At 47.8% G+C, this 270,975-nt stretch overlaps 8 protein-coding genes and 1 non-coding gene across 23 annotated transcripts; 5 read left to right on the forward strand and 4 right to left on the reverse strand.

The window, feature by feature from the left end:
• The first annotated feature begins 16,479 nt into the window (after nt 1-16,479).
• Wdtc1 (WD and tetratricopeptide repeats 1) lies at nt 16,480-83,902 on the forward strand. 4 transcript variants are annotated; one of them, XM_040756413.1, is made up of 16 exons: nt 16,480-16,498; nt 48,816-48,962; nt 50,668-50,751; nt 59,850-59,896; nt 60,241-60,352; nt 65,844-66,031; nt 68,708-68,890; nt 70,284-70,378; nt 70,867-70,982; nt 72,999-73,071; nt 73,639-73,747; nt 74,670-74,843; nt 77,936-78,171; nt 78,937-79,108; nt 80,601-80,793; nt 82,031-83,902. In XM_040756413.1, exons 2-16 carry the CDS (start codon nt 48,915-48,917, stop codon nt 82,226-82,228), a joined length of 2,028 nt encoding a protein of 675 aa, XP_040612347.1. In that variant the 5' UTR covers nt 16,480-16,498; nt 48,816-48,914; the 3' UTR covers nt 82,229-83,902. The 4 variants fall into 4 exon arrangements, with proteins under 4 accessions (XP_040612347.1, XP_040612346.1, XP_040612348.1 ...); XM_040756412.1 differs by lacking the exon at nt 16,480-16,498 and adding an exon at nt 32,350-32,368; XM_040756414.1 differs by lacking the exon at nt 16,480-16,498 and adding an exon at nt 32,522-32,858 and having other exon boundaries at nt 73,642-73,747.
• Nucleotides 83,903-97,916: 14,014 nt separating this feature from the next.
• Tmem222 (transmembrane protein 222) lies at nt 97,917-111,875 on the forward strand. 2 transcript variants are annotated; one of them, XR_005881207.1, is made up of 7 exons: nt 97,917-98,326; nt 106,020-106,104; nt 107,316-107,347; nt 109,547-109,643; nt 109,722-109,852; nt 110,222-110,328; nt 111,008-111,875. XR_005881207.1 is itself a non-coding variant. In XM_005079553.4 (6 exons), the coding sequence occupies exons 1-6, from the start codon at nt 98,133-98,135 to the stop codon at nt 111,093-111,095; spliced, it is 627 nt and encodes a 208-aa protein (XP_005079610.1). In that variant the 5' UTR covers nt 97,922-98,132; the 3' UTR covers nt 111,096-111,875. The 2 variants fall into 2 exon arrangements, 1 of the variants encoding a protein (XP_005079610.1); XM_005079553.4 differs by lacking the exon at nt 110,222-110,328 and having other exon boundaries at nt 97,922-98,326.
• Nucleotides 111,876-114,200: 2,325 nt separating this feature from the next.
• Sytl1 (synaptotagmin like 1) lies at nt 114,201-124,833 on the forward strand. Of its 4 annotated transcripts, none has more exons than XM_013120152.3 (16): nt 114,202-114,349; nt 115,736-115,827; nt 116,230-116,458; nt 117,909-118,057; nt 118,288-118,363; nt 118,438-118,483; nt 119,383-119,455; nt 119,697-119,791; nt 119,953-120,066; nt 120,179-120,345; nt 120,604-120,700; nt 121,028-121,186; nt 121,456-121,534; nt 121,613-121,712; nt 123,583-123,788; nt 124,542-124,752. In XM_013120152.3, exons 3-16 carry the CDS (start codon nt 116,268-116,270, stop codon nt 124,679-124,681), a joined length of 1,692 nt encoding a protein of 563 aa, XP_012975606.2. In that variant the 5' UTR covers nt 114,202-114,349; nt 115,736-115,827; nt 116,230-116,267; the 3' UTR covers nt 124,682-124,752. The 4 variants fall into 4 exon arrangements, with proteins under 4 accessions (XP_040612353.1, XP_012975606.2, XP_040612352.1 ...); XM_040756417.1 differs by lacking the exon at nt 114,202-114,349 and adding an exon at nt 114,593-115,340; XM_040756419.1 differs by lacking the exon at nt 121,613-121,712 and having other exon boundaries at nt 114,201-114,349; nt 124,542-124,833.
• Nucleotides 124,834-124,936: 103 nt separating this feature from the next.
• Map3k6 (mitogen-activated protein kinase kinase kinase 6) lies at nt 124,937-136,901 on the reverse strand. 4 transcript variants are annotated; one of them, XM_005079551.4, is made up of 29 exons: nt 136,211-136,894; nt 134,775-134,914; nt 134,662-134,685; nt 134,243-134,433; nt 133,957-134,125; nt 132,530-132,636; nt 131,962-132,132; nt 131,759-131,871; nt 131,208-131,367; nt 130,880-131,042; nt 130,702-130,803; nt 130,547-130,596; nt 130,372-130,467; nt 130,161-130,248; nt 129,939-130,072; nt 129,517-129,644; nt 129,138-129,274; nt 128,721-128,826; nt 128,086-128,243; nt 127,793-127,985; nt 127,567-127,705; nt 127,086-127,242; nt 126,795-126,971; nt 126,442-126,547; nt 126,085-126,247; nt 125,895-126,007; nt 125,747-125,820; nt 125,414-125,490; nt 124,937-125,209 (listed from the first exon to the last, which is right to left on the reverse strand). In XM_005079551.4, the coding sequence occupies exons 1-29, from the start codon at nt 136,551-136,553 to the stop codon at nt 125,119-125,121; spliced, it is 3,870 nt and encodes a 1,289-aa protein (XP_005079608.2). In that variant the 5' UTR covers nt 136,554-136,894; the 3' UTR covers nt 124,937-125,118. The 4 variants fall into 4 exon arrangements, 3 of the variants coding, with proteins under 3 accessions (XP_005079608.2, XP_040612350.1, XP_021088354.2); XM_021232695.2 differs by having other exon boundaries at nt 125,196-125,336; nt 136,211-136,898; XR_005881208.1 differs by lacking the exon at nt 125,747-125,820 and having other exon boundaries at nt 136,211-136,901.
• Nucleotides 136,902-138,510: 1,609 nt separating this feature from the next.
• Nucleotides 138,511-143,870, reverse strand: Fcn3 (ficolin 3). Its single transcript, XM_040757418.1, is given in 9 exon segments — nt 138,511-138,526; nt 138,618-138,740; nt 138,742-138,859; nt 139,774-139,839; nt 141,748-141,963; nt 142,089-142,119; nt 142,338-142,360; nt 143,128-143,170; nt 143,799-143,870. Coding segments are annotated over 9 exon segments (708 nt in total).
• Nucleotides 143,871-147,243: 3,373 nt separating this feature from the next.
• Cd164l2 (CD164 molecule like 2) lies at nt 147,244-163,979 on the reverse strand. Of its 5 annotated transcripts, none has more exons than XM_040756424.1 (7): nt 163,724-163,973; nt 157,741-157,850; nt 153,181-153,342; nt 153,015-153,086; nt 152,540-152,584; nt 150,866-151,010; nt 147,244-147,798 (listed from the first exon to the last, which is right to left on the reverse strand). In XM_040756424.1, the coding sequence occupies exons 2-7, from the start codon at nt 157,748-157,750 to the stop codon at nt 147,714-147,716; spliced, it is 519 nt and encodes a 172-aa protein (XP_040612358.1). In that variant the 5' UTR covers nt 157,751-157,850; nt 163,724-163,973; the 3' UTR covers nt 147,244-147,713. The 5 variants fall into 5 exon arrangements, with proteins under 5 accessions (XP_040612358.1, XP_040612357.1, XP_040612355.1 ...); XM_040756421.1 differs by lacking the exon at nt 147,244-147,798 and adding an exon at nt 150,016-150,342 and having other exon boundaries at nt 163,362-163,976; XM_040756420.1 differs by lacking the exon at nt 147,244-147,798 and adding an exon at nt 150,349-150,606 and having other exon boundaries at nt 163,362-163,979.
• Gpr3 (G protein-coupled receptor 3) lies at nt 163,311-166,429 on the forward strand. The gene is made up of 2 exons (XM_005079647.4): nt 163,311-163,422; nt 164,468-166,429. Exon 2 carries the CDS (start codon nt 164,473-164,475, stop codon nt 165,430-165,432), a length of 960 nt encoding a protein of 319 aa, XP_005079704.2. The 5' UTR covers nt 163,311-163,422; nt 164,468-164,472; the 3' UTR covers nt 165,433-166,429.
• An 8,655-nt stretch (nt 166,430-175,084) lies between these two features.
• On the reverse strand, nt 175,085-239,350 carry Wasf2 (WASP family member 2). The gene is made up of 9 exons (XM_040756426.1): nt 239,166-239,350; nt 198,185-198,357; nt 189,349-189,483; nt 188,712-188,865; nt 186,433-186,550; nt 185,310-185,440; nt 182,846-183,001; nt 180,005-180,513; nt 175,085-179,267 (listed from the first exon to the last, which is right to left on the reverse strand). Exons 2-9 carry the CDS (start codon nt 198,312-198,314, stop codon nt 179,110-179,112), a joined length of 1,491 nt encoding a protein of 496 aa, XP_040612360.1. The 5' UTR covers nt 198,315-198,357; nt 239,166-239,350; the 3' UTR covers nt 175,085-179,109.
• A 27,500-nt stretch (nt 239,351-266,850) lies between these two features.
• Nucleotides 266,851-266,955, forward strand: LOC121144240. Its single transcript, XR_005881555.1, has one exon. It is a non-coding gene; the product is annotated as a U6 spliceosomal RNA (small nuclear RNA).
• The last annotated feature ends 4,020 nt before the right edge of the window (nt 266,956-270,975 follow it).

Consider the following 270,975-nt stretch of genomic DNA (forward strand, 5'->3'; position numbering starts at 1 on the left):
GTCATGGGGAGAAGTATGACAGTGTGCAGGCAGACTTGGTGCTGGAGAGGGAGCTGAGAGTTCTACTTCTTGATATGCAGGCAGCAGAAGGAGACCGTGTGCCATACTGAGTGTAGTTTGAGCGTTGGGGACCTCAAAGCCTGCCTTCATAGGGTCACACTCCTCCAGCAAGGCCACACCTCCTAATAGTGCTGCTCCCTCTGGACCAGGCATTCAAACACAGGAGTCCATGGGAGCCACACCTATTCAAACGATCACGTAAAATAAACTGCAGTATTTGAAAGAAAGAAAAAGGGGGGATTGGTTTTTTTGTTTGTTTGCTTGTTTTGTTTTGTTTTGTTTTTGTATGTCCTCACTGGTTATCATATCATTGCTCTTAACTCGGAAGAAATGTCTACAGACCTTTCCTATGAGCACTGTGTGCCATCTCTCCCCACTCCCCTAAACACCCAATCAAATACTTAAGCCCTTCCACTAAAGGGGCTGGGGATTTTTTGAAGTTATTATTGTGGTGATATTTACGATTTATTAAAGCTTGCCTGAGGATTCAGGAAGCAAAGTCAGATGCAAGCCATAGAAGCCAGGCACACACCTTTAATTGCAGCACCCAGAAGCTAGGAAGTGCTGGTACACACCTTTAATCCCAGGACTCAGGAGAAAGGCAAATGAATCTCTGAGTCCAAGACCACCCTGGGTTAAAAGAGAGTAAGTCAGAGCTCACCCTTTAACCCCAGGTCTCAGGAGAGGTATTTAAGACAGGAACAGGGTCTCAGTCTCAGGCATTCATTCTCCAGGCACGCTGAGGACAGGCAGCAGTATCAGCCCATTCTGCCTGAGGTAGTGGTGAGAGCTATTGGCCAGCTACTTTACTTTTCTGATCTTCAATCTGAAATTTGAACCCCAATATCAGCCTCTGGATCTTTTTTTTTTTTTTTTTGGTTTTTTTTTTTTTTTGAGACAGGGTTTCTCTGTGGCTTTGGAGACTGTCCTGGAACTCGCTTGGTAGTCCAGGCTGGTCTCGAACTCACAGAGATCCGCGTGCCTCTGCCTCCCGAGTGCTGGGATTAAAGGCGTGCGCCACCAACGCCCGGCCAGTCTCTGGATCTTTTATTTGTTCTGCTACTTATTATAGCTGTGCCATCACCCCATATTATCCACTCAACCACTGAGTGTCACAGTGTGCAAATATGTCACGCTTGTTTGTGTCTCCCAGTTTCTTCACGCATATATCAAGTGGATAATGTCATATTAGTGTAGGATGATTGCAAAGACTAAAAGGAGGCTGAGGCAGGAGGATTTCCATGAGTTTAAAGCTAGTCTAGTTGACATAGTAAGACACTGTAGCAAAACAAAACAAGAGGAGCCAGGAGGGCTACAGAGGGGCTCAGTAGTTAAATTGAGTGCGGCTTTTGCAAAGGACCCCAGTTTGATTCCCAGCACACATGGCAGGTGACTCACAACTGTCTGTGACTCCAAGGGCACCTGCACTCATACTTGCACACACACACACACACACACACACACGTAATTTTCTTAAATCTTTTGGTTTTAAGTCAGTGTGTAGCATGGTGGCTAATGCATGAAATCATAGGATTTTAGAGTCTGAAGCAGGAAGATGAGTTACAAGTGGTTGTGAGCAGCCTAACCTGGGTGCTGGGAATCAAACTCAGGTCCCCCGCAAGAGCAGTGCAGGCTTGCAACGACTCCGGCTTGGGCAACCTATTAGTAATAATGAAGCTTCCAGACTGCATTAGGATTTGCTGGTTCCTCCTCTCTGTTTCAGGATTCCAGCTAAGTCATTGTCTTACATTTAGTCCTCACATCTTCCTCAGTGCTCCTGGTCTGTCACTATTCTTCAATTTTGTTGTTTCTATGACTGACAGTCTATTCTTAAGAGAACAAGTTAGGGACTGGCAAGATGACTCCATGGGGAAACTCGACGCCAAGCCTGACGACCTGAGTTTGATCCCCAGAACACACGTGGTAGAGAGTTACAACTCTTGAAAGTTGTCCTCCTTCCAAAGCAAGATAAAGAAGCCCTGTCTGGAAAAAAGAAAAAAGAAAGAAAAGAAAAAGAAAGTTGTCCTCTGACGTCCACTTGTGGCTATGGCATGTTTGTATGTGCTCTCATTTGTGCGCACTCACACTCACACACACACACACACACACACACACGCGCGCGCGCGCGGAATGTTCATTTTTAAAGGTACTAGTTAGGTATTTTGTAGAATGCCCTCTTTTTTTTTTTTTTTTTTTTTTGGTTTTACGAAACAGGGTTTCTCTGTATTGTTTTGGAGGCTGTCGGTCCAGCCCGGCCTCGAACTCACAGAGATCCACCTGCCTCTGCCTCCTGAGTGCTGGGATTAAAGGCGTGCACCACCAATGCCCGGCTCTTTTTTTTTTTTTAACCTGACATTTTCCTCCTGACTTGAGTCATGGACTGGGAAGAACACCACAGAAATGTGGTACCTTTCTCTTCACACCATGCCACCGGCCACACCATACTTGAGCCTTATCACAGGCGGTATTACATTGTCACTCATTAATAAGGAGATCCCTCATTTCTCTAATGTAATTTCCCATTTTCCATATACTAGCCATTGGAAGCAGCATCTAATCACTTTCCTAATCACTAATGACCATTTTGTGATATTTGCCGTAGGGCATGTCTCTCACAGGAATTTTTTAGTCTTTTGCCTATGTTGCAACTCATTTGCTTATCTTTGGTTTCTACTGTACTCTAGGTGCTATTTACATATTAGTCACAATTATCACAATTCATTCATGTCCTGCGAATTGGATGCTTAGATTTCTGTCTCATTTTTATTATTTATTTAATGTGCGTATATGCGCCTGTACATGTATGTGTGTAGGTGCATATATTACAGGAGCCAGAGGACAGTATCAGGAGGCATCCCTTCCCTCCCACCACATGGGCTCTGGGGAAGGAAAGCCGGCTTGTGGCAAGGGCACTCACCCGCTGAGCCATTTCTCTAACTGTATCTTTTGTTTTCAATGCTGGAGATCCGACTCAGGGTCTTGCAAACGCCCAGCAAGTGTTCTACCACTTAGCTATACTCCTAGCTCCCTATGTAAGTTTTAAAGTTTTAATTAGTTACAGCTGGAGGCTGGAGAGATAGATGGCTCAGTGGTTAAAAGCATTGATTGTCCTTCCAGAGGACCCTGGTTCAATTCCCAGCATCCACATGGCAGCTCACAACTGTCTGTAACTACAGTTTCAGATGATCCAACACCCTCACACAGACATATATGCAGACACAGCACCAATGCACATCAAATACACAAAAAAATTTTTTTGGTTTTTCGAGACAGGGTTTCTCTGTAGCTTTGGAGGCTGTCCTGGAACTCACTTTGTAGACCAGGCTGGCCTCGAACTCACAGAGATCCGCCTGCCTCTGCCTCCCGAGTGCTGGGATTAAAGGCATGCGCCACCAACGCCGGGCTCAAATACACAAATTTTAAAAAAATAGTTACATTTGTATATCACTTCCTTTATTATTTTTCTCCATTGTATTTGTTTCCTTTGTTCTTTGTGTTTTTGAAAGTACCTTCTGAACACCTAGCCCTGACTTGCTTATCCCCTAGTGACAATCAGTTCTCATGACATTTATCCTCATTTCTTGTTTTTGCTTCAGATGCCCAATGTTCCTCTTTCCTTTGTTTCCAGCCGAATGTCTAAATATCATACGGTGTCTGTGAAGCTCTCCCTGTGTTTTCAGGTACACTTGGTCGTTTCCTTCGTCCATTGTGATTGCACACGTAGTCCAAGTCTCTATTAAAGCACACACTGTTCTCTCTTGTTCCCCTTGGTTTGTTTCACTGTTTACTAAACTGTTGTGACTTAAGAGGGGCCCCATGTAACCCCAGTTTGAGAGGCTGATGAAAGAGGATGGCTGGAGTCGGAGGCCAGCCCGGTCTGTTTTGTAACCTCCAGGCCAGCCTGGCTACAGTGTGACTCCCAGCCTTTTTTTTTTTTTTTTTTTTTGGGTTTTTCGAGACAGGGTTTCTCTGTGGCTTTGGAGGCTGTCCTGGAACTAGCTCTTGTAGACCAGGCTGGTCTCGAACTCACAGAGATCCACCTGCCTCTGCCTCCTGAGTGCTGGGATTAAAGGCGTGCGCCACCACCGCCCGGCGTGACTCCCAGCCTTAAACAACCACAAAAGAGCAGGAGAGGATGAAGTTGTTTATTGGGCGAATAAATAGGTGACAGGGAAGCCATAGCCTGAATCCGTGGTCTTCACATTCTCTTTTGCTTTTGTGATTCTGAAGAAGTTTTTAAAACTCTGTACCTACCTCCCATGCCTGTGAGACTCCAAGAGAGAAAACAAATGACTTGGTCCAAGTAAGACAGTTCACTGTCTCACATAGAGAGACTGATTTGGTTGTGTGGTCAGGGTGGAGGAAAGTCACAAGAGGTCTACAGGAAGCCGGGAATGGCAGCACCCAAACCGTTGCCACCCTCTGCCTACAGGTACAATTTGCCTTAAAGAGGGCACTAACTTCCTTTCAGCTGACAAGACGGGCTTGCAGAGGCTTCACAGGGCATGAACCAGAGGGGACAGATCCTGATCTCAGTGTCTTCCCTTTCTCCATTCTCTTGCCAGGACTTCCCACTGGCCAATCTCAAGTCAAATCCAGTTGGAACAGGAGCCATTGATATCTTCCATCTAAGAAGTCTGGTCTATAGAACGAGTTCTAGAACATCCAGGGACACATAGAAACTCCCTGGGTTGTTTTGGGGGGAGTTTGGTGTGTAGCAGGGGGGGTGTGTTCATCTTAAATGCAAGTCATTGCTGGATCAAGTGCCCCCACACCCAAAAGAGTAAAACGTTGCTAAGGATATCCTAGTATATTGCAAATATTCATTTAAAAAATTGTTTTGGCTGGGCAGTGGTGATGCATGCCTTTAATCCCAGCACTCCTGGTGTGCGTGTGTGTGTATGTGAAACAGGTGGATTTCTGTAAGTTCAAGGTCAGCCTGATTTACAAAGTGAATCCCAGGACAGGCTCCATAGCTACAGAGAAACCCTGTCTTGAAAAAAAATTTTTTTTGAACAGGGCCTTAGTCCATAAGCCAAACTAGACTAGAGCTTGCTATGCAGTCCAGATTGGCAAAACTTTACAGCAATCTTCCATCATCAGCCTCCTGAGTACTAATATTAAGTTTTTATTTTCTCAAAAAATTTACCATTTTTATTTATTTATTGGGGAGGGAACAGGTCGTGTGTGTGTGTGTGTGTGTGTGTGTGTGTGTGTGTGTGTGTGTGTGTGTGTGTGTGACTATGGGGGCTGCAGCGTGTGTGAGGCAGTCAGAGGACAAGTTTGTGGAGTCAGCTCTTTCCTTTCCCTTTAAATGGTTCCTAGATTGAACTCAGGTTGCCAGGTAAGAGCCTTTAGCCGTGGAGGCATCTCACCAGCCATATTGGTTGTTTTTGGTTTTGAGGTAAGTCCTTACTATGCATTCTTGGATGGCCTGGAACTCAGACTGGCCTCAAACTGGTGGCAGTCCCCTTGCTTCTGCCTCTTGAGCAGTAAATTATAGGTGGGTGCCTTACTGAATGTGAGAATGAAGACAGGACTGCTCCTAGGTATGGGCTGAGGAGTTTTTTGTAGATGTGAGGGAGAGCATAGCCAGAGACGCCGGAGAGATTCAAACTGAACCAGGCCATGAGAGGGAGGGAGGGAGGGAGGGAGGGAGGGAGGGAGGGAGGGAGGGAGGGAGAGAGAAAGACGAGCAGACCAAGAGACACCCAGAGTGGAGCTAGCCAGGGGCCAAGAGACCATGTGTTGGAAATGGCTGAGGTTATATAGGTAAGAGGAGCTGGGGGAAGGGAGGCAGAAATCCAGAGTTGTTTGTTTTTCGAGGCAGGGTTTCTCTGTGTAGCTTTGGAGCCTATCCTGGCACTTGCTCTGTAGACCAGGCTGGCCTGGAACTCACAGAGATCCACCTGCCTCTGCCTCCTTAGTGCTGGGAATAAAGGAAAGTGCCATGTTCACCGGCTTGTTCTGCTTTTTAATGTAGTGCTGGGGACTGAACCCAGGGCTTCCTTCAAGCTAGACAAGCATGCTGCAGACTGAGTTACATCCCCAACGCCCTAAATTCTTTTTTAATGACAGTACAGTTAGAACTTCTAGGGTGATGGCAGGGTGAGAAAAGCCTGGGCTAGAAGGTTCAGGCTCACCTACCTTTCTCCCTCCCCGGTTCCTTTCTCATTCCTGTACCCTCACCGTTATGAGACAGACTCCCACAGACTCTCCCACTATGTTACTACATAGTTCTGAGTGGTCAGGAACTCACTACACAGACCAAGCTAGTTTTGAACATTTAACAATCCCACTGCCTCTGTCTTCCAAATTCTGGAGTTACAGACGTGAACCACCACCACATCTGGCTCTAGGGTTTTTCTTCCATAGTGGGGGCAGGGAGGAGGGAAGTTAGAAAGACCCACATGTTAACAGAAACTGTCTTTCTAGCTAGGCAGTGGTGGCACACACCTTTAATTCCAGCACTCCGGAGGCAGAGGTAGGCAGATCTCTGGATCTCTGTGAGTTCGAGGCCAGCCTGGTCTACAAAGTGAGTTCCGGGACAGCCAGAGCTACACAGTGAAACCCTGTCTCAAATAAATTGTTTTCTAGAAGATGGGTTAAAGGAAAGAGCACAATGAGGCTGATTAGCTTCTTCAAATGCCTGTGACAGGAACCCTGGGGGAAAACCTTCATGAAGCCTGGTTTGAAGACGGAGATGAGATCGTAATCAGAGACACCAGTGCCATCCCCACCCCCCACCCCCCCAACCCCCTCCCTGTGGGAGAAAGCCTGTGGTCACAGACGGGTCCTGTCATCTGCCTTTCCAGGCCACCTTAGGCCCCTGCCTCAGCACTGACTCCTGCACTTCCTCCTCGGGCATCAGGCATATGCGTGGGGCACAGATGTACATCCAGACAAAACACTAAATACATAAAAAGAAAACAAATATTTTTTTAAAATAATACTTAGATTCTTTTTTTAAAAAAGATTTATTTTAGGGGCTGGAGAGATGGTGCAGAGGTTAAGAGCACTGGTTGCTCTCCCCGACGTTCTGAGTTCAAGTACCAGCACCCACATGGTGGCTCACAACCATCTATAATGAGATCTGGTACCCTTTTCTGGTGTGCAGGCAGGAACAATGTATGCATAATAAATAAATAAGATTTAAAAAAAGATTGCTGGGCAGTGGTGGCACACACCTTTAATCCCAGCACTCTGGAGGCAGAGGCAGGCTCACAGAGATCAGCCTGCCTTATAAGAGCTAGTTCCATCCAAGACAGCCTCCAAAGCCGCAGAGAAACCCTGTCTCAAACCTCTCCCCACAAAAAAAGATTTTTTTTTGGTTTTGCAAGACAGGGTTTCTCTGTATTGTTTTGGAGGTTGTCCTGGAACTAGCTCTTGTAGACCAGGCTGGCCTCGAACTCACAGAGATCCTCTTGTCACTGCCTCCGGAGTGCTGGAATTAAAGGCGTACACCACCACCATCACCCGGCAAGATTTATCTTTAATCATGATTATGTCTGTGTAATTGTGTGCGGATGCCCATGGAAGCCAGAGTACATCAGATGCCCTAGAACTGGAGCTGCTGACCTATCTGAGCAACCGTTTCATACAGGAAGCTGTGTCTGACTGTGAACAAAACCCTCCTGGGAGGAGTCTGTGTCTGCAGAGACTGATGGACTGCTTGGATTCCAGTATTGTGGAGAGAGTGCGATTTTGCAGGTTCAGAGGCTAATGATTTGTCTTGGGCTAGTGTTCGACATTCCTTGCCCCACTCTCTACAAACGTTGGCATAATAATAAAAATCTCTTAAAAGCTATTAATTTAGCTAGGCGGTGATGGCCTTTAATCCCAGCACTTGGGAGGCAAAGGCAGGAGGATCGCTGTGAGTTTGAGTCCAAACCTGGTGTATAGATCGAGTTCCGGGACAGCCAGGGCAATTTCACAGAGAAACCCTGTCTCAAACAAACAAATGAGCAAACAAAAGAACAAACAAACGAAGGAACTAATGAATGAAGTAATGGCATTTGAAGGACAGGTAGCTCCTGACCCCAGGAGAGAATCATAGAGAATTTAGCAACAGGAATGATGATATGAGTTGGTATTGCCAGCACTTAAGAGGATCACTTGTAGCTAGGTGGTGGTTAATCCCAGCACTTGGGAGGCAGAGGCAGGTGGATGTCTGTCCTGATCTACAAAGTGAATTCCAGAACAGCCAGGGCAGTTACACAGAGAAACTCTGTCTTGAAAAACAACAACAAAGAGACTCATCAGTTTGAGGCTAGCCTGGGCTACATGGTAAGAACCCATCTCAAAGAAGCAGTGAAACAAAAACCATCTTTGGGGGTTTTGTTGCTGTTGTTGTTTTAGCTTGAGTACTATTTTGTTGAAAAGAAAAACAATGGGGTAGGCAAAGTGGACATCTCAGTAGCTGCCAGGAGAAGGAGCCGGAGGAGAGGAAGCCAGCAAGGTTCAGTTAGCAGCTGGATGGAGCTTCAGAGAAAACGAAGGACAACTTGCTTGGGCTCTAGTCAGTATCTGAAGGAGGCAGGAAGATGGAAGAAAAGGAGGAGAGTTTTGTTTTCCTGAGCCCAGACTCAGATGAGCCGGCAGATTCATCACAGCCATGTGGTAGCTTTGGAAGCAATGCCAAAAAAGAATTTAAAATTAAAAGGCTGAAGGACAAAGCGAACCTCCAGGCAAAGACAACTTGATTCCCGGGTGGCTCAACCTTTTCCCAGCAGGGTGGAGTCCCTGAGTCACTGTCTTCCTGTCAATCCCCCAAGTTGAGAACCACTGGTCTATAACTTTTTGATACCTGTTCCTCCTGAGCTGCACGCTGAGTCTTGCCTTGGACTGTGCATTTATCTTGTGCTGTGAGGAAAACAGACACACTGCATGCAGGACATAATGCTCACCAACCCCTCTACAGAGATGTGGTGTTGGCTGTTTTTCACTCCTTTGGCTCTTTGGCTTTTACTCTTTTGTCTTAGCTCTTTGGCTCTTTTGAGGGCCTGACACCCACCTCCCAAATAAATTACACACAGAGACTTATTATTACTTATGAATGCTCAGCCTTAGCTTGGCTTGTTTCTAGCCAGTTTTTCTTAACTAATTATCCCATCTACCTTTTGCCTCTGGACTTTTTTCTTTCTCACTTCTGTATATCTTATTTTTACTCTTACTCCGAGGCTGCTGTGTGGCAGGGTGACTGGCCCCTAGTGTCCTCCTCTCCTTGTTCCCCTGCTCCCTTTTCTTCCTTCTCCCACATTTCTCAGTCTATTTATCCTCTCTGCCTGTCAGCCCTCCCTATCCTTTCTCCTGCCTCACTATTGGCCGTTCAGCTCTTTATTAGACCAATCTGATGTTTTAGATAAAGTAACACGGCTTCACGGAGTTAAGCAAATGTAACATGAAAGAATACAACCCATCTTTGCATCATTAAACAAATTTTCCACAGCATAAACAAATGTAACACTTTTTTTTTGTTTTGTTTTCAGTTTTGAGTTTTCAAGACAGGGTTTCTCTGTGTAGTTTTGTAGACCAGGCTGACATCCAACTCACAGAGACCGGCTTGTCTCTGCCATCTGAATGCTGGGATTAAAGACATGTGCCACCGCTGCCAGGCTACAAATGTAATACATCTTTCTTTCTTTCTTTTTATTTAAGTTAGAAACAAGCTTGCTTCACATGTCAATCCCAGCTCCCTCTCCCTCCCCTCCCCCCCACCAGGTTCCCCAGTCCCCAACCCAATCTCTACTCCAATCCCCAGGGAGAGTGAGGCCCTCCATGGAGGATCTCCAGAGTCTGTTATTGCATCCAGAGCAGGGCCTAGGCCCTCACCTAAGAGTCCAAGCTGAGAGAGCATCCCTCATTATGGGATGGGCAGCCAAAGTCCGTTTGTATGCCAGGGATAAATACTACCCAAGGCCTCATAGATTACCAAGGCCTCCTCATTGGTACCACACACCCTGAAGGGGGTCTGGATCAGTCCCATGCTGTCCACCCAGCCATCAGTCTGGGGTCCAAGAGCATGTAATACATCTTAAACTAAAATTCTACAACAGAGATGGAAAGCAGCTAGGGTTCAGCAATGATAACAGGCCCAAGGACACACAGAGAAGTGTCGCGGCTGTGACAAGATCCCATCCTGTCTCTTCCTTCTCTGCCAACTGTGAATTCATAAGAAGCCCCTTCAAGGTGCTTCCAGCCTGTCAGTGGACAGAGGTCAGAACTAGACAGGACTGGAGGAGCAGCCCTTAGTCCCAGTACTTGGGGCAGGGACGAGACAGATTTTGGTGAGCTTAAGGCTAGCCTGGTTTCAGGACTTAAAGCGCTACACAGAGAGACCTTGTCTCAAAACAGAAAGGTCAGAGGATGCAAATGTACTGAGGGCCTGGTGAAGTACTCAGACCTCATTTCCCACTGTGGGGTGTCAGGAAAGTTGTCATGGGTCAGGTGACATGGAGAACTGGGTATTTTTCATGTTGGGTAAGAACTTATTTTATAGTCTCAATCTATCTGTTTTGGTGTGTGAGTGTGTGTGTGTGTGTGTGTGAGAGAGTGTGTGTGTATGTAAGAGAGTGTGTGAGAGTGTGTGTGTGTGTAGAGGTCAGACAGAAATCAGTGATGGTATTGAAAGACCCCTACCCAGGACCCCCCAGGAAAAGAAAAGAAAGGCCAGGCCGTTGCCTAATGAAAGAAACCCAGACTAGGTGTCTCACCCTCAAAACAGGATGTCTGTGATAGCAGTCATGGGACCCGGGTAATAATTGCTGAAGCGTGCTGGGAACTTTCATATGACAATACTAGAAAACCTAGTCCTTGGCAACTACCCTGGCCCCCAATTGTGTCTGATCACTATAGCAATCATGGGACCCGGATAATAATTGCTGAAGCATGCCGGGGTCTTTCATAAAGTAATACCAGGAAACTTAGTCCGTGGGAACTACCCCTGCCCCCAAGATGAGCCAATGAAATGCCTGTTACTTACGTAACCATTAAAACTCTATAAATATTGTACTCCCTGCAAGCCCGGTATGCTCTGCACCCGAGTTGCAGTAGCATCCGCAGGCGCCTGTGTACTCAATAAATCGCCTCTTGCATTTGCAGCCAGTGGTCTGGCCCCGGTTCTTGGGCAGAGGGTTCGGTTCAGTGCCCGGTGCTTTGATGCCGAGGTCTTTCAGTATTAGTTCTTAGTTGCACTCTATTTTATTTATTACATAGTTTGTATATGAATATTTACCCATGTGTGTATATGTATAAAGGTCTGGTTCCAACTAGTCTAGCTAGATAGCTAGCTTGTCCCAGAGATCCCCTTTTCTTCCTTCCTGGCGCTGGGATTCCAGGTATGCAGCAGTACCTGGATATCTGACATGGAGCTAGGGATTGAACAGCAACACTTCACCAACAGAACTGTCTCCCCAACCCCTAATTTTTTTTTTTTTTTGGTTTTTACGAGACAGGGTTTCTCTGTATTGTTTTCGAGGCTGTCAGTCCAGCCTGGCCTGGAACTCACAGAGATCCGCCTGCCTCTGCCTCCCGAGTGCTGGGATTAAAGGCGTGCGCCACCACCGCCCAGCGTCCAACCCCTAATTTTTAAAAATAATTTATTTAGTATATGCATTGGTGTTTTGCCTGCATATATGTCTGAGTGAGGGTGTCGGGTCCCCTAGAACTGAATTTGCAAACAGTTGTAAACTGCCATGTGGTTGCTAGGAACTGAACTCTTAACCACTGAGACATCTCTCAAGTCCCCAGCCCCTATTTTTTTTAAATTTTGTTTTGTTTGAAAGTTTATTATACAACGAGGCTGGTCTTGAACTCACTGTGTAGTTGAAGGTGGCCTTGAACGCTCAATCTTCCCAATTCCACTTCCAATGCTGGTTTTGCAAGTGTGGGTTACCATGCCTGACTTTGCATTTATTTGTTTGTTTTTTGGGACAGGGTTTCTCAGTGTAGCCATGGCTATCCTAAAACTCGATCTGTAGTCCAGGCTGGCCTCAAACAAAGATCCACCTACTTCTGTCTCCCAAGTGCTGGGATTAAAACCATGTCCTTGTTTTTATTTTTTTAAAACAGTGCCTTGCCGGGGCTTTGGTGGCACATGCCTTTAATCCCAGCTCTCAGGAGGCAGAGGCAGGTGGATCTCCGTGAGTTCCCCACTCTAAGACAAAATTAGCTTGGAAGTCACTATGTGACCCCAGCTGGCCTAGAACTTAAGGGCAATCCTTGTGTCTGAGTTAGAATTGCATGTTCAAATAACCACCAACTCCCAAAAGTTGTTAATTCTCTCTCTCTCTCTCTCTCTCTCTCTCTCTCTCTCTCTCTCTCTCTCTCTCTCTCTCTCTCTCTCATAGCTCAGGGTGGCCTGAGCTGTATAGCTGAGGATGGCCTTGAACTTAGTGAAACCTCCTGCTTCCATTTGCTAAGTGCTGGGCTCACAGGTATGAACCATCATACCAGTTTTAAATGGCGCTGCAGATTAAGTCCAAGGCAAGTGCAGGGCAGATAAGCACTGTACCAAGTGGGCTGCCTCCCCACCTGTTTTTCCTATACTAAATCCCCCGAACATCATTACTTCATGTGCTCGGCATCCCTGTGACTGATGACTGGGGCACAGGTGTTGAGAAACCCCTGCCTGCATCCTCAGACCCCTCAGGTCCTTGAGAAATTCTACCCGGGAGGGCAGAATAATGCTGACTTGGCTTCTTTAAGCGTTTCTGCATCTTCTGACTTGTTGACCACAGACATGTCTTAACATATAATCAGGATAAGAATAAGTATTAGGTGCTGTGGGTATATGGTGTTCTTAGAAGGGGCCCCTGGTCACAGTTTGCAGGTCAGGTGAAGGTTTCAGTAGGAAGATACAAAGGATTGAACATAATTAATGCTAAAAACAGATCTGGTTGTGTTTAGTTTATAATTATTCTTTAAACTGTACCTACATGCTTGATGTCTATGTATGTTATATTACACAATTTTAAAAACACAGGTCTAAATCTGGATGTGGTGGAGTGGTGCCATACACCTGTAATCTCAAAGGTCAGTTAGGAGGTCGAGGTACCAGGGTCATAAATTCAAGGTCAGTCTTTGGTTCATAGTGAGATCTGCCCCGATAATTTTTTTATTGTTGTTTTTGCTTTTTCTTTTCTTTTCTTTTTTTTTTTTTTGTTTTTTTTTTGTTTTTCGAGACAGGGTTTCTCTGTGGCTTTGGAGGCTGTCCTGGAACTCACTCTGTAGACCAGGCTGGCCTCGAACTCTGTTTTTGCTTTTTCAAGACAGGGTAGCCGGGTGTTGGTGACGCACGCCTTTAATCCCAGCACTTGGGAGGCAGAGGCAGGCGGATCTCTGTAAATTCGAGACCAGCCTGGGCTATCAAGCGAGTTCCAGGACAGCCTCCAAAGCCACAGAGAAACCCTGTCTCGAAAAACCAGAAAAAAAAAAAAAAAGGACAGGGTTTCTCTGTGTAGCCTTGGCCATCCTTGAACTCACTCTGTAGGCCAGGCTGGCCTTGAACTTGGAGATCTGGCTGCCTCTGCATGTGTGCCTTTAATCCCCCCAGTGCTGGGATTAGAGGCATGTGCCACCACTGCCCAGCCCTCAAAACATTTTTTTCAGAGATCCGCCTGCCTCTGCCTCCTGAGTGCTGGGATTAAAGGCGTGCGCCACCAACGCCCGGCCAGAATATTTTTTAAATAATGAAAATAAAGATATAAAGCTAAAATAAAAGTGCAAGTACATCACCCAGTGGCAACCAGCAATGAGCCAGCACTCAGGCAGTGGCTTCTAAATACTATATTCTCTAATAAAAGGAAACAGGAACCTTTGGAGAAATGACAGATTCTTGTACTTGAGCAGGGAAAAATGAGAGACAAACCCACAGTACCCTGTAGTGCCAGAGAGCCAAGAAGATCTTAAAAAGTAAAGGGAAGACTAAACAAAAACAAACAACTCCCCCCAAGCCCTACCAAATCACAAAACAACAAAACAAAAGTAACCCCCTAAACAGACAAAAAAAATCTCCAAAGAAAGCTGGAACCCTTTGACCTACAAAATCAATAAGAATATGCATTGTAATCTAAACTATAGAATAACTATGGATGAGTTCATACTGATATAAATAATTGAATAAATAAGTGAGGGAAAAGAATTATAAATGTCCATACTCCTTGCAGGAGATAGAACTTAAAAGCCCACTCTTTAACTCTAGAGGGTGGGGTGGAGTTTGTAACTTAGAAGAATACAGTTTGGAGCTGCCAGTCATGGGGCACAGGCCTGTGACCCCAGCACTGGGGAGGCGAAAGCAAGAGGAGTTGGAGTTTGCGGGCACTCAGGAGACAGAGGCAGGCGGATCTCTGTGAGTTCGAGGCCAGCCTGGTCTACAGAGCGAGTTCCAGGACAGCCTCCAAAGCTACAGAGAAACCCTGTCTCGAAAACCAAAAAAAAAAAAAAAAGTCAGAGAAACCCTGTCTGAAAAAAAAAAAAAAAAAGAGGAGTTGGAGTTCAAGGCCACCCTCGGCTACATAGAGAGTTGGAGTCCAACCTGTGGACCATAGACAAAACCCCCACCAAGAAAAAAAGAACAACCAACTACCAAACAACAAACAACCCCCCCCAAGGATGAGCTATGGAAAGAATGGAATGGGGGAGGGGAGAGGGAAGGGGCATGCGATCAAGGCTACCATCACCCAGGACAGTGGTGGGCAGCATTTGCCCCTAGCAAGATGTGAAGAGGGAGCACTTCCCACTACTACCCCATGGTGGCAGAGACAGGAGGATTGCTTGGACCAGAGTACTCATCGTGCCCAACTGGGATTGGTCACTCAAACACTTCAAAGTCACATGTTAGGCTGGGAAAGAATAGCTGGAAAGTAATGGATCTGGAAGATTAAAGGCGGAGGAAACCTATCATTTGGGTTAAAAGTAGCCTGCTTGGGAAATCTGCTGGCTAGTTCGCATTTTTTCCAGTTTCTTTTTAATTTTTTTTTCTTCTGTTGTTGTCCGGAGACTTGAACCCGAGGTTTCCAGCATGCAAGCCATTCATTTTACCACTGAGTTGTATTCTCCTCTTGAGATACCCGAGCCATGGCTGTGGATGCAATGTGATTGCATTGCTGGAAGTGTAGGGTACTAGAGTAATCTGCCTAACTTATATTGAAGGTTTAGCCTCCGGACTTTATCTTGTGGAACCACAGAAGTCTATGCAGCAAGGGTGTGGAAGGATTACTCAGCGACTCAGTCTCACACGGTGTACTTCCTGATGTCTTCAGCCTGATCCTCCCCCACCCAATTCCCTTTCAGCTCTCACAAAAATTACATCACAAGCACCGGCTGGGCGTGGTCAAATCCTCCCGTAAATCCTTGTATCCAGCAGGCTACAGGGGAGGATCTTAGATTGAAGGTCAGCTTTGGCGATACCGGAAGTTGGAGGCCAAACTGAGTTATACGGAGACTCCGTCTTGAGAAAGCAACTCAGTCCAGCGTGGTGGCGAACGCCTGACTCATGATCCCAGCACTCAGGAGGCTGAGGCAGAAAGCATCAACGCAAGTTCGAGGTCAGCCTGAGCCACATGGTGAGTTTGAGGCCAGTTTGAACTACAGAAGTGTAGCCTATCTCAAAAAAAAAAAAAAAAAAAAAAAACAAACAAACCAAGCCGGGCGGTGGTGGCGCACGCCTTTAATCCCAGCACTCGGGAGGCAGAGGCAGGCGGATCTCTGTGAGTTCGAGACCAGCCTGGTCTACCGAGCGAGTTCCAGGACATGGTCCAAAAAACAATACAGAAGAAAGCCTGTATCGAAAAACCAAAAAAAAAAAAAAAAAAAAAACCCAGAAGAAAATCCCCCAAACCAGACATCCCTCTAAAAAACCCACCAAACCAAACAAGCAAATGACTAGACCTGAGATAGTTACCTCCAAGAGCCATCCTCCCACCTTTTCCTCAGACTGTCTCAACCTTTTTTTTTTTTTTTTTTTTTTTTTTTTGGTTTTTTCGAGACAGGGTTTCTCTGTGGCTTTGGAAGCTGTCCTGGAACTCGCTCTGTAGACCAGGCTGGCTTCGAACTCGCAGAGATCCGCCTGCCTCTGCCTTCCAAGTGCTGGGATTAAAGGCGTGCGCCACCAACGCCCGGCTTTGTCTCAACCTTCTTTAGAGGCTCTTAGTAGCCACACCCAGTAAAGGAGGGGTGGAGCCACTTTTCAACCCTTCCTGAACAAGATGGAGTTCTCTTGGCTGGGAATAGCCAGTTGGAGCCTTTTGCAAAACCTTGCAAAGCCTTCTCTCCCCTTTGCTCACTAGCCCCTCCCACACCAGTGAGAAAAATCCAGTCTATTGGTGGTGAAAAGGGACTCTGGTGCAGAAGAGGGGTCTTCGAGCCAGGTTTTCGTGCCATCCAGAGAATTGTCGACTTCTCTTCGACGGGGTCTTCACAGAGCCACAAATATGTCCAGGTCAGAAGCCGGGGAAGAAGAATGGAGCGGGTTTGTGGTGGGAGATGTGAGAAAAGGTATTGGTGTGTTACTTTTTCTTCTAGTAATAGTAGCAGAGTTCATTACGCCACTAAAAGCAGTCTTCTGTATCTCTTATCCTATGTGGAAAAGCAATGGCTAGCATTATGGAACAACGCATTCCGCGCTGGACACTGCTTTATTTTGCCCCCACAGCAGCTCTGTCTTTTTTTTGTTTTGTTTTGTTTTGTTTTTTTGTTTTTGTTTTTTGAGACAGGGTTTCTCTGTATTGTTTTGGAGGCTGTCCTGGAACTCACTCTGTAGACCAGGCTGGCCTCGAACTCACAGAGATCCGCCTGCCTCTGCCTCCCAAGTGCTGGGATTAAAGGCATGCACCACCAACGCCCGGCCTCAGCAGCTCTGTCTTAAGTGTTCTTGTTTTATTCACTCATTGATTTAGGTTGGTTTTGTTATGCTTTGTTTTGGTTTTGTTTTTTCGAGACATAGTTTCTCTTTGTAACCCTGGCTGCCCTGGAATTCACTCTGTAGACCAGGCTGGTCTTGAACTCAGAGATTCACCTGCCTCTGCCTCCCGAGTGCTGGAATTAAAGGTGAACACCACCGCTGCCTAGGTGACTGTTGTTTTGAGACCCCTGTGTCATGCGCCGTGGACCTCGCTGCATGACATAAGGTAACCTTGAACTCCTGATCTTCCTGGATCCTCCCAAACCCTGGCATCTGTGAAGAGGTCCCTATTGTGCGTGGTGTGTGTATGTGTGTGGTGTGATGCTTCGGATTGAACTCTGGGTTTGTGTGGTAAGAAAGTCACCCACTGAGGACCATCTCTTGCTCATGGATTTTGTTTTGTTGGTAGGTTTTCGTTCGTTTGTTTGGTTTTGGTGTGTGTGTTTTGTTGGTAGGTTTTCGTTCGTTGGTTTGGTTTTGGTGTGTGTGTTTTGGTGTGTGTGTTTTGTTGCTGTCTTTGAGACAAGGTGATCTCTCGGTAGTTTTGATTGGCCTCCTGCCTCTGCCTCCTAAGTTTTGGGACTAAAAGCACATTTGTCCTGTTTTGTTGTTTAAAACTTGGTCTCACTGAGTAGTCCAGGCTGGCCTTAAACACACAGGTTACACCTTCCCCTGCCTCCTGAGTGCCAGGACCAAAGGCGTGGCTTGCTACTCTTTTCAGTATTTGGTATGTAACTGCATGCCCTTAATCCCAGCATTCCTAAATTGAGTCAGGAAGAAGTCAAATTCAAGGCCAGGTCAGGCTAATATCTAGACCCTGTTGCTCTCTTAAAACATTTTAATTTTCATGTATGAGTGTTTTACCTGAATCTATCTTTGCACTACTTGTATGCCTAATGCCAGTGGGGACTAAAAGAGGGCATTGGGTTCCCTAGAACAAGAGTGTTGAGCTTCTGTGTGGATTCTGGGAATCGAACCTGGGCCTTCTGGAAGAGCAGCCAATTTTCTTAACCACTGAGCAATTTTTACAGCCCCTAAACATTGTCTTAATGCCCAAATCCAGAGTTTTTTTTTTGGTTTTTTTTTTTTTTTTTTTTGGTTTTTCGAGACAGGGTTTCTCTGTGGCTTTGGAGGCTGTCCTGGAACTAGCTCTTGTAGTCCAGGCTGGCCTCGAACTCACAGAGATCCGCCTGCCTCTGCCTGGTGAGTGCTGGGATTAAAGGCCTGCGCCACCAACGCCCGGCTGTTTGTTTTTGAGACAGGGTTTCTCTGTAGCACTGGTTGTCCTAGAACTTGTAGAGCAGGCTAGTGTCTAACCTTGAACTCATAGATCTGCCAGAGCTAGGATTAAAGGCGTTTACCGGGCTTCTCTGTGTAGCCTAGGATGTACTGCCTCTTGAATGATGGGATTAAAGGCATGCACTACCACTAGCTAACTCTTTTTTATTTTATATTTATTTATTTATTTGAGACAGGGTTTCTCTGTGGCTTTGGAGGCTGTCCTGGAACTAGCTCTTGTAGACCAGGCTGGTCTCAAACTCACAAAGATCCGCCTGCTTCCCGAGTGCTGTGATTAAAGGCATGTGCCACCAACGTCCGGCTATGACTCTTTTTTTATTTTATTTTATTTTTTTAAAAAGATTTATTATGTAAGCATTGTTCTGCCTGCAGGCCCGAAGAGAGTCCCATATCTCATTAGAGATGGTTGTGAGCCACCATGTGGTTGCTGGGAATTGAACTCAGGACCTCTGGAAGAGCAGCGAGTGCTCTTAACCTCTGAGCCATCTCTCCAGCCCCGACTCTTTTTTTTTAAAGGCAAAAGTATGGTATGTAGCCTTGGCTGACCTAAGGCTCACTGTATAGACTAGGCTGGCCTTGAACTTGGTACCATCTCCCTGCGTCTACATCATCAGGGCTGCATTTACAAGCAAGTATCCACCATACCATACCTGGCTTTGAAAAATTTTTAAGTTAGTATTACATGTTTATAGAAAGCCTTGGTTCAGTTTGGGGAGTTGGCAGGGAGATAACTTAGGCCCAAAGTTTGCTAGGCCTGGTATCACAGGCCTTTAATCCCAGCTCAAGAGGTAGAGGCATCCGTGGTGATCTCTGTGAGTTCAAGGCCACCTGTTCAACTTAAATTCTAGGCCAGCTAGATGACCCTGACTGAAAGGAGGGCAGAGGGGAGCAGAGAGACCAGAAAAGAAGGAAAGGCAGTTAGATACTGTGATAGCTCCAGTGTTTTCCTGCTGGGGCTACTTTTGATACTGTGTTTCCATATCAATTTTAGACCCCACCCCCCAGTAAAGGGAGTCACTGGAATTTAGGTAGACCTTTTACAGTATCATAAGTCATTTTGGGCAGTGTAGCCATTTCTACTATCTAGCTGCTGATCCGTGGGTGTGAGATGGTCTTTTTTATCTCTTGTTGTCTTCACTTCCAACAGTCTTAACCCATTTAGTGACATGTTGGCCCCAATTTTGCCATTGCATTGAAGTGTCTTCTAGTCCTAGTTTCTGCCAGGATTTTGTCATGATTGAAATGCAAAACTTCATTAAAAAGTCTTTTCTGCAACTATGAAAGGTTCTCTTGTAGCCCAGGCTGACCTCTGCCTCCCAAGTGCTGGGATTAAAGGCGAACATCAGGAAGCTGTTTTTAATCCATCCCTCCCTCTGTTTTCTGAGATACGTCTCATGCAGCCCAGGCAGGAATCAGACTTGCTGAGTATCCAAGATGACCTTGACCTTCTGATCCTCCCATCTGCTGGGAATACGGACCTTTGGCATCACAACTGAGCTTCACTTCCAGAATCCCTTACCCTTTTTTGAGATGTGATCTCACTATGCAAACCTTGTCTGGCCATGGTTGTCTTAAGTCCTAGCAATCCCCCTGCCTCAGCTTCTTTTATAGTGTAGTATTATAGGCATGCACTATTTAGCATTCCTGGTTGTTTTGGGGTTTTTTGGACAACTCACTTTCTATGTCATGTTTTTCTTAGTGAGTTTGACAAATGTGTGGATTCTGCTTGTTCTTTGGGGCCCCAGATGACCAGGCACAGTGATGTCATTTGATCTATGTGACATCATAGCTCTTCCCACCTTCCCACATACAACAGTAACCACTTTGAACTTGCCAGGACTGGCAGCTGCAGTGTAACTCGATGACTTTGTTCTTTCTTTTTTTAGTTCTGGACTGTAACAGGAATGCCTCTTACTAGGTAGCAAGCAGACATAGGGTGGGTCAGGAGCCACCTATCCAGTCAGTAATGGGGACTTAGTGAGACCTTGTCTCAAACTAAACTAGAAAAGAGGTGGCTGGAGAGGTGGCTGTTTCTCCAAAGGACCTGAGGTGAATTCCAGCACTTACATTGGGCAGCTCACAACTGTAAGGATTCAGGCATTATTCTGGCCTGCTCCTGTCACCTGGTAGAATGTACTCAGGCAGTACTCTGGTCAGCATGCAGGTGCAAAGGACCCCTTTAAAAGAAAGACTCCACCACCACCACTTACGGTCTCTTTCTGCTCTCTCTTTCCTGCTGTCTCTCTTTTCTGTCCTTTCTCTGTCTCTTTATTTCTCTTCTCTTTCCTCCCCCCTTTCCCTTTCTCATAAAACGTCTCACTAAGCTCTGTTTGTCTGGCATGTTTGTCCCCTGCCTGGGTCACCCTTACGTGCCATGGAATCTGCCAAGGTTCTCCACATGCTTTATCATAACAATAACAGTTTTTACTCCAACTCCAGGAGATCTGGTGCCATCTTCTGACCTGGGCATTCACACAGACATGTCGCACCTGCTGTGCAGCCTGCATCCGAGAATGTAGCGAGGTGGTCAGGATAGATGACACAGAGACCGGGTCGGTTGCTTTTAGAAAACTTTATGCTTCCCAAGTCAGCTTAGGAGGAGAGACTCCCAAGAAAAAAACTCTTCCCTTTTTAAGGACTTCTGCCATCCATCTACACACAATTCTCCAACAACTCTCCCAGACTTCTCACCCTCCTGGCTGGTGGTTTAATCTCTGGCCCCAGAATAGGGGAGAAACAGCAGGGGGAACAGGAAGAAGCATCTAGCCGTAGGGGGTGTCAAAGTCATGGTGTTTCAGTGAAGCGAGCCCTTATCTGAGCCCTATCAAGAGCTTTATAGCACTGAATTGTTTTCAGTAAACATTATCTCACAGCTGCCTGCTCCCAGGGCGAAGGGGAAGTGGGTCTCTGTTCAAGGTCTGGTGTCCCCACACAGACACACATATATATGCACACCTTTAATTCTAGCACTACCAGAGGCAGAGGCAGGCAGATTTCTGAGTTCAAGACCAGCCTGGTCTGAAGAGTGAGTACCAGGACAGCCTCCAAAACAATACAGAGAAATCCTGTCTCAATAAATAAATAAATAGCTGGGGGTCAGGACAGTCTCCAAAACAATACAGAGAAATCCTGTCTCAGGAAGTAAACAATACAGAACCTGTCTCAATAAATAAATAAATAGCCGCCCCCCCCCCCCCCGCACGTCCCAGCACTCGGGAGGCAGAGGCAGGCGGATCTCTGTGAGTACGAGGCTAGGCTGGACCGACAGCCTCAAAAACAATACAGAGAAACCCTGTCTCGTAAAACCAAAATAAATAAATAAATAAATAAATAAATAAATAAATAAATAAATGAAAGTAATAATGGGGCCAGATAGATGGCTCAATGGTTTAAGAGCACAGCTGCTCTCTCAGAGCAATTGAATTCCATTCCCTGGGCCCACATGGTTCACAAGCACTTGTAGCTCCAGTTCCAGGGGATCCGACACCTGCTTCTTGCTTCCTTGGGTATCAGCCACATATGGGGTACACAGACATGAATGTAGGAAAAACACCCAAGTCCCTAAAAAGAAAACAAATAAAGCAGGAAAGAGAAGGCTGAGGTATAGCTCAGTGGTAGCACACTTGCATGTACTGAAAGACCCCCGCCATACTCATGTAAACCAGGCCCTTCGGCGCGAAATTTGAATGTAAACCGCGCCCTTCTAAGAGCGCGAGATTCAAAAGCTGTGACATCACCAAGACGAGTACCCTATCGGCGGTGCTCTCGCTTCTACCTCAATTTGCATGTCAAGCCTGCCGGACCTGATTGAGAGCAGCTCTTGCAAGGTCCGCAGGACTTAATATGCAAATAAAGCCGCTTCTATATAAGCAGTACTAAATCCAGCCTGGTATGCTCAGCCTCCTGAAATGCTGGAGCATCCGCAGGCGCCTGTGTGAGTAATAAAAAACCCTCTTGCTTTTGCATCCAGTGGCTCTGTCTCGATTTTTGGGCGAGGGTCTCCTGCCGGGAATATCCCCAGTTTTTCAGTACAAAGGTGTGAATTCACTTTCAACACTGGCCCCCCAAAGCCCCCTGCTTCCTGAGGATACTTTGTGGTTACCACCCCTGGTGTGGACACACAGCCCTTTCAATTATATATGTTTTGTATCTTGTTTTGTTTTCAAGATAGGGTGTTTCTGTGTAGTCCTGGTTGTCCTGGAACTCACCCTGTAGCGCAGGCTGGCTTCAAACTTAGATCTGCCTGCCTCTGCCTCCTGAGAGCTAGGATTAAAGGCATGCCACCATCACCAATTTTTTTTTTTTTTGGTTTTTATGAGACAGGGTTTCTCTGTATTGTTTTGGAGGCTATTGGTCCAGCCCAGCCTCGAACTCACAGAGATCCGCCTGCCTCTGCCTCCCGAGTGCTGGGATTAAAGGCGTGTGCCACCACCGCCTGGCACCAATTCTTTTTTTTAATCTTATTTATTTTTATTTTATATGAGTGTTTTGCATGTATCCCTGCACACCAGAAGAGGGAGTTAGAGATAGTTGTGAGCCACCATGTGGTTCCTGGGATTTGAACTCAGGTCCTCTGGAAGAGCACCCAGTGCTCTTAACCCCTGAGCCATCTCTCCAGCCCTGTGCCCTTTCAATTCTTAAGCTAGAGCCCCAGCAGCAACTTCTGTGGCCATACAGTCTAGGAAAACATAGGGAAATTTTTGCTTGTCATCCAAGTCATGCATTTCCGGCCTCCAGCAGCCAGGAAAGAGACACCGATTCATCTTAGTACAGCAGATCGCCTCAGGGGTGCCATGAAAAACACCCTTCCTGTTTCTGTTCGATCAGTTCAGTCACTCATTCCACCAGTCTAGCCTGCCTCCTAATTCTCCCAGATCTGCCCACATCCACCAGTCCTCTGTCCCCTTTACCAGGTGACCTTCCTGTTTTGCCTGGGTCATTAGTCTCCCTGTCAGCTTTCCTGCTGGTCCTTGTCGTTCAGTGCCCCCATTGTGTAATCCAGGTGACTGGTCTGTGGCTCAAATGGCCTGAGACAAAGTCCACAATCCTAGTGTAGCTTTCTTTCCTTTTCTTTTTCTTTTTCTCTCTTTTTCTGCTTCTTCTTTTTTTTTCTGAGACAGGGTTTCTCTATGGCTTTGAACGCTGTCCTGGAACTAGCTTGTAGACCAGGCTGGCCTTGAACTCACAGAGATCCACCTGCCTCTACTGGGAACAAAGGCGTGCGCCACCACTGCCTGGCTCTTAGTGTGACTTTCTAAGGCTCTTCCCGTCTGGCCACAGCCTCATGGCTGAACTAGTTCTCCAAATGGCTTATGGTATTTCTTTGCCCGGAAACCTCGCTTCTGCCGATCATTCTGGTCTTTGCCTGGATATCACTTTCTGCAGGAAGCTGTTAACTCTTCTGCTTCACCCACCTGATGTAAGAAGCCTTAGCAAGAGGCTGGAGAGTTGGTTAAACTGGGCACGATGGCTCACACCTCAGCTTTTGAGAGGCTGAAACAAGGGCAGAGCTGGGTTACACAGTTACTCCCTGGCTAGCCTGGAATAGAGTGACCCTACCTAGAAGACGAGCCAAAAGCAGAATGTGGTCTGTGGGGCAACCAGCAGGTCGTGGCCTGTGTTGGTCTTAGGGACACCAGGCTGGGGAAGAGAACCCTGGCCTCCAAGCCTAGATCACGTGTCACTGCTGGTTTGCATCTGTATGACAGCAGTGGAGTGGATGTCGATGATGTAATCATCCCCATTTTATTGATGAAGCAGAGACTGAGGAGAAAACCGTTGCAAAGCTGCAGGTAGTGTGACCAGAGGTGACAGAGGGGGCATGAGCTCCAGTCAGCAGTGTCACTATAGTGACGGAGGACAGGCGTGGGCTCCAGTCATCTTGATTCAGAAGATCACTTTTCATTCCCCAGATTTTCTGGGTGACTCCAGATGGGTCATTAGGAGCAAGAGGCATCCCAGGAAATAACCGAAACAGTGACATACCCACAGGGGAATGGAAGAGGAGAAAATTGGACCAGGTGATCACTTGAGAATCTTCCAGGTTGAGGGAACCCTCAGGTTCTATCCACTAATTTTTTAAGTTTATTTTTAATCATTATGTGTTTGGACATTTTGCATATGTCTGTGCACCTTCTGCATGCATTGTTCATGGAGTCCAGGAAAGGTCATTGGATCCTCCAATTCTAGAGGTTGTGAACGGTCATGTGGGTGCTGGAAGTACTCTGGAAGAGCTGGACTCTAACCACTGAGCCACCCCTACAGCTCCAGCCATCTGCTCTGCACTCCCTGTGTTGAAGCTGCCTGGGGGTCACATCTTTGTCAGCCATGCTGGCTGGTTTTCTGTCAACTTGACAGAACCTAGAGTCACTTAGAAATAGGGAACCTCAGCTGAGAAAATGCCCCCACCAGACTAGCCTGCGGGCAAGCCTGTGGCAATGCTTACTTTCTTGATGGTGGATGTGGAGGGCTCAGCTCACTGTGGGCGGTGCCAGGCTGGTCGTCCTGGGTGCTATAAAAATGCAAGTTGAGCAAGCTGTTAAGCAGCACCCCTGCATGGCCTCTGTGTCAGCTCCTGCCTCCAGGTCCCTGCCTTGAGTTTTTGCACACTGAGGTCCCTCTGGGGCAGTGTGTGACCTGAGGGATGTAAGGTGAATCCTTAACCCCACAGTTGATTTTTTTTCTTCTTCCCAGAGGAGGCAGGGGAGTTTCTCAGTTGTAACAGCCCTGACTGTACTGGAACTTGCTCTGTAGACCAGGCTGGCTTCAAACACACAGATCCGACTGCCTCTGCCTCCCAGGTATTGGGATTAAAGGCGTGTGCCACCCCCCCCACCCTAGAGATGGGTATTTTATCTTTATTGAGCAACCCAAGGCTCATAAAATTAGATAGCTCTCTCTGAATTGTTTAGGACCCTGGAGTCAGGGACTTTGGAGATCTTTCTGAACTGTTCCCAGACTGTTAAAGGGGCTCATGACATTCTACCTGCTGGCACTTCCAGAAGAAGAAAAGAAATCAAACCAGTAGCCTAGTGAAGGAGGCATCTACCAAGCTGCAGGCCAGAGGACGGGAGGGAGACTTTTGGAATGGAAGTTATGGCTCCACTCAGTGCTGCCACAAAGCCCTGGTTTTATGGATGCTGAAGGTTAGAGGTCAGGAAACACCCTGGAACATTTTCTAGAAGAGTCAGCAGTAAGGTGTTGCCCACATCTTGTGTGGGGAAAGTAGGTCAGAGGGATGCATCTCATGGCTTCCATCCTCCCTGACCAAAGGTTGTCCGAAAGGAGATGCAGTGTTCATAGTCGACCACTAGGTGGTACTGTGAGAGGCGTGCACGTGGATTACCCTCTTAGAACCTCTGAACTAGAAAGGCTTTCAGATCAAGAATCATAAACTTTGTTTTTTGTTTTGCTTTTTTGGGGAGGGGTTATGGTTTGTTGGTTTTGATTTTTTTTCAAGACAGGGTTTCTCTGTGTAGCTTCGGAGGCTGTCCTGGAATTTACTCAGTACATCAGGCTGTCCTGAAACTCATGGAGATCCCCTTGCCTCTTCCTCCCAAGTACTGGGATTAAAGATGTGTGCCACCACTACCAGGCTGGTCTTGCTTTTTTTGTTTGTTTGTTTGTTTGTTTGTTTTTTGAGATATAATCTTGCTCTGTGGCCTTGACTGGGTTCAGACTCATAGCAATCTTTCTGCCGTGGTCTCCAACATTATGCTGCCACACCTGGCTTAAAACTCCTTGTTTTACAGAAGAAATGTGAGGCCTAGAGATGATATCCACATCATTTACTTTTGTGATTGGGCCAGTCCTAGAGACCCAGATTGTTCTCGGTCTGTGTATCTGCCCATCAGCGCCCATTAGATCACATCTACAATCCTTTCCCATTCACTTATGGTGCAAGTTTATTGAAGTCACTGGCATATTTCAGAGCCTCAGTCTTTTGTTCATGGAATAAAGGTTGGGCTATATATTTGAGTTGTTAAGGTCAACACTAGCCACAAGTGAATATCCTAATAAATTAATTAAAGCTAGTTGAAATTTGAAATTTGATTTTTAGTCTCAGCACTCAAGAGGCAGAGGCAGGCAGCCTTCTGAGTTCAAGGCCAGCCTGGTCTACAGAGCAAGTTACAGGACAGCCAGAGATGCAGAGACACTCTGTCTTGAAAAGCAAACAAACAAAACTTAAGTTCACAAAGCTGTTTTCTGGTCCCCAATTGTGGTCCCCCAAAGTACACCATGCCATGAACCCCCTCCACACACACACTAATAATTTTTTTAAAAAGCCCACCAAGATGAGGCCTTGAAGATGGCTCATTTGTAAAAAATAAAAATAAAAAAAATCACTTACTACATAAACTTGGTGACCTAAGTTTGTTTGATTCCTAGAACCCATATACAAAGCCAGATGTGGTGGTGGTACTCATCCCTGCACTGCTACTCTGAGATGGGAGACAGAAACAAAAACTAGTAGACCAACTTTCCCGGCTCTACCTCGAAACAAGACAGAAGGAGAGAACTGATTCCCAAAAGGTTGTTCTCTGACCTCTACATGTTCCCCCCATGAAATAGATGCATAGTTAATTTTAAAAATTGAGATGGATAGCACTGAAGAATAGCACCTGACCTCCATGTATGCACCCACATGCATACATATACATACACACACAAAGGAAAAATAGTTTTTGCAGAGGGAGTGATGGGATACATCTGCAATCCCATCCATCACTTGGAAGATCCAGACAGAAGGATCCAAAATCAAGACCAGACTGGGTTACATGAGACCCTGTCCAGAAAGACAAAGTAGCCAGGTATGGTGACTGAAGGAGAGTTCTCACAAGTTTGAGGGTAGCTTGCTCTATGTAGTGAGTTCTGGACCAGTCTGGTACAAGGAGAGAACAGATTATAAAGTCTGAGGAACAAGATTGATGGATTCTTTTTACTTAACTAGGTTTTCAAGGGATACAGAGCAGTGAGATAATGGAGAAGGACTTCAGGGCAGGCCCAGAGAGCAGGTGTGCTTCTCCCCCACTCCAGCAGGACCCAGTGACAGCAAAGGCCTTTAAGTGACTCACGTAACCATATTATACTAGGCCACAGTTTTCTGGGTCAGCTGAGGGGACTAGCAGAAAGGTCTCAAACCTTTACTGGTGGTGAACTGGATTTACTCTTATAACCAGAAGGTTTTTCGTTTGCTGTTTTTTTTTTTTTTTTGAGACAGGGTTTCTCTGTGTATCCCCTATTGTCCTGGAACTCAGGTTGGCCTTGAACTCACAGAAATCTGCCTGCTTCTGCCTCCCGAATGCAGGATTAAAGGTGTGTACCATCAGCAACCTGCAACACTGAAATTCTTATATGTTAGTAATTATCATAGTACAGGACAGGCACACGCACATGAATGTGTTTCTAACTGTTTTTTGGAGGTGCTAAAGATTGAACCCAGGTGTCTGGCATGTGTTATGCAACATCTCAACCTCAGGTTATAGAACTTTAATGTTAGGTGGGTCTTGTGCCTAGGTCAAGGTGGATTTTTCTCTCTCATTAAATTAAAAAAAATTGATAGGTGAGTGAGGTGACTCAGAGAGTGGCGGTGCTTGTCACCAACGCTGACAACCTGAGTTAGAGCCTCAGGATCCACATGGTTGGAAGGAAAGAACAGACTCCAGCAAGTTGGCCTTGCACATGTATACCCAAATACATACACACAAATACAACTTTTTTGAAGAAATTGTAAAGTTTAATTAGAAACTATTTGAAACATTCAGTAAAAGTCTAGATAATAGCCAGGCAGTGGTGGCACACACCTTTAATCCCAGCACTTGGAAGGCAGAGGCAGGCGGATCTCTGTGAGTTGGAGACCAGTCTATCTACAAGAGCGAGTTTCAGGACAGACTCCAAAGCCACAGAGAAACCCTGTCTTGAAAAACCAAAAGAAGAGTCTAGATAATAAAAAAGAAGTTGAGAACTGGGGGTGGTGGCAAAGGTCTGCAGTCTTAGCATTCGGGAGGCAAAGGCAGGAGAACATTGACATAAGTTCCAGTCCAGCCTGGGTTGCATGATGAGTTCCAGGGCACACAGACCTTGTTTCAAACAACAAAACACACACACAGGCTGAGTAAACTGCTCAGTGGTAGAGAGCTTGCCCAATGTGTTCTTTAGTCCCCATTGGAAGAAGTACAGATAATAATTTAACCACGAGACAAAAGCAATATTTAATATCTTCCATTGTTAATCTCACTTAACTGTCTCTGATTTGTTAATTTATTTGCTTTTCTTCTTTATTTGGTTGCTTTTTGTTTTGTCCTGAAACTCATTATGTTGACCAGGCTGGCCTCCAATTCACAGGAATCCATCTGCCTCTGCCTTCCAAGTGCAGGGATTAAAGGTGTGTGTTACCATGCCTGCCTATACATATTTGTTAAATTGCAGTTTCTTTCTTTTTTAGAAGATTTATTTTATGTGTGTAGTGTTTGCATACATGCATGTCTGTGTACCACAGTCATGCCTGCAAAGGCCATTAGAGATCTTGGATCCCCCTAGAACTGAAGTTACAGATGGCTGTGAGACATCATGTGGGTGCTGGGAATCTAACCTAGGTCATTGGGTCAACTGCCAAACCATCTGTCTCTCTAGTCCAGGTATACATATTTTTGTGTTTATATTTGATATAAAGTCTCAAAAATTGTATCATCTTTATTGTATCATCTTCTAACTTCCATTTTGACTCATTATTGCAATTCTGAGATACTTTAATGGCATGGAAATCATTTAGATTGGATATTGCACTGTGAAAAAGCCACCTGCATCTGCTGACTCTTGTACAGGATACTTGTGTTCTTGTGACTTCGTCTTGCTATTGTAGTGGAGCTGGTAGGAGCCTCCTTGCCTACTTGTGTCTCCTTGTGCCCATGTATAACAGTTCTGTGGTGTTCCAATTGCTAGGTTGTTAGGGGATGTGATGGTGCACACCTTTAATCTCAGTGGTCAGGAGGCAGAGGCAGGTAGATCTCGGGTAGTTCAAGGCCAACCGAATCTACATATGGAGTTTCAGGACAATGAAGGCTACAAGTCTCAAAGGAAGAAAGAAAGAAAGAAAGAAAGAAAGAAAGAAAGAAAGAAAGAAAGAAAGAAAGAAAGAAAGAAAGAAAGAAGGAAGGAAGGAAGGAAGGAAGGAAGGAAGAGAAGAAAGAAGAAAGAAAATTTCTGGGTTGTAAATATGAGAATCTTTGAGTTCAGGTTGACCACTGTTGCTTTTACCGAGGAATCCAATCAGATGAAAATGATGGCAGAGTGACTACCACTGCAGAGTCAGCCATCAATTTGTCATCCTTTGATCTTGGGGAAGAAAAAAGCAGCTATGTAATCATTACCATAAATTGTATTTTGATGCTCTTTGTTTCAAAAAACATAAACCAAATAAGAGATTATTGGAATTTATCCTTTAGTTATCTTCCTAATACAATAATTGGGTCTAGAGTGTCTTGGAGACATAACTGTATTGTGTTCTGAACTTGAATACTACCAGTGATGGAAAGTTGGTAGTGAAATGCTCCCAAAACTCACCCAGCTCTGCTGGTTTAGAAGGCTCTTTCTTTGGCTAATCTGAATCCACTTAATAGCTAGAAGGTATGTCTATTCTGAACTGAATCTTTGTCTCTGTGGTGTTGAGCTCAGGTCTTGCACATTAGGCAAATGATTTGCCACTCAGCTGTATCGTACTTGGTTGTTCTCTCTCTCTCTCTCTCTCTCTCTCTCTCTCTCTCTCTCTCTCTCTCTCTCTCTCTCTCTCTCTCTGTCTCTCTCTCTCTCTGTCTCTCTCTCTCTCTGTCTCTCTGTGTGTGTGTGTAGATTCTTTCTTTTTAATGATTTTTTTTCAAGACAGGGTTTCTTTGTGTAGCTTTGGAGCCTGTCCTGGAACTTGCTCTGTAGTCCAGGCTGACCTTGAATTTACAGCCTCCTGAGTGCTGGGATTTAAGGTGTGCGCCACCACTGCCAGTCTAGTGGGAGTATTTTCTCAATTGAGATTCCCCTTCCCCAGTGACTCTGGCTTGTGTGAAACTGACAAAATACTAGCCAGCACAGATTAAGAGTAATATGTATCATTTCTAACATTAGTCTAATAAATTAGTGTGTGTGAATGTAGCTACGTATACATACAGATACATATATGTGAACTATATATGGAGGCAGCGTGACCAAGCATGAGGACTCCAGTGAATACCAGTCAGAAAGTAAGCAGTAGTTACTGTGGTTATTATTACTTCGAGTCATCCACTCATTGGCATCAAACATTCATTCTGACAATAAATATATCCTGTCATAGTAATACAATCCACACCTCTTCGTCGTCAATTCTGTGACCTGTCACCTAGAACAAGCCCCTATTAAAATAATGGGGATTATTAGTGGATTAGAATTATCTAGGTTTTGATGTCAAACTCTGTCACTTCTTAGCCACGTGATTGAGGGAGTGTTGTTTAATCCACTGGAAACACTTATCTCTCTTGGGGAATGGAGGATAAATATTAGCTACATTGTAGCTTTACTGACCCGGTCACCCTAAGCAAGGCTGTAGCCTGAAGCCAGAGAGAGCTCTGGGTAGATAATGTCAAGGCCTTCTAGTCTCAATGGACATGGTTTGGTTTTGGTTTTGGTGAGACAGGGTCTCATTTTTAGCCCCAGCTGGGCTGGAACTCACTAGCCTCAAGTAGTACAGATTCGATTGCCTCTACCTCCCAAGTACTGGGATTTAAAGGCTTGTGCCATCACACCTGGCTGAGTGTGTGTGTGTGTGTGTGTGTGTGTGTCTGTCTGTCTGTCTGTCTGTCTGTCTGTCTGTCTGTCTGTCTATCTATCTATCCATCCATCCAACTATGTGAGAAAGGTCAGGAGGTATGCCATGCTGCACAATCTTTTTAAGAGAAGAGCATTAAAGACTGAGCTGAATTCTCAAGGGTAGGTTCTTCTCCAGATGGAAAGAAATCAGTTTGAACTAATTCACACAAGTGATGTGAACAGAATTGGGCAAAAAGAATGGTAAACATGTAACCAACACTCTAAGTGCTAAATGTTTGCATCTAGTCCTTAACAGTGATCTCTGCTTGGCTTCAATCTCTGTTTTGTTGTCAGCTATGTGGCCCCGGGCTAGAAGCTTTTAACCTCTTTATGCTTCTTTCCTCTTTTGTAAAACATATAAATCAATACATGCTCAATACAGTGAAAATAATTTATTAATTGGACATTGGCATACCATGTACTACCGTAGGTGACATTTCTACTTCTCAGAAGGTAATGACAAGTTTTTGAGTTGAAGCTTCTGGTCTCTCTGCCTTAAGCTATCCTTCGTACCTACGGTGTCACCTTGGGAACTTCTTTTTTTGGGGGGGGTTTACGAGACAGGGTTTCTCTGTATTGTTTTGGAGGCTGTCAGTCCAGCCCGGCCTTGAACTCACAGAGATCCGCATGCCTCTGCCTCCCGAGTGCTGGGAGGGAACTTCTTAAGAGAGGAGAGTGTCTCTGCCCTGACTTGGGACTCCTCAAGGCTTGAAAGTCGGAACAGCAGTGACAACTAGTATTAATTAGATAGACGTTGTCTGCCATCAATCTGGGTTCCTAGAGTGTGTGGCTGATTACTCCAGGCCACCCAACATAGGAACGATTCTCTTTTATCATCTTCCTTCCCGCTCCGGAAAAATTCCTGCATGGAACGTGCTACTTCAGCACCCTCCTGAGCGGGAAGGAGTAGGCTGAGGCACTGGGAGGACTCTGGGTTGTAGCCTAAGGTGTCCCCTAATTTACAGGATCAAAGGCAATTTTGAGGAGCCCTTAGAAAGGCTGTGTTGGACTCTGGGTAAGCATATGGTGTTAGGTCCCAGAAAAGGTGTGAAGACAGCATTTTTATCCCCCTGTGAGATGGGAGATGCGTCCAAGTAACTAATGGTAACCAGGAGGGGCAAGCTCACGCTGCTGGAGCTCCACGATGGCGAAAAACTACGATTCCCATGATACTCCAGGACTGAGTCCGGCTTTCCCGCCCGCCCTCTGGCTGCCGTTCCCGCGAGCGGTGAAGCCGATTGGCCCCGGCGGAGCGGGGAGCTTCCCCGCTAGCAGGTTAGTGGGCGCCACCGGCCGCAGACGTTGACCGGGCGCGCGATGGGGGGGCAGGGAGGACTGGGGCCCGCGCTCACTATTCTGGAAACTGCCGGGCGCCATCGCCGTAGCGTAGCCGCCGACCGTGGGGCGCGGGGCGGGCGCGGAGACTGCGTGGCGCAGGCGCAGTGCGGAGCTTCTCCTGGGTCCCCAGACAGCTGGAGGAGATAAACAGAGGAGGAGGAGGGAGGGGAGTGCGTGTGTGAGAGCGCGCGAGGGAGTGTGAGTGTGTGTGTGCGCGGGTGTGAGGCGGTGCGCAGGGGCGGGCGGAGGCGCTGTCCGGCCCCGGCCAAGCGCCGGGCGGGGAGCATGGGAAGAGGCTAGAGCTGCCCGGGTCCCCAGCCCCCTTCCCGGGATCCCTGCCCCTGCTCCCGGGAGAGGGGCCGGGCCCCCGGATCGACATGGGCTCCTGAAGTTGCTCCGCTGCTGGTCCCGGGAAGAGACCTGACAGGTAAGGGTCGCCGCCGCCCCATCCCCGCTGCAGGCGCCGAGTCGGGGACGGGCTCCAGCAGCCCCAGCACCCGGGCCGCCAGCTCTGGGCCGGCTCCCGTGCTGGGGGGCCTGAGCCCGACCGTCTCGGGACTTCGGGGTGTCCCGAGAAGGGGGCAGGCCTCAGCGGCGAGGAAGGGCAGAGTGGGCCGGGGGTGGGAGGCTAGCAGAGGGAAGGCTGGGAGGTAGAGAGAAGGCTATAGGGGTCCTGGAGGCTCCGCCGGGGCAGAGGTGAAAGTCTTCCTATCACGGGACTTTATTTATTTATTTTTGCGGAGTTTTTGACATCTGATCCGGCGCTGATCGCACTCAGGAAGAAAGGGGCAGGTGGAAGTTTCAGGAGGTCAATAACCTGACCTGCTCTTTCCGTGTCTCTGTCTCTCCCTCTCGGTTTGCCCCTTTCCTGTCTCCCTCCTCCTTCCCTCTCTCCCTCGTGTGTGTGTGTGTGTGTGTGTGTGTGTGTGTGTGTGTGTGTGTGTGTGTGTTCAGGTTTCTGACAGCCACAGATGCCTTCAGTGGTTCATCCTGGCACCAAACTGAACTTTGCCAAGGTGTTTGCATCATCGACTGTAGTGTCCAGTACAAAAGGTCTCTGTTTGGGAGTGGGCTATTAGTACCCGCTTCGAAGGGTAAATAAGTGTAGAGACAGAGACTGCAAATCAGCAGGATCCTTTTCTGAAAAGCTTTCGTGGAGCCCCTTCCCCCTCCCCCAGTAGGGTGGTGGGAGTTACTTGGTGACTTCTGGTTTGCTCTCCACTGAATACCACGACTTCTATTAAACAGGTTTGAGGGGTTACGACTTAGCAGCTGAATGTATTTCTCCTAAAGGTCTTTGATTGAGGTGTATTGTATTGGTGGAGCAACTTGAAAGTCTTGTTCTCAAATTTGAGTTTAGAAGCCCAGTACAGTGACTGTAGCTTTTCCATGGCTTCCAAGGATGGTGTGGATGATTGGGATAGTGTCAGATAAGTGTTCTTTTGTGTGTGTGTGTGTGTGTGTGTGTGTGTGTGTGTGTGTGTGTGTATTAAAACAAGGTCTCATGTAACCCAGACTAGCCTTGAAATCATATAGTTCATGCTAACTAGCTTTAAGCTCTATTCTTCTACCTCCATCTCCCACGTATTGGGATTATGCTGTCATTACACTTGGCCAGCCAGGGATACATGGTGAGACTCATTCTCAAACAAAACAAAATCTAAGAATCAATCAGTAAAGCCTAAAACAGTTTTGAGAAGAAAATGCTTCTGGGTTATCTTCTAAGGTAGGGATGTTTATATTATCTCTACCCAAAGCACAGGTGTGCTCGCTGGTCTCCACTTAAATTGTGAGTGATCAATCTGTATTCATACAGTGAATGAATTCCTTTGGACTATTTCTAGTTTGAGTTCTAGATTATTTTTTCTTGTAATTCTTGTATTTTTAAGAATTGAATTTTTAGGCCAGGCAGAGGTGGCACATTCCTTTAATTCCAGTACTTGGGAGGCAGAGGCAGGTAGATCTCGGTGAGTTTGAGGCTAACCTGGTCTACAAAGTGAGTTCCAAGACAGCCAGGACTGTTACACAAAGAAACCTTGTCTTGAAAAACCATTAAAAGAAAAATTGAATTTTTGCTGTTGAGTGTAATACCCAAGGTTTGTTGGTTTGGTTTTTTTTTTTAAAGATTTATTTCTACATGTATGAGTCTTTTGCTTGTATGTATGTATGTATGTGTGTATGTATGTGTGTATGTATGTGTGTGCACCACATGTGAGTGGTGCCCTGGAAGTCCAGAAGAGGGTGGTGGATTTCCTGGAACTGGAGCTACAGATGGTTGTGAGTTGTCATGTGGGTGCTGGGAATTGAACCCTAGTCCTCTGCAAGAGCAGCTAGTGCTCTTAACCTCTGAGCCATCTCTTCCAAAAGAGACCAGAGAGTAACTAGCTGGGCTGAATCTGAGGCTGAGCAGTTGATTTCTTCATTGTTAAATTGTATTTCATTTTTCTCTTCTCTTCTTGTTGAACATGAGCACTAAGAAGGAAAGATGTCTCAGAGATGCATGTAGGTTCTCTGATAAGAAGTTGCCTCTTTAGTATTTGTATGTTTTGGTTTGTTTTTGGCAGCACCAGGGATTAAGCCCAGGGCCTTGAGCATTCGAGGCAAGCCCTGTGTACCACACAGCTGTATCACCAGTCCTTTTTTTATCACTTTGTAAAAAAATGTATTATTACTCTGAGAGCGTTGTGTGTGCACACATGTGAGTATGCTGCACACATGCATGCATGCACACATACCACTGCTTACATGTCCCGTGACCCGTGTGAAGTATAGTGATCAATTCTCCACTTCACTGTGGGTTCCTGAGATTGAACTTAGTTTGCTAGGCTTGCAGAGAAAGCACTTTTTTTTTTTTTGGTTTTTTTTTTCGAGACAGGGTTTCTCTGTGGCTTTGGAGGCTGTCCTGGAACTGCTTGGTAGTCCAGGCTGGTCTAGAACTCACAGAGATCCGCCTGCCTCTGCCCCCGAGTGCTGGGATTAAAGGCGTGCGCCACCAACACCCTGCTCGAGAAAGCACTTTTGATCACAGAGCCATACCGATGGCCCTTGAGAAATTTCTGAAATAGGCACTTCATAAGTTGCCCAAGATGAATTTACTAGTCCATGCAGTCCTTGAACCTGTGCTATTTCAGCCTCAGCTTCCTAAGCAACACTGGAGTAATAGGCTTGCTTCATCAGGCCCAGCAAGTTGTTGTAGTTCATTGGTACACCGGAGACAACCCTTTCTGTCACAGTTTGGATTAAACTGCCTGTAGGTCTGGATCCTTTTGTGTCTTTGGGGGCCCTTACTTTCAAGTCACATCTTATAAAGGGAATACTACTTTGGGGTTAATTTGGTACAATAATTGAATAACAACCTTTATTTCTGCTTGGGATTCCTTCCCTGGTAGTCACTGAGTGAAAGAGAGTATATATGACATACTGGTCACAATTGCATTGATAACAATGTTTGGACAGTTTTAGAGTTGTCACAAGTGACATTTTTCCCCTTTTAAACAGGAAAGCCTTATTATGGCTTTGGTTTCCAGGTGTTCAGTTCATGGCTGCTTGGCTGACTCTGGTGGCATGAGTAAGTGGCATGGAAAACAGAAAACAGAGCAAAAGGAGGGAAACGGGATGAGGGATGGCATTCAAGCTGCATGCCCTCTTTCCTTCAGTTATGCCTCATCCACCACAGTTTCATCAACCTCCCAAAATAGTGCCACTGACTGGGGAGGAAGCATTGGACACATGAGCCTGTGGGGGCTCTTTCTTATTCATAACATTTGACCCCTGACTCCCACAGACTCTTGGCCTTTTGTAGCGCAAAATACATTTAGTTCTAGTCTATCTGGAAGAATTCTCCAAATCTCAACATGGTCCAAAAGTCCAGATTTGTACCAGTGAAGTGACTTAGCTGGTGAAGGTATGATGCTCATACTCACATGCACACACAATAAGAAAAACAAAGCTTACAGAGCATTTTTAACGTTCCAAGTGTCTTCTGAGACCCAGAGAGACGCTTAAGTGTGAGCCCTTAATGGGAAGAAGCAGAGCAGCTGACTAGTGCTTAGTTGGAAAGAATTCCGTGTGGACACATGAGCATCCTCTGTATGGTGTTCTCATGCCCTGGGGCTTCAGGACCTAGGACATGACAACTGAAGAGCCTCACTGGAGCCCATACTGTAGTGGAACTCGCTGTAGCTCAGGTACCCTAGAACTCATGGCTGTATTCCTGCCTTAGTCTCTTCAGTGCCAGAGTTACAGGCACACACTACCATTCCCAGCATTGACCTATTTAGTTGCTTTTATTTTTCTCTTTTAAAATCATTTGTTTTTACTTTATGTGCATTGGTGTTTTGCCTACATGTAGGTGTGTATGAGGGTGCCGGATCCCATGGAACTGGAATTATAAATAGTTGTGGATACTAGGAATTGAACCCAGGTCCTCTGGAAGAACATCCAATGTTTTTTGTTGTTGTTGTTGTTGTTTGTTTTGGTTTGGTTTTTTGAGACAAGACGGGGTTTCTCTGTGGCTTTGGAGGCTGTCCTGGAATTAGCTCTTGTAGGCCAGGCTGGTCTCAAACTCACAGAGATCCACCTGCCTCTGCCTCCCAAGTGCTGGGACTTAAGGCGTGTGCCACCACCATCTGGCCATCCAATTCTCTTAACCACTGAGCCATTTCTCCAGCCCAAAATTAAAAAAATGTGTGCTACATGTACAGTTCTGAATCTCCAAGACAGACAGCCCTGGACGACAACTCTGGTGAACTGGTGAACTGTGCTTTCTTAGCTGTCATGTCTTAAGAAACCCAGGTCCTGACAGTCACCACCAGAAACCAGTACCTTTTTGTTACATGTAATTCTGATTAACCTATTTGACAGATACACACTAATTGGTTATATCTTTAAAAATGACTGACATATGTCAGTGAACTTGGTTCTAGTTAATATTCTTTTTTAGACCAGGCTGACTTCGAACTCACAGAGATCTACCTGCCTCTGCCTCCTGAGTACTGGGATTTAAGGTGTGCACTACCACTGGGGTAACTAATATTATTTTTATCTGCTTTAACCCTCAGGGTAGTCTTTGTGAGGTGAGAATTATTTTGCTTTACTGTACACATGAAGTCACAGATTTGGAGACTTTTGAAACTTGCTTAAGCTTTTTTTTTTTTCCCTGTGAGTTTGAGGTCAGCCTGGTCTACAGAGTGAGTTATAGGACAAGTAGGGATACACAGAGAAATCCTGTCTCAAAGAAACAAACAAACAAAAAATCTAAAAGAGAGAGACTGGTTTAAATTCACACAGCTAGTTAAGAGGAGAGCCTGGAGTACTCTGTGGTACTGGGCATACTCCTGGACCACAGTCAAGGAGGAAGAGTTGAAGAGTAAGGCTCAGAGTATGGGAACATGATGCTTGACTTCAGATGGCTACTGAAGGAGGGAACTGGACTTTCTCAGCATTCTAGAAGGTAGCATGAAGATTTAAGGACAAATATCTGAGGATTGGCTTTGGTTAGATAGAAAACTTGGCTTTATTTATTTATTTATTTTTATGCCAAGAGGATCAGGGAAGGACAGGATGGGACAGAGTCTCCTGTATCCCAGGCTGGCCTTGAACTTCTGATCCTCCTACCTTTGGAATGCAGTATTATCGGCATGTGTCACCATAGTTGATTCTATTTGGTGCTAGGGATCAGACTCATGGCCTTCTGCAAGGTAGGCAAGCACTGTGCCAAGTAAACCGTGTATCCAGGCCCCTACCCACCCTCCTCTGAGTCAGCTGGCCTGTCTGGGTGGTTTAGGCTGGCCTTGAACTCATGGGCAAGTGCCGCCTCTGCCTCCATGGTCCTGGAAGTATAAGCATGTGTTTGGTAGAAAACTTAGCTTTCTAAAACCAAATAGGCTGCCTTATAAGCAGAAGCTTTGCCACTTTTGTTTTTTGAGATGGGCTCAAAGGTGCCTTTCACCATGAACTCATTCATGATCCTCCTATTTTAGCTTCTAGGTGCTCAGAGATTCACCTCCCTGACTCTGCTTCCCTAAGCTGGGATTAAAGGCAAGAGCTATCACTCCAGGCTTGCCACCCCAGTATGTGAGAGGGTTCAAACTTAAGTAATTGGACTAGTCAGTCTTTTGGTATTTTAAGCTGATATCCTGTGAAACTACCCAACTGCTTTCCTTTTGATCTGTAAAAAGCTGATATGTATCGATTCTCTGCTTTATACTGGACACTTGCTAGAGACTTTTTTCTTAGATATCTCACTTAATCCTACCAGAACCCCTCCCCTGAAAGGTAGACAATGATCACTCTTCCTCCCTGAAGAAACAGGCTCCACAAAGCCAGAGATATGCTAAAGGCTACACAGTCAGGAGGGGTGGGGCTGTTCTGAAATCGTGTCTGCCTCGTATTAGTGATGTGACACAGGTCCTCTCTGAGCTACAGACATGTGTGCTAGCCTATGAAAAGAGCTGATGAGGTCCCTGCTTTTTGAGAGGGTTGATGAGGACCAAAAAGCAGTGTATGCTATTCACTGGCCCTCCCTCTCAGGGGCTCTGCTGTAGAAAAGAAGCACCACTCTGTGGGCTTCCTCAGGGTGAACCCAGCTTGAATGGAGGCACCCGGAAGCCCTGGGCTGATTCTTTGTAATAGCTTCAAACTCAAACTCAAAGCTTCATTAGTGAGCAGTACCTGAAGCCTAGAAAGGATGCAACCAGCAGTCAGAGTGTAAGAGGGCCTGTTTTCCAGAAAGTTGTCAGCCAAGCCTGGTGACACAAGCCTCCTGTCTCTACTTCTTGAGAGTCTGATCTGAGAGGATTGAAAAATTAAGGCCTGCTGGGCTCTAGAGTGAGGTCAAAGCCAGCCTGGGCAGCCTGGTACTTTCAAAATAAAACATTGAAAAAGGAATACAGGCTGGGCGGTGATGGCACACACTTGGGAGACAGAGACAGGAGGATCTCTGTAAGTTCAAGACCACCCTGGTTTACATAGCAAGTGCCAGGACAGGTTCCAAAGGTACACAGAGAAACTGCCTTGAAAAACAAAACAAAACAAACAAACAAACAAACAAAAAAAACAGGAGGTGGGGAGAAAGAGAAAAGAAAAAAAAAAAGGAAAGAAGAAAGAAAGAAGAAAGGCAAGGGCTAGGGATGTAGCTCGGCAGTAGAGCACCTGACCTAGGTCCTGGCCAGGCCCTGGTGTTGCTAAGGGAAGGAGGGGAAGAGTAGACAATTTCCAGACATTCTTAAGAGTGAGGGGTCAAGGTTCACTGTTTATGTTCTTATATTAAATACCTTCTTTTAGAATAAACAAGCTCACAACTGCTAGAGCTGTGCCAGAGCTGGATGCCAAGAATAATGACCCTTAATCCTCCCTGTAGCCATCAAGGGAGGGATTAGCCCCATTTTCTTGGAGTGGAGGTGGGGAGCAGACTAGGACCTTGGCCAGGGAGTTACCCAGTGACTCTCAGGCAGTGTTAGGACCAAAACCTGGTAAACGTTCTATTTTCTATCTTCAAGCAGAATAAAACTCCCTTGTTCTTGAACTTTTAGGGAATCCATTTCAGAATGGGAGCCAGGCTTCTTCAGTCCAAGCCTTCATGCATGGGTGCTGGCGGCTTACCTGGTTCCCTGTTGAGTCACATATGGATGTAGCAAAACTGTAAAGGCAGCATTTCCAAGATCATCACCTTACTTTCCTTTGACCTTTCTGGAGACTGGAGATAGAGGGTAGAACTTCAGGGACCAACCTGCAGGAGTTGTGGCAGGATTTGGAAAGGCACAAATTAAAGATGAAATCCAAGACAGGGATGTTCATAACCCTTGAGAGAGGACAACATTATCAGAGCATGCTTCTCTTTGCTCTCTTCTACTGCCCTATGAAATGTATGCATGGGCCCAACAGCTGGCTAACTTTGAAAAGCAAAGTCCTGAAGACTCAGGAAAAATGTCCACACAGCTCAGCTGGCATTATAAAGCCCATTCAGGCAGAGATGTCAAGGTGAGTTCTTGCTAAATGCTTCCCAGACGGTGAAGCTTTTCTTTGGGTGGACTTGTACAGAAAAAGCTGCTGCCAGTCTCCCGTGGGATCCTGTGAGCCAGGAGGCTCAGCTGTATTCAGAGATGCTCTTTGCTGATAGGACTAGTCTGCAAGCTCCTTTCGACAAAACTGTCCTTGTATTAATTATCCATGACCCCAAAGGCTTGCTGTCTGATCTTCACCCTCTTCTATATAACCACAGTCTTGCTGCCTCTACTTCCTAGATGTTGGGTTATGGATCTGTACCTCTGGGCTAGCATTTTCTTTTTGGAGGCAGCATTTCACTGAGTAACCTAGGACAGCCTTAAACTAATGACCCTCCTGCCTCTGCCCTTCTAAGTGCTGGGGGAACAAGTGTGTGCTGATCCTTCAGGTCTGAAGTGTAGCACTCTTCAAATTTTTGTTTGTTTGTTTGTTTGTTTTTAGACAGGATTTCTCTGTGTAGCCCTGACTGTGCTGGAACTTTCTCTGAAGACCAGACTGGCCTCGAACTCAGAGATCCACTGACTCTGCCTCCCAAGTGCTGGGATTAAAGGCTTGCACCACTACTGCTTAGCCAATATAATGTCTTTTTCCCCCCCTGGAAGTGTTGGTACTGGGGGTTGAACCAGGATGCCACATTCTTTATTGGTAAGCTATACCCTAGCCAAGGTAATTTTGCTTCCTTGTCTAGTCCTAAAGAGTGATGACAGGTGCTAAAGATCATAGAAATGGTTGTTTTATGGCCAGTAGCCTGGGGTCTGGTGTCAGGCTAGGTTGATTCCTATTTAATAACTTAGTGACTTTGGTAAATGAACTTTCCTATGCCACAGATGCTGCATCTGGGGTAAGAAACACACCTATCTTGTGGGATTGCTATGAGGGGTATGAGATGATACTGGAAACTGTTTGGTATGGTGAGCAAATATCATTTAGCAACTTAGTTTCAGACCTTTTACACATGTATTCTCCCGTCACTGGCTGCCCTGCAGAGGAATATGACCAGATTAGGAAACTGAGTCTTAGAAATGCGGAGCAGGAAGTAGATGGCGGAGTTGAGATTTGAGCCTTGGTTCCACTGGATTCCACAGCCTGGCTTTTCATCAAGTTTGCCACATGTGCTGGCCTTCCTTCCAGCCAGGCCCTTGCAATGTTACATGGTCCCTCTGTGGGATTGCTCCAGTAGGGACACCACTGCGAGCAGAAGAAAGGGAAACTTGCATGCATCTTTTGCACAATTCAGAATGTTGAAAGGGGTCAGTTGCCGCTGGGCTGGAGGCACCTGCCTATTGTGGAAGAGGGCTGTCCGGAGGACTGGGAGCACATGTATGTGGTTGAGGTTCCATCTCTCCTGCAGCTGGATTGCGGTGTCTCCTGAGAATCAACAGTTGTTGGAAGTGGTTTTGTAGCTCATCTCCGAGTCTGCTTCTTTCTTATTTTGTGTTTGTGTCTGTGTGTGTGCCTGTCTCTGCCTCCCGAGTGCTGGGATTAAAGGCACCGCCTGACTTCAAGGTCTAAACTCTTAGCTACTGCTCCAGCACCATGCCTGCCTGCCTGCCTGCTGTCATGATGATAATCATGGACTCTAACCCTGTGGAACCATGATCAAAATTAAATGCTTTTTTTTTTTTTTGTAAGTTGCCATGGTCATGGTGTTCTGTCATAGCAATAGACAACTAAGAATAGGTCTCATACATTAGCCCAGGCTAGCTTCCACTCACCCTGTTACTGAGACTGGCCTGGTCTCTGCCTTCCTCCCAAATGCTGGTTTTACAGCGGTGTACCACACTCCCAGTTCTCCTTATTTTATAGATGGAAGAGCCTGGCAGAGTGCAGTTCCTATCACTTAAGGTAGAGAGAAACTGGCCAAGGGCATAGGATCCCAGCTCAGTGGCCCTTCCTCAGTACCATAGGGTGAGCTTCGGTCTTCCTTAAGTGGGGATGATAATAGCTTTGTGGCTTCCTCGCGGGATTGTTGTGAAACAAATTAAAAGCATGAACAAAGGCACTTTGATAGGCATAATGCATTGTGTACCTAGGTAGTCACACTGTTTATTCAGTAGTTACTGGCATCTGCTAAGTTCAGTCGGACTTGGGAACATTACGAGATGAATCAGGTGAAGAGCTGGCCTTGAAGGAACAGAAGCTGCAAAACCACAGTTCAAGGAGGAAACAGGAAAAGTTAAGAGACAGCTTTTCTTTTTGAGTTGTGATTGTGAAATAGAAAAGAGTTTGAGATGTTCATATGCTAGAAATGTATTGACACAAAATGTATAGTTCAACTATTTTTTTTTTTGGTTTAGTAGTTTTTTATGTTGGTTTTTTGTTTGTTTTTGTTTTTCAAACAGGCTTCCTCTGTGTATCCCAGGCTGGCCTGGAATGCAGAGACCTGCTGTGTTTAGCTTTTCATTCCCACTCTGAAGTTTTGTGCCCTCCCTCCCAAGATTAGTATGGCCATATATGTCTTAGACCTGATTGTTGTAACTATGTGTAGATAATTGATTTTTCTCTTTCATTGTTCAGTGTTCCACATTTTGAAAGTAGCTAGAGAGAGTCTTTTTTTTTTTTTAAAGAGAGCTTTTTCTGCATATCCCTGATTGTCCTGGAACTGTATAGATCAGGCCAGTCTGTAGATTGGCCTTCCTCTGCCTTCCAGGTGCTGGAATTAAAAGCGCACCACCGGGCCTTGACACATCTTTAAAAGTTTTACTTGTTTTCTTGGTATCGGGGATCAAACCAGGGCCTCAAGCATGGTAAGCATACTCTCGGCCACAGAACTACATCCTCATCTTTTTTTTTTTTTTTTTTTTTTTTTTTTACGAGACAGGGTTTCTCTGTATTGTTTTGGAGGCTGTCGGTCCAGCCTAGCCTCGAACTCACAGAGATCCACCTGCCTCTGCCTCCCGGGTGCTGGGATTAAAGGTGTGCGCCACCACCGCCTGGCCTACATCCTCATCTTAATCCTCAAACTCATGTTTGAGGCAGAGTCTCTTGACATCCGAGCTTGCTATGTACCTGAGGATGAAGGAGATTTGGTTTGGCTGTTTTTTAGGTTTGAGGAAGGGTCTGATGGAGCCCAGGTTGGTCTGAACTTGCTGTGGAGCTGAGAATGGCCCTGATCCTCCTGCCTGTGCTGGCAAAGTTTGATTTCAGAGGTTACAGGTGTGCACTACACTTCTGCACAAGATTTTTAAAAGTCATACCCGGACTTGGAAAGAAAGATTCTTGTTGTTGTTACTTTTTGTTTTATTCAAGATAGTGTTTCTCTGTGTATCTTTGGTTGTCTTGGAACTCACTCTGTAGACCAGGCTGGCCTCGAACTCATGGAGATCACCTGCTTCTACCTCCCACTGAGAACTTTATCTGAACTCCAGTTCTTGTGCATGCTAGGACTGGTCTACCCAGAGCTACATCCCCGGCCAGGGGCTCTTTCAAAGATGTTCACAGCACAGTTCACACCAGTGAACTCTATCGATGTGGTTGAATGCTATTTAGTCAATAAAAAGAAATGAAGTAGAGATAGTACAAAATGGATCTCATATAAAATTATGATAAGTGAGAGAAGTCAGATACAAAAGGCCATATATTGTTAATGAAACATCTGGAGTCGATAATCGGCCGAGACAGAATGGAGAATGGTGTTTGCCAGGTGTTGGGGATAGAGGGGAACTGGGGACTAATTATTTGCTGGGTTTAGAGTAATGCAAATGTTCTGGAACAAGCTAGGGGGCGGTGGTTGCATGACAGTGTGTGTACTGGAAACGGTTGAATTGTGTATTCAGAAATTATTACTCTTGTGTGAATTCCACTACTTCTGCTAGTGAGTTGGTGGGTGCACATGTGTGTTGTGGGTATGTGTGAACGTGTCTTTTGGGTTAATGTATGGAGGCAAGAGGTCAGCCTCAGGTGTGGCCCACTTTATTAAAATTTTTGTATATATATGAAATGTGGGAGTGTGGTCACAGCCGTGTGTGGGTCAGAGAGTCGGTCTGTCCTTCCACTGAGGGTCCCTAGGGAACACTCAGGTTGTCAGGCTTGCATGGCAGCACTTCTGCCTGCTGGGTCACCACCACCACTTTTTGAGACACAGTCTAGGACACAACTGACTAGCAGGCTCCAGGAATCTACCTGTCCCCCATCCCCCAGAGCATGCCCCAGACCTGGCTTTGTTATTGAGTTCTGGGGATGGAGCTTGCAAGCCCTTTATTTACTAACTGAGTTATCATCCCAGCTCTCCTTCCCCCTTTTTTAGACAGTCTTTGTAGCCCAAAGTTGCTTGGCAAGTGTCTTTACCCTCTGAGCCATCTTGCTGGTCCTGAATATTAGTTTCTTATTAGTGTTAGCCTCATAGAAGAAAGTTTCCTAATAGCCTAAGCTAAAAGCTTGCAGGCAGGATGGGGTTAAAAGTACAAAGCTAGTGATTTTAGGCCCATGGGAGAATACCTTCAGAGAGGTGTGGCATCCACACAGTCACTACTCATGTTCTGTTAGAACATTATGTCATGTGTTTTTTCCTCTGTGCTGGCCCGTGTGACAACGATTCATGAGTGTCTGTGAGGGCTGGCCTGTAGCATCCTAATTACAGATCAGACCCTGAAATCCTTTGTGCTCTAGCTAGAGAAAGTCTTTATTGAGCTTTCATTTTCTATAAACAAATTAGCTCTTAATGTTCTTCCAGCTCGAGTGTGGCTTACCAGTCACCCCGCCTCAGAGTGAAGAGTACATGTTCTCCTTTTCTAGTGGCTCCACACTGTCATGTTCTTCCCATGGTTAATGTTCTCTTCTGTCTTTTCTTCTGAGATTACGAATACAATAGTATAAGTAAGATTCCGTCAAACGTCCAGCTCATTAAAATTCTTGTAACTATTAATTTCAGTCATTATGTAATTTGCATACTGCATCCTAGATAGAATTGTCTGTTGCTGTCTTCTCTAGTCTTTGATCAAGTATGTCACTGCCCCATGTCAGTCTCCGTCCGCCATTCCAAAGCTTCTGTACCTGACCTGTTGACTGTCTCAAGAATGCCCATTGAAGTAGCACTTAAGAATTGGCCACATGCCAGGCAGTGGTGGTGCACACACTTGGGAGGCAGAGGCAGGTGGATCTCTGTGAGTTTGAGACCAGCTAGTTCAAGAGCTAGTTCCAGGACAGCCTCCAAAAGCCACAGAGAAACCCTGTCTCAATGCCCCCCCCCAAACAAACAAACAAACAAAAAAGAGTTGGCCATGACTTCATCTTCTCGTTGCCAAGTATGTTTTGATTTGTTGATCCAATTTTTTTATGTTTGAGAGACTTTTAGATGGAAATATGAAACTAGTTGTTCCCCTTGGAAGATAGATTAAAGACATTTCTTCCTCTGTAAATCTTTTATCTAGTTAGATGTGCCTACAAAACTTTGTGGAAAGGCACTGAGTCTTTGTTTCTTTAAGAAAGGCAAGGCTGTATTCCAGGATGGCTTTCCAGTGTGTTACCATTTCTTCTCAGGACGGAGCAGAGTCTCACAGCAGCACCCAGCTACACACACACACACACACACACACACACACACACACACACACACACACACATCCTCCTTGTTCAGCTTCAGAATCATCCTCTGGCAACAGAAACCAACTCTGGCAGGTTACTAAAAAGGCATTAAAGCTGGGTGTGGTAGCGTAGCCTTTTAGAGGCAGAGGCAGGCAGATTTCTGAACTTTGAGGTCAACCTGTCTATATTGATCCAGAGCAGCTAAGGCTATATAGTCAGACAATATCCTCCCCAAAAGCCACCCCAAACCATAAACAACTTTTCTCCCTCCCCCCCAGCTAAAACTACTTGGTGAGTAGAGACATAGCTTGTTAAAGTGTTGACTGTATAAGCAGAAGGCTCTTAAAGTTCATGTCCCCAGAAACCCAGGCATGGTGGTACCCACCTGGAATCCTGGCACTGGGGAGGTGGAGACAGGAAAGTCCCTGGAGTTCTCTGGGCAGCTAGTCTGCCCATTCAGTGAGCTCTAAGTTCAATGAGAGAGCCTGTGTCCAAAAAGAGAGAGATGACTAACACAGGCATGCCTTCCTCCCCATCTTCCCCTCTTCCTTTCCTTCATGTCCCCTCCCTCTAGAGCAGTGATTTTCAACCTTTCTAAAAGCTGCAGCCCCTTAGTACAGTTCCTCATGTTGTGATGACACCTAATTGTAAAAACAAAATTATGCTGGGCGTTGGTGGCGCACACCTTTAATCCCAGCACTCGGGAGGCAGAGGCAGGAGGATCTCTGTGAGTTCGAGGCTGGGCTGGACCAATAGCCTCCGAAACAATACAGAGAAACCCTGTCTCATAAAAACCAAAAAAAAAAAAAAAACCAAAAAACAAAAATTATTCTGTTGCTACTTCATATCTATAATTTTGCTACTGCTATGAATGTAATATAGATACTGATACTGATATACAGGATATCTGATATGCAGGATATTTGATTTGACCCCCCAAAAGATCCCATCCCACAAGTTTAGAACCATTGCTGTATAACATTTGAAAAGTAGAATGAAAAAAGTCATAACCCCCAACGTAGTTAGTTATATTTCATTTTTAACTCTTAGCTGAGCCAAAGTATTTGTTTAAGGGCTGCATATAGCCTAAGCATTTTCCTTCATGGTTATCATCCTTTTTTTTTTTTAACATTTTTTTATTTTAATTAGCTTGTTTTACATGTCAATCCCAGTTCCCTCTCCCTCCCCTCCTCCCGTACCCCCCATCCCCCCCATCTTCCCACCCTATTGCCAATTCCTTCCGCATAGGGGATATCTAGAGTCCATCATTTCATTCAGGGTAGGGTCCAGGTACTTCCCTAAGAGTCCAGGCAGAGAGAGCAACCCTCTTTGTGTTATGGACACACGATGTCTGTTAGTATTCGAGGGATAAACACTGATCCACTGCTCAGGACCCCATAGGTAGCCCAGGCCTCCTCATTGACTCTCACATTCAGGGGGTCTGGGTCAGTCCCATGCTGGCCTCCCAGCTGTCGGTTGGGGTCCAAGAGCTCTCCCCTGTTCAGATCAGCTGTCTCTGCTGGTTTTGCGGTTATCATCCTTTTTAAAAAAAACTTTATAATGCATTTGGTTTAATGTGTGGAGTGTGTATGTGGTGTGGTTGCATACATGCTGGCTGGAACCATTTCTCTTTCTATCATGTGGTCCCCAGAGATTTAATTAAGGTTGACAGTCTTGGTGGAAAGTAACTTTTACCCAGGAGCCATGTCGATGATGACCTGTGATGTCATATGGCAATAACATTGTTTAGCCAGACTGCTGATACTGAGAACTTGTGTGGGTTTTTTTTTCTGCTATAAAATCTGTGATGAATATACTGAGATTTTCTTGTTGCATTTGTGTTTCCTTTGCTATATATTGAAGAATTAGGTTACTTGCTCTTTTAAACAGGGTTAGATGGTATAGGACTAGCTTCCAGAGGTGATGGGACAGAGGCTAAACTATGCAGATACTGACAGGGGATTTTTTTATTCAGTTGAATCTCAGGCATGTTCATCACACATTTACCATTCTTCTTAAAAAAAAAAAAAACAAAGCCTTTTACTGGGCCAAGGACATCACCAAAAAACCCACAGACTCAACTAACCTAGGCTCACAAGTTTGAAGCCAGCCTGGACTATAGAGTGAGTTCTAGGATATCCAGGGCTACACATAGAAACCCTGTCCTGAACCCTGCGCCCCCCCAAAAATTGGAGCTGGTGATATGACTCAATAGGCAAAGCTCCTGCCATGCAAGCCTGGCCACCTGTGTTGGATCTCTGGAACTCATGTCAAGGTGGAAGGAGTACCAATCCCACAGAGAGGTGTCTGTCTCACATACATATGCCTGCTGCTAGTAGGAGTAGTAAAACTATTTGCTGGTTTATTATAAAGGATATAGACAAATAGACTCATAGGGAAGGCGTGGAAGGGAGCATGGAGCTTCCTTGCCCATTCCAGGAGCCTCCGGAAGCTGCCTTTCTGAGTCTTTATTTGGTGAAACTGCCTATGGTACTGCATTGGTTGTGGGAGAGGCCAGCTGAGGGTCTCAGATAGTTTGCTACAGGTGTCACGGGACATGTGGACACTGACATTTGTTTTGTGTTCTGTTGACTTTAGAACATACTTCCTACCTGTATCCACAGCATTCCTGGTGAGGCATTATGACTCCTCAATGCTTGCTCAGTGCTCCCTGTGGTTATTTATAAGTCACTGTACTCTCCATCTTTGCCTGCTCAAGGTGCTTCAGCACCACAGAGCAAGGCCAACTCATCATGTCGTAACTTACTGGTGGGCTGTTTTAGGAGTGGGATCAGGCTTTTGAAGGTACCTTATTCTATTTCCTAAGGCTTGATGGTGCTTTTTGTTTTCCTTGCAGGTAATTAAATGCTTGTCTTGTGGACCTGGGCTTGGCTGGAATGTGCAAGGGTCTTGAAGATCCTTCTATAGCTTCCTTCTGTTGAACCATTAAGAGAAGATGGCAAAAGTCAACATAACTAGAGACCTCATTCGTAGGCAAATCAAGGTAAGTAGCCCAGACCTTTAAACCAGTGCATTAAGGCCCCCCTTTTTTTCTACAGCAGTGGTTCTTAACCTTCCTATTGTTGCAGCTCTTAGACAGTTAGTTCCTCATGTCGTGGTGACCCCAACCACAAATTTATTTTTGTTGCGACTTTTTAACTGTAATTTTGTTACTGTTGTGAATCGTAATGTAAATATCTGTTTTCCCATGGTCTTAGGTGACCCCTGTGAAAGGGTTGTTCCACCCCCAAAGGGGTTGTGACCCACGAATTGAGGACCGCTGCCCCATAGATTCATTTAAAGATGACTCCCCCCAAAAAAGCAGAACAAGCAGAAAGGCAGGTCTAGAGTTGGTGACTAAAGCCGCATAGTTTACTGGTAGCAGACTGAAGATAGAATCAAGGTCTCCTGTCTCCTGGAAATTTTTCAAGTATGTGAAATTCATGGAGGCTCCTCTGTCCCTGTACTTGTGCCTCCATTGCTAAGATTAATGTAGGCTGGTGAGCCGTCAGTGTAGAGAAGCCATCAATGTCAGAGTGCACACGAGAGCGTAAGTAATAGCCTCTTCACTGCTCCAGCTGCGGAAGTTGCAGACATCAGTCTGAGTACAGCTTGAGGTGGTTCTTCTCTTTGTGACTCCCTGCACTCCGGCCTGTCCTCTGCAGCTACCACGTGAGATGTGTGAGTAACTGAGCAGTTGGGTTCAGTAAGTGAGACAGTACCAGGCAGACTCCAGTATGGAGACCACTGAAGCTTAGACTAGTTTCAAGCAAGGTATATGTGCCTCAATAAGAACCCCAAGCTGGAGTCAGCAGCCTCATATCCCATTGTCCTGAGTAGTGTAACTGCCTGAAGACTAGTCATTTTGTTTACCTGTACTCTCATTTTGTTGTTGTTAAGTGATAGCATCTTTGAAAAGTTAAATGCTAGAACTTTTTTAAACTAAAAAGAAATTTGATTACATAGCAGTCAGTTGGGTGTGGTGATTCATACCTTTAATCTCAGTCCTCAGAAGCAGGTGGAGTTCAAGGCTAGCTTCCCCTACATAATGAGTTCCAACTAGGGCTACATGTTTTCAAAAATAGAATTGTGTAGCATTTGGTACATAGAATTTCTTGTGAATGAACTGGGTGGACTGAGTGTGATATATGTCCTGATAGGTGTACATTAGTTTGTGTGTTTGTCTACTTTACCTTATGTCATTGAGTCCTTTTAAGTTTGTCTTTATGAGGTCTTTGGGGATTTTATTGAACTGGCTGGTCCTTAAAGACCAGAAACTTCTTAGAGGTTCAGTAACAGGTTATTTTTGTATATGTATGAGTTGATGCCCTTCCTTCTGAACTAATGGAAACATTCCCTGTTTGTGTTTTTTCAGTTCTTTGTTATCTTTTGTTTCTTATTGTGCTTAGCATAGGGTTGGTTGTAGAAAAGCTAGATACATTGGAGACTGGAGAGATGGCATGGTGTGTTTAAAGCACTAGCTGTTTTTCCAGAGGGCTTGGGTTTGATTCCCAGCATCACAGCTGTCTACAGTTCCAGTCCCAGGGAACCCAACCCCCTCTTCTGACCTGCAGGCAATAGGCATGCACATGGTGCACAGATGTACATGGAGAGAAAACACCTGTCCACATAAAATTATTGTTTAAAAAGAAAGATACTAAATAATATTGAATTGAATCAAAGAAACTAAAACTGTTTTTTCCCGCCAGGAGCGGGGTGCCCTAAGCTTTGAGCGTCGATATCATGTCACTGATCCATTTATCCGGCGGCTGGGCCTGGAAGCAGAGCTTCAGGTAAGAGATCCAGTTTGCATCCTAGACCCACATGGCCTGTTTCACATCCTCTCTGTGTGGAGGTCCACCTCTGCACAGTGCTGGGATCAAAGATATGTGCCATCACACTTAGCTAGGCTTTTCTTTTTTTAATTAGGTATATGTGGGTAAGTGGGTATGTTCATGGGTGTGCAGACACTCTTAGATGCCAGAGGCATCAGATCCCACTACAGCTGGAGTTACAGGCAGTTGTGAACCACCCTGTATGGGTGCAGGAACTCAACTTGGGTCCTCTTTATGATATGTACTTAACTGCTAAATCATCTCTCCAGCCCTGATTTTCTTAATGTTATTCTTATGCTTGGGGGATTTTTCTAGAACTTCCTACAGGTACAAATATCTTCAGATGCTCAAGGTTTTTATATAAAATGATGTGTCATTTGCATATAGCCTACAAACATACTCCTGGTACTTTGCAATATCTCTAGATTGTTTTTAATACCTAATACAATGTAAATGCTGTGTAAATAGTTGTTATACTATATTGTTTCAGGATAATAATAATGATGAGGAAGAAAATGTCTTTATGGGTTCAGCACAGATGCCACTGCCATAACCCTGACTCTTGTTTCCCTCTGTGCCTGTTTGAATTTACCCATAAGGAACCTTCCAGTACTGAGGCCAGTTACATATCTCACCTTCTCAATTTGCCTTTATTGTACTTCTCTTGTTACTGTTTATGAGATAGTATTTATTTGTAGCCTAGACTATCCTTGAATTTACTTAAAATGCACCCAAGCCTGTTTTAGAACTTGTGACCCTTGTGTTTACAGCTCCTGTGTTGGAATTACAGGTATGGGCCACCACGTCTGGTGCTAGTTGCCTTTTGTTTCCATTTGTTTCTTGTATAATTTGAACATAAATTCAAATTAGACTGAGTTGAGTTGGTATGTCAAAGAAACACCATAGCCTTTATATAAACTGTAGCATGGAAGTGGCAAAGTGTACCTTAAAATTTTATATTTGTCTGAGCTGCTGTGAACATTCATGTACACATTTTTGGGTAGAGACATATTTTTAGATCTCTTTGGTAGGTACCCAAGAGTAGGGTAGCTGAATTACATGGTAATTCAGTATTGTTGTTCCTGTTTCCTTGAGACAGGATTTCATAGTACACTCCAAAGCTTCCTTTGAATTTCAGACCCTCCTGTTTTAGCCCCCCAGTGTTGGGATTAGACATGGACCCCACAGCCACACCTGGGCAGCTGTTTAGGATTTTGTATTTTTACATTTACATTTTACATTTACTCTGTGACAACTTGAGGAAGTAATTTCTCTGCTGTGCCTATGCAGGTCCCAGGGATCAAACTCAGGTCACAGGCTGGGCAGAGGGGCCTTTATGCACTGAGCCTTCTTGTCTTCCCTGTTTTTCTCTTTTCTCACTTTTGCCTTCAGTGCTATATTTATGTCATGAAATTTTATATTTGTGTTTTCTTCCAAGGCTTTTCTTGTTTTAGAGAGTAGGTGTAGGTCTTTGATTCATATATATATATATATATATATATATATATATATATATATATATGTAAACAAAATTCAGTAAGGAGATCCACTGAAGTAGAGGTCAAAAAAATAAAGTCCCTAAGAGGGATCCAACTTCATTCGTATGGTTTTGATTGTGAGCCTAGTCTTTAATACAGAGACATTTCTCCAGTCTGACACTAAATTCTTTGGTTGTTCATGGTGGTGTCAGGGATCAAACCTAGCACTTGCACACCTGTAACTTGTATTTTTTCCCACCAGCTGCCTAGGTTCTGCTGCTGTCTCTGCCCCCAAATAACACACAAGACACTATATTAATTATGAAGCTGTTGGCCACTTGCTATGGTTTCTTAATGGCTAGCTTTGACTTAATTATTAACCCATAATTACTAATATATATATATTTTATAAGGTCTTATCATACCGAAAATACCAGACTTGCGTATCCTCATCTCCTGAGATCACATGGTGATTCTCCACTCTTGACTACATTTCCCAGAATCCTCCCCGACTTCTAGTCCCACCTACCTTGTTTCCCTATTGGCCAACAGTGCTTTATTTATTAACCAATCAGACAAACATATACACAGAAGGACTTCCCCCATCACACACCTTAACCAGGTGCTGTACCATTGAACTGCATCCCAGGCCAAACTTAATTATTTCACATGTGAGCATCTAGTTGTCCCAGCACCATTTGTTGCAAAGACAGCTGAATTATCTTGGCACTCTTACCAGAAATTAAGTACCCATAAGTGTAAAAATTTTGTTAACTGTTAACCTATACCATTGACCAAACTATCTGTCCTTATTCCAGTACCACTTTGTAGCAACTTGGGAAATTAGGGCATGTGAGTGTTCCAACTTTGTTCTTGTGCAAGATTGTTTAGCTATTCTGAGTCCTTTGCATTTCCATATGAGTCTCAAGTGCACTGCCACCTGTTCTTATAAATAAAGTTTTATTGGAGCACAGCCACACTCATTCATTTATGTATTGTCTGTCTGTTTTAGTGATTCAACAGCAGAATTGAATGATTCATACAGAGACCATATGGTGTACAAACCTAAAATATCTATTGTTTGGCCCCTTACAGAAAAAGTTGTCAACACTTACTTTAGATAATGAAGTAAATTCCTGTTGCAATCACCTGAGAAGAAAAGTAGGAAAGCATCTCTAATTCACTCACATAGTCAGGCAGATAGAGTGTGTAGTATATTAGCCAGAGTGTGTTTAGACACTGGAAGATAAATATAGCAGTAAGAGGCCTTGAAGAGGAGAGGTTTTTTCTCTGACCACTGAAGTACATGTGCAGTGGTCCCAACACCTTGTTTTATAGTCTTCATAGCACCTGACTGACTTATGTAGGGGTTTTCCTTCTCTCACTGAAGTTCCCTCTATTATATACACAATAGCATTTATATGTAGAGGAATGCCTGTTATATGCTAGGTGCTCAGTAAAAATGTAAAAAGACTTCAGGGGAAAAAAGACTGCAGGGTTTACTAGATGTAGGCTCAGGATAAGGAAAAAGTGCCTGTTGTGAGTTATGTCTGTTGCCTTCCCTAATATACTTGTCTGTTATATCAGAGATTGAAGTATGTAGCTATAGAGAGATCATTTTTTGTGGTAGTAGTGATTGATTTTTTTTGTTTGTTTTATTTTTTTGAGATAGGGTTTCTCTTTGTAGCCTTGGCTATCCTGGCTGGCACAGAACTCAGAGATCTGCTTGCCTCTGCCTCCTGAGTGCTGGCATTAAAGGGGTGCACAACCACTGCCCGGTAGTGGTGATTGAACCTAGGACCCTGTATATGCTAGGCAAGTACTTTACCCCAGAAAGAAAGAAGGAAAGAGTCTTAGATAAATAGATACTGTTTTATTGATATTCTCTCTCCTTTGTAGTGATGTTTATGAGATGATAATAACACAATGTCTCTGAAATTTAGTCTTGCCTATAGAAAGGAATAATGAGATCACAACTAAATGTCTATGATTCTACCTAGCATTATAATACATGGGTGCTTGGCACTGTCTTCAGGTCCTCTGGAAGAGCAGTCAGTGCCCTTAACCCTATGCTCCAACCCTCCACCATGTTTTTTTTTTTTTGTTTTGTTTTTTGTTTTTTCGAGACAGGGTTTCTCTGTATTGTATTGTTTTGGATGCTATCCTGGAACTCGCTCTGTAGACCAGGCTGGCCTCGAACTCCCAGAGATCCACCTGCCTCTGCCTTCCGAGTGCTGGGATTAAAGGCGTGTGCCACCAACGCCCGGCTGTTTTTTGTTTTTTGAGAAAGAATCTCTCTATTAAGTTTGAACTGTCCTAGAACTCATCGTGTAGGCCTGGCTGACCTCAAACTCACAGAAATCCTCCTGTCTCTGCCTCCCAAATGCTGGGGATTAAAGGCGTGACCTCAGGCACAAGGATAGAAATGATTTTAACCCAGATACAAGTGTGGGGTTGCAACTGAGTGTATGAGAAGGCAAGGGGCCTTAGGTCACCAGGTGACATGGCAGGCTTGAGCAGAGGGTATTTCAGTTGTCCATTCAAGTGCGGAGCCTGTAGGAAGGAGTTCCAGTGCAGAGGGAGGAACAACCTGTGCTGGGAAGAAGAAGACAGACCAACCCTTTCTGAACGGGCTGCTGGGGACCAGATGTCTGGACCTCTCAGTTCTCGCTAGCCCCACTGACTCGTTTGGTCAGTTAAGCAGCAGATACCTACTAGGCACTGCGGCTGGCTTGTGTTGGATAAAGCAGTCACAGAGCTGCAGAGCCATAATGTAGCTGGCAGTAGGAGCCCCCAGGGAAGGTAGTCCTCCCTCTCACCCCAGGGAAGGTAGTCCTCCCTCTCACCCAGGGAAGGTAGTCCTCCCTCTCACCCAGGGAAGGTAGTCCTCCCTCTCACCCCAGGGAAGGTAGTCCTCCCTCTAACCCCAGGGAAGGTAGTCCTCCCTCTAACCCAGGGAAGGTAGTCCTCCCTCTAACCCAGGGAAGGTAGTCCTCCCTCTAACCCCAGGGAAGGTAGTCCTCCCTCTCACCCAGGGAAGGTAGTCCTCCCTCTAACCCAGGGAAGGCAGTCCTCCCTCTAACCCCAGGGAAGGTAGTCCTCCCTCTAACCCAGGGAAGGTAGTCCTCCCTCTAACCCAGGGAAGGTAGTCCTCCCTCTCACCCCAGGGAAGGTAGTCCTCCCTCTAACCCAGGGAAGGTAGTCCTCCCTCTCACCCCAGGGAAGGTAGTCCTCCCTCTCACCCCAGGGAAGGTAGTCCTCCCTCTAACCCAGGGAAGGTAGTCCTCCCTCTCACCCCAGGGAAGGTAGTCCTCCCTCTCACCCCAGGGAAGGTAGTCCTCCCTCTCACCCCAGGGAAGGTAGTCCTCCCTCTAACCCAGGGAAGGTAGTCCTCCCTCTAACCCAGGGAAGGTAGTCCTCCCTCTAACCCAGGGAAGGTAGTCCTCCCTCTAACCCCAGGGAAGGTAGTCCTCCCTCTAACCCAGGGAAGGTAGTCCTCCCTCTCACCCAGGAAGGTAGTCCTCCTCTCACCCAGGAAGGTAGTCCTCCCTCTAACCCAGGGAAGGTAGTCCTCCCTCTAACCCCAGGGAAGGTAGTCCTCCCTCTCACCCAGGGAAGGTAGTCCTCCCTCTAACCCAGGGAAGGTAGTCCTCCCTCTAACCCCAGGGAAGGTAGTCCTCCCTCTAACCCAGGGAAGGTAGTCCTCCCTCTCACCCAGGGAAGGTAGTCCTCCCTCTCACCCAGGGAAGGCAGTCCTCCCTCTAACCCAGGGAAGGTAGTCCTCCCTCTAACCCCAGGGAAGGTAGTCCTCCCTCTAACCCAGGGAAGGTAGTCCTCCCTCTCACCCCAGGGAAGGTAGTCCTCCCTCTCACCCCAGGGAAGGTAGTCCTCCCTCTAACCCCAGGGAAGGTAGTCCTCCCTCTAACCCAGGGAAGGTAGTCCTCCCTCTAACCCCAGGGAAGGTAGTCCTCCCTCTCACCCCAGGGAAGGTAGTCCTCCCTCTAACCCCAGGGAAGGTAGTCCTCCCTCTAACCCCAGGGAAGGTAGTCCTCCCTCTCACCCAGGGAAGGTAGTCCTCCCTCTCACCCAGGGAAGGTAGTCCTCCCTCTAACCCAGGGAAGGTAGTCCTCCCTCTCACCCCAGGGAAGGTAGTCCTCCCTCTAACCCAGGGAAGGTAGTCCTCCCTCTCACCCCAGGGAAGGTAGTCCTCCCTCTCACCCCAGGGAAGGTAGTCCTCCCTCTCACCCCAGGGAAGGTAGTCCTCCCTCTAACCCCAGGGAAGGTAGTCCTCCCTCTCACCCAGGGAAGGTAGTCCTCCCTCTCACCCCAGGGAAGGTAGTCCTCCCTCTCACCCAGGGAAGGTAGTCCTCCCTCTAACCCAGGGAAGGTAGTCCTCCCTCTAACCCAGGGAAGGTAGTCCTCCCTCTCACCCCAGGGAAGGTAGTCCTCCCTCTCACCCAGGGAAGGTAGTCCTCCCTCTAACCCCAGGGAAGGTAGTCCTCCCTCTAACCCAGGGAAGGTAGTCCTCCCTCTCACCCCAGGGAAGGTAGTCCTCCCTCTCACCCCAGGGAAGGTAGTCCTCCCTCTCACCCCAGGGAAGGTAGTCCTCCCTCTCACCCCAGGGAAGGTAGTCCTCCCTCTCACCCAGGGAAGGCAGTCCTCCCTCTCACCCAGGGAAGGTAGTCCTCCCTCTAACCCCAGGGAAGGTAGTCCTCCCTCTCACCCCAGGGAAGGTAGTCCTCCCTCTAACCCAGGGAAGGTAGTCCTCCCTCTCACCCCAGGGAAGGTAGTCCTCCCTCTCACCCCAGGGAAGGTAGTCCTCCCTCTCACCCCAGGGAAGGTAGTCCTCCCTCTCACCCCAGGGAAGGTAGTCCTCCCTCTCACCCCAGGGAAGGTAGTCCTCCCTCTCACCCAGGGAAGGTAGTCCTCCCTCTAACCCCAGGGAAGGTAGTCCTCCCTCTAACCCAGGGAAGGTAGTCCTCCCTCTAACCCCAGGGAAGGTAGTCCTCCCTCTAACCCCAGGGAAGGTAGTCCTCCCTCTAACCCAGGGAAGGTAGTCCTCCCTCTAACCCAGGGAAGGTAGTCCTCCCTCTCACCCAGGGAAGGTAGTCCTCCCTCTCACCCCAGGGAAGGTAGTCCTCCCTCTCACCCCAGGGAAGGTAGTCCTCCCTCTCACCCCAGGGAAGGTAGTCCTCCCTCTCACCCAGGGAAGGTAGTCCTCCCTCTAACCCCAGGGAAGGTAGTCCTCCCTCTCACCCCAGGGAAGGTAGTCCTCCCTCTCACCCCAGGGAAGGTAGTCCTCCCTCTCACCCCAGGGAAGGTAGTCCTCCCTCTCACCCCAGGGAAGGTAGTCCTCCCTCTCACCCCAGGGAAGGCAGTCCTCCCTCTCACCCCAGGGAAGGTAGTCCTCCCTCTAACCCAGGGAAGGTAGTCCTCCCTCTCACCCCAGGGAAGGTAGTCCTCCCTCTCACCCCAGGGAAGGTAGTCCTCCCTCTCACCCCAGGGAAGGTAGTCCTCCCTCTCACCCCAGGGAAGGTAGTCCTCCCTCTCACCCCAGGGAAGGTAGTCCTCCCTCTCACCCCAGGGAAGGTAGTCCTCCCTCTCACCCCAGGGAAGGTAGTCCTCCCTCTCACCCCAGGGAAGGTAGTCCTCCCTCTCACCCCAGGGAAGGTAGTCCTCCCTCTCACCCCAGGGAAGGTAGTCCTCCCTCTCACCCCAGGGAAGGTAGTCCTCCCTCTCACCCCAGGGAAGGTAGTCCTCCCTCTCACCCCAGGGAAGGTAGTCCTCCCTCTCACCCCAGGGAAGGTAGTCCTCCCTCTCAAGGTTCACAGCATTGGCAGGGCTCCTGAAGGAAGACCTGCTCAGTGAGACATGAAGAGCAGGTTGGAATCACTGGTTTGGATATTTTGGACCACAGATAACAGGCCAGTTTTAATTGTCTTAAATAAAAGTGAACTGGGGGCAGGAGGAAGTAAGGTGTCAGGCTTTGTTGCTGTAGTCAGTCTGGCTCCATTTTAGACTATGGGCTAAGCCCTCTTCTGGGTGTTGATTTCACCCTTAGACTGCTTCCCCTCAAGGTAGCAAAATGTGTTCAACAGTTTCAGGAGCCAGGCACCTCCACATCCCTGGCCTACAAGAGAGCAAGGCACTGATGTATTTATTCCAGCTCTCTTGAGAGTGGGAAGGCTCTTTCTCCAGGAGTGCCCAACACCTGTTTCCATCGTGGCATCTGATTTAGGGTCCATGTTCATCTCTCAGCTGATAATTGTGGCCAGATAAATGTTACTGTTTTCTAAGTAGTGTTTGGTTTCAGCCTAATTCCTGAACCCTTTCACTGTGGCACTTGGTCTGATTTCAGGCAGGAAGCTGATAGTTCAATGGCAATCTTGGGGCTCTTAGGAAGGGGGGTTAAAGGGACAGGGTCATTGCCTAATCATTTCATCTCCTCTCCTGTAAAACTCTGGCGTCTGCCCCTTCATACCTTGTGCTTACTTGTAGATTCCTATCTTCACCGTTTCTCCATGCACTTTGAAGTCCATTGTCTGCTGCTGACTGCCTCACTTTCTCTGTTTCTTTCTTTTTTGGGGGGGTTCGAGACAGGGTTTCTCTGTATTGTTCTGGAGGCTGTCCTGGAACTCACTCTGTAGACCAGGCTGGCCTCGAACTCCCGAGTGCTGGGATTAAAGGCGTGTGCCATCAACGCCCGCTCTCTGTTTCTTTCTTTCTTTCTTTCTTTTTTTTTTTTTTTTGGTTTTTCGAGACAGGGTTTCTCTGTATTGTTTTGGAGGCTGTCCTGGAACTCACTCTGTAGACCAGGCTGGCCTCGAACTCACAGAGATCCGCCTGCCTCTGCCTCCCGAGTGCTGGGATTAAAGGCATGCGCCACCAACACCTGGCCGTCTCTGTTTCTTTCTTAAGATTTATTATTTTATTTCATGTGTCTGAGTGTTTTGCCTTCATGGTTCTGGTACCCACAGAGGTCAAAAGAAGGCACCAGATCCCCTGGAACTGGAGTTTCAGATGGTTGTGAGCCACCATGTGAGTGCTGGGAATCAACCCTGGCTTCTTTGCAAAGCAGTCAGTGCTCTTAGCCACTGATCCATCTCCCCGGCCCACTTTCTATTTCTTAACTAAAACCCTCAAGATAAACACTCTAGCCCAGATTTCCTTTCTGTATTCATCTCTAGGGTCTGTCTTTTGTAGGGAGTGAGGATGCAGGGATAAAGGAATGAACTATGGGACTGCAAAGATGCTGCAAACATTCTACCCTGAACTTGTCCATTGAGGGAACTGTACCCATCCCCTCCAGGGATGGGAGCAGAAAACTGTGGTTTACTCATGTATGCTTTTCCTGAAAAAATGGGATCATGAAAGCTGCCATTTATAGCTCAGGTGTCAACTGAGACTGAAGGAAGTACTTTATATGCTGTGGGATGCAGGGCGTGTTAGTTCTGGTCTCCACATGTGGCTCACAAACGCTGCAGGAGAGGCTGCTCTGCGTGCATAATCCTGCCTGACATTGAGCTTCTGGGGGTACTGGCCTGTCAACTCTTCTTAACCCTCTGTTTCCTCCTCCAGGGTCACTCAGGATGTGTCAACTGTCTAGAGTGGAATGAGAAAGGAGAGTAAGTACCAGATACAGGGGGCCGGAGAAAGGGTCAAAGAGGTTTGGGGAAGAGGACTCCTCATCTTGGTGCATCTAAGGAGATAGACTATTGCTCTCTGACTTTTAAAACTTAGCCCATGACTGTCAACACAGTTAAACTATTAACTCAAGTACTGATAGAAGTTTAGATGAATGTCTAGACCCTGCTTTACTGTAGGCCAATGTATTGGGAGAATATTGAAAAATTCTTAACAAAGTAAAATAGAATCTACTAATGTTATAAGCTCCTTATCCTCTGGAATGGGGATAGGAAGGAGGCAACCTGGGAACTTGAGAAGTCAGAGCTCCTAACTCTGCCCACAGCTTGCTGGCTTCTGGTTCCGATGACCAGCACACTATTGTGTGGGACCCACTGCATCACAAGAAGCTACTCTCCATGCACACGGGACACACAGCAAATATCTTCTCTGTGAAGGTGAGTAAGACAAGCCATGAGGCAAAACTGGCTGTGGGCGTGGCTGTGTTGGTATAGTGTGTCCCATGGATACTAAGTTTGCAGATAACCCTGTGGTCCGAGTATTGGGTAGTGAGGCTGGAAGCCTGTTTCTTCTTTGTTCTTCTCAGAACTAATTGGCCAACTCAAGATCCATTTATATTTATTACATTTTTATTTATTTGTGTGAGGGTACCTGTGTGTCTTGGTACATGTGGAAGTCATAAGAAAACTGGGCGGAGTCAGTTCCCACCTGTCACCCTGTGGGTCTTGGGTCTCATTCAGATCAGCAGGCATGGTAACAGGCACCATTACTCCCTCAGCCATCATCTTGCCATCCCTCAATCCATTTTGTATTTATGTGAGCATGCCTCCTGCAAGCTGTATGAACAGGCACGTCTCTTGTCCTTGCTAAGCCTGTCTCTAAAGAAAAAAAGGAATCAACTAAGGAATATCTTCTAAATTCATGAATAAGTTAGACAAATGAGCAGGTAAAGCTGAGAGATGACTCGACTGTTAAGTCTACTTGCTGCTCTTTCAGAAGACCCGGGAATAATTTCTAGCATCCCATATGGAGAAGTTCACAGCCACTTGTAACTGTCTACAGCATACCTGACATTCTCTTTTGGCTCGTGTAGACACACACACACACACACACACACTTTTTTTTTTTTTTTTTTTTTTTGGTATTTACTTGACAGGGTTTCTCTGTATTGTTTTGGAGGCTATCCGTCCAGCCTGGCCTCGAACTCACATAGATCCGCCTGCCTCTGCCTCCCGAGTGCTGGGATTAAAGGCGTGCACCACCACCGCCCGGCACACACACATTTTTTAAAGAGATTTTTATTTCTATTTATGTACATGGGTATTTTGTCTGCATGTATTTCTGTGTGCCACATGTGTGCAGTACCCAAAGAGCTCAGAAGAGGGCATCAGATCCTCTGGAGCCACCATGTGGTTGCTGGGAATCGATCCTGGTTTCTGGAAGAGCAGCCAGTACTCTTAACAGCTGAGCTATTTCTCTAGTCAATATTATTAAAATCTCAAAATATTTTTTTAAGCTGGACATGGTGGCACACTCTTTTAATCCAGAGTTTGAGTTTGAATTCCAGGTTGCTGTTTTTGTTTTTTATTTTTTTGGTTTTTGTTTTTTTATGATAGCATTTTTCTGTGTAGCCCTGACTGTCCTGGAACTTGCCTTGTAGACTAGGCTGGCTTTGAACTCACAGAGATCTACCTACATCTGCCTCCCCATTGCTGGCATTAAAGGTTAGTGCCACCACCACTTGGCTAAGCTTTTGTTGTTTTTTAATAAAAAGAATATAGCCTGGAGAGATGGCTCAGTGATTAGGAGAACTTGCTGTTTGTGTAGAAGACTGGAGTTTTGTTTCCCACATTGGATCTGACTCCAAGGGCAGATGTGCAGGTGAAAAAAAAAAAAACCTCATACATATAAAATAAAAATAAGACTTCTATCATAGATCTTGTAGCTTTTCTATCTTGTCATAGGAAATTAATCTTTACCCTTGGTCAAAGGGAATTCAGCTGAGAAGAGGTGGGCAGGAGCCTATAGACCTTTGAAGCCCTGTTATGTGAAAACAGCATGAGACTAGATGAAATCTGTTCTAATGTGTAGTCTTCCTGCCCACCGCCTAGGTCCTGTTGCCGCTTCCAGCCCCCAAATAACACACAAGACACTATATTAATTATGAAGCTGCTGGCTGTTTGCTGTGGTTTCTAATTGGCTAGCTCTGACTTTATTAACCCATAATTACTAATATATATTTATTAAGGACTTATCTTTTTGAGGACGCAGTCCTGAGTGCCCATTGCTCTCAGGAGATCACATGGTGACAACTCTCTTCACTACATTTCCCAGACTCCTCCTAGTCCCACCTATTTTGCTTCCTTATTGGCCAACAGTGCTTTATTGACATACACATAGAAGGACTTCCCCATCAATCTGTCTTTTTGTTGTTGTTGTTGTTGTTTTCCTTTTGATACAATCTCGTGTGATCCCAGCTGGCCTGCAACTCAGCTGTGTAGCTGAGGATGCCCTTGGACTTCTGAGCCTCCACTCCGAATCCTTTGAGTGCTCTATCATAATAAATAGGTCTGTGTGGTGCTGGGATGGAACCTTGGGGCTTCACAGATGCTGGGCAAGCCCTTTACCCATTGAGCTCTATCATGAGTCTGCATTCTTTTCATCCCTGTCCACAAAACTTGCTATGTCTTGATCCTAGAAAACAACCCTAGAAGTAACTGTGAGGCCTAGAATCACATGTGGCCTGGAGAAGGAAAGGACTGTTTGCTTGGAGCTCCTTGAAGAAAGTTTTGTTTTTTGAGAAAGGGTGTCATTCTGTAGACCAGACTGCCATTGAATTCACAGAGAAGCACCTGCCCCTGCCTCCTGCATTCTGGGATTAGAGGCATATGCCACCATCCCTGGCTTGAAGAAGGTTGAAGAATCTTCTGGATGTGTATCATGGTGAGGGGCTCTCTGTAGGTATCAGGCCAGTGAGAAGAGGTGAGAATGAGAACTTGGTTCAGATTGACTTTGGGGAGTCTGATGCCAGGCAGTTTATTCCCGACTTGAAACAGTATAATTTGGAAAAAAGTTTCCTAGTGTAATACAACCCTGGTGTATAAGGAAGCAAAATTAAATCGAAACTTGACTCAGGGTACATGTCATTTCTTCCAAGAAGATGAGTTCTAGAGATAGGCTACCTGTGCCAGCTTAAGGCCTATGAGATGATCTGGCCTGGTCTCTCAGTCCTACAGATTGTGTAGTCACCTCTGTCCTGGATGTAAGGGTCATTGAGATACTAGTTACCTCTGGCCTTGGTTGGTTGTAGGAGCTTGGCATGTATGGCCCAACGGATAACACCAGGCTGTTAATCACTTCCAAGCCCCGGCTTTCTGGATGGGAGAGCAGGTTCTTAACATTCCTGATTCTCTGGCAGTGTGTAGGCACAAGGACATTTGTGTTGTGCTCCCGACACCAGTATCTTTGCTGTCTTGTCACTTACTGGTACTGCCAGGTTTAAGGATACAAAATGACCTAAAAGGAAAGGACTTTTTCAGCCCTGAAGTTGGTTTGATATCCGTGGGCATATACAAGTGTGTGAGTGACCTTAGAGAAGCCCCACCAATCTCCTTTCCCTGGTTAATAGCAAGAGCAGTGACAGGCTACCTGAAATCATAGCCAGAGTAGAGAGTTCTAAGCCTTATCACTCTAAACTTTGCCTCATTCCTCTCACCTCCTGTGGATGACTTCCTGTGATTTTTTTTTTCTAGAAGCAGAACAGTTGCAGCTTGGTTCGTGGCTCTGATGAGCAACACATACTATACATTGACAATAGTCTCACTATTCCCTAAGTGCAAGACACAATTCTTTATCCTCCTCTTCTGCTGTTTTTGTTTGTTTGTTTGGATTTGTTTTGGTTTTTGGTGTTTTAAAAATACATTTTCATGGTGCATATCTTTAATCCCAGCACTTGGGAAGCAGAGGCAGGCGGATCTCTGTGAGTTCGAGACCAGCCTGGTCTACAAGAGCTAGTTCCAGGACAGCCTCCAAAGCCACAGAGCAACCCTGTCTTGAAAAATTTAAAAAAATACATTTTCAAAAATGTATTATTATTGTTTATGTATGTATGTGCTATAGGAGAGGGGGCATGGGTACTTCAGCAGGAATATGGAAGTCAGCACACCTTATGGAATTGGTTTTCTCCTTCCTTTTTGTGGGTCCCCGGCATTTATCCCAAGTTACCTTTACCAGATGTCTTTACCCACTGAGCAATCTTGCTAGCCCTAGTTTTTTATTTTTTAAGAAAAGCAGAGAAATAACTCATTTTTAATTGAGGTAGTCAAAACACTATTTACAGTATTTCACCCATGCGCTCCCCCCAGTGGCGACTATAGTACATTACAAATATGGCAGCAGCTATGAGGGCTCACCTGTTTATTTGTATCTCCAGACAGGATTAAAGATTGCTGCTGGCCCCTGAAGTAAGTTCATATATCTCTTTTCCTAATGAACAAGGAGCAAAGCAGGAAAAGTGTCAACTTGTTTCCTTTCCAAATTAAAAACTAAAAAGAGCTGGGATACAGTACTTGCCTAGCATTTTCCATGCCAGTGTCTGCTCCCATTACAGGGAAGAAGGGAGGGGAGACAGAATCAGACAGATAGACAGGGAAGGAGGAAGGGAGGAAGGGAAAGGAAGAGAGAGAAAAAAAATACTCAAGTAACATCAACCCCAAATACTTTCTTCCTCAGAGTTAGATGATAAAGCTGTGTCCTGTGTCCACGAGGCCAAGTTTGTAACTGTTTTGCTCTTGTCACATGTCATCTGGAGTGCTACGTTCTCCGCTTCACTGGGGCGGTGGTCAGCCCTTCTCCGTTGTCCAGCATCTGAACTCTTTCTACCCTTTGCTATTATAAGAAGTGCTGTGCTGGGCATTTTGCCCAGTTCCCTTTTTCTCTTTTGGACTATTTCTTTGAAGTGAGAGTTTTAGGTCAAAAGACAGGCATAGTTTTGTTGTTGTTGTTGTTTGTTTTGTTTTGTTTGTTTCTTTGGTTTTCTGAGACAGGGTTTCTCTGTATAACAACAACTCTGGCTGTCCTGGAACTCACTCTGTGGACCAGGGTAGCTTCAAACTCAGAGATTCTCCTGCCTCTGCCTCCCTAATGGACTGGGGTAGTAGTCATGGAGCTCAGAGCGGATAGCTGTCTATCTCATCTATTTTAGCATGCCCTGGGTTCAGTCTCAGCACCAAACCTGAATCGATAGACACTTTGATGGATGGACAGACATGTGCCATGAAGCAGACAATCTCGGGTTTGAACACAGTCTTGCTGTGTTCTGAAATTCAGTGGTTTCTTTTCATTTGCTTTATTTGGGTGCTGGAGTTGAACCCACGCCTTTACACATTTTTCATGTGGTCTGCCTGTAAGCTACACTCTTAGCCCATGACCCTTAAAGGTAGTTTTCTTTGTCTATGCTAGTAATGGCTGGATTTAGGTTCTTATACATACTAGGTGAATGCTTACCATTGAGATATACTCCCAGCCTCCCCTTTATACTGAGATTGTTTTAGTATCATCAAGGTAAAGTAACCGCCCTGTTGTCTGGTATTTGGAAAGTCTTGGTAAGTGACAGTGAAGATTATCACCCACTCAGCTTCTGCTTGTAGAAGAAACAGGAAAGGGACTCCTTAGGTAATGCAGCTTTGCATAAGTCATTACCACCCCGACTGCATGAGATATATATAAAATAAATAAAATATCGTCATTTTAGCCCGGGAGGCTGATAGGCTGCTGCATGCCATCCGAAGTTATTTTGGTAAGCTTTTATAGGTCATTTATTTTCTTGAGTAACATGGGAGGAACAGTGCAGGCCAGCATCCAGGCCAGTCTCCTTCAGTAGCCAGCTCCACCCTGTCTTTTGCCAACCATGCAATTTCTTCTGAGCAGTTCCTGCCTCATGCTGGAGACCGAATCCTGATCACGGGGGCAGCCGATTCCAAGGTGCATGTCCATGACCTGACGGTAAAGGAGACGATCCACATGTTTGGAGACCATACAAACCGGGTGAAGCGCATTGCCACAGCACCCATGTGGCCTAACACATTCTGGAGTGCCGCTGAGGATGGGCTTATCCGGTAAGGGTGTCTGCATGAAATGGCTGTGTCCTCTGCCACAGTGCCTCCTTCCACAGACCCGCCTCTCCCTCCAGTGGAGAGGAAGTGGATCTTCCTTGTTCTGGTCTCCTGTGCAGTTGCATATTTACCTCAGCTCTTTTCAGACAAAGATGGTACCATTGCCCTTTTTTTCTTTTTCTGTTTTGGGTACTGGGACTCAAACCCAGCGCCTCTTGCTTACCAGATAAATTGTCTACCACTGGGCTAAACCACCAGCAGCAGGCCTTTTCATGAGCGGATTGGATGTTTAGACGGCATCTGCAGCCTGGGCTGGAGAGCTTTCCTTATCCTCTCAGGTGTTGACGAGCATCCCCATTCTTGGTCTGCTCCGTCTGTTGTTTTGAGAGATGATCTTTCTGTTACTCAAGCTGGTTTCCAAGTCCTGGGCTCCGTGGGCCCCCTCTGTGCTTCCTCCGCAGCTGGATTTAGAAGCACACACTGCCATGTTCTGCTGTCACTGCCTTGCTTCAACTGTTGCCTCCAGACGCAGCCTTACGGCTTTTCCCTCACTTCTCCACCTGATTTCCTGGCCGTCCCTTCCATTCCCATATCTTTTTGCTGCTGTAGAGACCCTTCTAAGTGACATGTAAATGCATAACAATGTAGTCACAAGCAGGCCTCAGAACCCAGACGGAGCAGGTCAAATCCTAGTTCTCTCAGTGTTGAGTCTGAAAAGGCCACTTTACCCCTGCACTTTAGTTTCTTCCTCTCTAAAATAGGAATAATCATAATATCACCTTTGTTGATCTGAGTATGACAGTTAAGAACATATATGTAAAACACACAGCACTTGAAAGACAGCCTTCAATGGCCTGTTCAGGAAGCACTTGCTGACCTGTTATCAGGGTCAGCCGGGAGAAAACCAGGCAACCTGAACATCAGGTAGAATCCAGAGGACCTGGTCATGGTCACAGACAGTGGAGGCATCCTAGCAGTATATGATCATAAGCTGGGCCTTCAAGAACAGACAGGATTTGGATGGGCAAGAAGGCAGAGTGGATTCACACACCAGTGGGTTTGTGATAGGCAGGGACAGAGTAGTATAAAAGATAAAGAATCCTGCATTGTAGGCTGGGGACTTAACTCAGTAGTAGAGGGCTCACTTAGAGCCGTAGACAGGGAAAGGGGAGAGACCGGCTGTAGTTATAATTGGCCCACATAGAAAGCTGAGGAATACAAGGTATGTGAAATTGGGTCTTAAGACTGGAGTTTCGTAAACGTAACACTCAGGCTGCAGGTATCAGGTGGCTGAGGAATGATGTCAGACTATTTTAGGAAGAGCTTTCCAGTTAGGATGGCCCGGAAGGACAAGTTAACCATGTGAGGCTGTTAGAGACAGCTAGGCAAGAGATGAGTGATGCCACACACCCCACTCTGGAGGACCCTGTGTAGTGGTAGCAAAAAAAAAAAAAAAAAAAGGTCCCTTTGGAGCATCCGGAATGTGCTTCTGCTGTTGTTTTGGTCTTTTCCTTGGCTGTGCAGCTGGGGCTGTGCAGCTGGCCCTGGCCTTGGTGTCTAGAGACAGCTCTCTCTAAGCTCAGCTCTCTTCCCTCACTGTCATGCAGCTCTCGTTTCTTGGAAGAACATAACAAAGGTGGTTTTGGGGGAGGGGCTTGGAGATTTTTGTTTGTTTAGTTAATTGATTTTTGTTTTGTTTTGTTTTTTGAGATAGCGTTTCTCTGTGTAGCTCTGGCTGTCCTGGAACTTAATCTTTAGACCAGGCTGACTTCGAACTCAGTGAGCCCCCCACCCCCAGTGTTGGGATTAAAGGCGTGCACCACCACCACCCGGCTAGTTGGTTGATTTTTTTTTTTTTTTTTTTAGACAAGATCTTCCTATGCACCCCAGGCTTTTGTCAAATTCACTATGTAGCCCAGGCCTTGAATTCATGATCCTCCTGCCTCAGCCTCCTGAATGCTATAATTACAAGCATGTGCCATGACATTGAGCTAATGGAATAGTTTACATGCCATAGTCTTAACAGGTCATTCCTGCTCTGTATTTCATAGCTATTTTGGCCCAGATAGTTTGTTTAATTTCTTGGAACCTCGTTGTTCTAGTGATACAGGGACGGTAGTGTTTTTAATAGTGCACACAAAACACTCAGGGACAGTATCGTATGAACAGCACAATTTCCCTCAGTATTTTACAATCAGTCCTAGAATAACAGTAGCTGTGATGCTGACATTTATAAGATCTTAACTGTAGAATATATCCTAAGGTGTCCATCTAGGATAAATCAAAATGTGCTAAGAAGCCTACTGCAAAGCCAGATAGCTCTTTACTGCATTTTCTCTGAGGAGGCAGCTCTCTCTTTCTCTCTCCTCTTTGCCCTTCCCTTACTCCCTTACCTTCCCCCAATAAACTTTCCACATTAAAAAAAGAAAAAAGCCAGGTGTAGTGGCATACACCTTTAATCCCAGCACTCTGGAGGCAGAGGCAGGTGGATCTCTGTGAGTTCAAGGCCAGCCTGGTCTACAAAATGTAGTTCCAGGACAGCCAAAGCTAAACAGTGAGACCTTGTCTCAGAAAGAAGAAGCTGGCTGGCAGTAGACACCATCTCCCCATGCATTACGAGGACTTGGCTTCTCCCCTGCTTTCTGCCTCCCTCGCCACTAATTCTATCCTCTCTCACAGTCAGTATGATCTCCGGGAGAACAGCAAACACTCAGAGGTGCTGATTGACCTGACGGAGTACTGTGGCCCTATGGTGGAGGCCAAGTGCCTCACGGTCAATCCCCAGGATAACAACTGCCTAGCAGTAGGGGCCAGCGGGCCCTTTGTGAGACTCTATGACATCCGAATGATCCATAACCACAGGTACGACGCGCAGCCTTGGGGGCAAGACACCGGAACTCTCTACCCTGTCTCTTAACAAGAATTTGCCTGTAATCCCTTCCCATGAATCACTGTATGAGTCCTGTAGTTATTCTATTGTTACTGTTTGTACAGAGTAGTGGCTTTTTAACTACATTTATTATTGGGGGAGGAAGAGATAGGTTCACACGTGACATGATACACATATGTGTAGAGGTGAGAGGACCTTTAAGAGAGCTAAACCTCTGATTCCACCATGTGGGTCCTGAGGTTGCACTCAGGTCATCAGGCTTGGCTAGAGGAGCCATTTTAGCAACCCCAGAGTTAGTCTTTGGCTTTTGTTTTTCCCCCTTCCCTTGTTGTTTTGTTTTTTTGAAATAAGGTCTTGTTATGTAGCCTTGGCTGGCTTAAAACTCACTGTGTAGACCATACTGACTTTGAACTCATAAAGACAAGCCTGCACTCTGTTCCCATGCACTGGGATTAAAGGCACATGCCACTATTTATTGTGGTACCAGATTAACATGGGACCTTACACGTGCTAGGCAAGTGCTTTAACACTGAACTGCATGCTTGTCTATATTTTATTTAAGAAAAAAAAAATGGAAAGGGTAGGGCTGGAGAGATGGCTCAGTGGTCAAGAGCTGCTCTTACCAAGGACTAGCATTTGGTTTCCAGCACTACATGGCAGCTCATAAATCTAGACACTGGGGATGACACCCTCTTCTGGCCTTTTGGGTACCTGCACTCGCATACATACTCATACCCTCACACAGACATAGTCACATAATTTTAAAACAAATTTTTAGAGATTATTTATTATGTGTGCAGTGTTCTGTCTGCATGCATCCCTGCAGGCCAGAAGAGGGCACCAGATGTCATTACAGATGGTTGTGAACCACCATGTGGTTGCTGGGAATTGAACTCAGGAATTGAATTAGTCCTGAGTTCAGTGCTCTTAACCTCTGAGCCATCTCTCCAGTCCCAAAATAGAATATTTTTAAAACAGAAAAGAAAAAGTAAAATCGAGAATGATAGCACACTACTCTAATCCTAACACACGGGAGGGAGAGGGGAAGGACCAAAGGATCAAGGTCACATCTGTTTCTACAGAGCAGAGTCTGAGGCCAGCCTCAGCTGACAGGGCCCTGTCTCAGGAAAGAGGGCGAGCAGTCTGAGATCTGATTGATGGCCACAGCATTGGCTTTTCCTGATCCTAGGACAGGTCCAGCCTGATCTACTGATAATTGTGTCCACAGCCTTCTAAAGAGCAAACCTTGGAGTTGCTTATGTCAAGAAGATAGCTCTAGGGACATAACCCTGGGTGTCCCCTGTGGATCCAGCTAGCCAGAGACCAAGCTAGAGTTTTGACCTGTCTGATTTTCCTTCCCCTCAGAAAGAGCATGAAGCAGAGCCCTTCTGCGGGTGTGCACACTTTCTGTGATCGGCAGAAGCCTCTTCCGGATGGTGCGGCACAGTATTATGTGGCAGGTAGGATCCATCTGGCTCTTGACTAGACCTTGGCTCTCTGGGGGCTGGCCAGGGAGGCAAAGGAGAGCAACAATCAAAAGCAGGCGTTTTAGAATTAGACAGAGCTGGAGTTGCCATTGGCCAGCTGTGTGACTGTCAGCAAATCAAGTAGCCCTGATAAGTTTCTTCTGTAAAATGGGATTATAATCCCAGAACTCTAGAGGCTAAAGCCGAAGGTTCAAAAATCACAATACTGATCTGGACTAGCTAGTGAGTGTGAAGCCAGTCTGGACTACTGAGGAGACCCTGTCTCACACACAGAATGACTAAATAAGGGAATGCGCATAAGCTGCTGACCCATTGCCTAGACCAAGGGCTCAACACTTGTCTCTGCCTCGATGGTGAAGTTGATTGCTAGCATTTTCAATTTTACCGTCTTTACCCTGTCCCCTGCCTCTTTAAGGGGGGCTAGAAGTCTCATCCTAGGGTTATTGTTTTCTTCTTGGCAGGTCACCTGCCAGTGAAGCTGCCTGACTATAACAGCCGTCTAAGAGTGCTGGTTGCCACCTATGTGACTTTCAGCCCCAACGGCACAGAGCTGCTGGTCAACATGGGAGGAGAGCAGGTAGGTTCAGCTGACTGGTGAGGCCCCCCCCCCGCCAGCATTCATGCCATCTGTCTTAGCAGATCAAAGCAATAGCTTCCTTGTAAACGACACTGTGACATGTGAAGGTAGCATGGCATCATGTAGATTACCACAGTTACCTTAACCCAGCCTGCTTACTTTCCTTTTTTTTTTTTTTTTTGAATGAACTACACAGATTCGATATTTTGGTTAAGAATGTAGGTTATGGTCTGCTTCATTTGATCTGCCACGAGGAAAAATGGTAAAAGTGCTTGCTGTTTGGGACTGGAGAGATGGCTCAGTGGTTAAGAGCACTGGCTACCCTTCCAGAGGACCTGGATTCCATTCCCAGCATACTGATGTACATAAAATACAAATTTTAAAAAAGTGCTTGCTGTTGAAGCCTGACAACCCAGATCTCAAGGTAGAAGGAGAAAACCAACTCTCAAGTTGTCTTCTGGGACCAGAGATGGTGGTCCACACACCTTTAATCCCAGAAATTGGGAGACAGAAGCAGGCAGATCTCTGTGAGCTTAAGATGAGCCTGATCTACATCTCGAGTTCCAGGCTAACCAGAACTATGGAAAACAAAGGAGGGAAAATTGTCCTTTGACCTCCACAACATGCACCATGGTATGTGCATGCCTGCGCTCACATGTACGCAGTATGATCACATCTTAATAAAAAGAAGAGCTAGGGATGTTAGTCACTTGGTAGAGTTCTCGCCTAACATGCTCAAAACCCTGAGTTTGATCCCCAGCATCACGTAAACTGGGTAAACAGGTATGGTGATATATGCCTGCAAATCCCAATATTGAAGAGGTAAACACTGGAGGACCAGGCGTTAAGGTCATCCTTGGTCATACATAACAAGTTCTGGGCGAGCCTAGGATACATGAAACTGTCTGACCAGTGTGTGTGCTTAGGGGGCCGGGGGCTAGGTGTGGTGGCACCAGCAGTCTCAGCACTCAGGAGGCTGATGCAGGAGATGGAGAATTCAAGGCCAGCTTCAATTTCATACTTAAGACCTGCCTCCAAAAGGAGCAAAACTGATAGACCCATTCTCAAACGCTAACCTCTTACTTTGTTAGCTGTTTACAGTGACTTCAGGCAACTGCATTTTCCTGAGCCTCAGTTTCCTCTCCTGCTGTTTTCTGGAAGGAAATCCTTGAGGCTCAGAGTTCTCCCAGGCTGTGATCTAGAGCTAGCTTTGCCAGGTGTCACTTGATAATGCCAACGTGCAGAACCCCCTGCTTATGTGTTCTCAACTCTAAGCCTTGTAGGAATTCATCTCCAGTCACTGAGCTAGCTCTCGCTGTGGCGCTAGCATCATCATACACACATGGGGACAAATGCAAATACAAACAGACCTGGAAGTGAGGCAGTGACCCATTACAAAGCAGCGTGTAAACACAGGAACAGAGGGGCTGGAGCATGGGTGAGCACCTGGCCTGAGAGTGCGTGAGCATGAGTGGAAGGCCCAGCAGAGGAGTCAGGGCCAGGCAGACCTGATTTGAGTCTGGCTGTGCTGTCTCCTGCATTTCTCCATCTCCGGAAAGCGTGATATTAATAGGCTCTTCATTTAACTTCCTGGAGCAAGTCCATATAGAACAGTTAGCAGAATTCTGGAACAAAATAAGCATTGAATAACAGTCAAGTATTAACAACAGATAATGTTTACTTACAAAGAGAAGTCATTGACTGTGTCACTTTTAGTAGCTTTTCTCTGAGGCCTCAGTTTTCCCATCTGTGGCCTTTGAGGACCTTTCTAATTTAAATATGTGCTACCAGGTAATGGCTGTATTCCAGCCAGGGCTTTGAGCACTTCCCCCGATACCCTGGAGTCAAAGCTAGGAGTCCGTGCTTCAGGCCCAGTGTGGGGAGACACCTGGCTAGCCCCATGGCTCCATGCTCAGCACTCTCTGTGGGTTAAGGACCCTGGTCTTGGAAGCTGCCAAGACCTTGCCAGTGCTTCAGCTGCACGCGTGCCTCATGACCTCCTCTCCTCCACACCAGGTGTATTTGTTTGACCTGACCTACAAGCAGCGGCCGTATACCTTCCTCCTGCCTAGAAAATGCCATCCAGTGGGTAAGTTCTCCCTTAGGGAGCCTATGTTGAGGAGGGTGGGGTCTTGAGTACTGTCACCTCTGTGGAGAAGGAAACCTACCTGTTACTCTAACTTGTGTCCATGTACTCCAAAAGGAGCACGTCTCCACAGTGACCTTGTCAGAAGGATCACAAGAGGTCAGAGAGATCTGCCCAAGGCGTTGCACCCTGCCCCTCAGGAAGATGGGTTCTTCCAGTGGCTTGGCGCTTAAGAATTTGAACTCTTTTCCCTTCTCATCCTGGTCCACAGATTTCTTTCTGTGGGGTACAGCTGACTACCCCCACCCCTTCTCAACCCTTATTCCCTCCCCAACCTCAGCTGTGGGAAATGTTGGATAGAAGCTATGTCCTCTTTAGCCAGCAGAGGGCGCACGGGCTTTCCTTTATACCATTGCCTGCCTGTCCTGATTTGTTTTCTGGGGTTGGGTTTGATCTGGGAGAATAGTCTCACAATGGAGCCTTCAGAGCCTATGATGGAAGCCAAAGGGATGCAGAGAAATGAAGCCCTCCTCCTGAGTTGTCACTATTACTTTCTTTTCATCCTGCCAGAAGTCCAGAACGGCAAGATGCCTACTAACGGTGTGTCCAATGGCGTGTCTAATGGCCTGCACCTTCATAGCAATGGCTTCCGGCTGCCAGAAAGCAAAGGGTGTATCAGGTGAGGCCTCCTGACCTCTGTGGCCTTCCATTTCTTAGTTGTAGCTTATGGATGGGAGGGAGAATCATGTCCTGTAAACATCTCTCCTGGGGGCTGGAGAGATGGCTCAGCAGCCAGAAGCATTTGCTACTCTCCAGAGGACCCAGATTCCATTCCCAGAACTACATAACAGCCCACAAATGTCTGTAGCTCCATTTCCACGGGATCCAGTGCCCTCTTCTGGCCTCCTCAGGCACTGCACACACATGGTGCACAGACATTGACATAGACTGAACACCCATAACATAAAAATAAATCTCAACAGAAATGCAAAACATACCCCCACACACCCCCACCTTCCTCCTGACCTGAACCCAGATGGAGATTGGGCCAGAGAAGCTTCTTAGAGAGACCAGTGTCCCTAAGGCAGCCTCTACCTGGCGTAAGAGTCTGGAGACTAGCTGCCTCTTATCACTGAGCCTTCTCTCCCACGCAGATGGTCCTCCCTGTTACATTATGTCCCATCCCGTAGCATATTCCTGCCTCACATTTTCCCAGCCCTCTGTTGGGCTTGGATACATAGATGTTGAAATTTTCTAGTCTCTGAGAAGAATGAACTGTTTCCATAGAGAGTCATAGGACAAGAAAGTAGGATGGTCTAAGGTTAATTTGGTGTGGAGGCAGGTAACATCAGTGGCTGGCACCTAAGCCCAAGCATTTGACAAGTAATTGCTATGCACCTGTCCAGATGACCTTACTCCTGTGCACTGACTCACAGGATTTGGAATTGTATCCTTTCTCTCTCATGGTAATAACCCAAGCTCAAGGTGAGAGTGGTCCCTCTGGATAGCAGTGAAATCCTAGGGTCCACAAAGCCATGCATGGCCCTTGGGTAGTACTTCCAACCTTTAACTGGTTTGACTTGGCTCTTCTTCCCTCATAGCCCCCAGGTGGAGCTACCCCCATACCTGGAGCGTGTGAAGCAGCAAGCCAATGAAGCCTTTGCCTGCCAGCAGTGGACCCAGGCCATCCAGCTTTACAGCAAGGCTGTGCAAAGGGCCCCTCACAATGCTATGCTCTATGGAAACCGAGCTGCCGCCTACATGAAGCGCAAGTGGTGAGTGGGCACCGCCGAGGGACCCGGGTCAGAACAAGCACTGAGCAAATGGACCATGGAGCCAAATTGCTAAGGCGTCCAGAGGAGGTGGCCTCGGTAGCCTGCTACCTTTTTGGGCTTCTTGAATGTAGGCCACTCCTTTCCACCTCTAAGGCTGAAGGTAGTCGGGTCCATGTTTCAAACACCAAGACATTTAGTGGTGCATATTCATAAGAAGTTCACAATCCTTTGTTATAAAGTGTGGCTAAAATAGGGTTTAAGAAATTGTTAGCTGTGCGTTGGTGGCGCACGCCTTTAATCCCAGCACTCGGGAGGCAAAGGCAGGTGGATCTCTGTGAGTTTGAGGCCAGCCTGGCCTACCGAGCGAGTTCCAGGACAAGCTCCAAAACAATACAGAGAAACCCTGTCTCGAAAAACCAAAAAAAAAAAAGCAACTGTTAATGTAATTATTAGAGAACTGGACCTTGGAAGAACAAAGGAGTCTTGGTAGATGGAACTGGGGAGCTTGATAAACTCAGTTTTTATCTTCAGAAAATGATGCTGCAGCTAAATGGTCCTGCATTTATTTTCTGGGTTCTTATACCCACTCACTGGACCAAACTAGACCTCAGAGGTCTGAAGTCAGGTATACATTATGTTGGGATCACTGACGGGTGGTAAAGGGGTGGATCCATACCCTAGGAAGCCCCTCAGAGACCATCAGGGCCTCAGTCCTGCCTGCAGTGCCATCAGACAAGCAGGCAGGCGGACCCCCATCCCCCAGCCAGGGCCAAGACTAGAGATGGATAGAGCTGGGCCCACAGCCATTTCTGCTCCGTCTGGCATCCGTCGGCTCTGCCCAGACAGACAGGCCAGCTGGTGTGCCATCGTCTGGCTGAAACTAGGCAGGCCTGGGGAAGCTTAAGAAACCCACCCCAGTAAGCAGGGAGGGGGTGGGGAGGATGCCACACATGCAGAAGTCAGCTTAAGCATCAGGAGTTTCCCCAGGGATCAAGTAGCACCCAAATTCAGAAGAAGACTATTTGGGGGTCATCTGAGGTGTGTCACTCCTCTGTTCCAGTGGTTGGGCAGGATGTGGCAGTCCTCATCTTGACTGAGAGCTCTGCTTCATGTCAGTATTTTCGCTGAGAAAAGTTGATTTCCTAATTCACGGCTTGTTTTCTGAGCTCCTACTATGTGCTAGGTACTGGGGAAACAGAGTTCTGTCACTCTGAGTCCCTGTGCCCTGGAGAGCCCAGCTGCTGGACAAGGATAAAGTCTGTGACATAGTTCAGCATGAAAGATAAGAAAGATGCAGGAAGCAGCGAGTCTGGTTAATGGTCAGGTAAAGTGCTGTGGACATCAAGAAGAGGTGAATCACCTCAGCTCAGGATCAGGGAAGCCTCGGAAAGATGTGGTGTCTGAATGGACTCCAAGTGTGGGCAGCTTATACAAGGAGATGAGGGGGAGGAGAGGACTGGGGAAGGACACTGCAGGGAGATGAAGCGGTGTGAACAAAGGCGTGGGGGCGGGGGACTGGAGAGCCTGCTTCAGAACAGCAAATCCATTTGGCTGAAGCAGAGGGTTCTGGAAAGGACTGGCAGGGGATGAGTCTGAGGTAGCCTGGGGCCTGCCTGGAAAGGGCTTGGAATGCAGAGGGTGGCATTTGGCCTTGATTCAGTGTGTGATGGGCAGCTACTGGAGAGATTTGAGCAGGGATGTGCAGAGGGAGGGCTGTCTTTTCAGGGAGACTGATGGATGGTGAGCCCTGGGGCCAGCCTGCTCTTTTTTCCCCATCCCCACATGCCTGACAGTGACCCCAAGAATGTCACATTCTGTCCCAGGCCAGTCTCCCCAGGGCTACCATCTGTTCCTGGAAACAGACCACCCTCTGGCTCCTGGCTGGTCTTTGGTCTGGCTCTTGCTAGGAGCTCAGAAGGGGCACCTTGCAGGTAGTAATTGGGTTTCCAAACAGCGCCTGCTTCTTCGTCATAGCCACTCATTCTGACGCAGAGCACACCATCAAAGCAGCCTGTTTCATGTCTGCCCCACATTGCTTAGCTGCTGCTTCCTAGTCCCAGTGGCTGCTCCAAGGACTGGGTGTTCCTCTGGCTACCTGGCAAGAGGAGGGTCAGAAGGGATCGTCTATGATAGGCTGACTTTGGCCATACAGGAATACTGTGAACTGTGTCCTTGGTGGAGGGCCTGTTAGCTTTATGATAGGCCCACCCCAGCCCAGTAGGAAGGGGGGGGAGCTTCAATCCCCAATACTGAAAAAAACAAATGCATGTTTCTAAAGGGGAAAGGGGCCCTTGTTGCTGCTTGGCTCTACAGATGAGAGGCAAAGATGTATGTTTCTGGCAACAGGGGAGGCATAGGAACATGAGGGCTTTTCCCTTTCCCCTCTCCAATGGAAAGCATCTCCACTTCCCTTTATCCCCACTTTTCCATTGGAGAAAGGGTAGAGAGGATTTGGAGCTCCTGGCGTGCACAGCCCCCCTCACCATCAGCTTCCAGAGAGCTGACTTTGCCAGACAGCCAGGCCCCATCCTGCAGCCCCAGGAGGTGGAGGCCACAGCTGCTGCAGATCAGTCAGCCAGGACAGAGGGGGGTCTGGCTGAGGGCACACTGCCTGCTGGTCAGACCCCGAGCCCCTGGCCCAGCACTTCTGGCTTCTCCAGACCACAGAACTGTCCTTGAGGGCCCCCTGCCTTGGACATAGCTTTGAAGGCCAGCAGGGAGATTTGAGGAGGTGGATGGAGGAAAAGAGAAGGAGGGCTTGGGGAGTCTGAGGTGGGCAAGATGCCAGGCCTTCTGCTGCAGAGCTGCGGGTGCCTGAGGTGAGCCGTGTACAGTTGCCGTCTGTGCCCGGCAGAGGGCAGCCCGACACTGCTTTTGACTGTCTCAAACCTCAGGGTTCCTGGCTGGCTCCTTAGCTTACTCCATCTCCCAGGGAGGGAGTACCAGGCTAAGCCAAGGCTTCATTTCCATGTCTCCTCACTCTAAAGTCTGTGAGGTGAGCTGAAAGTAGCCACAGAAAATGGAGACTGAGTGGGAGCCTTGTGTTTGCTGCATGGCCTCACCTCTAAGTTGTTATTCCTCTGCCTTCCCAGGGATGGAGACCACTATGATGCCCTCCGGGACTGCCTCAAGGCCATCTCCTTGAACCCTTGCCATCTGAAGGCGCATTTCCGTCTGGCCCGCTGCCTCTTTGAACTGAAATATGTGGCTGAGGCTCTGGAGTGCCTGGACGACTTCAAAGGGAAGTTCCCAGAGCAGGCCCACAGCAGTGCTTGTGACGCGCTGGGCCGGGACATCACAGCTGCCCTTTTCTCCAAAAACGATGGTGGTGAGTACTGAGCAGAGGTTGCTGGGGGTTGCCTCCTGAGGGCTACAGGATCCGGAAGGGGCGTGGTTCTGTGATCCGATCCTATCTGATCTGATGGGAAAGCCCTGGTGTCAGATGCAAATTCTGGAAACCCCATGGCCTGACCCCTGAAACTCAGTTTCCACATCTGAAGGCGTGGGCAGGGTGGCATTGAAAGCCTCTGTTGAGGGTAGTGAGAGCATTCAAGAGCCAGGTACAGAAGTCATCTGAGCCAGTCAGGCTGGGTGGCCTCCAGCTGGGCCTTCCCACCTGTTTCTAGACCGGGCCTTGGCAGCTCACTGGGCTGAGAGAGGCGAGTGTTGTCAGTCTGTACAAGTGCAGCAGACACGGGGGCAAGGGCAGTGAAAATGCCTTAGCTCCCAGCTCAGATCCACCAGATAGAACTGTGGCGGTGGATACAGCATAGGCTCCAGACCAGAGTCATCTAAAGGGCACACAAAGCCTGCCCAGTTCCTCTTGCTAGAGTTGTAGGGAGAGCCGGGTCATGGTAACGTGGGCTACAAACATGGAAAATGGGCTCACTGGAGGGAGATGCCTAGCAAGGATTTGTTGGTTCAGGGAATACTGTTCGGTGATGCTTGTCCGGACAGCCTTCTCAGTTTCCAGAGCGAGGGTGGAGGTGGGCAGTCTTCTATTGCCAGCATTGCGCTGCAAACAGCACAGAGCTGGAGGAGCCCGTGAGCAAGTGGAGGGAGCCTCTCACCTCTCCCTGGTCTCTGCCCTCAGAGGAGAAGAAGGCAGCTGGTGGTGGTCCAGTTCGCCTTCGCAGCACAAGCCGCAAGGATTCCATCTCGGAGGATGAAATGGTGCTACGGGAACGGAGCTACGACTATCAGTTCCGCTACTGTGGCCACTGCAACACCACCACAGACATCAAGGAGGCAAACTTCTTTGGCAGGTCTGAGGTCCCCAACAGGAGGAGGGCACGTGTCACAGTGGGCAGCAGGAGTTTGTGAGCTGGGGCCACAGGGGAGACTTACTCTGTGGCCACTCGTTGCCTGGCTCACCTTTGTGGCCTGCCCTTGGGTATCTCTGCTGGGCCCTGTTTCTTTGTTCCGTGAAGCCAGCCATATACCGCTCAGGAGTCATAATAGACTGGCCTAGTGCAGCATCCAGCCCCTCCCTACTCATCCGCTATCCCAGAGCTTGCTTGCTTGCTTTATCTGGACAGTTGGAGCTTTCTCTGCTGCTAAAAGGGGAGCCAGGACTGTCACAGGCTGGGCACCTCAGACCATGGTGCCCAGGACTGTTAGAGGCTGGGCACCTCAGACCATGGTGCCCAGGACTGTTAGAGGCTGGGCACCTCAGACCATGGTGCCCAGGACTGTTAGAGGCTGGGCACCTCAGACCATGGTGCCTAGGACTGTGCCCTAGGTACTGAGGGACAGAGCCTTCGTTCTCAGACACTCCCACCCCAAGACCTATTCTTTCTTGGTTTATACCCTTTGGGTAGGTAAGGCACATGGACATAAATCAAGGAGTCTTCTCCGCCAACATCCCCTCTAAATGCCACGGCGTATGAGGGCTTACAGTGTGTTAGACCTGTGTTGTGGATGGACTGTAGGATTTGATAGCTGGACCCAGAAAGTGTTGGATTGCTGAGGGAAGCCTTAACTAGATGAGGGTGTTCTTAGAGACCTAAGAAATGGATACAAGAGTTGGTCCAACATCAAGGAGATAATAATGTACCTTGGGGATACTGCAGTACCATCTTGGAGAGACCCAGAGAGTCACTGACTGATGTTGGGTGTTTTGTTGGGGGGTTTTTGTTGTTGTTTTGTTTTGTTTTTCTGCACAGGGTTTCTCTGTGTAGCCCTGTCTGTCCTGGAACTTTTTTTTTTAAAGATTTATTTATTATATACACAATGTTCTGCCTGCATGTCAGAAGAGGGCGCCAGGTCTCATAGATGGTTGTGAGCCATCATGTGGTTGCTGGGAATTGAACTCAGGGCCTCTGGAAGAGTAGTCAGTGCTCTTAACCTCTGAGCCATCTCTCCAGTCCCCCTGGAACTCTTTTTTCTTTTTTTCTTTTTTTCTTTTTTGGTTTTTCGAGACAGGGTTTCTCTGTGGCTTTGGAGGCTGTCCTGGAACTCTTTATAGACCTGGCTGGCCTAGAACTCAGAGATCCTCTGGTCTCTGCCTTCCGAGTGTTGGGATCAAAGGTGTGTCCCCCCCCACCTCCCCACCCCCCCCACCCCCCGGCTGATGTTGAATTTTAATACAGTGATGACTAGTGCCTGCAGTGTGGAAGGAGGAGAGCTCTGAGTCAAGGGTAGCTCCTTGGGTGTGGGGAACTGAGTATTCCCAGGCTTTGCTCTTTCCCTCAAGCCTTTACTTAAGGCTTTAGGGCAGTCTCCCACCTGACCTTCCTGCCATTTGTCCTCTGCCAGCAATGCTCAATACATCGTCAGTGGTTCTGATGATGGCTCCTTCTTCGTCTGGGAAAAGGAAACCACCAACCTAGTTCGAGTGCTCCAGGGGGATGAGTCCATTGTCAACTGCTTGCAGCCGCATCCCAGCTACTGCTTCCTGGCCACCAGTGGCATTGACCCTGTTGTGCGACTGTGGAACCCACGGCCAGAGGTGAGGACACAGGCAAGGTGGCCAAAGCCAGACAACAAGGAGTGCAGAGGCTGTTTAGAGCCTCAGGCTGCGCTTCAGTGCCGGAGAAGGGAATGAGCCATAGAGCCTAGAAGCTGCTGGGAGGTGGGAGCCCCGGGCCCAGGAAACCCTAGCTGCAGTGGGCATTTCTGGGGTGAGATGGGCTTTTGCATTCTTGGAGCACATCCGTGAGCTAGCTGTGACGTGAAATGCCCATCCACCAAGAGCAGGTGTGCAAGAGGGAAGACATAACTGCATCAGCCTCTCACGGGAAGGCCTGAGGCTCCCCAGAGACTTTCCCTTCCTATGCTCCTGGGATGTCTGCCCAGAAACTGTACTAAGGTCTGACTCAAGTCCCAGCGAGGTCCACAGACTTTGGGTCTGAAAACCTTAAGTTTGAGGTCTACTCCTTTAGCTCACTGCCTGTGAAACTTAACCATGGGGGGTGACACAACTCCAAAGGATTCTGTGAGGTCTAAGAAGTGACTCCTGTGCAGTCTTGTCCACAGAACTCTTAGGCCAGTGTGGCCTCCTCTGCTCTCAGTGCCAATGGGCAGGGGAGCATTCCAGAGGCAGCTGGCAGGCTGAAGTTCACATGGGAGATCTGAATCCAGAACTGACTTGCTTTTACAGAAGGGACCCCATAGGAGCCTTCATTGAGAGGAGAAAGACAGGCCAGGTGGTGGTGATACACGCCTTTAGTCCCAGGACTCAGGAGGCAGAGGCAGGTCTACAGAGTGAGTGCCAGGACAGGCTCCAAAGCTACACAGAGAAACCCTGCCTCAAAAAGCGAGAGAGAAAGAGATGGAGAGAGAGAAGAGAGAGAGAGAGAAGAGAGAGAGAGAAATGGAGAGAGGGAGAGGAGAGAGATGGAGAGGGGGAGAGAAACATGGAGAGGGGGAGAGGATAAAGGAAGGACTGTTGTGGGGGGGCAGAGGTGGGGGCCCGTCTCCGGCCCCCAGCCTGACATGCGCTCTCCCCATGCTCCCCCACATGTGTTCCTGCCTGTGTACATCCCCTCTCAATGTGTTTTGCTTTGCGTGCCCCATAGGCTTACACTAGTGTGATCTCTCACATATTCTGGACTGGGTATCCCCTTATGTATGCCAGCATGTGTGGTTACTTCCCCAGCCCCTGTGCTTAAGCCACCGCACATGTGCCCCTCCTATCCTGCTGTCACCTCCTTCCTGAGCTCACTGGAACGGCCTTTTCTTGACAGAGTGAAGATCTCACAGGCCGAGTTGTGGAGGATATGGAGGGTGTCTCTCAGGCCAACCAGCGGCGCATGAATGCCAATCCCTTGGAGGCGATGCTGCTGGACATGGGCTACCGAATTACAGGCCTGAGCAGCGGGGGCACCGGGGCCTCTGATGATGAGGACAGCTCAGAGGGCCAGGTGCAGTGCCGGCCCAGCTAGACTCTCCTAGCCCATCCCCAGCCCTCTGCAGGAGATCAGAGGGCTGGCTTCTGTTTTGGTTTGTCTTCCCACCCCCAATTTTTAATTTTCTGTTTTGTTTGTTAGTTTGGCATTGTGGGTGGGGATTGCTGCAACTTGCTGGCTCTCAGACTCTTGGGCTAATTGTCCCTTGACTGTCCCCAGCCCTGAGCAGAAAAGCAGGAGGGGACGCCCCTCCGTCTGCCCTCACCTCCTGCTTCTGTGTCTCTGGAAGGCTCTGGCCCTGCTCAAAACCCCTTCTGCCTCCAGCGGAGAGGCAAGAGCCCAAGTTGTCTTCAAGGACTGCCCCGCCCTTGAGTTGGCAGCAGAGAGGGAGTGGAGCTCCCCCCTGGCAACGCCTTGCCTTGGCCTGTCCACTCTCCTCCTGCCTACAGGGCTAGCTCCCCTGTGGTCTTCTGGACGGTCCCTTCACAGCCACCAGTGTTAGGGTGGAAGCACAGGAAAGACGGGAGCCCTGGAGTGGCAAGGTCAGGCTGCCTGCCCTGGTGGCAGCGGAACTTCCTCGTCCCCTCCTGGACCTGATTTCCTAGGCTGTCTCTGGGGGCTCTGCCTTTCCTGTGATTGGCAGGGGTGGGGCACATCAAGTACTGCGCCATGGCCACTCTCCTGGGGTGCTCCTCGGCCTCACTGTGACCTTTCTGCCAGAGCTCCCAGCCAGGCCTACTCTGTGAGGTGGCGCTCCCTAAGGCCCCTTCTGGCCCTCTCTGCCCTCCTTCCCACCCATGTGCTGAGCCGCCACAAAGACCAAAGAAGTGATGGCTTTTCTCTGTCCCCTGCTGCTCTGGGGGGGAGGGGTGGGAAAGTCCCTAGCTCAGCCATCCCTCCTCGACAGCCCCCCAAGCTTTACACTGGACACAGCGGCCACTCCCCCACCAAGCCCTCCCCCACCCCCACCCTCGCCTCTCCCCCTGCCCCCTCCGCTCCTGCTCTAGAGGTGGGAGTTGGCTCAACCCAGCCTCCCCCAGCCCTGTGTGCTGCTTCTGGGCTGCAGCCCTCCAGCTGCAGCCTCCGGGGAGAAGCGGCCTTCCTTCTCTCCCTCCTCCCTCCCTTCTCCCTCCCTCCCTCACCCCTGTCTCTGCCAGGTGCCTCCTCTCAGTCAAGCTTCTGAGCAGCCCTGGAGACAGGAGGGCCATGTTAAAAGCTTTTTCACAGTTTTAAGAAGACTGGGGGGGTGAGGCTAGTGGTGGGGGGCCTGGCACCATCTCATTGCTTTAATCTCAGCGACACAGGTGGCAGCTTCTCCCCCTTCCTGCCCACCCCAGGCCCTCTTCCACCCCTCTCTCGTAGCTTGGTAATGAAGTGTATTTATTGGTGAAGGAAACAGCTGCTGCTGCTGCTGCTGGGACTTGCTCCCCTGTCTCTTCCTCATGACCTTTCTCAAGCCAGGGAGGGAGTGTTGGGCTAGGCCTTGGGGCACAAGAACTGGCCAGGGTCCCTTTGCTTTTCTATGTTTAAGCCACCTGCCATTTCCTTCTTCCATGCCTCCTGTCTCCCACCCACCTGCCTAGCCTGGGCCCTGCAGTGTGGAGAGACACATAAGCCTTACTGTCCTCTGGGGGCAGGAGCCGAGCCTTTTTGTTGCTCTGCTCCCAGGAGAGTGAGGGTGACGCAATTGATTAAAACCATTTTGTTCTAGTTGTGACTGGTGGCATTTGTTGGGCTACAAATGGGTCTTGAGTCCCTCCCCTCTGTTGCTGTCTGACCTGGAGCAGCTGCACCTCTACAGGATGAGACCTGCCTCGGGAGGGTCATCAACAGCGGCCACTCAGCCCAGCAGGCCAAGCACAAAGCCCAGTAATCAGCTTTTCCTCTCTGGCTTTCTCCCTGTGAAATGAGGGATTTCAAATTCTAGTCGTTTTTTCAGATTCTTTAACTGAAATCAGAAATACACATTCCACCCTGGGATGTTTCTCGTATACGTACTACAAGGAGTGCATCTTTACACAGTGCCGTGTGTTCTGTGTCCCTTTCTGTTTTGTTTTTTTTGTTACTATTTTTTTATTTTATTTGAGATTTTGCCTGTGTAAGGTTGGATTTTGGAGTTGCAGACAGTTGTGAGCTGCCATATGGGTACTGGGAATTGAACCCGGGTCCTTTGGAAGAGCACTCAGTGTTCTTAAGCACTGAGCCATCTCTCCAGTCCCCCCCCCTTTCTGTTTTACAGCAGAAAAAAAAATTCTAGTTGTAGCCTACTAAATGGATTTCAGAACCCACAGGTGATTTCCTAAACTAGAAGACTCCAGAATTTCTCAGCTCACACCATTGCATGGAGGCCCCTGCCCCGAGCAAAGAATGGCTGAGTTCAATGTATTGTGTAAGTCAGATCACTTAGGGGTTTTTGTGTCCTAGCAAATTAGTTATATTTTTTTAAAAAATAGACATAAATTAGAAGTAACTTTTGAGACAAGATCTCTAGCCCAGGCTGGCCTTGCATTCACTATGTAGCTATGACCTGGAACAGGACCCTTGTGCCTCCTCCCCTGAGTGCTGGGATCACAGATGGGCACCGCCACACCCAGCTTATTGCACCAGTGGAACCTAGGGCATCGGGCATGCTGGGCAAGCACTATCCACTGAGCTATACCCGTAGCTCTTTTTCTTCAATAGCCGGTTACTGATGAGATCCATGTACTTGATTGCTTCACGACTTAACAAACTTCTCTGGAAAGCAAATACCACCACTCATAGTTCCAATTCCACACTGATTGGTTGTTTGTATCACAGTGACTGCTCAGATCCCAACTTTGTGTTTTTGTTTGAGACAGGGTCACTCTATTATGTAGCCCTGGCTGGCCTGGTAGACAGAGCCACCTGCATCCCTCATGCCAATATTAAAGGTGTGTGTTACTATACCCCTCTAAAACTCAATTTTTTGAAATAATATAGTCAAAAGCAGTGCAATGCAGTCTGATAATGAAACTGCAGACTTGCTCAAGCTGGTCGTTTTTCTCCGTGGCCAGTAGATGTTGGTAGCTCTCAAATTTACTGTTTACTGCAAGGACACCATAAGGCCCCTTGATAGAGTTTTGGGGCTTGTAGTGCCACGAGGACAGTTCCACTTGAAACTTGAGAATCTTCTCTTTGTAGCTGCGGGAAGATCCAAACTGGTCTGGCTGGGCCTCATCAAGTCAGGACACAGACTAGACAAAGACCCTGTGTTCCCAAATTAAGTCTCCAGAAGCCTCAAGATATTTCCAGACCATTTGAGAGAGGTACAGTGTCCCAGAGTAAGGAAATAATGCACTGTTGTGTTTCTCTGTGGACCCAGCTTGTATGGGCAGGAGGGGCCAACTGGAGGACTCCCTGTCCTTGGTGAGAGATTACAGGTCCTGCAGACAAGGAGGAGCCATTAGAATTTACCAAGAGGCTGCAAGAGGTGGTCAGTGGTTTTAAGCACTTGATCCTGCAGAGGGCCTGGGCTCTCCACCCAGCACACACATCAGCCACCTTTAGCACCAGTTCCGGGGACCGAGTGCTGGCCTCTTGTGCACTGAACACATGTGGCGCACAGACATATGTGCGGGCAAACACCTGTACACACAAACCAGAAAAGTGAAAAGTCAGTGAGATGCTTTGTGGTTTGTTTTGAGACAGGGTCACACTGTGTAGCCCTGGCTGTCTTGGAACTCACAACATAGTCAAGGCTGGCCTCGAACACACAGATCCACCTGCTTCTACCTCCCTGGTGCTGGATTAAAGGCTCAGTGAGAAAAAAAAGCTTAAGAATTTTACCAGGATTTCCCTTTTATTTGGTATCGGTGCTTCTTTTCCCCCTCTAGAGTAGTTCTAGGCTTATAGGAAATTGAGGGGCTGGGTAGGGAATGGCTTAATTGGTTAAACCCATGCCATACAAGCATAGGGACCCGAACATGGCACGCAGCTGTAGTCCTAGTTCTGGGGTGGCAAGGACAGGAGATGCAGAGTTTGCTGGTCAGTTAGATAGTTGGGTTGAATTAGTGAGCTTCCGGTTCAATACAAAGGCTCTGTTTCAAAAAAATAGGAAAGTGCCGGGTGTTGGTGGCGCACGCCTTTAATCCCAGCACTCAGGAGGCAGAGGTAGGCGGATCTCTGTGAGTTCGAGACCAGCCTGGTCTACAGAGCGAGTTCCAGGACAGCCTCCAAAGCCACAGAGAAACCCTGTCTCGAAAAACCAAAAAAAAAAAAAGCAATGGAGGAAGACAAGACAGCCAGCAGCAGGCTCTGGTCTACACATGTGTGTCTGTACTGCCTACAGACAAGAAAACAGCACAGTTGCTGCTTTGATCTGCTATTTTGTCCCACTGAACTTCCCCTCAGAGGAAGGGAACGATTCTGACTCTGGGAGGCTGTAGCAAGCTCAGTTTATTTTGGGAAGGGTAAAGCCTTAAACACCCCTCCCCACCCAGGGGAAGGGAAAGTTGCAGCGCTGGCATCAGGGTCTTTTCTTGGCGCCTGGAGACTGGTTCAGGTCGTCTCATCTTATGGCACAGCAGCTGTTGCTGGGAGCTCCCTTAGCAGACCTAGGCTGGCTCAATTTGGGGAAGTTATTGCATGCTCCAATAGCCAGTCTAGTCCGGTTTAGGCCAGAAAGGGTCTAGGGGCCCTTTGTGCTGGGTAAATACCTTCCCACATACAGTGAGGTCCACCTATCTCTCCGTGGATAGTTCCCTACTATTGACCCTTGCACTAGTCTATATATTGGTCACTTTTTCCTTGCTGTGATAAAATACCTGAGAAAACAAACTTAAACCAGGAAAAGTTTGTTTTGGTTCATGGTTTCACAGGCTGTGGGTGATGGACAGCTGGTTCCATTGCCTTTCAGCCTGTGGCAACGAGGAAACATGGTGGGATAGGGGCAAAGGGGAGTTGCCCACCTCATAGTAACCAGGATGCAGAGAGAGAAAAGGGAAAACACCCAGTGACTTCTCCAGTCAGGCTTCATCTCTTACTAGCCGACGGTGGATGGATCAACAATTGAAGTTAGCACCACAGAGACCTGGTCACCTATCAGTAGTGCTGCCTGACCGGGCATCTCTTATCCAAGCCACAGATAGCACTGTGGTACATTTACTACCATGAATGAACCAGTATTGATTGATACGGCACTGTAGTATACTTCAGATATACACCATCACACTGACATACAGAGTAATTTGACTACTCCCAGAGTACACTGCTCACCTCTTCACCCCTCAGAAAGTGTTTGTTATAGAGATAGGGTCTCTCTGTGTAGTCCTAGCTGTTCTGCAATTCCCTCTGTAGACCAGGTTGGCTTTGGAACTCAGAAAGCTCTACCTGCCTGTGCTGGGATTAAAGGTGTGTGCCAGCACCACCTGGCTACTAAGATTTAAAACAAAAAAATTTAGGAGTGGGGCTGCAGAGGTGACTTGGCAGTTAAGAGGACGTCTTCTCTTCTAGAAGAACAGAACACATTTCCCAGCACCCTCATTGCGCCACTCAAGAGCTCTCTGACTCCAGCTCCAGGGAATCTGATGCCCTCTTGTGGTTTTCACAGACAACTGCTTATGTGGTGTACACACACACACAAAGACACATTAATTAAAATTCTTAGAAATCTAGCAAAATGTACAAAGTAAAACTACACGCATTCATAGCAAACAAATTATTGTGTTTTGAGACAGGGCCGCACTATGTTGGCTTGGCTGAACTGGAACTCACTATAATCCACAACTTCTGACTCCCAAGGGCTGGGACTACAGGCATGTGACACCATGCCCAACTGTATGAGGTCTATATTATAAAAATTCAAAATCGTTTAATCCCAGCACTCAGGAAACAGAGGCAGGTGGATATCTGTGAGTTTGAGACTAACCTGGTCTACAAGAGCTAGTTCCAGGACAGCCTCCAAAGCCACAAAGAAACACTGTCTCGAAAAACAAAACAAAAACAAATCAGAATTGGAAAAATGAAATTAAATGGGCAATTCTTGCTTATGGATAGGAAAATTCGACATTAATGTGTCAGCTATTTCAGACTTGCTTTATAACTTCAAATAATTTCCAAAAGTCCCAGCAAGTTATTTTATGAATATCAGCAGGATGCTTGCAAGGTTTGTATGGAGAGGTAAAAGATCTGCAATAGCCAAAACAATACTGCAAAATCAAGTTAAAGGAGCAACACTACCCGACTTCAAGATGCACTAAAAACTACAGAGATAAAGACAATACAGTACTGGCAAGAAAAGGTTAATAGACCAAAGGAATTAATAGCCTCCAAACAGACCCACATAATATAGACAACTGGTCTTCAGTAAAGGAACAGTCGGTTCAATGGGGAAAGTATAATCTGTAGTCCACCTGCTTAAGAACAACTGGACATTCTCGTGTCAAAATGAAAGCAATCTAAAGGTTTATTGTGTTTTGTCTATGTGTATGTATGCACACCTGCATATGGTTGTGTGTACCACATAGTGCAGGTGACCCCAGAGGCCAGAAGAGGGCACTGGATTTCTTGGAACAGGAGTGAATGGTAGTTGTAAATTGCCATGTGGGTGCTGGGACCTCTGCAATAGCAGTAAGCACTCTCGACCTCTGACCTATCTCTCCAGTCCACCTTTAATCCCAGAACTCTGGAGGCAAAGACTGATTTCTGTGAGTTGTAGGCCAGCCTACTCTACAAAGCAAGTTCCAGGACAGCCATGGCTGTTACACAGAGAAACAGTGTTTCAAAAGAAACCAAAAAAATAAAATCTGGGTATGGTGGTTTATGCCTGTAATGCCAGACACAAGAGGTTGAGACAAAAGGATCTCAAGTTTTAGATCTGCCTGAGCTACCCAGACCTTGTCAAAAATAGAGTAAAACTTTACAGGAAATAGCAAGAAAATCTATGTGACCTTGAGTTTTGTAATGAGTTTTTAGGTACAACATTAAAAATAAGATCAATGGGGAAAAATCGGTAGATAAGATTTCATCCAAATTAAAAACTTTGGCCCAGTAAAGGACACTGTTTGCTTGAAAAGATAATACACTCAGAAAAGGATTAAGAAAAAAAAATGAAAAATCAAACCTGGAGTTCCAGGCCAGCAAGTACTATATAGTGAAACCCTATCTTATTCGCCAGGCGTTGGTGGAGCACGCCTTTAGTCCCAGCACTCGGGAGGCAGAGGCAGGTAAATCTCTGAGTTTGAGACCAGCCTGGTCTACAGAGTGAGTTCCAGGACAGCGTCCAAAAACCACAGAGGAACCCTGTCTCAGGGGAAAAAAAAAGTCATTACAACATGTCATTACAGAATAGCAAAATAACAGAAAACTACATATCTATCAGGATAGTTTAAACAAATGACAATACTAAATGCTGACAAGAATGTGAAGCAAGCTGGGCATTGGTGGCACACACCTTTAATCCCAGCACTCTAGAGGTAGAGGCAGGTGGATCTCTGAGCTGAAGGCCTGCCTGAGCAAGTTCTAAGACAGCTGCCAAAGCTACAGAGAAACCTTGTCTCAGGAAAAAAAAATTGGGTTGAAGAGATGGCTCATTGCTCAAGAGCACTGGCCAGGTTCAACTCCCAGCACCTACAGGGTGGCTCACAAAGGTCTGTAACTCCAGGGGGGGGGCATGCTCCATGCTCTCTTCTGGCCTCAGGAGCTTCCAGGCTCATATGTGGTACACAGACCCAAGCAGACAAAACACCCATACATATTGTCTTAGGCTTTTTTTATTGCTGTGAAGAGACACCATGACCATGGCAACTTTTACAAAGAAAACATTTAACTGAGGGGGTAGCTCACAGTTTCAGGGGTTCAGTCCATTGTCACGGCAGGGGGGCCTGGCAATGTGCAGGCAGCTGTGGTGCTGGAGCCGAGAATGCTACTGATGGGAGATGATCCTTCTGTATATGTTTCTCACACTGATGATGAATAAAATACTGTTTGGCCAATAGGCAGGAAGATCTCTGTGAGTTCAAGGCCAGCCTGGTCTACAGATCAAGTTCCAAGACATGCTCCAAAACAATACAGAGAAACCCTGTCTCGAAAAACCAAACAAACAAACAAAACCATAGGAAACCTCAAAGCCCTCCCCAACAGTGACAACGTTTCCTCCAACAAGGGCATACCTCCTAATAATGTCACTCCCTATAAGCTTATGGGCCAATTAAATTCAAACTGCCACACATATAAATATATTAATGTCCATAGAATAAATGCATAGCAAAATCAGTAAAGGCAAAATGTATTATGATTCCAGCTACGTGACTCTGGAAAAGGCACAAGTATAAAGACAGGAAAAAGATCATCAGTGTTCCACTTTTAAAGTGTTCTGCTCCTGTGACTCATCCAAAGCTCCCACTGGCCTTGCCACTGGAGAGCCTGGAGTTCAGATAAGCACGCATGGCAAAAATGCACAGCAAAGCAGACATTACAGATAGAAGTGTCTGTTCATGGTGGGCAGGTGTAGCCCCAGAGACCTGCAATGGTCTCCCTCTTTATAGGTCATGCCCAAATGTGGTTGCAGAACCTAAGAGACAAGTTGGCTAGTTCAGTAAATCTCAGGTCTGGCCACAATTGGGGCCACCTAGGATTTTTTGTTTTCCTTGTCGCCTACTCAGAGCTTCTGTATTGCGTTGTCTAAAGTAGAGCCCAGGCATCCATGCATTACTTAGAAACATTCCAGACTCATTCTACAGTCAAGCCAGAGGCAAGAACCACTAATCTGGCCATGTCTAAATTAAATGTGCATCGACAATGAATTCCAAAGAGAAAGAGGGAAAGGATGGCTTGCCTAGGCCCCACAGTGAATGAAGCAATCCTGGGACTAAACCCTGATCTCTGGTTCCTAGACCAGTTCTTGGAGTCATTTCCTTGAGACTGGAGAGATGCTCAGTGGTTGGCAAATTGCTCTTGTAGGGAACTCCCAGCACCCACATGGTGCTCAGAACCATCTGTAACTCCAGTTCCAGGGAATCTGATGCCCTCTTCTGGTCTCTAAGAACACGGCATGCACATGGTACCCAGATACACATAGGCAAAACACTCATAAAAATAAAATATATCTTTGCCGGGCGCTGGTGGCGCACGCCTTTAATGCCAGCACTTGGGAGGCAGAGGCAGGCGGATCTCTGTGAGTTCGAGGCCAGCCTGGTCTACAAGAGCTAGTTCCAGGACAGCCTCCTAAGCCACAGAGAAACCCTGTCTCGAAAAACCAAAAAAAAAAAAAAAAATATATATATATATATATATCTTTAAAAATAAGTCAAATCTTCCCAGCACTCGGGGGGCAGAGGTAGGTGGATCTCTGTGAGTTCGAGGCCAGCCTGGTCTACAGAGCAAGTTCCAGGACAGCCTCCAAAACAATACAGAGAAACCCTGTCTCGAAAAACCAAAGGAAAAAAAAAGTCAAATCTTAAGCCATTTTCTTAGCATGCCCAAGGTCCTGGTTTTTATCTTTACCAAAACACAACAGACATTTTCTTACGTTGATATTCCCAATACAGGTTTCAGCTTCTTACTGTGTATCTGATACTGGGCTGGCCACTGGCTCAATGGGAATGCACACAATAGACTGGTTCCTGCCAGTCCCAGAGCTTCCAGATTATCTGGAAATTATAGCATAGCAGGCTAGGGGACTGTGTGTGGCCCTGAACATTGGCCTTTGATGGGAAGCAGGATCCTCTCCGGTACTGTGCAGCAGGGAGTGCCCCACCACGTCTGTGCCAGGTGTCAGCCTCACAATGTCAGCATGGAAGGCAGGTGGATGGAAGGCATCCTGCACTGGCAGGCATGCGCCACTCATGGTTTTACCCTCTGCTGCACTTCTTTAAATAAGATAGGTTCTGGTCCTAATAAGCCATAGTTTGATTGACTCTCCCTATTCTTTTTTTTTTTTTTTTTTTTTTTTTTTTGGTTTTTCGAGACAGGGTTTCTCTGTATTGTTTTGGAGACTGTCCTGGAACTCGCTCTGTAGACCAGGCTGGCCTCGAACTCACAGAGATCCGCCTGCCTCTGCCTCCCAAATGCTGGGATTAAAGGTGTGCGCCACCAACGCCCAGCGACTCTCCCTATTCTTATTCCCCCTTTCCAGCAGAGACAGCACATGTGGGTTGGATTCTAATATATGCCTACACCTCAGACACATCCCTCCTGAACACCCCCACCTCCCCTCCCCCACCCCAACAACCTCTCTGGGTGTATTCTTGCAGCAAATGGATACTGTTACCTGCTCTGGTTATCTTCCTTTGTTGTAAGGAGGCCCCAAAGGATGGTAAGAGTAAGTGGGTATGGGTTTTCCAATAGTGATGTATGATTTTAATTGCTACATACTAACATTGAATCCTTATCTTGTCCAGGCATCACATCCCCAAGATGGCTGGGGGTCTACAAAAGTGAGTTCCAGATAGTCTGGAAAATACCTAGATAAATAAATAAAAGATTCAAGTGTTTTGTTTTGTTTGTGGTTTTTTGAGACAGGGTTTCTCTATAGCTTTGGAGCCTATTGGGGTTTCTTTCTTTGTTTTTTGTTTGTTTGCCTGTTTGTTTTGTTTAGTTTGTTGAGTCAGGGTATCTCTGTGTAGCTTTGGAGGTTGTCCTGGAACTCACTCTGTAGAGCAGCCTGATCTCGAACTCACATAGATCTGCCTGCCTCTGCCTCTCAAGTGCTGGGATTAAAGCCATGCACTACCACTGCTTGGCCCAAGTGTTTTTTTTTTTTTTTTTTTTTTTTTTTGGTTTTTCGAGACAGGGTTTCTCTGTATTGTGTTTTGGAGCCTGTCCTGGAACTCACTCGGTAGACCAGGCTGGCCTGGAACTCACAGAGATCCGCCTGCCTCTGCCTCCCAAGTGCTGGGATTAAAGGCGTGTGCCACCAACGCCCGGCACCAAGTGTTGTTTTAATAAGATTTATTTATTTATTTAGTAGAATCAAGGTCTTCTTCTAAGAGCTGTATTATAGTCCTGTGTCACTATGCCCAGTATTCTTTGTTGTTTGTTTGTTTGTGGTTTTATTTTTGAGACAGGTTTCTCTCTATGTCAGCAGTTCTCAACCTTTGGATCTCGAACCCTTTGGGGGTTTCATATCAGATACCCTGCATATCAGATATTTACATTACTATTCATAACAATAGCAACATTACAATTATGAGTAGAAACCAAATAATTTTATGGTTGGGGGTCACCACAATGTGAGGAACTGTATTGAAGGGTCACAGGTTGAGAACCACTGCTCTATGTAGTCCTAGTTATCTGGAACTTGCTCTGTAAACCAGGCTGGCCTCAAACCCACAGAGATCCACTTGTTTCTGCCTCCAGAGTACTGGGATTTAAAGGTGTGCACCACGGCACCCAGCTCCATGCCCAGTTTTACGGAGTGCCAAGGATTGAACCCATGACCTTGTATATGCTACGAAAGCACTATAATAAATGAACTATATACCCAGCTGTTTCAGCTCCTGGCAGCAAGGCTTCAGATCTTAAACATGCTAGCCATGTCTTAAGGACACATGTTTTACCTCATGCTTTACTGCCTTTCCCAAAGTCATTTAGATTTCCACCCTAGCTGTACAGTCTGTAACCTTGCTTGGGTAAATTCACCCATAAAAGGGAGCTGAACTGTGATATTTAAAGAGTCAGACTTAATTGTCTGTGGTTTCTTGCATTAAATGATTGACCCCTCCAGGCCCCTCTCAGGTGTGGAAATTTTCACAGCCCTAATGGGGATGGGAAGATGAAAAAAGGAGGGAGGAGAGAGGGGGAGAGGGAGGGAAATGTATCCAGTTTCTGGTAGGCAGAGTATAATGATGGAGCTGAGTAACAAGACTGCACAATCCACAAAATCAAAGACACTGCCCCCTGGCGTGCCACACCCAGCATCCAGCCTCGGGAAGCCGCGCAGCCAAGGAAGCCCCAATTCAGTGCTACTTCACCTTTGCAGGTTCTGAGAGGCTTCTACCCCAGAAAGGGACCATATATGGTCAACCAATAGCTCCTGGGGCACTCCCTGTGCAACCCCTCTCGGCCCCGCTGACTACAGGGACCATTAGATCCAGTCAGCCCCTTTCTCAAGGAGTTTACAGTCTCCAGGGGGAGACAGACACGTAAACAGCTAATGCTAATGCAAGCGCACATGAATATTCAATAGGTGGTAACAGCCTTCAAGCTCTGGAAGCATAGGAGAAGCATCGGTCTGAAACCTTGAACGTGGTGCGGAAGAGGAGGGAAAGGGCATCCCTGATTAAGGAACAGGGTAAGCAAAGACGGGAGGCAGGCCAGCAGCACGAAATCGCAAGGACACAGAGATGAGTCTGGAAAGGAAATTGGGGGTCAGCGCAGGGAGAGCCTTAGATGCCAGAATGAGTAAGGTGGCCCTAGAGAGGAGGTTTGCGAGCTCTGGGGAGTCCCACATGGAGTCAGTTGAGGAGGTGTCCTGACTCACACCAAAACAGGAGTACCCTAAACTCACTCCTCTAACGAGCAGCCGCCAACCCTCAAAGGTTTACCAGCTTGACGTTCCGCTCTGCCATCCTCCCCTCCCCCAGCCAGCCCCATGAATGGATCCAGATGGTCATTCCTATTTTGGGTAGTGTATGTGTTGGGGGAGGGGTGGTTCTGAACCCCATCAATCCTCAAACAAACTCTGTGTAAGAGGAGCCTCTTCCAGGCCCTGCTGTGATCCTCTGAGCCTGGAAGGCAGCGATAGTCTTTGATGGAGATTATCCATCTGGCTGGGGGGTGTGTGGGGGCGGGCAGAGAAGGCAAGGACACAGGCCAGGGAGCTGAGTGCTCTGGGTTAGAACCAAGATGATGCGTGCATGAGAGAAGGGGCCCTGTGATAGCTTGTAGCGGAAGCCAAAGCCGGGAGAGAACCCCCCACAGGAGTCTGAGCTGGCTCCGCTATACAGCCACATGACCTTTGCATCCTGACTTCTGTAGCTACCCAGGGCAAAGGGAGGATAATGTAGGCTGTAAGAAGAAAGCTAGGATACAGAGAAACCCTGTCTCGAAAACCAAAAAAAAAAAAAAAAAAAAAAAAAAGAAGAAGAAGAAGAAGAAAGCTGGGGCTCTCTCAGAACACAGTACTAAAGCGCTGTGCCCACCAGCCTCCAGGAACCCATCTTAAAAGGGCTCAGAGCACAAGGAAGTAGCAGACGAGAAGCTAGGTCCCTGTGCTCAGACAGTCTGTTACCAAAATATTATGCCAAGCCTGTAAGTATTTGTCACAGATCTGGCTTAGTGAATATTGGTTAAAGACCACTAAGCACTATACTAGGCACTGGGTTTACAGAAGGGAAGGCAACCACTCCTCCCTAGTGGAGGAAGCAACCAATATGAGGCTATAAATGTACTATGGAGAAAGGGGTGTTCCAGAGGAGAGTGGCAGGGGCTTTCTAATTCATGTACTATGGAGAAAAGGGGTGTTCCAGAGGAGAGTGACAGGGGCTTACTAATTCAAACTGGAAGCCAAAAACTTGGCTGGCTAAGAAAATGACATTGCATCTAAGTCTGGAAGGATGAATGGAAGTTAGTTTAAGTGGGTAGAGGGGTACATAAAAGGCAGGGGTGGGGGTGTGCTATGTTCCTCAGTATGAAGGGATAATGGCAGGAAGTGATCAAAGGTTAGGGTATCAATAGTGAAGAAGTAAGAGATAAGACGATCTGGAAGGTACAGTGTCCTGTAAATTGAAACATGGTAGACATAGCAGGATGGTGGGGCACATGCCTTTACTCCCCACACTCTGCGGGGTGGGAAGAGGCAGGTGGATCTCTATGAATTCTGAGGCTAGCCTGGTCTGCAGAGTGAATTTCCAGACAGGCTCCAAAGCTACACAGAGAAACCCTGTCTCAAAAAACCAAAAACCAAACAAACAGCCAAAACAACAACAACAAAAAAAAACCATGGTAGATATGTGTATCTTATATTAAGTACAATGGGAAGTCATCGAAGCTTGTCAGGTGAAATGTGGTATTTTGTTAGTACTGCCAACTTTGTGGCAGAACCCCGAGACTTACTTTGGTTGTTTCCTCATATCCATACACATAACAATGGTTAAAAGACATATAAGGTAGTAATGCTGGTAAAGGAATATCAAAGACACACACTTTCCTTGCCAGCCTGGGACACAGAAGTTAAACAAGTACTGTGACTGACTCAAGAACTAATGTGATAACTCATCTGAGCATTTCCTGGGCACTTAATCTATTCTAAACTGTGCTGGAGGGGTTGCTTCCCTGCAGGGTTCAACTGCATATGGTTCACACTGCACAGGGTCATTCATGAAAGGTGTACAAGTGTGCTCAAAGGATTTTGAGTAGATTAGAATTAGATACCAGTGAGGGTTTTTTGGGTTGGCTGGTTGGTTTTGCTTTGTTTTGTTTTTGAGAAAGGATTTCTTTGTAGACCAGGCTGGCCTCAAATTAGCAGAGATCCTCCTGCCTCTGTTTCTGGAATGCTGGGATTAAAGGATTAAACCACCCAGCTCAGTAAGATCTTTAAATGTCAATTAAATTGAGGAACATTTAGTATAAGTTCAATAGGGATGTGCACAGTTCTTGGAACATCTGCTCTGCAGTAGGAATTGTACCAGCTAGTGTAGTCAAAGACATTTGGATTTTCTTTCTTTCTTTTTTTTTGTTTTTGTTTTTGTTTTTGTTTCTCAAGACAGGGTTTCTCTGTGCTTTGGAGGCTGTCCTGGAACTAGCTTTTGTAGTTTCCATACTGTTCCGATAAAGCAGTCTCAGCTTGTTGAGGTAATCTGTCTGCCTCTCTGCCTCGTTTTTCTTATGCCTTCCTGTAGCCTGGTCCCCTTCTTGTCTCCCAACCTCACTTCACACTGCGTCACATTCTACTTCCTTGTCTCTCTGGACATCCCTCCAAAAGCCAAAAGATTTCAAGACTCGGGTGTGAACTTAGACAGTTGCTAACTGCTAAGGTCTCAGTTTTCCTATTGAACATAAAAGGATCTGGCATAGTGACGCACCCCTTTAATCCCAGGGAAAGAGGCAGGCAGATCTCTATGTGTTTGAGGACAGCCTGGTCTACATAGTGAATTCCAAGACAGCTAGAGCTACTTAGTGAGACCCAGTTTTGAAATAAAAGCAAACATTGTCCCCAAAACAACAATAAAGAGGCTCTATCTATCTGCCTAAATCCTGTGACTCCTGGAGCCAGGATGATATGCCCTCTCCGCACACAGTGACCCTCCCAGCTTTCCTGTCTTTGCATCTCTGCATCCCTGCCCTCCCCAGGCCAGAGGCAAACATCAGTATCGTCTTGCTTGCATACTGCACTGCGTGTGTCTCTATCTCTTTTTCTTTTTCTTTCTTTCTTTTTTTTTTTTTTCGAGACTGGGTTTTGTTTTGGAGGCTGTCTTGGAACTAGCTCTGTAGGCCAGGCTGGCCTCGAACTCACAGAGATCCGTCTGCCTCTGCCTCCCGAGTGCTGGGATTAAAGGCGTGCGCCACCAATGCACCGCATGTGTCTCTATAAATAAAAAGGTCAAAGGAAATCTAAAGACTTGTGTTTGAATCGCGGCCCCTCACCTCGTCAAGACTCAGTATCTCATTTGTAACCCGAGGAAAGCAACTAAATTTGTGTGTCTAATTAGTTTGTGGAACGTAGTAACAATGCATGTCAAGTGCTTGGCACCTAATAAGCGCTCAGCAAATACTGCCTGCACCACGTGCCGGCGAACCGAACCGCGATTGGCTGTGGGTCTCCCTGGGCTAGACTGACAGCTGCCTGAGGACCATAGAGACGCTCACCTACAGGAGCGCCTAAGAGGCTACGCTGTCCGGGCACAAAAGGACGAGACTTCAATTCCCGGAGGGAAGACCAACCAGGTGGACCCCCTAACCTCCAGGAAGTGACGATACAGGGGCGAGCGGCTCCGCAGCCAGGCCTTCCCGAGCGGGGCCTGTCGAGCGGGCCGCGCGCAGCATGGCGGAAGCGGAAGGGAGTTCTCCGCTCCTGTCGCAGCCGCCGCCGCCCCCTCCTCGGATGGCGGAAGTAGAAGCGCCGACGGCGGCCGAGACGGACATGAAACAGTACCACGGGTCCGGTGGCGTCGCCATGGACGTGGAGCGGAGCCGCTTCCCCTACTGCGTCGTATGGACGCCCATCCCGGTGCTCACGTGAGTCTCTTCCGGCGTCGCGCAAAAACGGGGAGGGCCCGAGAGTCCTCCGGTGTGTCGTACCAGCTTTTTTTCTCAGACGGGGCAATCCTTACCCCGAGCCAGGCCGGCGCCCCGTCCCTAGAACCCCGCCACCTGTGCGGTGCTTGTTCCGCTTGATGCGTGCTTCCCATCGTGGTTACCCCTAGTCTAACTGGGGAGGAGGACGATTGTAGGCCAGGTAACTAGAAGCCCCTAAGCTGCGCAGGTGTACAGAAAAGTACATTGTCTGAAGGGGTATGTTCATTCATTCGCCGTCATTTTTTTTTCACTCATTGAGCAAATCAATGCTTACTGGTCATCTGCTATACGCAAAAGTGAGTTTAAAAGCAAAAGTGAGTTTGATTGAGGCCACACTTGTTCATGAAATGTCAGCACTGGGAGGTCCAGGCCAACATTTTGGACCCCTACATCTTCTGAGTTGCAAAACAGAAATCAAGTACCTAGGTGTCTGCCCAGTGGAAGAGGAGAAGCAGGTACAGAGGTGCGCTTACTGCCCTCCTACTTTAGGGTTGTTTGTTTGTTTTTCAAGACAGGGTTTCTTTGTATTGTTTTGGAAGCTGTCCTGGAACTCGCTCTGTAGACCAATTGGTGTAGACACCAATGCCGGGCTTCTACTTTAGTTTTAACAGCCTGGGCAGTTTGCAAGTTCTTTCATTCCCTTTTTCTTTTTGGTTTTTTTCCTTTGGTTTTTTGAATTTCTAAAGTAGGAATCCTCTTCCTCGTGTTGAAGCTGAGCTTCTTGTAGCATTGTCTTGGTCTGTTTACTGCCCCAGCAAGAAGACATTCGGAAATCAAATTTACTGTAACTTGTCATTCAGCTGTGTCATAGCACCCCTCACCTGAGGGGATATGTATTTTTTCTTCCATCAAAACCAGCCATCTGCCGCACGCCTTTAATTCCAGCATTGGGGGAGGCAGAGGCGTGAGATCTCTTGAGTTCAATCAAGGCCAGTCTGGTCTCCATAGCTAGTTCCAGGACAGATAGGGCTCTTATACAGAGAAACCCTGTCTCGGAGGTGGTGATCCACACCTTTAACCCAGCATCCAGAGGCAGAGGCAGGCAGATGTCTGAAGCCAGCCTGAACTAAATGGTGAGAAAAAAAGCAAAATCAGCCAGATTGTGTCGAGAAGGAATCATTATTAGCCTCAGATGTTGCTGACCTTAAAATCACTTTCACCATTTGTTTTTGTATTTATTTTATTGGCTTTAAGACAAGATCTTGGTATGTGCCCAGGATGACCTGGTATTTATTATGTAGCCCATGTTGATTTTGAACTCCTGATCTAATGAGAACATTCAAGTTCCAGCCTCAATGCTCTCTCAGGGTCCAGGCTAGGGGCTAGACAGCAGGTTGGTAGGGTATTTCTAAAAGGCGTCTGAGGGTGAGAGGGAGATAAACTGGCTCACACACGCTTCCTCTCATGAATCTTTAGTCTTCAAAATGGAGTCTTCCCAAAAAAGTTCTCTCCAAAGCTCTCTTTAAGATTTCTCTCTTAAAGCTTTCTCCTCAAAAGTTCTTTCTCTAAAAGCTTTCTTAAAGTTCTCTTTAAAAGTTCCCCTTAAAAAAATTCTCTGAAGTTCTTTCTAAAAAGCTTCCAAAATTTTCTTCTTCTAAAAGTTCTCCTGAGGTCTCCTATCCCACAAGAGTTTCTAGTTTTTATACCCAAGGCACTTGTAACAACTCTCTGACAATAGGGCGTGCATATCTCTCAGAGCCAGGGAGGCGGTAGGATCTTGAGAAAAGCAGGTGCCTAATGTCTCTCCCCTGGACATGACTTGCAACATGTGCTGTTAACTGATAAAGGGGACTTCCCAGTGCTATATCAAAGGGGAAAACTAAGGCTATGTGGTGTGAAATCCAGAGGGTGCAGCTCTAACTGCTGACGCCCAGGTGAGAAGGAATTCCTTTCTGTGGGGCCAATTTGAGAATTCAAAGCACCCAGTATATAGTCTATATACAGCCAAATTTGAAGTAATAAATATTCTGGAGTTACTACCTAGATGATTGCTACTTCTGTAATAAATGATAAAGGCTCACAGCACTGATCCCCCTGCCTCAGGCCTCTGAGTTCTTGCAAACCAGGGTTCAATTTCCAGCACCCACATGGTGGTAGTCAGCCACCTGTAATGCCAGTTCCAGGGGATCTGATGGGCAGCTGGCCAACAAGTGGTGCACATACATACATGCGGGCAAAATGTTTGTGTAAATAAAACTAAACCACAAAAGAAAAGCAGCCTGTCAGTGGTGGCGCATGTCTTTTAATTCTAGCACTCGGGAGGCAGCCTGGTCTACAAAGCTACACAGAGAAGCCCTGTCTCAAAAAAAAAAAAAAATCAAAGTCTGAGTCCAGGCACTGTGGCTTATACCTCTGACCTGAGGGCACTCCCAGAGATTAAGGTAGGAGAGTCCCTAAGAGTATTGAAACCATCCTAGGTTACAGAGCAAAGTCCAGGCCAACCTAGGGTTCCAGAGTGAGCCCCTAGATCAAAATACCAAAACTAAAAAGAAACACAAACAACTTACAATACGTGCTTGTTAATTCATTAAATGCTCCTCTAACACATTTGCTAAATGACTGACTCCTTGTGCCTCTGTAGCTGTAGGTGGTAAGGCCTAGCTGTATGGTATATAGCCATACACTGGCAAGTAAAGCAAGTGTGCTGCTTGCTCTTGAGTTGGTGGGAGGAGTAGAGAGTAAACAAGTAACCAATAGGGAGAACTCCGGATGTCGAGTAGGGCTGTGAAGAAAAACGACTTAGTGTGAAAGTGGGTGAGCACGCAGGTGATGTGCTGTTTGTGAAAGCTCGACATGCTAGCCATGTTGACCTTTTCCTCAAAATTACTTATTTCTACCAGGTGGTTATGGCAGGAGCCTTTAATCCCTGCACTTGGGAGGCAGAGGCAGGTGGATCTCTGAGTTCCAGGCTAGCCTGATCTACATACAGATCGAGTTCCAGGACAGCCTCCAAAGCTATACAGAGAAACCCTGTCTCAAAACCACACCCCCCACTCTGTGTGTGTGTGTGTGTGTGTGTGTGTGTGTGTGTGTGTGTGTGTGTGTGTGTGTGTACACATTTATGAGTACCTATGGAGGTCAGGGGACAGCTTACAGGAGTTAGTTCTCTCCTTCTGCCATGTAAGTCCTAGGACTCAAACACAGGTGATAGGACTTGGCACAATTTACACATTGAACCATCTGGTCAGGTCAGCTCCTCTTTTTCTGTTTGTTTTGTTTTGTTTTTCTTTTCTTTTTTTTTTTTTTGGTTTTTTGAGACAGGGTTTCTCTGTGGCTTTGGAGACTGTCCTGGAACTAGCTCTTGTAGACCAGGCTGGTCTCGAACTCACCGAGATTCGCCTGCCTCTGCCCCCAAGTGCTGGGATTAAAGTCGTGCACTACCACTGTCCTGCAAGCTCCTTATTTTTAAAACTATTTTTGCAGCATGGTCCTCTTCAGAAAAATGGTAGCAACTTGAAGTGGAGACATACATCTCCTCACTGTGTGGGCTGGAAGCAGCTTACATCTCAATTCTTTTCAGACATGGGTGCAGGTGCTCCTAAGACTCTGGGCTCCCGTGGAGGACTCGCCCTTCAGCAGAAGGGATGTTTACAGATGGCTTTGTAAGGACATGGCTATGTGATTGCTGAATGCAGGGATAGATGTGGCATGGGGACTCACATTTGTGAGAGGAAGATCAGGGAAAGACACTTATTCCAAGACCTGCCCACCTCTTCTGAGATGTTAATGTTGCCTGTCAGCCAGTCCTTGACACCCACTGTGAAAGCAGATACTGTTGTGCTCGCTCATATGTGGATGAGGGGTAAAGGCATGAAACTCCAGGATGAGCAGCTAACTCATCCACTAAGACCACTGTTGTCCTGGGTTCAGAGGAGACAGCCCTTAACTGAGCTCTGGAGCTTGCGCTTGGGGAGCTGACAGGCTGCCTTGAGAGTTGCTTCCCTGGGGTTTTGCTGGTGCAGAGCTTTAGTGTTGTATCTCCAGCCTTCATTCCCACCCCATCGGCCATCAGCACAGTCCCGACATGGAGTCCCTGCCCCTTGGAAGGAATCTGGTCCAGGAAGAGCCTGGGGTTGGGTCCTGAGAAGCCAGGGGAGCTGTTTCCCATAGTTCTTGGTTTCCGCCCTGTGCTCACTGTGGCTCTTCAGCTGCTTACTCTTTACCTGACCAGGTAGCAGGTATTTACTGACTGCCCAGAGTAGCTGCACCCACGTGTGAGCAGCGGTTTACATGGATTGCAAGCAGTGGTCCCACAGCACAGTGCTGCTACTCTGAGGGAGCTGGGAATGCACAGTCTGCTCAAAACTTAAAGCAGAGCCTGACTTCAGGACCTCTCTGTGGTCCTGCCTGCCCTGGAACTTACTATGTAGACCAGGTTGGCCTTGAACTCACAGAGATCCACCTGCCTCTTCCTCCCAAGTGCTGACTTCATTCTTTTTTTCTAATTGTCACATAGAATAATCTTAAGTATATATGGGGTACAGTGTGACATTCCAGTATGTATTTTTAAGACAGGGTTTCACTATGTAACCCTGGCTGTCCTGGAATTCCATCTGTAGACCAGGCTGGCCTTGAACAGAGATTTGCCTGCTTCTGCCTTCCAAGTGCTAGGATCAAAGGTGTGCGCTACCACTGCCTGGCTCCAATATATATTTTTAAAATGGGTGGGCAAAGTGCCTACCTCATAAATATGAGGATCTGAGTTCAAATCCCCAGAACCCATGCAAAGGTATGCATAGAAAATAGGGCTTATAAGGTGAGGTGGCAGAGACAGGGAGCTCCCAACATTCATGGGCAACTAGCCTGGAGTACACAGCAGTGAGACCCTGTCACAGGGCAGAAGGCAAAGCAGCACCCAAGGTTGTCCTCTGACCGTCACACATACACCAGGACACACACACACACACACACACACACACACACACACTATATGCACTCACATATACCACACACACACACACCATATGTACACCACACACACATACATACCATATACACACAATACACACAGATATGCCAGGGCACATGTGGGTATCCATATACACACAGAATGATGAGCAGATCAGGGTAAATGGTGTATCCATTGCCTCAGCTCTCATTTCTCTGTGTTGGGAAGATTCAGAATACTCTCTCCTGGTCTTTTGAAATCTCCAGTTAGTTGTCAGTTATAGTTACCTTGCTGTGCTGTAGAGCGTTGATATTCCTCCTATCCAGCTGCATCACTCTACTGTGCAATGTAAATCATTGGCTCAGTGTTCCACTGACAGACAGATACATGGGGAGTCAGGAGCTGTGTGCCATGCCAGGCACGCCTGAGAAGCTGCACTGGTGGAAGAAACAGAGTCTTTGTTCTCATGGAGCCCAAGTATTTAGTGAAGAGAAAGAGGCAGCTGCTGAGTAAATGCACAGAATCACTTCTGGTGCATGGATAATGGCAAAGGAAGCAAAGGGGATGATAGGTCTGCGGCTCTGTGGCTGCTGGCGTGTGAAGCGGAGACATCAGATCTTAAAACTTTTCTTTAAACAATTTTTTAAAATGTATTTTATGTACATTGGTCTGAAGGGGTTGGAACTAGAGGTACAGACAGTTGTGAGCTGCCATGTGGGTGCTGAGAATTGAACCCGGGTACTGCTCTTGCAGAGGACCTGGATTCAGTTTCCAGTGCTCACATCCTGTGGCTCACAACTGCTGGTAACTCCAGCTGCAGGGGATCAGATGTCCTCCCTCTTCTGGCCTCCAAGGGCACCTACCTGTACACAGGCCCCATACTACCACACACATACACATGATTAAAATTTAATCTAGGAGAAAAAGAAAGCCCTCTTCCTTTTACAGTCTGACTCCATCACCTATGGCTGTCTAGTCAAGACTGTCATCTAGGGTTGGAACTTCAGTAGTAGCCCCTACGGTGCCCCTCCCGCCTTCTCGGCTCTCCACCCTCTCCTCAGGCTTGTGCATCAAGCACCTTACCCACCGAGCCTTTGCCAGCCCTGCATGAGCTTCCCCATTTTCAACCTCCTCCCTGAAGTGTTATCTGCGTGCTATGAGGTGCGCAGGGCTTAAGCATAAAAGTCAGTTAAGTTTTTAAAGGTTTCCTTCCTTCCTTCCTTCCTTCCTTCCTTCCTTCCTTCCTTCCTTCCTTCCTTCCTTCCTTCCCTCCTTCCCTCCTTCCCTCTTCCTTCCGTCCGTCCCTCCCTCCTTCCTGCCCTCTTTAATTTATGGGCTGGAGACGGTTCAGCAGTTAAGACCATGTACTGTTAGAGAGAATCCAAGTGTACTTCCCAGCCCCTGTGTCAGGTGGCTGATAACCCTGTAAGGCCAGCTTCAGTGGAATCCAATACTTGTGGGTACCCATTCATACCTACATGCAGATAGTTACACATAATTTAAAATAACATTTGAAACTTTTTCATTGTTAATGTGTGCATACAGGAGTGTGTGTGTTTTAGTACACAAAAAGAGGTCAGAGGTCAGCTTTATGGAATTGTTTTCCCCTTCTACCGTGTGAGTCCCAGGAGTTACCAGGCTTGGTGGCAGGCACCCTCACAGCTGAGCCACATCTTGCCAGTCCCAGGGCAATAGTGGTAGATTTGCTTTGTCTTCTCTGGAACACTAAACAGTACTACATTTTATATGCTTTGGTCAGGCTTTCTTTCAGGCGTACACTCTTGAGAGTCTATGTCGTATGTAGCAAAAATGTGTTTTCCATTGTTACATGCAGCTATTGCAAGGCTATGCTGATTTTACTTATTTTTCTGTCAGAAATTCATTTCTCTCTCTTTCTCTCTCTCTCTCTCTCTCTCTCTCTCTCTCTCTCTCTCTCTCTGTGTGTGTGTGTGTGTGTGTGTGTGTGTTTTGTTTTTAAATAGCTTTATTTTTATGGATGGGCATTTTGCCTGCATGTATATATGTGCACTGCACGCATGCCTGGTATCCATGGAGGTCAGAAGGTATCACATCCTGTGGAATTAGAGTCATGAAGGCATGAGCTACCATATGGGTGCTGGGGACTGAACCCTGGTCTTCTCCAAGAATAGCAAGTGCTCTTAATGGCTAAACCATCTCTCCAGTTCCATTGTTTTTTGAGACAAGCTCTCACTGTATAGACAAGGCTAGTCTTTAACTCACAAAGATCTGCCTGCCTCTGCTTCCTAAGTGCTAGGATTATAGGTATATACCAGCCATGTTCAGCTTAGTTGGGTTTTGTTACCTTTTAACAATTAACTTGGAGATAATTTACATTTAACAAAAGTTATACTTTACTTTTTTATTTTATGTTTATGGATGTTTTGCTTACATACATGTCTGTGCGCACATCTGTGCCTGGTACCCACAGAGGCCAGATGGTTGAGAGCTGCCATGTAGGGTTTGGAAATTGAACCCAGATCCTCTAGAAAAGCAACCAGTGCTCTTAACCATTGATCTGGCCTTTTCCCTGCTCTGCTTTTTTTTTTTTTTTTTTTTTTTTTTTTTGGTTTTTCGAGACAGGGTTTCTCTGTGGCTTTGGAGGCTGTCCTGGAACTAACTCTTGTAGACCAGGCTGGCCTCGAACTCACAGAGATCCCCCTGCCTCTGCCTCCCAAGTGCTGGGATTAAAAGCGTGCGCCACCACCCTGCTCTGCTTTCTTACAGGTGGTTTTTCCCCATCATCGGCCACATGGGCATCTGCACATCCACAGGAGTCATTCGGGACTTCGCTGGCCCCTATTTTGTTTCGGTGAGTCTCCATTTTGCCCTGCCCTGGAGAGTATCCAGGCTCACGTAGAAAGGCTGGCCTGGGCCCAAGAAGTCGCAGATAACTCTCAGCCCTGGCCCTAGCCTTCTGCCCCTCACTGGTGTTTGACCCCTTTCCTTCTCTTGCCTCCAGGACAGGCCAGGAGGGCAGTGTGGCCAGAGGAATCTTAAGTAACTGGCTCAGCCCTCTGCCCCCATCCCTGGGTACCAAGACATGGGTAGGGGTTAGAGGCAAGAGTGGAGTCAGACCATCCAGGAACCACATCTCTGGACCTTCAGAAGGTGGGAGCCATGGTTGGGGGACAGGGGAGGCTGACGTGGTTCCCAGGGCTTTTAGACTGACCCAGCTGTGTTCTCAAATCTGCATCCTGGGATGGACCAGCACTAGTCCAGGCTCTTTGCAGATGAGCACATGGCATTTGCCTGTTTTTAGGTAGCTAAGGCTGGAAAATGGAGGGGTGTGATGGCATAGCCTGTTTGTCTTAATGGTTGTTACAACCATCCTAACAGGACAAGGTCTATTGTTGTGAACTTCATACTTTCACTAGGTAGGCATAGTAGATCATGCCTCTCTAATTCCAGCATTGGGAAACTGAGGCAGGAGGATTGTCCAGAGTTTAAGGTCAGCCTGGGCTACATAGTGAGTTCCAGGTTAGTCTTGGGTATAGAGTTGGGCCCTGCTTCAAAAAACAAAACAAGGCCAGGCATAGTATCATATTCCAGTACTCCTGAGGCAGAGATAGTGAGTTCAAGGCCAGCCTGGTCTCCATAGAGAGTTCCAGGACAGAGAGGGCTACTGAGGGGGGGTGTCTACATACAGAGTCTAGAACTCCACAGTCTCTCCCTCATAAGAAAGTTCTCTCTCTTGCTCTGAAGGTATCTGCTCCAGGTTCCATGTGAACTATCACTGTTGCATTGAGAGGTCAGGGAGCTGATGTTACAACCTGAAGGAAAGAAACCTCTGGCCCATGCTGAAAGATCAAAGACTGCCCTGAGGACATCAGGAGAGGGCCAGAGAAGTCCCTGGGTCTTGCCCTGTCTCCTTTCCACAGAGCAGTGGCTCTGGCACTACAGATGTCATGCTATTCCATGTCCCAGCTCTGCTGACCCCTTCTAAGTCACTGCACTCAAGCCAGGGCTGTCATTAGACTGGATGTAGATTCTGCACTGACTTCTGCTCTTGTCTCTCAACAGGAAGACAACATGGCCTTTGGAAAGCCTGCCAAGTAAGTGAATAGTCTTGTGCATAGCCCTAGGCCAGGTTCCTCCTGCTCAGAGCAACAGGCCAGGCCCTGTGAGATGCAGCAGGGCCAGCACCCTGAGGACAGTTAGAGCCCATGAGGCCACAGTGCCCTGTGCCCTGTACCTAGTGTACAAGTTCCCATCTAGGCCTCATCTTGTAGACTGCCCAGGTCTTGCTCAGATCTGGGAGATTGTGTTTTCAATTCCATGGCACAGGAGTACAGACAGGGATGGGACTCACTCGGGCAAGGTCACACAGTTAGGGAGCATCAAGCCTAGCTCTCACAGCCAAGTCTGTCTTCCTGTGTAGCCTGGAGTCCTTCCACCCCGGGGAACAAGCATGCCATTAAGGAATAGAAGACTGCTTGGGGCTCCCCTGCAGCTTTGTTTGGAGGGTGTGAAAGCCGCTCAGGCCCTTTGAGAGCAAAGGCAGGTTCGGTGTAGGCAGGCTTGTCTTTATTCTTCGGCCTAGGTAGTTCCTGTGACTCTTGGCTTGGTGACAATGCCTCAGAACTACAGCAGGCACCCTGTGGCCCAAAGCTACACAGGAAGCTGCTGGACAAGGTGGCTTGGAGCAGAGCTGCCTGCTCTGGCTTCCTCAGGCAGGTAGAGATGTGGTCTGAGGATTTCTTCAGGCTGTTTTTCAGAGTGTTCTAGTTGTTTAATTTTTGTATTTTCAAAGGCATTTTTAAGGACAGTCTGCTCCGAGCAGGAGCCCCTGAGCCCCACAGTCCAGACCACAGTGGTTTTTCCTTTCATGTCTGCTGCTGGTCTCCTGTCACGGTCTCCCCTCCGTTGTCATCCCCCATCCCTGTCCCCGCCATGGGGCCCTCTGCTGCTCCAGAAGCCATCTGACTGACTGCCTGGTGTTAGGGGTTCAACTCTGCCAGTTTCTTTCCCACTCCAGCAGCTGAGTTGGGGAGAACGCTGCTGCTGCTGCTGGGTAACCACTTCAGTGTGGCGTCTGTGTCTCCTGTTTCAGCTGTCACTTCGTTCCCCGACACCTCCCCCCCCCCAAATCCTCCAGGAGTGCTCAGTCGCTTATTTCTGGGACACACTGAACAGTTTATGCTTCCCACCTTATTCAAGCTGTTCCACAGCCCCCGGTGCTGACCTAACCCTCTTCTGTTAGCCTAGACTCAGGTGTTCCCTCTGTCTCATGTCCCTCATGCAGGTTGCCATGACAAAATGCCATTGAGTGGGTGGCTCATCAACAACAAAAATGTCTCAGCATTGGAGAGTAGGAAGGCCAAGAACAGGGTGCTGATATACTCAGTGCCTCATGGGGCCACAGTGCCTTCTTGTCCCCACATGTGATGAAAGGAGTGGAGGGGTCTCTCAGGCCTGTCTTTTAAGGTCACTGACGCTAACCATAAAGGAGTTCCTGGAGCCTAGGATTTCACCTTAAGAATAGGGGAACAATCTACATTAGTGGCAATGATGACACATGCCTTTAGATCCCAGCAGAGGCAGGCAGATCTCTGTGAGTTCAAGGCCAACCTGGTCTACAGTGTGAGTTCCAAGACAGCCAGGATTACACAGTGAAACCCTATCTCGAAAAACCAAAAAAACAAAAATAGGGGACAAACATTGAGACCATACATATAGCACTCTGGATTAGTCTGAGTCTTCTCGGGAACCATTGTGGCACTGGTGGTCTTGACCGATCACAATCGTCTCACTTCCTGGGGAGATGGGAACAGACTTGTGTTCACTCCAGATTGGACACTGATTGCACCCAAATGGAGTCTCATAAGCCTGAATTTGCTGGCGTCACTTACAGGAGTGTGAGTGTCCCAAAGGCAGTAGACTCCCCGAAAAGTTCACCTTATGGGCATAGCTCGTAAAGTGTGTCCCTGCCTTTTCCCGCATGTCATGCTGGCACCTGGGGTTCTCAGTGTCTTCCCCACACCAATTGCTATAACTTGAAGGGCCTTGGGGAAGGGCCTTGAGACTCTTTCAGGAGTTTCCTGAGCCCTGTGAGTTTTCTTTCCCAAGTCTCAGTGGTTCCCCTCTTTCCTGCAGAAGAGAATGTGTCAACTGAGAGAAAATAGCCACATCACACTAGACCTGGACCTACCTGGTCGCCTCACAGCCTTGGGCACCCACACAGAGAGCAGTCATAAAGCTGAAAGGCCACAAAGGGACTGAGCCAATCCCCAGAACTTCCCTTTTCTCTTCAGGTTCTGGAAATTGGACCCCGCACAGGTATATGCTAGTGGGCCCAACGCATGGGACACAGCTGTGCACGATGCCTCTGAAGAGTACAAGCACCGAATGGTAGGTGGGAACTTGGATGGAAAGCCCCCCCTCCACCTCCCCCAGCCCAGTCTGACCCAGCTGCTCTTGTGTCTCCAGCACAATCTCTGCTGTGACAATTGCCACTCACATGTGGCATTGGCCCTGAATCTGATGCGATACAACAATAGCACCAACTGGAACATGGTGACACTCTGCTTCTTTTGCCTGATTTATGGGAAGTATGTCAGGTGAGCTGTCTTCCCATCTGCAAGCACCCCCACACACACACACCACTTGCAGGCCACTCTCCCTAAAAAAGCTGTCACTGGAGTCCTTCAGTCAGCAGGGAGGCTCTAATCTAGAGCAACCGAGTTCCTGGTGGAGAGCACGGTGGCTGTACCAAAGTCCTCCTCCACATGGATTTCCAGCTGAGCTGTCACTTGCTCACTGCGAGGTCCTGGGTAGCTGCTTCTGGGCTACAGCTGTCCCTGGTTAAAGGGCTATCGTGGCTCTGGCTTCTAGAAAAGCTGTGAGTGTACAGATGTCCAGATGAACACACAGATCTCTTGGCTAGTGTCTCCCCCCTCCACACCCACCCACCCTGTGTTCTTTGTCAGAGGCAGGCTTCCAGACAGTTGAGCTTCTAGGCCAGGCAGATCTCTGAAGCCACAGCCTCATGACCTGTGAGACACTCATCTCGCTTACACTGAGAGAATTCAGGATGGTGAGTTCCCTGGATTCCACAGCAGAGCCCAGACTTAGGAACCATCTCACACTCAAGCTGATCCCCGCCCCCCCAACTTTGTTTTTGTTTTTTTGTTTTTTTGTTTGTTTGTTTGTTTTTCGAGACAGGGTTTCTCTGTGGCTTTGGAGGCTGTCCTGGAACTAACTCTTGTAGACCAGGCTGGCCTCGAACTCACAGAGATCCGCCTGCCTCTGCCTCCCGAGTGCTGGGATTAAAGGCGTGCGCCACCAACGCCCGGCCCAACTTTGTTTTTAATGTGCTTATCATTATGAGATTCTGGAAGGGAAATTCTCAGAGGGCTTCTTTGTCTCTGGAAGGCTTTAGAGACTCCCCAAAAAAGAACATGACTGGGCACAGGATTGGGCCCTGCTTCCTAGCCCTGTGACCCTGGCTGTCCATTATCCATTTCTCTCTGTGGATCCCACCCTCAGTAGGAGCTCCTGGTCATGAGCGATTGTAGGTGCCAGCGAGATTACATATCCTTCCTTCCATGGTCTCCATAGTGTGCATTAGGTTAGATCCTGTCCCTTAGCTGACCAAACTGAAGAATAAGTTCCAGGAGCCTTCTAGGAACTTAAGCCCTGTCAGGGTGGGGGCAGGGGGGGATTCTGGGCCATCCATCTGCTTGCCTGACTGTTTCTGTGCTCTCCTTTGCCAGTGTTGGAGCCTTTGTGAAAACCTGGCTGCCCTTTGTCCTCCTGCTGGGTATCATCCTGACCGTCAGTCTCATCTTCAACCTGCGGTGATGGCTTTCCAATGGTCTGAGCTCTCCAGGCCCCCAAGGAGGCCCCTGCCACCCACCCTGGTTCCAGTTCTTTTATCCCCCACCCCCTTGGGCAGTTGGCTTCCTGGGTTGGAAGTAGGGTCAGGGCTCGAGATGGAAATGCTGATGTATGAGGTGAGGACACTTAGAGCCTCCTTGTCCTCTCTCCCTGGGCTGTAACCTCACCTTTGTGGCATCCCCATTGCTGTCATGGGAAGGCCTTCCTTTAGAGCACCTGCTGCCACTGCCACTGAGCTGTTTCTGCCATGCCCAGGACGCATTGAGGACCCACTGGGCAAAGCCGCGTCCAGAGCTGGATTTGAAGCTGCTTTCTGACGGGTTGTGTACTGAAGTGGGGTGTGGTGTTCTAAGAAGCACTGCGAGCCAAGAGACTTGGAACCTTCTCTGCTGGCCTAGAATGGACTGGAAGGGCTGGGCTCTTCTGTGTCTGCTAGAGCTGTGCTAGCATATGTACACCCATTGCCCCTCATCTGGGCCCTGGCTAGCAAGGTGAACGACCTTACAAGCAAAGTGGGTCCCCTGTAAATCAGGTAAGGTGAACCCCACTTATTTCCAGCCCAGGGAGTCTTTGTGCTGCTGATAGAACCCCTCATGTACAAAGTGTACAAAGTGTGAGTAACCCTCAGGGCAGCTGGTGGCACCGTGGATCTGCTTCCAGTTGCTGAGTGAACCCTGTGCAGCCTGCCTCGCCCCCTGCTCCTTTATAAGGGGCTCCATGGCAGGAAATAAAGTTTCAAGTCAGGTGGTGTCTGTTGTTTTCTTCCTCCATCCCCTACCCCCAATTCCATAAGCTCATGTGTCCCTGGGCCTGGGGCACAGAGATCTAGTTGCTAACATGTCTGGGTTTTCCAACTGGAGCTTTGGGGCAGATCAATATTCCTTGTAAATTCTGCCGCTGCACAGACTGGAAAGTTCCAGCTGTTCCCGGTCCATATTCCAGGTTTTCTTCTAGAAGGAATCTTCCGTCTTCCCTAATAGAAAAACTTGGCAGTAGGATTGAAGTTGGGAGAGAACTGCCAACCGTGCACAGTTGGAGTTCGCCAAGAGGAATGGCAGCCCTTGACCACATTGTGTATGGTGGCCATGTTGAGTTCCCCACGCCTACCCCACAATCATGTCACTGCTAGCTTGCTCCTGGTGCGTCTTTCCATGACTGCCAGGGTTCTTGTTCCTCACCATATACCAGTTACGTTCTCCTGGTCCACCAAAGCCCAGCTTAAAGGCTGTTTGCAGGACAAGTGACTGACAGCCTTGTCTAGCATGGCTTTGGGTTCCAGCTGCAGCACTCAAATTCTCGTCTGTACTGGCCCTTGTTACAGAGCGTGATTATGTAACCTCCCAACAGCCCTGTAGGGCAGGCACTATCAGTCCATGGGGAAGATAAAGAAATGAGCACCCACATAACTTGTCCAAGTTCAGAGAGAGCAAGAGGCCCAGAAGCCAGCAGAGCCCCACCTAAAAAGGACACTTGGGCCTGAAAACTGGCAAGATGGGTACCCTCCAGGGTGCTGAGATGGGAGGAGGACAGAGAAGCATCCTTGAAACTTTGCTACTTCCTTCAGTGGGAGAAACTTGCTGGTGCAGTTGACCACTTCCATGGGGACACTCGTGGAAAGCACACATGTGAATTCATGTTTTCACTGAGCTACCTCCATCCCTATACATGTAGTATCTGAGAACTTAGGGTTCATGCAGTAGTGCTGAAAACCTTGTTAACCGACTTAAGGAAAAAGAAACTGAAAATAAGACTGACAAAAACAAGTCAGAGGGTGAGTGGTAGCTGAAAGGTTAAGAACCCTGGCAGTTTTTCCAGAAGATGGTGGCTCATGACCATCAGGAAAAAACAAAACCACAATAGAAAGTGTGGGGCTGGAGAAATGGCCCTGTGTCTAAGAGCAAAAGTTGGTTGCTCTCTGACCTCCACATGCACACCATGGTAGTGCACAGATAGAATGTGAAGAAAAAAAGGCTTTGTAAGGAGGCTAAAGGCCAGGTACTGGTGCACACCTTTGAGTCCAGCACTTGAGAGGCAGAGGCAGACAGATGAGTTCAAGGCCAGAGTGAGTTCCAGGACAGCCAGGGCTACACAGAGAAACCCTGAAAAGACAAAAGGGCGGGGAGAGGAGCGGTCAGGGGGAGGAGTTGAAGAGACGCTCAGCATTTGAAAGCACCTGGGGCTCTTGCAGAGGACCTGGGATCCCAGACACCCACATGGTAGCTCACAACCAGTTCCAGAGTCTAACACCCTCTTCTGGCTCTCTTGTGCAGCAGGCACTCATGTGTTTTACACGCATGCGTAGTCAGAGCATTTATACACATAAATAAAAGGAGAGCTGTGGCCTCTAGTGTCCAAGACCAGAATGTGGATAGCCACAGAAGACCATTGTCCCAAAGCCATATACTCTAAGGCCGGAAACAGGTTCTCCTGATCAGGATGTGGTACCGAGTGTGGGCTCCTCAGCTGGCACTGGAATCCAGGGCTCTTCAAGTAGAAGGATCCGGGGGTGAGGAGATAAATGGTTGTTTTGTGAACATGGGTGGTCAGAGGCACTAAAATCACCACGGACATTGGTCTGTTGGAGAGAGGACACCTGGCATCACTACATGCCGTCTGTACCAGGCGCCTGTGGACCACCTGTACCAGGCACCTGTGGACCACCTGTACCAGGTACTTGACCTTCTCTTTGGGTTCCACTCGTTTTCATAGAAAAATTATTGCTCAGAGGGGTTAAAGCTGCTCAAGGCCACACGGTGCTGAAGCCAGCATTCTGTCCAAGGCTGCTTAGTGGCAACTCTGTAATCGTCCTGTTACTGTAGTTTTTAACTTTGCTTTCAAAGCAATCTTCTATTGGCCCTCTATGGCAGAGTGGATCTGTTACCCATTCCACAGATGGAGCAGTCAAGGCCCTGAGCTAGCCCTGCAGGTGAGGCATTCTTCAGTTACAGGGTAAGTCTACAGTGCAGCTGGACCCACCCACAGGGCCCTGCAAAACTGGCCCTGGGTCCCCTGACAGCTGCTGTGGAGGAGCTGCAGTCCAGGCCCGGTTTTGCACCAGGCCCTGCTGAGGTGTCTCCTCCTCCTCCACCTCCTCAGGGCTGGGGCAGCTGCAGCTGGGCCAGTCAGCCTTAGTCCCCACTGCTCTTCTGGGCTCTGAAACTCCTTCCTGGAGAGCTGGAGTTGCCTTCGAAGCTGTCCTCCCTTCTGGACCCCTACAGGTAACACACCTCCCCTGCCAGTGGTCTGAGGGACAGGCACTGCCACCTGGTGTCCTGAGCATACTCTGGCACCTTGGGAGCTTGGGGTGGGGGAAGCGAGAGCAAGTTTATGACTCTGACCTGTCAGGCAGATTGACATATTTTTTAGCATCAAAACGTCTGTCCCATAATGTTACTACAGGGGGTGGGGGTGGGGGTGGGGGGTGGGGGGTATCAGGCGCTTGATCTGTCTCTGAAAGAGAAAGAGCTTGAGACTTGGAGGCCCACAGCCCAGACCAAGCAAACCTGTAAGACAAGGCCAGGCCCAGTTCTGCCAAATGTCTCTCCACCTTCACACATACACATCTGGTGGTCCCCAGGGCACTAGAGTACACACCACAACATAGCCTGGGCTGGCCAACCACACAGGAAGAAATGTACACACCCACACGGCACTATCTCCAGAAAGTCACTGCACATACCATCTACACTCCTGTAAGACATGTAGTATCGCTCAACACAGCACTTAGGCTCGGATGCTATACTATCCCCTGGCCTGCAGACATGTCTACCCTCTTAATGCTGCAGTTCAGCACAACGCAGCAATGCTCATATACCATGCCACAGAAGAATCCCAAGCTGGCTTCATAGCTGGCATCTGGAGCACAGCCATTCAGGGAAATAGTCACTGTCAGCACACAGGCATCTGCCCAGGGCTATGCAGATACAGAAAGCAGGGTAGGAGAGAAGGCTTGCTTGCTGTGCTTGAACACTGACTCAGCTGGGAAGGGACAGGGCCAGGAGGAGACAGGCACAAGCCAGAACCCGCCCCTGAGTTGCCCTAGTCCCACTTCAGCCCCGCCTGGCGGCCTGGCATGGAAGGGGTAGGAAGGAGAGGAGAGAGGCCCAGTGAGCCCAGGCCAGGGCCACTACTGAGTGCTGGGCCTTTGCCACGTCCACACGCCCCTCTCAGCTGGCAATGTTTTCCTTCCGGAGTGGCTGTGGTGCCTGGGTATGAGTTGTTTTGGCAGCTGAAGCCTCCAGCCAGGTTTGGGGGTTGGGGAGCCCCTGTAATCAGAGGGGCTCAGAATCTCCTCTAAGCAAAAGTGCAGGGCTATTGTCTGTTGTCGGGGAATCTCGGGGCGGGTGGCCTCAATGGAATTGAGCCTTGTGGTCACTTTGCAGGGGAGGAAGTTGGGGGTGAGGGTTGGGGAGGAGGTTGCCTCAGACAGGAAGACCAAATGGGCCAGGGCAGGGTGGAGGGAGGCGAAGGCAGAGGAGGGCTGGGTTGGGAGGCTCCCTGGGTAGGGGCATAAACAAGAGTGGTGGAGAAGGCTAGGTGTGCATTTGCATGTTTGTGCAGGTATATTTTGCATTTCACTAAGAATCAGGTTCTGTTGTGTACAGAGTACTGACTGGAAAAGGAGCTGTCCTTGACTTAAGGAGTTCTCTGCCGGGTTAAATGGGCAGTGTATGAGGGAGGAAAGCCAGGGAGATCTGTGAGTATGCAGGGACTTATTCTTGGATGGAGGTGGGCAATTGTCTCCTTTATGTGGCCATACTGTGTGCAGGCTTGAAACTTACTGTGCACAGCTCTTGGGCTCAGGTCTCTTGTGTATGTGTGACAGTCCTGTCATGAGGAATGTGTGTACCTTACCTGTCTTTGACCAGGTATCCTTGTACCCATATGACTATGTGGAGAACAATGGGTACACATGTCAGTGTGTCCTTAGGGGTGTGTGCATATGTGTCCTGTAGCTTCTTCAAGTGTACCCCCGCCTTGACCTGGCCTTCCTTTGATCGCTCCCTATTACTTGAGTACATGCTTGGAAGAAAACAGGCAGTTGGCTCCAGGATGTGCTGTGTATCTGAGAAGACACTCACCCTTGCTCTGTCCCCAGGAAGCTACTTATGCCCAGCTGGGGCACAACCCCAGCTGATGCCCCAAAGAAGCCACACATCTCACGAGAGGCATTGGGCCCTGCCCTCCCTCCCCATGGCACATGGGCCAGAACCTGACATTGAGGGGTTGCTGGACCTCAGCTTCCTGACAGAGGAGGAGCAGGAGGCCATCACTGATGTCCTCAAACGAGATGCCCGCCTGCGCCAGCTGGAGGAGGGGCGGGTCAGGTGAGACAGCACAGCCACCATCCGGAAGGCAGGCATCCAGGGTCCTTGGAGGCGTCCGTTGGGTCTGGGTGCTTCTCGACTCTACTCTCTGGCCAGCTCAGTGCTCATCCCTTCTCCCAAACCTGTGCTAGGTCCTCCTCAAGTCTCCCTGTCTCTGCGTTTCCCCACTCTGGCCACCACCTTGGGACAGGACGCTTTGGTAGACAGATACCACCTGTCCTTACACTCTGCTGAACCCTCCCCAGACCTCAGAACAGAGTGTCAGAGCCGCTACGTGTGTCCACAGGTCACTCCGATTGGTCCCTGTCATCTCCCCATCTCATCCATTTCCCTGTAAGCCCCACCCAGATATACATAAATCTGCTATAACCATGTAGTGTTTCCCAGTCCCCGAATGCTCTTCGCTTCCAAGCCTAAGATGTCCCTTCTCCCCAAAAGAGCAACAGAGGCGGAGGCCCTCAAGACTGACAAGCACTCTGGGGATAGCTGTATAAACTTTAGTAGATGCCTTAATCTTTTTTTTCGAGACAGGGTTTCTCTGTAGCTTTGGAGACTGTCCTGGAACTCACTTTGTAGACCAGGCTGGCCTCGAACTCACAGAGATCCGCCTGCCTCTGCCTCCCGAGTGCTGGGATTAAAGGCCTGCGCCACCAACGCCCGGCGATGCCTTAATCTTGAACCTCACCTTTCTCAGTTAAAACAGAGCTAAGGGATTTGGGAATGGCTTTGTGGGTGAAGCACTCTCTGCATGGGCTTGAGGAAGAAATCATTTCTCCAGCAGCCACATAAATGCCAGGCCACCCATAAACCCAGTACTTGGGCAACGGTGACAGGGAATTCCTGGAACAAGCTAGGTTCACCAAATCAATGAGTTCTGGATTCAGCTAGAGAAGAATGGGCCAACTTCAGTTTCTGATACACACATGCATGCGACCACAAACATGGGAACACACACACTTGCATGTACACCACACATACATTGCATGTACATGTGCAATAAATAAAGGATCAGGCATGGCTCACAATAACTTTATTGTTCCTGAATAATGATTATTATGTTTCTCAACCTGGAGACTTCCAATTCATCCTTTAAGAAATGATTGCCACTGGGTGATGATGGTGCATGCCTTTAGTTCCAGCATTTGGGAGGCAGAGGCAGGCAGATCTCTGTGAGTTCAAGACCAGCCTGGTCTACAAGAGCTAGTTCCAGAACAGCCTCCAAAGCCACAGAGAAATCCTGTCTTGAAAAAAGAAATGATTCCCACAGAAGGCCCTCTTACTTCCATCACTATACTTATCTATTCTGGGTTCTGTCTCCTTAATAGCCTGAGTGACTCCAGGGCAAGGGTCAAGTGTGATTTGCTGTTGAGCCCCTGGTCCCTGGTCCAGAGTGGGTGTCAGGAAACCAGTTGGGTGAGTAGTGACAGCTGTATCCTCCACTATCCTCTAGCAAACTCAGAGCCTCGCTGGCAGACCCCGGGCAGCTGAAGACCCTGACGGGGGACTGGTTCAAAGAAGCGCGCTCCCAGCGGCATCACCATGCCCATTTTGGGTCTGACCTTGTCAGAGCCTCTATCCGAAGGAAGAAGAGCTCCAGGGGTGAGGGGGGACCCCAAGGCAGGGAGGGGGATCTTTGGGAAGTCAAGGGTAGAGACTGAAAATGGGCAGGACTAGACTTTGGATTCTAAAACTGGCTGCCCCCATACTGAATGTCCGAGTAGCCCTGCACCTCTGAGGGCTATAGGAGATGGATGGGCATCTCCATGGACCATGGCTAGTATGGGGCTTCTAGGGGATGGAGGGTCACAGAATTTCTCATCTGAGCCCAGGGGACCAGGCTCTGGGAAGTGATGGTGAGGCAGAGGATGCTGGGAAAGGCGCCTCCGAGGAAGAGCCGGAGCCCAGGTGAGGAGGCAGCATGGAGAGGAGAGGGGATGGCCAGCTGCCCCGCCCTGAAAACCATCATTCCCTCTTCCTAGGGTCTCCATAGAGATGGCTGTTCCCGAGAGGCACAGTGGGACCCAAGTGAGTACCAGTGACAGTGTGAGCTCAAAGTTAGTGCACTGTGCTTCCAAACTGGGGTCAATGTGCTGGGGAAGGAACCCCACTGCGGGAATCAAGGGACTCGGGGAAGGAACCCCACTGCGGGAATCAACCTGTGGCCTAGACCAAGCCACTAAGGCAATTATGAATCCAGCTAGTAAGACAAAGGCCGGAGACAGGAGGTGGTGGCGCACACCTTTAATCCCAGGTAGAGACAGGTGGATCTCTGAGTTTGAGGCCAGCCTGGTCTACAAGGGTTCCAGAATAGGCTCCAATGCTACAGAGAAACCTGTCTTGAACCTCTCTTCCTCCCCCCAGAAAAGAAGTATAAGGCTGTAGCTCAGTTGGTAGAGTGTTTGCTTAGCAGGCACGAAGCCCTGTGTTTGGCCCACTGTACCATATAAACCATACATGGTGGTGAATGCCTGTGACCCTGGCACTCAGGAGGTAGAAACAGGAGTTCAAGGTCCTCCTCAACCACACATGGTGGTGAATGCTGTGACCCTGGCACTCAGGAGGTAGAAACAGGAGTTCAAGGTCCTCCTCAACTACACATGAGGCATGAAGCCAGCCTACAACAAGAAGGTCGGGGATGGGCTGAGGAGGGCGAGGCTGAGGCCAGGGACTCAGATGTTAAGGCCCCCACCACATGAACCTACAAGTCAGGCTGGCACATCAGGAGGGGCAGGCCTTGGGATGCCAGGGCGTGAACTACAGGCCTGACTGGTCCTGCAGCTGGTAGCCAGCCCTGCCCTGAGGGCAGCCCTACTCCAGCATTGAGAGGGAAGCGGGCTGGAGTCTCTGACCTCTGACCCCAGCATAACCCTTGACTCTTTCCTCATTAACCCCCATCATGACCTCTACCTTTTTCCTCTCTTCAGGGGCCTGATTTCCCCTCACCATATGTAGCCTCAACGGCTTCAGGTCATGAGGATGAGCCCCAGGCCGGGGAAGGTGAGTAGGAGGGTGTGTGGGGAGTAAAAGACATGGAGGCGATCCCAGGCAGGCTTGCGTGACCCCACCGCCATGTTCACGTTCCTCTTCTCCTACCCCTACTACATCGACCAATGGGCAACCCGGCCGTCACTGGGGCCTGAAGCTAACAGGTGACTAGAGGTGTGAACAAGTCCCTGCAGGTTTGCTTAGGGACACACACAGGTGAGGGGCTCTCTCAGCACCTTGTGCCCCACTCCAGACCCCGGCCGCAGGGGTGTGCAGGTGGCAGAGACCGACACAGCGCTGGATCCTGAGCAGAGGGTGGAGCAGGAGTCCTGGCCCTCGGCTGCCCAGGTAGGCAGTAGGCGGAGTAACCAGTGGCTGTTCTCAACACCAGGAGCGGATTCCAGACCGAGAATGGGCCTGCCCCGGGGACGGGAACCGTGGGTGACACCAGCACGGTCCAGGGAGGTCCAGAGAAGCAGAGGGTGCCCCTGTCTCTTCTCTCTCTCCAGATCCAAGCGACCTCCGAGATCCAGGAGAATGGGGAAGAGGCCCCGGGGCTTGGCCCTTCCCTGGACCGCATGCTCAGCAGCAGCTCCTCTGTGTCCAGCCTCAATTCCTCCACGGTGAAAGACTAGGGAGGGGCTGGGCGGGGTACCCAGGCAAGTCCCGCAGTGGGAAGCCTGCCTGGGACCCTGACCTCCCATCCCGCTCCGCCCTGCCCCGCCCCGCCCGCAGCTGAGTGGCAGCCTGATGAGCCTGTCTGGGGAAGCTGAGGCTGGAACCGTACAGGTGCGAGGCTCCGTGCACTTCACGCTGCGCTACGAACCCGGCGCGGCCGAGCTGAGAGTACAGGTGATCCAGTGCCAGGGGCTGGCCGCTGCCCGGCGTCGCCGCTCCGATCCGTGAGTGCCGCCTACCCTACAGGTGGGCTGCAGGTGGGGTCCTTGCCTTGGCCTTGGCCTCAGTTTCCTCCTCTTCAAAAAGGGCACGATGGGAGCCATGCTATTGGGAGGCATGCTAAGATGGATTCCTGTTCATTGATTAGCACCTGGCCACCATGCTGGGTGTGTTCTGGATGATGGTGGAGGACGTCCCCAAAACCAGACGAAGGCTCTGGAAGGGCCCCCTCCTTACCCCCAGCCTTCGCCTTTCTCACCCAGCTACGTGAAAACCTACCTCCTCCCAGATAAGCAGAATAAGCGCAAGACATCGGTGAAGAAACGGAATCTGAACCCGATCTTCAACGAGACTCTGCGGGTGAGGCAACAGGGGTGTTCCCCCTCCCCCTCCCCCGCAAAAGAACAGGGTGCCCTTTGCAGCAGAGTGAGTGGCAGGGTCTGCCTGGTTAATCCTGCTGGTGGCTCTGGGCCTTGTTCTCTGAGGAGAATGACAGAGCCGCCTCTGGTTAGTGCAATCCAAAGCCTGGCAATCTGTCTGGTCGGTGATAGCGAGACCCCAGTTAACCCAGAATCAGGAATCCATCCTGAAAGAAACAGAGAGACCAGCGCTAGTCAACAGGCATGCCACAGCCATGCCAGGGTCTGCAGTGTACTCCACTGAAACTAACCTCCTGTCTGTCCCCAGCACTCTGTCCAGCAGGCTGACCTCCCAGGCCGGGTGCTCAACCTGTCCGTGTGGCATCGGGAAAGTCTGGGTCGCAACGTCTTTCTGGGAGAAGTCGAGGTGCCCCTAGACACGTGGAACTGGGACTCTGAGGCTACCTGGCTCCCCCTGCAGCCCCGGGTAAGGACCGGTATGCAGTCACAGACACCCCTCCTTTACTCCACAGGCCACCAAGTGCCGGTAAACTGTTCCCCAGAGCCTCACTCAGCCTCATACAGGTTGTTGCCATTAAGCAAGGCTTGCCATCCAGGGTGCCCCTTCCTGGGGAGCATTGCCCCTGGGGCTCCTCAGTGGAGGCCCCGTCCCCGACACCTTTCTCCTCCCAGCTGCCTCTGGAGACACTACCCTGTGGCCTGTTTCACCGATGGGTCCGCTCTCCGTCTTTCCAGGTTCCCCCATCTCCAGATGACCTTCCCAGTCGTGGATTCCTCTCTCTGTCCCTCAAGTATGTCCCTGCCGGCTCAGAGGGTAAGTGACTGCCCTGTGAGAGCCGACTTGGGAGACCTGCCCTGTGAGGTGGTGGTCTGAACTGGGGTGTCCCCACAGGAGGAGGACAGCCTCTGAGTGGGGAGCTTCACTTCTGGGTAAAGGAGGCTCAGGACCTTGTGCCACTGCGGCCAGGATCGCTGGACACTTACATACAATGGTGAGAGGCAGCGTGAGACATCATTCCTCCTCCTGCTCCCAGCCTCTGACCAACGTATCCAAGATCGTCAGCCTGAGCAGGAGTTGAAGTGATCAGCTGGGCAAAGCGTTGGAGTTAGGGACTGAGGCTGTGCATGAGTTGGTGGGGTGCTTGCTTAGCATGCATGAGGTCCTGAGGTGGAACCCCACAAACTGCATAATCTAGGAGTACACACAGAGAGATTAGTTCAAGGTCATCCATGGCTTCACAGGATATATAAGACCCTGTCTTAAAAGCTTAGGTTAAGCATGGCGGCATGGGGTTTTAATCCCAGCACGTGGGAGGCAGAGGCAGGTGGATCTCTATGAGTTCCAAGACAGCCTGGTCTACAGAGCCAGTTCCAGGTCAGCCAAGACAACAGAATAAGGGGGTCAGGGTCTTAGTTAGGGTTACTATTGCTGTGATGAAACACCAGGAGCAAAAAGCAAGTTGGGGAGGAAAAGGTTTGTTTGGCTTACACCTCCATGTTGTGGTTCATCACTGAAGAAAGCCAGGACAAGATATCAAACAGGGCTGGAACCTGGAGGCAGGAGCTAATACAGAGGCCATGGAGGGTGCTGCTTCCTGGCTTACTCCTCATGGCTTGCTCACCCTGCTTTCTCATAGAACCTAAGACCACAGGGTGGCTCTGCCCACAATAGAATGGGCCCTCTCCCATCAATCAGTCATTAAGAAAATGCTCTGCAGGCTTGCCCATAGCCTGATCTTACAGAGGCTTTTTTTTTTGAGACAGGGTTTCTCTGTATAACAGTTCCTCAAACTCAGAGATCTACCTGCCTCTGCCTCCCAATTGCTGGGATTAAAAGTGTGCTAGCACCACCTGGCATGGAGGCATTTTCTTAATTGGGATTCCCTCCTCTCAGATGACTCTAGCCCAGTGGTTCTCAACCTGTGGGTCAAAATATCAGATATTTTTATTATGATTCATAACAGCAGCAAAATTACAGCTATGAAGTAGCAATGAAATAATTTTATGAAGTCACCACCACAACAAGAGCTGTATTAAAGAGTCACAGCTTTAGAAAGGTTGAGAACCATGCTCCAGCCTGTGTCAGGCTGACGTAAAATCAGCCAGTACAGCCTTCATTCTGTGGAGGCCGTAGGCCACAGCACTTGCTGTGATGCAAAGGCCAAAGGGCCCCTTCTTGGAACTCTTGGAAGGACAAGCTATGTAGCTTGGCCCTGAACTTGTGATTCAGGGGCTGGTGATTGTAGCTGTCTTTCAACATGCTGGAGACTGGACTGTCTCAGAGGCACACCGAGCAAGTGTTCTACCCCTGAGCTACACCCTCAGCCCCGTGGTTTTCAAAGTTAGGACTGGACTGTCGCAGAGGCACACCGAGCCAGTGTTCTACCCCTGAGCTACACCCTCAGCCCCGTGGTGTTCAAAGTTAGCTTTGGAGAAATCTAAGCATTTCTGGGTGTTTCCTCACTCTTGAGGAGGACGGAGGGAAGCCACTCTGATTTTGGGTTCCCGTTCCGGCTTTCTGTTACTGTACATCAGAGTAACATCGCTGTACGGTTCAGAAGCTTTGGAAACCAAGGGGGTGGGTGGGCAGGGAAAACTGAAGATCATAGGGCCAGGAAATAGCAGGATTGTATTTCAAACACCTCTCTCTGGGATCCCATGAACAGTTGCCAGCTTCAGGAGAGAAAGCTAAGAAAAGATTGGTGCAAAGGTCCCAAAACAGAGAGGGCTGGAGACCCGGGCTTAGGCTGGGGCTGGGGGAACATGGGCCCATGAAAAGACAGGACATGGTGACTGACTGCTTAGCTAGGGAGTGTCCAAGGGGTGGGTCACTTAATAACAGTCCTCATTTACCTGTCACAGCTCAGTGCTACCTGATGACAGTAGAGCCAGCCGCCAACGCACAAGAGTGGTTCGAAGAAGCCTCAGCCCTGTGTTCAACCACACCATGGTTTATGATGGCTTTGGACCTGCTGACCTTCGCCAAGCCTGTGCTGAGCTCTCCCTGTGGGACCATGGGACCCTGGCCAGTCGCCAGCTGGGGGGCACACGCCTCAGCCTTGGTACAGGTGAGCAGAGCAGGGCCCTGTGTGTATGTGTGTGTTGTGTGTGTGTCTGTGTGTGTGTGTGTCTGTGTGTATGTGTCTGTGTGTGTGTGTGTGTGTGTCTGTGTGTCTGTGTGTCTGTCTGTGTGTCTGTCTGTGTGTCTGTGTGTGTGTCTGTGTGTGTGTCTGTGTGTCTGTGTGTGTGTGTGTCTGTGTGTGTGTGTCTGTGTGTGTGTCTGTGTGTGTGTCTGTGTGTGTGTCTGTGTGTGTGTGTCTGTGTGTGTGTGTCTGTGTGTGTGTGTGTCTGTGTGTGTGTGTCTCTGTGTGTGTGTGTCTCTGTGTGTGTGTGTCTCTGTGTGTGTGTGTCTCTCTGTGTGTGTGTCTCTCTGTGTGTGTGTCTCTCTGTGTGTGTGTCTCTGTGTGTGTGTGTCTCTCTGTGTGTGTGTCTCTCTGTGTGTGTGTCTCTCTGTGTGTGTGTCTCTGTGTGTGTGTGTCTCTCTGTGTGTGTGTGTCTGTGTGTGAAACAGCCCTGGCTGTCCTGGAACTCATTTTGTAGGCCAAGTTGGCCTTGAACTCATAAATCTGCCTGCCTCTGCCTCTCAAGTACTGGGATTAAAGGTGTGCACCACACTTGGCTTCGTTTCCCTTTTCTAAACTGCCTTCAAAGAGCTGGGGTGATTGGGTACAGTGCATGCATAATCAGGGACCAGAATGCTTTTTTAGGACCTGGGATACCCGAAGTGACAGTACCCTCCACCTTGGCTCACCCACATCTAGGCAGCAGCTATGGCCTCCAAGTGCCCTGGATGGATTCCACACCTGAGGAGAAGCAGCTGTGGCAGACACTTCTGGAGCGGCCATGTGAGTGGGTGGATGGCCTTCTGCCCCTCAGAACCAACCTGGTCCCCAGGGCATAGCCCTGTCAAACCCCTCTGTACCCCCACACAAAGCACAGCCATGGCTGGAGTCAATAAAGTCTGTTTACAGAGCTACTGCCTGTTCAGCAGGGGATGAGGCCCGAGTGGTAAGGCATAAGCATGGAAACAGCCCAGGAAGTGAAAAAGGGTCACTCAGACATTAGACGAGGGGGGGGATGGGGTGGGTGGGTACACCGCTCCTTGGACATGCCCTACCCCACATTCACACTTCTGAAGTTGCCAAGACAAACGGGGTAGTGAATGTTCTGTTTAATAGTCTTTGATTGTATGCAGTGTCTCTGGGTGTCTCCCTCTTTAGTCCCACCCACTTGGGTTGGGCCCAGGGCCTGCAGTTGCTCCTGGGTGCTGGGACAAGAGTGTCAGAAGCTGTCTGTGTCTTCTCTGGTCATCCATCCACGTCTGTGTGTTTTGATCCATCATTCGGCCTCCCGGGGGCCAGGGGTAACTGATGTGGCTTCTGCTCGCTGTGCCAAGATGGCTCTCCAAATTCGGCATACCATCCCTCCCCTGGGGACATCAGGGATCAATGTAACTCATCCAGAAGAAGGCCTGTGCTCTCTCTTCAGGAACCACTATCCACAGGAGACCTTGGTTCCCCTGTGGTTTTCAGGGAGCAGTCAAGGCAGGCTCACAGCTGTATGCGTGTGCATGTGCGTGTCAGATATTGCTACCAGGTGTGCATGGTTCGTCCCTACAAGGCCCAAGATGTACCTGATTTTGGTGTAGACGAGGTCATCCTGGGTGGCACAGGTGATCAGGGTCTGAAGGGTGAAGCTATGTCTCAGGAGCTGGGAAAGATAAAGTTACAAAAAGATACAGCCAGAAACTAGGGTTCCTGCTTCTTCCAACTAAAATTCTCAAGCAGGTTATTTCCCCTTTTATGGCCTCAGTTTCCCCGTCTGTATAATGAGAGGGGCATACTATGAGCTCTTCCAATATGGAATGTTTTTGCAGCAGGGAAAAACCTTTGAAGAGCTGGAAGACTAACTGAGCGGCCACCGTCACCTGATGAGGGTCAGGGACAGCCAGCACACACTTGCTCACCGTTTGGATAGTGGCTGGGTCTACACTCAGTTCCTGTAGCCATTGTACCAGGCTCTGGTCCTTTGAGAGAGTGGCTGTCAAAAAGTAAGGTGATGAGTCCTCTGTGAGAAGTGGCCTTACACTAACCCACTCAGTCAGGTCTGCTCACCTGGGGGCTCTGAAGCCCGGGCATACGTCCTGGCCTCTGCATGCAAGCGATGTAGGGCCTGGTGCATCAGGGTCTGGCACTCCCGTTCCTTCTCAGCCAGGACACCTCGAAGCCTGTGGAGGGCAGAGAATGGAATGACCTGCGTGTTGAAGCCTGTTCCGCTTGTTCGGGTGATTCCAAGAGGCTTCACCTATCGGTCTCGGCTCGCAGGAGGCCCAGCTGCACAGTCAGCGGAGGAGGCCCCTGCTCTGGCGGGAGCTGGCTCTGTGGCGGCTGACTCTCCGGCGGTTTCTGCTGGGACTCTGCTTTACTCCACTCCTCTGACTTCGGTGAGACTGCTTTCTTCTCCACCTCTGCCAATTCGAGTGGGTTGAGCTCAAGGTGGGAGTGACGCCCGTTTAGGACCCCCAGACGGCCCGGGTGTTGGAAGGGACCAAATAATGCAAATCAGGGTCCTTCCAGATTCACGAACCCCGCCTCCAACCAGCCAAGTTTATGCCCGCCACGCCTCGAGGGTCACACCCACCATAGCCACACCCCCACCTACCCGCATCCAGCACTGCCAGCGCCGCCCTGACTGCGCGGCTGAGCAGCGAGTCCAACACGAACATCCAGTGTGGGCGGATCTGGCGTCTGCGGAGGATCCGCTTCACCTGGGGAGGGCGGGAGGGCGCGGCTGAGATAGTTTGAACCTCAAACAGAGGTGGGGCTTGAGTTGCAAAGGCCTAGAAAGTCTGCAGCAGAAAGGTGGGTGGACTTGGGGTCAAGGGCAGGATTGGGAAACCAGGACTGGACAGACGTGCTTCTTCCCGGAAGTCATAGAATCCTGGAACATCAAGTCTTGGCAGGGAACTCACGTCCTGTTATTGCATAGCCCTAACTGCTAGGAAGCTTTCTCACCGCTTCTGGAAATGCGAAGAGCGGCCCATTCAAAAGTGCAGGCCCCAGGCCCTGGGCCCGCAGCTGAGCTTGCAGGGCTCGCAGCTCTTGGGCCAGCTGCCGGCGGTTAGGTGTGTGGATTTGTGCCCCGAGGCAGCGAAGCAGCTGTTCCACATGATTCTTGCTGAGCCGAGAATCCTAGGAAGAGAGGGGGCGTCCGTGGGTATTTCCATCCGCAGTCAACCTAGAAGCTGGCCATCAGTCCTTATCCCCTAGCCTGACCACCAGGGGGCGCTGGGGCGGGCCGCCCACCTGTTCCTGCTCCAGTAGATTCTCTGCCAGTGTGGGCAGCTCCTGTTCCAGCACCGCGGCCAGCATGGCCCGGCGCTTGCTCTCCTGATGCAGCAGACTCAACCCCGAACTCTCCTCGGGAGACGCGGGTTCCTCGGCTGCAGGCTCCTCAGGCACACTGGGCAAAATGAGGAGCATCAGATGGAGGGTGGGCAACGCCATGCAGCCACCTCTGCTGCGGGGTTTGAATCCTGGCTCTTTTTTTTTTTTTTTTTTTTTTTTTTTACTTTTATGCCTACTTCAAGGGAATAGATTAAGAAGCCCGACTGGGGGTGGACAGAGTGAACCCAAAATGCATCTGGGAGAGGGCAGGAGGCAATAGATGCTGTCCTTGTAAGTGGTCAGGGTGTTTGGGACCCAGGGAGGCCTTTTCTGGAGGAAATGAATAATAGGGAGGCAAAACCAGATGAAGGGAACCCATTCCAGGACCCCAGACACTCACCGGAGCTGCCTGGTGTCCCCATAACTAAGGCAGCGCTTTGGGGGACTGGGTGGGTGCTGAGAGGGTGCCTGGGGTCTTGGGAATGTCTGAGACTGGGTGCCTGAGTCCGTTGAAGGACTGGAGCCAGTGGAAGGGGTGCCTGAGGGAGGAAGCGGCCATCAGTCTTCCCACCACCTCAGAACTTGTTCTGCCCTCCACGGTGTCCTGCCCTCCACCCTCATGGCACCTGGGGGCTGGGGTGTATGACGAGGAGAGCTGGGGCTGCGGCTCCTCTTCCCTGGCTGCAGGAAGGGGTCGCCCAGCAGCTCTTGGGCACTGGCTCGGAGGTGGGGATCTGGTTCAAAAGTTCGGAGGAGGAAGGCTTGGGCCTCAGCTGACAGGGAACTGGGCACTGGTGGATGCACCTTGTACATGCCCACCTGTGGAGATGGGGCAGTAGGGTAAACTCAAGATTAGACGCCTTCAAGGCCCTGTCTGGCTCCACCTTCCCTCCACAGGCCACACCCCAGAGGGACTCGCCTGAAACATAGCAGCCTGAGGGCTCCCTAGTTCGTGGAAGGGTGGCCGACCAGTGGCCATCTCAATCACAGTGCAGCCCAGAGACCAGATGTCAGCTGCTTTCCCATAGCCCCGTGGGCCCTGGTCAATGATTTCTGGGGCCATATACTGCAGAGTCCCTAGAGCATGACAACAATGGCATTCAATGTCTCCACCATCCTCTGGCCACCCACCCCCAGGGTGAACCCGTCATCTCAAGTCGTGGGCGTCAGATCCTGTCTTGAGTTTCACCACCCACCTAGGCTCCATCACCCGACTTCATCCTCCATCTTTAAGCTAGACTGCATGGCGTCCAAAGACTCCCATCAGATACAGGACAGTTCCGGCTTGCAAATGATATTGCACCATCCTCCCTCCCCCAACTCTACCAACCCCTCCCCCCATACACTCATTGCCTTCCATCCATTTTAGGTGCCAAATGCGTTTTCATCAGTTTCCAACCTTGGGGTCTAGATTTTATCACCTCTCCCTGGATGTAGTCACCGGTTCCCAGACTCCACTCACCATTAGATCTGTAACTCTGTGCCCAGAAGAAACTCCATTCCCCAGAAGTCTCCACGGGTTCCACACCTCCCACACACACCTTCCCCCATTACCTGTGAAAGTCTCTGTGCACGGTGTGATGCCTGCCAGCCGCTTGGAGGTGCCAAAGTCAGAAATCTTAAGCAACCCACTGAAGGTGTTGATCAATACATTGTCCCCCTGATTGAAGTGGACACTGGGGTTGGCCTCTGAGATGAACTAAACTCCCCACCATCCTAAGACCCAGAGTTCCTGGGAATTACATTCTGAACCTTCCTCTATTGTGTCCCCCCCCCTGCAATCCCATGCATATGCCCTTCTCAGAGTTGGTGTCTTGCTCTGACTTCATACAAATGACTTTTCATCCTTTAAGGGACCTCTCTGATAGCGCCCCACCCTTTGCAAAAGTGTGCAGTCTCACTCCACGTGGCCAGCTTCAGTCTGGCACAGTGTTTTCCCAGCAGGCCAAGTGGGCCAGCCACAGGCCTAACCTTGATGTCACGGTGCACAATGCGGTTGTCATGGAGATAGCTGAGTCCCTGCAGGATCTGACGTGTGTAGAAACTAATAGTACTCTCGTTGTCCTTTAGTGGTCCCCACACTGACCTAAGCAAGGAGGATAGGCTGCCTGGGTAGAGACAATCCAAGTTAAACTGATCCCACTTACCCCGCTCCCACGCTTCTGCAGGAGGTCCAGGCACGCCCATTCCCATGACCCAGGCTCCCATCACCAAACCCAGTCTCTAATTCTAGCCGACACACACCCACGCTAGACTTCATTTCCCCTTAGGGTTGACACCCCTGTCTGGCTCCATTCCTATGCCCCACACCTCAGGTTTCACTTCCCTCCCACGCAGGGCCGGCCGGTACCTCCAGGCACTTCCTCCATGAAGATCTTGAGGTAGCCACCCTGGCTGGCAGAGCCCAGATAGCGCACTATATTCTTGTGGCGTAGTCGTTTGTGAAGAGCAATCTCTTCATGCAGGGGCTGGGAAAACCTGAGCATGTAGAGGAGAGAGCAATAAGCAAGATGTGAGCAGAGATAATCTCCCGCAATCCTGTGCCAGGAGACCATGCTCCCAGAAACACTTTCTACACTTCCATCACCCCGCCCACGGGCCTCTTTCATCTTCCCTACTGTAAGGGCCACCGTCTCCAGTCCAAACCCTAGCCAGTCATCTTTCCATGCCTACAGTTGCTCGGTTCTCATGTCCGGCCCCTCCCACACACACCTGACCTGCTCACGCCCACCCTCCTGAGCCCTGGGACCTGAGTGAACCGATGCACCCCACCTGCTATCCCGCTCTGGAATCTCCTTGATGGCGATTCGCACCTTTGTGTGCCTATCACGGCCAGCGTACACCACTCCATACGTGCCTTTGCCTAGCACAAGCCGCTCACCGGTTTCCAGGTATTCATAATCAAACTGAGGGGCGCAGAGAGTAAGTATCCGGCTCAGCTGGGTCCTTCACTCTTTGCTGTTCTCCAGCCCCCAGGTCCACAGCCTCACTCACCTCCAGCACCTTCCTTGCGCCCTCTGCCTCCTCCGTGGGTGCCGAGGAATCTGGATTCATCACCAAGACCTGAATTAGGCCACAGAACCTGAAGAAGGCAAACAAGTGGACGGGGCCATCTGGAACCATCCCCCAAGAGCCCCAGCGTGACCGCCTCCCTTCCCTCAGTCCCCTGGGCGTCCCAGCCCTAACTCCAAAAGGCTGAGCTCACCACTGGCATCGTTCTACACTGGGGAAACACAACTGGACATCCTGGGCCGGAGGAAGTGCATAGAGGAAGCAGCAGCGCTGGTCCAGCTTGGAGGCGCTAGAGGGGAGAGGCCAGTGAATGCCAGGCTTGGCAGTGTGTGTGTGTGGGGGGCCTGTGGGAAGGTTCTGCCTCTCACCTGATCCCACAGATGGAGGGGACTGGGAGGGTCCAGCTGGAAGAATCCTCCTGTGAGAAGAAAGGGGGGCGGGAAGGGTTGTGGAGGTGCTGGGACTAGAGAGGGTAGGAGAAAGGAATGCTAGCTGTGAGGGAGGGAGCTCAAAGGGAGTTCACCTGAGACTCCAGCAAACTTAGGGTCACTGCGCTCACTGGGTCTGTGCCCTGAATGGCAAGCTTGGCAGGCAGCAGGACTTTGTTTATCTCCAGCACCAGGACCTTTAGGAAACAGGGGAAGGGACTTGTCAGGACTCCCAAGGCTCTTCCCTGGGCCCCTGGCTTCCACTGTCCTCACCAGGCACTGGTCCGCCTGAGGGGGAGCTGTCTTGAAAGGCTGGCAGGATTGCAGCAAGAAGTGGAGCCAGAAGTGAGCTCGCAGCAGGGGTCCTCCCGAGGGCTCTGGCGTGGGTCTGAAGTGCTGATACAGCAGGAAGGTTTCCATCACCGACACCAAGTACCTGAAAGCACACAGTCGCGGCCTCAACTCAGCCCAGCGCCAGCTGGTGCCGCCCCGCTGCACATAGTCAGAACATGGGCATTGGGTACGGTGGGCAGTAGTATCAACGTATTGGGGTTGTGACTGCGGGGTGCCAATGGATATAGGAATGAAGAAGGCCACCTACCATATGGGGGCATTGAGCTTGTACAGCTGCTCCGCAGCCAGTACCACCTGGATGGGGTCATTGGCAAGGATCTGGGCTCCCAGGTAGAATCCTACATCCCAGTAATACTGCATCTTCTCCACGCAGCCCTTTCGGGCTAGCAGGCAGCCCAGCTTCATGCCTGAGGAAGGGAGGCACGGGCTCCAGTGAGTGTAGGTGCAGGAGTGGATGAGGCCCAGGTGTGGGTCACACTGTAGCCTACAAGCCCCAGAGTATGGACGTGACCGTAGATATGGACCAAAAGGTAGGCGTGGCAAGATCTTGGGTAGGAAGGTCCTAGCACAGGTGAGGGCTTGGGCACAAGTAGATGTGGGATTCAGTATGACAAACACAAGTGTGGGGTTGGGAAGAATGTGGGATTCAAAGGCTCCTGAAGCCTCCAGTGTGGTTCTGAGCACATGAGCCATAGTCAATGAGTCAGGGCTTCTTGCTGCCCAGGGCTCTCTCCTTGCCTTCTCTGTAAGCCACTCTGGACCCTGTCCTGGATGCAGTGGGCTAGCAGCAGGGTTTACCGATCAGCTGGAGCTCCTCAGAGTCTTCAAAGTGCTGCCCAGCAGCAATGAGGAGCACTGCTGCATTGATGCCGGAGTGCAGGCTGGGCTCCACATCGAAAGCCTTGCGGTACCTGGGCAGGGGATGCAGGGCTGGCTGGATGCGCACGGCCTCATCCCTCACCCCCCTAGCTAAGCCGTCTACCCACTCCCTGTGTGTTTACCAGTAGTAGGCCTGCTCCAGGTGCCCAGAATTTTGGAAGCCAGAGCTGAAGAACATGTCCTTGTAGATGCGACCACACATGCAGTACAGATCAGGTGCCACGGGGCCTGCATGCTGCACCAGTGGCAGCAGCACAGCCAGGGCTTTCTCCCGGTCCCCAGGCCTGTTCCTCCTGAGGCAGAGGAAAATGGGTTGAAGATATCTGATGGCTCTGACCCCCCCAGTTCAGGGACCCCTAGGCCATAAACAGAAGGGACCCTTCTAGGGACTTAGTATTCATAAGTCTCAAATGGTACTGATCCTGGCCAGCATTGATCTATAGCATTAGTGACCCAAGGTGGAAGTGATTTCTAGTTGCAAATCACTGTGAGGAGTAGGAGTTTGAACAGCTATGACCCTATCAAGGGGATGCCACCTCTTCTGTCTCCACCACACAGCATTCACGCAGACCAACAGGAGCCTCTTGACAAATCCCAGAGGAGCAGTGGTTCCAAATAGCAATGTGCTGGCTGGAGAGAACAGGCCTCAGAGACCCCACGACTCTGCCTCCAGCCCTGCCCACCTCTCACCTGTTGAGGGCAAATGTGTAATGGAAGCAGACGTTGTGCTGCTCAGTCACGTCATAGGTGGGCAAGGCCTGCAGTGTCTCCACCAGCTCAATGATGGCCGAGTAGTCCTGTGGGAGGGAACAGGCATCGCCATGATGAGCCCTCAACAAGGAGGAAAATCTTTTTTGTGGTTGTTTGTTTTTGTTTTTTCAAGACATGGTTTCTCTGTGTAGCCCTGGCTGTCCTGGAATTCACTCTGTAAACCAGGCTGGCCTTGAACTCATAGAGATCTATCTGCCTCTGCCCTGAGTGCTGAGACTAAAGGCATGTTTAACTAACTGCTCCTGGCAGAGTTCAATCTTTCATCTGAGCCTGTCCCATTCCTGATGCTCTCCTCCCCATACCCTGAAGACTCTGCAGACCTCTCTCAGGTCATGCAAATTCACATCACAGACCATCCCTCCTATGGAGAACCCAGTGCACACTCCATGCTGGGCATTTCTAACCTCACAGATGCCCCGTAAGGCATTGACATCATCATCCCTCAAAAATAAGGAAATGTGGGCCGAAGAGATGGTTCAGCAGCAGGTAAGAGTGCTTGCTGCTCTTCCAGAGGACCAGAGTTCAGTTCACACACACATACACACAATTAAAAAATAAAATACAGGGGCCGGGCGGTGGTGGCGCACGCCTTTAATCCCAGCACTCGGGAGGCAGAGGCAGGCGGATCTCTGTGAGTTCCAGGCTGGGCTGGACCGATAGCCTCCAAAACAATACAAAGAAACCCTGTCTCGAAAAAACAAAAATAAATAAATAAATAAATAAATAAATAAATAAATAAATAAAATACAGCCCAGCAGTGGTGGTGGCACATGCTTTTAAATTGAGCTCTCAGGAGGCACAGACAGGCAGATCACTGTGAGTTCAAGGTCAGCCTGGTCTACAAACAGAGTTCCAGGACAGGTCCCAAAGCTACACAGAGAAAAAAAACCTGTCTCAAAAAAATAATAATAGTAAATAATAAAATACATCTTTAACAAAATAATAAAGCCAGGTATGGTGGTACATGCCTTTATTCTAGTACTCAGGAGGCAGAAGCAGGTGGATATGTAGGCCAGCCTGATCTACATATCAAGTTCCATGCCAGCCAGGGTTACACAGTGAGACTATGTTTAAAAAAAAAATGCTAAAACAAATAAGGAAATGGAGGCTCAGAGAGCTTTGGCAGTTTACTTAAAGTCATCATCAAGGCTCAGCCAGAAGCTGAACTTGGACTTGTGTGGCAATAAATGCCTGCTATTCAGATTTTGACACAGCATCCCTTCTAGCCCAGGGTGGCCTCAAATTTTCTTGTAAATAGGATGACTTCAAACTACTGCTCTTCCTGGCTCTACCATTTGAGTGCTGGAGTTATATCCTAAGCCATGGCCTTTCAGGTTGTCACACACCTGCACATCACGGTATGACAGCAACAGATTCATGATGATATCAGGGGTCAGCAGCTCTACACTGTCCAGTCTCCTCTGCAGGCGAGCCAGCTCCTGCCTCAGCTGCTGCCCACTGAACCGCTCTCGAGCCTGCCGGATATCCTGCCGAATGGTCTCCCGGAAATAGCCACTGATGCCCAAGGCCAGGGAAGGAAGAGAGAGAGAATGATAAGCCTGTCCCTCAGTCCTAGCCCACTTTACCCTCAGCAGCCTCTTCCTGGTGCCCCCTCCTTGTGCGCCCCATTACCAAGAGTCTGTGGGCGTGGCCTCCAACAGGCGGGCAAGCCGGCCTACCAGGGGAGTGAGCAGGGCCTCAGTGCCCGCCCCAGCCTGTACTAGCCCATCAGCTATGCCCCTCAGGAGGCCTGCATCGCCACATAAGACCCGGCCAGTGGCTGTCACCACATAAGGGATCAGTGTGTAGCTGCCAGCGCAATCCTGGTGGGAAGAAGGCAGCAATCAGTGGAGATCACACACAGTCAGCAGCAGAGGGTTAGAGAATGGCCAGAAGTTAGTACCAGTGAAGGCAGCAGAAAAGGGCCACACTTTACAAGAGGAGGTAACACGGAGCGCAGGGTCACACTGATGTCAGAGATAAATGAAGAGGCGGGAAGATTAGTAGAGGTCAGAGGTCACAACAAAGCATGAAGGGTAAATTCTGCTCACCGAGTTCTTCTGGAAAACATCCTCCTGCAGGAGGCAGACAATCAGACGCTGGCATTCTAGGAAGGCCACACCCCAGCCCCACTCCTGCCCCCACCACCCATCTGGCCACTTACACGCAGGGCTTGCAGGTCAGGGAGCTCTGCTTGGGAACAGAGGAGCACATTGTTGGTCATGCTGAAGCTCTCCCGCACTCCCAGGTGGTAGAACAAGGAGGGCTGTGCCAGGGAGTTGCTCACCTCCAACACCACCACATCTGTGGACGCAGAGGAGGCCCAGTGTGATGCACAGTCCCATGGGAAGGCGCCTGGAGATGTCTGCCGCCTCAACTGCCGTGCCTGCCACCCCTGCCAGGTTTGGTTCTGCTCTAGGGAGCTCCCAATGGTTTCACAATACTCGTATTGCTGGTGTTACCGAAGATGCCCAAGGACTCTCATCCCACTGAGAGCCTGGAAGCCTCAGGAGACATATGAGGGTGCTCCAACTAGGCAGCTCCAGGTTATGCAGGAGACAGAAACTTTGCAAGCAGAAGTCTCATACTCTGGCTCCTCAACTAGTCTGTCTGTCTGTCTCTGGTTTGTTTCATTTACACGTATATGTGCGAGTCAGTGTGAGTGTATGATAGCAGAGGGCAATGGATCTTCTGGAGATGAAGTTGCAGGTGGTTGTGAGCCACCCCACCTTTGGGCTAGGGATCCCATGCCCTCTGGAAGAGCTCGTGCTCTTAACTGCAGAGCCATCTCTCCAGCCTTGAAGCCAGGGCATGTGAAGACAATACTGTGTTTTATGTGTGTTTGTGTAGCTTACTGAATCCAGCCATCTTTAAGTGACAATGTTTGCAAGGGAGGGACTGTATGAGTCAACACGGATGAGTCCATGACTCTATCTGTGGTCTGCTCGGGTCATTTTAAACCTGCAATTTCACAGATGTCCAGGAAACACGGTTCCCTGAATCTGGGATGAACAAATAGGGATGGGCTGAAGCATCGGGTAGGTGGGAAAGAGAGGAATAGTCTTCTTTTGACCTCACCTCTAGCCGCCCTGTCCTTCCCCCAGAACCACCAATGCCCCGCCCATTCTCCTTTGACCCCAAGTCTCCAAAGACAATCACTCTCTCCTAGAATCCGGTCCCGACAGGTTGTCTCAGAGCTTCCTTTCCCGCCTCTTTAGTCCGATTAGAGATGGTCCCTTCGAGCACCCTCTCAAGATTCACTTAAGAGTACCACGTGAGATCATCCTGAAAACGCCTACACAGAGAACCTCACTACCCCTCTCTCAGCCCCGCCCCTACAGCTCGCCTGCCCCGCCCCACTTGCTAGGCACCACGCTCACCTTAGAATACTTAAACTCCCGCCCAGGAGCCTGGCCTGGACTCCAGAGCCCCGCCTCATCCATAACCCATTAGTTTCCCCTGTTGTCACAGGCCCGTCTCAAGCCCTGCTTTAGCTTACGGTAGACGCCGTAGATCTCATACCCACGCCCACCCCATCAGGGGTCGCTGAGCTCCGCCCCTTGCCCCGCCCGAGCTCAAGCCCCGCCCCCAGGGGCTCACCGGCGTTGTAGAAGGAGTCGAGCGCCGCGGTGTCACCTAGAGCCAGCGTCGCGAAGGGCAGGCTGCGCAGCTGCGGGGGTGGCCGCGTGCCCTGGAGCTGAGCGCAGGCCTCGCGTAGGCATCGCAGCGGCAGCGGCTCTGCCTCGGTTTCCGCTCCGGGCTCAACCCCGGGCCCGGACTCCCGGGTCAGCACGTAGACCACACTGAGCGGCCGGCTCCGCGCGCAGCCCCGACCCGCGACCGCGGGGGACGAGCGGCCCCGGCTCAGTGCCTCTGCCAAAGGGTCCTGCCAGCAGCTGCCCGCGCGTTCTAGAACCCCGGCCCCGGGACACGGCCCCGCCATGCGGGGGCGCTCGGGCGCCGGACGCCGGGCGCGGGGGACCCGGGTCAGGGCACGACGCTGGGGATGTGGATCCAGCCGGGATCCGGAGATGGGCTGGACGTCCTGTTCCGGAAATCTGAAGTCCAGAGAGAAATCTTTGCTCAAACTTTCGCGGTCCTTTCAGATCTGCAGTACAGGACTGGGTTCTGGGAATCTGGGGTGCCCGATAATCCTCAGCTCACAGGTCACAGAAAGATCCTGGGAATTCACCCGGCAGTGTGCGACACCCAGACTTCTCAAGGGAGTTCTGGCAGTCACTGTGCAGTCCTCATATGTAGGCTGGGCCCAGCCCTTTCCCGACTGGGAAAGCTCCACCCTCGGCCCTGGGGCAATGCGGCTCCCCAGCGACTCTCCCTCCCTCCTCTCCCGCTAGAACCTCTGACACTGTCCACTTCCGGAACAGCCTGTGCCCCTATTCGGGCCAAACACTGTCGAATGCTCTCTGCAGGCGCTTATAAGATGTGTGACTCGGCCAGGGAGAGGGAACAAGAGGCCCCCACCCTACAGGGATCTGGTGAATTAATGGATCTGGGGACACGGAGGGGAGCAAACACTGTGGCTAGTAGGTGTCCCATGTAATGTTTATGCTGGTAGGTAGGGGGTTGACGTCCTGAACTTTGACAGGCTGCTTTCCCAAGGGTTTAACAGGTTGCTTTCCCCAGAGCCTTACTTGGTAGAGCCATATCTACCCAAAACTTGGCCACTTCCGCTGTAAACACCCTAGCTACTCTTTGAAGCTCCATCTTTGGGGGTCCCAGGAGCATCCCAGCTTCAAATTCACCAAGAGCCTTTAACTTCCTACTATGAATTAGTGACCAAGGAATGTGCTGGTATAAACCTGAACTTGGGAATTGGGGACTTTGGGAATCTGAGGTTGCATTCAAGTTTAGGACTAAGATTCTTAGAACCACATTGCTGCCATCATGTTTTATGGTGGTGTTTGTGGCTGGAGAGAGCTGTTCAAAGCGTTTGTTGCTCTTTCAGAGAACCCTAGTTTGGTTCCCAGCACCCACATGGTGGCTTACAACCTTATCTGTAACTGTATTCGAGGGGATCCCATGTACTCTCCTGACCTGAACAGACACTGCACACACATGATGCAATACATACTTGCAGGCAAAACACTCATACGCATAAAATAAATAAATCTAAAAACATTAAAAAAATAATACGCTGTGGCTTTGGACAAATTGACTGTTCAGCAAATGATAAGAAGCCTCTGTTTCACAGCTCTGTTGCCTCATGAAAGAAAAACATGTCTTCCTTGGTTTGAACCAATGGGATGGGCAAGAAGCAATTTAGAGAGAGAACTTGGCCCATTACAGACATTAGGGCAGAAAACACACTTCACAAGAAACAAATAGAAATCAGAAAGCCTTCAATCCCAGCACTCAGGGAGGCAGAGGCAGGGGGAATTTGAGGTCAGCCTGGTCTACAGAGTGAGTTCCAGGATAACCAGCACTAAACAGAGAAACCCTGGATCAAAAAACCAACCAACCAAACAGGAACCAGTGAAAGGGTGAGGAAAATGTGCAATTCCCGTGTAGGGCTTGAGGGCCAGGAGGACTGCCAGCTGATGCCTGAATCCGCAGTCTCACTGCTAGGTGCCCCTCTGTCCTTATCTTGCATCCTTCTGGGGACAGACATCCCGAGGAGGCTGCCCTTCCATCCTCCTTATTAGAAGTTCTTCCAGCCAGTCAGTGGTGGCACTCGCCTTTAATCTCAGAACTTGCGAGGCAGAGGCGGGCAGATATCTGTGAGATCAAGGCCAGCCTGGTCTACAGAGTGAACTCCAGGACAGTCAGGGCTACACAGAGAAACCCTGTCTTGAAAAAGCAAAACAAAACAAAACAACAAAACTTCTTCCTTGCATAGCACTGAAGCTAATGCCCCTGCTCTGCCTTCTGTGGGTTTTTCCCTAGTAAGAAAAAGGCCTGAAAGCCAGGAAAGGGTTACAGTGTGAGAGACGGTTGGCAATGAGGTGGTTAAGGGACGGAAGCTGTAAGGAGTGATAAGGGCACTGACAATTGGAGAACTCTAGCAAGCATCATGTAAACCCTGCAGGAGGGCTGGCCCATGCCTTTGCCTGAGGCCCAGTCATTGATGCTGTGTTTACAGGCAGTATCCATAGATGCAGCTTAGTGTCCAATAGCAGGATCTATACCACCAGGCTCCAGGGACAGTCACCGCCCAGTTGCCCTAACTTGAATCATGGTCTGCTTCATAGGTGGCAGAAGGCTTCCCATTGTGGAAGCTCAGAGAGTCCCCTGCAGGGAAGAGTGGGAGGCACCCTGGCACCCTACAGTATGCCTGTACCCTTAGAGATTATTACCCCAAGGCAGCCTCCAACCAGTGATGAGGTGGATATTCTCAGTCCCCATGAGACACCCGCAACAGCACCAGTGACCCAGTTTTGCTTGTCTGTTTGCCTATGGTCATTCAGCTACTAGGGGGAAGAGCAAACCCATTAGTTTGCTCCAAGTCTTATCCTCTCCAGAGTTCCCAGTTTCTCTCCAGCCTCTCTGTCTACTCTTACTCCCTGTTAACAGCCTGGGCAGCCATGCACCAGGGAGAGCTGGGAGGAACCTCTTGGGCCTTGACAGGAAAGGGGGCTCCCCAGAGGCACCTCCCATAACCACTTCCCCCTTTTGGACATCTCCCAGCACCCACTGGTTCTCTGAAAGACGTCTCTCTGGTTCCTGGAGCACAGAGTGTTGATGCACACAAACCTCAGATAGCAGCCCTACCCCCACCCGTGTCCCCACTCATTTCATACAAGGGGAAACTGAGGTTGTGGCTGGGAAAGGACTTGCCCGGAATCCCATAGGAAGCACTCTGATGTTTTTTTCTCCCTAGAGGAATTCCTAATTCTTTGCCTCCAGCACCATCTTGTTTCAAGACTGCCATTTCCCAGATGAGAAAAACCGAGGCGCACAGATGGGAAGAGGTCACCTAGCCTTTATTCATGTATACAGGGATAATATTGAGAAACAGCCTGCCTCCCTGTTCCCACTCCACAGCCCCCTGTAGGCCACTCGCCTGCAGCGCCCTCTAAGAACTTGCCAGCACCCACTGCCTTAGCCACCGAAGTCTTCCAGCTCTTCTTCCTGGGTACCTGGGAGGAAGAGGAGACTGAGGCCATAGGGATTGGGGCTTCCCTGCCCTCTTGCTGGAAACTCACTCTCCAGAGTCAGCTAGTGTAAATTCTCATTCTCCAGCCAGAACTCAGACTTCTGTCTCCCTAGACCTGACAGGACCAATCCTGTCGCACTTCTAGAATGCCTGTGCACCTGCTAGGACTCCAAATTGGCCTGGGACAGGGGAAACCAGGGGAGGTGGCAGCTGAGGCTGGGTGGATGTGGGGGCAGGAAGGAAACTTCTTTGCTCTTTGGACTGGGGACTTATGGCTCAAATGTGTCTCCTCCAAGTGAGCTTGGCCTGTGAATAGTGATAAACTCAGTTTCTTCGTTAACCTTTGTTGACACTCAACACATGACAAAATGTTGTAAGTCCCTGGGGAGATTGAAATGATAAAAATGTTGTCCTTATCCCTGTGAGATGGCTAGTCTTGCAGGAAGACAGGCCTAATAACCTGTTTAATTTGCTGTGATAAGAACTGAGGTGTTTGCCAGGCAGTGGGGGCACACACCTTTAGTCCCAGCATTCAGGAGGCAGAGTCAGGCGGATCTCTGTGAGTTCGAGACCAGCCTGGTCTACAAGAACTAGTTGCATGTTTCTCTGTGGAGAAACCCTGTCTCGGAAAAAAAGAAAAAGAAAAAGAAAAAAAGAACTGAGGTGTTTAAAGCATAGACATTACCACAGACGCCTAAGTTGGATTCCTGGCCTTTTCCTGTTGCTGTTTCTTTTTCCCGCAAGTCACTCAGTTCTCCAGCCCTAGAGTTTTCCTCTAAAATATCTTTCGAACAATGTGAGTCCAGTTCCATTGATGCTACTTCCCACAGTCTTCTGCCTTGTCCATTGTGTCTTCTATGGTACAGTCTGGCCTTTTGTTTTGTTTTTAGATTAAAAAATTCTGTGTATGGCGAGAGAAAGTAAGTGTGTGTGTGTGTGTGTGTTATCTGTGTACACATGAGTTCTGTTGTTAAGTGTTTAGGGGAGAGAGTGTTCATGTGTAGCATATGTATACATGTGAGTGCAAGTGTTATGTGTTTAGGGGAGAGAGAGTGTGTAGTGTATGTATACACATGAATGCAGGTGCCCAAGGAATCCAGAAGAGCATGTCAGGTCCCCTGGAGCTGGAGTTACAGGCAGATGAACCGCCCAGTATGGGTCCTCTGTATGGTCAGCGCTCTCTTTTAACCGTGGGGCCTTCTCTCCAGCCCCATGCCGCCTGTTATTGAGACAGGGTCTCACTGTACCCACCATGGGCCTCTAACTCCAGATACCCTGTGTTAGGATTACAGGCATGCACTACCATACCTACAGCTGATTTTTCCTTGCTTCCTTTCTCCCTTCCTCCTTCCTTCCTTCCTTCCTTCCTTCCCTCTTCAGCCTTTCTTTCTTTGAGACAGGGTTTCTCTATGTAGCCCTGGCTATCCTAGAACTCATAGAGATCCACCTGCCTCTGCCTCCTGAGAGCTGGGATTAAATGTATGTGCCACTGGGCCCTGACTTATTTTTCTAAAACTAAGTCTGACCTGACCTCTTTTCTCCTAAAATTCTTCCATGAATGCCCTCTTGCCCTCCACATCAGTAATGCAATGTCCTCTGTGAACTGGCCTTTGCAAAGGTCCTGGGTTCCTGTTTGTCTGTTGCTGAACAACACCTCCCCAACACCCTCAGTTTACTCCCATAACTCCTTAACCCTTCCATCCTCCCCCTTCCCTGTCTTGTTTCTACCTGTAACGTGCTCCCACACCTCATGTGCCCTGAGAACTTCCACAGAACCTTTAGAGTCCTTCTAAATGACACTTCCTCCATGAAGCCTTCTCAGACTTCTTCAGGCCCTGCAAGAGCTAGACAAGCACCTGTCCATGTAAGACATGCCTGCTTCAATGGACTTTGGCTCCCCCTAGGGAGACAGGGAGAGAAGTGACCACTGGGCTTTGCCTGTGTCCTTTTTTTCATTTATTTATTTGTTTGTTTATCTATTTATTTATTTTGCTGTGTTCTTTTTTTCTTCCCAACCAGCTACTCTCCGAAGTGTCCAGGTCTCAGAAGACTGGGAGAGCTTTGCCCTCTGGTAGACACAAATGGTACCATCCACTCAAGATGAGACCAGAACTCAGCAGTTCCTGGCAGCTCTTGGAACTGGAAAAAGGGACATAGATTGAGAAAGGCCCCAAGCTATTTCCCAGATCCTCCACCCAGATTCTGGAACAAGTAAGGGACCCAGCAGCCCTCTCAGATCCTGGGAGCTACTGAAGAGAGGTACTACAAAGGGCTTTGAGGAGAGACTCCGCCATGCCTGGAGCCTTCCCAACACCCCAGCTTGGCCTCGTTCCAGGTTCTTTGCTCCTATGAAGGTTTCCTCACCTCCTGCCACTGTAGCAGGCTTGCTGATGTCCTGCCCAGAGAAAAAGAATCAGGTGTCGACTCTGGGGTCTGAGCACCCTAATTGAGGCTCTGTGAGCCCGCAGTGGGGCAGAGCCAGCCCTACTCCAAATCCTCACCATTCCTTCCAACACTCACCCCTCCAGGGCACTTGCGGCCCTAAGTAGCAGAGAGGGCCCAGCCCTAGTCTGTGAACAAAGTGAGGTCAGAGGGTAGCCTCATGATCCCCACCCTGCCTGGTGGTCCAGGTGGCCCTGAAATCCCAGAAGCAGATGTCCTACGCCCCATGCTCAGGACAAAAAATAAAATAATAAAAAAAGAAACAGAATTTGGTGCCCCAATCAAATTGTTGCCCTTTTCTGGTTCTCTAATTGGGGACAAGAAGTTAGTCCTCTCTGAGCTTTACTGTCCTCTGCAGTAAAACATAGACAGTGTGACCTGCCTGGCACATCCCAGGATACTGGGCACATACCTATTTGGAGCCTGGCACAGAGGAGGCTCCTGCTGCTCTGTTGTGACTGCTCAATACAGACAGCAACTGCTGCACCTCAGTGTCTTAGTCATGTTCTGTTGCGAGGACACATCATGACCGTGCCAACTCTTACAGAGAAAGCATTTAACTAGGACCTGACTTACAATTTCAGACGTTTAGTCCATTTTCACCATAGTGGGGAGGATGGTGGCCTGCAGGCAGGCATGGTGCTGAAGAAGTAGTTGAGTTTTTTCCTTATCTGCAGGCAGAGACAGACAGACAGACAGACAGACTGACTGACAGACAGACTGACTGACTGACTGACAGACACAGAAAGACTGAGCCTGGCTGGCATGGACTTTTGAAACCTTTAAAGTCTGCCCCTCGTGGCACACTTCTTCCAACAAGGCCACACCTCTAATCCTTCTCAAGTAGTGCCATTTCCCGATGACTAAACATTTAAATATATGAGCCTATGGTGGCCATTCTTACTCAAACCACCACACCCAGGCACAGGACCTTCCCTGCCAGGTCCTTAGCATCCCTTACATTAGGTACCTGGAGCTCCCTTCTCCCCAGGACTTCCTGGGTTCTACGTGGAGACAGGGCCAGTGGGCACAGGGTGAACATGTCTCCTCCAGACTCTGCAATTCCTTCTACCCCCAGACTCTAGATGTTAAGGTATCTGCTTCCAGAGAGGATAAGGCCTTGAATATTTATATACTATTTACATATATTTGCATGAAAAGTCCAGGTTATCAAACTCTTGCCCTTCTTGGAATGAGGAGAGAATGAAGAGTGGGCTGATGTGAAGGGTACCTAAGCAGCTACCTGGGCAGTTGGGGTGACCCTGGGCCCTCAGGCAGGCAGCCCTTCAAACAGGAGAGCAAGAGCAGTAGGGCCCCTAGTAGGTCCGTTTTGTTGAGGCATCAGTGGGAGGTCCAGCTTATAAGGCCCAGGGTATGAGGGTGGGAACTTGAAGAGAGACTTCTTTCTATTGTCCCCCAGGACACTCCACCCAGACCAGAGCCAGCAGGATTTCCTCCCTCAGACCCCAGAGGATTGGCGTTGCCTCTCCCTGTCTATGCTCACATTCAGGGCACAGCAGCCATCTCTCCAGATCTCCTCACTGGTTCCTGTGGATTTCCCCCCAGTTGCTCAACTCACTCACACTTCCCAGCTAGAATTGTCTCCTTTATTCTCTACCTGAACAGCTTTGCCTCTCCGTGAAGGTCCAGTCCTTTTGCTGTCTCCACCACCTGGTCCTTGTCAACAATATTAATAGTGACCATTGTCACCTGTCACCATGCATGGGTTACCTGTTATACCTGCGTCACTCTTAGTCACCTGGGGGTGGGACAGTGTTCACTCGTGAATGTGGAGGCTAGAGGTCAGTGTTGGATGTCCTCCTCGGTCACTTTCTACCTTGCCTAAAAATTCATTCACAGGGACTGGAGGGATGGCTCTGAGGTTAAGAGGTCCTGAGTCCAATCCCAGCAACCACATAGTGCCTCACAATCATCTATAATGAGATATGGTAGCCTCTCGTTCTGGCATAAAGTTTCACATGCAGATAGGACACTCATAGACATAAAAATAAATGAATCTTTTAGAAATATTTTACTAACATTATCTATTAATTTATTTGAGACATGGTCTCTAAGTATGCAGCCCCAGCTGTCCTGGAACTCTCTCTGTAGACCAGGCTGGCCTTGAACTCAGAGATCCACCTGCCTCTGCCTCCTGAGTGCTGGGATTAAAAGTGTGTGCACTATACCGGGGTCAGGGCACACTTACCTTTTACGTGGGAGCAGAGGATCTAAACTTCAGCCTTTACGGTCACGCAGAACAGCAAGCACTTTGCTGACTTATTCATCTCCCCAGACTCTCATGCTCCTCCTTATCATGGATCCTGTTACAAAGTGGGTGCTTAGTAAACCCTGGACAAATGGGCAGGGATGAGGTTTATTACAGAGCACGTGCTTGGCATTCATGAGTCCTGGGGTTTGATCCCAGCATTTGCAAATGCACTCATGGGTACATATACATAAACAAGAGAGAAAAAAAGAGAGGCTCCGATCAGGCATGCTGGTGTAAGCCTTTAATGCCAGCACTGGTGAGGCAGAGGCTGGCAGACCTCTGTGAATTTGAGGCCAGCCTGGTTTACCAAGTTGAGTTCCAGGCCAAGGCCAGCCACGGCTACATAGAGAAACCCTGTCTCAAAAACAAAACAAAACAAAGCCACAGAGCTCAGAAATGAGCCGTGATTTTGTGGTACCACCGTTGCAGACCAAAGCCACAGATCTTCCAGCCAGTCCCTGGGCAACAAACCCCACCCCACCCAGAGAGAGAAGCACCCTAAGGGAAGGGACTGCTTGCTGCATTTTGAATCCCTTGGAGCCTTGGAACAGTGTTAGCATAGGCAAATCTGTGTGATCAGGTGCCTAGGGGCAATAGGCCTGGGCCAGCTGTCAGAGGTGAGGATGGAGCAGAGACAGAGCATGAAGTTATGGGGGAGAAGGGAGGGAATGAGGTCACTCACTCAGCAAACCCTCTGAGGACCTGTCCTAAGTCAGGCCCAGCATGGGTGGAGTTGGGATGGCTGAGGTGTCAGGAAAAGCTGAGCCTCTTTGCCTATGGGATGGATGGATCCCTGAGAGGGATGCCCTGAAATTCTAATATCCCACCTCTAGGGACCTGTCTTATCCAAGCCTTCCTACAGCAGTGCCAAGTTTTGCACACGGGCCTGTACATGACTCCTGACGAGTCAGTATGGAAATGACCCCAGCAGTCATTGATGGGATCCAGGCAAATAAATTATGACCATCTGGACAAGCCAAGGATGCATCCAATCTGTAAGGAAGTGGTGACTACAGAACAGCATGGACCTACTTTGTGCTACAAAAAAGCTAAACATGTGTGCATAGGTTGTAAATTCACAGAGAACTGTCTGAAATACACTGGAAACTGCAGTTATGTCCAGGGAGGGCCCAAGGGAAGGAGTGATTGTGATAAATACTGTGACCAGGGAAGCTTATAAAAACATTTAATTTGGGGGTTCATGGTTGCAGAGTCCATGATCACCATAGCAGGGAGCATGGCAGCAGACACACAGGTGTGTGGGCAGCAGTGGCCGAGAGTTCATATCTGATCTCCTGCAGGAGACAGAGAGCAGGAGCTAACTGAGAATGGCTTGGGATTTTGCAACCTCAAAGCCCATTCCCAGTGACTCACTTCCTCCAACAAGGCCACACCTCCTAATCCTTGCCAAATAGTTCCAACAACAGACCAAGCTTTCAAATATATGAGCCTAGAGGACCATTTTTTTTCCCGAGACAGGGTTTGCTCTGTAACTTTGGAAGCTATCCTGGAACTTGCTTTGTAGACTAGGCTGGCCTCGAACTCACAGAGATCATCCTGCCTCTGCCTCCTGAGTGCTGGGATTAAAGACATGCAGCACCACCACCCATCTCTAGGGGACTTCTCTTCTTCAAACCTCCTGTTCACTCCATTGTTTTGTTTTTGAGACCATGTCACTCTGTAACTTGGGCTGGTCTCAAACTCTCAGCATCTTCCCCAGCCTCCTGAGAACTCTGATTACGAGTATGCACCAGACCTTTCTTTATTTTTTTACATATATTTCTTTCTTTTTTTTGAGACAGGGTTTCTCTGTATTGTTTTGGAGATTGTCCTGGAACTTGCTCTGTAGACCAGGCTAGCCTCAAACTCACAGAGATCCTCCTGCCTCTATCTCCTGAGTACTAGGATTAAAGGTGTACGCCACCAACGCCCGGCTCATATATTTCTTTATTTGGGTGTGTGTGTGCCATATGACATTTGTGGAGGTCAGAGGGCAGCTGCGTAGGAATTGAACTCAGGCTTTTACCTTCTTTTTTTGTGGGGTGGGGTTGAGGCAGGGTTTCTCTGTGGCTTTGGAGGTTGTCCTGGAACTAGCTCTTGTAGACCAGGCTGGTCTCGAACTCACAAAGATCTGCCTGCTTCTACCTCCCAAGTTCTGGGATTATAGGCGTGTGCCACCACTGCCCAGCGAGGCTTTTACCTTCTGAGCCATCTTACTGGTCCCTATTTGTTTACTACTATCATTATTTTGACATATTTACAAGACAAGGTCTCATGTAGCCCAGGCTGGAGTTGAACTGATCTTCTGCCTGTATTACAGATGCACACAAGCACACCCAGCCCTACCTCCCACCAAGGTTTGTTGTTTGGGATTCTCCTCACTGTGTTTCCTGTCTTGCTTCTCCGTGGTCCATGGCAACAGCTGAAGTTGTGGGTACAATGGAGCAGAATGGATGTATAGAAGCAGACTATTCTTCTGTTTTCTACAAGCTGCATCAGGTCTGGGGCTCACACCTCCTTCCTGCCTAACCTATCTGTATGATTGACAGCACTGTTCCCAGCTCCGTGATCATCAGTGGTTTCAAATTTGCCAAGGTATCCATGCTTCATTACCACAGTTAGAGACCAGATGGTGACTTCAGAGCACAGCCTCACAAAGGTCTTCAGCCTTGTGGGTGACCTTAGAGCACCAGCCAGGGCATTCGAAGGTGTCATCACGGCAGCTTGGAAAGATGGAGGAAGGAGCCCGACTCCAACATTTTTTTCTTTAAGATTTTATTTTGTTTGTTTGGCTTTTGGTTTTTGAGAAAGGGTATCTCTGTGTAACAGCTCTGACTGTTCTGGAACTCACTCTGTAGACCAGGCTGACCTTGAACTCACAGCCTTCTTGGTGCTGGGATTAAAGGCGTGTACCACCACTGCACTGTTGTCCGGGAACTCATTCAATAATTTTAAAGAAAAAGTCAGAATTAGATAAAGGAGGCAGACACGGGAAAGCAAGCGTGTAGAGCGAGCTGAGGGAAGGACAATTGCTATGAGGAACCACAGATGCGAAGGTTTGGAGAAAGAAGAACGCAGGATGGCAGGAGGCAGGGATTCAGGGAGCTAGAGGACTGGCAAAGGGGAGGCTGGTGCCTGAGTGGATAGATGTGAGCCTTGCAGGGATGTGGAGGAAGTGGGTACAGGGGTGGACCCACGTGTGGCAGGTGAGCCCCAAGGCCAAGTAGCAGCTGGAACTACCTGTGGATCCCCGGTTCCTGTGAGGCTCTTCAGCTTCAGTCAGAGACTCCCCATGGGAGCATGGTGGGGTTGGGCAGGGCAAAGATTGCAGGCTGCATTCCTGAAGGGTGTCTGGGTGCTCTGGAGAGGAATGGGTCATGTCCGCCTTTCCACATTCAACCAAGGTGTCACCCCACTTTACAGATAAGGAACTGAGGCCCGGAGCCGTGACAGCACGGGCTGAGCTTGCAAGCTCCAGCACAGCTGGGACGGAATGTTCTAAGTCAGTCCCGAATACAGGCCTGGCAGCAAGAACAGTGCCAGGAGTGTCAGTCTCGAGCTTGCCAGAGAGTCCCAAGAGTCCCGCCTGTCGCCACCCCCACCTCACCCCTGGCTTTGGGGCAGACGCTTAATTTTAGGGACTGAGAGAGCAGCAGATGCTTCCAGAAAGGAATCATGGTGTTCTGTTCACCCTAGAGTCAGAAATCTGAGACTCCAAACCCAGCCTAGCCTCTCCAGTGGTGCCACTCAGCAGTAGCAACATCCAGGGCATCATCATGAGTGAGCACTTACCTGGCTGGTGTCCATACTCTTTCTAGAAGAGGGTCAGAAATACCACAGAGGGCTGGGGAGGTACTCGGTGGGGAAGAGCCACTGCTGTGTAAACATGAGTTCCTGAATTTGAACCCCCGACCAGCTAGCCAAAATGTCAAACTTCCAGTTCAGTGAGACACCCGCCTTATAGCAATAAGAGGGAAAACAACGAAGGGAGAAACCCAACCTCCTTCCCTGGCTTCTATACTCACACAGGGTGAATGCTCTGTGTGCTCACATGTACTACACACAGATAGATTACACATATACATATGCTACACACACCCCACACAGATGTACTACACACGCCCCACACAGATGCACTACACACACACCCCACACAGATACACTACACACACACCCCACACAGATACACTACACACACACACCCCACACAGATACACTACACACACACACACCCCACACAGATACACTACACACACACCCCCCACACAGATACACTACACACACACACCCCACACAGACACACTACACACACACACCCCACACAGATACACTACACACATATGCTACACACACACACACACACACCACAGATACACTACACCCCCATACACAGATACACTACACACATATGCTACACACACACACACACCACAAAGTTACAATACACACACAGCACAGATACTCTACACACACAGTTGTACTAGACACACACACCACAAATACACACGTATAAAAATAAGATTAACCTGAGAAAAGCTATCCCAGATGCAATTCCTTGTTGTGATGATTTTTATTTTTGAGATGGGGTCTCATGTGATTCAGACTGGTCTTGCACTCAGTTGCTTGAATCCTCACTGCAATTGATGATGACCTTGAACTCCTGGTCCTAATTCTACCTACCAAATGCTGAAGTGACAGGTATGTGTCACAATGCCTGGCTTGAAAATAAAAAAAAATTGAGGCCTTATGTAGCCAAAGCTATCCTAGAACTTACTACATAGCTGTGGCCGGCCTTGAACTCCTGATCCCGAGTGCTAGATATATACCACCACACCTGACTCCTGGTACCTAGCTTGGAAGTATCTTTTTTTAAAGTTTGTCTTTATTTTTACTGATGTGCATGTGTGTGTCCAGGTAGATACACACAAATGCAGGTGCCTGCAGAGACCAGAAGTGTGTGATCGCTCTGGAGCAGGAGTTACACACAGCTGTGATCGCTCTGGAGCAGGAGTTACACAAGCTGTGATCGCTCTGTGAGCTGTTCAGCATGAGTGCTGGGCATTCAGCTAGGGTCCTCTTCAAGAAAAGTGCATGGGCAGTGGTGGTGCACACCTTTAATCCCAGCACTCTGGAGGCAGAGGATGAGGCAGAGGCAGGAATATCTCTGTGAGTTCGAAGCCAGCCTGGTATACAGAGTGAGTTCCAGGACAACCAGAGAAACCCTGTCTGAAGAAAATCAAAGAAAAAGAGCAATGCGTGATCTTAACTGCAGAGCCATCTTCCCAATCCCTAAAATACTTTTTAATTTAAATATTTTAAAAATCTACTTGGGGGGTAGGCACATGCCACAGTGCACATGTGTCGCTGTCAGAGGATAACTTGCAGGAGTCAGTTCTCTCCTTCTATTGGGTGGGTTCCAGGGATTGAACTCGGGTGTTAGGATCACACAGTAAGCTCCTTTACCCACTGGGCCATCTTGCTGCCCTCCCACAGTTCTTAAAGGGAGACAACGGTACTAGACAGAAATCCCTCCCTCACCCCATCCAATTCACATACAGGCTAAGACATGGCCAGGAATCATGGGTGGAAAACAGGTCTTTTATTTGGGGGTGGATCCCAGACTGGGTTGGTGAGAAGCTGCAGACATCAAGTACCAGGCTGCGGCCCAGCTGACTGCATGAGCCATGAAGTGGTTGAAGGATGCTCCCAGATACAGGTGCCAGTCCCAGGACAGGAAAGAATGTCAGCCACCAGCCCTAAACCTGCTCGGTGCCCTGTGCCTACGGGGACCAGAAACTGGTGGCCAAAGTGTGTCCCACCCCTAGTGCCCGTAAGGCCATCGAGAGGGTGGCCTCTGGGTCCTCTGTTCTTTCAAGGTGGAGCCAGGACCACTGGGGTCAGATTCTGTGGAGGCCAGACAGAGAGAACACTCAGGGGTGAGGACCCCCCACCCCACTTCCCAGGGAGCAGGCACAGCTGGAAGAGTAAATGCAGGCTGTAATGCAGGCTGCGTAACTGGCCCCACAGCACACACAGCAGGCACACAGAAACCTGGCCCAGCCCCTTCCTCAGAGAAAACCACACTGTGCACACGGCCCTGGCAGCTGCAGCCATGGATGGCTGTGGGTTGAGGACTGGCCTGGGGCTGTCACCTACTGGTTCTCTTCCCTGCTGGCAGCATGAGGAGACAAAGACACAAAGGCTCAGCTGGACCCTCAGACATGGAACTCTGAAGGCTGAGTCCCGGTCCCACCCAACATCTAGCAGGGGAACCTCAGCTAGAGAAAGAAGGGGTATTGCATCCCATGGAGGATGCTGGGAGGGTAGTCATTGTCTTTAGGACCACCCCATAGAGAAACACTGCCGGGTTGCCAAGCAGGAGGGAGTCGGGAAGGCAGCTGGGCCCTGCTGCTGGCCTTGTACTCACAGTGTCTGGTAAGTGCTGTCCTTGGCCTTGAGGAAGCGCACCACAAAGAAGGCAGTTGCTTGCAGACTCAGCACCAGCACAACGCCCCCGATGAAGCTGGCTCCGTCAAAACCTGGGCTGTGGGCTTCAGGGGCTGGGGGAGTCCCTGCAGGGTGAGGCAGGGTAGAGGTTACAACAGGCCACCGTGGAGCCAGATCCCACAGCTGACACCTTGAGGCTTCCTTTAATCCCCAAGAATGGGCCCTTACTACCAGGCTCTGAAGTCCAGTTGAGGGATTGGAGTGTAGCTCAGTGGTGGTCCCTTGCCTAACTTGTCTAGTGAGGCCATAGGTTCGACACACACACACACACACACACACACACACACACACACACACACACACACACACACAGTGGGGAGGTCAGTCCATCTTGGACTCTTCAAACCCTGCAAGCTGGTGGAAGGGATAGTTGAGGCTGGGAAGGGTGGACCTTGTCCAGCCCTGTTCCTGGGTGGCCCCATACCTTTGTGTCACACACACCCTCACCAGGCCTCCTGGTCACATGGAACTAACAGTGATCAAGTGCTCCTGCACCCTTCCTGCCCCTCTGTAGCCCAGTAGAGGAAGGATGGACCTGGGACTCAGTCACCAGACCTCCTTCAGCTAAGGGCACCGGGCTTGGAGCACAGATAAAATGGCACAGAGTCCTTCAGGACTTCTAGCCTAGAGTCCCCACCAAGAGAGGAAGGAACAGAGGGGAGGTGGAAGCCCAGGCCCAGCACCCTACAGAGGCAAGTGAAGACCAAACAATGGGCCAGGCCTCCCCTGACCCCTTCCCCTGCCCTTCGCCCTTGGCAGGAAAGGCCTTAGCACTGAGATACTAGTCCAGGCTTCAGTAGCTACCAGTTGGACCACATTACCATCAGTTCCCACCAGGGATTTGATTTCAGGCCCTGGGCCAGGTGCCCAGGGCAGGAAAACACTGCTAAGTGGAAGATCATTCTGGGACAATGGACAAGGGGCCAAACTGGGAACAGGGTCTCCTTCCCAGAGGACATGGACAGTGCAGAGTCTAAGGACACAGAGTCGGAAGGACGGCCCTGCTGTGGCTGCAGCTGGGAGCTGCAGAGGATGCTGGGGAAGAGAGCTGGGCACGGCAGATCAGGGCTCAAGCCGAGGGAGCTGAACCATCAATAATTTACTCTTTAAGATCAGTTTCCGGCTTTAATTAACCAAGAGCCTCTTCAGCCATCCTGGCTAAGTTTAGTGGCCTCCAGGCCTCGGAGGGGGAGTGGGGACCTAGAGGCAGATTGGGGTTCCTCCCCTGCTCTGCTGGGAGCCCACTTTGGGGCCCTCAGCTTGCAGCAGGTGCTCACTGCAGGCATCTCTTAGCAACTGGAGCCACACCTCCTCAGCTCCAAGCACGGATCCGGAGGGGTCACCCTGAGTTCCCAGAACCGGTGACAAAGCTGCCATTTCCTGAGAGCTTTGGATGCAGATGCATCAGGCAGCGGAGTGGGCCTTACACAGCCTCATAAATCCTCGAGGCACTGTGAGGCTAGGGTCCGTCCTTGCCTTCAGGTGTAGGGAACTCAGAGGACTGAGGTCACGGAGTATGTCAGTCAGTGCCTGTGACCATGCTGCCTTTCCCTTCTGCCACTGCCCTACCACCATTCCCCGGGGACGACCCTACCTGTTGTGCTCATCTCTGGTTCACGGGTGGGATGGTGGTGGGAAGCTGAGGAGACAGGGGATCCAAGATGAACCGGCTCTCTCCTATTAGGAACCTAGCCTGGGTCAGTAGCTGGACCCACCTCCCACTCAGTGGGAGCACACCCCCTCCCCCTCCACTCACGACTAGTCACCCCGCCCCCTCCTCTGTACCATCTCTGTCTGATGCCACTTGCTTCAGGAAGATCCCTCCATCCCAAAGACCTCGCTGTGCCTTACTTCACACAGTGCTAGCTCCCCTTACCCCTGGACACACCTGGGTCAATTTATAGCTAGGACACCAGGCAAGGCAGGGTACAATTGTTTGTGGACAAGCACCCAGCTGTTCGTGGATGCAGCCCACTCCCTGAGCCAAGTTAGTACCTCCCGGAAGCAGGCTGTGGCTGGGGTCACCTCACTCCCCTCCCTTCACGTCGGCTTAGAGTGATCTCCCTTACCTGGGCACGACTCTGAACGGTTGTAGAGAGAGCAACCCTCTTTGAGCACCTCAGCTTGGGCCACACAATGCCCTGGTGGAAGAAGGAGCAGGGAAGAGGTCTGAGGAGAAAGCTGGGGGGGGGGTACAGACGGGAGGATGAATTCCGGGAGGACCCAACTACAAACCTGGCTCGTCTGGCCCACATTGCTGCCAGACGCAGATGGAGAGGTTGTGGGCTCTGTCCACACAGCGTTCACAATGTCGCAGGTGGTTGCAGCCCCCTTGGGCAGTAGGCCAGATGTTCAGGCGGATCAAGGCTCCCCTCCCAAAGCCTCGCGCCCCTTTACCTGAGAGAGGGGGTGGGAATGGGAAGGAAGCCAGGTACCAAGCTGCAGCACCTCCTCCACGACAGCGGCTCCCGCCCCTTACTCTCTCCAGACCCCCAAAACTTCCTTTACCTACTCCCGAAGTTCCCAAGGGCGTTTGGAGTCACCTCCTCCAGACACCCACCTACGTCTCCTAGAACCTATGGTTTTAACACACTCCTGGAGCCCTGCAGACATCGGAAAAGTTCCCTCCTCCAAGCCTATACGTGCAGAAACAGGAAGCTAAAGGGAAGTGCCTGTCCCACCTGCCCCTGCCTTGCCCCCTAGTCAGATTCTGCCCAGCGTTACCAGCTATAACCAGCTGGGCACACAGGAGGAGGCAACCGCCGCAGAGAGCAGCACGCAAGACGCGGGGTCCGGGTGCGGCCATGGGCGCGGGGCTGGGACGGCTGGTGTGGCACGTCCTTTCTTGACGCCACTCGCCCGAGCTTGCCAGAGTGAGACCTGGGCAACGGGGGCGTGGTCAGGCCGGGGCGTGGTTAGTGGGTGTGACCGGTAGGAGGGTTCAGGGAGAGCTTGGCTCTGCAAGCAGAGTCAGAGAAGACCCAGCCAGAGAAGAGGGGATCTTGTGGTGGGCGATTTGGGGCGGGGCTTAATAAGAGGGGTGGGGCTCCGCCGGGTCACGGAAGGCAGCCGAGCAATGGTGGCACATGAATTTAATTCCCCAGCACTTCGGAGGCAGAGGCAAGCAGATCTCTTGAGTTCGAAGCCAGCTTGGTCTACAGGGAGAGTTACAAGACAGGCTCCAAAGCTATAGAGAAATCCTGTCTCGAAAAACAAACAACAATAAAAGAAAGAAGTACAGATAGATGCTCAACTGACTGTTGTGGCACACTCCTTAATCCCAGCATTTGAGAGGCAGAGGCAGGTGGATCTCTGTGAGACTAGGCCAGGGTTGCCAGCATAGCAACTGTGTTTTGGTGAGTTTTTTTGGTTGTTGTTTTTGTTTTGGGTTTTGTTTTTGTTTTTTTGTTTTTTGTTTTGGCTTTTCAGGACAGGGTTTCTGTGTAGTTTGGTGAGTTTTTAGGGGACCACTGTGTAACCCTGGCTGTCCCAGAACTCACTATTGTAGACCAGGGCTGGGATTAAAGGTGTATGCCACTGTCTAGAGACTGTTGTTAATCCTGCTTCACAGGTGAGGTTTGGAATAGGTTAGTGACGAGTCTGAATCCACAATGGTAAAATCTGGACTTGATTCAGGCCAGACCATATAGCATACGCACTTTGGCTGCTTTTGGTTTTGTTTTGTTTTTTTGTTTTGTTTGGTTTTGGTTTTGGTTTTTTGTTTTCTCGACACAGAGTTTCTCTGTATTGCTTTGGAGTCTGTCCTGGAACTCACTCTGTAGACCAGGCTGGTCTTGAACTCACAGAGATCCGCCTGCCTCTGCCTCCCAAGTGCTGGGATTAAAGGCGTGCGCCACCTACGCCCGGCTCACACTCTGGCATTTTGAAGGATGAGCCAGGACTCAGCTACCCCTCAGCTTTGGCTGCCCATTCTCGGTCACGGTGTTGTGTTCTTTCTCCCGTCCTCACATCTCTAGGTCAAAGGTGGCACTATTGCTAGATCACTGGGCCTTTGGGGATCTTCCTCATGACTCTCTCCTGTCCTGTTCTCTGTAGTCATTTCTCAGTCCCTTTTCAGGGAGCCTCTCCTCCTCCCCCACTCCTCCTCAATCACTGTGGCTGTCTTAGGCCAGTGCCTGAGTCTGTCCTCTCCTGGGATCATCTGGGTTCTTCTTCTGTGGTCACACCTCCCCTTAAACACCAGCGTGTAGGGCTAGGGATGTGACTCACTTTGTAGAATGCTTGTCTAGTGTGCATGAAGTCCCAGGCTGGGTCCCCAGCACTGCACAAAATAGATCGGTAGTCCATGAGTGTAATCCCAGAATTTGGGCTGTGACAACAAAAGGATCAGAAGGTCAAGACCATCCTCCGCTACAGAGGGAGTTAGAGGCCAGCCTAGCTAAAGACCTCTGCCTTAAAAAGGGCAGGGCTAACCACACATAGGGCCACTTGTCTTCAATCCCAGCACTCTGAAGATAGAGGTAGTCAGATCTCTGTGAGTCTGAGAACAGCCTGATTACTACATAAAAAGTTCCAGGACAGCCCGGGTAACATAAAGAGACCCTGTCTCAAAACAAAACAACACACACACAAGGCGGGGTACTAGAGAGATGTTGAGGTAATAAGAGCATTGGTTACTCTTCCAGAGGACCTGGCTTTGATTCCCAGCACCACATGGTGACTTACAACCATCTATAACTCTAGTTCCAGGGAATCCAGTGCCCTCTTCTGGCCTCCACAGGCACCAGGCATGAAAGTGGTGCACATACATACATTCAGGCAAACTATCCACCCATATATATATATATATCAAAGGAGAACATATCTGCCACCCTGTCACTTGGGAGGCTGGGGCAGGAGGATTGTGGGTTTTAAGTCAACTTGGGCTACATCACAAGACCCTAATCAAAGGTGGGGTGGGGGGGCTGGAGATGTAGTTCAACAATAAACCACTTGCTTAAAATTGCATGGCCCTGAATTTGAACCTCACAACAACAATAACCAACAAATCTCTAGTCTCTACCTTCATACCAGTCCTGCTATGGCTCTACCACACCTATGAAAAACAGCTTGAAAAATTAGTGACACCCTTTTTAATTAAAAATTTTGTTTTAGGGGTACAAGTATTAAATCTACATTTGTGTCTGTGTGCCCATGTATGTTTGTGTACCATGTGCATGCCTGGTGCCCTCAGAGGGCAGACAGGGGTATTGGATCCTCTAGAACTAGAGTTATAAAAGGTGAACCAGGCCAGATGGTCATAGTGCAAGCCTTTAATACCAGCCCTTGGAGGGCAGAGGCAAGTGGATCTCTGGGAGTTTGAGGCCAGCCTGGTCTATAGAGTGAGTTCCAGGACAGCCAGGGCCACATAAAGAGACTCTGCTCAAAACAACAACAACAAAATTAATAAAAGGCTGTGTGCTTCTGTGAGGTTGCTGGGGATCGAACCTCAGTCCTCCTCAGGAAGGACAACCACAACTCTAAACCACTGAACCATCGCTCCAGCCCTGGTAGCCCTTTCTTACCAACAATATGTAAAATAAAATTCTTTTTGTTGTTGTTGTTGTTGTCTTTTTCAAGACAGGGTTTCTCTGTATTGTTTTGGAAGCTGTCCTGGTACTCACTCTGTAGACCAGGCTGGCTTCAAACTCACAGAGATCCACCTGCCTTTGCCTCCTGAGTGCTGGGATTAAAGGCGTGTGCCACCAACACCCAGCTGTAAAATAAATTCTAATCAGAGCTACTAAGCTAATGCCCCATGGCATGGGCTGTGTCATTTTCAGTTGGCAGCTTCTCAGGGGAAGTTACAACTCAGCGGGGCCTCCTGGGGGTGGGGATGTCCCTGTCTCCTGTGCACCTCCACCTGAGTGTCGTTAGGCCTCTGTCTCCTGTCCTCCACACAGGAGAGCCCTATGCTCTCTGCCCTTCTTACTGCCACCAATCACCCAGGTTGGATCTCACTACTGCTTTACCCCATCCTTGCCCCCAGCTGAAATCCTTAGACTCCATCTCCCCATGTCTCCTGGGCCCTGCCCTATGGTCCCTCCCTGAGCTGGCCCTCACACAGATATCCACATCTCTCTCAGTTAGCCCCTTGTCATCATGACTTGTCCTCCATAGGGAACCCTTGAACTCCTGACTTGGTGTATCTTGCTTGTCTCAAGCTTTGCCCAATCTGGTCTCACTTCTTCGATAGCAAGGCGTTCTCCTTGCCTTTATCCAAGCTCTCTACCCTTGGTTCCATGTGTCTAGCTAAGTGAGCCACCACTGAGAATGGTTCTTGGAGAAGAACCACCCAGATCCTACCACCCCCTCAAGCCACCAGAGCCTTCCAGTTCATGGCTGTCCATCACCCGCCGGAGTCTCCTGATGCCTTCTGGGCTCAGCCTGTGCTCACTTGGCTTCTCTGTTCATCCAGCCTCCCCTCTGGTCCTCATACTCTTGCCCTCCTGGGGGACTGGCTACTTGCTGTGCCCCGTCATGGAAAGTCAACCTCATCTGTTCCCTCTTCAAGTGACTCATTTCCTAATCTCGCTACTGAAAAGGTCTCTCCAGTTATTCTATGTGCCAGCACCTGCTTGGCTTTGGAGCGTGTATCCAATGCATAATTAACTGCCCATTTGTCTCCTGGTCTACATCATTCTCCACAACGACAGAGCCATGACTTTCTTCTTCCCGGGCAACCCCCCTGCACACAGGAGAAAGTAGATGCTAATTAGCTCTCCTGTCCCATTGTCTGTGTGCATGTGTGCCCAGCCCGCTGCTCTGTGAGACCCTCAAGGAACCCTCATGTACCTGATGTCATATTCGGCCTCTCTTTGTGCACTGTCCGTTTCTGTCTGTTAAGATAGGAATTCTTGGAAGAAGGCAATGGTCTTTGTTCACTGCAGTATTTTTCTCTGGGTCTGTCAAATAGCAAATACTCAATGTAAATGAAGGTGGAAAACACAGGAGTATGGCCTGAGTATTCCCTGTCCTCCACCCCACCCCCAGACCCCAGCACTGGACCTGGGTTCAATTCCTAACGCCTACAGCTCAGAGCCTGCAATAGCTCCAGTTCTAAAGGATCTGATGCCCTCTTAATGCCTCAGAGGGTACCAGACTCGGTGTGTGTGTGTGTGTGTGTGTGTGTGTGTGTGTGTGTGTGTGTGTGTGTAACCATCCAGTCTCTGAATTTTGGACAATGCCAGAATGGAGACTGACTTTCTGTGATTCTCAAACATACATGGGCAGACACACACGTCCCTCTCTTTGGATTTAAGGCAAAGATCCCCGGGTTGGTAGAGAAGACAGAAGTAAGGAAAGCTTCACCGGGGTCTGCATGTGTCAGTTCACATGGTAGAATGCTTGTTTAGCATGTAAGCAGCCTGGATTTGGTCCCCTGCACCACATGAAACCATGTGTGGAGGTGCCTGCCTGTAATACCAGAACTCTGGAGGTGAAGGAGGAAGATTAAAAGTTCAAGTCTGAGGTCAGCCTTGGATATTAAATAAAATAAAATAAAATAAAATAAAGGTTTCACCTGGACAGGGAAGCTCATAGCCATCTGGTGGCTACCTGAGGAACTGCAGGTTTGTCAGTGAGATGACTTCACTCAGCCCCTTTTTGGGAGAGGGTGAGTGGGAAGCATCTTGGACTTGGTCATTGATTCACAGCCCAGTTCTGCTACTCACATTGTGATTTTGGGTGAGTTTCTTGGCTTCTATGAAACGTAGGCTCTGTCCCTTAACTTTGTAGGATTGCTGGTTGGAAAGATGGGCACATGAGTTGGTGGTGGGGAAGTAGGAGATGGGAGGAAGAAGGGCTGCCCTTCCCCCGGAGAGAGAGGTCTCAGGGCGGAGAGAGCACTTAAGAGCGACCTTAGCTGGGTGTGGTGGCTCAGCAATAACTCCAGCTGAGGAGGATTCCCACAAGTCTGAGTCTGCTCTACAGGATGGCGTGCACACGCACATGCACACACATGCACGCACGCACGCACGCGCACGCACACACACACACACACACTTTGGTGCCTGAGAGAGCACACATGTGGAAATCAATTGCACCACTCAATCTTTGAGTCTCCAAGTGGTCTCAAGTTAGAAACACCCTCACACTTTCCCTCCCTGGCAGTCAGAAAGGCAACTTTCACCATAAAGTCCGCAGTGACATGCAAATGAGGAAGTTCATGGCCATCTGCCTTCTTCCGCAGAAACAAATGGTCGTTAATGTCTACACTCTGGGATAACTGTCACTAAGACAGAAATTTGAAGACAACTAGCCCAAATGTCCAAGACCACACAGGATGTCATCTTCATATTTGGATTCAGAACCAATTTTGGTGGCAGGGTTTTGGGGACACTGGGGGACACAGCTTGCTTGGGTGAAGGTCATGATTATTCTATAAAGAAAGATTAATTCAAACATAAATTGCAGGATATGGCCTGTATGAACCAAAGATTTAAAAAAAAACAGCTGGGAGCCGGGCGGTGGTGGCGCACGCCTTTAATCCCAGCACTCGGGAGGCAGAGGCAGGCGGATCTTTGTGCGTTCGAGGCCAGGCTGGACCGATAGCCTCTGAAACAATACAGAGAAACCCTGTCTTGTAAAGACCAAAAAAAAAAAAAAACAGCTGGGGTGGGGCTGGAGAGTGGTTAAGAGCACTGGCTGCTCTTCCTGAGGTCATGAGTTCAATTCCTGGCAACCACATGGTGGTTCACAACCACCTTGAATGAGGTCTGGTGCCCTCTGCTGGCCTACAGAGCACATGCAAACATAAGACAGTATACATAATAAATAAAATCTTAAGAAAAAAAAAAAACAGGGGCTGGAGAGATGGCTCAGAGTTTAAGAGCACTGACTGCTCTTCCAGAGGTCCTGAGTTCAATTCCCAGCAACCACATGGTGTCTCACAACCATCTACAATTCAATCTGGTGCATGCCTCATCTGGCATGTAGACAAACTGTATCTGTAATAAATAAATAAATCTTAAAAAAAAAAAAAGAAAAAAACAGCTAGGGTTGGGGATGGTGGGGGCAAGGATAGGATGGGGATGGGAGGAGACAGGCTCTAGAGAAATAGCTCAACAGTTATAAATAAACACTTATATATATGTTCTTCTATAAGACCCAACACTCACTCTGGGCAGCTCCAAGGGTTGTGATACTATCTTCTGGTCCCTTTGAGTACCTATGCATACACTCAACCTAGAAACACATGCATATGCATAAATAAAAACAACAATCTTGGCTGAGCGTTGGTGGCACATGTCTTTAATCCTAGCAATCGGGAGACAGAGAAAGGCGAATCTCTGTGAGTTCAAGGCCAGCCTGGTCAACAGAGTGAGTTCCAGGACAGCCTCCAGAACAATACAGAGAAACCCTGTCTCAAAAAAAACAAAAAACAAAAACCAACAATCTTTTTAATACAACTTTTCTCTGTGTAGCCCTGGATGTCCTGAAACTGTCTCTATAGACCAGGCTGGTCTAGAACTCAGCCTCTGCCTCCAAAGTGCTTGGGATTAAAGGTCTGTGTCACCACTGCCCAGCAGCAAAAAAATATTTAAAAAAAGAAAATATCAACTGGAGAGATGGCTCAGTGTTTAAGAGCACTGGCTGCCCTTCCGGAGGACCTGGGATCAATTCTCAACACCCACATGGCAGCTCACCACTGTCTGTAACTCCAGTTCCAGAGGATCTGATAGCCTCACATAGACTTACATGCAAGAAAAACACCAATGTGCATGAAATAAAGGTAAGTTAAAAAAAGTATTAAAAAAAAAAGAAAGGAAACAGCTGTAGGGACAGATGGACAAAATAAGAATTCAAAGGCCAGTGTTGGAGTGACAACAGGACATCTTTGAAGACGTCACCTGCAGTGATAGGATCTCAGGATGACCTTTGCCTCCCACGCGCTGAGATTCTGAGTGTGTGCCCCGTACCTGGTAACTGGTTCTCCCAGCACACCAGTGAGCTTCCAAACAGCCATCCAGAAGGGCAGGTGTCTCTCATACGCCACTTTCTTTCATCCCAATGCCACCTCGTTCCTGCCCCCTTCTGAGACCCAAGTCTCGGGTACTCTCTTCTCTCAGGACACACCCCTACTATCACTCTCCTGGTCTCTCTCTGTCATTTTTTTAGATATTTATTATTTTACCTATATATGAGTGAGTTTTTTGTTTGTTTAGTTTTGGTTTTTCATGATAGTTTCTCTGTGTAGCCTTGGCTCTCCTAGAACTCAATCTGTAGACCAGGCTGTCATTGAACTCACAGAGATCCACCTGCCTCTGCCTCTCGAGTGCTGTAATTAAAGAGATGCACCACCACCACCTGGAAAATGATTTTCGGTGTTGCTGTTGTTTGTTTGTTTGTTTGGTTTTTGACAGGATTTCTCTGTGACTTTGGAAGCTGTCCCGGAACTTGCTTTGTAGACCAGACCGGTCTCGACTCACAGAGATCCACCTGCCTCTGCTTCCTAAGTGCTGGGATCAAAGGCGTGCACTACCATGCCTGGCTCTGAGTATTTTGTTTTAAGAGTCCTGAATGCCCTAAAACCTAAGGAACAGAGGAGGGGAGGGGCAGGGACAGGGTTAGCTGGCCATCTGTGATAGGGGTCAGGGAGCCTGTTTGGGAAGGAGTGGCTAAAAGCCACACTCTAGAGGAAGCCAGCCATGCAAAGAGCCTACAACAGGAGAGTCTCGTCTAGCTGGTCCCTCAAAGGCAGAGCTTCCTGTCACCACTCTTCATTGTATTCTTCCTTTTTAAAAAGTTTAATTAATTAATTTTTAACACTTCATTTTCTTATTGCCCATCTATGCTTCTCTGGGGTCCTCCACTGACCAAATATACCACTGACAGCCAATACATAGCCAGTGCTCATAATGGACCCAACGCCTCCTAACAGTCCCCAGTGGGCACTGATGTCACTATTTTAGAAGTGAAGAACACAGGCTCAGCCTGGGAAACTCAGTCACACACGAAATGAGAGGGATTAGGGTTCGAAGCTTGCTTGTCTATTCCTACCGGCTGAACTCACCGTATTCGACCCAAAATGTGCCTTTCTCCTCAGCCCTGGTTCTGTAACGGTGTGCTGTTTTTCCCTGCCTCTCGGCCTCCCTTTCCTCAGCCTCACACCCTAACCTGACTCCTATCACCATCCTATAGTTTTGAATGTTCCAGAAAGGATCAAAGAGAGAGGGGGCAGGACTGGTACTGGGGTCAGGAGAGTTACTAATGGGGCGTTTTCCTAGGCACGGGGCAGGTAGGGTTGGGGAAGAAGTGTTCCCCCTGCCCCACCCCTGGGGTACCTAAGCTGGGCGCTCTCAGAGGCTGCTCTGAGCATGGAGCTGCCCAGTCCTTCTGTTTCCAAGTTCTTCCCGGCTCCCTATCTCCCGCTGCTTCGGGGAAGTGACCCCCCCACCTCGACCTCCCCGCTCTGGCTTTCCAGATCCTTGAATAAATAATTCAGATTTTGAAATCTTGCCAGGCACACCCTCCCGTGCTGCGAGGACGCTATTGGCCTACATAAGTGACGTCACCGAGCTCCTTATCCCAAGCCCAGCATCACGGGACCCGTCCTGGCAGCAACTTCCCTGCTGGGTCACCGTCCAGTCAGACCCCTACCCTGCTCCCTCACTCGGGGCCACCGCATGCCGTTCGATCTTCATCCCGGGACCCCACAGTCCTCGCTTCGCTCTGTCACCTCAGTCCTTCATCCCTTGACAGGGTCACAGTGACCTGAAGTTCTTTCTCCCGAATGCTCATCTCCAAAGCATTGTCACCACCTCTGAGACCCTGGGGTCCCCGAGCTTCATCAAGCTGTAGTCATTGCTGACAGTGCTGCCCTAAGAGCCCTATCCTTCCCCCACCGTCAACGTCCCACAGCCACCGTCCTCCAAGATCCTGTCACCACGCTCATACCGTCACAGCCACCCACCTCTCTCATGCTGCTGTCACTGTCACCCCGGGGCCCTATCAGAGGCAAAGCCTGTCATCCTCACCGGGGACGCCCATTCAGCCCCATCACCTGTCTTATGTCAGCTAATTTCTGACACCCGAGGGTGCTCGTCACCCCCGCAGGCTACCCCGGCCCCTTGTCCCCGTCCTACATCCTCTGTGGCCTCCCTGAGTCTTTTCTGAGGCTCTCCCGCTAGCGCCCCCAAAGCCCCCGACCCGCAGAGGGCGCCGCGTCAAGGACAGCGCGGGCCGACTCCAGAGGGGGCGGGGCCGCGGCCACGGTCACTTTTTATGAATGGGGGAGCGGGCGGCGCGAGGCCTCATTACTATGCCGCGCATCCTGCGCTGCGCTCCAGCGCGCAGCGCCCATTGGCCCACTGGGCTTCTGACGTCACCGAACCGGTGGCCGGGGGCGGGGCGGGGCAGGGTGACTCACGCCGCGTCTCCCGCGGCCGCGGGGGCTTCTTGGGGTCCTCACACACCTTGCCCTGCCAGGACCTGAGTGGAGGCTCCCCGCGGCCCAGCCGCGTCCGGTCCTGAGCGGTGAGTAGTGGGCCCTACCACGGGTACCCAGAGACTGGGAGGACGCGCAGGGTGCAGGGGCAGGGTGCAGGGGCGCTGGGCCGGAGGAAGGCTGCTGGCGTCTGCTCAGGGTCCGGAGGTCGTAGCTGGGATTCTGGACTAGCAGATTCTGCATTAGCACGCGGCTCCCCAAGTGGTGGGATGCTCGAGCGGTGTGATGGGGTGACCCGGCAAACGGCGAGCATTCCTGCGGGACCAGAGGCCCTGGAGGGACCAGCACTTATCTGAGGTTGAAAGAGCATGAGGCATCTGGGTCGGGCACCTGGGCGTCCGAGCAGCGGGAGGTGTCTTATTTAGGGATTCAGCTATCCAAGGCAGGAGGCGGAGTCAGGCCCAAGATCCAGGTGTCCCAGCAGGAGGAGGGGTCTGACTCAGGAATCCAGGCTTCCACCAGGGGGTGTCTGCCGCGGAGACCCAGAGGTTAGGTGGAGAAAGGGGGTCTGTCCGGAGACCGAAGTCTGGAAGAGAGTGTAGGGGAAATGAGGGAAATGACTTCCCAGGTGTTACCCTAGGAATGTCGATTGGGGGCTGGCAAAAAGCTGCACCGGCTTTGCCTGGGGGCGGAGCCTGAGGCCGGCAGTGCTGCGAATCGTGAGGGGTCTGGGAGCTTCAGGAACAGAGTCATCATCTCTGATGGGAGGGAGCTGACTGCCCTCCTTCTTGACACGTTTCCCTCCCCTAGTCATGAGCCTTTTTAAGGTTCACCTTGAATCCTGTGGTTCCCCACTCATTTATGGTAGGCGGGAGTGTCCACTTCTCTGACCACACGTGGCAAACAGGGCTTTGCCACTAATAGGAATGGGAAGGAGGGTGAAGAGACACAGGGAAGAGGTGGCAGGAAAAGGGGCCCTGCAGAGGCCTGGAGGTGTCAGAGGACAGGACATGAACTGGGGATCGGGGGACAGGGCGTTGGTACCCTACCTGTTATCCTGAGAGGTATCTCTCCCCCAGGGGCGTCCTTCGGGATGCAGGCCTGCCAGTGTCTCATAGGGCTTTTCTTCTACAGGTTCCATGATGTGGGGTGCAGGCAGCGCCAATGTGAGCAGTGTGGACCCAGCAGAGGAACCCACAGCCCCAGCTACACTGCTGCCCTCTCCCAAGGCCTGGGATGTGGGGCTGTGCATCTCAGGCACCCTGGTGTCCTGTGAGAACGCACTGGTGGTGGCCATCATCGTGGGCACGCCCGCCTTCCGTGCCCCCATGTTCCTGCTGGTGGGTAGCTTGGCCGTAGCAGACCTGCTGGCAGGCCTGGGCCTGGTCCTGTACTTTGCCGCTGTCTTCTGCATTGGCTCGCAAGAGATGAGCTTGGTGCTGGTTGGCGTGCTAGCAATGGCCTTTACTGCCAGCATTGGCAGCCTGCTGGCCATCACTATAGACCGCTACCTTTCCCTGTACAACGCCCTCACCTATTACTCAGAGACAACAGTAACCCGGACCTATGTGATGCTGGCCCTGGTGTGGGTGGGTGCCCTGGGCCTGGGGCTGGTTCCTGTGCTGGCCTGGAACTGCCGGGATGGCCTGACCACCTGTGGAGTGGTCTATCCACTCTCCAAGAACCATCTGGTGGTCCTGGCCATCGCCTTCTTCATGGTGTTTGGCGTCATGCTGCAGCTGTATGCCCAGATCTGCCGCATCGTCTGCCGCCATGCCCAGCAGATTGCCCTCCAACGACACCTGCTGCCTGCCTCTCACTACGTGGCCACCCGCAGGGGCATCGCCACGCTGGCTGTGGTGCTTGGCGCCTTTGCTGCCTGCTGGTTGCCCTTCACTGTCTACTGCCTCCTGGGAGACGCCGACTCTCCGTATCTCTACACCTATCTAACCCTGCTCCCGGCCACCTACAACTCCATGATCAACCCGGTCATCTACGCCTTCCGCAACCAGGACGTGCAGAAGGTGCTGTGGGCCATCTGCTGCTGCTGCTCTACTTCCAAGATTCCCTTCCGGTCCCGGTCCCCTAGTGATGTCTAGTTTCATCCTGGTGGTTGTGTGGCTTTGACTACTACAGAATTTCAGAATATCAGGCCCACCAGGGCTTAGTCCCAAACTCCCAGCTCCACACCCTTAAGACCCAGCTGGTTCTGGAGTTCTAAGACATTGGGTGTTTTAGGATTTTGTTCAAGATTCCGTCAGGGCCCCAGCCCAGCTGGCTGCATGGTTCTAGAATGTTCCAGATGGTGGTTCCAAGTGGTTTGCAATTCCAGAATGCTGGGAATTTTACAGCACCATTCCAAGTCCATGATCTTCCTTCCCTGAAACTTGACCTTGACCATGTCACTTTAGTTTTGAATTTTGAAAGTTCAGAATTCAGAGAGGTTAATCACTTAGTTGCCTACAGGAAAGATTTATCACTCTATATGTGAACATACAAAGAAAGTATATTTATTTATTTATTATGTATTTATTTATAAATTCACTTATGGGTGATAAGGGAAAAAAAGAGACCCACACTTTGAAATCTAGTATGTGCCAGGGTGTCCTCAGCCCCCTTGTCCCTGTTTTTGACCTCAGTTCCCAGAGTGGGGATGGAGAAAGAAAAACAATGTATTTTGTTATTTTTGCTTATTTTTTATCAGAGAGATCATAGAAACCAGAGCCTCCTCCCCAGGCCCGCATTGCTCGGGTTTGCAGGAGGAACACACCAGCCTCTGGTTTTTTTAATTTTTTAAGAAGCCATCACCTGAGTAACCGAGAATTCCTCTGCGCTGAGGCCCGGCCTCCCTCTGGTGGCCATTTGGGGGAATTGCAACCGACGAGGTAGTCGGGACTGTAAAACGCACCCCCATCTCTTCAGCCTGGCTTTCAGCGCCACAGCCATGGCCTGGGGGCCAGGCCTCTTACCCTGAGGTGCCCTAGAGGATGCGGGACAAGAGCCAATACCCCACCCCTCTGCCAATAGGGGTACGGTCCCCAGTGCATTCCTGCCCAGTTCCCAACTCTACTCAATAAAAAACGATTTTTTGATAAATATTTGTGTCTGTGCATATGCATGGTGTGGCATTGAGCCAGGATAGCAGGACTCCCTAAGGAATCTGGGAAACTAGAGACACAGAGTAGAGTGTGGCTGACACTGCAAGATGTCAGGGCCCCTCCGACCAGACCCTGGATACCAACTTGCAAATTTCAGTACCCAGGGACAGGGACCAGGATATTAGACTCCTCTTAGATTGAGGTATTACTGTCTGTCCACAGTAGCTAGTTCAGGGCTCAGGTATGCAGAACATGTTTCTAGCCTGCAAGTTCTCTTCACAGTAATAGCTTCCTTTCAACAGTGTTTTCTCCCAGCAAGACATTGTGCTAAGGGTACTGTATATACCTAACCAACATCTCGGCACAGATAATATTGTCTCCATTTGATCTTCATGAGAATACTGAGGCTAAGGTCACATAGCTAGGAAATACAAGACCAATATTCAAATCTAGAACATCTGTTTTCCAAATCTGTGTTCAGTCCCCTGGGTAATCACTTCTCATTTCTTTTTTTTTTTAACTGGCCATGGGGCTTAGAACCTTCCGGACCTTGCCTTATATCCTTAGGGGCCAGTGGCTCACATCTGGGAGATGATCACATGGGGTCTGGTCACTGTGGAGCTGGTAAAGCTTTTCCATGTAACTGTGTGTGCAACTGGAGACTTGAACTTGGGCTTAGGAAGGGAGGAAGGCCCTGTGCTCACCACAAGGGCAGAGGCAGCTCACGGGGAAGTTCTGGGCTGGTGTGGCATATGCCTATCATCCTTGGGTTGGAGATGCAGGGGCCGGAGGATTGTGAATACCAGGCTAGCCTCAGCTACACACTGAGTTCAATACCAGCTTGAGTTATGCAGTGAGACCCTGTCTCAAAACACTAAGGGCTGGAGATGCAGCTCTGGATTTAATCCCTAACAACACACACAGACATAAAGGGAAGGCTGGAGAGACAACGCAGTGGCTAAGAGCATTAGCGGCTTCTACAGCGGGCCTGGGTTCAATTCCCAACATCCACATGGTGGCTCACAACCATCTGTAACGTTACTCCCTCTACCGGCCCCCACAGGCACCAGGCCCAGATACACGTGCAGACAAAGCACCCATTCACATAAAATGGAAAAACAAACAGCAGCCAAGTGTAGCAGTACCAGCTGTAATCCCAACACCTGGGGAAGGAGGGCAGGCAAATCAGGGGCTAACGCCATCCTCGGCTCATAACAAGTTTGAGGCCAGCTACATAAGGCCCTATTTCAAAAACCTAAACACATGAGTAAGGACGCTTCGACTAGTTCAGCCTGGCAGGCTGTACCGTTGGCCAAAGCCAGAAGGAGCCACCAGAGCATTTCTGACCCACTCTACATTTCTCCATCGCACAGATAAAAAAAAAAAGGCTCCGAGCTGGGTGTGGACGCACACCTTTAATCCCAGCACTCGGGAAGCAGAGGCAGGTGGAGCTCTGTGAGTTCAAGGCCAACCTGGTCTACAGAGTGAGTTCCAGGACAGCCAGAGCAATAACAAAGAGAAATCCGGGCTGGAGAGATGGCTCAGAGGTTAAGAGCACTGACTGCTCTTCCAGAGGTCCTGAGTTCAATTCCCAGCAACCACATGGTGGCTGACAACCATCTACAATTCAATTTGGTGTATATATAATAAATAAATAAATCTTAAAAAAAAACAAAGAGAAATCCTATCGTGAAAAAACAAAACAATCCCCACCCCCCAAAAAAGAGTAAATTGAGCATGGTGGATGGCACATACCTGTAAATCCCAAAGTTCTATGTAATCCCTGTTACTGAGGTAGGAGGATTGCAAGTTCAAGGCTTCCCTGAGCTACAGACACTCTGAGAGTAATGGCCCGTCACTAGTCACATAGATGTCTTCCTGCCTCTGCCTCCAGAGTGCTGGGATTAAAGGCGTGCACCACCACTGCCCATGCACTTTTCTTGAAGGGGACCCTAGATGAATGCCCAGCACTCATGCTGAACAGCTCACAGCTGTATGTAACTCCTGCTCCAGAGCGATCACACACTTCTGGTCTCTGCAGGCACCTGTATTCATGTGTATCTACCTGGACACACACATGCACATCAGTAAAAATAAAGACAAACTTTAAAAAAAGATACTTCCAAGCTAGGTACCAGGAGTCAGGTGTGGTGGTGTGTATCTAGCACTCGGGATCAGGAGTTCAAGGCCGGCCACAGCTATGTAGTAAGTTCTAGGATAGCTTTGGCTACATAAGGCCTCAATTTTTTTTTTTTATTTTCAAGCCAGGCATTGTGACACATACCTGTCACTTCAGCATTTGGTAGGTAGAATTAATGCTGCTCTTACAAGGGAACTGAGCTACCTGGGCATGGCGGTGCACACCTTTAATCCCAGCACTGTCTCAAAAGGAACCGAGTTCTCAGCACTTACGATGGGCAACTCTCAAGCGCCTGTAACTTGAACTCCCTAGGATCCAATGCCCTCTTTAGGCCTCCACAGACACCTGCACTCACATGTGCACATACCCATACACAGATGCACATGCATGCAAATACAAATGATATAAAATATTTAAAATAGAAAGTAACAGTTACAAAAAAAAACCCTGCCGTGTTAATTACCGCATCCTCAAATAAAAATGAAATAGGGAAAGATAGGGAATAAATGAGTAATTGTAAGATGAAAGGCCTTTCTGGAGCCTGGGATACATTTTGGTTGGGAGAGTGCTTGCCCAGCATGCACAAAGAAGCCCTAGGCTCGATCCCCGTGTGTGTCCATGGCTGTGTGTGTCTGGAGAGGTCACAACCCTCGGAGCTGTGCTGCCTCTGCTTTCTTATCTCATGCTGACTCTGCATCACACCAGATGGACCAGCAGTGGAGGTCAGAGGGGACCACCCAGCCATCGCAGCTACAAGGGGAATTTGAGGCCAACCTGAGCTATATGAGACTCTCAAACAATTCAAAAAAGAAAAGGACAGCTTCCCAGATCGGTCACATTATTGTCAGCTGAGCTGGGATTTGAGCCCAGGTCATACTTGCCTCCAAATCTGTCGTTTTTTCACTGGTTTAGGGAGTGAGTTTTGGGAACAGGTCAAATGAACCTGGCTAGGAATGTGGGGCAGGAAGGCCTGTGCCCATACTAGGGTGAAGCTTGGGCATCCAGGTTATAACTCACCCTCTGAAGAGGCACGGCGGGGAAGCGGCCCCTTCCTTGCCTACCCCTGGGCATCCCCAGGGAGCCCCAGCCCAGGTAGTTTCCTATTCTAACTGGGTGCAGCTGGACCCTTTTTATCCTCATTTCAGCTTCCTGTTCTGGGACCCACACAGGAGCCTACCAACCGCCATGCTGTGTCTAGGAGTCCGTGTTGGATCTCAGCCGAGGTTCTTGCTGTTGACATGGGCAGTGTACAATGTGGTGAGGCATTTGGAGCCTGTGTGTGTCTGGGCTAGCAGAGTCTTCCTTTTTGTGGATTTTATTTTAATCTTCTGCAGAGACAGGTCAGTCCCCCTGCAGCCCAGCAATTCTTCCCCAGGGAGCCCCTTGCTGAGTATTGCTGGGCTTAGAAGAAGGTTTATACAACAACCCTCCTCCTCCCCTGAGCCACAATGTGCAGAAAGGTGACAGTCAGATCTGGGCTCTTGGAGACAGCACTATATCCAGTCTCCAACTGAGGGCACCTGAAAGGAGGGACATTTCTCTTCAAACTGAAGGCTCGTCACAGAAGAGTTCTTTGTCTCCTCCTCAGAGCTCCAGGCTCCTGAAGACAAGGTCGTGATTCTCCTCAGACCAGGAACTCCCCTTAGGCAGAGGGCCTCTAAGAGCCCCTGAGAGCAGGGCTGAATCTCCCCTTGATATTGAGCCTCCTGTCTCTCTCAGCCTGTGTGTCTGGGGAAGGGTAGTAAACCTCCCAGCCACTCTGTCTTGGCCACCCTTCCTACCCCCATGCCGGAGTCCACCACCACACAGGCCAGGAGAGGGTGCTGGGCAGTGGGCTCCCCGAACTGAAGGAGGAGCCAGGGGCTCTCTTCTTGCTGGGCTGAGCCCTGGTCCTTGTGGGAGGTGGGGCGGCCCTGAGTGCTGCACCCCGCAGGGGCCATGACCGTCTCTCCCTGCAATAAGTGAAGAGACAGCAGCTATTAATATAAGATGAGTTCACGGGCTCACAGCTTCCGCAGGCTGGAAACAGGCTCCGGGGGCCGGGGGGCTGCAGCAAGGCTCGTCTGTCAGATTCCCTTCTGCAGCCTGGAGCCCACCATCCCCCAGCTCTTTCCATGCCAAGATCTCTGCATACACAGATACTCACACGCACACACGTGGGAACCAGGCACCTTACTGTTTAGAGACACATGCAAGCATGCATGTATCCATCCCTGGATACATCTGCACACCCAAGCAGGCACACTTGATCTGCATATACCATTATACACATGAGCTTTATGTACCTTACATGCTGGAACACCTATCAAATGTACATATTCTTGCACACATATGTCCACAGACTTAACCTTGTATGTACATACATATATGTAGGTCTAGATAAGCTTGTGTAAGCAAACCCATTTGTATACCACTGCAGTTATAAATACACATATAAAAACCCACACAAGTGTATACAGGTGGCATTCACAGTTATGTAAACACAGTTGCACGCGGGACCGGGACCACATTCAAGGACTTGAATGCATCTACATGCTACTTTACGCAGCTCCCTGCTGTTAGTGCTCAGCAGTCTTGAACCCATGGGCCCATCTACAGCACCTACAGGCCTCCCCTTCCTCTTTTCCCCCTCCCCCAGCCTTATGACACGCAGCTCCTGCTCCTGTCAACCCCATGGCTGCCTTCAGCTTCCCACCCCCTTAGGGGTCCCCAGGTCCTTGATTAACCCCCTCACTAATTGGCCACCAGCCCCTTGACTTTGCTGCAGGGCCTTCTTGGGAGCTGAGAGCAAGGCTGCAAATTGGCTGAGCAGAATAGGTCCAGGGAATTGTGCGCATGTTGTGGGGAGGTAGCTAAGAGCCAGGGATCTGGCTGGAGCCCATCAGGGCACCCCACACACCAGGGCTATACCTATTTTACATGGACTCTCCTTTGTCATACACAAAGTCATTCCTAGACACACATACACACACACACACACACACACACACACACCACTGGCAAGTATATGTAGGCATGTTCTACCTAGCTCTACACACCAAGGCAGGTGAAGTGAACACTTGCATATTCTCAAGTGTATTCATTGCACCTACTGAGCACACACCCAAGCAATATCTTACCTGTGCACAAAGTTACCTGACAGGCAGAAATCACGTATTAAAGATCTATTTTATTTTAGACAGGGTTTCAGGTAGCCCAAGCTGGCCTTGAACCCACTTTGCAGCCAGGGATAACATGAAACTTCTGATCCTCTTGCCTGCATCTACCAAGGGCTGGAATTGCAGGCACGTATCACCAAACCCTGTTTGATACGGTTCTAGGGATTGAATTCACCGATTGGTGCCCTCTGGGCAAGCACTTTACTGGAGTGAAGGTGCCCTCAGATTCCCTGCAGCTGGAATTACAGGTGAGTGTGAGTTGCCCAACCTGGGTGCTAGGAATCAAACTCTGGTCCTCTTTGTAAGGGCAGAAAGTGTTCTTTCCTGCTGAGCCATCCTTCCAGCCCACAGGCAACATGTATATATGTAAACTCACACACAGGGCTGGAGGCCACAGCAAGGCCTTGGGTCCAACCCCCATTTAAAAAAGGTGCCAGCCGGGCGGTGGTGGCACACGCCTTTAATCCCAGCACTCAGGAGGCAGAGGCAGGCGGATCTCTGTGAGTTCGAGACCAAGCCTGGTCTACCAAGCGAGTTCTAGGACAGAGTGCAAAACAATACAGAGAAACCCTGTCTCAAAAAACCAAAAATAAATAAATAAATAAATAAAAGGTGCCAGGCATTGTGCCAAGTGGCTCATACCTAGAATTTTAACACTCAGGAGGCTGAGGCAGAAGGATCCTCCAATGAGTTTGAGGCCAGCCTGGGCCTCAGAGTTACCCTAGAGACCCTGCCTCAACACAAACAAATAACTAGCCCCATAAACACACCTCATCACAGTCACGTGTAATATGTGTGTAAGCTTATATGTACTACTTACTGGCATGTATAAACTAACTCAGGCGATTGCGAACACTATATTCCAGGCCTGTATGCCCCAAGCAAGCAGCCACGGGCTAGGGAGAGTCCGGTTCCCTTGTTTCCTGGCTCTGCATAAAAGCAAGCCAGAGGTTTACCCCATGCAGTAGGAAACAGTGGAATCCACAGATTCCAAGTTGCATTTTCCCAACCTCCCTGCTAGATGCTTACGTGTAGAACTTCCTTTGGGCTTCCCCTAAGTCTCCAGATAGCCATAAGGACCCTGTCAGTGTTTTCCTGCTTGACCCCTCCGCTTCAATCTCCTTAGCTCTGGGACCAAGCTCACAGGGTGCTGTGTTCTTTGGAGCATTGGTAAGGTTTCTATTGCAACATCTGATGCCAGTTTGCTGTGTGACTCTGCACAAGTTGCTACACCTTTCTGTGCCTTTCCACATCTGCACACTAGGAATCAAAGACTCTACGTGGGCAGTCAGGTCTGTCAGGAAGAGTCCGCTGAATGCTTTAAGGATGTGGTCTACTCAGGCACGCATCTGGGACTGTTACTATTTGCAAAGCCGTGAACACCATGGAGCCGCTGAGCCCAGTATCAGGTTCAACTCCTTGCTGAGCAGAGGAAGTGCAGGCCCAGACAGAACACAGAGAGCTTTGAGCTGAAGGAGCTCTGCGTGGTTAGCATGGAAGCCTGCACCTCTACATGGCCTGTGGGAGTGCGAGCATGTGTGCAGTCCCCTAGGGTAGGGCGGGGTGCCTGCCTAAGTGGGAAGGTATCTGCCCTCCTGTCACACCGACTGCAATTCTGCTTTTGATCCCTCAGGACATTCAGGCTGTTTGTGTCCTTACGCTTCAAGAGCCTCCTCTGGTGCTACCCCCCCAGGCCTTGGGGAGTGGGCAGAAATGGTTCCTGACCCCACAATCTAGGTGGTAAGTGGTTGCCAATCACCCTGAGCAGAACTTCAGGAAATGGTGCCAGGTTGCCCGGGTGAAAAGGTGGCCAGGAGGGGGCAGTGAGCCACTGGCCGAGGGAGGCAGCCAGCCAGCACCGAGGCTCTGGAGGGCTGCGAGATGCGCCTGCAATTATGCCAGCTCCTGTGGCTGTGTGCTGACTTGTGCCCTTGTTTTGCACAAGAGCAGAGCTCTGCACACATGTGTGCTTGTATTCCTGGGCTCAGACTGTGTGCCGCTCACGGAAAATGTGTGTAAACGAACATGTGCATGTGTGAACAGGGCAAGGTACACCCACATGGAGCCCATACCGAGGGAACCCACGTTGTTCCTAAGTAGCCAAGGGCACAGGCTACTTCCGATCCAAAGGTCGAAAATGGCTGGGCCCTCAGTCAAGCTTGCTTGACTTCAAAGAGCAAAAATAACCCTCACCTGCTATTGCACCTGTAAAACTGTGCAGGGGAGGAGTGGGTGAGGCCGAGAAGACCTTCGGCAGTCCCCAGTGGAAATGGCATGGCAGGCAGGGTGTAGGCAACTCACTTCACCTCTCAAATGGGGGGACTCATGCCTTTAAAGATCAAAACTACGCACGTGCTGCCCACCGCAGGTAGTGGGCGCCCAGTAAATGCCCATTTTCCTTAAGATGAATAATTCCAGGAGGTGAAACGATTCGCACAGGGTCAGGGCTTCCAAGTGGCAGCAGCGGAGCCGGCATCCAGGCGCGGGCCTCCAGTTTCCCAGAACACTCCTTCCTTCCAGTCCCTCCAAGGGCGGCTCCGACACCATTTTGTCTTCTGCCAGGGCAGGCGGCTGGCTGCCTGTCAGTCACCAGCTCCTGCAGCCAAGTGCTGACTAAACACAGGCCGCACGGGAGGGGAGCGAGGGGCTCCGCGCCCCCTCCCCGGCACCCCACCTCCAGCGATGAGCTCAGAGAGGCTGGCACAGCACTTGCTGACAATTCAAAACTTCTGCCCCCTCTCCCGGGACGCCCGTGGGTGACTCTCTGCAAACAGCAGGCGTGGTGACCCACTGTACCTCCAACCCTGGTCCCTCTCATCTCCCCGGAGCCACCCCACTGTGTCAGCTGGGCCCAGAACTGGGTGTCTGCTCATAAATTACCCCCAGGGACAGTAACTACAGCACTGTGTTCTAAACAACCCTTGCTTTTGGGGCAGGTCACTCTGGGGGGTCAGAATGCAAACCCAGCCCCCTCATTCTTCCTCAGGCAAGCAAGAGAGGGCGTGGAACAGCCTAAACCTTTTTTTTTTTTTTATCGGATTCCATTGTAAACCGTTCTATTTAAGGTAAGTTGCTTGGGTCTGAGAGGCAGACAAGATGCCCGCCAGATGTTGGGAGGCAGCATCGGCATTCAGGGTGTGCACCTCTCCTGGTGCAAGGAGCTGCGGGCAGCCAGCTCTAGGGTGTCCTCACAAGGGCCCTGTGCCCACAAACCAGCTAGAAGCCTCCTGCTCTTGGAGCCTACCCCTGCTGGACCCCTCGCCCACCTGTGGCCCTCCTCCCATGAAACACACACACACACACACCCCAGAGGTGACTGAGTGGCTATGAAGACTTTATCAAATTATTGAAAATGTTGGCATTTAAACTATGCATGTGTTTATTACATAAAAGTTACATGGAACCTTCAGGTCACTGGAGTACAAACGTGGCACACACAATGAGCCTGACAGAGAAGCAAATAAAACCAGACTTGAAACTTAAAAAAATTTTTTTTGGTTGTCCTAGCCAGGTGCGAAATGTCTATAATTTGTGCACTCAGGAGGCTAAGGCAAAGGGATCAGGATTTCGAGGCCAGTTTCAGGTATGTTGCAAGTTCAAGGCCAGCCTGGTCTACCTCAAACACTCTTAAAAACAACAAAAAAAGTGGCTGTTATTTTTATTTGTTTAGAGACAGGGTTTCCCTGTGTAACAGTCCTGGCTGTCCTGGAACTTGCTTTGTAGGCCAGGCTGGCCTTGAACTCACAGACCGGCCTGCCTCTGCTTCCCAAGGGCTGGGATCATCCAGCCTGTGGGTGTTCTTTAACTGGTATGGGAAGGGCAGAAAAAAAGGGCCACTGTGAGGGTGGCTTCATCTCATCACTCAGATGCCCCCTTCCCAACCTTTAGGAGACAGGGTCTATTTTCAGACAGTAATTCCACAATATATTAGCTCACAAAATCTTGATACGGGAAACACACCCGAGAACCTACTGGAATATGTCCTTATAAATATATTTATATCAGAGAAAACAAGGCACTTTGGGAGCATGATAGCTTTCTCTCCTATGTGTACAACATTCTAGGCAGAAAGTAAAAATTGGTTAGTTTCTCAAGTGAATTAACTGAATAAAGTTAATATGGTAACAGAACTGTTCCCGGCCTTCACTATTAAAGTGAACGAGGCAGGAAGTGCAGGAGGCAGGTCTCTCTGCAACACCTGGTCCCAGGTCAGATGGGCACCAGCCAAGTTCAAAGCTTGATGCCCCCCAAGAAGCTGACACAGCTTCTGAATCAGAGCGCCTGGCCCTGGTACACTGCCTCCCTCCCCAGGCCCTGAGGTCAAGTAAGGGGCTGCAGCAGAGGCAGCCCTAGTGCAGAGCAGGGACACGGTGGGAATGCTTAAGCAGGGTCACCAAAGCCACAGAGACCTCAATCTGTCCAAGCTGGCGCTGTGGAGTCGGAGGATCGGCGCCACGGGAAGAGATTTCACATTAGCCCTGACAACACTGCCTCAGCTCTGCGGTGACATTGGCCAGGGTCGTTTCTGAGGGCGCTCGCTCTTCCACTGGAGGCGAGCTGGAGCTTGGGCCAGCTGCTCTGAGCCTCCAAGGGATCCCCCTACCCCCACCCTTGGAATGAAATCATCTCACGACCAAGGCAAAGCCACAAGTCACTTCTGACACTACTGACTGCAAGCTGGGCCCTTGGGCCACAGGAATGGGGGCAGGCCCCCTGGGCCAGGCAGACCAGGAAGGGAGGTGGCTCCTTGTCGTCAGCACTTAAGAGTCCTTATGGGACACTGCTTTATATTCTTACCAGCCTTAGCCCAGTTTAAATAATCACTAAACTTTGTATTCTACAATTACAGGATTCTGTAAACATACCTATCTGCACTGGGTCCTTTCTTATTTTAAAGATCTCGGGGTTTAAAGAAGCATGTTTTAATTTTTCTGTACACATACGCCTAAGTAGAGCATAGAGGACCTCTCTACTGACTGGGCCCCCAGCCCCCCAAGCTGAGGAGGCTCCACAAGGCCGCTGCTACAAAGCAGCGCAGAGCTTGGCTGCATGGATTTTAATGAGAGCGTCAGGCAGAGCTGTGCCGTTGCTCTCCGGGACTTGCAGATCATTACCAAACCAGCTGTAGGATGAGAACACAGCACATCGAAACCCTAGGAGGTCACTGAGCTAATGATCTAATCCTACCTTCGGCAGACAGGGCCCCTCCCCATCTCCTCCCGCCCCCAGTCTTTCCTGGTGGACTCCATCCATTCCAGAAGCCAGGCCAACACCGCCCCTTCAAGGTCGGAACAGAACCACAGTGAGTGGCTCTGGCTTCCCTTTCCCGGAGAGCAGGAGGAGGGGAGTAATTTAGTCAAAACCATTAGGCACAAACCCTGTCCTGGCCAGGCCCCAGGACTTCTATTTGGAAGGACCACTGCCCTCCCCTGCCTCTCCAGCCCCTGCCAGGCTGCAGTCGGGGTCAACAGCCATTTTAAGGTTCTGATGAAAGCACCTTCAGCTTCTAAGACACAGGGTGGGAACACGCACAGCATGGAGTGCCAAGTCCTGTGCCAGACATGGGGTGGGGGAGGGGACGGGACAGACAGTGCACTCTGGAGTAGCCACAGCAGGAGGGCCTGCTGGCACCTGCGAGCTCACTACCTCCAGTTCAAGAGAGGAGGCAGAGGGGAGGCGCTCAGGCAGCGCAGGCAGCAGTGATTGCACTCTCCTCAAGCCGGAGGGCTTTATGAGGGCTTTGGCAATTACTACAACCATTTGCTGTGCTGGGTAGAGACAGATCCTGCTTCTCTTTGTTTCAGGCTCGGAAGCCAGAGAAGCCGATCTCAGCACAAGAGGCCACACAATAGTTGGGGCAGAGAGAAGAAACCTTGCTGTTGGCCAGAGCTGATCAGTTTTTTTTTTTCCTGAACAATAGCACCTGTGTATTAGTTCTGGGAAGGGAGGGTAAAGGGTCTACATCACCATACACAGTGAGGCGGGAGCCAGGAAGACCCCGTCCTCCCTGCCTTTCAGTCTTCTCCATGGCTGCCAGCCCCCCCCCCCCAGGCAGGTACCTGCTGCGGCCACCAGCCTGAGGGACCAAAGTCTCCACAGCTGGCAAAACCTATGCTGAAACTGGGGAGACAAAAGGGCCAGGGAGCTGCAGTGAACTGAAAACCGCACCTGCCGAGGCTGGCTGCCCCACCCTCCCCTCTACTGTCCCCAGCACAGCTCCAGAGCCACACGACTGACTGACTGAGACAGAAGGGGGATACGCGGCCTCAAGAGAGGTTGTGAGTGTCAAAGCCGCACTCGTGGGGCTGGCACAGGCTGCTTCGCCCTCCAAAGGAGACCCCTGCCGTCGGGAGGTCTGGGGCAGCAGCCAGGGCTGCTTCGCCCTGACTCCAGCAGGTGCTCATTATTTGGTCCCAGGAAACACAGGTGACTTGGAAAACAGGAAGCCTGGGCTCTTGCTCTATCACTATCTGTGACCTTGAGAGACAGTCACTTCTCTTCTTGGCCTTAGCATCCTGGAAGTGCAGGACCCAAGGTATTCCATTCTCTTCCAGTCCTGCGGGCCACACCTTCAAGTTTTGCTCCTGACAAGTCAGCAGAGGCCCAGGTCCCTGTGTGCCAGGGCTAGTTTGGTCATCAATATCAGAGGTTAAAACTGGGCTGTGCAGTCTAAAGGCACATGGGGTGAGGGAGGGACACACAAAGGACACCTGGACACCACACTCACTAAGAGGGAGCATGGGAGGAAGGCAACAGCCCCAGCATCACTTCTCGGCAAAGGAGTGAGACATTCTTTAGAGGTCTAATGCCTTCTGGACCAAAGACATCCAGACAGGGCTGAGGAGAGGCAGCCTCACCGGCTGCAGAGGACTGAGTGTGGAACAGAGGTGGCAGTCTAGCTGCCAGGGCACTTGGCCTACCCTGTACTCTCAGGGTATAGAAAAGGGACCAGTTTTGTCCACACAGGCCGTCCCCATTGTTTAAGACCAGGAGACAGATAGCATTATTTGGAGTAACTGAACGTAAGAGTTTTGATGAAGGCCATGTGTTAAAAGGGTTATTAGGGGAAGGCACTATCTCCAGTTGAAACCCAACCAAAGGGATCTGCTGTAGGGTTTTTCCTTCCTTCCTTTCAATAGTTAAAAGCCACTTGAGGGGAAGAGGGATCAGCTCCGCTATGGACTCTCAAGAGCTCACAGCCAGGGAAAGGGAAGTACATGGTGATTTGGAGGGAGACTGCTAGATCTTTGGTTGCTCCACGAAGGCTTTGGCCTTGAACCGTCTGTCCTCCCTTTCTTCCCCCCATGAGACTGGTACAGTTGGTATCAAAGAAGGCAGGCAGGAAGGACAGGAAAAGGAATGTGGACAGCAGGCAGGAAGTTAATCCGACCAGTCGTCTTCATCAAATTCAGAGGAATCATCTTCCGAGTCGCTGTACTCAACAGCAATTCGCCGTGACAGGATGGTGGCCACATCATTGCCCACTACATCACGCTTCTCTTGCTCCCGCTGCTCTTCAACCCTTCGAAGCTGAAACCCTGGTGGGAGAGGGAGCAGAGTTAAGAAGCACAGCCTTAGTCTAGGAACCCTCAAGAATGAGCGTGGGTAATGGCCGATGATCAGGACAGGGCTGTAAAGGACAGAAAGGCCTCCTGCGGAAGAGACAGATTTTACGAAGCCACATCCCTGGGTTATGGGCATCTTTGCGGCCCTTTTCTCACCAGGCTTCTGACGGTGGACTACCACCATACCCTGTCAGGCAATCGCTCAGACTGCTCCAAGTCCCTAGCTACAGTAGGGCTTGTAAGATCACCAACAGGACAAAGCACAGCAAACCCTTGGGACCAATGAGAGACAGGGAGAGAGAGACAGAGACTGAGAATGAGTTGGTAGAGGAGGGGGAGTTGGTGGCTGGGAGAGAAGGGAGGGGGGGAGAGAGTAGAGAAGACAGTTGCAACACAGTCCTGCTGAAAAGTTGCCACTGGGACAGGGACTCATTTTCTTCTGGGGATCTTTCCCCAAGAAAACTATGTATGCAAACATACACAAGATGCTCATTTCAAGGAATTCCAAGATCCCAGCTTAAACATAATTCACGTTTAGCAAATATAGAAAGGGTTCTTAATCTCAGTATCCTCAGAGAGGCCCCGCCCCTGCCTCTGAGGTCCTAATCTCTCAGTTGCCCACGAAAGCTGTTCCCCAGAAAGGGTAAAGATCCTGTACCCTACCCCAGCTTCAGAAAGGGAGCATGTCCTTGGCCCCTCACTGGGATTACCTTGGCGGATGGCAGAAAGCAGGTCACTACGTGCATCACTCACAGCGGGCAACGAGGACTTGGGCTTGGCGGCATCAGAAAGAGGTGGTGGTGGTGCAGCAGGCTGGGCATCAGCACTACTGAAGGGGAGAGGCGGGGGCCCTGGAGGTGGAGGAGGGGGGGGAAGGGGGGGAGCACCTCCAGATGGTTGGGACAAGGGAGGTGGTGGCATTGGGTAGTCAGTTGCTGGTGGTGGGGGTGGGGGAGGAGGAGCAGCAAAATCAGGGTGAGGAGGAAAAGATGGAGGCGATGGTGGTGGAGGGGTCCCAGGGGACCCAAACCCTACAGGTGGTAGTGGAGGTGGCACACCCATTGGAGGCGGAGGCGGAGGCGCAGGTGGCGGGGCAAAGCCTGGTTTGGGGCCTGGAGGAGAACCCAGAGGAGGAGCCGGGGGTGGATGACTTGGGCTGACCACGCTGGTTCTTTTGGGTCCAACCAAGACAGATCCTCTTTGGTTGTCTGCAGGGTAGCTAAAAGGCCAAGGAGACAAGTCACCATAATTTTCATGATGCCAGCTTGCCCAGAGGCAGGCTTATCTATAACGCAGATCCTTCTTTGTTGCCTCTCCTTTCACTGTGGCTCAGACAGATGAAGTGCGCAGCACTGTGGGGAGAGAACTTTCCAGCACAGGAGGGGTCTGGCCAGAAACTGAAGGAAATATCAGAGGGCTGCTCTGGCAAGCAAGGCTGCAGAGACATCTCTTAAGTCCCTTTAACCTTAGTTTTCCTGAACCCTCTTGGACAGAGTGGCCCATGGGTAGCTGTCATTTTAAGCCCAGAGCTAGACCTAAATACATACAGGGAAGAGCTAGAACAAAAATTCAAAGCCAGGTGGTGGGAATGCGCATCTTTAATTCAAGCATTTGGAGGCAAAGCATCCCCAAGTTCAAGGCCAGCCTGGGATGCACAGTGAGAAACCTTGTCTAGAAAAGACAAAAACAACAACAAAAAACCCAAACAAATAAAAAAATTCAAGCCCTATCTGTCTAGTGGGTTCTGTTTCTTAGGCTCTGAATACTCACTGGATTTGGTGGGGGCAAAAATCTATTTGGAGTTGGCCAAATGGAAATAGGAGTTTATGTAGTCTAGGCTGGCCCAGGACACATGACAATTTCCTGTCTTGGCCAACCTCGTGCTAAAATTATGAGCCTGAGTCACCGTGACTGGCTTTATTTAAGACAGGGTCTCACTATGTCTCTCTCTGGCTGGCCTCAAACTCACTGAGATCCTCCTGCCTCTTGAGTGCTGGGATTAAAGGTGTCCGCCACCACAGCACTCAGCTCCCAGCTAACTCTTAACTCAGGTTTGAAAGAGGATGAAAGCTCACTTTACAGATCAGATCTCTAAGAGGCTCCAGCTTCAAGGTCTCAGACCACTTCTAAGACAGATTTTCTTTCCTATTCCTTTCACCTGCCCTACACTAAGAGCTACTGCTTAGAAAAGTACCCTACCAGAAATGTGGGCACATGCCTTTAATCCCAGCACTCCAGAGACAGAGGCAGGTGGGTCTATTTGAGTTTGAGGCCAGCTTGGTCAACACAGAGAGTTCCAGGAGAGCTAGGGATTCATAAAGAAAACCTGTCTTAAAAACCAAAAAAAGAGCCAGGCATTGGTGGTGCACACCATTAATCCCAGCACTAGGGAGGAAGAGGCAGACAGATCTCTGTGAGTTCGAGGCCAGCCTAGTCTACAGAGCAAGTTCCAGGACAGCCTCCAAAACAATGCAAAGAAACCCTGTCTCGAAAACCAAACCAAACCAAAACAAAACAAAACAAAAAAACACCAAAACGATAAAATAAAGAAGCACCCATCTGGGAAATTTCCTCAGATCTTCAAGACTCAGCTACATCTTGACAGGCACCACAAGAACTGATTTGGGGCCAGCTAGTGATGGCTTGTGTCTTTAATCCCATCACTCGGGAGGCTGAGGTGGGCAGATCTCTGTGAGTTTGAAGCCAGTCTGATCTACAGAAAGAGTTCCAGAACAGCCAAGGCTACACAGAGAAACCCTGTCTTGAAAAACCAAAACTACAACAACAAAAAAAATGTGATTTGGAGGGAGATTTGGGCTCAGTGATCTGAAAGCTGAGAATGGGAAAGAGGAAGAGGACAGCACTGCTTTAGGTCTCCACGTGAATCCTTCAACATACCCAGCCACTAGCTGAGTAGTATCCAGGGAGAAATGAGCATCTTCGAAAGCCCACTTCTCAGGCAGAGAGAGGAAAAAGGAGCTGAGAGAACAGAGGAGTCTGGACAACCCTCAGGCCCTTCTAGCCATAATGGACAATCACTTGTACACAACGGCCAAAGACATCAACAAATAAATCCCCAAAGGGACAGACTGGAAGTCACACAGTCTTATTTCCCCCTTTGCCATGTGTGTTGTTCCCCTCCCCCTGCTATGTAGTGCTGATGGCCTGGAACGCACATGTAGTCCAGGCTGGCCTTAAACTTCACTGGGATTACTTGTGTCAGTCACTACACTCAGCTCACGCTTCCTGAGGGGTAAACAGGACAGAAGTGAGCTGAGAAGCAGGAGAGGGCTGTCTAGTCGGTGCCCCATTCTGCTAGCTTGTGAAAGCTGATGCTCACCTTCCGTCAGTTCACTGACCTTTGTGTGATCAACAGATCACTCACCTGTAACACAGGGTAACAACACTGCCAACACTTGATAAATTTTATTCCTGTTACCTACACACTCTTGCCTGAAGTCATTTTAGTGGCCCTGATCTAGATTTTGAACTCTTACTTTGCCCTTGAGTGCTTTTCTACCCAGGATGGATGGAGAGGTTCTGCCATTTACCTGAATTCTGCTGGTGGGGGAGGCAAGTTGTCTTCAGAGAAGGAAGGAGAAGGTGAGGAGGTGGAGTCTGACTGTGGTGGTGGTGGGTAGCTGCCTGCATCCACATTCTCCACAGAGCCAATGCTGCCATTCTGGTACACCAAGGTGGAAGAGACTCTGATAACATACCAATGTCAAAGTGGTCATTTAGAGAATCCAGTTCCATCCAAAGCACTAAAACATGTATAAACACACAGAGCTTGAGTGGCTCTCTCTTTTCTTACTAAAAGATATCACATTGACACAAAAGTTATTAGGGAGGGACAAAACAAGGAGACTCCCCATGTTACACCAAAACTATACTGTAGGCTAGGTATGGTAGCATGTGCCTTTAAAGACAGGTGATCTCCATGACTATGAGGCTAGTGTGGTATACATACCAAGTTCCATGCCAGTCAGGGCCACAAAGTGAGACTCTGTGTGTGTATGTGTGTATGTGTGTGCGCGTGCACACACATGTGCGTTCGTGCATCTGTCTGTCTGTCTAAAATCAAACCCAGCAGTTCTTTTTTCTTTTTTTTTTTTATGAGACAGGGTTTCTCTGCATTGTTTTGGAGGCTGTCGGTCCAGCCCGGCCTCGAACTCAGAGATCGCCTGCCTCTGCCTCCCGAGTGCTGGGATTAAAGGCATGCGCCACCAACGCCCGGCCCCCAGCAGTTCTTTTAAATGCTCTCCCAAATATTAGGTACAGCTAAACCTGAATCCCAAAATCTTACAGCAAAGAATGAAGCCAATTTCCACAGGTTAGCTGCAAACATGTGACTGGCATACAGCCTGATTTTGAGGTAGGCAAGTCCCTGGAGTGTTCAAAGGCTAAGGGTGCATTTGATTGCAAAATCAAGCCAAAGATGAATGCAGGGTGCCATGTGGCAGCAACTGTGGCTTCTCTGCCATGTCCTCTATTACATGATGAGCGGCTGCTTAAGGCAGGGTCCTAGAGCTAGCTGCATGAAATCTTTAAGTACTGGGCCCTGAGTGAACATCAAAACCTCATACAAGCATCAACACACCAAGCAGAAAGTCTACATATTATCATAAGTACACTGGGCACCAGTTAGCAAAGCTGGCCTGCTCTGCCTTCTCTTCCCCTCCTCTGCTCATTAAGCAGGCTCCAGGAACAGACTTGTAGGAAAATAATCAAGTCAGACGATGCTCTCCTGTGAAAAACCCCAAAACCTGGGCACATCTCTTTGACAGCTTCACCCAGAAGCATGTTCTTACAGCCAATTCTAAACCTCCTGGAAAATAGGAAAACGAGGGGCAAGGGCACCACTCCTCACTACCCAAGTCTCAAGTGAGACATGCATCTCTTTGTATAGTCTTGGCTGTCCTGGAACTAGCTCCATTGACCAGGTTGGGAGACCACATTTTTGACAGCTAGCATTATGGCCTCTAGCAGTCACTAAACCTATGCCATGTGCCTATCAGAATGGGATGGGACTGTGGAACGAAATGGCCCCTTACTGGGTAGTGAGATTAGTATTGGTTTCTCTGTAGAAAGGTCACTGTCTCGCTCTGTCTTCATCACGCTTATAAAAACAAGCCTCTGAATCCAGGAGGAACAAGTGTCACAAGTGTCAAGATTCTTAAAAGTCAAGATGTTCATGGCAGAGTTATTCCTAAGAGCAAGAACAACTCAACTCTTTCCTTTTATCACTCCACAACACCCAGTACGGGCTGGCATGGTTCTTTGACAGCCAGAATGCAATGCTTTAGAGGAAAAGCCAGGGTGACACTCATGCCACGCAGTCATGGTGACTTGGCTTTGAATGTCACAGGGGTCAGACATCAGGATAAGCATCAAACCAAGCTTTAAATCCATTCTCCCCCTTTAAACCTCCAGTGTGGTTTGGTATTGGGAAATGGGTCAGGATGACACCCCCCACTACCCACAGAGATATATAGCCTCACAGTGGCCCAGCAACCTTTCCCACACTGACTCTGAGGTCTGCATTCAGTCCCTTTGGCTAGCTTCTCTCCCAAGACTGCAAAGACTGGCTGAAAATTTGTTTTGGTAAAGTGCAAGGCTTGCGTGCTACTCACCCCCCACCCTCCCTCGCTCAGCCCTTCAGTGCAACCTTCTTGTGTACTTGGGAGGCAAAGGCCTCCCAAGACCATTTTTCTTGCTCCTTCAGTCTTTCCTCTGAGACCTTAGGTATACTGGATTCTGGCAGAGGAACAGCACTGGAGGCCATGGCCTTCCCTTTCAGACCACTCCAGTTACCTCATTGAAATTGCTGAGTCTCCTGACTTATTTAGAAATTTTAATCACCAGATGGATGCACTTAAAAGTACTGGACTAACAGTTGTATTGGCCTAAATAAACCCTACAGCTAGATTTCAGAGGGTGTGGAAGGTATCACTCCTGAGCCTATTGTCCTGAGGCCCCCAACCCCTTCAAAGAATGCTATAAAACAGTACCTACCCAGAAGGCCCCAGTTTTTCTTTGGACTCTACAAACTCTTGTCCCATCTTCATTTTCTCCCACTCTTCCTTACGTGTCTTGATTTTACGTGGGTTTACATTGCCCCTATTCGGATTATCTTTCTTTTCTTTCTATAATGAAAGGGAACAGAAAAGCCTTTGTGAAACATTTTCCCAAGTGCTTCATTAAAATTCATTGTGGACACACACTCATGAGATGATTTGCCTAGACAACACATGGTAACAGCAGAATCTACAGAACTACCAGGTTTGCAGTGACCTAGAGGCCATCAATTCAAACCACCTCCCAGGCAAAGCATTTGCTCAGTCTCACACACAAGCACCTCTGGCAAAAAGGAGCCTCAGCTACCTCTCTGGGCAATTGCTTCGCATCTTTAAGTGTTTTAATTGTTAGTAAACACTTATTTGTTATTTGCTGTGCCACAAAGGTCAGTCAAGGGGTGAGGACTGGCAGCTCTAGAGATCTGGGGCAGACAAAGGCAACAGTTAAAAAACCAAACAGAACAAAACCAATGGAGGGTTTTCCAGCTCATGCAGCTGCACTAGCCTCTGGCACTCTCTTGGGCCTGCTGACAGCCATGCTGATGGGATTGCAAGGTCAAAGCTGACAGGTCACACTGCACCAGGAGCCTAGAGAGGCATCTCTACACACCAGGCCGCCCCTGGCCCCACCCACCCAGTAGTGAAGGGGTTAACCTTCTGTTGTAAACCAAATATTGCAGAACCTGGTGCTTGTCTCTGAGAAATGAGCTGCAAAACCGGCAGGGATGGGACCAGGCTAGCAGAGTGTCCAGCAGAGTCAGGTGCAAATTGCAAGAAAAATAAATGGTGAATAGAAAAGTCAATTTTTAAAACTCAGTGCAAATATACTCAATTGTTAATAGTGCCAGGGGAACAAGCACATTTTTGGTGTGATTCATACTTTCTCATCTTGGTGGTATTTGGTGTGGACACACTCTTTTTTTTTTTTTTTTTAAAGAATTTTACCTGGCATCCAAGCAAGCAGCCACTTGGAATTACTTCACATAACACTGGCTTCCTTTTTATCCCCACTCCACAATCGTGCCTACTGATGTGTAGAACAGAGGCCCCTTTCCCCTCACCCTATGCTTTCTCTTCTCTTTCATGATATCCTTGGTGTCCTGCAGCATCTTCTCCTTCCAAAGATCAAAGAAGTATGAAGGGTTGGTGTAGAATTTGAGTGCCTCTTTTCCATCATCCCTGGGATAGAAATGAAGACAAGTAGCTGTCAGTAGACAGATGAGCTCCCAACCAAATCCAATATTCCAAACACCAACCAGTTAGCAGTTTTTACACTAAGGATTCAGGAAGCCATTCAAACCGATTGCATATTTCCTCTCCCACACGGGGTTTACAATGGCCCCAAACAAACCTTTGCCGTACCTTTAATTCCCCTACAGGAATTTGCATGGTCAGGGCAAGAACAGGCTAGAGCAGCAGGAATTCTGATTATTTCTAATCATCTGCAGGGTCACAGACAGCTCCCTAAAGAGATCTGGATACTGTGCACTTTTATTTTTTTTTATTTTTTATTTTTTTGGTTTTACGAGACAGGGTTTCTCTGTTTTGGAGGCTGTCGGTCCAGCCTGGCCTCGAACTCACAGAGATCCGCCTGCCTCTGCCTCCCGAGTGCTGGGATTAAAGGCATGCGCCACCAACACCTGGCCAGAATATACTTCTTTTTTTTTTTAAGATTTATTTATTACATGTACAGTGTTCTGCCTACATGCCAGAAGAGGGCACCAGATTGAACTGTAGATGGTTGTGAGCCACCGTGTGGTTGCTGGGAATTGAACTCAGGACCCTTGGAAGTGCAGTCAGTGCTCTTAACCTCTGAGCCATCTCTCCAGCCCCCAGAATATACTTCTAAATCAAACATTAATACTTGCTTTTAAAAATGCCTTAGATTTATTTTCACTTGTGTATATGTGTCTCTGTGTATGTGTATACACATGTGTGTAGGTGCCCACAAAGGCCAGAAGGGTGTGTCAGATCCCCTGAAGCTACAGTTACAGGCAGCTGTGCGTTGCCAGATGTGAGTGCTGGGAACTGAACCTGGGTCTTCTGCAAGAGTAGCAAATATTTCTTAATTGCTGAAATATCTCTCCAGGTTCTGACACAAATAATTTCTATATTAACTAAATCTTGATCTGAGTTAGAGACACCCCTTAGGCCAAATCTAGATAACTGAGAGGAGATACTAGTTCTGGTATTTTGTGTCTAAAAAATAAAATACCATTCTAGAAAGGTGAACTATCTCAATATTATTTGCTTATCTGTCCCACCATATAAATGCTGTATCTTATCTCTTCTGGTATTATGAGGTACAACTTTATCCAAATTCAATAAGACTAAAGCATGACAGCCACAGGGGCAAACATGACTTCATACACTAGTCACAAAGGGCAGATACTCTGAGCCTGTCTGTATCTGTGTGAAAAGCTTCCCAGTTCCTATCTGAGGCTCTCTGAACAGGCCAGTGTCCTTGAGTTCACAGGTGCACACACAGAGACACTGCTGTGTAGTGAACCCGTTTGATAGACAGCACCCACCTCCAGCCACTTGTAATTATTTTTTACCTGTTCCAAAGTCATTTATGGATACAAGCAAAATAATCACTTTCTACTTCTGTTCAGTTTGTCTGTGCATGATGACATTACCAAATCACCAGAGGGGAGGGACTCTAGGTTATCTGTAAGGCCATCTTCCTTTTCCATGTCTATCTACAGCGAGGAAGGTCCTTGCAGAAAAAAATATCCAAAGGGTGCTCAAAATGAAGTGACTGACATTAACATGGAAGGATGCCAATTACTCCCCATGCTCTGGAAGGCCCCCTGTGAGCCTAGAGCAGCCATCTGAACACTGGTCCCACTAACTCGTCCAAACATCTGGGAATCTAGAGTTTTCCCAGTAAGTGGAAGCCCTGCTAGAGTGCAGCCCTTGGGAATCCATGCTGCAGGACTGCCTGCTAACAAGTCCTTTTGCTTCTGTAATAGCCAAATTCCTTGGATGGAATCCAGATAGACTTGCTTTCACCAAAGTAAACTCTGCAGAATGCAATGTTACAGCAAGCTTTCAATATATAGTAGATACAGATGGTCTCTTTCAGAGACCAAACAAGAGTGAACTGTCTTTGCTGCCATAAGCTCCTCTGGGGTAGACAGTAAGCTCAATAAGACTCTCTGATATAAACATTATCTTTAGGTATTTTAGACAATGCAGTGTTTTTAATCTCTCTCTCTCTCTCTCTCTCTCTCTCTCTCTCTCTCTCTCTCTCTCTCTCTCTCTCTCTCTCTCTCTCTCTCTCTCTCTCTCACACACACACACACACACACACACACCCCCAAGGGAGAGCTGTTACCTGTAAGGACTTAGGTTGTTGAGAGGGGGGGGAGCGTCACAGCTGTTATAGGTTTCTAAGACGGGCACTGGGAGAGAATTTCTGTCAAAAAGCTTCTGGTCTTGGATGGTAGAGCTTCTGAAGGCCTTTCGAGTGTTGATTCCTTGTAGTGACACTGAGAGAAGATGGAAGGCATTAGAAAATGGACGACAGGCTATTTGAGCAAACCCTGAGTCACACTAGTCGGAGAGGCCTCAGCTGCTGTGTTTCTTGGCTGCAGCTGTCTGCAGCCAGGTTTTTTCCTCCCACTCTGGGGAAGCCCCACAGGCTGTCAGCAGCCCAGCCATTTCAGGACTGAACAGAATGAAGCAACACAAAGGTTCACTATGTGGCCAGATCTCACAGGCCTCGCTTTAGGTGAAATGAATCTTCCTTGAGGGAAAGCAGATTTGGGAACAAGGGAACTGGGAAATGGGAGAAAGGGACTGTGGGGGTGTAGTAGAACTAAAAAGATTTCTTTACACCATCTAGGTTTACGTCACTTCAAAGCATAACTGCACTAGTCTCTCTGGTTTCTCTCCTTGCTTTTTAACAAACTAGGGGCAGAATTCTCAGACACTGCTCAGCAAAGCTTGCAGCTCTGGCTCAGTCCCCTTACCTTCTTCTTCCTTGGGATCCAGCTGAGTGACTTTAACTTGTACTCGGTCAACCCGCTCAGCCAGGGAGTTTACCCGGGAGGCAAAGGCACTTGCCTGAGTACAAATCTCTCCGAAAATGTCCTCTGCATATTTGCCTAGAAAGAGCAAAGAGACCAAGTCACTAGTGCATAGGAATGATAGAAACACAAACCCAGTCTCTCTCTCTCTCTCTCTCTCTCTCTCTCTCTCTCTCTCTCTCTCTCTCTCTCTCTCTCTCTCTCTCTCTCTCTCTCACACACACACACACACACACACACACACACACACACACACACACACACACACACACACACACACACACACGCCCTTGGAGAAAACTATTCACCATAGCCTGGGCAGTCTGTGTGTATACAGTCTATAACTAATAGAACCTTCTTGACAAATTATGAACAAACAGGAAACTCAAAGCAGGTTGAACAAAATCAAAAGGTGTAATGTCAACAAATTAGTCCTGGAAGAGCAGACAGTATATGCAAACATTTGTCCATGACTCTTAGTCCCTCCTGTTCTGTAAAGTGCCTTATAAAATGGCTGTGGAGAACAGACTGAGAGTTAAGAGGAGCTACCAGGTGTCCATGATTAATACACTAGATAAGAAATTACTTCCTCAGTAGAATTTCAAATGTCCACTGAAAACCAAGATGAGGGTATCTCTAAGGAGCCTGAACTTTTCTGCACCCCACACAGAGATGCAGAGCTGCTTCTAAGGGTGCAGAGGTCACCTTAACGTCCTCTAACCCACAACTTTCAAAGTCTTTGCTCTAGGTTACAATCCTTCAAATCTACACCCCAGGGAACGAGTGAAAAGCCGAAGTGTTCAAGACCTCCCTAAAAAACAACATACCACTAGTCTTTTCCCACAATGTCTTGCTTTTTAAAACAAGAAAAGAGTTCTGTACTTTCAACCCTGAATGCAAGGAGAATTTGTAGCCAGAGAAACAGCAATTTGGCACTACCTCCATATCGTTATTCAGAGCCACAAGGTTCTTTCTCACTAGGGATGGAAAGAGGTAGGAATGGATAAATTATCATCCTAGATTTTTACTCACAAAGCAAAGGCAGATGTAAGTGACTGCCCAACCTAAAGATATTTTGAGACCCATTTAAAGTAAGTTCTCATTTTTTTTAAAAGCTTAGAAGGTATTTGAGGGGGAGTTAGGCTAACCCAGTCTGAAAGGTCAAAACCACGCCCTCAGGGTGAACTACAGCTAACCTTTCTAGTGGAACCCAGAGAACAAGTGTACTGTGAACTAGTGGTGAATTTAAGCCAATAAGGAGTTTCTAACCTTGCATACCACATGGTCCCATACAGAACAAGAAAGGGGAATTCCTGAGCTCAAAGGACTCAAAATGGCCAACAAGCTGCATTTCTGCTCTGCATGTAGAGGATCCTATCTGATCTCTGTTCTTGGTATGACAGTGTTCCTGCTCCACCAAGTATGAAAACTGCATTGGGGCAGGGGAAACAAGGAAATATACAATATTATGCATGGAAAATAGATCATCCTTAAAAATATCCACTGATGGTGGCTTATTATACCTGTAACCTGAGCACTTGAGAGGCCAAGGAGGATTGCTGTCAGTTCAAGGCCAGATGGGGCTACATAGTGAGACCCTATCTCAAAACAACAAAAGCAAAAATTCAACTGCTCTGGCAGAAAAGAAAAGACACAAGTCAACCCATCTTTGCAAGAAAGGAGTCATATTTTCTGTTCCTTAGTAGAGAAGGGTGGTGACAGTGTGGCATCAGGTAAAATCTCTCAATATACAAAATTGTTAACTTTGTTTTCTCTCTTTTTGAGACAGGGTCTGACTATGTAGCCCTGACTGGCCCAGCTCTTGTTGTGTAGACCAGAACTTTGAAAGCCCGAGTTAGAGAACATAAAGCAGTCGTTTACCGTTAGAAGAAGCTCTGCATCTGTGTCAGAAGAGAAGAAATTCAGGCCCCGTAGAAACGCACTCTCTTGGTTTGAAATTCTACTCTTCCTCCCTCCCTCCCTCCCTTTTTTTTTTTTTTTTTTTTTTTTTTTTTTTGGAGACAGGGTTTCTCTGTGTAACTCTGAAGCCTATCCTGGCACTCACTCTGTAGACCAGGCTGGCCTGGAACTCATAGAGATCTGCCTGCTTCTACCTACTGAGTGTCCAGATTAAAGACGTGCACCACCATCACTCCCATTTTGAAAGAGTGAGTGAGGTAGGTAGGTAGGTTGAAGGCCTTCCCACTGTAACATCAGGTCAGGCCCTGGGCAGACTCAGAGTCACACTATGGGTGATGGGAGATGTCATTCTGTAAATCTGTCTCTCTTATTGGTTGTTGAATAAAGCACTGTTGGCTAATAGGGAAGCAAGATAGATGGGACTAGGAGTCAAGGAGGATTCTGGGAGAGGCAGAGTCAGACACCATGTAGGCCGCCAGAGGAGTAAATAGGTCTGGACCCTTTTCTCTGGTAAGAGAAATACTTAGATTAACAACTATGGGTTAAATACTTAAGTCAGAGTTAGTCAGTAAGAAACCATGCAAACAGCCAACAACTTTATTATTAATATAGTGCCCTGTGTTATTTGGGGGTTCAGACATCGAAGCAGGGCCCAGGTGACTGGCAGGAAAAACTACACTCTACATATGGGAAATGGAAAGAGTAGTGAGCCTCAATCAGGAGACCTGGATTGTTGTGTCTCAGATTTTTATTTTCAGACAGTCTCACTGCGGTCCCCTGGCTGGTTTCAAATTCAGTTAGTAGATCAGGCTAGCCTCAGACTTGCCAAGATCCCATCCTTTTCTTCCTTGGTTCTGAGATTACTGTGCACATCACTATACTGGGCCTATGCCTCAGCTATTTCTATTATGGCAGGGTACTTCTTTTTAATATTTATTTTTATTCATGGGTATGCATTTCTACATGTTAGCATGCACACGTGCATGTGGATACCCACAGAAGCCAGATGAGGGTGCCAGATCCCTTGGAACTGGAGCTACAGGAGATTGCAAGCTACCACATGGGTGCAGGGAACCAAACTCTGATTTTCAGTAAGAACTACAAGTGTTGGCTAGGTGGTGGTGGCTCACACCTTTCACACCTTTAGTCCTAGCACTTGGAAGGTGGATCTCTGTGGCTTAAGGCCAGCCTGATCTACAGAGTGAGTTCCAGCTTCACAGATAAATCCTGTGGGGGGAGGGGACGGGACAGGACAGGGACTGCAGGTTTTTTTTTTTTTTTTTTTTTTTTTTGGGTTTTTCGAGACAGGGTTTCTCTGTCTCTGTATTGTTTTGGAGGCTGTCCTGGAACTCACTCTGTAGACCAGACTGGCCTTGAACTCACAGAGATCTGCCTGCCTCTGCCTCCCGAGTGCTGGAATTAATGGCATGTGCTACCAATGCCCGGCTTCTTTTTGCTTTTTTGAAACAGGGTCTCACTGTGTATCCTTGGCTGGCCTCAAACTCACAAAGACCCACCTGCTTTGGGGGCACTGAGATTAAAGGAGTGCACCACCAGATCTGGATGTAACGAATACTCCTAACAGACAAGCCATTTCTCCAGACCCAGTGTACTCTGTAGGAAGACACAATCGCTCAAATTTGGTTTCACCTGTAAACTGGGGACTAATTGTATCCTCCTCACCAAATTACTAGAAAAATTAAATAAGCTGTTACAATAAACATCTTATTCTTATATTGCTTAGCCAGAGACAATTTTAAGAGCTCACCTATCTAAGCCAGCATGGAGTCTTCCCTGAGCCACTCAGGAGGCTGCAAGGCTGAGGTGGCAGGATCACTTGAGCCCACAAAGTTCCGGTGAAGCCCAGGAAATAGCAATATTTTGTCACAAAACCAAACCAAAGTGCAACTATCTAATACCCTAAATTCACTGGGCGGTGGTGGCACACACCTTTAATCCCAGCATCTGGGAGACAGAGGCAGATGGATCTCTGTGAGTTCGAGGCCAGCATGGTGTGCAGAGCTAGTTCCAGTACAGCCAGGACTCTTGTAGAGAGACCCTGTCTCAGGGAAAAAAACAAAACAACAAAACCCTAAATTCTAGGCTTAGGGGAACCCTCCGCCCAAATTCAGAATGATCTCAAAGAACAGCTTTCCCACCTGCTGCATGATATCACCAGCGGTGAAGGACAACGGAAGACATAGACTTAGACTGTCACAATCATTGGCGTTCTGCCTGTAGGTGTCTGTGTGAGGGTGTCAGATCTTGGAGTTACAGTTATTAGCTGCCATGTAGGTGCTGGGAATTGAACCTGAGTCCTAAGGAAGAACAGTCAGTGCTCTTACCACTGAGCCATTCCCAGCCCCCCACAGAGGAATTTTTAGCTAGAATTCCAATCAATGATTTGATGGTTTCTATTAATCAAATGTAAAAAAAAAAAAAAAAACCCACTGCATTTCTGCAAACAGAAGTATGATACTTCAATAGGATAAAGTCAGAGCCAGAGACTTAGTTCTGTTGAAAGAGTGCTTGTCTTGCATGCAGAGCCCTGGGTTTGATTTCCTACACTGCATCATAATGGTATATGCTGGTATTCCTTCAAATGGGAGGTCAAGATGGAAGGATTGGAAATTCAAGACCATCCTTGGGCTATATGGTGAGTTTGAGGCCAGCCAGGGCTACATTTAGACTGTCTCCATGTAAATAAATAAATAAGGGCTGGAGAGGTGCTCAATGATCAAAGCCCTGGCTGCTCTTCTAGAAAACCCAAGTTTAATCCCCATCACCCACATGGACAACTATCTGTAGTTCCAGTTCCAGAGGATCTGATGCCCTCTGCTGGCCTCCATTGGCACTGCACACACACAGTGCACAATACAAACACAAGCAAAATACCTACACACAAAAAATAAAAAAAGTTAAGTAATCAAAAGAAAAGTGCTCAGTCCAAAGGTAAATTTCACTCATCTAGATATCACCTAGACAGACCCAATATCCATCAGGCTATTCATTAACAAATACCACATTTTGCCAAAAATTTCAGAATAGTCTTCAGGTGGTTCCCCCAACAGCCTCTTAGCAAAATTCTTCAGGTGATATGTTATATGGAAGCATAAACTGGTTAAACTCATTTTTCAAAAGGTGCATCTGCTCTTATTGGAATCTGAGTGGGAGTCAGAGTGCTATAAAGGCAATGCCTCCTTCTACCCAATGCTAGAAACTTTAATACAGCACATTTCCTAGTCACTGAAATGGGGTTCCACCCTCCCGATGGGCACAAAACTGATCAAAAGTGCTGACTGATGGCAAACACCTTTAATCTGAGCCCTTGGGGGGCAGAGCAGGGGAATCTCTGTGAGTCTGAGACCAGCTTGGTATGTGGGATGTGTTGGGAGTTCCTGGGAGTATAAGAGGGAGAATTTGGGGCATGGTTGATGTGATCAAGATGCACTGTTTACATTACATATATGAAATTGTAAAAGAATAAATAAAAGACATTTTGCTAGTAAAATGTAATTTAGTAAAAGAAATACAGATCATTTGTATTGTGGGGTATGCAATAATACAGGTATGTAATAAGCATGTCCAATCATCCCTGAGCTAAAACTATTCTGCACAAGAATAAGGACACCTAGTACTTGGGTGGGGGACTAATACCACACTGATGACAATGGGGAACAAAATATCAACGACCATAGTCTAGAAGCCAGGCATGGCGGTACATGCCTATAATCCCAGCCCTAAGAGGCAAAGGCAGGGAATTTTTGCCTGTGGAGATTACAGGATAACCTTTGAGAGTTGGTTCTCTCCTTCTACCATGAGGGCTCCAGGAACTAGACTCAGGCTGCTGGGCTTGGCAGCAACCACCTTTACACACAGAGTCATCTCATTGGTCCTTCCTTCTCTACTTTAAAAGAACTTTTATTTGAATATTGTAAAATGGGAGACGATGGATACAGAACAGTGGAAAGGAAGACGGGGCTTGAAGAGGCCTTTACACCCGGCCAAAGAAGTTACACTACTCCATAGCGAGGAGCCAAAGGAGATTTAAAACAAAATGTACTTTTTAAACATTTATTAAGGTGGGCCAGTGGCATACACCTATAATCCTAGCTATTTAGGAGACTGAGGCAAAGTTCAGCTTGGGCAACTTAGCAAGATCCTGTCTCAAAATAAAAAAGGTAAAGTGGAGGTGCACGCCTTTAATCCCAGTACTGGGTGGAGGGGGCAGAGGCAGGCAGATCTCTGTGAGTTCAAGGCCAGCCTGGTCTACAGAGTAAGTTCCAGGAAAGTTAGGACTGTTACACAGAGAAACCCTGTCTTGAAAAATCAAATAAATAAATAAGATAAAAAAAAACAAGAGCTAGTATAGATACAGCTCAGTGGCAGTAGGAAAGGAAGAGGAGGAAGATGAAGATGAGCAGGAAAAAATTTGTTTGCAAATTAATGGACAACTTTTTAAAAATTCCCAGGCTAGGCTAGACACGGTGGTATGCTTGTAGTTTTGGTACTTAGGTGGTGAAGGCAGGAAGATATGGAGTACAAGGATATCCTTGGGTACACATCTCGATGAGCGACAGCCTGAAGTACAAGAAACCCTGCCTCAATAACAAATTCCAGATTAGAGCCAGGAATGGTTCTGCAGCCTTCGGGAAGCTCAAGGCCAGCCTGGGCTACACAGTGAGTTCCAAGACAGCTAGAGCTACATCGGGGCACCCTGAGGACAGATCTAAGTAGACACTGAAGGAATGCAGGCTTGGGCAGTAGTTCCCCTGAAACTTCACATGGAGGCTGTAATGTTAGCACATGGGAGCTAAGGCAGGCACGTCACAAATCTGAAGCCAGTCTGAGCCACATTGTGAGACCCTGTCTCAAAAAAGGAGGTTAGTTAATTGATTCAATTTAATTAAAAATATTTTAGGTTAGGTCAACAAAGACTCAAACCAGAACACTACTATTGGTAAGGATAGAATTAGTGGCAGAGCAAATAACTCTCAGCTAAGTTTAAATATTCACTTTTGGGGCTGGGGATGTAACTCTGTGGTAGAGCATGGGTCTGAGCCTTAGGACAAGATATGTAAATACAAAAATAAGTAACAAACGAGCCCTGAGTCTCACTGACTTTTCTTTAGGATCATCTGAAAAATGGGAATACAACTTCCTAGTCTTATAGAAGTATTTGAGGATATTAAATTATATCAACATCTCATTGAAAACTGGCAACAAATAATGAGTTCCCCTCTCACCCTCTCTACTGTTCCCTCAAAACTTATTCTTCCCATCTCTTTTGGTAGATTATGAGCTCCTGGAAGTCAAGGGCCATCTCCTAGTTTCTGTATCCAGAATATAAAATATATTCAATCCACATCTACTGGATGAATAAAGGGTCAGTCAGCACCCTAATGTGACGACGTACTACTGTTTCCTTAGGTAAAAGCTGACCCTGGCCCTCGGACCAGCTTCAAGATAGGAGTGGTTGGATCACAGGTGGGGGAAGCCACAACAGCTCCATTAAAGCTGGAAAAGCATCTGAGAGGGGGCAGGACTCCTGCTGAGTTGAGCAGCAGCAGCGGCTGGGTGCTGTCTGTCCTATGGAGAAGGAGCAGTGTATGACTGACTTCTACCCATTTGGCCTTCTCAGGGTGATGAGGCAGAAGCAGGGCAGGTCTGCAGCTCTCATGTACTTCACAGCGCTGCTGCACTGCTGCGGTTGGCAATGGGTTCATTCTCCATGATGCCCCATCCTGGGGTCACTAAGCCCTAGATCAACTGAGGCAGGCTCTGTGCTAGGTGAAGGCTTAAGTCTCAGACTCCATCCATCACCTGGTCACAGAGCTCAGTCTCCTGAGGGCCTATCACTATCTAGGGGAACACAGGCTTTCTGATATTCCTCTGCCTTCCCTAAGAGCAGTGAGTGTTGGAAATAATTCTCATGAAATGCCTTTGCTAAGGAAGATCACTAAAGTGGCATTTCAGCAGAGGTGCTTATGGGAGCTGGGGCAGCACTAGACAAACGCAGGGCTAGTCCAAGCACCTGCCTTTCCCATACCTCAGCTTCAAGCAAACGTCAGCCTGATTCAGAATGAAATCCAAACCACATGCAAATACCCCCACCCAAGGTAGGCTCATTAATTTAGCCAATTAAAGAATTATATATCTATCTGGATTTCTCTCAACTCCATAAGAGACTGGGCTAACTCCTGTCTTCCTCTAGAGAAGAGTGGCTTCAGTTACCATTTGTGTCACTGTGTGTTCACACAGCTTGCAAAACTCCTAATACTCCAGAGACTGCAGAAGTAATTTTTACCCTGAACTTGGACCTGGGGGCTTGCAGCACAATTAAATGTGTATCTGGGTAGACACGTCAGCCAGAATCTCTATGAGTGCATGCTTGCTTTACTTCCCTTTGGGAAGATCACGGTGGGGTGTTGGGTAGATAGACTATTGGCACATGTGAGGCTTCAACAAAGTCAGGCTACATGGAACAGATCGTTTAATTACAGGAGCATTCCCTGACCCGAGACACGGCTCCGAACCTCCCACTTTACGCACAGAGAGCTCTGCCCCGACACTGCATCTGCAGGCTTCACGAAGCCTCCTGCCACCCTTCCTTCAGATTCTTTTTGAAGCAGGTAGAGGGGAAGGTGGGACATAGAGGGTGGTGGCAGGTGAAGAGAGGGTAGAGGGGAAGAAGATGAACCAAAAACAGGGTCTTCTTTGGGGACAGAGCAGGGGATATGTTTTCACATTACCTAGGGAAGGCAGATGGAGGAGAAATAGGAACATGGAGGAGAGAGAAACTAAATAAAGAGTACCAACGACCCCTGAGGGCAAAGCACAGGCTCTCCAAGGCACTCACTCAGGCTGCCCAGCTGTCGGATGACATTTGCCAGGGTGATGTTGGTCCTGCATTCCAGCTCGCTTGTATCGCTAGGCAACGTCTGACGGCACAGGTGCCTTGGCTCGATGTTCCTGGTTACTAACGGCATGGTGGACCTGCTTCAGGCAATGTTCTCAATGATGAAAAACAACCTAAAAAAGAATTAACAGGAAAGCGGTACTCAACCACAGATTCCAGGCACACTGGGCTATGTGATTCTTCTTTTCCTTTTTTGTATTGTTCTGAGCTGAAACAGTTTTTTGTTTTGTTTTGTTTTTAAATATTTATTACCAAGCCGGGCGCTGGTGGCGCACACCTTTAATCCCAGCACTTGGGAGGCAGTGGCAGGTGGATCTCTGTGAGTTCAAGACCAGCCTGGTCTACAAGAGCGAGTTCCAGGACAGGCTCCAAAGCTACACAGAGAAACCCTATCTTGGAACCCACCCCCCCAAAAAAAAACTAAACTACAAAAAAAAATACCCACTTTAGCCGGGCGTTGGTGGCGCACGCCTTTAATCCCAGCACTCGGGAGGCAGAGGCAGGCGGATCTCTGTGAGTTCGAGACCAGCCTGGACTACCAAGCCACAGAGAAACCCTGTCTCGAAAAACAAAACAAAACAAAAATACCCACTTTATTCCCCTACCTATCTTCTAGTTTAAGCATCTCACCTTTCAAGGTTTACTAAAGAATCTTGCTATGAGTTCAGAAATTCAGAAATGACATCATGGAGGTAGTGAAAACCTTTAGTAGCAATTACTGCTCTAACCAATTAAGAGTGCTCCAGGTAAAGAGGCATGGTCAGAAAATAGCAGGCACAGTATATATCTTATCCATGGGGTATCCACAACCAATACAGATCAGACTCTAGGCTACCAGTTACGAGGTTCAAAAACATCCCTCTGTAGCTAGGGATGTAACCTAACTGGTATGGTACTTGCCTAGGCTTGAGCCCCCTCACACCAACATGATATAAACTGGACATGGTGGTGCATACCTGTAACCCCAGCATTTGGGTGACATAAGAAGCAGGAGTTTGAAAAGTTCACAGGCATTCTAAGCTAAATAGAGTCTAAGGCCAGACTGAACTAAATGAGTTCCTTTTCTCAAGGAAAAATTAAAGGGGAAAAAAAAGGCAGCATTGTCTTCATCTGATACTCTCCACAATGAAATTAGCTGTCATCAATGAGCCCACAATCTCACGGACAAGCCTCTGTATACAACTTCTCTAGGTCTTCCTGGATGATGACTATTAACGTACAACTAAATACTAGCTGCCAGGATCTAGTAACACTACCAAAGAATAGTCTGTAAATTGAGAGGATGAAGGAAAATCAAGGAAAAATTTACATGCTCAATATGTCAAAGGGGATGCTGAGCCAACTGTGTTTTCAGACTCCCTGGCCCTCTTTTCCACCCAATGCTCCTCTACTGATTTCTATACACCTGTGCCAAGACCTGTAGCATGTGTGTAGAAGAGATCAGAAACCTTCCCATTGCTGTTTCTCATCCTAGGGGCTGAGCCCTTCCTTTCCCCAGGAATTCCACCCACCACGCCAGCACTTCAGACTCACCTGGAGCTATCATTTTAGATTTAGATTACCAAATTCCTGCATTACTAATTTAGGAGAAGGTGTTGCTCTCAAGAGAGTGGTTATAATTGAAGAAGTCAAGTCAAAGTGGACAGGTCTTGTTTTCATATCTAGGAAACTATAAAGAAATCTAAAATATCTTAACTGCTTTTGTGCTAGGGGAAATGGCAAATTCGTGTCAAATGAAAATGCACAGAAACAACTACAGAAACTCCTCACTATAAATTCCTAAGAAGAAGATGAGGAGGAAGAGGAGGAATCAGGTTTACTCACATCAAATCCTAAAACACCAGCTCATCATCAGACAGTTGCTTACGAATACAAAATGCTTACAGCAAGCTAATCACGCTGCAGAGCTTAAAAGCAAACCAACATATTGTTCCCCCCAAAAAAACAAAACCCCCAAACTAACAAACACACAGAGAGGCAGTGGGACCCCGTGGAACAGGCTGCTCCTTGTTATGGACATTCTGATCTGCTACAAGTAAAAATAAAACAGGAAGCCAGCAGCCTGGGGGACAAGATTTCCTGTCACCATCAGCAACAGCCTAGAAACTAAAAGAACCAGCTGTTTGCTTCTAACTTTGAACCTTAACGGTCACTGTGTGGCAGCTGTACCTATCTTTGGGGTGCAGAGGTGTTTCCTGAATACTTGTCCACTGTCTTAGGAAATGACTTCCATTCCATATCTCTATTAAGATCCTCCTTTGACCCAACAGGTTTTTAAACCCGAACTCTAGACTTTCTAGTTAACTTTTTCAGTCATTTACTAAAAGCAAATGATGTCAGGTACAAAGATGCACACTTACACTTAATAACATGGTGGAAAGAATCTAGAATGGGAAAGGACAAAGAAGGTTAAAAAAATAGAAGAATGTCAGGCCAGTGAGATGGCTTAGTGAGTAAACATGTTGCTGCCAAACATAACTAAATCCAATCCCCAAGATCCACATGCTGCAAAGAACCAACTTCTGAGGCTGGAGAGATGGTGGCACTGTGGCTTAGAGCATTTATGCAGTGATGATGCACACCTTTAATCCCAGCACTCAGGAGGAAGAGGCAGGTGGATCTCTGAGTTTAAGATCAGCTTGGTCTACAGAACTAGTTCCAGGACAGCCAAGGTACACAAACAAACAAACACTTATTGCTCTTTCAGAAAACCTGGCTTTGGTTCTCAACACCTATATAGTAGCTCCCATCTGTAACTCCAGTTTTAGGGGATCTGATGCCTTCTTCTGACCTCCATGGGTACCAGGCATCTAGATGTATGCAGGTAAAACACACACATAAACAAGTTGTCATCTGACACCTTCACATGTGTGTGCAGTGCAATACAAGCACACATACATACACACAGAGTAAAAAGTTATACATGTAAAATAAATCTTTAAAAATAAAAAGGACAAGCCGGGCGTTGGTGGCGCACGCCTTTAATCCCAGCACTCGGGAGGCAGAGGCAAGCGGATCTCTGTGAGTTTGAGACCAGCCTGGACTACCAAGCGAGTTCCAGGACAGCCTCCAAAGCCACAGAGAAACCCTGTCTCAAAAAACCAAAAAATAATAAATAAATAAATAAATAAATAAATAAATAAATAAATAGGACAAGCCGGGCATTGGTGGTGCACGTCTTTAATCCAGCACTTGGGAGGCAGAAGCAGGTGGATCTCTGTGAGTTCAAGGCCATTCTGGTCTACAGAGTGAGTTCCAGGACAGCCTCCAAAACAATACAGAGAAACCCTGTATCAAAAAACAAAAAATAAAATGGGGCTGGAGAGATGGCTCAGAAGATAAGAGCACTACCTGCTCTTCCAGAGGTCCTGAGTTCAATTCCCAGCAACCACATGGTGGCTCACAACCATCTGTAATAAGATCTGGTGCCCTCTTCTGACCTGCAGGCATACAGACATATGCTATATACATAATAAATAAATAAATGTTTAAAAAAAAAACAAAAAGGACAGAGCTGAGCAGTGGTGGTGTGCACCTTTAGTCCCAGCACTTGGGAGGCAGATCTCTGAATTTGAGGACAACCAGGGATATACAGAGAAACCCTGTCTTGAAAAACCCAAAAACAAATAAACAAATAAATATTAAAAAAAATAAGACAGTGAGAGAAAAATAATGTTAATATCCATCAAGATTTCTTTTAAAAAAGATGGGTCTTTTGGCTGGGTATGGTGGCCCAGGTCTTTAATCTCAGCACTTCAGAGGCAAGGCCTCTGAGTTGGGGGCCTGCCTGATCTATAAACAAGTTTCAGGACAGGCAAGGCTACATAGAAAGACTGTTTCAAAACAAACAAAATGCATTTTTTGTGCTGGCAATAACGGCCAGCAGTTAAGAGCACTGGTTGCTCTTCCAGGACATGGGTTCTAATCCCAGCACCCACACAACCATCTGTAATTCTACTTCCAGGGGATCTAATATTCTCTTCTGGCCTTTGAAGGCATTGTACTCACATAGTGTACTGCCACATGCAGATAAAACACATCTGGGGGAGGGTGCATTTTTCAAAGACATCAAAAAAAGAGACAAGATTCTTTGCTATATGAAACTACCTGTACCAACTGCTCATTTTTCTTTTAGATAATCAAGGATTGGTTATCTTCTGTACAAGAAGTATGAAATTATGCATAACATGAACCACACTAGTAAATTTGACAAAAGAAAAAAATCCTAGATTTTGAATGACGATAAACTTAGAAATGGTAAACAGACTTCAGCCTTTAGAAAATACATGGGTCTTGGAGTTAGGACATACATGAGTTGGTCTCCTGACTCTGATATCTCATAATTGTGATCTTCAACAATTTTCTTATAAACACTGAAAAATATATCTAAAATTTCCTCTACAGAGCTTAAAGCAAAGGGATAGTTATTTGTAGTTCCACAGATCCTAGGCAAATCTTCCCATTGAATTACTTCTATTCATTGATAAATATTTAAAAACACTTTAAACTATGGACACATTACATAGTTGAATGCAGCATTCACATAAAAAATTTAAAGATGAAACTCTAGACTTCAATGAATTTGATGGGTTTTCCCCTGAAGTTGCCCCTAGCTATACTCTCAGACTGCCTGAAATACAACACTCTCTCCTCCAGTCTTTCCCAACTGTGCTCCCCATCTGAACCACAGAACAAAGGAAATGATTAGAGTGACTGTTTTCTCAATTTTCCTCAAGACTGTATATAAGGAGTGCCAACTGTAGATGCCCCGGGAGTTAGTATCTCACACACAGGTGCCCAACAGCATCAGGCTTTTGCTTTCGTGAACTCTAGTTAAGAAGGCTCCTCCACCATCAGAAGGGTACTTCACCAGGAAATGGGGAGAACACTGGGTGTTGAAGAACCACTGAAACAGAGGTTCTAATTTGCATTTTAGACAGATCATCCTAATGTAAGGACAAAGGTTGCACAGGGCAGAAGGCTGGGGGTAGAAGATGAACTAAGAAATTTCATAGGTTCAAGAGAGCCTCAGAGACCCATCAGATCCCGGCTAGCACTTCTGGACTGAGAAACCAGAAAGGTTGTGGAACGGAGTCTAGCCTATCAGTCCCACCTGCTGCTCTTCTGTACTCTTTGGTACAGTTATAGTAACAGAGTGATACCACGTATGCTCCTTTAGTGAAAGGTGTCATTAAAACCTTACATGCTCATGCTAGAGAAATATAAACAAAGGAAGGAGAGCCAACAAAGCGGCTCTTAGTCAAGAAAACCATGTGAGGGCTGGGGATACAGCTCAGAGGTGAACACTTGGTTAGCGTATACTACACCCTGGGTTTGAACCCCAAAATCATTAAAATACAGGAAAAGCCTGAAATGCCCTGTATTTATAAAATCAGTAACTGTCTTTTCCAGTCCTGTTATTTTTTTCTGTATTGGGGAGGTGTTTGTGTGATGCATGAGGCAGTGTGCAGTGCACACAGACACTAGAGGTCATCAGGTGCCCTCCCTATTACTTATTCCCTGGACACAGTGTTTCACTGAACCTAAAGCTTGCTGTTGTGACTAGACTGACTGGCCAGTGAGTACCCCAGAATCCTGTCTCCACCCCACATTGCTGGGCTTACAGACATGCGTGACTAAATCCTAGCTTTTGTACATGGGTACTGGAGATTTGAACTCGGGACCTTATGCCTGCACAGCAAGAGCTCTTACCCACTGAGCCCTCTTTCCAGCCCTTCAGTCATATATTACTTTTTAAAAAAGATTTATTTATGTATTACATATACACCAGATTGGATTACAGATGGTTGTGAGCCACCATTGTGGTTGCTGGGAATTGAACTCAGGACCTCTGGAAAAGCAGTCAGTGCTCTTAACCTCTGAGCCATCTCTCCAACCCCCATATATTACTTTTGATTAGGAAAATTATATGATATAACAGTATTTGCTAATCTGGAGATTTGAGATGATCTTATCTTGAGAGCTGTTACATAGAAAATGAATTAGAACTGTCAAAAATATAAAAGTTAGAAGTAAATTTCAATTTATCTAGTCCTTTATAACTACAGTTGCTCTATAGCAGAATGGGTTCTCTTTGGATAAAAATTATGATCTTTCCAGCCTTTGGATGACCAGCTGTCAGGCATACTGAGGGAGGAATTCCTAGATTATGAGAAGGAATTGGGAGGGGCTTGGGATAATATGTACAAGGCAGGGCTGAGAGATGGCTCAGAGGTTGACAGCATGTACTGTTCTTGCTGGGGATTTGAACTGCTCCCAGCATCCACATCAGATAGTTAACAACCACCTGCAACTCCAGATCCAGGAGATCTAACACCCTTTCCTAGACTTCATGGGCAACTGTATACATATATACACATATGTACATACCCACCTACACCCTCTACATAATTAAAAACGAGAACTTGAGTTAAATTCCCAGCACCCATGTGGTAACTCTTAGCCATCTCTAACTCCAGTTCCCAGGGATCTAACGCTCTCTCTGTCCTCTAAAGGCACCAGGCATGCATGAGGTGCACAGACACACATGCAGGCAAATCCCCATACACGGTTTTTTTTTTTTTTCAATTAAAAAATATACATAAGGCTTGGGTGCATTCCCAGCTTCACAAAAGAGGAGGAGGAGGAAAGGGAACTGAGAGGTCGAATCCTTGGTGCAGGATATAAGGACAGTCTGGCTGAGACATCCGTCTGTCTCCCCACTGATTGCCAGCATCATCTGGCTGATCAGGCTGGCTAGGCAGGTGTCCTCTTACTCCTTCACAGCCTCATGCATGCCCCTCCCCAAGCTGTATGCTCCCTTCTATCCCATAGCTAGCACCAGGACTGCTTTAGTTGTCCTCCCCTGCTCAGTGGCAAAGTGTTAAAGCACTTGCCTAGCATGTACCTAAGGCCCTAGATTTAATCACCACCACCACCACCACCACCACCAAAAAAAGTTGTAATTCTGTAGGTTTCAGTCTCCTCTTCAAATACAAAATAAAGCTAAATGATCTTAGAGAAAGTTTCAAGGCCAGACATATACATTCCTGTTTCCAGGGCAGATTGAGGCAGCAAGGATCACTGAGAGTTCACAGCCAGCCTGGGCAACATGGTGAGTAGACTAGGCCTGCCAGCGCCATATAGCAAGACCCTGTCTCACCAATTCCTGCTCCCTACAGGTATCTGACTTCTAGAATTTCTGGATTTGCTTCTAAGCTGTTATAACCACCTTACCTGGTCAATATCCACTTATGTTCTAAACACAAGTAAGAACAGTTTAGAACGTCAGTTACCAGGACCAATGAGATATACAACTGGCCCAAAGAATATTCTAGAGAGAATACTGAGGTTAAGTTATTTCTACTCTAAGAGAGTCTCAAACCAATCTGAGAGAATAATATAATTTCTGAAGAAGTCCAAAAGAAAAAGGTAGCTCTGGGCCAGTTCCAGAGCAGATCCAGAAGCTATCCCCATATTTACCCCCAGCAAGTTTCAGCTTAGCGAAATAAGTCCAAACACAAAAAAACTCACAATCCATCCCTCCCAAGCCTGGTTGGTAGGTACCAAGCAGTCTGGACGTTGACACCATGATGAGATTTATATTTTGAAAGTGAAGCTGGATGAGAGGGTCTTTCAGATCTCCTTCAAACGACGACACTCTTCAAGTGTGCACACTAGAGATTACCATGGAATATTTACATATCACATTTGGTCAGGAAAAAGTCTAGCTCTGCCTTCTGAACTTCCACAATTCTGTTGGGTAGTTGTGGGGAAACTCAGAGGCTAAGGGTGGAAGAATGTTCCATTTGAGAGGAAGAGGAAGCAACAGTCTGTATTCCACACTCTGAACTCCTGTTAATGACCAGGACAAAAGATGTACGACGGCCCTAATGGCAACAACAGTTTTTTGAGGGCTATGATAAACAAACAATGCTGTATTGAAAACCAAGGTCACTGATAGCACCTACAGATTTCTAAAGTCACAGCCATAACCATTGCAAGGAAACGCTTCTCAAGGCAGTTCCTCTTTGAAACAGCCCTTCGTACTGACCAGCAGTCGAGGGGACAGGACATGTGGGGTGCTGTGCAGAGGCCATCGGCTTCTGCTTTCACTTCCACTTTTCCCACTGTCCACAGCTAACGATGCTTTGAAAGTGGAAAAACAAGATGTTTACTTTGTGGTTTCCTCTTGCAAAGGCAAATTTCTTTGTTTAAAATGTCTAAATCTTTTCAATCAGATTTAATATGTTTTATTAATTTAGTGTGGGCACAGGCCTGTACTCTCAGCACTCAGAAGGTAGAGGTAAGAATTCAAGGCCATCCTTGACTACCTAAAACCTTGTCTCAATACCCACTTCAACACCTTCCCCTCAAAAACTAATGTTCATTGAAAAGTCAAAAAATCATTTGACTTAAGCTGGAAGACAAAGTCTTACCATAGTCCAAGCTGGCACAATAAAACATAATGGCTTAGTGGTTTAGAGCATTTGCTGCTCTTCCAAAAGACCCCCAGTACCCACATAAGGTGATTCACAAGTGCGTGTAACTGTACACATTCTCAGTACACACACCTTAAAAGCACAACTGTTAAATACAGCAGTCTTCACTACCATACAGCAAGGATAAGGAAGAAAGCTTCCTCACAGGCTTAAGCACACATCCACTTCCTGTTGAAACACAGGGTGGGGCTGAACTGACAAATATAATCACTCTTTCCAAACACGAGGCATTACTGACAAATCAGGTTAGGTCACTAAAACAATGTCCAACAGAGATGGCAGGACAGAAATGTCCTGAAGTGGACAGAGAAAACACGACTATGAAAACCAAGCAAGAGAAATTCCCAACTTGATAAATGAATGACCTCTGGCTTATATTCGGACAATGTAAAGAAGCTTCCTGTCTTTACTTGGCTTTGAGATGCCACCTAGGAAACAAATTCTAAACTTCAGTATCATTCTCCTGAGCACACTGTAGTCCATCAAAGGTCACCTTTGGTAATTCCAAACTTTCTACTAGTCCTTGGGAACGACCCACCCCTCGTCTTTACCTTTATTACTTACTCTTCAAGCTTTAGTCACAGCTTTGCTCTTAAAACTAAAATTGAGGGATAACCTTCTTCAAAATTAATTTCTTCTAGAAATTTTCTCCATTAAGTGACCAAAATTGGGCTTTATTTTTAGGAAAGTATGATCCACCTGGTCTCCCAAAAGATAAAGCATTTAAATTGTGAGTTAGAAACCTGGATCCTGCCGGGCGTTGGTGGTGCACGCCTTTAATCCCAGAACTCGGGAGGAGGAGGCAGGTGGATCTCTGTGAGTTCGAGACCAGCCTGATCTACAGAGCGAGTTCCAGGACAGCCTCCAAAACAATACAGAGAAACCCTGTCTCGAAAAACCAAAAAAAAAAAAGAAAGAAAGAAAGAAAGAAACAAACAAACAAACCTGGATCCCAGTTCTTACTCTAATGATGACTGGAAATTAGAGAAAATTTTTTAGTTTGTCTAGCTCAAGAGATGCTGTATAGAATGGAGACTTGTATCCTCAGCTCTGGGAGAAACATTTACTTCTCTCGTTTCTTTTATTTCTTCATTCATTCATTTATTTTTGTTTTTTTTTGAGACATGGTTTCTTTGTGCAGCCTTGTCTATCCTAGAACTAACTCTGTAGTCAAGGTTAGCCTTGAACTCACAGAGATCCACCTGTTTCTGCCTCCCTTCTAGGACAGCCAGCTGTTACACAGAGAAACCCTGCTTCAAAAACTTAATTAATTAATTAAAAGGAAAAAGAAAGAAGACTTCCAAAGGAAGCAGGAAGTGGTATGGAATGCTGAGTTCCAGGAATAACCTGTCTTGAACTTAGCACCTGGAATTGGACCTGCACATCTACTGTCTGAGCTGGATGGAGGCTAAACCCTCAGACACTTCCAATGTGTGCCATGGCACACAAGCCCCCATCCACTCACTCACCCACCCAAAATGTTAAAAACGTAAAATTTCTATTTCTTTGAAACAGGGTTTCTCTCTACATAGTCCTGGCTAGCCTGAAGCTCACTACATAAACCAAGCTGTCCTCAAACTCACAGAGATCCTCCTGCCTCTACCTTCTGAGTGCTGGGATTAAAGGGAGTCAACATCATGCTTCAGTTAAAAAAAAAAAAGTAAGACATAAAGTAGTAGGAGGACTAATTAGAAATAGGAAGGCAATCAATTCAAGTGGGAGCAAAGTAAGAAAGGGTACAGGGAGGTGATTATGATCAAAACACATTACATGCCAGGATGAAAGTATCCTAATTAAGAGCTGGAAGAGGGCTGGAGAGATGGCTCAGCCGTTAAGAGCACTGACTGCTCTACCAGAGGTCCTGAGTTCATTCCCATCAACCACATGGGGCTCACAAGCATCTGTAAAGGAATCTGGCACCTTCTTGTGACCTGCTGGCATACATGCAGACAGAACACTGTATACATAAAAAGTAAATAAATCTTTTTTAAAAAAAGAGCTGGAAGACAGCTCTGTTAGTTATAAAGTTCGATCACATAAAAAGCTAGGTGAGGAGAGAAGCTCTAGTGATCTCATCACTAGGGAGATGGGATTGAGGATAACCTTGAATTTCTAATCGTCTTGCTTCCACCTCCAAATTCCAGGATTATAAGCATGTGCCGCCACGTCTGGTGTATGTGGTGCTGGGGATGGAACCCAGGGTCTTGTGCATATTAAGCAGTCACTCTACCAACCTCACAACTGGTGTTTACACAGGACTCTTATCCCAACTCACTTCCCCTACTTCAAGGACAGAGAGAATGGCACTAAAATATAACTTCTGCCTTGGTTCATTAAGTAGCAGTGAGTATTGTATAGGGCCAAACTCCCAACAGACAAGGCACTTCTGACCACCGGAGGCTGGGATATAGAGGCGTGAAAAACACAGGGAAGGAGACAACCAGAGCTGAACTGCCCATCAGGCAGAGTCTCATCTCGTCTTACCAACTGTCCAACCACTCATTTTAATCTCTGTCTCACTTCGTATTTCAAGCTTCTCTATGCAGTAACTGCTCCCTCTCTAGAAAAAGTAACTGACTTTACACAACTGAGAAAGGCCACGGAAAAGAAGGTTGCAGCGCAACAACAAAAAAGGGAATTCAGCAAAATGTTTTGCTGACAGCTCAGGGCAGTACACAAACACACCGTGTGGTCATGGAGCAAGCAGATGCAGCAATCTCCAGACGTGACTGTACACCAGGAGAGGGGAGAGACCTAGCAATCACAGCTACAGCTGAGCAACAGGGAGCAGAGTTAGGAGCAAACTGCCATGCAAGTCTGTATCAATGGTTCTATTCTGCCAGCTGCAACAAGAATTCATCCTTGAAAAAGTGTCACACACTCATCTGTCCAAACAGCTAAACTGCCAGCAACTGACTAAAAGTCAGCAAAAGGCAGCTGTACACCTACTTCCCCTCATGAGGTCTAGTCACCACTCAAAACACAGGCACTATAAGGAGACTATCTCTAGCAGAGGAAAACTGCCCTCTGTTTACTAGGGAGTAACCAAACCTAGCAAGCACTGAAGCAAAGCTGCAAGAACATGAACCTTAAGAAACGGGGGGTGGTTCACTCCACCACCACATTTTAGCTTTGGCCTAACCTCTTAGTCTGTTTCCTAACCTGATAAATTAGTATTCTCTAAGATTATGATGCAGGGCTGGGCTGGAAAGAGAGCTCAGTTCCCAGCACTCACATAGAAGCTAGGTATGACAGCGAAGCCTACATCCCAGTGATATTCCAGTGTAATCCCAGTGATAGGAAGGTGGACACGGGAGGATTCCTGGGGCTAGCTGGCCAGCCAGTCTACCCAAATGGTGAGCTCCAAGCAAAGAGAGATCATGTCTGAAAGCAAGAGGGCAGCATTCTTGAGGGTGTCCTTTGGTCTCTACATGCATACAAGTATACATATATCTTACAAAATGAATATAAATATTCCTGCGCACATGCACCAGATAGGTGCATCCCTTTGATCCTCACACTCAGGAAGCAGAGTCCCTATTGTAACTAAAGAAGACTTTAAACTCTTTTTTTTATTTTTATTTTTGGTTTTTCGTGACAGGGTTTCTCTGTATTGTTCTGGAGGCTGTCCTGGAACTCGCTCTGTAGACCAGGCTGACCTCAAACTCACAGAGATCTGCCTGCCTCTGCCTCCCAAGTGCTGGGATTAATAGTAGCTGTCTTAATACTGTTTAATTTATCATTTTTCCTGTTTTCTCTTTTGGTGGTACTGAGGATTAACCCTAGGAGCATTTGCACGCTAGGCTAGAGTACTACCACTAAATTATATACCTAGCCTTCTTGTTAGCTTTTATTTTGATTTTTGTTTGTTTTGACACAGGGTCCTGTTTAGTAGCCCTGGCTGTCCTAGAACTCCCTATGTAGACAGCCTGGCCTCAAACTCATAGAAATATGCCAGTATCTGCCTCCCAAGTGCTGGACTTAAAGGTGTGTACCATCTGCTCAGCTTATTTTTTATTCTGACACAGGGTCTTACTGAGTTGCTCAGACTGGCCTTGGCTTTACTCTGAAACCTAGGTAGGCTCCGAACTTCCCATCCTACTGTCTCAGGCTTCCTGTGTAGCTAGGATTACAGTCTTGTGTCATCATCCTAAACCATCTCTGTCTGAGCCTATTTCTTTTTTATTTTGAGACAGGGTTTCTCTGTGTTGCCCTGGCTGTCCTGGAACTCTCTGCAGCTCAGGCTGGCTTCAAACTCTTGAGATGGGCCTGCCTCTGCCTCCGGAGTGCTGGGATTAAAAGTTATATGCCACCACACACAGCTCTGAGTCTATTTCTACTAGCTGATTTTTTTTTTTACTTCTAGTTATAGATGGTATCTTCTTGAGTATTATGTAATTTTAAGTGACATGTATCCATTTTACAAAAGAATGGGTTTCTTTATAATATTTTCATAAATATGTATCATGTGCCATAATCCTTCCCTTTCCCCCCACCTTCTGGTCTCCTTGTATTTTCATATCTCATTCATTTTTTGTTTTGTTTTTTGTCTCATTGATCCCAGGCTGACACTGAACTTGAATAGTTTAAGAATGCTTATAATGTTTGGGGCTGAGAATTGAAACTAGGGCCTCATGTATGCTAGGCAAACTTTCTACCGATTGAACTATGCTACACACACACACACACACACACTTTAAATCTAGATTCTACATGAGAGAAATTACTGAATTCATTTGTTTAACATGATAACCTACAGTTTCACCCATTTTCCACAATTGTGCATAACAACTTCTTTTTAAAACATATTTACTTATTTTGTTTTTGTTTTTTGTTTTTTTAATTTGAGAGCTTGCGATGTGTGCCCGTGCATCGCATTTGTGTGTGTGGTGACCAAGGAGACCAGAAGAGGGTGTCAGATGCCCTGGAGCTGGAGTTATCATGCAGGTCCTGGGCATCGAACCTAGAACCTCTGGAGGAAGAGTCAGTGGCCCTTAACCATGGAGCCATAGCTCCAGCCCCTGCATAACTTTGGTTGGATACTGGACATTGTGATTTTTCACAGACTGTTGGTCTTTACCCTGTTAGCCAACTAAGTTTTTATTCTGAAAACTGTGTTTAAACAGTTTGGTTAGGAAAGGACTAGGGTAGTCTTTCAAGACATTTTACCCACAATACCAAGACATGATCCTTCTCAGAGCTCCACTTCATGCCCCTAGTAGGTCACTTAGACTTTATACTGACTGATAGAATTCCTGAATGTCTAGAAACAATTTAGTTCCCAGCACTTGGGAGACAGAGACAACTGGATCTCTGGGTTTGAGGCCAGTGTGATCTACAGAGCTAGTTCTAGCCAACCCAGTCTTGAAAAATATAAAGAAACAAAAAAGGATGTTCTAATAGTTTTTGTGCATGGCTCCCAATTACCCTAACTTCCCTTAAACTGCAGTCATTGTCTCTTTAGTACACCAAAACCCTGTTTAAAAAGGGTGTGGTGGTGGCTGGAGAGATGGTTACGAGGTTAAGAGCACTGGCTGTTCTCTCAGATGTGGGGGCACACATCTTTAATCCCAGCACTTGGGAGGCAAAGGCAGGCAGATCTCTGAGTTTGGGACCAGCCTGGTCTACAGAGTGAGTTCTAGGACAGCCAGGGCTACACAGAGAAACCCTGTGGAAGGAAGGAAGGAAGGAAGGAAGGAAGGAAGGAAGGAAGGAAGGAAGGGAGGGAGGGAGGGAGGGAGGGAGGGAGGGAGGGAGGGAGGGAGGGAGGAAGGAAGGAAAAGAGACACCCAGGTCCATCTGTGCTCAAAGTTCATGTCCTTCCCTTAATACGCTGCTAACTCCTCACAAAATATATATAACAGCTAGACAAATATGCTCAAGTTTCTCATTGCAGAATGTAATGCCCCAAGTCCCAAACTAGTGTATTCTCCCTTAAGTCAGACTGCATGCTAGCACAGGAAAGCTTCCTGACATATTTATGCTAGAAGGAAAGTGGTGTTAATGAGAACAGCACACTGCTTTTTCCTCTCTGCACCCAATTTTAGCCAGCTGCTCAGGGCTTCACATCTTTCACTTTAAACAACATAAACACTGGTTCATTTAAAGTGCCAGTCTCAGACGACACGTTCAGATGTACTGCTTTTCAAAAAATAAAATAAAATAATAATCCCTTGTTTTCAGATAGCTAGGCACTCGGGGTTCTGTCACTTCTACTGGTTACTTTTATCTACAGGCCCCCGAGACACACTTTAGGCTTCTGTCTCTGTTCACCGCTCAAGTTGTCAGATCTTTTCACCAGGGACATCTTCTAAAAAGCATCTAATCTCTCATCTTAAGAAAAAAATGAATCAAAACATATTCCTATGGGTAATTCTTAAACTACATATTTTAAAATAATATTCTTGCAACTTTTCTAAAAATCGAGTTGTTTTAGCCCAAGTCAAGACACTAATATCAGAAATGAGTTTTCCCTGATCTCCTATAGTACATACTGAAAAGATGTCTTTTTAAATTATTAAATGTAAATAGCTCATTAAATATAATCCAATTACTTTAATTGTAAAAAGGAAGTAATCACAGTATGTACGTGTATTCTTGCCTAGTAGATTTAATATCTTAAATTAATCTTTTCAGAATATTTTAAATTAACCTTTGACTTTGGAAAAATGTAAAATGATGTCTCTCTTTTAAAATACATGTATATGTGTCTAAAGCTATACTTCACTGGGTTTTGTTGCAGTTTTACCCACAAACAGTTTTGCCAGGAATAGTTCACTCCCTCAGATAGTTCTAATTATATCCTACCTGCCCAAACTTAACTGGTATTTCCTCTCTGCCGTGAATTATGTTAAAAGGTCTGTGTAAAATTCCAATGCTTAAGTGGAACAAAAAGCCAAAAGATAAATTCTGTAGCGTTCCAATCATCACAAAAAAATTTATTTGGAAAGATAATTCAATACAAAATCTGTGATCAGAATGTAATGGCAGGGGGCTCTGTACTTTGTTTCCTAATTTCTACTCTGTGCTCACCAATCAGCGTTCTGGGACTACCCCAGACACCCACTCTTCTTCTCTGGGACTACCCCAGACACCCACTCTTTTTATTCTCTGGGCGCTAGCCCCTCGAGTTTGCCATTATCACGTTTTCTCTGAGTAACCATCTGGTTTTTTGGTTTTTACTCTTTTCTGTTAAGCAACAGTAAATAAGTCTCTATGAACTGCTTTGAAAGTGGGCTCCGATATTTTCAAAGAACATCAATTAGAACAGAGAAAAACACACAAAAAAATTAACAAATTTGACTACACCAGTAATCCATGCACTCAGAAAACTGAGGTAGGATGATCAGGAGTTTGAGGCTAGCCTGAGCTATATGAGACCCTATTTTAAAAAGTTTAAGGGCTGCAGACATGGGTCAGGAGATAAAGATGACTTGCCACCAAACCTGATAATCTGACCCCCACAGGGTGACAGAAGATAACCAACTCTCTCCTTTTTTTTTTAAATTTTCTGTATATGAGTATAATATCTTCATATATGTATGTGCATCATGTATGTGCCTGGTGTTTGCAGAGGCCAGAAGAGAGTATCAGATCTGTTGGAACAGTAATTACGATTGTGAATCGCTATGTGGGTGCTAAGAATTGAATCCAGATCCTCCAAAAGAACACCAAGTGCTGTTAACCACCTATCTCTCCAGCCACAAAAACTGACTCTTGCAAATTGTCCTCTTTTGGACTCAGTTCAATTATTGTAATAGATTTTTTTTTAATGTATAAGAGTGCTCTATCAATTTTATGCCAGAAGAGGGCATCAGATTCCATTATAGAAGGTTGTGAGTCACCATGTGGTTGCTGGGAATTGAACTCAGGACCTCTGGAAGAGCAGTCAGTGCTCCTAACCACTGAGCCATCTCTCCAGCCCCTGTAATAGATTCTTAACGGTTACCAAAAAGTTAGTGGGTGGAATGGGGGTCTTGATATCTGATGAGGACTACAGTGCTCCAGAGGACAGCATCATTAAAAGACTACAAAAAGTAATTTCACGGATAAAAGGTACATCACAGCTAAAACTAAGTCCCATTCAAAATTTCAATGACTTAGGTTTCATCTTGATAACACTGGTATTTCTGTTCAAAATATATCTTATTAGGCAGCTCTTGAAAGTTAAAAAGGTGTCTTTAAATGCCTGCTGACCTAAAATTGCCACGTTCTATACTTTAAAGGAATTGATTCTGTGCAGGACAATAAGATGCCAAATTCTGTTCAATGGAGATCAGAATACTATTTGGTGAAACTATTCTGCACCTGTAGAAGTAAAATAAGACTGGCCTGCACATCCCTAAGGGAGGGTGGTATTTATGTGGGCTCTCCCTATGACCTCTTGGCAGAAAATGTAAGAAAGTCCTTTTCGAAGGCTAAGGGGCGGACCCAGGACTTTCAACTACCCATTCAAGCAGGGTTACAATTCCCCTCCTCCATAATTAAGTTCCCTTTTTCACTCTCCACGCATGCATGAGTTGCTGTGACACTGACATGGGGGCCTGACACTAGCCTTTGAAGGTCATTTAAGTCTTTCCAAGCCCTAAAATCTATGCATCATCCATTCTACAATGCCTGAAAGTAGGATCTGACACAGTCCTCAGAGGGAATCACCTAAAGAGTGCTCCAACTATATTAATTATAAAATGAGCAAATCAAAGCAATAAACATCATAAAACTCAGTTACTAAAGAGACAATAGTAGGCTAGCTGAAATGACTTATGCCTTTTATTGCAGCACTTGCAAGTGCAAGGCTAGCCTGATCTACTCAGCAAGTTCTAGGCAGCCTGGGCTATATAGTGAGATCTACCACAGGATGAATGAACTTATTAATAATACCAGCTTTATCTGGGAAAGAAAAAAAAATCACTCACAACACAGCTGCTCCACATGGCTCAGGCCTCATGTCTTGCTCCTGCCTCAAACAGACCCTCCCCCCTGCCTATTCATTGCACCGTATTCTCCACAATTATGCTTAAGTCTGACTACCTCCCTCATGATTCCCACCAACGCCTAGGGTCTTCTGAGATGGAACACAAGTGAACCATCTCCACAGGTCTTGCCAAAGACACTGATGTCCTCTTCCTCTCTTGCCCTTCTGGGCCTCTCTTTTTCTAAGAACTAGAGAGTCAACCTAGGGCCTTGTGAGCACATAGCAAGTACTCTACCCCTGAGCTATACTCTCTGCCTTTTTTTTTTCTCTTTTAAGATAGGTCTTGCTAAGTTGCCCAGGCTAGTCTGAATTCCATCTATCAATCTTCTGACCTCAGCTTTCAGAGTAAGTACAATTATAGGCTTGTGTCATCAGGCTTAGGTCTACCTTGGTTCTCTAATTTCACTATTCTTGTCCTAATCAGACCATCACACTGGGTTACAATCACGGACTTTCTTACCTGCTCTCCTGATAACCCTTAGTCTTAGTACCTGTGACCATATTAGGAAGCAAGAGACTGCAGGAATTCAGGAGCAAATGAATGAGGCTCCCACAAAGATCAGGATGTGGATGTCTGGACATCTGCTTCTATAACACAATCTTCACAACCCAAAGGATAGCCTGTTTTAGTTTTTGTTTTTTAGACAAGGTCTCTCTTTCTCTCCTCTCCCTCTTCCTCCATCCCTCTCTTTTTTTTCCGACAGAGTCTCACTATGTGGCTCTAGTTGTACTGGAACTCAGAGATCCATCTGCCTCTGCCTCCTGTGTGCTGGGATTAAAGGCTGCTACCACACCCAGCATCTGCTTCAGTGGTTTGTGGGGATTTAGGTTGTTGGGAAAGAACCTCCTGTAACCCAGGGCTGACCTAGAATTTGTTATGTTGCCACGGATGGTCTTGAACTCTTAATCTTTCTACCTCCAAATCCAGGTTGACAGCTTCCATTTTGTGGTGCTAGGGATCAAAAGCAGCAGCTTCCAGCATACAAAGTCACACTGCGTATCCAATTGGCCTGGACTCACTATATACACTAGAGAGCTACCTGATTCTGCCTTAAGTGCTACAATTACAAACTCATGCTACCATGCCTGGTTCAATTTTTTTCTTTTCTTTCTTTCTTTTTTTTTTTTTTTTTCTTTTTTTCTTTTGGTTTTCTGAGACAGGGTTTCTCTGTATTGTTTTGGAGCCTGTCCTGGAACTCACTCTATAGACCAGGCTGGCCTCAAACTCACAGAGATCCGCCTGTCTCTGCCTCCCAAGTGCTGGGATTAAAGGTGTGAGCCACCAACGCCCGCCCTGGTTCAAGTTTCATACTCTTCATATTCATATTCTCTCTTCTGCTCTTGTTTATCTGTTTTTTGAGACAGGGACTGTTATGTAGCTCTGCCTGTCCTCAAACTCAATATGTAGACTAAGCTGCCCTCAAACTCAGAGATCACCTGCCTCTGCCTCAAATGCTGGGATTAAAGGTGTGTGCCACCAAACTCAGCATAAACCTCAAATTCCTGAACCTTCCACCTCAACCTCTAGAATGGAGATTATTGGTATGTAAGTTTAGCTATGAGAGTTTCAGGTGGACAGCGCACCAAGTGCAGAAGCAACACTCTGGGAACAGCAAACAGCTTGGTGGGGCTGAAGAACAGGAAGTAATGAGTGATGAGCCTAATAAGGCAGACAGAAACGAGACTTGAGGGCCTTCCATGCAAGGCTATAGCACTTAGAGTATGCTGAAGGCTACTGGGAGCTATTTAAAATTGAGGGCAGGGAGTGACATGATCAGATTTGCATTTAGAAAGCTCTTTGGCAGCAGTGTGGAGGATGTACTACATGGAGGGGTGAAAGACTGAGGCGGAAGCACTTCTAATTAACTGACAGGAAAACTGCAGCGTAAGATGACGGAAGTGCTCCAGTTAGTAGACGTCGCTTCTGCCACATGAAGCGTCTTCCTTTAACATTTAAATCACACTGCCCTCAGTAGTAATGTTTAGGTGGGTTTTTTGTTTGTTTTTTTTTCTTTTTAGGGTTTGTTTGTTTGTTTCTTGAGATATGTTCTCACACTGCCAGGCTAGCCTCAAACTCTCAGCATAGCAGCATAGTGGAAGAGGACCTGAATTTCTTAGCCTCTTGATTAGCCACATACTGATTTGCAGGCCAGCGCCTCTATGCCCATTTTTTCTCAGTGTTAGGACTCAAACCCAGTTGTTTATGTAACTTAGCCAAGCACTCTACCAGCTGAACTACATCACCTGCCCTAGGCATCAATTTTTATATTCTGAAAAACCTACTTATGCACAAAAGCAGTACCAGGGAGAATATTGACTATGGTCAAATGTCATGGCTCTCTCTTTCTTATTTCGAGATAGGGTTTTTTTGTGTAGCCTTAGCTGTCCTTGGCTGTTCTGGAACTCACTCTGTAATGTAGACTAGGCTGGCCTCAGACTCACAGAGAACTGCCTGGCCCTGCCTCTGCCTCCCGAGTGCTGGGATTAAAGGTGTGCACCAACACTGCCTGGCATTTATTGATATAAACTTTTTAAAAAATTTATTTATTATGTATACAATCTTCTGCCTGCATGCCAGCAGAGGGCACCAGATTTCATTCAAGGTGGTTGTGAGCCACCATGTGGTTGCTGGGAATTGAACTCAGGATCTCTGGAAGAACAGTCAGTGCTCTGAGCCATCTCTCCAGCCCAATATAAACTTTTTAAAAGGGCCAGGAACCATCATAGTGGCACACACCTTTAATCCCAATGCTTTGGAGGCAGAGGCAGGAGGATGTCTGAGTTCTAGACCAGTCTAGTCTTCAGAGTTCCAGAGCAGCCAGGGATATACAGAGAGACCCTATCTCGAAAAACAAAATAAACAAAGGAAGGAAGGAAGGAAGGAGAGAGAGAGAGAGAGAGAGAGAGAGAGAGAGAGGGAGGGAGGGAGGGAGGGAGGGAGGGAGGGAGGGAGGGAGGGAGGGAGGGAGGGAAAAGATGGGCCTGATGGCATGTACTTAATAATCCCAGCACTCAGAAGGCAAAGGTAGGCAGATCTCTTTGAATTTAAGGCAACCTGATCTATAATTTCATGCCAGCCAGAGTTATACAATGAAACCCTGTCTCAAAAACAACAGCCAAAACAAAAAGCGACAGGGGACAGTGAGATGTCTCCATCTCAGTGGGTAAAATGCACTAAATTGCCAACATGATGACCTGAGTTCAGTCCATAGTGGAAGGAGAGAAATGACTCCTCAAGCTGTCCTCTGACCTCTGCATACCATGCTGCACATGCGCATGCACGCCTTTCCCTAGGAAACTACCTTCCTGATCATGGTATCTTCCCTGTTAGGAGAGACAGACAGACAGACAGACAGACAGACAGACAGACAGACAGACACACACACACACACACACACACACACACACACACACACACACACTGTGATTAAAAGGGCACACTGCTCTTACGGAGGACTCAAGCTGAGTTCCTAGCACCCACATCAGACAGTTCACAAGTACCTGTAACTCCAGCTCCAGAGGGCTCCAATGCCTCGGCCTACACAGGCAGCTCCAGCCATGTGCACATTCTCCCACAGATACTCACATACATAATTAAAAATAATCCTAGAAAATGATTACATATATACACAAGGTATAAAGAACCATGATATATAGTAAATAGTGCTTCTATCCCTGCATGCCTCTTCCAAATCTTTCTCTTTTTACTCTAGAATAACAATTATCCTGAAATAACTTCACCATTTCCTTGTTTTTCTTTAAGGCTTTATCATATTTCTATTTCTAAACATTACTTATTTTACATTCCTGAATTTCAAGTATCTCTAATTTTAATGTGTGTGTGTGTGTGTGTGTGTGTGTGTGTGTGTGTGTGTGTGTGTGTGTGTGTGTTCCTTTTTTCTTTTCTTTTCGACAGGGTCACATGTAGCCCATAATGGCCTCTAACTCTCTAAGCAGTCAAGGATGACCTTAAACTTTTGATCTTGCCTCTCTCTCCTGAGTGCAGGGATTTCAGGTATGTACTATGATACTCAGTTTGTGTAGTAGTTGTTCCTGCATGGTGAGTCACATCCCTAATCCTAAATGAATACATTCTTAGTAACTTTTTCATTCTGCCATTTTTCTTGAGATAACACTGCTATAATTTATAATTTATTTGTTTCTACTGATATATAGTATCCCATTTTATGAACATACTATGACTTACTTATCCAACCTCAAAATAATGCACAGGTTTTTTCCCCAATCTTTATTATTTTTCTTAGTTTATTGCCAATAGAGTTTGCTGCTATGAATACTTTTGTAAATATGTCCTAGTACACTTGCATAATATAAGAATTTTTTTTTTTTTTTTTGGAGACAGAGTTTCTCTAACAGTCCTTGCTGTCCTGGAACTCACTCTGTAGACCAGACTGGCCTCGAACTCACAGAGATCCACCTGCCCCCACTCGGCTAATATAAGAATTCTTTAAAGCAAGGTTGGCAAGATGGCTCAGTAAGTAAAGACACCTGTTTCCTAGCCTGACAAACTGCATTCAATCTCCAGGACCCATATAATAGAAAAAGAAAACCTACTCCTATGAGTTATCCTCAGACCTCCAAACCACACTGTGGCATGCTCATGCCCACACTCATAAACACACAGAAAATAAACAGAGAAACCCTGTCTCGTAAAAACCAAAAAAAAAAAAAAAGAATTCCTTGCGGTAGACAGGATCACAAATAGTCAAAGTTGGCCTTAAATTCACCATATAGCAGAGGATGGTCTTGAATTTTTAGTCATCCTGCTTCTACTGCCTGAGTGTTGAAATTACAGGGATATGCCACCATGCCCACTTTTTTGGTAAGAATTTTTTATTTTATTTTTTGCCAGTGATTGACCAGTATTACAATGTTTTTAATCTGTACCTTCTTAGTAATTCCCAATTCCTTTTCAATAAATGACTTCTTAATTTTTCCAAAAATGCAAGCACCTCTGAAAACCTGGAAAGTCATGAATTGCAACAATGTGGCAGCAGCTGCCTCCCAAAAAAATCAGCCAGAAAACTGGTGTCTCTCCACCATATGGGAAAACCACACGACCAAATCTAAGCCCTACTGAAATCCAACAAAAGGGCAAACTTGGAAATGTTTATCTGTGATGGGTCAGGACATTAAAGAATTGAGACAAAGAACACTCACAATTATTAGGTGTATATGTGCTTCATATAAAGGAGGCAGAAGAGCTCAAGGACTTAGAAGCCAGCCTAGACCCTGGCTCAAAATACCAAAACCAATCATGGTGACACAAGGATTTAATCCCAATTCAGGAGGCAATGGTAGGCAGATTTCTGTGAGTTCAAGGCCAAGCCTCTTCTACATATAGAGTTCCAGGCCAGCAGGTCTCTGAGTAATGAGACTTTTTCTTTTTTTCTTTTTGGTTTTTTGAGACAGGGTTTCTCTGTATTGTTTTGGAGACTGTCCTGGAACTCACTCTGCAGACCAGGCTGACCTCTAACTCACAGAGATCCGCCTGCCTCTGCCTCCCGAGTGCTGGGATTAAAGGTGTACGCCACCAATACCCGTGGAGACCTTTTCATTAAAAAACAAAAACTGAGGGTGGACAGATGACTCAGGAATTAACAGTACGTATTTATTTCCCTTGCAGAGGACCCGGGTTCAGTTCTGAGCACCCATGTGGCATCTGTAACTCCAGTTTGAGGGAATCAGATATCCTCTTGTACATACATACATGTAGGAAAACACTCATACACCTGAAACAGTGTTTTTTAATTCAGCATACTTTATACTGGAGTAATGTTGAAAGCTTGTTTAGTTATTGACCATAAATGTTAATCCTCTCTGCGTGACGGTCAACATCTAATTGTATTCAACCTTATCAGAGTACTATTAAAAATAACTACGATTAGAAGAATGGCAATGGACACTACTAGGCTGAGAGATCAATGAGACAGCACACATACCAGGGATTCCAGACTGGCATAATCCTTTTTAACAAACATTAACACAGCCTCAAGACCATACAATAAGGCTATTTCCAAATATCTATGAAAGTTGACAATAGTACTATTCTCTAACAATCTAGTAATACAGATGGCTTCCCCCACTCCATTCTTTGTAGAAATCATGTTAATAAAGATGTTTGGGGATTTATGGTTTTAAATGCCAATATTTTAAAAAACAGGACAAGTGTTACAAAAATTCCTGCTGGTATTTTTCAGACTTGGAGGAAATAGAGTTTGACAAAGAATATTTCCCAAGTGGTCTGGTAGGCAGCAAATGAATTAACAAAATCAAGAAAAGAAAATATGAAATGTATCAGGTAAAGGCCTGACTTCTATTGGCAGGAGAAAAACAAAAGCATCTGTACTATATTAGTAAGAATCTATGGCAAACAAAATTCAATTATAATTAAAAATTACCATGTCTTGTCAAATACTTTAAAACTGAACTTTGCCAACAGGTATCCTCTTTTTTTTTTTTTTTTTGGTTTTTCGAGACAGGGCTTCTCTGTATTGTTTTGGAGGCTGTCCTGGAACTCACTCTGTAGACCAGCTTGGCCTCGAACTCACAGAGATCCACCTACCTCTGCCTCTTGAGTGCTGGGATTAAAGGCATGTGCCAGGTGCAACAGGTATCCTCTTAGGTTACTCATTCATCTTGGTTCGTATCAATGGTTCCAGTAGGATTACCAATAGTCTTCTCTCTTGCTTTAAAAAAAATTGTGTTTTTTTAAACTCACTCTGTAGACCAGGCCAGCCTGGTCTACAGAGTGAGTTCCAGGACAGTCAGGGCTATGCAGAGAAACCCAGTCTTGAAAAACCAGATAGATAGATAGATAGATAGATAGATAGATAGATAGATAGATAGATAGATAGATAGATAGATGATAGACAGACAGACAGACAGCATGTGTATGAGTGTTTTACATGTATGTATACATGTATGCCATGTGTGTATCTGTGACCTAAGGAGGTCAGAAGAAGACATTTTATAGAAGGTTGTGAACCAACATGTGGTACTGGGAAACAAAACCAGATCCTCTGCTAGAGCAACCAGTGCATACAGGTGAGCCATCTTTCCAGCCCCCTTCTCTCTTGCTCTTAAAAGTGAGCTACCGGCTGGAGAAAGCTAAGCAGCTAAGGGCATTTGTTGCTCTTCCAAAGGACTTGGGTTCAATTCCCAGCACCTACATAATAGTGAACAATCATCCGTACGTAACTCCACTTCCTGGGGATCCCAAGCACTCTTCTGACCTCTGAAGGCACCAGGTATACCTACTGGTGCACAAACATGCATGTAAGCAAGATGCCCATAAACATAAAAATAATTTTAAATTTTTTTCTTTTTTCTTGGTTTTCTGAGACAGGGTTTTTCTGTGGCTTTGGAGGCTGTCCTGGAACTTGCTCTTGTAGACCAGGCTGGTCTCGAACTCACAGAGATCTGCCTGCCTCTGCCTCTCAAGTGCTGGGATCAAAGGCATGTGCCACCACCGCTGGCCTCTCATTTTAATGTAATCCAAATATGGAGAAAAGTTCCAAAGAAAGAACTCCCAAGCATCCTTCCCTACGTTCACTAATTAATACCAAGTTACTCTTGCTTTCTACACACACACACACACACACACACACACACACACACACACACAATTTTATTGATTGCTTTCAACCATTTGATAATAGGTTGACATATACCCTTTTCTCTAACTAGGCAGGTCTTGAATTTGTAAAAATCCTTCTGCTTCAGGCTCTCCGTGATAGGACTACAGGCGTGTATCACCACCTGCTCTTGGGCAGGTTTTAACCTCGTTGTGAATCACCTTTCCTATCTGTAAAATGAGAATTAATAACATCTATCTTGTGAGATTTCTGGGAAAGATTGAAAAGTAAATAAAACAGAAAATTCAAAGCCAGGCGTTGGTGGCGCAGGCCTTTAATCCCAGCACTCGAGAGGCAGAGGCAGGCGGATCTCTGTGAGTTCGAGGCCAGCCTGGTCTACAGAGCGAGTTCCAAGACAGCCTCCAAAACAATACAGGGAAACCCTGTCTCCGGAAAAAAAAAAAAAAATTCAGACATAGCATTGAGTGCAAGTATTAACTGTTTTTAGAGAAGGACAGACTGCACAAAGAAAAACTGTCAGATAACAGGATAACTTTTTAGATACTATACTTTCTGAAGTTATTTTGAGTGAATATATCTATTAAGTATAGTGCATATACCCACTTTGGTTTGCTGGTTGAGACATCCGAGCACAAGATGAAGGACAATGTGCACCACCACGCCACCCAGTTGTATGCAGTGCTGACAAGATTTGATGCATGATGGTCAAACATTCCTCCGACTGAGCTCTGCTGTCTCTTAAACAGAGGACAGTAAATATAATTTAACCCTTTCTTGGTAGCTCAACAGGACATCTGCTTATAAAACCAAACGCTACTGGACATGGTGTTGCACACCTATTATCTGGCAGCTGAGGGGTACAGGTCAATGCATTAATTCAATAAATATGTATTAGGAGTTCATGGTAGGCTAAGATGAAGCCTTTGCTTATTTTTTTTTAACTTTTATGTGTATGGGTGTTTGCCTGTATGCCTGTCTAGGCATCATGTGTGTGCCTGATGCAGAAGCCAAGAGTAGGAACCCTGGGAACTGGAGTTATAAACAGTTAGGAGCTTCCATGTAGGTGCTGGGAATTCAACTCAGGTCCTCTGGAAAAGCAGTCAGTACCCTTAACTTCTGAGCCATCTTACCAGCACCCTTGGTTTTTTGTTTGTTTGTTTGTTTGTTTTTATTTTGTTTGTTTGAGACAGGGTCTCTCTATGTAGATCAGGTTGGCCTGGGACCTAGAGATCTGCCTGCCTTTGCCTCCTGAATGCATCACACTTGGCAAGTGTAAGGTTTTAAAAGCAACTTGTTGATTAAAAAAACAACAACAACAACAACAAGAAAAGTTGTGCCAGGCATTAGTGGCCCACACCTTTAATCCCAGCACTCAGGAGGCAGAGAGTAGGTACAAGAATGGAGGGAAAATGGCAAAGGCCTAGAACTAAAAGCAGACAGAGGTCCAGGCTTACAACGTATAACACGGCACCAAATCTGTGTGATCTTAATTAAGCCACTGAATTTAACTGGCCTTCAGCTGCCTTACTGACAAAACACAGATGCATGTTCTCTATAGATAATATACACTAAAGGAATAACACACTAAAGAATCCAGAGATTTTTAGGGAAATGGTAGGAAATGTGCAAGATATATTTGGAACATTGTATCATGTAGAAAGCAATGAATACTACCACAGACTACTACAATTATTTCTAAAAGAACCAGTAATCAACTTGAGGAGCTACTCATTGGTCCAAGACATGGAACCCACATGGCAGAGAAACAATTCTCAAGAGTTATCCTAACCTCCACATGCATTCTGTCACAAGCATCAATCAATCAATCAATGTACACTGAGATACTGAGACAGAGAAATGGGATGGTTGTTTGTTTTTTAGTTTCAGCAGATGTAACTCATGGTGTTAGGCATGCCAGGCAAGCATTCTATTACTACAGAGCCATACCTCAGCAAAGTAAGGGAAGCTTTGTTTTGGTTTTATTTGGGAAGATTTTTTTATTTTTGTTGTTGCTGTACTAAGAATCAAACTCTAATATACTGAAAACAGCAAATAGATTGTTTTTTATCAGAAAATAGAAAATGAAGGCAGGCGGATCTCTGTGAGTTCGAGGCCGGGCTGGACCGACAGCCTCCAAAACAGTACAGAGACACCCTGTCTCGTTAAAAAAAAAAAAAAATTGAAAATGAGAGGATTTTTTGGTGTTTTTTGTTTGTTTGTTTATCTATTTATTGCATCCAATTCCAGTTCCCCAGGGCTCCCTCCTCTCCTCCTTCTCCCCACCCCACTCCTAAGAGAGGGTAAGGCCTCCCCTAGGAGGTCAACTAAGTCTGTCCCATCACCTCATTGAGGCAGGACCAAGGCCCTCCCCCATGCCTAGGCTGATCAGAGTGTGTCTCCATAGAGAATGGGCTCCACAAAGTCAGTTTGTGCATTAAAGATAGGTCTTGGTTCCACTGCCAGTGGCCTCTTATACTGCTCAAGCCACACCATTGCCACCTGTATTCAGGGGGCCTAGTTTGTCCTATGCAGGTACTCCAGTTGTCAGTCCAGAGTTAGTGACCTCTCACTAGTTCCGGTCAGCTGATTCTGTGGGTTTACCCCGTGGTCTTGACTCCTTTGTTCATTTTATGCTCCTCCCTCACTTCAACTATACTCTGGAAGCTCTGTCCAATGGTTAGTTGTGGAACTCTGCATCTGCTTCCATCTGATAGAAATGAGTTTTGATATAGTGCCTTTTCTAAAGATGTATAAACAGCTGGGCATTGGTAGCACACGCCTTTGATCCCAGCACTGGGGAGGCAAAGGCGGTGGATCTCTGTGAGTTCAAGACCAGCCTGGTCTACAAGTTCCTAGTTCCAGGACAGCCTCCAAAGCCAAAGAGAAGCCCTGTCTTGAAAAACAAAAACAAAACAATGTAAACAAATGGTACCCAAGGTATTGAGACTGACCTATTACATTAACATTTAAAAGAAAGAGGGGGGATGAAGAGATGGCTTAGTGAGTAAAGTGCTTACTGTGCAAGCATGAGGACCTGAGTTCAAATCCCCAGTGCCCACATAAAATGCTGGATGTGGGAGAAGATATCTATAACCAGAGCCCTATCTCAAAATTCGAGGTAAAGCCAGGTGGTAATGGTGCACACCTTTGATCCAGCAATCTAAAGACAGAACTCTGTGAGTTCAGGACCAGCCTGGTCTACAAAGCTAATTTCAGGACAGCTAGGGCTACACAGAGAAACCCTATCTGGGAGGGAGGGGGTTTGAGATGACAGAGAAGACATTTTGACATCAACTTCTGGCCTCCACATACATCTGAAGGTATACAGACATGCATATATCACATACATACTATTACTTAAAGCCAGACCTGAGTTTACAAATTTATAATCCGGAGTTTGGGGGGTAGGAGCAGGATGACCAAGAATTCAAGGCTAGGCCAGGCGTTAGTGGAGCACACCTTTAATCCTAGCACTCAAGAGACAAAGGCAGGTGGATCTCTGTGAGTTTGAGGCCAGCTTGGACTATGGAGCAAGCTCCAGGACAGCCTCCAAAACAATACAGAGAAACCCTGTCTCGAAAAAAACAAAATAAAACAACAACAACAAAAAGAATTCAAAACTGGCTTCAAGTTCAAGACCAACCTGGGCTACATGAGACCCTATTTCGATATCCCCCAACACACACACACACACACACACACCCCTAAGCTAGGAGTGCTGGTATGTGTCTGTAATTCTCACACTTGGAAGGCAGACGTAAGAGGATCACTACAAGTCTGAGGCCAGCTTGGTCTACACAGCAAGTGCCAGGCTAGTAGGGAAACTCAGAAACAAAAAATTAGGGACTAGAGACATTGCTCAAGGGTTAAGAAAATATATTACTCTTCTAGAGGACCAGGATTTGGTTCCCAGCACTGACAGAAGGCAGCTCACAACCTCTCCTAACTCCAGTTCCAGTGTATGTATCCAACACCCTCCTCTGGCCTCCTCAGCACCTGAACACATACAGAACACATAGACAGGCACACATACATACACTACATACACATGAATAAATCCTTTAAAAAAGGGATGGGGCCTGGCTTTAGTGGTGTACACCTTTAATCCCAGAACTTGGGAGGCAGAGGCAGGTGGTCTTTGTGAGCTCAAGACTAGACTGATCTACAAGAGCTACTTCCAGGACAGCCTCCAAAGCCATAGAGAAAGCTTGTTCTGAAAAACCAAAAAAAAAAAAAAAAAGGGGGGGCTAGGACTGGAGAGATGGCCCAGTGGTTAAGAGCACCAGCTGCTCTTCCAGAAGACCAGGGTTCAATTCCCAGCACCCAATGGTAGCTCACAACTGTCTGTGATCTGGCACCCTTGCACAGACATGCATGCAGGCAAAGATGTCAATGCAGATAAAAAAAATTAAACAAATAAATAAAGAGGGGGAAAAAAGAAAGTCAAATGTTAGGCCCTACACTCAGTCCTTGACCTTGGAGGAGCAAGCATGGCAGCACATGCCTTTAATCCCAGAACTCTTGGGAGGCAAAGGCAGGCAGATCTCTATTGAGTTTGAGGCCAGCCTGGTCTATAGAGCAAGTTCTAGGACAGCCAATGCTAGCTACATGGAGAAACCATGTCTTGAAAGAAAAATATGAGGGGGTTAAGGAGCACTGGCTACTCTTCCAAAGGACCCAAGTTCTGGGGAATCTGACACCCACACATAGACATACATGCAAACAAAACACCAATGCATACAAAATAAAAACAAACCATTTTATATAGAAATATCTTCCATTTTATCACTTTACTTCACATTAAAGTTGCTTGCAGATGTGTCTGTATTTTTTTAATCTGTCTTTCTACAGAAGTGCTCTGTCCTTTATTCTTTTCAGTTATCCTTCTAGACTGTTTCTATTTTACCTTTTCTGTGTGGCGACCACAACTGCACATTCTATTCTAGGTACAGACACACTGTGGTTTGTACAGGAAGAATAATGAGTCCTGTGTTTCCTAGGCTTCCATAATAACACCCAGCATTTCGCTGGCTTTTCATAGCTGCATTCAGGGTAGAGACTGGGGACTCTGAAACTCCTTCCTGTGTTCAACAGCTAGCTTTAGAGCTCATCTTCTGATAATTATAATTTAGACTATTTTCCCATTACTACATTACCTTATTTTTATCTACATGGAGGCTATTTCCCACAATTTCAGACACATCCAACCTTGGACTTTCATATTTCTCTCTGGTACTGTAGATTCCAAACAGTAGATTCAGTCATTTATAGATTTTTTTTTTAATTTGGTTTTTTGAGAGAGGGTTTCTTCTGTGTAGTCTTGGCTGTCCTGGAACTCTCTCTGTAATCAAGGCTAGCCTCAAACCCAGATACTCTCAGGATCCTGCTATGGCATCCCAAGAGCACCAACACTGCCCACCTCAATATCAAATCCTAAAAGTTACAAAACAGAAGTCAAGAAACAATGTTTTTACTTTGTTACCATTGCTATTTAAACCCAGACCCAACAGGTTTTTGAGGCAAGGTCTCACTATGTAGCCCAGTCTTTCCTTGCATCTACAATCCTGTGGCTTCAGGCTTCTGAGTGCGAGAATAAGCAGGATACAAGAATGTACCACCAAGCCTGGTGTTGGTGGCGCACGCCTTTAATCCCAGCACTTGGGAGGCAGAGGCAGGCTGGTCTCTGTGAGTTTGAGGCCAGCCTGGCCTACAGAGCAAGTTCCAGGACAGGCTCAAAAACAAAAAAACAAACAAACAAACAAACAAACAAGCAAAAAAGAATGTACCGCCACGCTTGGTAATGCAGACTTTCCAAATTCTGTTCTTAGTAGGCTTAGCCATATAATTATAAGGCAAACATTTTTTAAAAACTCTTCTTTCCGGGCCGAGTGTTGGTGGCGCACACCTTTAATCCCAGCACTCGGGAGGCAGGCGGATCTCTGTGAGTTCCAGGCCAGGCTGGACCAACAGCCTCCAAAACAGAGAAACCCTGTCTCGTAAAAAAACAACAAAAAAACCCTCTTCTTTCCTTCTCTTTCTCCCTCTTTCTTTCTATGTGTGCGAAGCAGGAATGCCATCCATGCAGTCAAAACTACTAGCCTTGAACTCACTATGTAGCCAAGGATAGCCTAGAACTCCTGGTCTCACGATTCTGTCTCCATCCCCCAAGTGCCTGCCCCCCACCCTGTTTTGGAGACACAGTCTTTTTACTTAGTTTTGCCTGGCTTAGAACTCACTATGTAGACTAGGCTGGCCTCAAGTGCTAGGACTAAAGATATGAGTCACCACGCCCAACTAAAAGCCTGGCTTTTTACCCTTATCTATAATAATCTGAAGGACTGCTATGAGAATATAAATTCTAATATAATGTTTCAATATTTAGTTGCAATTGTTTTTACTAGACCCAATAAAAAGTATCAGTTTACTTCCTAATTCAGAATTTAAAATAATCAAACTCACTGGTGAAGTAGGGAATGTAGAATTAATAAAAATACAACTCAAAGGTGGCACAAATTCATAGGTAACACTTCCAGAAAAAATTCCTAGAGAAATTATGAATTTTAGGCAACAAAGCCTTAATTTTTGAAATTGGCATTTTCATACCTTCCCTACAAATCCTAGAGTAAGCTTTAAGCAGACATCTTCCTTCTCACCAAAATGGTGCCAAAGGAAAGCAAAGAAGCTTCTGCCACCCCCACCCCTACCCCCAAGTCAAAGCCAAGTCAAAAAGAAAATGCAATGAAGATATTACTGAAAGGCACTGAATAGCACACCCACATTAAAGAGCTGGACATCACCCACTTCCAGCCACCCAAGGCAATGTGGCTCCAAAAATCTGCAGAAGAGCAAACTCAGGAGAGAGCTTGACAACTACACCACCAGGTCCACTCCCACCACTCAGTCTTCTACAGGACAGACAGAAGAGAGTAACACATGGATGTCAAGGTCGACAAGCACCAGAGCAAACAGGCTCTAAAGGAACTACTGTGAAGCAGTCAAGATCAACACCCTTATCAGGCCTGATGGAGAAAGAAGGTACAGTCAGTGAATTCCTGATTACAGCACTCTGAATGTTACCAGCAAAACTGGGATCGTCTAGATTGAGTCCAGCTGGATAACTATACTTTTTGTATCACAAAACAAAAACAAAAACAAAAAAAACACCCCAGGGTGCAAAGTGTGGTGGTGGGTGATGATGGCCCATGCCTTTGATCCCAGTACTCGGAAGGCAGAAGCAGGTGGATCTCTGAGTTCAAGGTCAGCTTGGTCTGCTGATCATGTTCCAGGGCTACACAGAGAAACTGTCTTGAAAAAACAAAATACAAAAGGAAAAAAAGTGTAATTCTGGACTAGACAGATGATGTGCCTGGCAAAATATGCCATTCCTTAATTTATGGTAGCAACTCTTAGTAGTTACTGAGCACTGGACTAAAGAGTAGCATCATTTAATCCTCCCAATATTTCTCTGAAATATGTTTTGTATTTTAGAGATGAGAAAACAGGCTAAGAGAGGTCGTGTCATTTGCCTAAGGCTACTGACAGAGAAAATTACGTATGAATCCAAGTGGACTTTTTGGGGGGCTCTGAAGATCTCATTCTACAGCCCAGGCTGGCCTGATTCACATAGCAATCCTCCTACCCATGCATCTAAGTGTTATGGTGATAGGCATAACCTACCACACTTGGGTCAATATCTATATTCTTTATACTGTTGTTTTACTTTTTTTTTTTTAATTTTTTAAAGATAGATCCTTACTCTGTAGCCCAGGCTGACTTAGAACTTACTCTGAAGATCAGGCTGGCCTCAAACTCAGAGATCCACTTGTTTGTATACTAGGATTAAAGGTGTGAACCACCATGCACCATGTCTGGCTTCAGAATTTAAATTCTTAATCACACAGCAATACTCCCTCCTACCAATGGCAAATGTTGAGTAGTAGAGATGTAAAAATGAGGTGGGTAGTCTTAGGGTATGACATACACTTACAATCCCAGCACTTTGGCAGGTGGAGGCTAGAGGGTCAAGAATTCAAGGATATCTTTTGTTATACTGTGAGTATAGGTCAGGCTGGGCTACATAAAACTCTATCTCAAATACTAAAAGTAGCCAGGTGGCAGTGGTGCAAGCCTTTGATCTCAACCTTAGGGAGGCAGAGGCAGATGATCTCTGTTGAGTTGGGAGACCCTGAGCTACAGAGCAAGCTCCAGAACAGCACTCGGCTACATAGTGAGTTCTAAGCCAACTGGTGGGGGACAGGACATTTCAGTCTGAAGTTTGCTATTCATGAGTACATTTTCTCTGTGGCTGTGGAGGCTGTCCTGGAAGTAGCTCTTGTAGACCAGGCTGACCAGGCTGGTCTCGAACTCACAGAGATCCGCCTGCCTCTGGTTCCTGAGTGCTGGGCTACAGAGTAAATTCAAGACCAGCCTAGGATACTCAGTGAGTCTCTGACTCAAAATGAAAAAGCAAAAAGAAAAGCTGAGGATATAGTTCAGCAGTGAAGCTCTTACCTAGCATGAATGAGGCTCTAGGTCAATCCCAGTACCACAAGATAAGGGAGAAGAAGAAAAAAAAACTGTTTTGAGAAAAGGTCTTGATACTTGCTGAACAATGGCATCATGGGGAGAGGGAATAATTCTAAATACTGGAGAGCAAAGAATTGTTCTTGTTATCAATTGTGTCAACTACTGAGTTTAAATTAGTTTAAGTTATACGAGATATATGTGTGTAATAAACAGGTGTGCATACACTCAAACTGAAACTAAAATGAACCATAACTCTCTCTGAAAAAAAGCACCTATATCCTAAAATAAGAAACTTAATTTTATTTGACTGGAATTAATCTTACAACTAAGAGAATACACTTCAGATTTTCCTATATTTTACCAGAGAAGGAAAACCAGAGCTCAAAAATAAATATCTTAAGTAAAGCTTAATAGCCTCGCCCATCAATCTCAAACTGTTTATTTTTAGGTATCTAGAAATCATGATGAAAAGCAGATTTGTTCTAAGATACGTCTGTATCTGAACAGCATTCCCTCTGTACAATCCTTGTTTCTATTCTTCTCTTTTCTAATTCAATTCTGTTTGGTTTCTAAGTTAAGAAGTGTGTTTCATTTGCATAAATGGTAACTATTCTGAGATACTATTCATGACTATACATTTGAATTCTCTAGAGTACCATTCATAACTTCAAATGAAACAGGAAAAAAAAACATTCATTCAACTTTACCTTAATGGTGACTAAGGATACGAGTAATGCTAATGTCACACTACTGTAGAGAATAAGTCCTGTCTATAGTATAGTCCAGGGTAGGCATGGAAGCAGCCCAACACAAAATCATAAACATACTTAAAATATCACAGAGTTTGTGTGTGTGTGATTTTTGTTGTTGTTGTTACTCAATTTTTCAGGTTTTTTCATTAAGATTTCTAATTTTTATTCCCGTGTGTGTGTGTGTGTGTGTGTGTGTGTGTGTGTGTGTGTGTGTGTAAATACCCAAAGACACCTGAAGAATTAAACTAGGGTCCCTGTTCTCTGGAAGAGCACTCTCCCCTGGAATTTACCTTTAGTCACAGCACTTGAGAGACAGAGCTGTGAGTTTGAGGTCAGCCTGATCTACAGAAAGAGTTCCAGACAGCCAGAGCTAATTACATGTATTTATTTTGTGTTTGTGGAAGTTAGAGGACAACTTGCAGGAATTCATTATCTCCCACCATGTGGGCTCCTGTGATGTTTAGTTTTAATTGTCATTTTAATACAGTGTAGAATGACCTCAGAAGAAAATCTCCAAGAAAGACTATCTAAATTAGGATGGCCTGTAGGCATGTCTATGAGGGATTGTCTTGAGTACATTTATTAATGTGGAAAGACTCAGCCCACTGAGGGTGGCAACATTCCCTGGCTTACCATCCTGCACTGTGCAAAGAAAGTAGAGATATGAGCTAAGCAATAGAAGCATGCATGCATTCATGCTCTCTCTGCTCTTGACTGTGTATGTGATTAGCTGCTTCAGATTCCTGTCTCAATGAATTATGACCTGGAATTGTCAGCAATATTTAAACCCTTTCTCCCCTAAATCACTTTCTGTCAAGTATTTCCTTGGTGCAACAGAAATGAAACATTTTCATCCAGAGGCTGAACTCGGGTCTTCAGGCGGGCCTGTTTTTTTAGCTATAAAGTATCTAAGCAGGGACAACAAAGATTCATCTTAGCCATAAAGCTCAAACTTCAGTTAGAAGAATCTTAACAGGTTCTGGCAACTTCTTCATAAAAGCAATGCAGGTTGATCTTTAGGCCTAAAGCTTTTCTGTGAGTCTTTCATTCAAGAAAGTTAATAGTCTACTAGCTCCTTACTCCAGCTAGTCTTAATCAGTGATAAGAAATTGAATTTACATAGATCTGCATAAATAATTCAGTTATCTGTACTGCTCCAATAGATTTTAACTTGATAAAATAAAATCTGAACAGAATAAAGATAATGTGGCTATTTTAAAGTTGTCATTTCCTGATTTCCCTCAATTTTTTTTCTCATCCAAAGACAGACCTATACCCAAAAAGAAAGAGCAGAAGCCAAACACCCATCTCAGAGCATCTGCAACTCACTTCCTTCCACTGAGTTACCCCTGCTAACTCAGCGGTTTTTGACTGGGGTAACTGGCTCCTCTGTTCATGTAACAATGTCTAGAGATATTTCTGGGTTTCACATTGGGGGGATGCTATTGGCACCCTAATGGGTAGCAAACAGGAGGCTACTTAAAATTCTAATCTGACTATGAAATGTAATTAAGAGAATCCACACAAAAGAACCTAGAAAAGCCAGACATAGTGGTTCAGGACATTAAGGGGCTCAGGCAGAAGGACCAAGAATTCAAGAATGGCCTGCGTTACAGAATGAAATCTTAGCTCAAAATAAAACTACAAAAACAGAATAAAATGGAGGCGCTGGTAGCATTTATTAAGCCTATATGTGGTAACACATGCCTTTAAATCCCAACATTTGGGAGGAAGGCAGAAGCAAGTGAATCTTGTGAGTTTGAGGCCTGCCTGGATTACATAGGGAGTTCCAGGGCATTTAGACAGTTAGAGCTTCAGAGTAAGACCCTGTTTCAAAGAAAAAAAAAAAAGGCTGAGAATGTAGCTTAGTAGTATGGCACTTGCCTAACACATATCAAAGTCTGGGTTAAATCTCCATTTAAAAAAAAAATTAGGGGCTGGAGAGATGGCTCAGCCATTAAAGGCTAGGCTCACAACCAAAAATATAAAAAAAAAAATTAGAAAGAACAGCATTAAGTTCTGTCCTTAAGAAGCATACAGTAAACCAGGCATGGCGGTGCATGCCTTTAATCCCAGCATTTGGTAGGCAGAGGCAGTTGAATGTCCAAGTTTCAGGACAGCCAAGGACCCCATCTCAGAAAAAGAAGGAGAAGCAGAAGGAGGAGAAATGAAGAGCAGCACAGACAGGGAAAGCAGCTTTATAACTTGTCTGGCTTGTGGGGGAATTTAATAATTGTTTGAGATTATAATATAATTACATCATTTCCCCTTCCTTTCTTCCCTCCAAACTCTCCAAAGTACCCACCACCCCTGCTTTGTTCCTTTTTTCCTCGTGTGTGTGTGTGTGTGTGTGTGTGTGTTACAGAGACAAGTAACATTTAGACAGAGCAGGTTGTATTTATATTTAGGAATACACACACACACAAATGAGAGATATATAAACAATTCTTAACCTGGTTATGTATTGACATCAGAGATCCTATACCAGTTAACAAGCATATTTTTCATGGAGAATCTTGATATGATCAGTTTCAAGTTCTGGTATTTAGGAATTACAAACACAAAAGAAATATAAGACATGGTTACCCGACTTGATTTTTGTTTTTTGTTTTTTTGGTTTTGAGACAGGTTCTCACTATGTCACTCTAGCTGTTCTGGAACTCACTCTGTAGACCAGGCTCGCCTTGAACTCAGAGATCTACCTCCCTCTGCCTCCAGAGTGCTGGGATTAAAAGTGTCAGCCACTACTCCTGACTGACTTATAGAATGTACTCAGAATCACAAGCGTATGTTAGAATGTAGCATGCTAGTTCACTATTTTGCAGTTATTTTCCTATAGTGTCAGCACTTACGAAACGGTGGTCTAGATGAGAATCACGCCTATTCCCTGGCCCAATCCCACTACTCCACTTGCAACTTGCAATCTGCAATCCACCATTCTACACTCCCTACATCCCAGTGAAAGTGCTATTATCAGACACTATGGAGCCATTCAAATAGAATGAACTGAAGTCTTCAAACACAGTGGTTCCATAGTCTTCTGAAGGACAAGATTCTTAAAATCTATGTCATCGTGGGGGTTCTTATAAAAAGAAGAAATCCTTCATTGTCAACCAATACTATAGAATGAACCTCATTCTATAGTAGGGGTAGCTCAGAAAACCTAAGGATACATACAATATGGCTGAGGATGTAGTTTAATTGAAAGAGTGCTTGCCTAGCATGCACTCAAATTCTAGGTTCAATCCCCAGCACCACAAACCCAGACTCAGCACTTGAGAGGTGGAGGTACAGGGATCAAGAGTTCAAGGTCATCCTCAGCTGCATAGCTAGTTCTAGACATGCTTATGGAAAATAGACTTTGTCTGAAAGCACCAGGAAAAGAAGAAAAGGAAAAATTGACCCAAATTCCATCTCTTGTGATTATCCCATATTACACTAAGAACCACCTTGAAGGAAAAAAAAAACAGCTCTAGAATCCTGCTAGCCCAAATCATCTTTCTCTCGGGTGTACAGAAAAAGGTACTATTTCTCTCAATAGCTACAGAAATCAAAGAGAGCAAAGAACGTATAAATTATTATTTCTAAGAGGGGTGACAGAAAGGGCTGGTGATGGAAAGCGCACCTGCTTAGCAGACATGCTGGAGTTCCGTCATCAGCACCACAAATAAAGAAAAGGTGGAGGGGATCATTTTAGCATCTAAAACTAGTACAGAGAGAGTACTAAAAGATATATTCTGGTACCTAAGAGAAAATGAACATCAGCTAGATTTTAACTAAAGTAAAAGCTTTATGGTTTTTTTTTGTTTGTTTGTTTGTTTGGGTTTTTTTTTTTTTTTTTTTTACAAGACAAAAATTTCTCTGTATTGTTTTGGAGGCTATCGGTCCAGCCCGGCCTCGAACTCACAGAGATCCGCCTGCCTCTGCCTCCCGAGTGCTGGGATTAAAGGCGTGTGCCACCACCGCCCGTCGTAAAAGCTTTATGTTAAATCGGGCATTGGTGGCACATGCCTTTAGTCACAGCACTGGGGAGGCAGAAGCAGGTGGATCTCTTTGAGTTTGAGGCCAGCCTGGTCTAGAGAAAGCCTGTCTTGGGAAGGGGGGGTTAATATCACAGAAAAGAAAAAAATTTCCACTTAAAACCCTGAAATCAACTCCATTATACAATGTTTACTGTATGAGTATTTTGCTTACATGTATGCATATGCACCATGTACATATATGCCTGCTGCCTGAGATCAGAAATGGGAATTGGACCCTTTGGAACTGGAATTACACAGATATACATACATACATACATACATACATACATACATACATGTAATTTAAAAAAAAAGAGGGCTTAAGGAGCTGAAGAGATTGCTCAGCAGTTAAGAGCACTTGTTGCTCTTGCAGAGGACCCAAATTACTAATACCCATATTGTTATTCATAGCCATTAAAAAATAACAATTAAACAACTTAAATGCCAAAAACCAAGTGGGACATGGTAGTACCCAATGTCTGTAATCCCAACACTTGAGAGTCCGACGCAGGAAGATACTAACTAGTTCAAGAACAGAAAATAAATAAACAACAATATTAAAAAGAAAATAATAGCAGATACAAACAAATGTTCAAACACATCATATTTTTCAAGTGATGGTGGCTCTTCGTCTTCTAGTAGCAGAGTCAGATCATGTTAAAGCCCAGAGTTAAATCATGGTTAAAATTTGGCCATGGACTGGAAATTATGGTGGGAACAATGAATCAACAATGAGAACTCACTAAAATGTTCTTTAAACAGTTATCTGAGAGGATTTAGGACTTGAAAGTTATTTCATTCTAGATTCCAGAATCTACAAGATCATTCTCAAAGTCCAGCCAATTCGATAGCCTCTTCCTGGGCAAGCAGTGCCTCCCACACGGCCCGGGACAGTTCTCAAAACTCTTTGACAGGAAGCAGAATTCAGAAGTTCTTTCCTTCCTTCCTCCTTTAGCTGCGGCTTCTCTGCTTTTAGAATTTCAAACAAAGAAAATACATATTGGCTGCACAGCTAAGAAACGCCCTCTTTCTCGGCAACTTCCTCTTCCTCCCTACCATTGACAGATGAGAACAATACCCACAGCTGAACTACTATTTTGATTAACCCAAGGCTCCCGAGGTTTATAAAGCTTAAGGGCTCCGGTACCCAGCTACCTCTCCTACCCAAAGTCCACTGTCTTCCCTCACCGAAAAGATAAGGAAAGCACAAAGAAAGAAATGCTATGCTTAAACACAGGCAGGCTATTGAAACTTTCACCCTAAGGAACCCAAAGAAATTTAAACCAACAGATGGGTAGTTTCTTCCTCCTACAGAGAAGAGACAAGACACTGGGATGGTAGCAGCCTGAACCAGAAGTCTGTACACCAAAAGCTGGTGACCTTTCTTCCGCAGGACCCCTGCATGGACTCAAACTGAATTCTCTGCTGTTCTGACACACTTCGAAGTGACATTTAACACTAGGAAATGGACCTTTCTAAGTCACTGAGTGAAAAGAGTGGATGGGCTTTAATAACCCTGAGCTCAAGACCTCGCCTGTCCCCACGGCAGAAGTGAAATCAAATCTCTGGGCTACAGCCCTCCCTCCATTTCTGACAAAGCAAACTTCCCTTTGAAACCAGCAGTGACTTACCCTTGCCCCGTGCTTCCCAGAGGAAACACCCTCACGCTGGTAAGCACCTCACTCCTGTGTGGCCCTGAACAAGTTACTTAACCTCTCTGAAACTTAGCTTCCTCACCTGTAAACTCCCAAGGACAACTGGAAAAACGAAACAAGAATGTATTCCTAAGGTTTGGCACATAGTAGGTCAACCATAAACTCCCCCCTTTTTTTTGGCTTTTTTTCCTCTTTAGTGCTTGGCTTAAATGCCAATAGTAGCCCCGAAGGCTCCAAGGGTTTCCTCATCATCTCTGGATCTATGAAGAACTGTATAAAACTTCCTCATCTCAAAGGACCAAAGGAACCTGGCCCTGCCGCGTCACGATCTGGGCAGCACCCACGCTTTGGTACCAGTGGTCCCGAGAGCCAAGGCTCCTTTCCCTACAGCCCATTCCGTGCACACGTGCGCACGCGCACACACACAGTACCCCACCCACTCCCCAGCTTAGCAGGCCAGGGACCTCAAAGATATTTCAATCGCTTCGTGGTCCAAATATGGAAACTGAGGCTTGGCCTGGAGAAGAGCTTGTCCAGGAGCCCAGGAAACTGCTGAACAGTTTCACACACTTCTGCGAAGTCTTTTTACAAACGGTAAACTGAGGCCCAAAGACGGAAGTGACTTGCTCAAGAACGCACGGTGAGCTGGTGGCCGGGCCACAGGTCGTCACACTTTTCGCCGGCCCTTCCAAGTCTCCGAAGGGCACTCTGGGCCATCACCACCCCTGAGGTGTCGTCACAGCACTGACAGCACGCGAACCGCAGCAGCGGCAGCCAGAGCGCGCACCGGTTCCCCCCGGACCGTGCAGGGGCCGCCCGGCCGGCGCTCGCGCCTCACAGCCGGACGCGCCCAGGGAGGACTTGTTGCTCACCTGACCCCGAGCGGTCGCCCTCAGCGACATGAAGGGCTGGCCGGCCGGCCCGTGTCCCCGCGTAGTGCGCTCCAGTCCACCGCTTCGTGGGCTGCCACACAGCCGGAGCCCCTCTTAGCGCGCTACGCCCCTAGCCGCACTCCGCCGGCCCGAGTCCGCCATTACGTGATTCCCCGCCCCGGGACGCAGCCACACCCCGCCAACCGTTCTGATTGGCTCCCTGCCCCACCCGCCCTGGTCTTCCAACTATCCCATTGGTCTGGACCCAATGCCAATTAAATAAGTACGCAAAAGACGTATTCAAAGGTAGTGTCCCGGGAACTCCACCCGAGCGACTTCCGCAATCGGAGTAAACAGAGGCTAGGGCAAACCAAATGAAGTGAAGGTGGATATCATGGCAAATCGACGCCCAAGTTCGAGTAGAAAAATGTTAGCTAAGAAAGTGCAAGACCTTGTCAACCATGTGTTGAAAGATGAATTCTTTTTATCAGAGTCCAGAAACCCATTTTTGGTGGAAGGAACGGGCCGAGCCTATGAACTTTCTGTGGACACCCCTCGAGTTGCAAATAGTTATGTCCCATCACGCCTTGTCCCAGGCCGGACCGAAAGTTGGGTGGGGAGTGTGAGTCATAGGCTTCAGCTCACCCTAAAGGACAGGTATCCGTCCAGTTGAAGCTTGACTCCTGCAATTGGGAGCCTGTTCTGAAAGGCCACTGTCACGTGTCACTTCACTCCGCAACTTGGAACGACTCTTAGTTCTCACTTTGTTTTACAAAATAGGGACAGTAAACCCAGGCAGGTCTGCTTCCAGTCCATTTAGGTGGGAGATAGGAGGATGCAAGACCAGTGACTAACTGAATACAAGATGCTGCAGCTGGGTGACAATGTGACAATCCAGTTCATCTCATGTAGTGTTCTGGAGCAAGTCTGTATAGCAGGGATAGGCCTCTTAAGGAAGAATGGATCTTAGAGAGGTAGTCGCTGTTACTGTCATGCCTGCTGGACTCTTTGCAGTGCATTGAACTTACTTCTTAGAAAGGGAGTGTGGGAGACGACCACGCAGCTGTCAACAAAGGACTGCTTTGAAAGCATGAATTCTAGAACACAGATTTATTGAAACAAAACGTGTAACAGACCCGATAATGCAGACCTATAATGCCAGCAATAGGGAGGCAGAGACAGGCAGATGCTCACAGGCCCAGGTGCTTAGCCTGCTTGTCCAATCTAGGCCAATTAGAGAGTCAGATCCTGCCGGGCTGTGGTGGCACACACCTTAAACCTCAGTACTGGTAGGCAGATCTCTGTGAGTTCGAGGCCAGCCTCATCTACAAAACGAGTTCCAGTACAGACTCCAAAGCTACAGAGAAACCCCGTCTCAGAAAAAAAAAAGGAGAGAGAGAGAACCAGGTTCAAAAAAAACAAAATAGAAGTTGCCAGAATAGCCCCTGAGGTAATTCTCTGGCCTGCACAGCACATATAAACCCTAACACACAACATGCATTTTTCATACAACACCCTGAATTTGTGATATAAATTTTGCCCACAGTCACCCAGGTAACTGGAATCTTGAACCTACATCACTTAGCAGCTATTCCTTTTACTTTTACGAATCTTGTCACCTGAAAGAGGCTTTCCTCCCCCACCCCCTTAGCAGGTCAGAATAGTCCTAAGGGTGCCAGGTCACTCTAAGCATATAGGGCCCCTGCTATCCACCAGCTGGGCCAATATTCTTTTTACTTATTTGTTTGGTTGGTTTGGTTTTTTGAGACAGAGTTTCTCTGTGTAACAGTCCTAGATGTCCTGGAACTTGCTTTGTAGAGCAGGCTGGCCTCAAACTCACTGAGATATGCCTACTTCTGCCTCCCAAGTGCTGGGATTAAAGGTATATGCCACTACCACCTGGCTAGACCAATATTCTTGTGGAAAAGTAAGACCAAGGATGTGGTCAACATGTTCCCAGAATTCTAGGGGTCAAGAGAAAAGACATGACAAGTAGAGAAACAAATGTCAAATGAGGTTGCCACTGGGGCGGCAGGAAATCTGCCAAATGCCAGGTCATTTTATTTTATTTTATTATTTTGATACAGGGTCTCTTTATCATGTAGCTCTTGGCTGTCCTGGAACACTATGTAAGCCAAGTGGCCTGAATTTACAGAGATGCCCTGCCTCTGTCTCCCCGGCTGGGATAGGAGGTATGAGCCACCACACCTGGCATTTCCAGGTCCTCAAACAGGTCTGTCCACTCTCAAGGCAGAGCTCTGGCCATCAAGGACTGCTTTGGATGTATTTCCAAGTCCTTTTTCCTCCCTGAAGCTTACGGCTTCAGAAAGGCTGACACTGCCAAGTAAGCAGTGCCAACAGGGCCCCAGTGATCACTGGATGGGTGTCTCCCAGGCTTGGATTGGGACACTAAATCTGGCAAGTGACTGTTTAAAACCTGGTATGACTGGAAAGTGAAGGAAGGCAGCTGTGTGAATAACAGTGGCTTTAGGCTGAGACTGACTGAACTTTGAAGCATAACTGGGCCACTTTCAGTCTGTCTGGGCCCTATGGAGAGGTTCTCTAAAATGTGGACAAGGTTCTCTAAAATGTGGACAACAGGGGCTAGAGAGATGGCTCAGTGGTGAAGAGCACTTGTTGCTCTTCCAGAGGATCCAGGTTCATCTTCCAGCACCCACAAAGTGGCTCACAACCACCCTAACTCTAGTTGCAAAGGATCTGACACCCTCTTCTGACACCTGATGGCACTGCATATACATGGTGCACATGCAATACCTTGAAGTAAACACACACATAAGCTAAACTAATTAAACCTAAAAAACTATTTTGACATAGACAAAGGAGCATTGGTGAGAGTTCAATGAGTTAATAATAGAATTACTATGTGCACAAAACTCCCGATAGTTGTTTATTCACTAATGGATTCGTCCGTTCAATAGAAACTACAGAAATGGTTCAACAGGTAAAATGCTTGCTGCCAAGCCTGATGACATCAGTTCAATCCCCCAAACTCACTTGGTGGAAAGAGAAAACCAAGGTGTCCTTTGACTCTTCACACACAGGCCTTGGTATATCCATGCTCTCTCTCTCTCTCTCTCTCTCTCTCTCTCTCGCTCTCTCTCTCTCTCTCTCATCACACACACACACACACACACACACAATAAACAATTTTTGTTTGTTTGAGACAGGGCTTCTCTGTGTAGCACTGGCTGTCCTGGAACTTACTTTGTAGACCAGGCTGGCTTTGAACGAAGAACCTGTCTCTGCTTCCTGAGTCCCGGGACTAAAGGCATGCACCACCACTACCCAGTTAATAAATAAATAAGTTAAGCATTGGGCACTGGAGAGATGGTTCAGCAGTTAAGAGGACCTGAGTTCAATTCCCAGCAACCACGTGGTGGCTCACAACCATCTGTAATGAGATCTGGTGCCCTCTTCTGGCATGTAGACATACACATGCAGACAGAACACTGTATACATAATAAATAAGTCAAAAAAAAAAAAAAGAGCACTGGCTGCTCTTCCAGAGGTCCTGAGTACAATTCCCAACACCCATATGGAGGCTCAAAACCATCTGTAATGATATCTGGCACCTTCTTCTGGCCTGCAGGCATACATGCACACAGAACACTGTATACGAAACACATAAATAAATCTTTAAAAAAGAGATGCTACTGGGTGGTAATGGAGAAAGCCTTTATTCCCAGCACTCAGGAGACAGAGGCAGGTGGATCTCTGTGAGTTTGAAGCAGCCTGATCCATAGAGCTGATTCTAGAACAGCTAGGGCTATACAGAGAAACCCTGTCTTGAGAGAAAAAAAAAGCTAAACACCTAAAATTTGTAGAGCACCCTGGGAATGGAAAGCTGCAATAGTGAGCAAAACAGACCCTCATTGAACTTAGAATTAAAGTTAAATAAATGAGCAGGCACTTCACAATTTTGGTGTGAAAAGGAACAAGAAGGCAAAGAGCAATGTGCTTACCAGAATGAATGTCTGGACAAGAGGAAGCAGCCTGAGCAGGTGGTATGGGGATGAATGGAAGGAACTGATGAACACATGGAAAAGAATGTCTGCCCTTTGAGCTAGAAGTTGGAAAAATTGGTTCAAGTCAAATGATAGGTGCAGGGTGCAGAGTAAAGTTGGTTTGGCATATAAAAGGCACTGTATAAATGGTACTTGAGCCAGTGGTGGTGGTGGTGGTGCACACCTTTAATTCCAGCATTTGTGGGGGGGGGGGGCAGAGGCAGGTGGATCTCTGTGATTTCAAGAATCAGCCTGGTCTATACAGCTGGTTCCAAGATAGCCACAGCTACACAGAGAAACCCTGCGTCAGGGGAAAAAAAAAGATGTTTGGTTGACCCAGCATCCAGGGAGGTAAGTCTGAATCAGCAGCTCCAGCTGATGAAAAATAGAACTGATACAGACATCTATGCCCTGGCCATGTTGTCATCTAATCTTAAGACTTTGGAGCTAGCCTGTCAATGGTGGCACAGGCCTTTAATCCCAGCACTTGGGAGGCAGAGGCAAGCAGATCTCTGTGAGTCTGAGGCCAGCCTGGGCTACAGAGCAAGTTCCAGGATGGCCATGGCTAAACACAAAGAAACCCTGTCTTGGAAAAGAAAACACACACACACACACACACACACACACACAACAACAAACAACAACAACAAAAAGCAAGCAAACAAACAAAAACTTTAAAGCCAGACAATCTGGTTTTAAATCATTCTTTGACAACTTCTTCAGTGTGTGATTTTGTTATTATTTGGTTTTTGTTGTTATTTGTTTGGGGATATTGTTGTTTATTTTGTTTGGCCTCAAACTCAAGGCAATCCTCCCTGCTTGAGATTTCTAAGTCCTGGAATTACCAATATGTACCACAAAGTCTAGCCATGGGCAGGGTACTTCACCTCTCTTGAGTTTGTTTCCTTATCAGAGCTGGGTTTAGTGCCCCACACTGTCTGTTGTAGGTGTGTGTGTGTGTGTGTGTGTGTGTGTGTGTGTGTGTGTGTGTGTGTGTGTGTGTACCTACGGAGGACAGAAGATAGCAGCAGCGGCATCACATCCCCTGGAGCTGGAGTTACAGGCAGTTATGATTTACCCTCCTCCCCATCATAAGTGCTAGTCATGAAACTCATGTCCTCTGGAAAAGCAGGAAGCCCTTTTAACTGTTAAGTCTTGCTATGTAGCCCACACTAGCCTCAAACTCCTAGTAATCTTCGTGCCCCAGCCTCCTGAGTGTTAACATTAGAGGTATGTACTACTGGGCCTGCTTCGATGGTGCACACATAATCCCAGAACTAAGGCAGGAGTTCAAGGCCGACCTGGACTATATAGCAAGTTTGAATCTAATTTAGTTTGCAAAGGGATACCTTGTTTCCAAATAAACAGAAAGAAAAGGTTATAATTGTTTTTGACCTTGTGTGCAGGGAAGCAGGTGGATCAAAGACCTAGAAAATACTGTGTTGCCAAAGCTGAACTCTTCTCTCAGAGCCTCAGCTTATGAGTTCCAGGCCAGCCTGGTCTATAGAGTGAGTTCCAGGACAGCCTCCCTCCAAAGCTACAGAGAAACCCTGTCTGGGGGAGGAGGGGAGGCTGAAGCTGGAACATCAGTAGTTTGAGACCAGCCTGGCCTGCACTATGAGACAGTGTCTAAAATACATAGATAGATAGGTGGATGGATGGATGGATGGATGGATGGATGGATGGATGGATGGGCAGGCAGACAAGCAGACAGGCACACAGACAAGTAGACGGGGTGGCACCTCTGTGATCCAAGCACTCAGAAGGTGAGGGTAAAAGGATTTGAAATTTAAGGCTGTCCTCAGCTACATAGCAACTTTGACACCATTCTGGACTACACAGGATCCTGTCTCAAAAATAATTTTAAATGAGACAGTAGATGTGAAGCACTTAGCACAGTGATTGGCATACATCAGCAGCTATTGGACGGTAATAACAGATCTAACAATGATTATGGTTATTGAGCCCAGTGTGGTGGTTCATGATTGTAACACCTGTACTCCAGAGGTTGAGACAGGAGTTTCACCTGGGCTACATAATGAGTTCAAGGACAATCTGGGCAAGACTTTGTTTTAAAACAATAAATTGAGCCTGGTGTAGTTCACCTTTGATCCTGGAACTAGTCAGAGGCAGGCAATCTGGTATCTGTGAGTTTTGAGTCCTGCCTGGTCTACATAGAGAGTTCCAGAACATTCTCGACTGCATAGTGAGACACTGCCTCAAACACAAGTAAAAATTATTGTTAATATGCTGATGTCATCAGTTTCTACCTGCATTAGAAATCAAGATTTGGGGCTTTGCTGACAGGCTACCCAATAAAAACCTTAATATTTCCTGTGTAGGTGATGCAGCCAGACAACTGCTTTCTGAGAAGACAATGTTACATATGTTAAGAATATTAATGAGCACATGCTAACACTATACCTGTATGTATTAACTCCTGACAACACTGTACATGTATGTGTTAACTCCTGACAACACTGTACATGTATGTATTAACTCCAGACAACAAGTCTATGGGCTGGTTTCTGTCATCCTCATGTTACCCATGAGGTCAACAAAGAACAGGGGAGCTAAGAGCCTGACTTCAGGACATCCAGTCAGGAAGCACTAGTTAGAATGAAACCAGCCTGGGCTAGCCAAGCCTTTCCTGTTACACCCAAGGAATCAAAGCTATCACTAGAATGCTGATCCAGAATCCAGTGTCTGGAGCATCCCCAGGCTGCAAAGAGGTCACGCCCTATGCCTCTCAAGAGCTCTAAAAAGTCAAAATGGCTGGGAGTGGTGGCACTTGCTACAATACCTAATGAGACCTTGTCTCAAAAAACAACAGTCAGCTGTCCATTCCCTGAGAAGAACATGAAACAGACCCTCTTCCTCCACAGGGGAGGTGAAAGGAACTCTAACCATGCTCTGTTTAAATGCCAGGTTTGCAGTTTAATAGCTCTGTAATCTTAGCTGGGTTCCACCCACACTCTGAGCCTCAGTTTCCTTATCTCTGAAATAGGGATGATAAAGCTTGAAGGCACATAAGCAATAAGGCCTGCACAAACTCTAAAGTGCAGTCCACCCGGGAGTTCCTCTCACTGTTGCTATGGGGACAGGAACCCTCTGGGAAACAGCCCATCAGGCTGACAAGCAAAATTGCCACCTGTAGAAACAGACCAGGGATCAATTCCTAAATGTGCCTCTTCCACAGTCTGGAGCTAGGTGTGGGACACCTATAATCCCAGCACCCAGAGGCCAAGGAAAGAAGATGGAGAGTTTGAGGCCATTTGTGCTACCTAGTTAGACTCTGTCTCAAAACAAACAAACAAACAAAAAACATAACCACAAAACTAATCAGCCAGACAACCCAAACATGATTTCTGATTTTGGTCAAACTATATGAACGTTAGAGCCTCAGTTTTCTTGTCTATAAAATGGAGCGAATTATATGTCTCTTGTAGAGAGGGAGCGAATGCCTAAAGAGCTGCAAGCCAGTATCTGGTACAGAACTAGCAGAATGAGGTACAAAACATAGGGATCAGAAAGAATCACCTCTCTGCATCCTGCATCCCCACCCCATCTGTGGGAAGTGGGTGGAGAGCACTGTGCTCAGAGCCCAGAAAGTCCCTGCCACTCCCCTTCCTCTGGCATCCTCAGCTTTTGCTGGGTACACAATCTCTCTCTCTCTCTCTCTCTCTCTCTCTCTCTCTCTCTCTCTCTCTCTCTCTCTCTTTCAAAACAAGTTCTTCACTGAGCAATCCCAGGGGGCCCCAAACCTCGGTCTCAGTCTGGCTCACAGGCTTTCCCCGCCTCCACATCCTTAATCCCCTGCTTTGCGCTCGCCGTTCCTTCCACCTGGAATGCTCTCTCCGCCCTGAGCGCCTTTGAAGGGAAGGCGGGTGCTAGAGGGGAAGGATCTGGAATGATGTTCCCCTACCTCCTCACTCCGCTCCCCCTGCATCCCCAGCGGCATACCTGACCTCCCCCTCCCAGCGTGGGGGAAGAGGCTGCTGGGAGGAGGTGGGAAGGGGGAATGAGAGAAGGGCCCTCTGTAGGGTTTTTCACCTGCTTGGAAGAGACTGACAGGAAATGAAAGCTCTAGAAAGAAACTGCCTGCTGCTCTGCTTCTGAGGCCCTGGCTCAGTGGAGCCTCCCTGCCTTCCCACCATGCCTCTCTGCCACCTTCTTCTCTTCCTCCTCCTTCAGGCAGGTGCTCCAGTCAGGGAACATGGGTGGGCAGTAGGGTTAGAGAGACCTGGGTTCAAATCCCCTTACTGTCACTTAACCCAGCAGGTGACATCAGCAAACTGTTCGGCCTGCTTCTACCTCATCTCTTTAGAAAAAGGACAACAACCGATCTCCGACTCTTTGGGCTGTGGTAAGAACTAAGTGAGATGGCAGATAAAATAATGTCTGACCTGATCAAGATGGAAAGGCTCAGGACAGAGATGATAGTGACAGCAGTTAACACCTGCTCATGTGTACCTTGCAATGCTCAGTGTCGTGATGAAGATGAGCAGGATTTGTGTCTGTCTGTCCTGACCCTGTTCCCTTGGTGAAAACATGCTATGCTTTTTCCTTTTGCCTTCAAAACCATGCATGCAGCTGAGGGGTCACCCAGTACTATCATGTAGACAAAGCACTTTAACCGCCAGAACCCATCCCCCCTCCCCAAAAGCCCAAATCCTTCCTGAACTTGACCTCCTTTACCAGTGCATTCATTTAATAAGCATAGATTGCTGTCTGCTGCTGTCCAGGCTTATGCAGGGCACCAGTGACCCAGGTTCAATCTACACAGCTTCTGTCTGAAAGTGCCTCTTAATGAGAAAGAAGCCATCGTAAAAAGTGACTTGAAGCCGGATGGGTGCAGTAACTCCCACGTGTAATTCCTATGCTTGGAGTGTGGAGGCAGGACGGTAAAGGGTTCAAGGTCATCCTCCTCCATTACATAGCAAGTTTGAGACCAGCCTGGGCTACCTAAGACCTGTCTCAAATGCAAAATGAGATGGATCAGTGGTTAAACGCACCGGCTGGCAAATCCTAGGACCTGAGTTTGATTCCTGGGGTCTGCAAGGTGGATGGAGAGAACTGACTCCTGTAAGCTGTCTTCTGACCTCCAACCACGCCCCCTCCACACATGCAAATAAACAAATAGGCAACATAGTGGAGAATGCCTTGAACCCCAGCTGGTTCAAGGCCAGCAACCAGCGCTGAGGCAGGAGGATTGCAAATTCAAGACCAAGCAAGCTACAGAATGAAGCTCACAGCCAACCTAGACAATTTAATGAAACTTTATCTCAAAATGAAAAAGGGTGGGGATGTCACTCAGTGGTAGAGTTTGCCTAGCATACCTGAGTCCCCAGTACATCCACACACACACACAAATGGGGGGGATTAGAAAGAAGTGTCCTTGCCTTGATGGTACCTTGAGTAATGGAAGAACCAAAAGCTAAGTTAAAGAGCGTAGCCGGCAAAGGGAATTTCATAGGCAAAAGTCTAGAGGTGAGAGGAAAAAGGAGTCCTTGGGGAAAAGAAAGCCTCCTTAGCGACTGGTGAATAGAGAGAGGTGGAGATGAAGGTTCGAGCTGATGAGGGTGCTGGGCAGGTGTGGAAAGTTTCTTTGTTTTTATTTTGTTTTACATGTATTTATCATACTGGGAGTGGCCAGTAGCCTTCCATCATGCGGGAACTGAACTCAGATCATCTGGCTTGGCAGCCAGCAGCCTTACCCACTGAGTCAGATGGCTGGCCTGTTTTTTTTGTTTGTTTGTTTTTGTTTTTTTTTTTGTTTTTTTTTTGTGGTTTTTCGAGACAGGGTTTCTCTGTGGCTTTGGAGGCTGTCCTGGAACTCGCTCTGTAGACCAGGCTGGTCTCGAACTCACAGAGATCCTCCTGCCTCTGCCTCCCGAGTGCTGGGATTAAAGGCATGCACCACCAACACCCAGCTGGCCTGTTTATTTTTTTGTTGTTGTTGTTTTTAATTACTAGTGTAGCTCTGGCCGGCCTGATACTTGCTATGTAGTGCAGGCTGACCTGGAACCCTGGACAATCCCTTGGCTTCCTGAATGCTGGGATTGCAAGCATGCACACTTCACTCACTGACATGAAAGGACTTTAACAGGGATGGTCCATTTGGGGGGAATGTATTTATGGTTTGCATTCATTCACTCAAGACTCACTTCCAGCAACATAGCTATGTCAGACACCGAAGGCCTGGGAACTACACATAGTTAAAGATTCTTCAGCCAGAGCAGAAGGGGGGATACTGGTTGCCACCACTGTGGAGGGTTCCAATGAGCCCTTAGGATGTGAGAGTAAACTTTTTTTTTTTTTTTTTTTTTTTTGGTTTTACGAGACAGGGTTTCTCTGTATTGTTTTGGAGGCTGTCAGTCCAGCCTGGCCTCGAACTCACAGAGATCTGCCTGCCTCTGCCTCCCGAGTGCTGGGATTAAAGGCATGCGCCACCACTGCCCGGCTAGAGTAAACGGTTTTTACAAAAGAAGGAGGAAGAGGAGGGGGAAGAAAGGAGGAGGAGGAGGAAGAAGAAGAAGAAGAAGAAGAAGAAGAAGAAGAAGAAGAAGAAGAAGAAGAAGAAGAAGAAGAAGAAGAAGAAGAAGAAGAGGAAGAAAGAAGCCAAGTCTTGTACAAAGCAACAGCAAAGATACGGGTGGGTGATGATGGCCCTGGGGAGCTTGCACTAGAGACACCAGTGATTCAAGAAAAGGAGTGACAGCAGGAAGAGAGGGATGGCTAGGGTTGAACAATCCAGATCCTGTAACCTCTGGCCAAGAAGGCAGGGCAGTGGGGTCCCCCACCGGCCCCTCTACCGATCCCACATTGTCTCAATAGTCCTGCTGAGCCCTGCAGCCTGTCTCCCTCCAGGTTCTGAAAGACACACCAAACCCAGAAAGAAAAAAAGAGGTGGTGAGGATCCAGGCGGGCGGGGACAGGTCTAGGCCTCTTGCTGGAGTGCAGGCTTCTTTCCAGGGCCTAGAGCCAACAGGCTGGCTGGCGAGGCAGAGGTTGCAGGCAAGGATTAAGGAGCTGGTTGCTTTTCTACCCAAACCATAGCTGCATCTCTCTCTCTCTCTCTCTCTCTCTCTCTCTCTCTCTCTCTCTCTCTCTCTCTCTCAGGTCCCCCTCCCAGCCCCCAGCCCCTCCTCTCTTTTTAAAGAAAAATGTTCCTGTACATGTACCCGGAGGCTTTTGCAGGAGGCAGCTTTAGGAGAGCTGGGAAAACAAGCCAAGAAGCAAGAGGGAGGAAAAAGACCACGCCTCGCCTGGCAGATTCCTAATGGCCCAGGAGACCAAGGCTTTGCAGGGGGAGCTGCGGGGGTGGGGGCTGGCTCCAGTAGGAGGGGAGGGAAGGGCAGGCCGAAGGACAGCCACTTGCTGGCCAGTGACCTTGGGTGGGATGCTGCTTGCTTCCCTCTGGTGTGGATGGAGGAGGAAGGCAGAGCCGAGGTTGGCCAGCTGAGGTCACAGGAAGGCCCCTTCTAGCCTGAAACGTGATCTCGGGATGTGGAGCCTGCCAACCTGCCCCGACCCTGGGCCAGTTAAGATGAAAGGCTGCCTGTCTCCAGCTTCCAGACACCACCACCACCACCAACCCCCACTAGCTCCCCTAATCAACACGCGCGCGCGCACACACACACACACACACACACACACACACACACACACACACACACACACAGGCCCTTGTACCTCCAACTTGGAGAGCAGCAAAGCTGCTTGTAGCCGGCTGGAGCCAGTTTCTGGACTCCCCACTCCACTTATATCCTCCCACCCTCCCTTCCTTCCCCGGTTTGGTGGACCCAGAGAGGGCTGATGACCTGCATGAGGTCACACAGCAAGCTGGAGTGGCTGAGCCAAGACTGGCCACAAAGTCTGGACTCTGACTCCAGACTTCCTTGTCATTCCCAGAAACTCACTGCTGGGAGGCTTATCCTGGGGACTTGGAGGGATCTAGGGCCAGGAGGGACAGTTCAGAGCTGTATCTGTTTGAAGTCACAGCACAGCTAAAGTCGGGGCTTTTTTTTTTTTTTTTGCTTTGCTTTGCTTTGTTTTTTTTAAGACCAGAAGAAAATTCCAGGCCCCTGCTTAAGCCCGGACTTGCCCTGCTGGCAGGGGAGGAACGAGCTCTGGCCACCACAGCTGCTGGTGACCATCTGCAGTCTCAGCTCTTGCTGTTCTCATCCCAGCAGGCACGGGGACAAAGGCCTTTTCTCAGGCCTGTCCCTTCCGGGCCCCTAAGCCACATCCTCACAGACGCTAAGTCTGCTAAGTCACTGTAGCCTCTGAGCCTTAGTGTCCTTTCTGTAAAATGGAGGCAGTGTGTCTCCCTGACCTACTTTCTTCTCAGCAAGGGCTTCTTGAGGTTTCAAGAGTGAAAGTGACCTTGGAACCTTGACCTTCAGTTCTTCTTCCAGGACTGCAGCCTCCAGCCCTGTGCCCTTCTGTTTTCCCCGGCAGCCCTAGGTCAACTGGCTATCACTCGGGGAAGCCTGCCCTACCTCCAGTTCCTGCTGGCTTCATCAGAATATTTACCACCATTGTAATGAAATAGTTAAACTGTGTTATTGGATCCATCTCCTCGGAAAAAAGGAAACAGCAGCAGCTAACACGAGTGCTCACGCCATCCCAGCCATATAGGTGCCATCAATGTTCCCATCTTACAGATGACAAAAAAAAAAAAGAACATAAAAGGTCCGATCATTCACCTTAAGTCACAGGAAACTGAAGGTTGAACCAGGACTCACCACAAGTCAGCTGCAAACCCAGACTGCCAATCCATACCCGAGGCTGTAGCAGTGTACCGCTAATGATGTCTCCCCAGCTCCCAGCCCAGCAGCCAGCATCCACTCAGTGATCCATTAAGTTGGCTGAATGCATACACAAATGGCTGAGGGATGTATATGAATGTCTGGAGAATAAAGTATCTTCCTGGGTGAGCTCAGCAGGTGGCGAATACGGGTCCCCACTCTGAACTATTGTAAAGAACAATTGCTACATTCTTTCTGCAGTAGGAAGCCACCTGGGACATCACCTTTGACTCTTTCCCCCATCTCATCTGTCAGAGCCAACCAGCCCCACTGCATGATGTCTCCCAGTGTACCCCTTCCTCCCCACCTCTTTTTTTTTTTTTTTTTTTTTGGTTTTTCGAGACAGGGTTTCTCTGTGGCTTTGGAGGCTGTCCTGGAACTCGCTCAGTAGACCAGGCTGGTCTTGAACTCACAGAGATCCACCTGCCTCTGCCTCTTTTTTTTTTTAACTTTATGTGTACAGGTGTTTTGTTTGCTTGTATGCCTGTGCCCCATGTGCATGCAGTGCCCACAGAATCCAGAAGAGGGCGTCAGATCCCCAGGAACAGGCGTAAGAGTTGTGAGTTGCCATGTGGGTGCTGGGAATCGAACCAGGGTCCTATGGAAGAAAAAACAGTGCTCTTAGCCACTGAATCATCGCTCCTGTCCCTCCTCCCTTAACCAGTTCAAATTTTCTTTGTAGCCATGGGAAGGTGACCTTGAACTTTTATTCTTCCTGCCTCCACTTTCAAAGTACCGCAATTACCCTCCATCAGGCTCAGCTCTTTTCTTCCCCCTACAGGTATGTGTGTTTGGGGAGAGGAAAAGAGGGGGTCCATAAGGGTCCATACACGACACAGCGCAAGCGTGAAGGTCATAGGATTATCTTTCAGGAATCAGTTCTGTCTTCTCTCTGTGGGTTCCAGGCATTGAACACAGGCCTTTACCTCTTAGCCCTAAGCACCTTTACCCAGTAAGACATCTCATCAGCCCCAGGCAGAGCTCTTTCTCTTGGATTTTGTATCAAGTTCCTCTCAGATCGTCTCTGTCTCTAACATGCACCTCTAAACTGGGCATATTGGCGCACACTTTTTATCCCAGCGCTTGGGAAACAGAGGCAGGAGGATCTCAGTGAGTTCGAGGCCAGACTCATCTCCATAGTGTGTGAGTTCCAGGACAAGTAGAGCTACATAATGAGACCCTGTCTTGAAACACATCCACCCACCCAAAATCAAAATAAATAAATAATAAAGTATACCTCTGAAAATAGACAGCTAATTATGTCACCTCTTTACCGCCTCCCCTTGAATGGCTCTCCAGTGTCTTCTGGGTAAATCCCACACTTCTCACCAAAGATTCCACACCCATAACCCTGCTGCCCTCCTTGGCCCAGCCTTACCTCCTGCAATCTCCTCACGGCTCCACATGTCCTATGCCCAAGTTCCTATGAGATATAAACAAGGAAACAGACAAAGAGGGGTTCGAGTCCTACTCCTACCACCTGCCAGCTGGAGATTCATCCCTTCTGGAGTATGGACAAACTCACAGCATCGCACTGGGTGGGTGTGAGTGTTCCATGGTTGCTTTGGTCCTGAGCAGTCGCTATATTCTTATATTTTCCTCTGCCACCAAGAGCATGTCTTTCTTTTAAAATTACATTTGGCCGGACACTGGTGGCACATGCCTTTAATCCCACCACTTGGGAGGCAGAGGCAGGCGGATCTCTGTGAGTTCGAGACCAGCCTGGTCTACAGAGCTAGTTCCAGGACAGACTACAAAACAATACAGAGAAACCCTGTCTCGTAAAACAAAACAAAACAAAATAAAATTACATTTGATTTATTTAGTCTGTTTGTGTCGCGTGTGTGCAAGCACATGAACGGAGTCGGAGAACAGCCTTAGGTGGTCAGTTCTTTTTCTACTCTGTGAATCTCTACTCTGTGAAACTGGGTTCATAACCCTGAGTCTCTGAACCTTCTGTTTCCATCTTCCAAGTATGGGGATCATAGGTAGGTGCCACCATGTCTAGTACACGTTGTTGCTGGAGATCCAACCCAGAACTATCCTAAGCAAACACTCTGCTCTCTGAGGTACATCTTTACCCTGTTTCCTATTATTTATTTGTTTATTTATTTATTTTGAGACAAGATTTCTCTGGGTAGCCCAGGATGGCCTAAAACGCACCATATAGTTCAGTCTGGCCTCAAACTACAGTCCACCTCAGCCTCCGGAGTGCTGAGATTATAGGTGTAAAATGCCACACCTGACATCACCAAGGACTTCATTTATTTATTTATTTTTGTTCTTTGACATTTTTGTACATGTATATAATGACTTTTTTTTTTTTTTTTGGTTTTTTGAGACAGGGTTTCTCTGTATTGTTTTGGAGCCTGTCCTGGAACTCGATCGGTAGACCAGGCTTGGTCTCGAACTCACAGAGATCCACCTGCCTCTGCCTCCTGAGTGCTGGGATTAAAAGCGTGTGCCACCAGTGCCCGGCTATATAATGACTTTTGTTTTTACACCACTGTGACCACTTCTGGAGTGTGGATAGCGTCACACCATTTCACCGAGCCTTGTGAGGAATCAGTGGCTGCCTTGGTCTCAACAATCACCATGATTCTCTCATCCTCCTTCTCTCTTTTGCTGAGGCACTTTGTCTCTAAACCACTTTCCCCTCTTCTCATGCCTGTGTGTGTGTCCCACTGAGTTTAGTTACAGTTGCTTACCTGAGCATGCATGAGAGTTTGTTTACTGGGGCCACGCTACTAAAGAAAAGGACATCTCTCCCCAACAGCCATTAACTGTCAGAAGTACCTCAAAGAGTGGCCTCACAAGCTGACCCCTCATCCATAATGAAATGACCAAGTGAGCACTTAAAGATTAAAAAAAAAATGTGTGTGTGTGTGTGTGTGTGCACGTGCGTGCGTGCACATGAGGATTTGTATAAGTGTGAACATAGGTACCTGAGGAGTCCTGCAGAGCATCTCCTGGAGCAGGAGTTATGAGTGGAATTGGGGTGCCCCATGTAGGGGCTGAAATACTTCTCAGCCTTCTGCCTCAGCCTTCTAACTGATGGGTTACAGCTGTGAAACATTAGGCCTGGTCTCCAAGGGCATTTCCTACTGGCAGTCTTCCTGACCCTCATGGCCCGGCTCACATGGCCCCTTGTGGAGGAAATCCTCCCGATAGTCACATACCACTCCCCAAATGAAATCAGCCTGGTTCTCTAGACTCCATTTCACTTTGTACCTCTATAAAACACACTGGGTGTTGCTGGCTGTGGGTACTGTCCTTCCCAAAACACACAAGACTCGGTATGCAGCCGGCACTCAACAGATGCTAACTGGATTGGGTCCAGTCACTATGCCACTAACTTTACTGTTTTGTTTTTGTTTATTTGAGACAGGATCTCACTGTGTAGCCTTGGCTAGCCTTGAACTCATACATAGGCCAGGCTGGTCTCAAATTTACCGAGATCTGCTTGCAGCCATGTTGGTGGCATATTCCTTTAATCCCAGCACTCGGGAGGCAGAGGCAGGCGGATCTCTGTGAGTTCAAGGCCAGTCTAGTCTACAGAGCGAATTCCAGGACGGCCTCCAAAACAATGCAGAGAAACCCTGTCTCAAAAAAAACAAAAACGAAAAACAAAACAAATCTCAGAGATCTGCTTGCTTTTGCCTCCTGATTAAGGGCATGTACATGGGACTAGAGAGATGGCTCAGCGGTTAAGAGAGTTAGAATGTGAGGACTGGGATTCAATTCCCAGCACTCACATGACAGCTCACAATTGTCTATAACTCCAGTCTGGATCTGACACCATCATGCCAAAGTGCATAAAATTAAATAGCCAGGCGGTGGTGGCACTCGCCTTTAATCCCAGCACTGGGGGAGGCAGGGGCAGGCTGATCTCTGTGAGTTGGAGCCATCCTGGTCTATAAAGCAAGTCCCAGGATAGCCAGAGCTGTTACACAGAAAGACCCTGTCTCAAAAATGAAACTTAATTAAATAAATAAATAAATAAGTTTTTAAAAAAAGACAAATGCCACCACACCCAGCCCCCCTTTTTTTGTTTTGTTTGTTTGAGACAGAGTCTTACTGCTTACCTCTGGCTAGCCTGGAATTTGCTGTGTAGACTAGATTTACAGAAATCTTCCTGCTTGGCTTCCTGAGTGCTAGGATTGAAGGTGGGCACCACTACACCCAGCTTTTTTTTTAATTTACTTATTTATTTATTTATTTCATGTACATCTGTGTTTTGTTTTTGTTTTGTTGTTTTTTTTTCAAAACAGCCTTTGGAGGCTGTCCTGGAACTAGCTCTTGTAGACCAGGCTGGTCTCGAACTCACAGAGATCCACCTGCCTCTGCCTCTTGAGTGCTGGGATTAAAGGCATGCGTCACCACCGTCCTGCATACATTTGTATTTTGCCTGCATGTATGTTTGTGTGAGGGTTTCAGATCTTTGAATTATAGATAGTTGTTAGATGTCATATGGGTGCTGGGAATTGAACTTGAGTCCTCTGGAAGAGCACTCAGTGCTCTTAACTGCTGAGCTATCTCTCCAGCTCCCCACACCCAGCTTTTTTTTTTTTTTTTTTTTTTTTTCTGTTATCTGAGACAGGGTTTCTCTGCATAGCCTTGGCTGGCCTGGAACTTGCAATGCAGACCAGGCTGGCCTGGAACTCACAGAGATTTGCCTGCCCCTGCCTTTCCAGTACTGGAATTAAAGGCGTGTGCCACCACTGTCCAGCCACAACCATCTTTTTTCCCCTGGGTTTTGTTGTTGTGGATTTCTGTTTTGTTTTAAATTTTACTCATGATTAACGTTGTAGATATGCATGATGTGTGGAGCATGTAGAGATCAGGGTTGGTTCCCTCCACGCTCTCAAACAGGACTCTGTGTAGTCTTGGCTCTCCTGGAGCTCACTATATGGACCAGGCTGGCCTCAGATTCACAGATTGGCCTATGTCTCCTCAGCTCTGGGATTAAATGTGTGCACCACCGTGCCCTGCTGATTCTCTCACCTTTGTGTGGATTTTTGGGGATGGAACTCGGGTGGATAGGCTCGCACAGCAAGCACCTTTACCAGATGAGCTCTATTTGTGACAGGGTCTTGCTGTATAACCTAGGTTGGCCTTGAACTCTCAGCAATCCTCCTAGCTCAGTATCCCAAGTGCTGGAACCACAGGCACGCACCACTTTACCCAGTTCTGCCAGTGCCTTTCCTGAGTGCCTGGCAGGGGAGGGGACTGTGCAGGAGCCGGTGCCTGGTGCCCTCTACATCTGCTGCAGGTTCTGTCGTGTGGGAGTGGGAGTGCGTGGGGGAAGGCCTGGCTCGTCTCTGCCAAGCTCTCTCTTCCCTGAGCGGAAGATTGGGAAGAGGAGGGGAGCCCAGGTGCTGAGCATAGCAGGTGGTGCTGAGCTGGAGTTGGGGTGTGGGGAGGAACTGGCAAGCTGCAGCTCCTCTACGACCAGGGCTAGGCCCTGCAGGACCAGGCCCCACAGCCAGTCCCCACCTGCAGTGCCACGCCTCATCCTGGCACCTGGATTAAGTGACTTTTCAAGTTGTAAAACTGCATCTTGATTGCAAAGGGGTAGAATCCAAGCCTGGCCCTGTCTCTGCTGAGCAAGGAGAAGGGGGCGGATTTCTTTTTATTCTTCTTTGTGTTGTCACATGCACAGCAGAGAAGGTAAGCAGAGCCCATAAGCCTGTGTGAGGTCACATTATCCCCAACCTTTGGGTCAGTGGCTGTTCCTGTCACTTCCTCTCCTTAAACCTCTCTCTCTCTCTCTCTCTCTCTCTCTCTCTCTCTCTCTCTCTCTCTCTCTCTCTCTCTCTCTCTCTCTCTCTCTCTCTTTCCTTCCTTCTTTTTGTTTTCTTTCTTTCTTTTCTTTTTTTTTGGTTTTTCGAGGCAGGGTTTCTCTATATTGTTTTGGAGGCTGTCCTGACACTCGCTCTGTAGACCAGGCTGGCCTCGAACTCACTAAGATCTGCCTGTCTCTGCCTCCCTAGTGCTGGGATTAAAGACATGCACCACCAACGTCCGGCCATTTTGTTTTTCAAGACAGGGTTTCTCTGTGTAGCCTTGACTGTCCTGGAACTCACTTTGTAGGCCAGACTGGCCTCGAATTCACAGAGATCTATCTACTTTTGCTTCCCAAGTTCTGGGCCTAAAGGAGTGCACCATACCCAGCTTTTTTTTTTTTTTTTGAGACAGGGTTTCTCCGTGTAGTATATATAGACCAGGCTGGCCTCAAAGTCACAGAGATCCACTTGCCTCTGCCTCCCAAGTGCTGGATGAAAAGTTTCTACACCCCGATAAGCCTCTCTGCCAATGCAGCAATCCAAAAAAGACCACATCAAACCGAATTAGAAAAAGTCCATGTTTAATGGATATAGCGCTCCTGGGTGGCCTTCCAGCCCCCAAGAGAGGAGCCAGGAAAGGGAGACTGGAAAACCCACAAGTTTGTTTTCTGGGGGACAGTTTAAATACCCTGTGGGAGTGGTCTTGAGCATCTCTGGGGGAGAGGGGTCATCATTTGGAGGGCTTTCTGAGGTGCAGCAGGGTTTGGAGGGAGATGGGGGAGGAGAGCTTGGATGGAACTTCTACCATACCATCCCGGATTCTTTGGGTATATGGATGCCAGCGACTGGGGCAAAGCTTTTATCGTAACACTATGCAGCCATGCCTAGCTTTTTTTTTTTTTGGTTTTCGAGACAGGGTTTCTCTGTGCAGCTTTGACTGTCCTGGAACTCACTTTGTGGACCAGGCTGGTCTCAAACTCACAGAGATCCGCCTGCCTCTGCCTCCCGAGTGTCTCCCAAATGTTCCTTTTTTCTTTCTCTCTCTCCTTCCCCGCTCCTTCCAGCTCCCCACCACCACCACTTTGCCTAGGCATTTGCACATGCTCGGTACAGACCCTATCACCAGGCCCTTGGGTTTTTGAGATGAAATCTTATTATCTAGCCCAGGTTGGCCTCAAACTTAGAATCCTGTCTTTACCTCCTGAGTGCTGGGACTGCAGGCATGCACCACCTTGCCTAACTCCATATGTTATCCTGCAACAGCTATATCACGCTTACACCATGACTCATGGTGACTTGCCATTGGTGCCGGGTGAGGGAGGGGCTGCAAATCACTCCTACTCTTCACACCTGTTCATTTCTTCCAAGTTCTGAGTGCACCTCACCTCTTAGAACAAGCTGACCCTGCAGTCCACACACCTTTACTTTGGAGCTGTCCTTCTCCAAGCTGCAATTAGACAATTTTCAACATCTTATCTCCACTGCCATACCTCTGTAAGCTCAATTTCTATAGTTCCATGTGCCTTTTTTATCCCTCTTGCTGAAGGTAGAACCCAGGGCTTTGTCTGTGCTAGGCAATTACTTTTATCAACAGAATTATATACCTAGCCTCCTATAACTCTTTTAATGTTTTTTAATTTTTAATTTTATTTTATTTAGAGACAGGGTTTCTCTGTGTGGCCCTGGCTATCCTGGAACTAACTCCATAGACCAGGCTGGCCTTGAACTCAGAGATCTGCCTCCCGAGTGCTGGGATTAAAGGTATCCACCTGTTTGATTTTATTTTTATTTTATTTTATTTTATTTTTTATTTGTGGTTTTTCAAGATAGGGTTTTTCTATGTAACTGTCCTGGATGTCCTGGAACTCACTTTGTAGACCAAGCTGCCCTCAAACTCACAGAGATCACCTTCCTCTGCCTCCTGAGTTGGGATTAAAGGCATATGCCATTGAGCCCTGTTTTATTTTATGTTTAATTTCTAATAAAAATTAAAGGGTATGTGCATTTGTATAAACGTGTGTGTGTGTGTGTGGGCACCTGAGGAGGCCAGAAGAGGGTGTCAGATCTCCTGGAGATGCAGCTACAGGCAATTGTGAGCCACCCAGTATGGTGCTAGGAGCCAAATTTGGGTTCTCTGGAAGAGCAGGAAATGCTCTTAACTTTGAAGCCAAGTTTATAAGCCTCAGAAGCACTTTTTAGGGAAAGATATATATGGAAGAATGCACACATCAAATACACATCTTGATGAATTGTCACCCACGTGGCAGAAGCCAGACAAGGTACCTTTCCTCATTTCCTATACCCAGAAGCCCCTTCCTGACCTTTCAGCTTTGACAGAGTTTTTAATTTGTTTTGTTTTGTTTTGTTTTGTTTTGTTTTATTTTATTTTATTTATTTATTTATTTATTTTTATTTTTTATTTTTTTGTTTTGTTTTGAGACAGGGTCTCATGTAGCCCAGGCTGGCCTGGAAAGGACGAGGTAACTGAGAATGACCTTGAACTCCTGACCCTGCTGCCTCCACCTTCTAAGGGCTGGAACTGACAAGGTATGCCACCAGGCAGGATTTATTCAATGCTGGGGATTTAACTCAGAGATTCCAGTATGCTAGGCAAGCTCTCTATCAAAGAGCTACAGTCCCAGCCTGTATGTAGTCCAGTCTTTTTCATTCCTGTATTCTCAGTACCAGTGCAGAGCCAGGAATTAGCAGACACCCATGGGTTTGTTGAATGAATGAATGAGTTGGAGATACTGTTACTGTTTAGAGATTTTTTTTTTTTTGGTTTTTTCGAGACAGGGTTTCTCTGTGTAGTTTTGGAGGCTGTCCTGACACTTGCTCTGTAGACCAGACTGGCCTCGAACTCACAGAGATCCGCCTGCCTCTGCCTCCCGAGTGCTGGGATTAAAGGCATGCGCCACCAACGGCCGGCGAGATCTTTTTTTTTTAAAGTGGAAAATGTATTAAAAAAATAAGCCTATATAAACTTGTATAACAGGCTGTTTCAATATACTCAGACACTGCAAATTTAAAGCAGGTTATACAGACTTATCTTTTCATCATTGCCTTGTTTAGGAATCTTTTTTTTTTCTTTTTTTCTTTTCTTTTTTTTTTTTTTTGGTTTTTTCGAGGCAGGGTTTCTCTGTATTGTTTTGGAACCTGTCCTGGAACTCGCTCAGTAGACCAGGCTTGGTCTCGAACTCACAGGGATTCACCTGCCTCTGCCTCCCGAGTGCTGGGAGTGCCCGGCTTGTTTAGGGATCTTAATCAGTTATTTTTCTCTGCCTTTTAAAGAATTAAAAGGCCGGGCATTGGTGACACATGCCTTTAATCCCACCACTCGGGAGGCAGAGGCAGGCGGATCTCTGTGGGTTCGAGACCAGCCTGGTCTACAAGAGCTAGTTCCAGGACAGCCTCCAAAAGCCACAGAAAGACCCTGACTCGAAAAACAAAATAAATAAACAAACAAACAAACAAACAAATAAATAAATAAATAATTAAAAGACAGGATAATCTGCCAGAGTGAAGACTACAGAAGCCAAGGCCTGGTCTCTCCTGGAGGGCTGGGTGTTTTAAGCAAAGGGGGGAGGCCTTCCTTTTCCCAATTTAGGGAGTTGGCCAGTTCGGAAAAAGCACAGGGAGGGTGATAGGTCTGAAAGTTTGGGGTAACCAAGTCCTAATCTGGCCTTCGACTTGACAGACTAGTCTGAAGATCGAGGGGGGGAGGTACTACTGGTGCCCCTGCTTGTGGAAGAAAAAGCCCACTCAGCCTCCTTCTCAGGACAAGATGGCGAAGAAGAAGCCAGCCATCTTGGAAAGTCACCATCTTTGTTACCCAGCCATGCCCCTTGCCCTGTCTGCCTATCAGAGACTCACTCCATCTAACTCCTAGTCCCTCGACACTTAATTCATCAAAGAAGGCCACATAGAATCCAGTGTTCCCAGCTCCCTGTGACCCCAAGGAGGTCTCTTCTGCTTTCTGGGCCTCAGTTTGGGGGAAAAGGGAGGCTGGACTAATGATCTCCTTAGGGCTTTTCCAGATGTGGTGTCTGGAGCAAGATTAACCCCTGGGGTTCAGGCCCTACTCCACTGGGAGTTATTCCTGTTTCCTGCTTGACAATGAGGCCCTGAGGGGTTTGGAAACTTGATCTTTGTACAGGGTCAGAACCTGGGCCTGAGAGTCAGGAGACAGAGTTTGAGTCCAGGGCCGACCTCTGGGTGATCTTGGCTCAGGCCCTATCCCTTCCTGGACCTCCCAGAGTCACCTGGTAGGAAAAGGATTGTGGGAGAATGGTTGAGCTGACTTCAGACCTCTAAGCACTAAGGTTTAGTTCCTGGGGAAGGGCAGCTTTCTGGCTCTGGGTTCAACTCTGCCAGGCAACTGGGAGAGGGGAGGGAGAGAAACACATGGTGTGATACTGCCCAGGGGAAGGGAACTCACAGTCTGGCCAGGGACCCAGTGTTCAGCCAGCAACCAAATGGAAAATGGACTGATGGTCCAAATGATTCTCAGTGTGCGGGGAGGGGGGGGGCTAGAGGGAGATGCTTTGGAGAGCTCTGAGTGGGGGTATAGAAGACCCCAGGGGTGGTTGTGGGGGAGGCAGAAATGGCTTCCTGGGGGAGAAGATTTTTGAAATTGGCAGGGCAGTCAGTCCAGTGGTGCCTCCCAGAGATGGGAGGAGGCAGGAAGAAGGAAATTGGGTCCAGGTGGCCACAGAGCAGCAGCTTGGCCTGGTATGGGAGAGGTGGGGCTCGCCTGTGGGAGCCTGGACAACAGCCACAGCTGGGCCACAGAGGGAAAGGGGGAGGGCCTGGCCTCAGCTGTGTGAGACACCACCTTCTCAGGCCACAGATACAGTTACAGACTGGAGGGGCCGCTCTCTGGACAGCCCTGTCTCACTGTCCTAGCACTGCAGGACAAAGGTTCCCAGCCCCTCCTTAGCTCCTTCTATAGGGGCCATCAAGACACCTTCAATGTGGATGACAGACTCTTTCTGGCATTCCAAACAGAGGCCACACAGAACATGTCTGTGTCTCATTCCTCACACAGATGACTGAGGCCAGCGGCTGCTAGCCAGATTAGGGGAAAGTCTAAGATACTGATAATGGGCACCAGAGCTGGAGTCAAAAGCGTGACTGCCAGGGCTTGATTCTGTTACTTATGAACTGTGCAACCTCAGGCAAGTCTCTCAAACCTTACTGTGCCTCAGTTTCCTCACCTGAAAAGTGGGATACTAATATTACTTCTGGGGCATTGTGAGAGTTAAATTGGGAGCTGGGTGTGTGGCACTGGGATCTACGGAAGCACAGCCGGCTCAGAGGCAGCTCAGTTAGCAGACACCCAGTCACTGCAGTCTCAGCACAGGTTCCTTTATCTCTGAAATGGCGTCGGTAGTTCCTGCCTTCTGAGGCCCTTTTACTCAGAGGGACAAACTGTTCCTCTCAAGAACCCACTGGAGGCCCTTCTAGGCCCCACCTCCCTGCCCATTGCTTTCCTCGGCACTCACTCCTGGTGAACAGCTGCCTTTGGCTACCCCTCAGGTCCAGGAATCTAGCCTGGCAGTGTGGTTTGAAATAGGGAACGGCATGCCCACGCCCTGTCAGCTGGCTCAAGGATTCTAGGATCCTTGGTCAAACCAGAGCTGTTTTGGAAGGGAGTGAGGGTGGACTCTTGCTGGGCATGCCCTCCTAGCCTGTCTGATTCTTCATTCTGTGGGGGAGGGGATCAAGTGGAAGAGAACTGGGGTGACCTTCTGAAGTGTTGAGGCCTCATGTCCTTGATTGCCTGGACTTAAGGGCGGTACTAATTAAGACTAAATCTGGAGCCAGGGTTACAGAGAGAAACTGTGTCTCTAAAAACAAGCAAACAAAACAAAAAACTGGGTCGGTGGTGACCCACATACCTTTAATCCCAGCAACTGGGAGGCAGAGGCAGGCAGATCTCTGTGAATTCAAGCCCAACCTGGTCTACAGAGCAAGTACTAGGACAGACAAGGCTATCCAAAGAAACCCTGTCTCGAAAAACAAAAACAAAACAAAAGAATAAATCAGGACTGGAGAGATGGCTCAGACTGCTCTTCCAGAAGACCCAGGTTCAATTCCCAGTACCCACGTGATGGCCCGCAATTATCCATAATTCCAGTTACAGGGGATCTAACTCCCTTTTTTGAGCTTGTGACACCAGGCACACACGTAGTGCGCATACCGTGAAGGCCAAACACCCATACACACACAAATTAGTAAACCTAAAACTTTTGTTTAAAAAAGTAAATGACAGGCCTGGAGAAATGGCTCAGTGGTTAGGAGCACTGACTGCTCTTCCAAAGGACCCAGGTTCAATTCCCAGCACCCAAGTGGCAGCTCTCCAGTTCCAGGTAATCTGACACCCTGACACAGACAAATGTGCACATAAAGTAAAAATAAATAAATAAAACATTAAAAAAGAGAAATAAATGACAGGGCTTGCACTGCTCTTGTGGAGGACCTGAGTTCAGTTCTCAGCACCCATGTCAGGAGGCTCACAACCTTCCTGTAGTTCCAGCTCCAGGCGATCTGATGCCCTCTCCCTGCCTTCATGGGTATCTGCACTCACAGATGCACATACCCACAAACGGACACACATAGACACACACAATTAAAAAAAAGGAAATAAGCTGGGCATGGTGCCTCGCCCATTTAATCTCAGCACTCAGGGGCTCCAGACCCACAAGCTGAATGAGTTAGATAAGATCATCACCATGGAACACACATCTTTTTGGGGGGGGGTTTCTGTGGCTTTGGAAGCTGTCCTGGAACTAGCTCTTGTAGACCAAGCTGGTCTCGAACTCACAAAGATCCGTCTGTCTCTGCCTCCCGAGTGCTGGGATTAAAGGCGTGCGCGCCCAACGCCCGGCCAGAACACACATCTATAAACTCTCCCACAAAGCAGCCAATGAGCATCAGCTGTCTGCTCTTCTGCGTTCGTAACTCCAATTGTATGAAGGCAGAGAGGAAAACTTACTGGGTAGGAGAACTAGGATGTGTGGAAGGCTTCCTGGGGGAGGGGCATCCATGTTGGAGCTTTAGGGGTAAGTGGGGGAGGGCATACCAGGAGACAAAGGAAACAACCTGCTTGGGTGAGGCTGGCTGGGAGGAGCAAGTAGCAAGTCAGCTGGAGGAGCCCTTGGGGTGCTTCAAGGACCATGCTGCCAGAGCTGGGACTGTGGGTGCAGAGCAGGACTCTGGCTGTTTTAGAGAGACCGTGCTAACTGTGGTGTGGAGACTGAACCGGAAGGGAGAGGCTGGAGGTCATGCTGGGGAGGAGATCCGAGCATACTCCCGGCGGGAGGGCCCCCCCACCTCTAGTTCAGCCCTGACCTCTCTTACTTCCTGCCTTCCCAAGTGCGTACTTGTTCCTCTGCCTGGAACATCTTCCTCCTCCCTTTGCCTGGCTCACTCCTCGCCCTTCAGGTCCCAGCAGCTTGTCCTCCTGGAATGCTGCTAGGCACCCCCATCTAGGTTAGTTCCTCCCTGTGCACTTACAGACCTGCGGACTTCCTGACTGGACTTGGACCTAGGGCCTGTCCACCAGGCCTGCTGTGGCTCAGTGCCTGGCACCCAGGGTACCCCATCTATGATTCAAGAAATGAGCAATTTGAGCCTGTTGGGACAAGTATGACTGTGGAGTGCACATGAGGAGGCCAGCAGTGACTGAAAAGAGAAGAGACGGGGTTGATGGGACAGGAACAAGGGCTGAGGGGAGGTGAGCATGGGGGGGGGGGAGTGGGGGGGACGGACGACGAAAGATGGACAATGACTCAGAGGTTTGGCCTGTCGCACAGTCCCCACCCCGACTCATTTGGATAAGCCCTGCCTTTAACCAAGATAGGAAGCATAAAGGAGGGGTTGGCAATAGGGAGAGGAAACAGAGGAGGCCAGGGCGGGAGGCTGTGGCCCTGGCATATGCTCTCTAGAAGGCTCCCGTCTGCCCACTGGTGAAACCATATCAGGACCTGTCACTCTATAAAAATGTCTCTGGCATTATGGATATAGTCACTGGGTGGCATGCTTCCCTAGCAGGCATGAGGCCCTGGGTTTGATCCCCGGTTCCTCATTAAACTGAGTGTAGTGGTGCACACCTATAATTCCAACACTCATGAGATGGAGGATGAGAAGTGGAAGGTCAGCCTCAGCTACATATGCAGTTAAAGGCCAACATGGGATACACAATACCAGTGATTAAGAGCCGCCCTGTGTTCTTCCAGAGGAGACTTGAGTTCAGTTCCCAGCACCCATATCAGGCATCACATAACTGAATGTAATTTCGGTTCCAGGGGAATCTGATACCTTTTTCTGTTCTCCTTGGGCACCCACACAGGTGTGATATACATACATACAAACACACACAGACACACACCTGACAAATAAAATATAAATAAGTCTAAAACAAAAACAAACAAAATGGGCCAAGCCAGACAACATGGTGTCATGCCCCTTTAATCCCATTACTGAGGAGGCAGAGGCAGGTGGATCTCTGAGGTCAAGGTCAGCCTGGTCTATACCCCATCTCAAAAAAGAAAAGGAAAGGAAAGAAAAGGAAAGAGAAAAAAGCCTTGAGGCAAGGCAGATGCCTATATTTGAGGCAAGCCTGTTCTACACAGGCAGTACTGGGCCAGCCAGGGCTACATGGTGAGAATGTGTCTAAATAGATTAACAGATAGGAACACTTACTGACCTTGCAAAGGTCCCAGTTCAGTTCCCAGCACACACTTTGGGCAGCTCACAACTTATTCTGTCTCTAGCTACAAGGGCTCTGATGCCCTCTGCCCTCTTCTGGCCTCTGCGGGCACCTCTGTACATGTGGTGCACATGTACTCACACAGGTATACATAGATAAATAATTGAAAAGTGGGATGTGGGGACATGGCTCAGCTGATAAAATGCTTGCCACACAGGGAGCAACATGAGTCTACAATCCCAGGGGAATGAAGACAGGAGGAGCCCTGGGGCTTGCTGGTCAGCCAGCGAGTTTAACTGAACTGGTAAACTCCAGACTCAGTGAGAAACCCTGTGTCAAAAAATAAGGTGGTGTCAGTTTCAGCAGCACACTAAAATTGGAATGATAAGGAAAAGATTAGCATGGCCTCTGGGCAAGGATGACACTCAGGTTCTCTGGAAGCATCCCATAAGGGGAAAAATGATAAGGTGGAGAGTAATTGAGAAAGACACTGGAAGACTGAGCTCTGGCCTCCACGAATGTAGGTGTATACATGGCTACACATATGCATACACTCGAATACAAAGTTGCCTCTTTAAGGTTGATCACCTGAAACAGGCTGTCTCATTGTTTTGTTGTTTCAGGAAAAATCTCACTATGTAACCCAGACTGGTCTTGAATTCATAATCCTTCTGCCCCAGCTTCCCAAGTGCTGAGATTATAGGCTTGCACCACCCTGCCAAAAGCTCTTCCTTTGGGAGGGCTCAGGGGAGGTTTTGAGACAGGGTTTCTCTGCGTAGCCCTGTGCTGTCCTGGAACTTATTTTGTAGACCAGGCAGGCCTCAAACTCACGGAGATCAACCTGGCGAAAGGCTCTTGACTTGTATTTTATTTGTAAATTATTTTTATGTGCATTGGTGGTTTGCCTATGTGTATGTCTACGTGATGGTGTTGGATCCTGGAGTTACAGACAGTTGTGAGCTGCCATGCAGGTGCTGGGAATTGAACATGGGGTCCTCTGGAAAAGCAGTTAGTGCTCTTAATCACTGAGCCATCTCTCCAGCCCTGTATTTTATTTATAACATATCCCGGTGACAAGACTGGCAGGTCGCCTTCCTCCACAAAAGCAGAGAACTTGCGTGCCACATGACTTTGTACACCTGGCAGGCTCCTTGACCCATACATAGCAGGAGGCTCAAAAACTGCTCAGGACTTGTAGCTCAGTAGAGTGCTTGCCTGCCATGCATAAGGCCCTGAATTCAGTCGCTGGCACCACATAAACCAGGAGTGTTTGTGCACATCTCCAGTCTAAAGTGACTAGACTCTGGGCCTTGGTGGCACACGCCTTTAATCCCAGCACTCAGGAGACAGAGGCAGGTGGATCTCTGTGAGTTCGAGACCAGCTTGGTATACAAGAGCTAGTTCCAGGACAGCCTCTAAAGCCACAGAGAAACCCTGTCTCGAAAAACCAAAATAAATAAATAACAAACAAATAAATAAAGTGAGTAGACTCTAGGCACTTGGGAGGTGGAGGCAAGAGAATCAGCTCAGTGTCGTCCCCAGATACATATCCAGTTCAAGGACATTGTGGGATACTCTGGGACTCCTGAGACCCTGGTTTTTTTTTTAAAGAAAGAGGTGGGGGGAAGGCACTGAACTCAGTCTCCAGCATGTCAGGAGCCATGGAATGCTCTTAAGCAAGAGAGTGTCAGGATTCAGCTCGTGTTTTAGAAACCTCACCCTGGTGGCTGTGTGTAAGATGGATTATGGATTGCTGAGGGAAGGCGGGCGACGAGAGGAGGGGGAACTGAGGAGCCACTGGGGGAGACAAAGACACAGCACCTGAGGCTGGGCCTGAATGCCCCCTGCCTGTGAAGCTCTGAGCCCCCTCCCAGTCCTCCCCTTCCACCCCCCAGGCCTGTTGTCTTGAGCAGCAGTGGGAAGGACAGGGCTGGCAAAACTGACACTCACTAATCACTGCCCTCACCCCAGAGCCGCACTGACTGTCTGGTCTCCATGGAGACACGGCAACCTCCGGCCACTTGTTAATGGCAACTCAACAAGGCTGCAGCAATGGGGACTGGCCTGACCAGAGTGCTCAGCTCCGCACCATTCTTCCCAGCTTGGTCCTCTGCAGAAGACCCCAGGGGTGCCGGAGTTGGGCACAGGAAGGAGGTCTGGTGGCTGGGAGATGCTGCACCCCTCTGCGGCCCCGCCTCCCTTGGCACTGCCAAGCAGCGAGGGCAGAGGCAGTCTCTGCCCTGGCTGACTCCTCCGCAGGGCTGCTGGGAAGCTGAGCTCATGCAGGTCACCCAGGCAAGGCCAAAGGGCTGGCGGGGGATGGTGAGGAGTCCGGAGGGGATCTGCCTGCATCCCACACACAGCAGAACGGAGGGGGATGAGCTTTTCCTGCACCAACAACACTCTGCTCCGCTAGCCTGAGGCAGGGGCCCAATTGGGAACCATCTGTCCAGAACCTCTTCCCAGAGCACTGTCTGCTACGAGGAAAATGCCACCATTAGCAATTCGTTCCATCAGGAGGCAGCATGGCTTAGCACACAAAACACTGGCTTTGCAATCAGGCCAGCCCAGCCTGGGTATAAAAGCCTGGCTCTGTCCCTACCATTGAGCATTGATTTCTCCATCTGTAGGATGGGGACGATAAATGATTATGTGTGTATGCTTACAGCAGGAAGTGCTAGGGATATTTCCTGGAGACCAGGTCTCAGTACCGGCACCTTCCTCTCTACAAGCCATTCCTTTGTCTCTTCTTCCTTCCTTCCTTCCTTCCTTCCTTCCTTCCTTCCTTCCTTCCTTCCTTCCTTCCTTCCTTCCTATGTTTTTGAGACAGGGTGTGTTGCCCAGGCTGATCCTGAACTAGCTAAGAATGACCTTGAACTCATATCCTCTTGTCTTCACTTCCCGAGTGCTGGGGTCACAGGCGTGCGATAACTCCAGGCCTTTCTTTGCCATCACAGACCATCTGGGTCCTCTTCCTCACTTCCCAGGATGGTCCCACAGATGCTCCACCCTCCTGTAACTGTCCCACATTTGTGGTCCCCATAGACTGGGCTGGGTAGAGTCAGCGTCAGGGACAAAACTGGCGAAATAAACAAGGGGGGTGGTTCTCTTGTCTTTTTTTTTTTTGTCTTCCTTTTTCCTGCTAAGCACTCCGTGGAGGCCTCTTTTCCCTCTCCCCTTCATACTGCTGTTCATCTGTCTATCCATCCCTCCACAAACAAGGACTGAACCCCTCCTTTATATGGGGGCCTCAGAGGTGCAGATACCACTTTGGCCTCAGACGATACAGGAGCCGGGTTCCCAGATACCAGGCATCCTACAGTTGGCTGGAGGCCTGGATGCAGGCCACCTCCCTACACCCTGGTTTTCCGTGTCCATTCCCTAGGCAATGCTGCAAGATGAAAGAGTGCTGGGAATTCATCTAGTCCAATCTGTGGAAGCCATCAGGATGAAAAAACCGAGGTTCAGGGCGGCCCAGGATCCCACAGCAGCTCCATTTTGAAGGTGACTTTTTTTGGCTTTCTGGACCCTGCCCACGGCTGCTTTCCCAGCTGCAGCTGGAATGCTGGTGGGAGGCTGGTCTGACCTTTGCACCCTGACTCCCCAGGGCAGGACCAGGTGGTGCTGTTGGGGGTGAAGAGATGGGGTTAGGGGATGCCTGTGAGTGAGCAGTGAGGGCATGGAGCAGCTGGAAGATAAGGGACACTGTTGAGTCTGTAGACTGAATCAGGGCCTCTGAGATCCTATCTCAGCTCTGCTGAGCACCGGCTGGATAAACCTGGTTTCCCTCCCCCTTTGCTTTAAAACCTTTTTGTAAAGATTTATTTTGTGTGTATAAGTTTTTCTGGGGCTGGAGAGATGTCTCAGAGGTTAAGAGTACTGGATGTTTAGCCGGGCATTGGTGGCGCACGCCTTTAATCCCAGCACTCGGGAGGCAGAGGCAGGCGGATCTCTGTGAGTTCGAGACCAGCCTGGTCTACAGAGCGAGTTCCAGGACAGCCTCCAAAGCCACAGAGAAACCTTGTCTCGAAAAACCAAAAAAAAAAAAAAAAAAAAAAAGAGTACTAGATGTTCTTCCAGAGGTCCTGAGTTCAATTCCCAGCAACCACATGGTGGCTCACAACCATCTAGAATGAGATCTGGTGCCCTCTTCTGGTGTGCAGGTGTACATTGTATACATAATAAATAAATCTTTTTTTTTTTTTTTTTTGGTTTTACAAGACAGGGTTTCTCTGTTTTGGAGGCTGTCTGTCCAGCCTGGCCTCGAACTCACAGAGATCCACCTGCCTCTGCCTCCCCAGTGCTGGGATTAAAGGCATGCACCACCAACGCCCGGCTATAAATAAATCTTTTAAAAAAAGAAAAAATAAGTTTTTCCTACATGTATGTCTGTGCATGCTTGTGCCCTCAGAGGTTAGGAGAGAGCACGGGATTCCCAGGAACTGGAGTTACAGATGATTGTGAACTACCATA

This window comes from Mesocricetus auratus, unplaced genomic scaffold (assembly GCF_017639785.1).
Source record: "Mesocricetus auratus isolate SY011 unplaced genomic scaffold, BCM_Maur_2.0 Super-Scaffold_100014, whole genome shotgun sequence".
NCBI classification, from domain to species: domain Eukaryota; kingdom Metazoa; phylum Chordata; class Mammalia; order Rodentia; family Cricetidae; genus Mesocricetus; species Mesocricetus auratus.

Coding starts and splice junctions, on each gene's coding strand:
- Wdtc1 (XM_040756413.1), top strand. CDS start 48,915: ATGGCAAAAGTCAACATAACTAGAGACCTCATTCGTAGGCAAATCAAG. Junction 50,752..59,849: donor GCCTGGAAGCAGAGCTTCAG/GTAAGAGATCCA, acceptor TTCCTCCTCCAG/GGTCACTCAGGATGTGTCAA. Junction 73,748..74,669: donor GAAAGCAAAGGGTGTATCAG/GTGAGGCCTCCT, acceptor CTTCCCTCATAG/CCCCCAGGTGGAGCTACCCC.
- Wasf2 (XM_040756426.1), bottom strand. CDS start 198,314: ATGCCGTTAGTAACCAGGAACATCGAGCCAAGGCACCTGTGCCGTCAG. Junction 180,514..182,845: donor CCCCCACCAGCAGAATTCAG/GTAAATGGCAGA, acceptor TTGGCCTTTTAG/CTACCCTGCAGACAACCAAA. Junction 179,268..180,004: donor GCTTTCTGCCATCCGCCAAG/GTAATCCCAGTG, acceptor CTCTCCCACCAG/GGTTTCAGCTTCGAAGGGTT.
- Sytl1 (XM_013120152.3), top strand. CDS start 116,268: ATGCCCCAAAGAAGCCACACATCTCACGAGAGGCATTGGGCCCTGCCC. Junction 118,364..118,437: donor GAGGAAGAGCCGGAGCCCAG/GTGAGGAGGCAG, acceptor CCCTCTTCCTAG/GGTCTCCATAGAGATGGCTG. Junction 121,535..121,612: donor TGTCCCTGCCGGCTCAGAGG/GTAAGTGACTGC, acceptor GTGTCCCCACAG/GAGGAGGACAGCCTCTGAGT.
- Cd164l2 (XM_040756420.1), bottom strand. CDS start 163,576: ATGCAGAATCTGCTAGTCCAGAATCCCAGCTACGACCTCCGGACCCTG. Junction 153,343..157,740: donor GAGGCCGAATATGACATCAG/GTACATGAGGGT, acceptor CCCCTCTCTCAG/GTAAAGGGGCGCGAGGCTTT. Junction 153,087..153,180: donor ATGTGGGCCAGACGAGCCAG/GTTTGTAGTTGG, acceptor TTCTTCCACCAG/GGCATTGTGTGGCCCAAGCT.
- Tmem222 (XM_005079553.4), top strand. CDS start 98,133: ATGGCGGAAGCGGAAGGGAGTTCTCCGCTCCTGTCGCAGCCGCCGCCG. Junction 106,105..107,315: donor CTGGCCCCTATTTTGTTTCG/GTGAGTCTCCAT, acceptor GTCTCTCAACAG/GAAGACAACATGGCCTTTGG. Junction 109,644..109,721: donor AAGAGTACAAGCACCGAATG/GTAGGTGGGAAC, acceptor TTGTGTCTCCAG/CACAATCTCTGCTGTGACAA.
- Gpr3 (XM_005079647.4), top strand. CDS start 164,473: ATGATGTGGGGTGCAGGCAGCGCCAATGTGAGCAGTGTGGACCCAGCA.
- Map3k6 (XM_005079551.4), bottom strand. CDS start 136,553: ATGGCGGGGCCGTGTCCCGGGGCCGGGGTTCTAGAACGCGCGGGCAGC. Junction 134,686..134,774: donor CTGACCTGCAAGCCCTGCGT/GTAAGTGGCCAG, acceptor TGCCTCCTGCAG/GAGGATGTTTTCCAGAAGAA. Junction 126,248..126,441: donor GCTGGCAGTGCTGGATGCGG/GTAGGTGGGGGT, acceptor TCGAATTGGCAG/AGGTGGAGAAGAAAGCAGTC.